The following is a 288,358-nucleotide window of genomic DNA, read 5'->3' on the forward strand; positions in this document are numbered from 1 at the left end:
CTCCAACCTTCCTTTTGATCTAAGAAGACATATGAGAGAGTGGATCAATACAGGTGGCCAAACACATCGGTCAATCAGAACAAATCACTTGTCATTAAAGTTTAACATGGTCTCGAATGAAGTTGGCCATGTTTAAAATTTTGATCCGATAGTCGTTAGTATCGTACCTCCAACGTATATGGTGCAATGATCCTTCTATAAACTAATATCTCTTTAGTGTTACACGATTCCTCCGATGAAAGATCGTACACCCTTAACCTGGAGATATTAAACATGTACGGCCATTTTGAATGGCCGCAATGGCCAATATGGACTAAACTGTGTACGACTACATGGGGACAGCAATCATTCACCAGACTGTTCACCCTACTTCTGTCTGGGAGCAACAGTTTTGGGAAAGTGCATGAAAAAAGTGACTGTTGGGTGTATGATTGTGCACTGGTTTCTCCGCTTGGCTTTCCCAGATATAACCCATTCTGTCGTGTGGAGTTGGCAGGTATAATGCTGCAGTAACCATATAATCACCTGCCATAGCTTGGCTGTTGACTAATAGCTCTGCAAGCAGCCAGCGGTGTTACAAATCCTGATCCAGCGTCTGTTTCTTGTAGGGATAAGTAAACGTGTGATTAATCACTTGATACAGAGCTATGTGATTTCGAGTGACTCTTCATGCAACATTAAGTGATGACACTGCTAATTACCGCTCCACTGTTCAGCTGGATTGTGTTTCCTGTTGGTAGTTGCTTGTTTTCTGAGCTTATTCAGCTTTGTGGAGCCTGGGAATTGCTATAGGTGAATGGATGAATTGTATGTTTAAAGTTCAAGAGTCCAGATTTTATTGCTTTGTTCTGATTTTATTAAATGACTGAAAATATTTCCTGTAACGATTACAAAAGCGCTGCGCCAAAGGCTGAAGAAAAACAGAACCTCTGTGTTTATGGTGGAATAAATCTAATTTAGTAGAACTACAGGCTGTTGCAGTTATAATACAAACACTAATGGTCTCAGCTAGAGACGAGCGAGCACGCTCGTTCAAGGCTGATGCTCGAGAGAGCATAGGTCTTTTCGAGTAACTGCCTACTGTTCTGAGCACCATGCGGGAGGGGGGAGGGGGGTTTCGGGGAGGAGAGAGAGAGATAGGGTACATATTTGCGTGAGATTTGTGCATCTTAAAGCGCACAAATCTTGCGCGATTTTAGCGCCTATGTAAAGCCGGCCTTGGAGAGCTATAGAACTTAAAAAGGAGAAAAAGTGGTACATATTTTTTTTGGCAGGCTTCCTGAGGAGGTGGGTTTCTAGAGCTTCCTTAAAGGCTTTGTCTACACTGCAGATGTCTGAATTTCCTGCAAAACTTGTCAGTCGAGCTGATTGTCAAGTCATGCAATAAATGGGAGATATTTAACCTGACTCTTACAGCAGTGGTGGTGGTGAGAGATGTGACGTCCAGCTTCCAGCCCCGAAAGGGTTGTAGAAGATTGCAGGCACACTTTTTATCCGATCATGATTTTTAAATCACACTAATCAACTGCAAAGTGCAGATAGCAAGAGTTCCTCACTACCTGTCATTACAGACGCTGACCACTAGGGCCCAACTCTTTGCTCTAAACAAGTGGAGCTGGCTCAGTTTTGAAAGATTTTTTTCTCTTTCTGCTCTCACCGCTACTGCTGGCGTACTGAGAAAGATATTGGGCTACATGGGCAGCAGTGCGTGAGAGCAGAAAGAGAACATCAATCTTCCAAAACGGAGCCAGCTCCTGGGGTTGGGCCCTGTATTGACCGGTATTTAAGAGCACTGACTCCCGCTCACACTGCCTGCACTCTGTAGTTACCTTAGCTTTATCCTGTACTACCCGCTGGTGGATAATAACAGAAGAGAGTATTACAGTCTTAGTGCAACTGTTATGCCTCCTTCACACAGACGGTTTTTACCGCGATTAGCGCAGAGCCTTCAGCACTCCAATTGTTTTCAATGGGACTGCCCAGACAGCCGCTCGATCGCAACTCCTTCCAGCTCCATGATTTTTGAGCACTGTCTGTTCTATATTTCCCCTTTTAGCTCACCTCATCAATGATGACGTGCACTAAACTCCGCTGTCGGCCGCAGCTCCCTGCTGGCGAAAGTGAAATCGCGGCGCTTACCGCAACGCTTGTGTGAGGGAGGTCTTAGTAAGAAAGATTAGTTTGGTATTAAAGCTAGAGACATCAGATTTTTTTTCTATTGCAGATCACTTTTAGAGGGGTTGTACAAAGTTTTTTCTTCTAAACATTCAACCTGGTGATCAAGTGACTGCTGGGTGCCACCTGCCATGGCAGAGCTGCAGGGTCTTAGCAGACCCAGATAATCTTTGTTAGCGACTGCCATTACTAGTGGATTTTTTTTCTCCTTTTTTATTTATCTGCTCAGCTCTTCTTCCCCTACACAATCCTGTTTGCAGATTAGACATGTTCAAAATGACGAGTTCCCTTTAAATCAGATTGCTCACTTCATAGGTGGAGAATGAGTCATGAATGTAAGTACAGAGTAAAGGCCATCCTATGCCAGAAACAAAACAAATGACAGAAGAATCATATATGATAATTAAAAAAAGAACCTGTTACTAGGAGACGACCCATTTATGAGGTCACCTTAGAGATGCAGTATTACTTGTTTGTAGTGCCAGCTAATCATATCCAAAAAATGCTGATCACTGGGGCTCTAACACGGTATGCCATAGAGTTAGGAACATATAAGAAAGCTTCTGTCCCCTCCTGCGATTCTCTTGGTGGCTCAGTGGTGCCCATAGAACTCACATGCCATAATTGTATTTCCAGTGACTACTATACAGATACAGTAGTAGTGAGCAGGAACGTGCCCTAGAGAGTCACATGAGGGAAGGGAGCAGCCTTACTGACATACTGGTTTCCAGACCGCATTCTTACTTGAGCCCTCTGGTTGGGTTGTTTGCAATTGTGGATGCAATTGCACATACTAGACCAGAAGTAATAGGGTGCATGTATGTATCATAGTCTAATCTATAGAGACCTACATGTTGACTTATTTTTGGAGGATGTTTGGTGTAATCCTGGAGCACCTGAAAAATGAAAAAAAGGGTCAATGCAAACATAGTGGGTATATTATATATATATATACATATACATACACACACACACACTCGAGTATAAGCCTAGTTTTTCAGCACATTTTTTTGTGCTGAAGAAGCCACCCTCGGCTTATACTCGAGTCAGGGAAGGCTTTAAAAAGAAAAAAAAAACACCTCCATACTGTGTTGCCGGCGGTGGTGCAGCAAGCTGGTTGAATTCCTGCGTTCCCAGCGGCAATGTGGCAAGCTGCTGGAAATCTTCCCGCTGCCCTCCTCCACTGTCTTCTCTGCTTGGCTCTGTCATCCCCCACCGTCAACGCTGTGATTGGATTGAGTGCCAGCCAATCACAGCCAGCGCTTGATCATTCACAGCCAATCGCAAGCTGCTTTAGAATTTTCCCCGCTGTCATATCCCTGCTGGGCTTTCAAATCCCCCACTGTCAGCCCTGTGTAAGTAAGCGCTGTGATTGGATCAAGTGCCGGCTGTGATTGGCTGGCGCTCAATCCAATCACAGTGCTTACTTACACAGCACTGACAGATGACCGAGCTGAGCAGAGAGGACGGCGGGGATGACAGCGGGGAGAATTTATGCAGCTTGCTGCACAAACACAGATGCCGTCTGGGAGGTGAGTATAGAGTTGTTTTTTTTTAACCCAGTATATACTCGAGTATAGCTCGGCTTATACTCGAGTCAATACGTTTTCCCAGTTTTTTGTGGTAAAACTTATTGACTCGGCTAATACTCGAGTATATACGGTGTATGTGTGTGTATATTATATATATATATACACACATCTATATATATATATATCTCTATATATCTCTATCTATATATTTTTTTAATTGTACAAAAAAATAACTCCACGCCCTAATTGGAGCTTCCAGGTCAATGACATCATCTCCATCCTGTATAAACTGCATTCATAGCAAGATTAACGAGTCATTAAGCATGTGCTACAGACAAGTATACAAATCATACACGTGCTGCTTGTGGAGTCGTCATTCCTGTGATTCCTATGCATTAAATGGGTAATTAAGGACAATCTATGAAATGCTTACAGCAAATAACCACCCTTGGACAATGCTATTTTTTCTTTTGGCTCCTAATAGGTTCCACATTTTGTGTTATTGTGTTTTGTGTATTTAAAAAAAAAAAACATTTGTTTTTAATTTATGTTTTGAAAGTTACAATAAAGTTTAACAAACATAAATTTTGTAATTTAGGTGTATAGCAGGGTTACATAGTCTAATACTTGAGACATATTACAAATATGATTGTTCAAATAGTGAAAGCTGCAAATGTAGAACGAATTTCTCAAATGTAGAAGTTATGATAAATCTAGAATATCGCTCTGGCCAGGGCCTATTGTGGATGAGTGGTAAGGGCTGGAAATGGAAGTGCAATAGGGAGGAAGAAGGGTGAGGGGACAGAAAAGTATACAAGGCTATTAGGTGGTATTATGTAAAGGGTGTCATAAAGGAGTTGGGGTGGGTCTATTGTTTTAGGTGGGAAGGGCATATTCTATCCACGGATTCCAGATTCTCAGAAATCTCCCATATTTATCAATGATCGATGTTCATTTTTTTATTATTTAGATACCAAGTCACTCGTTGCTTTTGAAATTTGGGACAAATGTTCGTCAGAAAGTATTGCCCATGTCTTTTTCCCCAACGTGAAATATATGATAGATATGTGCGGCAAGAGTGAACCAATCTGGAATATATTTGAAAGACGAGGCATTTTGCATGTGGGGATTTAGGACAAAACATTTCTTAAGTGGTTAGGGTCAACTGATAGTTTGTGTTCTTGACAAGAGGGGTTGTAAAGTGTTCAAGTTGTAGATATCGAAATCTCTCAGGAGGATGGCAGATCAAAGTTCTTTTGTAGGACAGGAAATGATGTGCTACCTTCTAACGATAACATATAGTATATCTTGGTGAGACCTCTGTCTGTCTGTCTGTCTGTCTGTCCAAACTTTGATTGCGGTCAGTTATTTCCAGGAGGGAATAGAAGATTTTGTAAAAAAGGGTGGTACGGGGAGAAGAGAAGAAATTAGGCTTCCTGAGTAGGTAATAGAGTCACAGATTTGGAGGGAAATGTTTTGTTTTCAAGTTAGTAATGAGGGGGTGGGGTAGGGGTCTATTTATTGCTGGGGTCCATAAGGCTAAGGGGAAGAACAGGGAGAGGAAGAGAGAAAAAAGAAAAAAAAGGAAGGAAGGATAGAGTGAAAGACAGAAATTAATGTTCGTAGAAGTGTTAATACTTCATATTGAAATGACGTATCAGTATATATCATAAAATTAATCAGTACATGCTATCCAATGGTAGTCACTTTAAGGTGCGCTAGACTGAAAACACACATCCAGGTGATGCCCACCCATGGTGACCAATAGCCACTTTACTTCGCTAAGGATTCGCTCAGTCATGTTCTTGTGTTCCTCTTAGAACCCTCAACTTCTGAAAAAATAAGACTTAGGTAAGCCCGATGAAGTTTTTGCAACCATGCTGTCCCTATAACGGCTGTGTATTCCTTGAGTTCAATGTCAGTGTGAGGTCCCAGTGCTACACAGAGAATTTTGGTTGTGTAACTCTCATTGGAGCCAAAGTTGCCATGTAGCCCTAGAATAAGACCACATTCACACATCATCCAGGAATTCCGTCTGACATGCTAAAAACTGCAGTCAAACTGAGCCGTGGACGACTCCATAGGCAGTTATTATTGAACAAGGTTCCCATTTCAGCAGGTTTCTGTACATTTCTGTCATTTTGGCCAGACAGAATAATGTACGCGACGATGCTATGGAGCGGTCCTGGACTTCATCCGATTATAGTTTTCGACATTTCATATGGAACCATGGGGTGGGAAGGCTCAACATGACTGAATAGTATGTAAGTGCAGATTTGCTTGCTGTTGGGGCATCCTGAACGGATCTTAATTATTACCTCTGCTATTTAGTTTCCTGTCACTCGCTTTCGGCATTGGACACAAGGTGGGTTGTCCTTAAAACCATTACTTTAGTGTAGATCATGTTCTATGCATGTGTCCCTCCAACTGATGGCAGATGCAAATACTATTGTGCACTAGAGGCACCAGGGATGTCATAGCAGTACTGAAACTTGGAGCCAAAGTCAATACCATAAAACTGGGGTATTATGGCAAGACTAATAGCATATGGCCATATATTTGGTAGACTTTTCCCCTTATAATATTCATTGTAGCTTAATATCACTATCATATTTGAAAGTGTAGTGAGCTAGGAAAGTTTGAGACAACTACTGCTGGCCAATAACACTTTCTTGCTATGGCTCTATATCCAGCATGAAGCACCTCATACAGGATGTATTGTAGGTATACTAAATAAAAGCTTGCACATCTTGTAACAGCAACATATAAATAACCCAGCTTCCTTTTCAGGAACCAGAGTACACAAGGCAAGGAGTGACAAGACACCATGACCGGATAGTATCTTAGTAGGAGTAGCAAACTATATGCAGGAGAGTTGAGGCATCAGACATTTAGTCTGTATGTCAGCTAGAGTGTCACTGTCTACATACAGTACGTTGTATCATAATCATGTGCTGTTTACATGAAGTCTTAAAGGGGTTGTCCCGCGGCAGCAAGTGGGTCTATACACTTCTGTATGGCCATATTAATGCACTTTGTAATGTACATTGTGCATTAATTATGAGCCATACAGAAGTTATCAAAAGTTATTCACTTACCTGTTCCGTTGCTGGCGTCCTCGTCTCCATGGTTGCCGTCTAATTTTCGCCGTCTAATGGCCAAATTAGACGTGCTTGCGCAGTCCGGGTCTTCTCCTCTTCTCAATTGGGCTCCGTGTAGCTCCGCCCCGTCACGTGCCGATTCCAGCCAATCAGGAGTCTGGAATCGGCAATGGACCGCACAGAAGCCCTGCGGTCCACCGAGGGAGAAGATGCCGGCGGCCATCTTCACCGGGTAAGTAAGAAGTCACCGGAGCGCGGGGAGTCAGGTAAGCGCTGTCCGGTGTTCTTTTTTAACCCCTGCATCGGGGTTGTCTCGCGCCGAACGGGGGGTGGGGAGGGGGTTGAAAAAAAAAAAGCAACCCGTTTCGGCGCGGGACAACCCCTTTAAGGCCCATTTACACTGGATGAATGTCAGGCAAACGATGCCTGACACACAGACTCGCTCCCGTGCCGTTACACAGGAGCGAATATCGCTGTATCGCTCACAGAGCGGCCACCAGGGGGTCAGGCAGCTGGAGGAGATTTCATTGCTCACTGTCCTCGCCTCTCTCCATTCACTTTAGGAGCGTCCATTCAGTACTGAATAGCTGCTGTTTACACTGAGCGGCCATTGCTAAAGTGAATGGAGAGGGGCTGGAGAGAGCCGTCCCGGCCCCCTGCTGGCTGCTCTGTCAGTATAATAAATGGGCCTTTACTAATGAATTGATGTAGAAAACAGAAGTTTATTTTTTTCATACAATAACTTTGCATTTCCTGTATAATGAATTTTGTTGTTTTTTTTTTAACATGAAAATGGTAAGAGGGGCTTTCTGAATGTTCAATTTTTTAAAAATATTTTTAACCCCTTATTTACGTGGCTTATTTGGGTCCTAAGGACATTCAAATTTGGGGGAATTTTCTGCTCTACTTTTGAAAAGTAGAATGCACTATATAAGGGACTAAAAAAAAATAAAAAATAGCGGTAAGAAACTTCAATGAAAGTTTATTTAAAGTCCAAAAGTCATATGTACCTCAAAACAGTACCAATATAAAATACAACTGTTCCCACAAAAAAAAACAACTCACATATCTTGTTTTGCTTTAAAAATGTATTTTTATTGTGCTAAAGTAGTTAAAGAAAAAAACATCTATATAAACGTTGCATCGCAGTAATTGTGCTGATCCAGTTATTTCTGTAGAATGGTAAATGCCGTAAAAACAAAACCCCAAAACAATGGTGGAATTTCTGCACGTTTTCTTGTCTCCCTCCCCCCAACGACTAAATAAAAAAAGTTATATGACACATTATATGTACCCCATAGTGGTGGAATTAAAATATACAACTCGGCCCCCAAAAAACAAGGCTTCATACACCTATGTCAACAAGTTATGGCTCTTGCAATGCGACAATGAAAACCGCTTAGTCCTTAAGGCATGAAATAGGCTCATCGCTAAGGAGTTAAAACTCATCTCTGAAAGATCACCAGCTGTAGGTGAAGACCATATTCATATAGGGCTCATGCACATAGCTGGATTACAGATCCACTAGAGATCACCTATATAATTCTGTGTGTTCTGTAGGAATTTGTTAGAATAAGGGCTCATTCACACGGTCATACTTATGTTCCATATTACCTGCGTAATGCAAACAGAATAAAACCCATTAATTTGCATTTACTGTAATCAGTGTATTATTGCACACGACTTTTGATTACATGAAAACAAAACGAAAAAACAAAAACACATTGTGTCCTATATATTGCATGTAATCATGGACCGCAACTGCCCTTTGAAGTCTATGGGATCCTGTAATAATGCAACAAATACGCAGTTGCATGCATGCTTACAGCATTTTTATGCATGTTGGTAGGAATGGTTGTTTAAAAAAAAAAAAAAAAAAAAGGAAAAAAGAAAAATCAATTTGGCGTTCTTGCAGTTTTTTGTACATTTGAAAAAAATGCTGTGAATACACGCGCAGATACACATGTATACACAGTAAAACACTACGCATTTCACAGACTGAAATCTGCATACGCCTTTGTGAATGAGCCCTAATAGTCACTCAGCATTGCCATGTGCACGAGTTCTAGTTTACAGCTAGTTATCCACATTATGGCCAGTAGATTCCCTTCTTTCAGCGCTGATCTGGCACATATTACATCACATGCTTCTTACTTTTTTGCTACCTAGGTAAAGTTAACCCATGCATTGAAAAGTACGTGTTTCCCTTTGTAAAACAATGGGCACCGATAAGTGTGAACTCCCTGATAACTGAGCTTACCAAGATTTGCTGTTTGTTCTTGGAAAGGATTATAGCCCGAACAACTGTCCTACAGCGCCCCCTAGCCTAACAGCAGGAAACACAGTCTTATAAAGGTAATGATGAACAATCATGTATATTTGGCAGGGAAATATACGGGTGAATACAGCACAATACAACAATGCACTGTATCAGTTGTGTATTGCAAATAATTTCCCCAAATTTCCTAGCTTGGTTCTTAAAAAGGGAAGCAAGAATAAAGATGATGCTTAAAATGTTAGAATCTACTTACCCTATTGATTTTCTGCCTGTTTCTCCACAATGAATCTTCACTAGTGCTTCCAGTTTACAAACTTTGTGCAGCAACATGTTGTGCATTGTGGACTCCGTACAGCGTTGCTGGCTGCCATATAACATCACATCATCCCACACTCTGTACCGAAGGATGACAGGCAGCATAGAAACAATGTAAAATCCGTAAGATTAGTACCGTATATACTCGAGTATAAGCAGAGTTTTTCAGCATTTTTTTTTTGTGCTGAAAAAGCCCCCCTCGGCTAATACTTGAGTGAGGTAAAGAAAAAGAAACCCCGCAATACTCACTTCCCAGCCGGCATCTGTGTCCCCGGCGTGATGGTCTTCCCAGCGATGCAGCAAGTTGATTGAGACTTCTCCCAGCTGTCATCTCCCTGCTCGTCTTTGAATTCCTCTGCCATCAGGGCTGCGTAAGTAAGTGCTGTGATTGGATCGAGCGCCAGGCAATTACAGCCAGTGCTTGATCATTCACAGCCATTGAGTGAATTACATGACTGAATGGCTCTGATTGGTGTACCGAGCACTGGCTGTGATTGGCTGGCGCGCGATCCAATCACAGCGCTTACATACACAGCGCTGACGGTGGAGGAATTCAAAGACGACCCAGGGAGATGACAGCGGAGAGAAGTCTCAAGCAGCTTGTTGCACCGCCAGGGACACAGACGGCGGCTGGGAGGTGGGTATTGAGAGTTATTTTTTTAACCTAGTATATACTCAAGTATAGCTCGGCTTATACTCAAATCAATAAGTTTTACCAGTTTTTAGTGGTAAAACATTGACTCGGCTTATACACGGGTCGGCTAATACTCGAGTATATACAATATATTATAATTTCTGTGTTGACATTTTAACCACTTAATGATTCTTCATCCTCGCCTTTTGAGTGCCACAACTTTTTCAACTCTTCCACAAACACAGCTGAAAGAGCTTGTATTTTGCAGGACAAGTTTTATTTTTTGAATGGTACAATTTCATGTAGCGTGTGATGTACTGAAACACTCAACATTTTAAAGTAGTGTGAAATAGAAAAAAAAATACAATTGCAATATTGTTTTTTGGGTCTTCTTTATAGGACGTGCAGGTTGTGGCAAAAATGCCATATTAATTTTAGCATGAAGTTCAGTATGATTATGGAGAGGATATTTGTTCCTGAAATCTTTTAGTACTTTCAGAAAATACTTTAAAAAAAATAAAAACAACAAAAAACCCCAAACACTTTCTATCACTATATTCGGAAGACCATAATACTTTCATCAATGGGGATGCGTCAGGGCAGGATGTAAATTTTTAATAGTACAAATTGGGGGTAAATACCTTTTTTTCACTCTTTATTCAATTCAGATTTTGGAGGGAGATGAGATGGCCCAAAACCCCACATTTTGGAATTGTGTATTTCTTGAGGCAATTGTGGCATGGGATAAATAACACAATATTTTTATCCCATGCCAGTGATACAAATTAAGTTAGTTACAGTGATACAAATTAAGTATTTTTATTGTTTGGCCTTAAGGGAAAAATTCAAAGTTTTTTTTAACTTAATATTTTTATCTAAAAATTACTACACATATATATTTTTTTAATTGAACTTAGATTTTACATTTTTCTTTCAGTCCCATGAGCATGCAATCACTTGAACAATATACTGCAATACTTCTGATTGCAGTATAGCTCACTTTCCAGCCTATTTAGACAGATTTTAGTAGTTTTCAATACATGGCAGGTCTGGCAGCCTTCATTGGGTCATGGGCTGCGATGACAATCTATAAGCATCCTGCTTACAGCTTAGATGCCATGGTCAGCATTTACTGCAACAAATGGTTAAGCAGCCCTATTGCAACTAGCTGCCATCATAGTCATTGATGCATACAGCTGACACCAGGCGGCTGATTTGAGCTGTTGCCGCCAGGTGTCAGCTGTAAGAAACTGCCAGCGCTCGCAATGTATGGAGAGAGATTACCCTGCAATCTCTCTTCATACATAAAACTGCCAATACAGGCCGTCAAAGGCGTACTAGCAGTCGTTAAGGTACATAAATACATGTAAATGTCCGGTAGGTCTGCATGCTAAATCCAAAATACAATATTAAAGGTCCAGGCCAACTACTCCTGCACAAATGATAGTAGTGGGATGAACCAATTCTCTATGATCTTATTGTATTCATTTACAAAATGGATCAAATGGATTAAAATTGCTGACCCCGATACACCACCACAATCAGGTTTGGGTGGAGTGTTTGTCCGGATTAGGGCGGCCCCGAATTGGAACCAATCCCTTATAACTGGCTGTCTTTCTAGGTTTTCTTAATTGAAACCCTCAGCCACCTCATGGGAACTTCTGTTACTGACCTCCAGGGCGATTTCAATTCTGTCCTGGATTGTTAACGACATCTTCCAGTAACTGAAAAGACATAATTATGTGGTATGGAAACCACTAACAACATAACTATATTAATACCCAGAACATGACATCATCCATAACTCAAAAATGGTTGGCAATATTGAAAAAACCTGTATAACACAAAGTCTATGACAGAGGTAACACCTGCCTAGGAGGTCAAATTGCGAATTCTAATATGTGTATAATTAAACTGGGGCTCTAAAGGACATATATGCACCATTCACAGGCAAGGTGGAAGAGGAACAATAATGATACAAAAACTATAAGACCAGTTAAGGCCCATTTAGACCCAACGATTCTCGCTCAAAATTTGCTCAAAGCTGTCTTTTGAGCGAAAATTGTTGGGTCTAAATGCACACACATGATGCAGTTTTCATACACAATTTGTTCCTTGCTCAATTCTAGTTTTCTAGAATTGAGCGAAAAACTCTCATCAGCGGTGCAGGCTGTTATGACAGTTGGCAGCGCTAAGATTCCTTCAGCTCGTGTCCCGCTGGTAGTTCACAGCGGAACGCGAGCTGTAATCGCAGAGAACAATATGCATGACAGCTGTATTGTTCGGCGACCAATAGCGCCGGTGTCCCGCTCCGCCTGCATAGCTCTTAAGTAGCTACTTCGCTACTTTAGACGATGCAGAGATGATCGCTCAAAACTGTCACTCAAACTGTCGTTTGAGCGATCATCTGTCAGTGTAAATGGGGTCTTACCCATAAGCCATTAAAGCTATTACATATCAAAGACGCAATATCTGTTAGAGACCTTCAACATAATCATAAAATCTTTGCATATATCACCATTCTACCCAAAAAAAGTTTGTATGCCTCCTGCACATGGCAGAATTGGATTCCATGTGTGTTCCCGGACGGCGACCCTGCGTACCTGCGTTTTCTTGTTCTGGACTGTGGATGGTCGCGGCAGGCTGCCTTTGGACATGCGCAGTACAGATTTTTTTCTTCAAATGCTTATTCTTCCCTCGCTGTCGCTAGGTGATGATGCGGAATCCTCACCCCGTTCGCAATGTTAATTGCAGATTGGCTGCGAGTCGGAAGGTTTCCATTGACTTCAATAGAAGCCATCTGCACAAAAATGTAACATGCTACTATTTTTCCCCCGCGAGTGGAAATCACAATTGATTTCCACTTGTGTGCAGGAAAAAGCCATTTCCCACAACATTCTATGAACGGTATTTGCTGAAAATCCGTGCGTGTGCAGGTGGCCTAATTGAAAAATAAGGTCCTACCAGCTATTTCTAGAACCCGATTCCAATTGTAAAGTCCCAACACAATTTCCCGCAAGTGTTCAGGTGAATTTATAGCTGTAATGCACATAGAAAATATATGATACAGATACTTTGCATGCATAGTGGCAGGAATGAGGAATACTTTCCCAATCTCCACTTGTATCCACAGTTTTTCCTTGCTGCCGCACTATGATTTACATTTCCACCATGGCAATAATTTACATTCAGGCTCAACAACTTTTTGAATGTTGTGTGAGTCCCATTATATAGATCTGCTTTACGGTGCAAACCACCGCCCTCCACCTTCATCAGAGGTACTAGGCATAAAATCCCCAAGTACTCTTGTACAACATGCCATCATCAGGAAAACGGCATCTCCATTGGAAAACCACTTCTGCATAACTGTGTGGATCTGATAGGCCAAAATGTCAGTTGAGTCTTTGGTAGTCACTCGACCTTTTAACAAGATAACGGGGCTTATTTACTATTCAAAATACAACAGTTTTTTGGCACAAATTACACCAGAAAACGGCCTACCATGATTGTGCCACGTTTACAATGTGTTCTTAGGCACTTTTGGATAGTTTTTCTGACTTGTCCGAAAAGGGTTGTGGCCTAAATTGCGGCAAATTGACAATTCTTGGTGTAAACTAAGCCAACTAATAGGTGGGCTAAACGTAGACTAGACAATTCTTAAAATGCAACATTTATCATTCCGTGATAAATTCTGCGCATTTTCAGACTGCTTAAGTTTGCACTGTAACTTTTAGACGGTATTCATAAATAAGCCCCAATGAGTCCTGCATAAAACCAATTAGATGATTGCCCAAACCAAGACAGTTCCACTGCCATACTTGACTGTATGAAGCAGACAGGCAGGATGATAGGCTTCCTGTGGTGGGAAGCAAAGTGAAGGAATCGCTGGACCAAACTACATGTTTCCAGTGGTCATCTTGTGGAGTATAAATGGTCAGTGAGAGGCGCCCCCTACTGTGTTCCATCACTCCCCTACAACAGGGAACAGATGAGCTAGCATGACAACCTGTAGTCTACTGAAGAGCCCCCGGTCTGCCATGCATAGATTCCTATCAAGTGTGTTACAGACATTTAGAGAGCAGGGTCTGAAGTTCTTTAAGCCCCAGTGTATAGAGCACAACAGACTCCTCCCACCAGTCCTAAGAAGATGGAGAATCAGATACACACCATGCAAATGGGAATATACAGGATACAAGTCATATAATGACCAGAAATGGTGTTATTCCTCTTGTACACACATAGCAGCCTATTTTGAAAAGGCATCTGGAGTGTTATATGTATGGGCACATAGTCCTAGAACTCTAATTTTTGACTCCTAAAGATTGATGCAGTTAGATTGTGTCCCAAAGGGTTTATCTGGTCCTCGGAAATCTCCAGGTTAAAGTCTGGAATAAATGTTAGGGTGCCACTCAAATACATAGGCAGAATTTCTCCTTTTTTTAGTCCCACCAACTACACTTACCATTGATGACTTCTCCTCAGGACTGTATTAAAGAGAAGCCAGTGGTAGCAAAAGATGGTGCAAGGTAGCAAAGCAACTTTATTCCTCCATGCCAAGAATAAAAAGCTATGTTCCAACCCACAGGGTCTTTGACAAAGAACATCTGGGTCGTAACGTAGGTTTTTTATTCTTGGCATGGTGGAATAAAGTTACTTTGCACCATCTTATGCTGCCACTGGCTTCTCTTTATTATGGATCTGATTTTGGAATACTGGTTCAAGTTCCTTTGGTGGCTGTTGCATGATTCCAGTCCTACCCTGGTTGGTCTTTAACTGTGTGCTGCTAGTAAGCCTCTTTTTAATACTTTATCCTCAGGACCGGTCATCACTAATTGATAGGCAGGCATCCGCCAGTCTTCCATTTGTTGGGCTTGCCGTCGATGTGGACAGTGCTGTCTGTATTGCAGTGGCATGGCAATCAGCTGGACAATGGGTATCTTGAGCAGTGGTTCCCCATCGATCAACTATTGATGACCAATCCTGAGGTGATGACCGGTTCCTTTGAAGGATGGGGAAGTTTAGTTAATTAATACCACAGGGTCTGAGTCCTGGTTGCAATATTGAAGCAGCTAAAAATACTTCTGTATTACTGATCAGTGAGTTTTGGGCACTGCTGCTCAAGAAATATATTGAAGATTAAGTGGGTTCAAAGGCAGGCAGCTAAGCTATAAAATGGAAGCAGAAAGACTACAATACCCAGAAAGATGATCAAAATTAGAGTTATATAGCTTAGAAAAAAAAAAAAGGTGAGGAGCGACCTAATAACTATATATAAATATTTTAGGCGTCAATAGAGACCTCTTTCCCATCAGGACTGTGACTAAAAGGAGGGCATCCTCTAGGTCTACAAGAAAGGTTTCTTCACCAGCACAGAAGGGGGTTCTTTACTGTAAGAGCAGTGAGACTATGGAACTCTCTTCCCCAAATGAGTTTGAACGGGGCCTGGATGCTTTTGAATGTATTTAGAAGGGTTGTTGATCGAGAGATTATTCAGATTGCCAGACCAAGTCGGGAAGTGTTTTTTTCCCCCCTAAAATGAAGAAAATAGGCTTCTATCTCACGGTATTTTTGTCCCTCCTCTGGATCAGCACTGCAGGATAATAAGATGATCCAACCCCAGTTGCAATGTGTGTGGGAAATATGGCTATTTACCATGGATTTTGTCTGCAGTTTCCATTCCAGTTCCACCCCATGTGTCCTTTTTAATTCAACATATACAATGAATCAGAGAATAAAACCGCAACAGGCAACATATTTATTCATAGATATATACATATATAAAAAGTTTTAAAATTTTTCTACAAACAAAAGATTAAAAATGGAAATGTCATTCCTGTATATTCACATAAAAGATTTCATCCATTGCATGCATCTTCAGAGAGAAAGCACACTAATGAAACAGGTACTCATTCAGTATTGGCAGCAAGCAAAACTCCTACACATTTGCTTGTGGTTTCAAGTACCGGGAAAGTCATCATGAACGCGCCCTTGTATATAATAACAGTAAAAAGATGCCTGTTGTGTCTAAACTAGAAATATTGCAATGGGTGTTTGTTGCAAGATTTCTTCTAATATAAGTCTTACACTTGAGAAGGTTTGTAAGAACCTATAACCTGAGAAGCTGTAACTGAATAAAACGTCCTGTTGCCCGTCAACTTGAGCATTCTCAAGGCCGCACAAACTGTAAAATAAAGCTTTTTCTGTGTTTAAAAAAAAAAAAAAAAGTTTTCAATCACTGAAGGAACTAATGGACAAAGCCGGTAATACTTGGGAAGTAAAATTTCAGATAATCATTTGACTCATCAACTATGTACCTGAGCCATACAGTCACATTGAAGACTGCCCTGGAAAAAAATACAAGCACAATACAGAATTTTTTGTTAAGAGCGCTTTAAATTACAACAGAAGACACTCTTGTCATGATTCTCATGAAAAAAGTGATTAAGAGGTAGAGCACGATGAGATTTTAACTGCAGGGCCATATAGCCATAATTGTACCTCTCCTCCGGTAGTACCCTCGCACCACTGTGTTCCCTCCTAAAAAAAGAGAATCCATTCTTTAAATCCAATGAAAAGTTTTTATATTAAAATATTAAGCAAACACAAGTGGAAAATGAGTCTTCGTGTTTTTTTTTGTATGAGCAGCTATGATTGTAATATCCTAAGTAGTATAAAATAACTATCTTTTACATGAAAGGGACGGCTTGTATCCATTGAGTTGGCAGTAACTAGCAGCACATTCATATAGAAGTCTGGGTTGAAAATTCCAAAGTATGAACCTTTAAAAATCTAGGACAAAAAGGCAACAGTTCTTATTAAAAGTAGAAAGATCACAAAGAACAAAGTTTATAGGTCATGTAACATTCATAGATGGAATGCCTATAAATGAATGACATAAAACTCGTACCCTAGTAATACAATAATATAGGGGACTTAATTCTTTACACCAGCTGCTCCATCGCAGAGTCCAGAATGAATAATAATTCAGTTATCGAGACACTACTGAACTAATTGAATTATAAGATGTGCCGCTGTTGCAGCTTGCGGCATAAGCCTCCTGTCCGTGGACATCTAAATTGACTCGAAACACTAAAGAGGATTTCAGCAAAAAATCCGCTGCATCTCGACGACCAAGTTCCCTTAGCTTTGACATTAAAATTGCTAAAGTGCTCTCTGGAGCATTTCCCCATTCCTGAAGAAGAGCACAAACCGGGCTCGGGAGGAAATCTTTTTGAGTGGCACTGCCAGCATTATATTTGGCAACTAATTCCGGAAGGCCCAAGTTCATAGCTAGAAGACACCAGTCTTTGCCCATGGGATCTGGAGCATCCAGAAGCCTGCTGAGCTTTCTCCTTACAAGTATGTTTAGATCTGAGATGTGATGATCCATTCCCAAGCTACCTTGGGAGTAAATTTCCAGACTTCCAAAGCACAATATGCTGCTAAAGCTTTCCTTATACCCGGCCATGGTGTTCGCCAGTGAAGTCTCCTTTTGAGCTTGAGCACGGAAAAAGTCTCTTGGTTGGTAGATCATCACTGGTTCATGATGTTCCCTTAGCTGCTGTGGGCTTAAGTAATGCTTTACAGTTAAAAGTCCGGGCAATGTGGTGGCTAATAAGTTATCAATTATACTGCAGATAGATTCTTGAAGTAAACAACACTTTATCTTCTCCGTTTCCAATCCTCTAACATGCACTTCAATTCCCTGACCATGGTTGACCAGCAACACCAGAACTTCAACACCTCTGTTTGCAAGCTTACACCCATTTACCCACAGACGTATATCGGCATCTCCTTCAGCACTCTGTTGGTGTATCCATCGGCAAAGGTTAACTTGAACTTTATGAAATATTCCACATGGGAAAGGAGTAAGGTGTTCCACAGGAACAATTCTAACACCTCCATAAATTAAAATGTCCTCCTCCTCATCAGTCCACGACCTGTGGAGGCTATCAGTCTTAATAAGAGCAGGGATATCCACCATTGTACCACTGCTTAGATCTCGAGCACATATGTCCATGGCATCTAAAATTTGAACAAGTTCATCCACATCACTGTCTGAGACTAAACGTTGAATATCCTCCATGGTGTACCTCCCTCTATAATGATGAAGAGCTTTTGGGTTCTCAACAGACAGCAGCTTCCCTAGGACATTGGAACATAACCATCTAGGGTCTAAGAGCACCACATCTTGGACGGTCTCACTCTGCATGATGTTGATCTGTAAAAAGCCAATGGAATAACATTAATTCTAACAAATCTATTTCTTTTTGAGCATAAGCAAAAAAACACAAGATAGGTGAGGGAGTTATTCTGGTTTGAGCCTGTCATTGCAGTTTAAGAGCATAGATTTGTTTCCATGGGGTTGTCATTTCTCTAGTCTGGTCCTAAATGAGCACAGAGACCGTAGTTTAACCCCTTAACGCCACAAGTTTACATCCGGGGCGAATAAGACTTGACGCACCAGGATGTAAACTTACTTTCTGTGGATGGCGTGGGCTCAGGAGCAGAGTCCACACCATCCTGCAGCAGGAGCCGGCTGTGGCTGGTAGCCGGCCTCTAGCTGCAACAGCAGGGATCGATGTGAACATGGATTCCCACTATTAACCCCCTACATGCCGCAATCAATGTACATCGGGGCATGTAAGGGGTTCACAGAGGGAGCATGCTCCCTGTGTGACGTTATCGTTATTCTGGGATTTAAATTACAGAGGACCAATGGGTTTACCTGCCTGCCATGGCCTATGATCTCTATTGCAGTTGATAGGACATTGCAGTACAGAAGTACTGCAATGCATTATTATAGCGATCAGAACTTTATGGCTCAAGTCCCAGCTGTGGCAGAGGATCATAAAGCTTTCAAATTGATTTCAATGGGGCCACTGCTGCCGGCGACCCCATTGAAATTAATAGGATGCCGGCACACCGGCAGTAATTTTTGGGAAGGGCTGTAAATATAAGCCCCTCCCTGAGAATTATTTCTATCTGTTGTAAAAAAAAAAACAACTCACCTCTCCGCCGCTCTCAAGGCTCAGGCGTGTCTAGCCACTTGGGTCTTGTCACTGTAATGAAGTTATTTCAGCAGACGGGGAATGAATTCAATGAATGGCCGAGCGCTGCCTGTGATTGGCTGAGCGCTGAGACCAATCGCAGACAGCACTCAGCTGCCATTCAGTGAATGGCTGAGTGCTCAGCCAATCAGATGCAGCTCTTTTAGCAGCTGGGGAATTTAAAAATCCGCCTGCTGAAAGAACTTCATTACAGTGACGGGACCTAAGTGGCTAGACGCGTCTGAGCCCTGGCAGCAGTGGAGAGGAGAGTATTTTTATTTTTTTTTACACCAGATAGGAATGATTTTTCAGGGAAGGGCTTATATTTAAAGCCCTTCCCTGAAAAATCACTGTGGGGGTTGCCAGCAGACCATTTTGTGCGCACCTATGTACGCACATGCTCGTGTGAATGCACCCTAAAAGTGATCAAAAAAGCTGTATGTACCCTAAAAAGGTACCAATAAAAACTTCAGCTCACCATGCAAAAATCAAGAGCTCTGCCCAAAAGGTTTTCTTTTTCTCACTCATTTAAAATAAAATGGCGTGTTCTGAGTCCAGATAATGTACGTTAAAATCAGTCCCATGTAACCCCACATAACACAATGTGACAACCGAGTACAGATTATAGTTATCTCACCCTCCGACCTATGTAACTGCACAGATAACAGTTATTAGTATGAATAGCATTGATATATTGAAAAAAAACAAAAAACCCCCCAAAAAACAGCTAGTCACCCACTACAACAGCAGATCCAATCAATGGTCCCTCCCTCAGCAGTGTATAAGTCATGAATTATAAAGTTCATCGCCCAGGTTTGGGACTATGTGGTTTTTAATAGGTCTTGAAATAAAAGCTGACAACTTTTATTATTAGTGTGCTGGGCGATGGACTTTATACCTCAGCATTGATCGATAGCCTCTGGATCCCATTGCTCGCAACCCAATTCAATCACACATCATGTGATCATTCTCACCTTTCACTTCAACTATCACAGATCCATAACTTTGTGGTGCTGCAATGATGCAAAACCATGTGTGGATTACTTTCCTGTGGGCATTCATGGCTGTGGGTATTTTTTCATGAAACCGTAGCATACATGGTACAAGCGTTGGATGCCTAAGTGCCCGACAACTATTCCGACTTTCACTCAGGAGCGAGAGTCATTCAGTAAATGGAGGCGAAGCATGCCAACGTGTCTTCTGGCTCCCCACTTCCATACACTGCAAACAGTCGCTCAAAGATGAACTTTTTCTGCTTACACTGATCAAGAACTCACTTACTAGTCGCTTTGTTCAAAACTAAGCGACTCCTGAGCCCCGTGCCCCGTCGGTGGCGGCGTACACGGGACAGCCAGCGCAGAAAACCTGTTTCCAGCAATTATTTGGTGGATAACCCCCCCATGTAAAGGTACCCCAAGTGCAGTCTCTAATGAAGGAGATCATTTACTTGCCTCTCCCATGCTGTGAAGTTGCTGTGCCAAGTTCCTGACATCCTCCTCCGTGGCCAAAGGATTGAGTTGTTCCTGCACATCATAGACAAACTGCTGAAAGGAAAGCAACTGGTTGGGGCCATTCTGCTTTCTCCAGGAGGGCAAAATGGAGATCACTTTCTCACATAACGGAGTCATTGTCGAACAATTCTGTAAAAATAAAAACTAAAATTAAACATACATTAACTCTTTTGTGACGCACACTATTTATGTTTTAATTGCACATACCCAGTATTAACCTTTTAAATGTCTTGATCAAGATTTGAATGTCCAGATCGGTTCCATCGCGATAAGATCACGGGGCTGCTGTCTGGGTGTCATGGCAGCCTGGGGACATTTGAAGGCCCCCAGGGCTGCCATGACCATTTGCCATAGTATTATACTGTATAAACGAGCAAATTGTCGCAAGTACAGGTCTCCTTTGGGGACTAATTAAAAAAAAATAAAAGTATAATAAAAAGATAAAAAAGAATGTAATAATAAAAATAAAATATTAAAAAAAGGTCAAAAAACAAACACCTTTTCCCAGTCATTTAAAAAGGAAAAAAAAAAACCACTAAAAATTGGCATCACTACATCCATAAGAAGGTCCTACCAAACGATCACATAGTTACCCTTGCATGATAAACTCTGTCAGAACAAAAATATGCAGTGGCAGGATAGCATTTGTCATTCTTTCTCCAAGAACAAAATTGAACAAAAGGCTATCAAAAGGTCGTATGTTCTCAAAAATGGTACCAAGACAAACTACAGGTCGCCCTGCAAAAACAAGCCCTCACACAACATAGATGGAAAAACAAAAAAAAAGTCATGGGGGGGTCAAAAGGATGGCAAATACATTTTAAAATAAAAAAAGGTAAAAACTTTTAATATCACTATATAGAAAAACTACATAAATTTGGCATTGTACCCACCCACAGATTAAAGACCAGGTGTCATTTCTACTGCACTGTCAATTCCATAAAAGGTAAAGCTAAAACCCCTTAAAATGGTGCAACTGTGGGTTTTCTTTCCACTCTGCCCTACTTATCTATTGACAGACCTTTAACATTTCTTATATAGTACATTAAATGGTGCCATTGAAAAATAGAACTAATCCCCCCCCCCCCCCAAAAAAAAAACCAAAAAAAAAACAAGCTTTTAGGTAGATATGACCCAAAAAATTTGAAAAAAAAAAAATAATGATTTTTTTTTGAAAATGGGAATACCAGAACTGCAGGTGGTCACCTGGATACAGGAGCATCAATGATCCTTGGTCATGAAAGAGTTAAAGTCACACAAACATTATGGTTTAATACTAATTCTAGACAGATGCACGGTTAAAAGTATAAACAGCTTAAACCATCCATTTTTATAGAATTGCTTACTTTATGATGGTCTGCACATGACAGCTGATCTAACAGGTAAAGGTTGGATTGTGTCAAAAGGAGAACAAAAGCTTGTATTTGTGGACATCTTAAAACACAAATGAAAGTCTCTACAGAAAAAACAAGCTTGGTCTTGATAAAAAAATTATTTCACCACTAGGGGGAGCAGATGCTATTCTAAGCAAATACAGTTCTACAAGGACAATGAACAGAAACTATCCAGGCTTAGTGTGCAGAAGTCTAGGGGACATCGTTACAGGCATCTGTAATACTAGCTGAAGCTCGCTACTTACTACCACAAGAGGCAGCAATGGCCAAAAACAGTGGAAGGATTTAAAAAAAAGGTAGAGTCATTTTTTTAGGAGAATGGACTGATAATAAAGGAGATGTAAATATGAAACTACCGTGAGCCAAGAAATGATCCCAGCCCGTGTTTTTCTGTTTGCAAAGCAGAATTGGCCACAAGTGCCCAGAGCTTTTATTTTTCCTCTGGGTTAAAAAGCAAGGCCCGAGTAAGGCTCAAGGCCCGAGTAAGGCTCAAGGCCCGAGTAAGGCTCAAGGCCCGAGTAAGGCTCAAGGCCCGAGTAAGGCTCAAGGCCCGAGTAAGGCTCAAGGCCCGAGTAAGGCTCAAGGCCCGAGTAAGGCTCAAGGCCCGAGTAAGGCTCAAGGCCCGAGTAAGGCTCAAGGCCCGAGTAAGGCTCAAGGCCCGAGTAAGGCTCAAGGCCCGAGTAAGGCTCAAGGCCCGAGTAAGGCTCAAGGCCCGAGTAAGGCTCAAGGCCCGAGTAAGGCTCAAGGCCCGAGTAAGGCTCAAGGCCCGAGTAAGGCTCAAGGCCCGAGTAAGGCTCAAGGCCCGAGTAAGGCTCAAGGCCCGAGTAAGGCTCAAGGCCCGAGTAAGGCTCAAGGCCCGAGTAAGGCTCAAGGCCCGAGTAAGGCTCAAGGCCCGTATAATGTATATTTCTGCTAGAAAATAGTTGCCTTAAAACAAGAACAAAAAGATTAAAATCCCAGTGAAAGGGACTAGACCACCAAAAAAATTATAAAAATTAAAAAACAAATACATATTTCTAATCAGTTTTGATTTTCAGATTGCAGAATTTGAAATTCTGTACTCTCTACTCATGACTATGGGGTGGCCATTTTGATTGAGCTGCATTTAAGGCCCAATGCCCCAGTGCGGATTTTAATCATAAAACCCATGTGCGTCCCCCGCGCGGGAGATCCGCAGCTCCAGAAGCCCATAGGAATGCATTAGCATCCACAGGGCAAATAAATGCATGCGGATGTGATTTTTTTTTTTTACTGGCGTGCGGGTTGCATGTGCGGGAAGAAATCGCAGCATGCTCTATTTTCCTGCAGATCTCCTGCACGGACGGCTCCCGCGGCTTCCATTAAAGTCAACGGAAGCCGTCCGGACCCGCTGCACAGCAGGAGATTAAAAAAAAAAAAAAAAAGAAAAAAGGGTGCACGGCGCACTGTTGGCCGTGCACTTCCGCCGTGCTGAAGAAAGAAGATCAGGCCGCAACAGAAGAGACCCGCAGCATCTGTACAGGTAAGCATGCTGTCATTTTTGGCCTCATAGCTGCGGGCACGAGTGGAAACCGCTGTTGGATTCCACCGTGCGCGCCCGTGGACACAAGGCCTTACACTTGGGAGGATTCAGAAGATCTGGTTTACAGCAGCTTCGTGGGCAATTCACACAATGGACAAGAGGGGACTAAACATGTTCTGCGACCTGTACAGGGGTCATTTTGCAGAGAGGGAGTAGAGAAATCGTTTACCATTTGTTCACTTCTTGTTATCGTTGACTTTCAGTCCGCATAAAATACGTCACTGGATTGTGGGATTCTCGCTCAGCGTAAACTCTCACCGCTCAGCGCTTCACATAGAATGCGAAACGCTAAGCCCATAAACCAGTGTGTTCGCTGTCTAAACACTCTGCACGAGTGCTAACGACCTTAGCGACTCCTTGTCCTGTCTAAATGGGACACTACCTATTATAGAGGTGTTACCATCAGTGTAATCCTGTTAGTGAGATGACTGCTGCAAAGCTTTCTGCCCAGAACAAGTAGTATCAGCCTATTACTAGACCCTGTGGCCAGTGTGAAAAATGCAGGATTTTAAGATTTTTTTTTTGTTTTTAAATGCAGATTTTGAGCAACCTTTTTTTTCTAAAATCAACCAAAATTTTTAAAATAAATATGCTTAAAGAGGTTTTCCACTGAAGTACTATTGATGACCCATCATCAGGATAGCTCATCAATAGTTGATTGGCCAGGGTCCGCCACTCGGAACTCTCTGTATCTGGAGCGGAAGTCTCCGCACCAACCTCCCATGTAGTGGCCGGTGATTGTAACTTCAGGCAAGGCTCCCATTGATTTCAATGAGAGCCGTGCCTGCAGTTACAAGCGCCGGCCACTACACGGAGGTAGGCGCGGAGGCTTCCGCTCCGTCGACGGTTATTGCGGCGCTAACTGCAAGCGCCCAAAGCTGATCGCTCAGGGTCCTGAGCGGCAGACGATCAACTATTGATGACCTATCCTGATGATGGGTCATCAATAGTATTTCAGTGGCAAACCCCTTTAACACTAAAATGTGGTTGATATAATAGGTCATTTTCTGATGACATTCCCTTTAACAAAAACACCCGGTACACAGGTCATTATTTGTACCTGATTGCCCAGTATTCCTGTTTTGTTTTCAATTTTGTACCATTTATAAAACAGTGCATTCATGTAATTCTGTCTAAACCCTTATAACCATAGACCCAACTGTCTGAGATTTTAAGTAAATTTATGCAAAACCCCCTTACCGAGTACAGGTTATATAAAAGCCATTTTTGAATAGAATGCATCAATGTAGGACTCCAAAACCCGTCACACATGAGAAAGTTTAGATGACTTACAGAAATTAACTGGCTTCTCAGTTCCTGCAGATGATTGCGCAGAAGCTTCATATCCTTAGAGCCAGACGCCCCGGCATCCAGCACAAACAGCTTGTCAGAAATCTGGAGGTCATTACCGAACCTGTAGAAGAGAAATCATAGCAATCACCCACAAGAAAAACAAACTAAACTTGTTACACACAAGGGGTCTTGTGAATAAAATCCAACAGGGTGTTCCAAGTGCTTTTTACAGTAATTACCACAAATGATCTGGGGAGCTGTAACTGAACACTACCACATACATTGGCTAGTATCAGACACATGATACCCATGTACTATTTAAAATATGACTGGTGCAAAGTACGCCAGGAAATGGTCTTACATGTTTGCGCCACATTTACTATGAGTTTTAAGACACTTCCGATTTGTCTGAAAAAGGGGCATGGCCTAAATTGCTCAAAATTTTGGCAAAATTTTTTGGCAGAAACCAAGCCAATAAGTGGTCTAAAATTAAACTACGCAGTCTTAAAATTCAAGAGCTCCATCATTCAGCAAAGCTACTTTGAAAAATCTGGCACATTTTTAGTCTAAATTAGCACTATAGACGGCATTAGTAAATAAGTCCCATATTATAATGAAGGTAGATTCACCCATCTTTGCCCGTCAGCTAGTGTCTCTGGTATCCGCTACCTTTGATCTGGAGGTATGTGCTCAAGTGTGTATCCCGCCACAAGCAAAAGCCTCATCAATATTCATTAAAATTCCCGTCACACCTGTACAGGGAGGCCCTTTGATGTCTTCTGCTCCTTTTAGGACAAACCAGTAAGCCCTTTGTTCCAGGGTAACCAAGTTAACAAATCACAGGAGATACCATTATCCTCCTGTTCTCACAAAACACATTTTCCCAGACTGACTGACTGTGACATCCAACTACTGAGAGGAGACCAAGATTACTCATAATCTCAGTTCATTTTTCTAAGAGTTCTAGCCAGACATCACTTATATTTTCAGAACCAGGGCTTTACCGCGGACACAAGGCATTCACTCCCATCGTTGTGTGACCCCCAGAATATGAAGAATTACACAGCTACTTGACTAATAATCCTTTTGTGTTTGATGTCTAACTGTTGGTAAATTCATGCCGTGATATATGGCTGCCATAGTTTTCTTCCTGCAGTGCCTCCTGAGGAAGTATGGCCGAAATATTAACCCTTTCCAATCCACTGTCTGACGGCTTAAGACATTATGATTTAAGGCTGTACAGTTCCGATGTTGGAAGACATTCACCAGGGTTCTCTTACTGTACATTGCCAGCCTCTGTGCTGTCGAAGTCTATCCAACATGTCACCTCATGCAGTACTGGCTTTAGCCAGCAGATAGTGCTGTTGTATAACGGCAGAAAAAGAGTAAGCCCCCTAGGAAAACCAGGATACAAATTGGATTGGAAAGGGTTAAATTGGGTTTCCATCCAGAAGAGGGACGCCTCAAAGAACCTTCAAAATTGAAGGGGGGTCCCCTCAAACCTCAGACTGGTATTTTCTATTTTATTTCTTTGTATTTTAACTTGTGTGTTTTTTGTGTACTCCGTATCTTTTGATCATCATCTTCTCATTTTGTATAATTTTTATGTAAGCACTGCCAACCTTTTTAGAATAAAACTTAGAAAACTTTATTAGTTGTCCTTAGGCTCGAAAAAAGTAATCTATACCCTCGAGGGCGTTTTAATTGTGTTTCAGTCGGTGTAAACCAGCAAGGCTTGTATCCATGCAATGATCAGAATTGAGGTGGCTGACCTATCTGTAAGAAAAAATGGGCAGTAGTGGTAGAGAAGTGTGTTGGAGCATGCTAGACCATGTTGGGTGCGATTTTGGCTTCATCTTGCAGGAGTACAGGATTCGGGGGAGCTGGGATATAGAATATGCTGCTAGTTTTTATTTATCTTGATAAGCATAGGTAAAAATCTGCCATGAAAAATCAGGTTTTGTGTGTCATGATGGCGAGTTTAAATGGGGCCGACTGTCACCAACCTGTGACCAGGTGGACCACAGGGTCAACTCAATCCCAGCTCCTTAAAAAAAAAAAAAAAAAAAAAAAAAAAAAAAAAGGCCAATGGCTTTTACTGCAGTCCATGCTCTAGAAATTAAACCTACACCAGTCATGAGCTGCCATAGATTTCTAATTGCGCCATAATTTTTTCTGGTTTGTCGTATAAAATTATAGAAAATTTTTTGGGCTTACGGTAAGCCAGGCCTCGTCCATTGAACCACTGCAACTTTTTGGGAAAGTGGAGTATGGGGTGTTAAAACCTAGTAAATCAAGATTTTGGGGGGGGGGGGGGGGGGGGGGGGGGGGGTTGGGCAAAAAGAAGCATGTGCCAAAAGTTGTGCCTTTTAAAAACACCAGAAAACTGGTGCAAGTACCTTGACAAATCAGAGCCAAATTCTTTAGAAGCCTTCACATACATATAGATAAATATATAGTCATTTTAGCATAAACTTTGCTTTAATGGCATTGTACCAAGATCTAACGTTATGCTCTATCCAGAGGAAAGGGGATAACTATGATTGGTGGGTGTCCAAATGCTGGGACCCCCACTGATCCCAAGAATGGGGGTCCTAAAAGGTGTTGCACATGCGTGCCACCGCTTCTTAATTACAATGACAGTATTGGAAATTGCCGTGTGCAAAAGCTAGGCAATCTTCAGTGTGGTCATTGAAATGAATGAAACCGCTGTGTGCATGTGTGACCTCTGCTCCATTTATGCAAGCACCGTCAGGACCTCTATCCTCAGGATCAATGGGGGTCCCAGTGATCACCCCCCCATGATCAAAGTTATTCCCTATCCATGGGATAGGGAGCAACTTTAGATTTTGGTACAGCCCCTTTGAAGAGAGATTGATAAAACCCATTTTAAAACAAGTATACGAAAACTGAGGTAACAGGAGGGGCACCGGGTAGAACATTCATTTCTTAGCAAGTACAGATGAGAGTATTCATCGTGTAGGGGCACGGCAGGGAAATAAACTCTTGCTAACAGGTTCCCCCACAGACTACAGTTCCCTTATTACAAGTGATTGCTCAAAATAGAATATAAAACATTAAGGAAAACTGCTAAATGATATAAAATTGTCAAAATAATTACCGGTTTCTAATTTCTTTTAGCAGTGCCATTTCCTTGTCATATCCAAACTCTCCTGCAGGCCGTGGGAGATTCACAATATCTGCGTGAGTTGCAACCAGGACTACTTTAAGAAGATTCTTCAGCTTCCCTCCATAGGCTGTCACATAACAAGAGAAACAGGAGAATAATCAACAGTCCAAGTATTCTATGCAGCTCATATTCACATTGATAGAATGATCACACACACACACACACACACACACACACACACACACACTTTTAATTGTGAAGCGCCAAAGAAAAACGGGCATGGTGTGTAAACCTGCGCTAATAGTGTCTATCAAAACATTGTTTCTGTAAAGAAATGAAAGTTATATCTTAATGATACATCGTTCAGTGATACTACAATAAATTGCTACTGATGTAGCAAATCAGAAATCCCGTGGCTACATATGCCTATCAGCGATGGTGTACTTGCAAGCTGCATGAAAAATGAATCATGTCGGGTTCAAAAGAATCTAGCATAAAAGAGTAAGGCCGGCTGTCCACGGGCGTTGAAGTCCCGCCGCAGAATCTCCGCCAGTCAGCCCTATCTGATACATAGGCTGGCTGCGGAGAATCGGGGCAATTGCCCGCCGCGAGCAGAGAATCGCAATGATTCTCCGCTCGTGGACAGGGGCCGGCACTTCCCGTAGCAATGCTATGGAAAGCGTCGGCCGGCGTAATTAGCTGGCGAATTCACTGCCGTGGACAGGAGGCCTAACTTTGCCGTATTCATCATACAGCACACGTGACATATTGGAGCCAGTGGTGGAGCTTAATGAGGCCATCACAGGTACAATACAATAAAGTAGTGTTGCAGTGTATTGTATGCGTGATCAATCACATGTACAAGTCCACAAGCGAAGCAAAGAAAGAAGGGAAAAAAAGGGAATGTAAATTTAATAGTTCAAAATAATAAAAATGTATATTCAAAACTCAAAAAAGTCATTTTCACAGTCTAAATAGAAAATAAGCATTGTATTGCCAAGCTCGTGAAATTCTGAACCATTAAAAATATGACATTTATCCAGCATGGTGAACGCTTTTTTCCCCCTTTTTTTTTTTAATTTAAAAAAATCCTGAACTGTAGTTTTTTGGTCTACAGACAAGAAAATGGGATAATTAAAATAAATAAAATAAAAACTTAGATATTCCAAAATGGTTCCAGTAAAATGGGAAAAAAATCCTGATGGAAATAAAGTTATACCGTAGTACTTGGAAGATGGAGGTGAAAGAAAGAAAAAAAAAAGAAAAAATTAAAACTGACTTAAGCCGGGCTGACACGGGCGGATTCAAATTGTGAGATCCGCGCCCAAAGTATGGGCATTAAAAAGCATGTAAATTTGCTTTTTTGCTCACACTTGCAGATACTCTGCGGGTGGAGGAAAATCGTTTGCATGCTTCATTTTGCCACGGAGAGCCTCCCATTGATGTCAATGGAGGCCGCCCGACCCGCAGCCCATACACAATGGACATTGCATATGGGCTACGGGTACACGCGTCATCGCTTAGCGATGGCACAGGAAATACAAATATTGAAACCGAAACTGTACTGCGCAGAACCAACAGCGAGCCACCGCAGTCATCCGCAATACAGCAAAATAAGTTACGCAGGGTTGCCGGCCGGACTCATTCTTATGGGGTTAATGCGTTTTATATTTTTGTTTAGTTTTTTTTTAGTGGGAAAAAGTGCAGATTCTGCTCAGTGGGTCACACTAACAACTTTGAACATTCTCTGTACGTCACATATTTGTCGCACTAAAGGGCTCCCTCACCCTGGCAATTGAGATTTTGCCATGAGAAAAATCGTGTCTTTGTTCCCTCGATTTATGAGCGTCAGCAATACGTTTTCCTGATAATCTTGCATTGCATCCAGCTGCAATTGTATTGCGCAAAAGTCAGAGTTTTCAATGTTAAAAATGCATCGCATGAAAAATTGCAAGTTCGTGCGATGCGATAAAAAGGAGGCTCCATAGGGAAACACGGGAGGTAAAACGCAGAGATAGGACATGCTGCGATTTTTTCCCCACTCCCCATCGCATGAGTGAAAACATTGCAAATGGGAAAGAAACCATTGAAAATCATTGGTTTCATAATTCTGCGTCTTCACTCACTCTCGCATCGTTGTGTTTTTTGAATCACTCCCGTTTCCCTATGAAGCCTTTGTTTTTTCGCACTTCAACGCATGTGCTTGCAATTGTTGTGCGATGTGGTGCATTTTTAACATTAGGAAGTCCTATTGTCTTTCTCATGAAAAAAATTGCGGCAAAATTGTAAAAAAAAAAAAAAAAAAAAAAAAAAAAAAAAATCACAAGCGGCAGCGATGTTGTCGCAAGAAAAAGCACTGCTGACACTCAAAAGTCACGTGAGCAAAAACACGATCGCCGTGTGAAACTACCCTTAAGAGCAATTTGGACACCTCATCAAGACCGTGCACAGGTAGGTCACCTACCCTGGAGTGCATTGGCACCACCTGGTAGAGCTTTGTATACTACAACACTATAAACCCAACTATATCCTATGTGCTTTATAGCCTTGGAATTGTTGGATTAAGTTAAATACTTTTGCTGCGCCAAGAGAGAAATACGGCTTCTTGGACAGGGATTTATTGGATATACGCTGCTAAGCAGCTCAGACAAGTTGATTACACTTCTAAAACAGCAGCTGAGAAAGTGATCTTATAGTAGAGAAATCAGGATTAGTGGTGGGAGCAGCCGGCGGCACCAAGTGACTTCATGCGGCAGCTTGCAGCAAACACACTAGACTGCTTAGAACTGGACATCTCGCCAATATTACACAGAATGATCAGGAAACGCTCATGGCACGTGTCATAGGGACCTCATCAAGCACTGTCTGCACGGCAGTCGCTCACAGATACTTGTAATCCTTGGTATTCATTGTATGCAGAATGCTGGTAGTGCGCCGCCACACTAGTTTACTACAAATATAACCTATACAATGTGGTTGCATTAGTCTAACCACCAATTTACAGAAGGATGCCTCAGCACTCAGACCTCTCAAACCTATTCAGCACCAATTACTGGGACTGGATCTTTTGTGACCTCACATTCTAGACAGAAGGCCGGGAAGAGATTCCTTAAAATCTTCTCAGTTTTTTTTTTTAATTAAAATCTCACCTGCACCAAAAAGGCACAAACTAACAGACTATGATAAGATCTGCTAGCAGCTAACATAGTAAAGCCCCATTTACTCTGATAGATGATCACTAGAGATGAGCGAGCGTACTCGGAAAAGCACTACTCGCTCGAGTAATTTGCTTTATCTGAGTATCGCTGTGCTCGGGTCTGAAGATTCGGGTGCCGCTGCGGCTGACAGGTGAGTCGCAGCGGGGAGCAGGGGAGAGCGGGCGGGAGAGAGAGATCTCCCCTCCGTTCCTCCCCGCTCTCCCCTGCAGCTCCCCGCTCCGTGCCGGCACCCGAATCTTCAGGGACGAGCACAGCGATACTCGGATAAAGCAAATTACTCGAGCGAGTAGTGCTTTTCCGAGTACGCTCGCTCATCTCTAATGATCACTCAAACGATAGTTTGATTGACAGTTCTGAGCGATCATCTTTGCATACTTTATAGTAGCTACTATAGAATATGCAGCCGGAGCGGGACACAGCCGTGGCCACTAATAGAGGAATACAGCGATATAGATATAGAAGTCCCCTTTTGATAACTTGTACAATAAACTGCAATACTTCTGTATATTATATTTTTACCAGCATCCTAGCAGGCCCTGCCAGACTGCCATAACAACCCATCGGCATTCAGCAATCGCTTCACTGTTGGGGCCAATGGCTCGCCAACCGAGCACCCCCTCTAGTCATCTACTTAAATGCTGCTGTCAGGATTGACGTTGCATTTAAGCAGTTAAATGGCTACAGATATCCATCATGAGGCGATTAAACCTTTAATAGACTTCAGCCTCTTGACTTGTTCAGAATCCAATGACCGTCAACATTAAATAAATGCTATACGAGTAGATAATATAAATGATCTCTCTATCTACAAGATGATTTTTCTCTTATGCTAGTACACCATTTACTTACCTATCGGTTCTTCAACAGGCGCAAGGGATTTTAGAAAATTGAGCCAGAATATAAGTTGATTTAGTTGAATTTCATACGGTTCTTCGAGGCTAAAGACAACTATGTGCACTGATGTGGGATCATTTGTCGCAAAATAGTCATAGCTGCAGTAATACGTTGGGTTTCCTGAAAACTCCCATACACTGAAATCTCCAACAGCTACAAAAGAAAAAAAAAGTAAGAGGAATATACAAGCTGGGTAAAACCTTCTTACCCATCAAGAATACATGCAATTCACTAAGATATTGTGAGAATCGGAAATTCTGGAACCATAAGGTAATCAGTGTCTGACAATATAGTATAGCCATAAATGTAAAGAATACTCAACGTAACGCCTACCATTCAGATTGGCATTCTGGATGTCAATAGCCTTTGTGGACTGGTCATCAATGGCGCTGTGAGGATGATGGGACGGAGACACAAACACCTCCAGTACTCCTTTGGTGAGACCCGGCTCGAACATCATGCTCCGACTTCTAACGCTGACATTCTCACAGCCCGGGTATAAATCACAGATGCTAACTGAAACTGAACAGCCAAGAAGAGGAAGGTTAGAAATAGTCTAACGCTGTAGATCTGTTCCGAATCAGCTCATTTTTATTAATATGTAATACATGATAATTACAATAATTCCTATTCCTACAAACAGTAAACTCATGAATGGCGCTATTCCCTATAGCAGGAGCCACCAGAAGTTAGCAGATCTCAGATTGGACTTGGGGCCCTTTTAGACGAAGCGATTGATTATTTGAATGAGCGAACGACGTCGTTCGCCCGTTCATTCGCTTTCATGCAGCCTGTTTGGACAAGCAGATACATCGTTGGCTCGTCCAAACAAGAATCGTACAGTCTTTCACATTTACTATATAAGTGAAATCAATGAGAGCCGTGCCTGCAGTTATAAGTGCCAGCCACTACACAGGAGGTCAGCGCAGAGGCTTCCACTCCGATCTCTGTATTTGCAATGAGACTACAAGGGGAAAAAGGGGAACTTTTGAAAGGGATATTTTACATAGCAACATCTACATTTATGAATTGCTTGTTCTTACATACACAAACATTGACATGCCCATTTGTGGGTGAGAAGATTCTTACAAGATTTGCTTTCTTCTTTAAGCTGTGCATGTATGAATGGGAGGGGAGGGGGTGTATTCCCACCTTATAAAAGTAATAGTACATCGCTAGGATATACTGTTGTCTTTATAATCAGGAGGTGCCTGATCTCCAGTATCTTCAATGATACTGAGAATAAAGGGGTAGTGCCTAAAGCCCCATTTACACGCAACGATTATCGCTTAACCAGAGAACTTTTTTGCATATAATTACACATACAGATAATGGCTTGAAATCATCTTTATGTCCCTCATTAGCTAAAGTAAACTTTAGTAGAAGTAGAACTAGTTGTTTGCTCAGCTGGACGTGTGTTTATGCAAGGGATTATCTGGCCAGCAGGATTCCATTGTCTTCATCCAGGCTGAGTTAACAGACAACTATTTTATGCTGGCTAAAAACCAGCGCTAAACGACAAGTGAATGAATAGTGTACAACTGCCCGTGTTCACATGTAACAATTATTGCTCATTTTCGGCCGTTTGACCAACTTTTTTAGCAATAATTGTTGCGTGTAAATAGGCCTTAAGCCACCCGCTGTGGGCCGGAGACGGCAGCTCAGCCCCCTTGATTCTCAGGATTCTAGCGCCATGCCTCATCTCTTCATAAAAAGGTGGGACTATTCCTTTAAGCTTCTGATCTTTTAAGCTGGGTAAGAAGCAAATAAAGATCATTTATCTATGGAAACTAGAAGCTAATGATGCCATAGAAACTTACTGCATCAATTATCTGACACTTTGGAAAATGTTGACGCTCATTATAGTATAAGTCTTGTACAAGTGTTCTACTACAGCGTTTGTGGAGTGGATACAAGAGTTTAAAAAAAAAAAAAAAAAAGAAAATCTCTATATACATAGACTGATTTAATCAGCATTTAATGAGCCTGGCTAACAAAGACCCCCTGTATAAGCCTATTACAATTATGGGAAGAGAGATTATCACACAAATGGATAGGATTCTACAACCTTATTATATGCCTCACAGCATACGAAACAAGTGAATGCCTTGTAAAAAAGTAACAAGGAGTAATTAAAACTAATTCTCTCGTTGCAGTAATTTTGGATTCCATTTCGACAAAAGGGGGTCATCCTCTTGAAACGATCTCCATTCTTTTCACCAATGTCACAGAGTTCAGTGTGATTAATAGATGCTTTTACAGCTGCATTTTCCACAGTGGGAAAAAAAAAACAAAAAAAAACAAAAAACAATCACTGGATTAAAAGCATTTTCATTTGTAACCTGAGCACTTTACTTGAGTGTCAGAGTCATTATATCATGCATTGTTATGATTACACAGCAGCGCAGAGTACAAATGACTCCAGAGAAACTTGTGCCACTTATCCGGGAGTAGAAATTGGACACCCAAGGAATGTGTCAGTACCTCTTGGACGGCTATTCAAAGCAATGCAGCGAGTTGCCCGTTAAGGCAATTACTGGGAAAGAAAAACAAGAGACAGATTTCTAACACCACATCTTGCCTGATGTTTTGGAAGACATTGGAGAAGGGGGGAAGCGAACTGAATTCGTAGATGCCAGCCGGGGTCTGCGTCTCCTGAAGAAGCTGCGAATAAGTCCACATTTCAAGGACTCCACAAGCGTAGTCTTCCCAGATCCAACGTGTCCAAATAATTTCAGCTTTATCCTTGGCTGCGGGGATTGGGATGGTCTTAACTGCTGAATGAATATACTCCGATAGGTGTCCTGGGGATAGCGAAAATAAGGTTTCATTTACAAGGCGGATTATTCTGTCAATTAAAAAGATACAATTTACATTAACCTCTACGAAATAGCGCCCAACAGCTATCCCAGCGATTACCCCTGTGCTTTTACACCGGAGTCCTAGTTCTGTCAATGGAAGTGGAGTGGCCGGAGATCTCTTCTGGCCACTCGCCTCCATAGACTGCAAACAGGCAGTCACTCAGATTGATCGACTCCTGTTTCCACTGGCCGATAGTCGCTTGGTTTTTAGTTCTCCGACAGGCAAGGGATTGGTTGCTCAGTGCCCTGTCGGTGGCTACTTGTACACATAACTATTGCTCGAATTCACTGTTTCCAGCAATTATTCGGGCGATAATCGCCCTGTGTAAAAGGTATCATAAACCCTTTAATGCTAGAAATCTGATTAGTTAAAAAAGGAATTGTCAGACATCTCGACAGGTATGTGTCAGTAACCCATTCCCCATAAAACAATTCTCTCGTATCTTTTGATACATCAATCTTTACATAGCGCCAAGCTATTCTGCAGCACTTTACAAGTGAGGGGGAGCATAGATCAAATCAGACATTACATACAGTATTAGACAAACAATTTAAACAATAGGGGTGAGGGTCTGGCTCGCAAGAACTTAACATCTATGTGGAAATAAGGGTGACACAAGGTACAAGTGCTTGTTCCATATGGTGGTCCGGTCATCCTTTATATAAATAGGATAGTATACATAAACCAAAAACAATCCAGCACCAAGCATGTTGAAGTAGAGAAAGTTTCAATAACGGAATATTAAACAGAACACAGTTCATCCAGCTTGAGTTTCTGCTAAAAAGCCTAACTACATAAAAGGCCCCGTATACAGAGTTTAGTTGGCCAAACTTGCCAACTCTCTTATATGTATGGGGGCGTCTCAGCTACCCTTTGACAGATGAGGTCGGGGAAAGATGGATAGGAAATGCTAAATTTCAACACTGTGCTCTTGTTCCCCTGAGATAAGCCAGCGCCAGAAGGGCTACAGCTTACCTCCCTAAACATATGGATACTCAGCTGAGCTGAACCTTTGTGTGTGTATAGGGGAGTCAGTGGAAATAGTCGATGGTTGAATAATTTTATATCTGACAGTTTTTCAAGGTGTATGGAAGATGGAAACAGCATAATCTGGCCAGCAGCCAGTATCTGTACAAATATGAAGTACATTAAGATGTGTGGAGGGTGGGGGATACCCAGACATGAAGGAATAGGGTTCAGAAGGAGAATGTAGAATAGTACAACAGGATCATGTCAGAGTAGGGCATGTGATCAGTCAGCCTAAAAAATCTCTTGCACGTTCTTTTCTTACAACTTTGTTGTGCCAAACCACTGTTGCTCCTCCTAAAAAATGAAAAAGTGTTAGAGCTTGTGATTTTAGATGGGATATTCTGGAATTATTTCTTTTTTCACGTCAGACTAATATAGGATATGTTTGCTATTTTGTTTCCAATAAAATTGATTGAACCATATCCTGGAGAGTTTGGATACATAATCTACTTTAAAAAAGCCTACAGGCTTTTCTTGCACCACACTTTGACCCCTTTGCGTGACCTTTGGTGGAGGATTTTGGGGTCATTAGATTTGTTACATCCCCACCACCGCCATAAAATCATAAAAAATTTGAGTTTGATACATTGAGTGCCCCGTCAGGTCAGGTCAAAGTTCCTATGTTAAGTCTAGCGGCGCTGTTGTGCTTCAGCCAACAGCGCCACTAGGGAGAGCCAAGCGGCGTTAGCGACGTTCATATCAAGTGCTTACCAGTTTGACTGTTGCCATGTCCACAAAACTTGGAAGACCAAGCCATGGATGGCAAAAAGTTCAAGGGGTAAGCTCAGATAGAAGTTAGTACGCTGAAAATATAGTTTATCCTGAAGTCCTTGCCAATTAAAATAATCAGTTCTTAAAACATTTACATTTTTCCAAACTTTTTAAGCTCGTGTAGCGAACATCGGGTCAATCTAGTTAATTTAACTAGGAAACAACATGTTTGAAGGTTAAAATCTGTACAGAAAATGCTGGCCAGGTAATAAATCCCTTCCCTCTCTCCTGTAGTCTTCACAATGTATTGGAGCTGGCATTTAAATGTTCACATTGACTGAACTTGATGTTATGGCTCACGACACCTGACTGAGCAATAACATCTCAGTGGTTTTTGTCGTGAGGCACCAAGATAAGAAGCTTAGAAATGTAGCTGTAGTTATTTACAGAAAAAGCTATAAGAGAACGATTTCAAATATCTCTATATTGTAGGTCTTAATTATGGCATTACTTAAGTCTATACAGCATGTAAACCCAATACATTCTATATCATCCAGTAGCAGATTTGTTTTGTACTGAATAAGTAGAATAATTGCCTCCTCTCACTGGGAGGATCAAAAGGTTAAATGGTCCCATTCAAAGGACAATATGCCCATTATATAGATCTGATGTCTGTTAAATACTACATCATTACACTGATGGAAAAAGTCATGGGACAGGAACTAATATTGTGTAGGTACCCCCTCTGGCCAGGTGAAGTGTAGCAACTTGACATGGCATTGATTCCACAAGTGGATGGAAGACGGCTGGAGGGATGTTGATAACATTTAGTCGCCCACAGCTCTATGTCATTTGTAAGTGCAGGATCTCGGGTGCGAACTTCTGCACCACATATCCCATAAATGCTTAATTTGGCTCATGTCAGGCGAATATGCAGGCCACCCCATTCTAAGGAACTCTCAAGAGTGCTGCTTTTGCGAATTCTTCACAACTTGTGTCCAATGGCTTGGTGCAATAACCTGCTGGAATATCCCATTATGGTGAGAGGTACATGAAGGGTTGCAAACGATCACCAAGCAGTGAAACGTAGCGGCCACCGGACAATGACGTGTTTAGGTCAACCAGTGGACCCAACCCATGCCATGAAAACACACCCTACACAAGTATGGAACCACCAGTAGCCTACAGTGTCTTGTTGATTATGGAGGTCCATGGCTTCATAAGCATCTGTCCCAAACATGAACCCTACCCATCAGCTGAAAACAATTGGTACCATGACTCATTGGATTACTTCACAGGTTGCCAGTTCTCTATGGTTCAGTTAACAACCTCATGAGCAGAGGTGAGGTGATGTGTCCAGAGTCATGGTGTTGACAAGACACCTAGATAGGTCCTTCTACTTCCATACGCCATGGAAGCTAAAGTATAAAGCTATACTGATATGTAGGATGTGTGTGGGGCCTCCTGCAGTGATTGTGGATGTGATGTCTACCAGAATCGCTTGTCTTTTGGCATAGACCATTCTGGCTAGATGCTGCCGGTGGAGATCGTTAAGCACTTAAGGGAAATCCCTGTGCTGCCCGCTGTGGGTGGTAATCCTTTCCTGGTATGATGGATCGAGGAAAGTTAAATGCTTGTACAACTTTGGAAATGGAATGTCTCACCTGTCTGGCACTCAGTATCATGCCTTGTCCGATCTCCAATAGTTAATGTTGCCCTGTCATAAGCACACTGGCCATTGCCTAAGCTCACTCACAATGTACCTCATAGTACGGGCAAGTTCCTATTACAACTAGATTAGAATTTGCACAGCAACTATAATAAGCTATATTTTTGCTGCAGTATCTGGTTATGGTAGAAAGAGGAGGCATTACTAGAGTCTCACCTTGTATTACATGGTCCTCTGTATAATAGTAAATGCCATTGAAGGAAGTTTGGTTAATATAATAATGCAAGAAAAGGTGGCGATGGTGTTTTTGTGTTTACTTCATGTCAGCTCTGATGTGGAGAGACGCATTAATCACACGAGCGACAGTAATACAGCCTGTTCAATCCTATTAGTGTTATGCCGTAAATATGGGCTGGGAGGATAAATGGGATAAGCATATCTTGACATCGGTTCAGCGGAGCTAGACATTTCCTGCAGGAGAAATCACTGCAGTCTAGTGCTGCACTGACATGTGAGGGATACATCTCTACACAAACCAAATCTGGGCTTCCTTGGGAGTATATCTGCTAGAATCAAATGGAACCATCTATGCATTGGCAGCTATTATTTACACCTATGCTATATATATATAGCGGCGGGATACCAGCTGAGCGCTCCGAGAACACAGCGCTCCAGCTGTGTTCTGTATACAGTGGGAGCCTTCATTTACACACTAATTAGCTACTTAAAGGGGTTGCCTCGCGGCAGCAAGTGGGGGTATACACTTCTGTATGGCCATATTAATGCACTTTGTAATGTACATCGTGCATTAAATATGAGCCATACAGAAGTTATTCACTTACCTGCTCCGTTGCTAGCGTCCTCGTCTCCATGGATCCGTCTAATTCTGATGTCTTCTTGCTTTTTTAGACGCGCTTGCGCTGTGCGGTCTTCTTCCTGGTGAATGGGGCCGCTCGTGCCGGAGAGCTGGTCCTCGTAGCTCCGCCCCGTCACGTGTGCCGATTCCAGCCAATCAGGAGGCTGGAATCGGTAATGGACTGCACAGAGCCCACGGTGCACCATGGGAGAAGACCCGCGGTGCATCGTGGGTGAAGATCCCGGCGGCCATCTTGGTGAAGGAAGAAGAAGGAAGAAGGCAGACGTCGCAGAGCGGGGATTCGGGTAAGTAATAAATTTTTTTTAAAATACATCCTTTGGGGTTGTACTGCGCCAAACGGGGGGCCTATGGAAAAAAAAAAAAAACCCGTTTCGGCGCGAGACAACCCCTTTAAGAGCTTATGCAAAGTGAACACTCAAAACGGTCACTCAAACTTCCATTGGAGCGAATTTTGAGCAATCCTTTTGAACGATAATCGCCGTGTCTAAATGGACCTTAAGAGTGCAGCCTTCCCCCCGCCCCACAACTGGTAACATCCACCTGTCAATTTATTCACACACTTCTAGGAGGAATAACCGGGGAATGGGAATTATTTGTTCAGTGCCATATCTGTAATGGCCTGTCGAATCTCCTGTAACGTTAACAAGGGCATCTAAAAAGGCAATTTGCTCTGTAGAAAAAGTCGGAAACATAAGGTCCCCCTTAATTAAGAGGATATCAGAAACGGATTTATTGCACAATGAGCTGTATAGATTAGCCTAATATTCCCTTAAATGAGCAGTGGTAGTCTGTACTTCAGTGAGTTCTAGACCGCAAGAGTCCTTAATTTTAAGAACTTAGTAGGACTAGTTTTCCTGTCTGATCACTTGGGCTACCATGTGACTGGATTGATAGCCTATTTGGTCGAGTAAACGATTGTTGGGGCCTATTAACGTTAGTCAAAAAGGTGCAGCTTCCAAGTCTGGAGTATTGGCTCTCCTGCGGATTGATTTCAATGACAGCTGAGCCTGCAATGGATAGCAGCCAATATGGAGACAGCACTGAGTTGAGTTTCCAGAGGATACCAATTATCTTGCAGAAATCTTGAGCTCCCGCTGTCTTGAGACTCACCAGTGATATTCCAGAGCAGTCTCAATCCTCACCGGCCCTGCAACAGTGGCTTCCTGCCCATGCTCCCTACTGTGACCTAGCAGACTTCACACCCAGCGACGACCCGCTCAACACTTGTGGGACCGGCGCTCACTGGGCCTGCAGCCCACTGATTACTTCCCGATACTAACTAATTAAAATAAAATAGCAGGATCACTGCATTGAGACCCGAATGTCCTGCTTTAGAGAAAAATAGTTACAAGAGACCTTGAGACTCTCACAAAGTCTGGAATGGGTTTTACTGTGGGCTGCCCTCCCACTGAAGCCTGTGGGACATGCGCAAATAGCCAAGTACACTCGCTTGACTATCACCTAAACTCTGTTGGACTGAAATGGTGGCTTCTCACACAGGTTTTTATGGTAGCTTTTGATGAATGTTTTGAGCCCAAGTTAGAAGTAGATTTAAAAAGGAACAGATCATATAAATGAAGGCCTTCTTCTCTGCATCCTTTCCTGGCTCAAAATATTGCATAAAAGTTGCCACAAAAACCTGTGTGAAACCACCACCACACGCTCTGCCTGCTATCCTACATCCTTTTCTTGGCCGTTACCGGCTACTTTGTATTGCTGAATAGTTATAACCGTACCTGAACAAATCCGACATTTAATGACATATTCTAAAGTATACATCAAAAGTGTCAAGGCTCAGAAAACCACTATTAAAGTTTCCAAAATGAAAACAAACATAAGTGCATACAGAGTTACCAATTTCGATTGCGAATGCAGTGTAATGTAGAAGAGTTGAAATCAATTGTAATCTCCCAACAGGGAGAGGTTTGTTAAGGCTCATTTACATGTAACGATTATTGCTCAAAATTTGTTCACATGACCGAAAATGAGTGATAATTGTTACATATAAAACCGCACTTTTCGCTTGAACGATGATTTTAAAGTGAACTTAAAGTCCATCGTTCAGCTTCTGAGAGAAAGTATCTTTCAATAGACCACAGGTTGTTATCTCCATAGGAGTCGGCAGATAACATTGTAATCTGCCAGCAGCCTTGAGCAGAACAATGCAGTGCAGCTGTGTGCACATGTGATTAATTCCACACTGTGTTCTGCAAACAGCTCCTGGAGGCCCTTTTACATGCAAATGAAGATGAAAAAGTGTTAATGGCCATTGTCACCTTATGTAAATAGATCACAAAAATATTTCATATTATCTTTGCGTGGAAATGGGCCTTTATACTACATCACTGTTCTACAACTGCCTGCACTATCTATGCAGTTGAGTAACTTAAGAGACGTTAAAGGGGTTTTCCAAGCAACACTCACTGTCACAGCTGGGATTCACTGCAGTCGCAGTGGAGGCTGCTGCTCCTACAATTACTGCCACCGCCCACTACACAGGTGTCGGAGCAGTGGCTTCCTCTCTGACCCCCGTGACTCCCGGCTGTGACAGTAGGTGCTGCCTGGAGAACACCTTTAATGTCACACAGAATGATAACCCGCCACAGATGAGCTGTCACACTAGAGTTCAGGTGCTACTATACGTTTAGGTGGTCTTTAATAAAACAAAAGGCATCTCCTGTATATATCTTGTCTATAAGACCAGGAACATAACTGCAGGAAATCTTCATGCTTCTAAGAGTAGGTGGAGGAGTGGTGGTGTCAGGAGGAAGTTGTCCTCCTTGCTAGCAGTTAGGGGTGTATGTGGCGTGGGTGAAGTGCAATAACTCAATTTAATTAGGTGGAAAAATTAGAGCTGATGGCTGAAGCTGCGGTATTGTAATTACCGAGTGTATTCCACCTTCAATGTAGCCTAGCCCTAAAGGAATCCGCTATAAATGTAGAAAAAGCTTATTTACAACACTATTACCTTTCGAAGCCTTGCCAACAAATTGACAACAGGTTCATGCTGCTCAGCCTTGCCAAGATCTTCCGCAGTTTTACCATCCTACCAAAACAAAAGCAGAAATTTAAATAGAAAAGGAGTCTTATAATTGGCACGTCATCATCTTAGAGAAGATGGCTAGTAGTATCTCCATATACAATTCGGGGAGCCATTAAAAAGTTTCCAGAAGTTACATTGAGGTATGTGCTGCATTTCACAAGATGGCATATGTCGGTTGTGGAATAGTCCTTTTCTCTGTGTTGATAGGCTGAGGTATTACTAACAGGGTGGGCCTCATAGTAATAAGCAGCATCCTCTGTGCGCCTGTTCACCCTTAGCAGGAACCCTTCTGCATAAGTCCAGAGACCCTGCTAAGGAACCCCACTGCAGTACATCAGACTGCAGCATCACTTCAAACCACCAGGTTATAAAAGACTGGCATTGCTACTCACTAAAAACAAATACATAAAATATATGATTGAAAGACAGAAGTGAATGTACAGCATGGCGGCTGTCTTTCAGAAGGGGTACCACCCATTATAGTACGCAAGCTCAACCCAGTTCTCAAAAAGGACCATGTCACACGAATGTGTTTGCGCAGTGTTTTCTTCATGCAAAATTTGCAATACAATGAATAGAACCCAATGATTTTTAGGCGTTTGTTCATATAGGAATTTCATTTCTGCAAAAATACATGGCATTCTCTATTTTACTGCGCATGAAAATAGCACATATTAACCCTTTCCAATCCACTGTCTGACGTCTTAAGACATTATGATTTAAGGCTGTACAGCTCCGATGTTGGAAGACATCCGTCAGGGTTCTCTTACTGTATATTGCCAGCCTCTCTGCTGTCAGAGCCTATCCAATGTTGTCACCTCATGCAGTACTGGCTTTAGCCAGCAGATAGCGCCATTGTATAATGACAGAAAAAGAGTAAGCCCCCTAGGAAAACCAGGATACAAATTGGATTGGAAAGGGTTAAACTAGTTATACTAATTGCCCATTTCAATGAATGGGAACATGGTTGTGCAAGCAAAAGTACAGTAAAGCACGGAAATACGCAATAGCCGTTCTAGTCTTATGACTAAAGCGAAGAATAGAGGAGGGAACTAAAAAAAAAAAAAATCTTGTTTAAAATCCATGTTTTTTTTTACATTGACACGACTATAGCTTTTCAAGGTGTTCGTCACCCCGTACCAACAATTGCTAATTTGATTTTAGTAAGATTATTATTAGACCGTCCAATCTCTTAATATTCAAGCTTTATTGCAGTTTAGAAAGCCAACAACCTCCTTACCATAGTCAGCGCCTCCACATTGGCACCAGTGATGCAAAGATAGCGTACAACTTCAAGAATACCATTGTTTGCTGCGAGGTGTAACGGAGTACGACCGTACTGTAAGAAATGAAAGTGATAATATAATGCTCACCGCTATTATACAGCATTATAGATAGCAAATCAACACTGGAAAGACAGCAAATCTTTGTTTCTCTTGCATCATTTCAAGGTTTACTTCACAGCAGCCGGTGGAGGAACGAGTGGGAGAATGAATCAGCAATATTATTACACTTTAGGCATACCTAACTTGTTTGCATACATGAGAAATAACGCTATTTCTGGCCATTATATAACTTGTGTCCTGAATATATCATAAGTTTTCCCCTCTACAGGCTGTACATCTGTAACTTATAGTTCTCTCTGAGCAGGTGGAAGGAGCCTACTTTGAAGTTTTCTTTGTGCAAAGTGTATAGAACACAGACACAGCATAATTTGCTCCCTAAGGTCACATTCACATGTACATGTGGAATATATGGACTATACATGTACCAAAAACATAGAATCTTTAATGGGCCCTGTCTGTAGAACACATATTATTCAAACACTTCTGAGCAGTGTAGATGTGATTACAGTAGCTGTAATAAACTTCCTGTTACCAAGAGTGTCTGCCACTGGCAGGAGACGTAGATAGAGACTCATACAAACTTCCTTCCCCTCATCTCTATACTTTTATGAGCAGCACGAGTAATGGCCTACTTAAACAAGATGATTTTAGTTTAGAATTGTTCAAACTCAGGCACTCCGGTTGACGTCTTTTACCAATCCTAGATTAGCTCTAAAATGATTTGACCGTACTCATGCTATACATCAAAGTCTTACAAAGGAAGCAAATACTGGAAGACTGAGTTTTAATACTTTACATCAGCTAGAACAGCAAAGAACGTTAGTTTAAAACGTCATCATTGCAGCCACATTAAACCATAGCCTAGAGCAGAGGTCCCCAACTCCAGTGCTTAGGGACCACCAACAGATCATGTGTTCAGGATATCCTATGATGAGAACACCTGTGGCAATGTCTGAGGCACCGACAATAATTACATCACCTGTGCAACACTGAGGAGATCCTGAAAACATGACCTGTTGGTGGTCCCTGAGGACTGGAGTTGGGGACCTCTGGCCTAGAGAAGGATATAGCAATGATGGCAGATTCCAAATGCATATGGATACCTTGAGTAGCAATTTTTACAAGATCGCGATGGGGAATTCAACATTCAGCTGCCCTCCCTACCCCTTCATCAGAACGCAGACCCCATAAACAAGGTGAAGTCTGTTAGGGTGGTTTCACATCTGCATTGGAAATTCTGCTTCCGTTCCCTTCGGGTAGCAGGAAAGGGGAACCCCTGTGGTCGAACGTCTCTGTCTCAGGATGGAACTGAACGTTGAAGGGACCCCATTGACTATAATGGGGTCGGTTTGGTTACGGCCCAGCTACCCGGCTTTTGGACAGAAGAAAAAGTGCTGCATGCAGCTTTTTCTTCTGGTATTTCGACCCGGATCTGTGACGGGGGTTCCAACGTAGATGTAAAACCGGCCTTATTCCAATTGCAAATCACCATTTAAAAAAAGTGAAGGGAATTCAAGTTTCGTTTCTATAGACAAACATAGCTCTTTTCAGACCTGAAACATGAAACAGGTTGTCACATTACTGATAAATGTGCAGCTGACCCTTGATACTACAAAGAGATACACACACTAGTTATGCTTCCTACGTAAATGGGTTTAATAGTTAACCAAAAGCCTAGAAACAAATGATACTAAACCAGAAACAATACACGCGTTCACAACTGAAATGCTGAAGGGTGCATTTACACAAGCGGGTTTCATGTGAATGAGATATTTCACTTGCAAATATGTGATTTCTTCTTTTTTTTTCCTTTTTTTTTTTAAGAATGGGAGATAACAATTTTTCTCAACGAGCTGAAAAAAAGTCACATAAATGTCCTCATGAAAAACAATGAGTTATTTTCCCGTACGAGCGTTGTGCTTCTAGCAATGTACAGGAATCGTGCAGGAAAATTGCCTGTCTACATGCTCCCCAATGGTGATCAAATGGACGGGGCCCATTACATTAATTGTGGCTAGTGTTTTTTTCTGCCATAAAGCAGACAGACCAAGTGGAACAGATGAAAAGTGAACATAAATAATGGAATGTATTATTTTATAATGCAACATCTTAAAGTGGTTTTCTGGAATTTTACGTGAAGCCCTGTTGACTGTAGCATCTGACACAGCACCTTCTATATGTCTGTACTATCTGGCACCACAGTTCTGCTTATTCATTTGAAGGAGGACGAGCTGCAGTACCAGTTACAGCCACACAAGCATGGGCGTCGCTGTGTCCGCTGCTACAGTGAAGGGGTTACAGCACTACTTCCCAGTTCTGCTGATCGCAGGACCAGACACAAAGATATCCTACTTATAGGCAATTCTTGAAAAAACACTTGAAGGTTGAACGGATATCATGTGTACAGAAGAAACAGAAGACTCCACGCCTTGTAGACAGTAGAAGTCGATCTTATATTCTGTTTAAGGAACGCATGCTTGATATTACTGTTGCCATAATATAACTAGTGGTAGATCAGCTCACCTTGTTTGTAATATCCAGATTACAGTTAGCTTCACAAAGAGCCATTACAATAGGGATATTGCCATCTTTGCAGGCGACATGTAAGGGTGTGTTACCATGACGATCCTGGAAGTCTACATAGCACCCCCTATTGATCAGGGTCTTAACTACTTCCATCTGACATCTTCTCACTGCAAGGTGCAGGGCTATGTGTCCGTCCTGAAAGAGGGGTACGTGAAAATTGGTCAACTCATGTAAATGTAACTCAGCTATTAGCTAATAATCGAATATACACTTTTACAATTTGCAACAACCAATTTTACCACATTGATGGTCTTACTCCAGTGACCGCTACCGGGAGAAGTTAAGCCAGAAAGGTCATAGAATACATCATGAAACATAAAAAATAAGTGTTATTTAAAAAGTACAAAACTGTATAGCGAATCACTGATCTCGTCTCACTGATCACCAAGAGTAAAATTAATTTTTATGCGCTCATTCAACAATGATAGCTGTACTAGAACCTTTTAGCTTTTGATCAATTTATTGGATAAACCCTTCTGCATCATCAGAAAAAATTTGGGAGTACTACTATTAAGTTTTTTCACTAAAGTCAGTACAGACTACACAAACCAAGGACAGCAATGGAGGAAGTCCATTACTAGAGATGAGCAAGCGTACTCGCTAAGGCAAACTACGCGAGCGAGTAGTGCCTTATGCGAGTACCTGCCCACTCGCCTCAAAAGATTCGGGTGCCGGTGGGGAGTGTCGGGGGAGGGCGGGGGGAAGATCTCTCTCACCCTCTCCCCCCCGCAACTCACCGCTCTCCCCCGCCGGCACCCGAATCTTTTGAGATGAGCGAGCAGGTACTCGAATAAGGCACTACTCGCTCGAGTAGTTTGCCTTAGCGAGTACGCTCGCTCATCTCTATCCATTACCCATTAAAAAAAAGCACAACTTTAAGGGGAATTCCTAACTCCCGACCAATATAGTAATGACATAAAATATGGTTACACTTAGCAGACCAAGACATAACAGCAGAATGTTCTCCTAGCTTTCTTATACTTTACTGGTATCATTACTTGGTTTTATATTGTTCGAACACACATGCACTTGAATCAAACACGTATAAGGAGTCTTAAAAAGGGGAGAGAGCCTATGCTATATATTATGGAAGACCATCCCTAATTACCTATACATAAGACATTTAATGCCAAAAATAAGTGTAAGACGTTGGGCAGTCAATATATACAATACTAAAGAAATTGTATGAAGTTCTAAAAACATGGCCGCTTTCCTCCAGAAGCCCCACTCTTGTCTAAAAGCGGTGTCCGGTGTTGCAATATCAGGCCGTCCATGAACAAGAGTGGTGTGGTTTCTGGAAAAAAAAGCAGCCATGTCTTTTTTTCCCCCCATACAACCTCTAATGTTAGGCCTCCCTCACACAGGTGTTTGCAGAACGGCAGCGTTTTTCAAAGCTGCATGTACTGTGGTTTCAGCAGCGTTGTCATGCATTTTTGGCAACCTTTTGGCTGCGTTTTCAACACAGCTGAAAAGAAAAAAAAAAAATCAATACTTGCCTAGCTGGCGCTGTCCGGGTACTTGCCGCTGTTCTCCGGAGCTCCGGGCACTTGTAATTGTTGACAGAGGGTCTTTTGCTAGTCACGGGGTTTGAAGACACCTTTCTCCAGCAAGAGAGCTCTGGTTGGCTGAGCCCATGAGTGTCAGCAGGCTCAGCCAATCACAGCCAGCGCTGGATGCACCAATCATAGCCATTCATTGAATGGCTGCGATTGGTGCATCAAGCACGGGCTCTGATTGGCTGAGCTGGCGCTTTTGAACCAATCAAGAGCAATCTCTCGCTGGCAGGCGGGGATTTTAAGCCCCGACACAAGCAATAGATGCTTTGTCGGCTTGACAAGTGCCCAGTAGCCTTCCCGGAGCTCCAGAGAACAGCGGCCAGGACCCCGATGGCGCCAGCTAGGTAAAGTTTTTTTTTTTTAGGTAGTGCAGATAGCGCTTGCGTTTAGCGCTGATGAAAACTTTGAAAGCACTGCCCATTCATTTCAATGGCCGACACAGGGCTGAAAACGGCCAAAGATTGACAGCCATGTATGTTCTAAGTGCAGAGTTTTGACGCTTGTGTGAACAGCAGCATTGAAATTAATGGGAGCGTTTCACAGTGCTGAAAAGGCAGCACTAAATGCTGTACAAAGACGTCTGTGTGAGGGAGGCCTAAGCAAGAGCCTACAAAAAGGCAGGTTGTGAGATTCATGAAACGGACATTACATCATGGTGGAAAGGTGTTCCTAAAAGTACCACTCATGACACCAACAACACGACATACAGGAAGGTGGAAGCGACAGCGTTGTTACGGCCAGCGTAATGACCTAATGCCAAGATTTAGTCCTAACCTAGCAGACGTTACTGCCGATAAACTGGTAGAGCAGGAGATGCTTTGCACATGTTTTGCATGTTTGTCCCAGTTCCGATTTGGAATCTATAGCCATAATACATTTCGTCTCTCCAGTCATTACTCTAAGGCAGCTTTCACATGGCTGCGAAAATTGCACGAGATTTGTGCATTGTGAGATGCACAAATCTTCCATGCATATGACCCCCATTCATTTGAATCGGGTCATACCTGAACGATTTTCTCCAGCATTCCCCTCGGTGCGGGAAAAAGAAAAATACAGCGGCTTGTCCTAACTTTGGGTGTTCCCCTAAACCGCATCACCAATTGTTTTCAATGGGACAGGAAAACAAATGCGAGGCAAGGTTTCCCATTAAAAACAATGGGAAACACTTGCCAATCCTCCGAAATGGCTGAAAGCAACGATGTTGGGCCCCATTCACTTCTGTACTGGAAGCTCCATTCAGAGCCTTTGGCGCAAGTCCAGTACAAAAACCTTAGATAGCCCAACAAACAGCCATTTCATTTGGGAAGATTTCTCCCGGAGGTCCGAGGCATCTTATTATAGTCAATGGGGCCCGACACATCCTAGTATTCTAGTTCAGCTCCGAGGACCGCGCCGGACAATGGAAATAAGACCAGATGTTGGGCGCAGATATAAATGGGACCTCAAATTAGTCACCCAACGTGATTTATCAGATGCGTCAGCAAAACATTAACGCCAATGATTACCAAAGCAAATCACACAATTTGTGATACTGGTAAAAGGTCTTCTGTGGTCCGTCTTTCCCTCCTCTCTGAACAGTACTGGATACCTTCTCGACCCCTCTGCCACCGATCATTGACAGTCATCCGCATGGATATTGGCTGCCTTGCCTGACCAGCAGATGGAATAGCTGCCATTTATAAATGGTCAAAAATGACACTTTCCTTATAACATACAGATGTAGCAAATGTTACCTTGAAACGTAATACATTATCTTAACTACAATGTATCAGTGTTGTAAAGCAAAGTCTCACAATCCATGTTATGTTAATGCTACATCTGTATAAAAGGTCCAATTATAGATCCCTATGGTGAAATGTATATAAATAGAACTAGAGAAAAAGAAGAAGTAAATGGAAAATCTGCTGCTCAAGTTAAAAAGTACAATGCGAATATAACGGTTTTGTGTCATCCTCAAGCCTAGGAACATACTGCAAGATGACCAAGCTACATGACATCTAGAGACGTTTGAGTTTGTCATATGACTGCTAGCTAAAACCGCAGCTTCACAGTAACAGTCTGAATGTTCTGAGATCTGTAGTTCAGCCAGAACTACCCTGTTAACCCCTTAACGACACAGCCTATTTTGGGCTTAAGGATGCAATGATTTTTGGCGGATTTTCATCTCCATTTTTCAAAAGGCATAACTTTTTTACTTTTGTGTCGACGCGGCCGTATAAGGGCTTGTTTTTTGCGTGGCGAACTGTAGTTTATAGTGCCATTTTTGGGTACATTGACTATATTGTAAAACTTATTTTTTTATGATAACAGGGAGAGAAAACGCATCAATTCTGCCATAGATTTTTTTTTACAGCGTTAATCATGCAGCATAAATAATACAATACTTTTTTTCTGCGGGTCGGTACGGTTACGATACCAAAATTCTTATTTTTTTTAGGTTTTTCCACTTTTCTGTAATAAAAACCCTTTTTGGAAATCTTTTTTTTTTTTTCTATATTGCTGCATTCAAAGTCCTGTAACTTTTATTTTTCTGCGAGACGAGCTGTAGTTTTTATTGGTGCCATTTTGGGGAATATACGGCCTTTTTGATCACTTTTACTGCATTTTTTGGGAGGCAAAATGCTAAAATTTGTTTTTTGTAGTGATTAACGCTTTTTGCCGTACAAATTAAAAAGCGTGTTCAACTGTTTGTACATGTCGTTACAGACACGTCAATACCAAATATGTGCCATTTTAATTTCTTTTTACCTTTTTTATGCCAATATGAGAAAAAGCACAAAAAAGGGTTTTTTAACATTTTTCATTTTTATTACTTTTTTTTTACCCCATCTATGTCCCTCTGAGGGACTTAAAGCACAGCAGTGATGATCGCTGTGATAAGGCATGGCAGGACTTCTATCCTGCCATGCCTTATCGCTTATACAGCGATCACAGGCTCTGGCAACACAAGACGCCGGTATCTGGCGTCTTGTTGCCATGGTAACAGGCCGAGCTCTCTGCGATTATATCGCGAGAGCCTGGCAAATTCACAGAGGGCGCACGCTCCCTCTGTGAACCCTTCCCATGCCGCGATCTTTATAGATCGCAGCAGGAAAGGGGTTAACAGCGAGGGGGGGGGGGCGCATCTCCGATGCACCCCCGCTGTTGTAGCGGGAGGCCGGCTATCACTGACAGCCGGTTCCCGCTGCGGGATAGCGCGAGATCAGTCATGATGTCTCACTATTTCTATGACGTAAGGCTACGTCATTTTGCGGGAAGTACCCGGCTCTCATAACGTACCCTTACGTCATGGGGAGGGAAGGGGTTAAATACTGCAAAAGAAAAGCCTCATTTGTGACAATGTCGATTTATGAATTGCTAATGTTACAACATAACTCAAAGTCTCTATTTTTGTTTTATATCGAATCAGAGAGATGACAAAAAAAAAGCTATTTTATCTAATTCTTCGTCCGGTCTCATAGGAAACGACTCGTCTGCACAGTTCTGAATGGGTACAAATTGCCAGCGCGGCGCAGCATTTACATCCCGCTGAGTCTTCTCTCACATACATTAATGTTTTACTACCAGGATCTAACAATGAGGAATTGCAGGTTTCTAACAACCGATTAGGTATCTGAGGAGATGTATTTCATGGACGTAAATGGCCCTTGGCGTGCGTCTGTGTAATTTGTGACAATGGGAATCATTCACCTTGTCTGTTGCATCAAGGTCAGCTCCGTGTTCAGTCAAGCATTCCACAATATCATGGTATCCTCTTGCTGAGGCTGTTAGGAGAGGAGTTTCTCCTTCCCGGTTGCGAATGTTAACGTTGCTGCCAGCCTGGCACAGGGCTCTTGCCACCGGATAGTAACCGTGCCAGGCAGCGCAATGTAGAGGCGTCTCTTCTTCCTACCACCATGAAAACAAAGGGGATTGGTTACTGAATGCAGAAGTTGGAGATGACTGGAGTTTGCGTGGTGCCTGTATGATTGTGTAAGTAGAAAGAAGGAGCCGCTGGGTTACCGCCATATACTACACAGCTATACAAATATTCTGCACATTATGTTCATCATATAAAAGCTCTCTATGACACAACTGGATTGTTTAAAGCGCTGCGAGAGAGCGGAGACACATTTGCGTGGAAAACGGTTTGAAAAAAAAAAAATCTCCTGTGCTTCTTTCAAAAGCCACATAAAAGCTTCAAGTTAGATTCATACTGTCTTTGTGTGGAACAATTTGTAATGGAAATGGCCTGCGTCTCCCACTCAAACTGTTCGGAGACCGGTATCCGAGCAGGAACTGACAAATGATCTCTCACACAGTTAGGATCTGAAAAGCGTACATACTCTCTCCAACATCCGAGGGGCAACGTGATGTTGTAGACGAAATTAAACGCGACCGACTCGCTGTAAAAAAGACGGAGGCGTAGGAGGAATACTGCTCATGTACATCACCCAACTCCTTCCGGCAGGATGTATACTAACATGCAATATAACTACTTCATATCGTAGTACCTGGTATATTACTTGCTGATAAAATGCACGTTCTACATCAATCTCTGTGCCAGGATTCCTCAGGACTAGAGATGAGCGAGCGTACTCGGTTCGGGTGTTTTTGCGCTTTTTCCAAGTAACTGACTACTCGGACGAAAAGATTCGGGGGGCGGCATGGTGGGTAGCAGTGGGAAACAGGGGGGGAGCCCTCTCTCTCACTCCCTTCTGCAACTCCCTGCTTACCCCCGGCGCCCCCCTGTCCAAATAGTCAGTTACTCGGAAAAAGTGGTGCTCGAGTGCAAAAACACCCGAACCGAGTACGCTCGCTCATCTCTACTCAGGACCCCCGTACACGGTCAAGATTTGTCTGCCAGACGCAACAAAACTGCTTCCAATGAAAGAGCGGTTCCTGATCTTTAGGCTGCAGTGCATAGGCCCATTGGGAAGTTTCACACAGGCAATAAAATAACGCGATTTTCTCGTGATGCGAGTGAGTGAAAATTGCGGAATTATGAAACCAATGATTTCCTTCACATTTGTAAGGTTTTCACTCCTGTGATCTTGAATGGAAATAAAAAATCACGGCACGCTTTGTCTTTCTACATTTTGCCCATGTTTCCCTATGTAGCTTACTTCATATCGCAACGCACAAACTTGCGATATTCGCGCACTGGGTTTTTTCAACATTTGAAAAAAAAAAAATCCCGGCAAAATCTCAAGCGGCAGCGATGTTTTTATGAGAAAAAGCAGCACTAACACTCGGAAAACGCCATTGCCCGTGTGAAATCAGCCTTTTTGTACTTCTGTTAAAACTCTGATTTTATAGCGAGGCATACAGAGGTCTTTAAGTTGGATCACGTTAAGATCTTGAAAGCAAAATAATGTCATGTTCTATCAGATGGCGTATTTAAAGGGTAATCATTAGAGATGAGCGAGCCTACTCGGCCACGCCCCTTTTCCGCCCGAGCGCCGCGATTTTCGAGTACTTCCGTACTCGGGCGAAAAGATTAGGGGGGCGCCGTGGGTGAGTGGGGGGTTGCAGCGGGGAGTGGGGGGGGGGGGGGGGGGGAGAGAGAGAGGGCTCCCCCGTTCCCCGCTGCTACCCCCCCGCTCCGCCACGCCTCCCCCCACCCCCCGAATCTTTTCACCCGAGTACGGAAGTACTCGAAAATAGCGGTGCTCGATCGAATAATTACTCGAAACGAGTATGTTTGCTCATCTCTAGTAATCATCCCTAGTAGCAGGAATTTAATGTCAGAATATCCTCATACGTAAGGGCTCATGCCCACAAACAAAAATCGTTAGAGCGCTGCAGGTCTCACTAATGGCGTTGTACAGTTGTTTGTAAACAGAAACCACGTATGGCTGTGTGTGCACTGCGAATGCCTGCGTATCACATGATATGTGCAGTTGATATATATTTATATATTTTTTAATTGCACTCCGTTTCATAGCAGGGTTGTATTGCATATGGACAGCGTTTCAAACGCTGCCCAAACCAATGTATGGGGCTCACGCAGCGTGGTACGCATAGAAATAGAGCATGCTGCGATCTATTTCTTCTGTGTATCGATACGCAGTGTCTACATGCCTGTGTACGTGGATCAGTGAAAGTCCATTGACTTTCATTACCTCCATTCACAGAGTATCACGCGGCCGTGATAATACGCAGTGGCACATAATGGAGTTTATAGCAGCAGAGGCTGGGTAGCTCCATACCAAGGAGCCATATAACCTCAGTGTGCTGCTGTACAGGGTCTGAGCACATGGCTCTGTTATATGCAGGAAGCATTCTAGTCTCCAGATTACTAAATTGGGGTCTGGCTATTTCTGAGACTGTAATGGCATTCTAACACCCAGAAAAAGTGTCATCTGCCTAAATAGCAGGCCCCGCTCACATGAGAGCCCGCTGACCAGCCGGTGTAGTCAATGAGCAGGTCCTTGTGTAAAACAGTAAATGGAATCAGCGGAATAAACAGCTGAACCTGAAATGCCTTGCAGACACACTTACCTTATCCTGAATATCTGGATTGGATCCAATGCTGCACAGATACTGTATGACTTCTACGTGCCCATATCGAGCCGCAACATGAAGCGCGGTTTCTCCTGACTTATAAAATTGGTGGGGGAAAAAAAAAAGTCTTAAGTGGAGGCAAAGAGAATGGATGCTGAGACCAACAATTAATGGAATCTACCATAACAGCCACCTTTGAGGCACCTTTTCTATACAACGTAATTATATAAGCAATTTACTACCTAATGTATTCAATCACCTACAAATGTGGGATATTAATCAAGCTAATAGGTAAAAAAAAAATACAAATCTACAAATCATTCTGCACATACAAAAAGCCTATAAATGCATCAAACAATGCTAAGTGAATGCAGACACTGAATAGTTCATTTTCCTTAAAGGGCTTGTCCAGTTACTTGACAACACCCCCCCTTTAGTGCTAAAATAGGCAGAGGAGCAGTGCTTAACCTGTTCTGTGATCCAGCGCTGCAGCCCCGCTGAGGTCCCAGCACTTGTTGTGACAGATGTGGTCATTGGAAGTCAGGTGACTGCAGCAGCCAATCAGAGGCTGCAGCGTTATACGCTCCTGAACTCCCATCAAGATGTGAGCGCTAATGCCAGGAGAACAAGCGGTCACTTGACTTCTGGTGACGACATCTGTCACAACAAATGCTGGGACTTCAGCGGGTCTGCAGTGCTGGATCACAGAACAGGTAAATATGGCTCCTCCTTATTTTAGCACAGGGGGCATGTTGTCTAGTAACCGAACAACCCCTTTAACCCACTTTGAAACTTAGGGAAAGTACAAATACTGCACATGGATTTCACCACTGCAAAGGATGGAATCCACTGTGAAACTGTCCATATTATGATGAAATTGTGAAAAGTGCAGATCTGAAAACCCGTTGTACTAATTTAAAGAGAAACCTCACCTTATCCTTAACATCCAGCGGACATTTGCTCTGGTGGAGGAATTTCAAGGTCTCGACATGACCATGCCTGGAGGCCCAATAAAGTGCATTGGATCCAGCCTGAGTGAAGAAGAAACTATTAATGGCAGCGCTAGCTTTCATAGCGGAGAACCTCCATATAGATTTCAGGCCTGCTAAAAAAAAAAAAGTTAGAATATGTGTAATAAATGAGCAAGTGAAATACACAGACCTTATCCTGCACATCAATATGTGCTCCACGCTTCATTAGCAATTCCAGCATCTGAATGTTCCCACAGCCAGCGGCTATTAATAGTGGAGGGGTGCCATGCTGAAACAGACATGAAGACTGGTTAGAAAGAAGGAGGAAAAGGCTACAAACAGCACAATCGTTCCACACCCCTAAAACTGCCCAGGTATTAAGTAACACACCAGGAGTGAAGTACTTGGCAAAACTTGTAAAAGCTAACTATTCTCATGAAGAAAACCTGTAACAAGGTCTAAAAGGTAAACTGTTTAGCCCTGCTCGGTGCATATACACACCAGGCAGTAAATTTCCTATTGATTGCTTTGCAAATATTTTACATTCCATTCAAATATGAGCATTACAGTTAATTGTAAGTGAGGTGAACCCAGTACCTTGTTTGGTTGGTTTACATCATAGTTTGCCAGAGATCCCAGAAGATGCTGCAAACCCGGAACATTGTCATCATTTATAGCGTGGATAATGGCCTTCATGACAAAGGAGTCCTCTTCATCCTACCATGCCAGTAACAGTGTTGAATTGAATGGTTGCTCATAGTAACATATATAAACCACCTAAGATGACTTTATTCACTTATTAACACATATTGCATCATCCAGGTGATTCCCTGGAAATCCAACACTGTAAGCCCTACGGTTCTCCTAGTCTTTGGCCGCAGTGGTCAGTTGGTAGCCATTCATAAACAATCATAAGCCACATTAGTCACGTGCCGTTCTCCTGGCATTATGGCTACTGAAATCCGAGCTGTGCTGCCAGGTGAATAGTATGTAACTGGTGTGCCTTCCGATTGGCTGCAGCGATAGCCCATTCTTTTTTTTCTACCAGTAGCATTGTGGGATGCTAACAACTTTTTATTCATTTCTTATAAGACCTCATTGGCTGGACACCATCAAGGAAACGGGAATGGACATCAGGCAATTGAACTGGCCTACAGAGTATCCAAAAGTAGGACACGACTGAATGGATAGAATTGGAGTGAGGCCCGACTTGATGATCAAGAGAGCCTCCTCTCTGTTTAAATGCCATGGTCATCATTGACATCTAAGTGGTTAAAGCTATGGGATTAGAGTTGGCTCAATTTCCTACATTTACAGGAGCGTGTCGGCTGTATAACACAGCCAGTACCCAATCTGTATACAGTTGGCTTGCCCTTGAGCCTATTCCAAACTTCCCCTGTGCACTTGTACATCATCTCACCAAGGGGGTTGAAGAAATAAAAAAAAAAAAAAAAAGACAAAATTTGATAATTGTCTTGCGATTCTACATTTCGAATATTCTGCCCAATCGTTACTTAGCTCTTCTAAGCTCATGAATGATAAACCCAAGCAAAGTAATAGAAACCAAAGACCTAGGATTAATACCTGCAAATCGTATCTCATTTCCCTGTGTGCAGGAAAAAAAGGTCAGCAAAACTAGAGGAAAAATCCCTCCAGCTATGACAAGGTTATTGTGGTGACCAGGGGCGTAACTATAGATAATGCAGTTGCACCCGGGCCCAGGAGCCTTAGGGGGCCCATAAGGCCTCTCTTCTCCATATAGGGAGCCCAGTACTATGAGTAAAGCATTATAGTTGGGGGCCCTGTTACAGGTTTTGCATTGGGCCCCGGGAGCTTCAAGTTACGCCTCTGGTGGTGACAACAATCTTCAGAGATCAAACCACTCTTACATGAGCCCATGAATCTTCCATGTGCTCCGATGATGTGGGGTTTTCATAGGGACTCTTTAATTTCTTAATAAGGAAGTGGTAATTGCACGGCATAATAGAGTGTTCCCATCACTGAGTGGCTTCAGTGAATCTGCTTTACATCAACAACAAAGAAATGCAAATAACAGCACATTTAAATAGCCTGTTGATATAAAGAGCTTGTCTGGTTTAGAAATCCATATTCACAGAAGCACCAATCGGCAGAATCTCTTTCGAAATGGGTTGAAACTTTTTTGTCAAAGTCAGTATGCACGTAATGCCTTGGTTAGTTCAGAAAGTCTATAAACTTTAGCAACTGGTCACCTCACTGAAGTCAGGGCCCTTTTACACGGGTCGATAAATTTCGGCATCTACTGGGAACCTGAACGAATATCAATTAGTGTAAATATATGCCCTGACTGAACACAGAACATTTTTTTTTCCTTTCCAGTTCGTTGTTCAGTTTCTACATGCATAGAACAGAATGATGGATCGGCCCATGTACATGGGCAGTCGTTCGTTCAGGGCCTGCATACTGTGAATGGAGGCGGGCTGGGACCAACCCCATCTATTTACTCAACGATTATTGCGGGGGCAACTTGTTGGGCACCTGTGCTTGACAGTCACTCCATGTAAAAGGGGCCTGAATTACACTGCTTAAGTACCAAAACTACTAAAAGGTGCTCAAACAAATCTGTCTACATAACCTTGTCTACGGCCGCACACCCACAATCTAGAGGTCAGCATACTATGCTGGAGATGGCAGACATTTTTATAAGACATGGATAAACTAATTTCTCTCAGACTAATTACTTACCAGAGTGTCATCACTGCGAGCGATACTCATGTTGCTCCTTGACAAGAATGATCTTGACAGTCTTTGGCACAGGGATATCAAGCGGACAGATTGCTTGAAAAGAAAAATTAAAAGGCATGGACTAATTGCATAGGAAACGTTCAGTGCCAAGAATTCAGAGAGATTTTAACATAGGCAGATGCATTCCTACCGTATGTAGAAATTTACATATAGGGATATTAAACTTAGATTAATGGAAAGGGAACATATGATGTTGAACATGTAGTCCTATTTGAGAGCAGCATGTTCTAGAGGAGGGGCAGCCAAGGAGATTGGTCTATAGTCTTATGGGAAAAGATTCAGTATAACTTGTATTTTAGTACATATTCACTCAACACAAGAAAAGGAATCTGCACCGCTGACCCGGATTCTGGACAACGATTTTCCTGGAACACCCAAGACCCATACAGTGGAGTTCTGCATATACGTCAGATTGTCCAGTACCTCTATGAGGAGGTGGCTTGTGGCGCTCACCACTAAAAGGCTCTTGTAAGCTTATTTAAGATCCACATGCTCTGGACTTGATAAATGTGGTTACACAGTGAGCCTAAGACAGTCTCACATCTACATGCTCTTCATCCTGGAAAACGTGTGGGTTAAGCCTTTAAAGTGTGGGCATACTCCCATACGTCCCCCTACCTACACGTTATATAATAAAACCAAATCTAAACAAAAACACACAAATCGCTTTTCCATGCATTGCAAGAATGAACAATAGTGCCGTAAATTAAAGGGCTTACAAGAGAAATTGCAAGAATGGACCGAAATTGTTCCAACCATTCAATCCCAACATAGAGAAGGAAACATTTTTTAATATCCATTCTACTTCTTGTTTCAGGAGGGCATTATATCCTTTACTACCTGAGGGTAGAAAAAAAAAAAATCTACCCTCTCTAATCTGAGAATTTCATTTCAAGACACCCGTATCACCATGATGTACTTTTACATAATAGAGGGGTTTTCCAGGCAGTGCCGGCTGCCACCAGAGTGGGATACACTGGGGTCGGAGAAGAAGCCGCTGCTTTGACCTCTGTGTAGTGGCTGGTGCTCATAATTGCAGACATAGCTCTCACTGAAATTAATGAGAGCTGTGACTGCAATTACAAGCGCCGGCCACTACACTAAGGCCGGCTGCACACGAGCGTGACGGGCTCCGCCGCCGAATATTCCGCGGCGAGGCCCGTCACGGCGCCCCCCAGAGACCCCATACTTACCAGTGGATCTGGCGTTTTCGCTCCCTCATGACGCTTCCCCGCCCACCGCATCACATGACATGCCCACCGCGTCACATGACGCTGCTGGCCGTGTCATGTGGCGCGCCGGCCGCGTCATATGACGCGGCGGCGGTAGGCGGAAAAGCGTTTTCACGCTATCTTTTGCTGTTTTACAGCGGGAGATAGCGTGAACGGATGGCTTCCATTGACTGCAATGGAAGCCGCCAGCGCGTACACCCGCGGCAAATAGAGCATGCCGCGGGTGAGGACGGAAGATTTCACGGTGCGGAATTCCGCACCATGTGCCCTGAGCTATTAGGTTCAATAGAACCTAATAGCTGCGGGCAACGCAGCGGATTTTCGCCGCGAATTACGCGGCGGAAATCCGTTCGTGGGAAGGAGGCCTAAGGTTGAAGCAGCGACTTCTGCAACGACCCTGGTGTATCCCACCAATGATAGCAGGCAGTGCCTAGAAAATGCCTTTAAGTGAGGGCAACTTTTCCCAGTAGAACAATTTCTAACATGTTCCCTAAAGTGAACAAGCATAGGACAGATTGTCTTCCCATCTGCATGGACAAAAAAAAAAAAAGGCATAGACTACATAATTCTATTTACACATGATAAAGTTCTCTCTATTGTAGGTAATAGCCCCTAAATCACATGCCCTTCCAGGAAAGTTATTGAGCCACATTTCTTTTTTTCTACTCCTCACTAGGCTATCCTTAGGATCTTTGCACCTACAAAAAAAAAACAAAAAACAACTTTTCTTCTTTACTGTAACCACATACAAATAAGGAACTCTCAGTTATAGGTCAGTCATTATTAACCACAGCTTCAACCACAGAAGCCAACGCTTAATCAATCATGTAAAAGGTATATCATGGAGGTGATGTACATATCTTGAAATTTGCAGGTTTGGAGAGTATAGATGTTTTACCCTCGGGTGGTGACAGACAATGCCTTTGTGAAAGAGAAGAGAATGGATATTAATGAATAAGGCTTATGTTCCACTGGGATTTAATGGCTGGAACAACCTTAGTCCATTTTTGTCGTTTCTCTATTGAACGCTTATGATGTATGAATGATTCATGACACGAATGTTCATTCTTGCAATGTATGGGGGTATAACACCCCGTTAAAAAGGTGTACACATCATGTTAGAAAGGCCAGGATGAAGTGCATGTAGACATGAAGCAGCCGGTTCTCTTACTCCTCAGGACCCTCGAGTCCAGATCACGTTTATATTAAAGTTTGAATAAAAGAAGCTTTTACTTTGTGGATATAACTTGTATTTTAGTTTTTTTAAATTCCCGATCATTCTTGGTTTAGGATATGGAAAAGGCAGTCCATCACTAAGTAAAGTAGGTCCACTGTTAGGAGTCCAGTGGGCGGTCCTATCAATTAGCCATCTCTGTATGTACAGGATAGGGAGAAGGCAGTCCATCACTAAGTAAAGTAGGACCACTGTTAGGAGTCCAGTGGGCGGTCCTATCAGTCAGCTATCTCTGTATGTACAGGATATGGGGAAGGCAGTCAATCACTTAAGTCAATCAGTAAAGTAGGACTGCCCATTAGACTCCTAAGCTCAGAATGGGCAGGGATTTGAAATTAATACAAGTTATACCGAATTTTAGCCCACAAAAGCTAAACTACTTTAAGCTCTAGAACATGCAGCTTGCGGATTGTGCATCATATTCAACTTGACAGCGTCTCTTTCATGTTTGGCATTTGCATCCTGGGTTTAGAAAGGACGTAGAAATGAGGAGAAAAGAATGAATAAAATTTTTTTTTTTTTTATACTGAAAAATATTAGAAGCTCCTTTTTTTGTCGACTAAGCCAGTATGCAATTTACCAACCTAGCAGTAAACAGTGACATCTATTATCCTACAGGGCCGACTGGTCAGATTCTCATGAATATATTCCATCAACTCCTAAAAAGCCGCCTTCCTTTAGTGTTTGATATGTACAAGAAAAAATAAAAAAGTGCACTTATATTCTCCAAAGGAAAAAAAAATTGCCACCATGGCACCGTGAAGGTATGCAATATAAAAAAGATGAAACACTGATGGTATATTCCCACATAAAGAGAGGGAAGACTTACTTTCCATTTTCTCCGGGCAGCGAACTTCTTGAATTTCTCCATGTTCACAGCGGAGGCCTTTCTGCTTAACGCTTGGAGAGTATCTTTAGGCTGCAACAAGTTCATAAAGAGTGAGAATAGCAGAGACCGGTAAGAATATATACACCCACACAATAGATATAATCACACTGCAGTGTGATCACAAGTAATAAAAGTAGTATACCGTAAAGAGGACCAGAAATGAGATTAATGGTTTTTTATTGTGTCAGCAATGAGACATCAGGGGCAAGAATATAGGCCAGTTATTACCACGGCTGCAAGGTAAGATGAAGTTCAGCCTCTCCCAGGATGGGAGCGAGAAGAGCGCTTCCACTTATTAACTCCATCAATAACGTTGCACCATACAGCACCAGATGGATTAAGCCACTACACGGCTTAACCCCATCTCAGTGTACCCCGTGTACTGAATTAGATTACTACAAGTTTTCAGCTTGCGGCTTACATGTGTCTACAAATTGAATCTAACTCCACTTTAACTATTTTTCTAGCGGGGTTCTAGAAAGTTATTCTGTAAGGATGTCCACATATCACTGTGCATGATACATAAAATTCTCCTCTCACCGTTTATTACATGCACAAAAACTATGCAGGTTTGGATGAATAGTCCAATATGTATTGTGGCCTTAAGCTACTAGGTGAGAGACCATGTAATCATAAAAAGGTATCAGGAGTTTGCACCGATTTGGCACACGCACAAAAACATCCACTGATGCCTAAAAAGTCAGGGGGTAAAGTGGAGGGGGGGGGAAGGACTCTGCCCTGAGCATCCTGCCCCACTGGAGTCTAACTTGAAGATCTCTACATCTCCAAGCCAAAATTACCATTTATTAATCGAAGGGTAGAGGACCACACTCCAAAATAAAATTCCTGCAGTTGCAAAGAGAAAATGAAGTCACCACCAACTTTGTGGACAATGGATCACTCATCTTCAGGATTAATTTTTTTTTCTTTATATCCCAAACACAAAAAAGAAAATAGGAAAAAAGGAAGAAACTTTTCAAGCATCCGCCAACTCCAGCCTTGCCAAGACTTTTGTTTGGAATTTACAAAATGTTAGGCCAACATGCCCAAAACTTCAAATTCATATAGGTTGACCTATGATGAGCCCTTCTTCAGGCTTAGTTGCTGTTTTAAACAGTTTGGTGGTTGCCAGAGAACTCCATAACAAAGCAACCAGGCTAATGTTATAGACGTCAATGTGCAATTGCAAATTATGGCATTACGTGGATGCATGAACTTCATATGCAAACGAACCAGCTCTTTTCACCCAAAAAGTGAGTTTTGGCCAGGCTGACGGAACATCGTTTCCTTTCTCTGCCTGTATCACTTTAGGAAAATCCATCAGGAGTTCTCTGCCCCATGCGGCCTAGACTGATGCCTAAGCTGTTCGCCAGACAATCCTCTGCAGAATGTATCCTAGCTCCCTGACAACTGGTATTGTGCGTGATGCAGAGAGGAATGGCACTAGTAGAGTCAAAAAGGGTAGCAACCAAATGTATACACGTTGTTGACAAAAGCATTGGGACACTCACAGAAGGTGATGAAATTCGATTTTATTCACATTTTTCAATATGGTGTTGAGCTGCCTTTGGCCTTAATGACTGCAGTAACACTCCTGGGCATGTTTTCCATGAAGGTCAGATAGATGTATGCAGAGATTTTCCATGCCTCAAGGAAAGCGTTCGTTAGTGATATGGGGAATGATGGCTGCAGCATTCTAGTACATTCCAAACATGCTTGAGGGTTTCTGTACTAGGATATGCCTGTGCGATACTCTCCTTTATACCTAATGCTCTTACATCCGATATGCATAACCCCCACCGACTAACAGGACAGGATTGGTGGGTGTCCCAATACTTTTGTCAACATAGTGTACCTATTAACAGTTTTCCCATTGTTCGTAGTGCAGAAAGGCCAATTATAATTAATGGAAAAAAAATAAAGCCAAATACTCCATTTCCACAGGATCTTGACAATAACTAACAAGTTCACAAAGTTATCTGGGAACATCCCAATGTACCTAGTAACTGCTCTTACCTTAATCCATGGGTGACTCAAGCTATCTTCAATGGTCATTCTCTTCCTTTTATAAAAGAACATTTTGTTACACAGGTTGATAACAATCATCTTGCTATTAAACAGTAGAATAGATAAGAGTTCTGGATTCATCCTTCTTATATATGAGCCAGAATGCCACATCCATGTATAGTACCAATACTTGTGAGTGGAGTTTTAACAAATCCCATACACTTACAGGAGAGAAAAATCCGCAGCAGAAGATATGCCTGTTGTGGATTCCGTGGTCAAAATCTACATCAAAATCCACATGTGGATTTTGGTGCCAATTCGTGCCACGAAGTGTGATTGTACCCATAGGTTTGGCATTGGTCTTGTCATTTAGGAGTCTAAGGAAAAAAAGAAAGTGACTAAGGCCGAGTGTCCACAGGCGGGATTTTTAGACACGAGCGATTTTACGCTAGTGTACATTGGGCTGCGCTTTCCATAGTTATCCTATGGAAAGCGTGTCATGCGCACTCCGCATGCAATTTATCGCCGAGGATCATGCTATGACAAATCGCCATAAACACTCGGCCTTAGTCAGGGGTGTCAAACTAATTTTTACTTTGGGCCACATCAGTCGTATGGTTGCCTTCAAAAGGGCCAATTTTAATTGTAGGACTATGGTAAGGGCTGGTTCACACTAACCTATTTGCGCAGTATATTACGTACAATACGCAGTGAATAGAACCCAGTGCTGTTCAATGGGTTCATTTAGGAGTATATTTTTTCCCACGATGTGCAACTGCATGTAAAAATACACAGACATTACCCATTTGAGTGCATATGATGCACTACAATAGGCCATTGAAGTAAATGGGCTGGCGCAGTCACTGCACTGCTGCTGACGGACCTGCAGGCTTGGCGAGTGGAATGCTGCATGAGTTTACTGTATGGCCAGCGGGCCACATGATGTGACTCGGCCCACAGGCCTTGTGTTTGACATCTGTGCTCTAAGAGCTGTAATGGCTTTCATTTCCTTTGTACACTTTAAAAACCCATGAGGACAACTCAAGGGCATACATTTATGTTTCTTTTTTCTCTCTATTATTAATTGAAATCACTTTAAGATTGTTTAAGGATAAAATTTATACAATTTATTACTCAGGTTAGCTAAAATGTGATTGTTCCCAGCAAGAGAAACCAAGTAATCTTGTAGATATGATACCTTTTAATGGCTAACAAAAATACATGATGTTAATGCAAGCTTTCAAAACTCTTGGGTTCTTCTTCAGGCTAAAATGAAATTGATCCGAAGAGGCAGGCATATTTATATACACTTATGACACACATACTTATGACAAGGCACAGACATGGATGTGCCTCTTCGGATCCATTTCATTTTAGCCTGAAGAATCCGAGCGGTTCACAAGCTCGCTGTAACATCATATAAATATGATACCTTATAATGCTAACAAAAATACAAGACCACCTGGTTTCTCTTGCTGGGAACAATCACACTGTACTCTACTGGCTAACACCGTACCAAACCTTTGTTTTCAGGTCAGCTAGCAATGCTTTGAGGCAACGCTATTTAAGGTCTACCCATTAGTTATAGTGGAACGGACGCTGCATCTACAGTAAAGGTGTTGCCAGGCAGCTTTGCAGTAGTAGAGCCATGGCCATCACCGTCTTGGGCTGCAATAGTAATCACATTTTTCTAAAAGTTAAGGTAAACTTCTAAGTGGGAAACAAGTGCAGAACTTACTTTGGGTCCTTGACAAGAAGCCGCTGTATAAAATCTTTGGCCAGATCACTTGTGTTGCTGAAAAACTCATCTTCAAATTCGTAACTAACAGCAGATATATTGGCCAAAGTCTCTTGTTTGGTCTCACCAAGAAATGGGGAAGCACCACTCAACCTGGATAAACAGAAGCAAGACTGGTTCATTGCCTTCCCTTCCAAGAAACGTGGTAACTTAGGTATCAGATAAGGAAAGTGTATTGTAGAAAAAAGAATTAGCAAATATACCTCTGAGCTTCGAAAGCTTCAAGGCTACACCATGGGAAGGAATTATAGAATGGTAGCGTTGGAAGGACCTCCAGGGTCATCTGGTCCAACCCCCAGCATGGTTTATAGAACATGCTTTGGATTTTCAAAGTTGCAGCCTGCCCCATGTGTTCTATGTTTCAACACAGTTTTTTGCCACAAATTTCAAACACGGCAATGCAATTGGTGGAATCTGTGGCAGAATTGTTTAACGCATGCGTATTTTACTGCATATTTTAAAGCTATTTCATCTGCATATAAACCTGTATTTATATCTACTAAATAACACAAGAGAAAAAGGAACATGAAAAATACTTACAGGATATACGTTATTACGCCAATACTCCTAAAAAGAGATAAAAATATGCTTAGTAAGGTACTGGAGGTTCATCTGTCACCTCAAACAAACAACAGCACAATAAGTGCACTGTGATACTCTCTCAGACATATCATATTTCTAATATCTATTTTGTGTCTCCTCTCTTTCAGCTTCATCCCATTGCTTCTAGTCTTTCCTTGTGCAGATGAGAATAGGGTTCTGGACTGCGACAGCCCTTTAGATATTTATAGACAGTCATTAAGTCTCCTCTTAACCTTTTTTTGCAAGCTTGAACATTCCCAGATCCTTTAAGAGCTGTCACTTTTATGCAGAACCTGCCCGCATCATGCGAAGTGACAGCTCTCTCCTCTTATGTATAGAGAGAGAGTTGTCAGTCAACCTGCTGCGGGCACGAACAGCTAGGGCGGCCCGCCTCTGACTCGAAGCTCCGTTCTGAGTCAAACTTTAAAGCGTCTTTATTTTGAAATGCCACAGTGTTTTAGATTATGATATAGACAGGAGAAATGGCATACTAGTCCTGGGTTCATACTGCCCACGGCCTGGGCAGCATGAATCTGGTGACTGGTTCACTTTAAAGAGTTAAAATTGTGAATGCAGTTCTGGATTGTGCTATGTCTTGGAATGGGTCAGATGGACCGTTGCATAAAAATAGGGTTGCAAAGAAAAAAAAAATCTCTGCCGTGCACCTCGCCCTTCAGGCCTTGCACTAGACATAACAGTGAATCTGTTTTTCTGTAGTGTTCCTTTAACAAGCTCAGATAACTCCGTTCGGTGGACTTACCACATATCAGACTCCAGACCCAGTGGCTCATAGTTTACAATTTCTGGAGCTGTCAATAGAATAAAAATCACAACTAGTAAAAAAACGAAACTAAAAAAAAAAAGAAACCTTTCAATTTCATTAACAAACAGAAATGCTCCTAATAAGAATACGCACCAACAAATTCAGGCGTGCCAAATATATTTTTAAATTCATTGCTAGTATCGATTTTGTGTGCCAAACCAAAGTCGATTATCTTAATACGAGGCTTGGGCGACGTCCGGTCCAGCAGCATGATGTTTTCCGGCTAAACAGAAAAAAGAACCACATAACAGGAAAGGGTTAACCACTAACAAACCGTTTGTCATGTATTCATCCTGACGCCACGTAGACGTATCAGAGGGATCTTGGAGTTCTCACAATATGTAACATTCACGAGTTCCTACACATGCTTGTAAATACTCTGTACCTTGAGATCAAAGTGAGCAATTTGCAGAGAATGAAGGTAATTGACACCATTCAAGATCTGTTTGAGAAACTCCGTGGCTTCTTCTTCTGTCAAGGACTCTTTCTCGGCAAGAAAGTCGAACAACTCCCCACCCGCAACACTGGTGATAGAGAGAAGACACCGTTTTAGGAGGACGTAGAAGGGACACCAGGCAATGATTAATACATACACCACAATGGTCATTTTATTAGAGACCTCTGTCCTTTCACAATTGGAGCTCTCCAGACTGGAAATTAAGTCTCGTAAACCCGGGAGTGCAGCATGAACTAAAGCGAGCACGTTTTCTCTGGATCTGTTGCAGTGCGAATAAGGATGGAAAAACTGAGTGACGCAGAAGAAGGCATGATCACCAGTGCTACACTAGCCGAGGCTAGGATTTCAAAAACTGCCAACCTAATGGGGTTTTCTTGCACAGAGATGTAGAAGGTATACAGAAAATAGGGTGATTGAGGAAAAACATCTCGTGGATGTAAATAACTTGTCAAAAAAGGGGTCAAAAGGAATATGTCCAGAAACTAACAGGTGATGCACAGCCAAGTAAATTGCAGCCAAAAACAATTGTGCTCCAACATGTCCAAGTGCACAACTCATCATCCCTTAGCATGGATGAGATAACAGCAGATGACTAGTTTGACTACTACTGCTGTCTAACGAGCAGTCAAAACTCCAGTGGGCAAATCCGATACCCAAGCAGTGGGAAAAGTCACCTGGTCCAGATTTTTGTCGCACCATGTTGATGGGAGGGTCAGAATTTGGCACAAGTGGCACAAATCAATGATCCCTTCCTGTCAGCGGTTTATAGTTCAGGCTGGTGGCACAATGGTATGGGGAATGTTTTCTTGGAACTCCCTGGGTGCTCCGATACCTGTGAATGGACGCCATGACAAATTGCTGCAGTTCTGAAGTCCAAAAGAGGCCTATGGTGTTACTAAATGGGAGTCTCCAATAGAGTGCCCATTCAGCATATAATCTCATGCTGTGAATGTTAATACTTATATAGTTTATATATACAGCAGCAGAACAACGTTTACAAAAACCAATGTTATATGGCTTGGTATAAATCCCTAAATTTCTTTATGTACCTTGTACATTAAAAGGTTCATACAGAGTTTTGGCTTTAGGAAGAAATCTCATGGAAATAGTCTTTCATTTCAAGAATGTACTGAGGTTTACAGTTCCTGAGACTGTAGGGGCAGCCGCTGTTTTAGGCGACTTCCTACCGCCAGAACCTTAGGGGTCGTACACCAACACTATTCGTTAACCCTTTGCAATCCAATTTTGGATTCTGGGTTTCCTAGGGGGCTTTCTCTTTCTGTCATTATACAATGGCGCCATCTGCTGGCTAGAGCCAGAACTGCGGTATGTGACATGCTGGAGAGGCTCCCGACAATAGAGCGGGCAGGAATCTACAGTAAAAATACCCTGCTGGACGTCTTACGACGTACGGCCTTCAATCAGAATGTCTTTAGACGTCAGACAGTGGATTGGAAAGGGTTGAACCAATTCTGCTGATTTGGAGAAGCCGACATTCATTTCACTGAAAGTGCCCATAAATATCAAATGCTGCCTGGACCCAGCAATTTTGTTAGGAACGGTTGACAAACTAGTGTGTACCGAGTTACCAGAGTCTCCTTGGTCAGCAAATACTGAGGAAAAGCAGGGTCGGGTATGTGGAATGTCCTTTATGGCAGAGGTCCCCAACTCCAGTCCTCAGGGACCACCAACGGGTCATGTTTTCAGGATATCCTATGGTAAGAACACCTGTGGCAATGTCTGAGGACTGATGATAATTACATCACCTGTGCAACACTGAGGACATCCTGAAAACATGACCTGTTGGCGGTCCCTGAGGACTGGAGTTGGGGAACACTGCTTTATGGTATGCAGACACAGGGCAGATTTGACACATAGGTATTTTCGACTATTCCACTCTTGAGCTGCGCTTTTAGAAATCTGCAGAGGTATTGTTCTATCTTCTCATTTGCATATTTCCCAGAGGAGCATGGATGGTCTTCTAAGTCTCCTTAAGGAAAAAAGATACCCTTCCTGAGCCACTGCTGTAGTAACAACTCCATCACATGTATGGGAGGGATTTTAATTGTAGAACTCTCTGCAATAAATCTGTCATGTATAACGTACACTTACAGCTGAGGCACGCTGCTAAAACCTCAGTGAAATCAATAGCACATATCATGGATTTTGGGTTAGTATAGGACCTAGCGTATGGACTTCCTCCAATATGAGGATCTGGTATGTCTACAGGTGTGTCCATTGGTCACAGTTCCCCTTTACCATATAGTCCTCTGCTGATATCAGGTCTGCTCTGATACAAGCAATTTTGCGCTATGACAAAAAAAAAATTGTCCACATGAGGACGTTTCTTAAAGACAGCAGTGATAATGAACAGCCAGCCATAGAAACAGACTTAAGGTAGAAGAGATGATTATCTGTTCCGGTAGTATTTGTCTGACATCTGTTATCGTGGCTGAGATACACAGTAAGTCCCGGTACAAGCAGGTTATACCTGGAACTGCAGCACCAAGAAAATACTTTCACAATGTATAAAAGAAAATACATGACTGTCTGCAGGCTATGTGCATATATGAGTATTGGGTCATTATAAAGGACACGACTGTGGGAAGATCTAACCTGTTTCCCTGAAAAAAAGGACATACCCTGAAAATAAGACATAGCATGATTTTCCAGAATTTTTGAGGATGCAAAATAAATTTTTTGGCTTTTTGAGGATGCTTGAAATTTAAGCCCTACTCCAAAATTAAGCCCTGCTAACAGTTAATTAAAAAAGTCAATTTAAATAGTGTCCAGGCAGCTATACATGTAAAAAAGTTAAACCTTTTTGAACGAAAATTAATATAAGACACTGTCTTATTTTCGGGGAAACACGGTAGAAGGACTTGTCAGCGAATGGCTGGTGTAACAAGAGTAATTAAAAAAATTTTTCTCTCTTGCTCTCATGAAATGTTTAAAGAGAATAAAAAGAAATCCGCATACACGTCTCCTGCTGCAGCAGCATGAAACACGAACTGGAGAGCTGGGTCTATTAGGTAATAGTCCTAACTCTTCTGACCAATTATTAGGCATTTACTTAAAAACTTTTACATCCAATTAAAATGGGTTGTAGGGAAACAAACAAACAAACAATAAATCGCAGAATGCTCTTTCTATGAGGATGGCTTCCATTGAAGTCAATGGAAGCAGTCCGACCTGCGGCCCTTTCGCAATCATCATTGCAGAATGGATGTAGGATCCCCATCACCACCTAGCGACGGCGTGGAATAATCTGTACTGCGCATGTGTGCTGGCCGACACATCTGCAGTACAGAATAAAGAATCTGGACGGGTACGTGGAGTCACCGGCCGGGCACAGGGTCGGATTCCGCTGCCGGATCCCGCAAGCGGAATCCGACCCGGTCGTGTGAAGGCGGCCTTAGGCCTCATGTCCACTGGGAAAATCAGATTCGCTGCGGATTTGGGCTACGGATGCAGTGTAATTGTCTTTTATTTTTCATGCGGGAGATCAATGTAGCTATGTGCTCTATGAGTTTCCGCACGCGTGATCCGCACTAAAATGGAGCATGTCCATTCTTTTTCATGCTCCAGAAATTTTTTAATTACCATCCGCAGGTATTTATCTACCCGCGGGTGGTCAATGCATTCCATGGGGCGCGGATCCGCGTGCGGGAAAAACGCTCCGGTTTTTATTCTTCTTTTCCCCGTGGACATGAGCCCTTAGGCTTTTTTCTGTGTACTCTGCCCCGAGCCCCTTACTAATGCTGACACTGCTGAATTACATATGCATATAAGCCAACGGTATAATGCTTCTGTCACACCATAAGTATTGGAAATCTGCACAGCACGTCCCGATATACCATCTCATACCCCTGGTACATTTTAGCGGAAATGGCTTGTTATTTATTGATTCTAATGGAACGCAGCAAAGAATTATGAGTTTTGATGTTGTAAGTTTAGTACGTTTAGTGCCCAGTAACAATTATCGGATTTAACCTTCGGTAATAAAATGAGGAGAAAACACTCATTGCGTTAGTTTTCCGGGAAACTGAACCAGAGTCACAGAATGACGAATAACCCATTTTCATGCAGAGATCCAGTCAAAATTCTGAATATTTTGGTGCTCAAATCTTCCAAGTTCTTGCTTGTTCAGTCTCTCTACATAGCTGGCTCTTGTGATTTCCATTGCTATATGCCTACTGTACTAACAGCAGGGAATTGTGTAGCAAAGGCATGGAGCACAGCACTAGGACGACAGCACTAGGACGACAGCACTAGGACGACAGCACTAGGACGACAGCACTAGGACGACAGCACTAGGACGACAGCACTAGGACGACAGCACTAGGACGACAGCACTAGGACGACAGCACTAGGACGACAGCACTAGGACGACAGCACTAGGACGACAGCACTAGGACGACAGCACTAGGACGACAGCACTAGGACGACAGCACTAGGACGACAGCACTAGGACCCCACTGTGAAGAATCTGTATACCCAGGGGGAATGGAGAGAGAAAGTCATACAGAAGGATGGAAATGCTTCAAGTCACCCTCCGGTCCTGGACAAACATGGCTACATAGCTTCTCTGATTACCCGATGTAAACCATACATTAGTATGCATCATTAGATAAGACAATACATGCTGCTTAAACTGCATATGTGAGCAGCACTAACGAATCAGAAGAGCATGTAGACTACGGATGCATACTAATACAGTGTGCATCAGGCATTCAGAAAGAGTTCTGTTATATTTGTTTGTCCAGGACTTAACTATTGATAACCAACCCTCAGGATAGGTCTTCAATAGTTGATTGGCAGAGGTTCTCCTCTAGGAATCCCAGCCAATCAGCTGATCGCTGGGCTTAATGTCAGTATAGACAGCGCTGGAAGCTAGTGCTGTCTGTACTGCAGTGGCCCGGTTTGGTACTGCAGACACATTATTGATGCCATATCCTAAGTAGTCATCAGTAATAAAAGTCCAGCAACAACTTTAAAACACAGGCAAAAAAACTATTAGTGGGTAAACCACATCTAATATTCAGCTACTGCAACAGCTATACTTGGTGACATGAAGGGTGCTTATTTGAAAGCGCTGTAGAATAAGTTGGCGCTATACAGATAACAAGGTATGTACTTTTCGTGTTGTACACACATGATTTTAAGTAATTTTTTTGTTTGATCATCTAAAAACATAAAAAAAGTTTTTGCAGCACTTTGCTATTTCCATCATTTGCAAGAAATAAATTCAACCGTTGCTCCATGACGGGGTTGTGATCCATGGGGGTTCCGGCGCTGTGCGAGAAACCCACAGATCCAATTATCTACCTAGCAGGATTAGGTGTAACCCTTTCACATCAGTCTTTACAGATGTCAAATTTTACGCATGTCAACAAATATATGACCAATGTTTAATCAACTTTGGCCATTTATAAACGGCTTCACGAAGAGCCCCCGGTGTTTTGCCTAGTTGTGCCGGCACTTTCTGTTCCGTATTGGACACTTCAGATAAGACTAAACTTGCTACAAACTGATTTTGCTAAACAAAACCCTCCAGCTGGAATAATGAAGGGCCCTTGAAGTCCCAGGCTTCAGCCGGTGCCGTGTTGTTCTTGCGGTCGCACAGGAAGCACATTACATCATCCTCTGAAACACAAACAAGCATTTGGGGGGTGGCTTTGTGGCACTTACAGCTCCAGAATGAGAATGACATCTGTTTTGTTCTCGAACACCTCATGCAGCGTGATCACATTAGGATGTCGGATTTCCTTCAGTATGCTAACCTCCCTTTCTATATCCTCCCGGGTCACGCCGCGGCGGCTGGATTTGGTTCGCCTCTTCTTGATGAACTTTGCAGCATACTGCACACCGGTGCTTTTTTCCTGACATTTCTTTACCACCGCAAACTGCCCGCTGAAAGAAAGAAAGAAAGAAGACGCAACATTAAGAAAGTGGTTAATAAGATGCTCCAGGCAGCACATACTTATGGTTGCAAGAAAAGTAAGTGAACCCTTTGCAGGAACCTGGATTTCTGGACTAATAAAACATGATCTGACTGTCTATAATTGTGACTGTGTACCCAACACAAGACATGAACAGGACAACTGTGTTTAGTTAGATTTGTTTGCCTGAGTAAAGCTGCATTTACACTGATTTCCTAGTCCATTGACCTTCAGGAATGCTGCCTTCCAATAGGTGGCGCTGCAGAGGTACTTTTTCATCTCCCTTATTTGCATATTACCCAGGGGAGCATGAATGGCCTTATAAGTCTCCTCGCTCACCTTCTTGGTGTCTCCTAAAGGAGAAAAGATAACTGTTTCATGTATCAGGAATGCTATCGTTCAGTTTAAACGTGGGCCAATGACTTGATGAATGAGAATCGCGCTCCTCTTGTTAATCGTTCAGTTTCTGCCGGCATAAAAATCTGCGCCGGCTCGTACGCTGGGATTTGAAATGCTGAAAGATTAGTGAATGAGAACTGCATGATTCTTAACAAGAATCGTACAGTCTAATCGTACGCCAACCAGCTGGTGACATCACTAGCTTGTTCGCTCGGGCAAATGAGAGTACTTTGATTCTCATTCGGTGTAAAAGGGGTTTAAAGGATGAATTCACACCTGTGTTAGGGCTCCGTTTAGGGTTTCTGTCTCTCCACTCCGTTTTTGGAGAGAGAACCTGAAGTAAGGCCGCTTTCACACGACTGAGTCAGAATCCACATGCGGGATCCCAAAGCAGAATCCGACCCTGTGCCTGGCCGGTGACCCCTGCGGATTTCTCCAGATTCTTATATCTGTACTGTGGATGTGCCGGCCAGCTCGCCGGCGCACATGGGCAGTACAGATAATGCTGTGCCATTGCTAGACGATGACATGGATCCTGCCACCTTTCCGCAATGACGACTGCGCAAGAGCTGCGGGTCAGACTGCTTCCACTGACATCAATCTGAAGCCATCCACACGGAATCCGCTTAGAAATAAAGCATGCTGCGGAAAAATGACCATGCAATCGGAAAAACGCAATTGATTTCCACTTGTGGGCAGGAAAAGCCGCTTTTCCATAGCATGCTGTGGCAGGTATTTGGTGCGGAATCCGGAAGTGGACGCCCACTCCAGATTCTGCAGTACAAGTCCGGCCGCGTGCAGGGGGCTTAAAACTGAAATAAACCCATCACTTCTTTTGCTCATTGATTTCAATGGGTTACAAAATGACTCGAAGGCTTTGTTTGCTTGACTTCCCATTTTTTCTTCCACAGGAACAACTAGGCAGTCCGCTGTGTTATTTCATCCAGTAGAAAAACAAACAAAACAGAACTGAAGCAAACGGACACCAATGAATTCACCTTTTCTGCTCCCATAATGAGGCAGGAAAACTGAACACCTGAAACAGGTGTGAACTAGAGATGAGCGAACGTACTCGTTTCGAGTACTTACGCACCCGAGTACCGCCATTTTCGAGTACTTCAGTACTCGGGTGCAAAGATTCGGGGGGCGCCGGGGGGCGGGGAGAGGCGTGGCGGTGCGGGGGGTAGCAGCGGGGAACAGGGGGAAGCCCTCTCTCTCTTCCTCTCCCCCCCACTCCCCACTGCTACCCCCCGTGCCGCCACGGCGCCCCCCGAATCTTTTCACCCGAGTACTGATGTACTCGAAAATGGCGGTACTCGGGTGCGTAAGTACTCGAAACGAGTACGTTCGCTCATCTCTAGTGTGAACATATCCTTAGTAATCAATGCAGAAATCCAGGTATTTTCAAAGGGTTCACTTTTTTTCTCTTGCAACTGCACTCCTGTACATCAGTCACAACTTTACTATGCAGCAGCTTATCCACCAAGATTCATGCAGCCAAATACATCATCTTGCAACTCCCTCAAAATATCAGTAACAATTAAAAAAAAAAAAAATCTATATATTACATGGCTACACCTCTATACATAACATCTATACACTTAACCAGAGGCGTAACTTGAAGCTCCTGGGCCCCAATGCAAAATCTGTAAAAGGGCCCCCAACTATAATACTTTATTCATAGTACTGGGCTTACCATATGGAAAAGATAGGCCTTATGGGCCCCATAAGGATCCTGGGTGAAAGAGCAACCGTACCCCCTACGCAGTAATGAGTTGGCCCACCTTTTTGGATAACATAGCTTTTAGACATTGTGGAACAAATTCCATAGTGTGAACATCCTCCATACTCTACTCAACTTATGCCTGCTACAGAAGCTCCATCAGTTGGTGCACATTTTACCAATAAGTGGGAGCAAATCTCACAAGCATTTTCAGCATATCCCAAACATGTTCAATGGAGTTACAGTCTGGCGAGTTTGGGGGCCACAGCAGTTTGAAGTATTCATTGTCATGTTACTCCAACCACTCCCTAGTGATCTGAGCTCAATGACGGGGAGCGTTGTCCTGTCGAATAATAGCGCTGTGGTCGGAGACGAGTTCCTGAAGATATGGAGGCAGATGGTCAGCTAACAGGTCATTGTAATGTTCACAATTCAAGGATTGTAGTATGATGATCAACGGTCCTAAACCCTGCCAGGAAAAGGTTCCCCTGGACCATGACACCACCAGCATCGGCCTGTTGAATCCCAATGGTGTGTCCATGGGATACGGTTTCATGCCAGCTGTGGACCAGGCAATCCACTGGGTTCAGCAGAAAATTGAACTTATTACTCCAAATGACTTTCTGTCATGTGTCAAAAGGTCCACCGACATCTTTCATGGGCCTACACAAGGTGTTGTTGGCGATGACACGGGGATCGTCATGACTGTCAAAGGTTGCCTTCTGCTGCATGGATCATGACATGGGCCATCATGTGGTGGTACGTTACTGATCACAAGATGTCACATACCAGCTGTTCCTAATGCAGCGATTCGTTCAGTGTATATACTTATATATAGATGTAGGCAAATAATGATCTACCTCTTCTACTTCCCCAGAAAATATGATGCTAAAGTAATCAGGAATATAAATATGTAAATATGTCCCATCTATATAAGAGAACATGCGCCTAAAGCAGATAATAGCAAAGGTCAATCCCGAAGCAATTGTAAAGCATCAGATTGTTAATCAAGCGATACAGGATGAAAATTACTACAAGGTCACCTTGATGAGATCATTTATCCAAGCCTCAGTGCAATGCATTCTAATTTTATAAGTTCCATAGGAGACACCCAATCATTCCCCCAAAACAGTTAAACGGATGTTCTTAGCCAACACACGACCCTTGCAAGCCATTAAAAGAGTATTTCAGGCAAATACTATTGATGAACTGTCCTCAGGATAAGTCATCAATAGTTGATCAGCTGAGGTCCACCAATCAGCTGTTCAGGTGCCTGCTTTCAGTGCCACATCACACAGGGTATAGAGTGAACGCTGTTGCTCCGACCCCTTAGTAGTGGCCAGTGCTGGTAATTGCAGGGTGGGTTCTCATTAAAATCAATGCGAATTGAGCCCGTAATTACAAGCACCGAACATTAGAGGAGTTAGAGCTAACAGCAGGCACCCAAACATCTGATGGCCGGGTTCCAGTGGTAGACCCCAGTTGATCCACTATCGATGACCTATACTATAGGTCATCAATAGTATTTGCCTGGAAAAGGCAGGACTTTTGAACAAATACAATTTGAGATAAACCAGAACTCCATTTTGTTCAACACAAACAATTGCTTGTGCTCTATACAAATGTTATGAAGCTGTGCAAATAGCAACACCCTAAGGGCTCCTTCACACAAACATGTGCTGACAGTGTATTATTCGTGCAGGTTTTGCGTGCGCAATATGCTGTACCAATCTGCCATAGGCTCCCATGTTGCAGCTCATACCTACTGTGCGAAAGATTACAGTATATTCTATCTTGGCATGTGTTATGCACACATACATGCCAAGATCGTGTATGGCGATTGGTGGCATGCAGCAGATTACACTTGTGTGAAGCCAACCTAAGACAAATGTCCAACCCTTCCTACCATGTTATATTGATGAAAAAACAGGGAGGCTGGAGATGTCGAACTAGCAGTTTATTGCAGGGGGAGGTGGAGAGTATAACACAGCATGTTACAGCCATTTAGAAGGAGGGGGGAGAAGTTATTCAGTGCCTGCAATGTAGAAAACATCACACTGTCAGCTGTCTGTGCCTGCAGGGAAGGCTGACAGAGGAGAGGTCAAAAGTAGCAGTTTATTGCAGAGGGAGGAGGGGACAAATCGCATTAAATGATGAATCTTGGTCCTCCAGCTTACAGTATGTAAGCATGGAGGCTGCTGAAATTTTTTTTAATGAAAACCAATAAGAAGTGTTTAATTTCCAAATATACAATGATTTATTAAAAATAAATAAAAATTCTAAAAAAAGGTGGTGTCCATGGCCTTTAATGCACTTTTGGCAAATATTTTCCAAAGCCTTCATATTTCTTTCTGCTCAGAGTAGGTTGCGTATTTCAGACAGTGTAAGAAATGCAATTGTGTACATCAATCAAACCACCCATTCAGATGAGTAATAGTTTCTCCGGCAGGAGAGATGCTTGCGGTATAGCGCAGACAGACAACACTAATGATACAGTACATGTGTAAGCTTCTAGCCTACTTAAGCCAATTTGTTACACAGAGGAGGATCAAGTCACACAATGAATGTAGATGATAGCCTTGTGCTGGAACAAATACTTCAGCAATAACCGTGATTTGCTGGGTGATCATCTAATACCTATTGAATTACTTGTGAATTATTACCCTGAAACAGATCTTTTCCCTGAAGCTGGCGGACTGCCCACTCCCTGCACCTCGCCACAAGCCTGCCGCTAGTAGCAGTCTTGCTTCCTACTAGCCCACAACCGTGACAACAATGTACGCTGTATGGGAGAGAAAGCAGCGTTATTTAATGACAATAGGTTTCATCAAATATTTCCTTGCAGAAATAAAGTCCCTGGGCGTTGTCTTGTGTCAAGTCATTTACAGGGCAGATTCACAGTTGGGGGCTATTAGACGAAGTAAACGGACTTATTAACAGTTCACTGAGATAAAAGCATTGCTGAATGGGACTACATACCTGTATCTAGTCCTGCATTCCGCTGCATACATTGATCTCTTTGTACAGAATTTGTCCTATAAAGAGCAACTCTAAAAAAGGCCCTTTTACACGGAATGAACGATATTTGTTCTATGTGAATGCAGTCAATGATCGAACAAACGATAAATCATAACTTTTCGTTAATTTAACGCAGGCATAAAAATAATCATTGGTTCGTTCGCAAATTATTTGCTTTAAATAGTGTTCGGTCAGTCGTTCTCATTCACTTGTACAGCAAACGACTGAACGATTTCTCGTTTGAAGGAGCAAACGATGTATCTGCCGGTATAAGCAGGCTGTACAGGTGAATGTGCCAACTCTAGACCTAACTGTAATGGCCCCAAAGAACTTACTGTAGCATGTATGGCCGGAGGCCTAGTTTTGTCACGGTGATGCCAACACTCCGACTGGACCCTCGGGCTGGTATGCCGAAGAAATAACAGTGGAGTCCAGCAATAGTTCAGAAATCTGGGAGTGTACAGATTTACTAACGTTGATATTTGAGATACTACTTAAGAGCAATTAGGTGTGCAAATGAAGCCTTCACTGAATGCAGTTAATAGCCTGAGGGCTCTTATCTGCATTCAGCTCCTTTGTTCTCCAGCAGGAAACAATGCTATCAGCACTCCCCGTGGAGAACTGCTGATAAGGCTGAAGGACAATTTTTAGGTTGGACTGAATTTAACAATCAGCTAGTAGTGCACAAATAGAGTGCACGATGGGTGTGCATTTAGACACAATTATCGCTAAAACGATTGCTAAAAAAATCGTTAAAAAGCTATCATCACTCCGTGTAAATGGGCCTTATGAGTATCCTTGTAGTGAAACATTCTGCCGTTTCAGCATCTCACAAACTACAGTGGGAAAAGATGGTCTCTTCCTTTCTGGAGCACGAATGGGGAAGACGACGACCCTCATTTTCTGTATAGCCCTAAAAGGGTAACCAGCAGTTAGACACTTATGGCCAACTTCAATATGCCATAAATGTCTCAGGCCTCATGTCCACGGGCAAAAGAAGAATTAAAATCCGCAGCGGATTTTAACTCTTCTCCCGCGCGCGGATCCGCACCCCATAGGGATGCATTGACCACCCGCGGGTAGATAAATACCCACGGATGGTCAATAAAAGGGATTTTAAAAAAAATGGAGTATGAAAAAATCTGGACCATGCTCCATTTTCGTGCGGGTCTCCCGCGGGGACGGCTCCCGCGGGCTTCTATTGAAGCCTATGGAAGCCGTCCGGATCCGCGGGAGACCTAAAATAGGAATTTAAAAGAATTTACTCATCCGGAGCGGACCGGGAAGGTCTTCTCTTCCTCACGGCCGGATCTTTCTTGCTTCGGCTCGGCGGATGTGCTTGGCGCATGCGCGCGGCACGTCGGCGACGTGCCGCCGGCGTGACGAGTTCATCTGCCAGCCGAAAAAGAAGATCCGGCCGTGAGGAAGAGAAGAGCCTCCCGGCCCGCTCCGGATGAGTAAATTCTTTTAAATTCCTATTTTCAGCGCTCATGTCCGCGGGGCAGGACGGACCCACTGCAGATTCTACATGGAGAATCCGTAGTGGGCCCGATTTTCCCCATGGACATGAGGCCTCAGGTGGCAATACCCCACTTTATTGTAGCCTTTGGGACTGGTTCAACCTGACAATGTGGCCCTCAGATGAGAAGAGATTGTAAATCCTCTCTATAGACTGCTTATTACAAGTGGACGCAATTCTTCTCAACGTGAACTACATTTACTGTATATCCTGGTTCATTGAACTAGTGGCTTGCATTCTCTGTAGTTACCAGAAAACAGGATGTGTACCCAGTGACCTGCAGAGTGTTATAGGACACGCCAACAACCACATATTGGAGAAGTCAGGGAAGCACAGGGTAAATGCTCAGTCACTTCCACGCTACAGAAAAGATTCATCATAATAACCTGATGGGGCTATGAGCTACATCTAATGTCAAGTGACAAATGCAGAAGTAGAATGGCATGACAACTCGCAGTAACTTACACAAATCAAGTATTAGCTATGAAGTGGTTGGCGTTTTCCACAACTTCTATAATACTATCTGATTGGGAAATAACTGCACATAAATGATGTTCCTCTTCCCCATTAGTATGGATACACCAGATTTATTAATTTCATGAACAGCATTTTTTGGGAAGTTAACAAAAGTTTTGAAATACTTGTTGAATGCTGCCCAGATGGCCATAGCTTTCAGAATCTGGGGCTTTCCATGCCAGGTTTCATCCTTTTCTTTAACAGAGCTTGATTATGTATTTGATGCCACTTTACACTTCTTAGAATGAAAGCGTACAAAATTAGTGTTTGTTTTTCTCACCATTTTAAATCGCCATCATAAGTAACTTGATACTGAAACTAAACCCGAGTCCCCAGAAGAATTCCACCTTAAATACAGTATTATGATTGTGCTCCAAATGGCGAATGTGGTTTAGGAGATGAAGGCCAACTAAGAAACTCAAGTGAAAAGACTTTCATGTCATCTATGCCTTCAGTGCTATAGAAACTATCAAAGACGCTCATCATCTTTTTACGAACTGACCCTTTTCATTCAGTTTGGATTTAGATTAGGTTGGTTTCACACAGCGTTCCCCCCCAAAAATACCACATTTTAAGGCACTTTCACACTGGATGGAGATTCCGAACAGGGCACGAACTGGGAATCCCCTGGCCTAATGGGTCTATCTTATGACGGAACCGAACAGCGCCAAACCTACTCCATTGACTATAATGGGATTTGTTTGGTTACTACTTAGCTGCCCAGCATTTTACCGGAAGAAAAAGGTGCTACATGCAGCACTTTTCTTCCAGTATTTTGTGGCAGATCTGTAACGGAACCTCCGGTGATTCCAGAGCGGATGTACAGCCACCCTTAATGAGGTTTTCTGGGTGTTTTTTTGCTGCTGCTGCAAAAAAAAATCCTTACTGGAAGAGATGGAGCACATTTATTGAATGGTCTTCTATTAGGTATTAAACTTTTTCATAAAATTGTAACCTACTTTTGAAATGTGTTCCATTTAGAAGCCAAGATCTCTCCTAAGGTGTAAGGAGGATGAAGAGTCTTTAGAGGCTTCCTGCAACCGTGGAAGCAATAACCATATGCATCAGTAGAATAAGAACTATAGACCACCGAGTAAATGGTTTCTCAGAGTACAGCTCATCTTGTAAGTACTGTATAAATGATACCGCCTCCTTCTATAGTCTTATGTAGCCACTGCCTAATATGGCCCTTTCCTTGGGCGCTTATATTCTTAACTTGTCCTTCAGGATACACAATTGGTTTTTAATGAGCACCCATACACCCCCCACCACTGACTGTAGCGCAAGAGCTATTTACAAGAGGGGATGTGCTGCTGACAAGCAATTTTTATGCGCACAATACAAGTTGTGAAAAATGAAGTATTTTATTATTTGGATTTCAATTGCTGGGCAAAAAAATAAAAAAATAAAATAAAAAAAAATAAATAGGGCAATGATCAGGGGTGAACACTCATACGAACTGAAGCCCTTAAGCCGAATTACAAGAAAGAATTTTTATAAAATAAGCCCTTTTCAGGTGAAAGGTTGATTGCTCTGAAGAAATGACTTTGCACAGTATTTGCACTTTGTTATCTTGAGTATTTTATTGGCGTACTCCTTCACATTCCACACTTATCATACGGGGAGGTGTCATCCCGGCTGTATTCCCTTCACTGGGATATTCAGGAAAGTCCGGCTATCAATCACCAATTTAGCTTGGGGTTCCTTCTCTTTGCTTTTAAATCTACTTTAGAAAATCTATATTTTACAGACTGTAATAAATACTCTATAGACCTAAAACTGTGATAACAGCAGATTACATAGGTCTACAGCATTCTGTAGTTGGGAGGTTATCATAAAGTCTAGTGTGTTCAAGCTTTCATCTATAACATCCATGCTGATCCAGAGAAAGAAAAAAACGACACCATCCATACTGCAAATGGAGAAAACAAGGTTCCAGGTACTGCTTTTTATTATAGTCATTTGTCTGCATATTAGGTTTTAGTAAAAAAAAATAAACAAGTCTTCTATCCCGCTATTACAGACACTGGTTCTTGTGAGAAAATAGTCCATGCATGGGATGATTAGGGAAGTGACCGGAGACTGGAGCACATGGTACGGTACAGACATAACCAGAGAATTCCTGGCCCTAATACTAGCTCTCCTTAAGGACGCTTTCACACAGGTGACAAAATTATACGATTTTCTTGCAATGCAACAGCGCGACAAATCACATGTTTGTGAACCCCATGCTTTCCAATGGGTTCCTTCACATTAGCAATGTTTTGTAGGCTGCTACATTGCGAGAGAAAAAAATTGCCGCATGCTAAATATTGCCGCGATTTGCTGTTTTGTAGCTCAAGTTTCCCTATGAAGCCTTCCTTTGTGTTGCATCCTACGAAGTCACAGTTTTCGTGCACTGCAACTTTTACAGTAGGAAGTCCTACTGTTGGTCCCAACAAAAAAAAAAAAAGCTCTAGCTACATTAAACCAAAAAAAACCCCAATACATTACCTTAACAGGCCGGTCCTGTCCGCTGTACCATACTTCTCCTCCCATTGAATACAATGGCTGTGATTGGCTCATCGAGCGCTATAGCGATTGGTTCTCAAACACCGTGGCTCAGCCAAAGAGACGGCACTTCCTTGAGGCCGGATTTTTGAACTCCTCCCACCCGACAAGGAAGCGCTGGCTGCAGACTACAAGCAAGTGTGGTGGAACTGCTGTGGAGCAGACAGCGCCTGTTCGGTAATGTTTTTTTTAATGCAGCCAAGGCTTATTTTCGGTGTAGGGCTTATATTTCAAGCCCCCCCTTGAATATCCCAGCAAAAGAGCGCCACAAAAATCGTTACATCGCACAGAACACAGCTGTGCTAGCACTGTGATTTTATCGCAGCGATATTGCTGTCACCCGCGTGAAACCTAAATCCTTCCTTAATCTCTCACTGCTAAGCGACTCAATGAACCAAACAACCTACTGACAGCCCTGTCCGAAACACTGTCCCTGAGAACAAGAAGCCACTAGGACCCCAACAATGAAGCACAATAATTAACCAAGGCTAGGCAGATACAAACAAGGGATGAACAAACTAAAACCAGAGGCTAAAAAACTAATGCCCCATTGAGGCAGATTGATCATCGTTCAGAAGATCTCAGTTTAAATGCGAGCAAACGACTGAACGATGAGCGAGAATAGTGAAGGTCTCGCTGGTCATTCACTTTGAGCCAGCATAAAAACCAGCCCCCGCTGGCTCAGGTACTTATTGTGCCCTGTAAACACTGATCTGCAGTGTTTCACATAGAAATGTTAAACACTAAATGATAAATGCCCGAGGACTGCACGATTCTCAACAAGAAAATGAGATTTTCAGCTTGTGTAAAAGGGCTGTAATACTGGATTAGGCAACAATATGAACCTCACCAGGAATAAAGAGAAAAATCTAGACTAGTACAAGTTATTAGAACTTAAAGGGGTTCTGACATCAAAAAAAAAAAATTGTACTCACCTGGCCTGATCGCCAGGCATGTCCCCTCCAGCCGGCATCTTCTTCTGTGCCTTTAAAGCAGAGCAGGAGCGGTCAAAAAGACCGCTTCCTGCTCTGGTCCGTCTGTCAGGCACTTCCGAGGTGAACGGACGGACCGCTCACAGCAAGCACATCACAAGCAGGGCTTGCTGTGGGCGGCCCGTCCATCCTGCTGAACTCCGGAGTGCTGCGCATGCGCAGTGGAGACGCAGCCTGTCCTGACTCCTGTCAGAGGGCACCTCTCCACTGCGCATGCGCGCGATCCCGAAGCGGCGCGGCTCGTGCAGACAGAAGAGGAGGAACAGCGCCTGCCGGGAGATGACCCCCCCGATGTCAACAACAACAGAAGACAAGGTAAGTATTATCTTTTTATGCTTTAGCAGCCATTAAACCATGGGTTCCCTGGGTCCATTAGGCACACCAGGGAACAATGGCTGCTAAAGCATAAAAAAATTATTCATGTCAGAACCCCTTTAAATGCTGGAATTATATGTACATTGTTACTGCTATGACTGCAACCACACTGCAGAAGCCAGGAATACTGAAAGGGAAGCCAATGAACAAAGTTGGTTGAGCAGCGAGGTCAGCTGATCCCCTCCAAACCTATAAGCTATACGCACAAACTAAAGAGAAAAAAAATGAAACACATAAAAGTTGCCAAAATCTAATTAAACTCTGTGAAATTGCAGTTGGCATCCTGGATAGTCCCATATATGTTCTATTGGCAATAAATCTGGTGACCAGGCAGCCATAGATGTTTGACAATGTTGTGGAGGCTCCTGTGACACCATTGTGTGCGCAGCTGAGCATTATCCTGCTGGAAGCCGCCATGAGAGACAACAAATGTGGCTGCAGGATGCAGGCTCCCCTGGTAAATATATGCAAATAAGGAAGATAGAACAATGCTTCTGCAGCGCCACCTATTGGATGACAGCGTTACTGCAAATCAATGCCTTACCCTTTAGAACAATGATTGGGAATTGGCCTCGGACATGGATTTGCAGGAATGCTGCCATCCAATAGGTGGCACTGCAGAGGTATTGTTCCATCTTCCTTATTTGCAATGTGCAATCTTAGCATACTTTGGACAGCACACAGATAGGGTTGTGATGGGAGTTGCACCTCTCAGGCGTAACTCGCACACACAGGAAGTGTGCCAGAAGTCTATGTCAGCGAGAAACTATATGGTTATTAGAAAGCAGACATTCTAGTGTTTAACCCTTTAAAGACTAAAGTTCAGGGAAAGTCAAAAACATTAAAAACTACTATATACACAGTATACACACTATATAGATAGAATTCAAAATAAGTGATCTTTAGAAAGTGTCATTTTCACCGTCTGTTCCAAATACGGAACACTATCGCTAGAAGCAGCAGCTTCCTTATCTTTATGGGTTATTAGGGGTAATGATAGTTGCCTAACTGGTATTTTAACTTGCAGTAGTGAAAAGATCATGTCATCCCGGCGGGCCACTCCTTTCTGTTCAAACATGAAAAACAATATTCTAAGACAAAGCAGCATATGCAGAAAGTGAGGCTGGCGGAGGCCTTTGGAGAACAATGCGGGGAGATTGCTTCAATGTTACCACGAGGTGATAAGCTGGAAGTGATAAATGGCCTTTATTATTATGTGTTCAGATTTGCAGAAAATAGGTTAATTAAGCTCAGGTGGATCCCGTCTAATAGTCTACAAGTCATTATACTGCAGGCATGCAATTAGAAGTGACTAATTGTCAAAGGATACAGTGGATTTAGTGTTTTCATTATCTCTAATAATGAGTTTGATCCATCTTTTATATTGTTATACAGAATGTACTTACTAGATGTATAAGTGCTGTAAAAAACCTGGTGGATATATAAAGATGGTGTATACGCCTGGAGGAAAGCAGTTATCACTCACCGGGTAATGAACGGTTGGTAAGAGGTTCAGTGAACGGCAGGATTTTGGAGTCGATGTGCCCTTGCTGCTTACAGGGCTCTGACCTTCATTGACGCCACTTGAGAAGTAGCAGTGAACCATTGCAGGGAGGTTCCAGCTTTTAATGTGCGGGTAAAATATGTTTGCTTGGCCTATAACCTTTAGTGAGCGAATGCTAACGAGCACTAAGCTGCCATGATTTAAATCATGCTTAGTCGGGTAGTCAGGCTTTTCCCATTTGGCACTGTAGTAAAACGCCAGAAGGAAACTGATGCCAGAGCTGATCCCATTGATTTCTATAGGATCCTTCATGGAATCTGACATCGTTTTAATGCAGATTTCTCCTGGCGGTGGACAGAAAAATGTTGTAAGCAGCAGTTTCCGACCAGCTGTGGACCAAAAAAAAAAAGACAAAAACTGGACCAATGCATAAAGTGCATCAAACGTTGTGTCTAGGTCCGGCATGAAACCAACGGCTGGAAGGTAGGGATATACTTGTATAAGAGTGCAGTCCAAGTCTAGTGATGGCACTATACTACTGGCTTCTTATATGGGGAAAAATTATTTCTATAAAGAGAAAAGGCACAAAGAACCAGATAAAAGTAAAATAAAAGTCAGAATGTTGTTGTTAGAAGTTTACGACCTTTGGTGACCCTAAAGACAAGCTCCCCTTTTCGGTTTTGCACACAGTTGTATGATATCCATACCAGTATCAGCTTTGACAGTATAGGCCATCGTGTTCTTTGGCGGCTGGGTATTTTGCCACTGATCTGTCCAAGGATTATAGATTTTTTTTCTAGTGACACTGCTTGCATTATTTGGCCAAAACCTGTGAGTCTGAGCCCAGTCATCTTGCCCTCCAGTGATACATTGGGTCTTATACGATTCAGGACTTCTGTTACTCTCACCGTCCAGAGCATACGCAGCAGCTTTCGCCAACAACACAGCTCAAACGCTTTTTTTTGCAGTCCGGCTTTCGCATCCATACATGGTTATGGGAAAAACGGTGGTTTGCACTATCCTGCATTTAGTTGCTATACCGATATCCCTATTTTTCCAGATTCTGTCCATGTTTAGTATTGCGTTTCGCCTCAATTCTATCCTACGTTTTATCTCTTGCATAGACTCTCTTGCCTGGTCATTTTTTGAGCCAGGAAAGATGAAGTCTTGCAAGCATTCTATGGCCTGATTATTGATTTTAAAATTGTCAATTTTTTGCTGTTGTCATTTTTTTGGTCTTTTTTAAATTCAGGTAGGAGGCCCATTTTTTTCACTTTCAGTTTTAATCTTACATATTAGCCACTTCAAACCATTTCACAGTAGCCCAGCATAATGATGTAGGCACAGCTCCCACTGTAGTGAATAGAAACTGCAACACCACACCAGGCCACTGTGCAATTTATGGAGCAGCCCGTTTCCTGCTCCGTACACCAAAACAGCAGCCCAGTGAACAGCTGATCAACCAAGGTCCCAGGAAACGGATCCCTGTCGATCACCTATTGATTATCTATCCTGGGGATATGCCATCTCATCAATATGAGAGGTGGAAACCCCTTTAATGAAGGATTCCTTGGCAGATATATGCCATTGTAAACCACTTGGGTGAAATTCACTTCAGTGTGCTGCATCTGTGAATATGATGCATATATGATGAAAATCAGGGCCATTCACAGATGTAAAAAATATCTTAGTAAATTTATTTGTAAGGATGTGCTCCAAGATTTCCCATGCCAGTTACCCAGTTGTCAACCTTGTGACTGCCGATCATGCCGACCCATAACTAATGGTCACTTCCAGTCCTCGGTCACTAAAGTATTCTGTCCTGTTTTTTAGGTGTTAGATGCATCTGAATGGATACTTCATTTACTTCTCGGAAAGAACCTTACATTAAAAAGGTATACAAATTTCCCTCTCAAAATAAAAATAAAAATTCTAGGCTTCTTTGAAATTCAGCAGCAGGGACCCACACAGGGATTTGGTCCATTACACCCGCCAAAAACACAAGCTACTGATAATCCTGTCACTGTTCTAACCCTTCATCGGACAGACAGAAAAAGAAGAATTAAATTGCACAAGATCAAAGTACAAATTCTCAGTTGGCGCTCTTCAAAAGAATGCCAGGCTGCCAGCAGAGTTACATTCTATCAATCTGTAGCGACTATCAAGTTAATCCGGAATCATGAATCAACACAAGATCAACATGTTTCATATTTTGGCCAGTGTCCATACAATTGTTCTTTATTGTACAGTAGGTTTTCATAGACTTACTACTACAGTATTAGCATTATTCCCCAACGTGGGAACTATATATTGTTGTCAGTAGAACATATCTTGTATTTTTCCTTTTTTTTGGTGGTCTAGATGGGGATCCCGCTTCTCATTGTGGAGAGTGCCAAGATGGCATACACCATGCAATGCTACCTGGGAAAAAAAGGTATGCAGATCAGGAAAATGCCTCGATAAGCCAAGCAGAACCCTGCTCTGCACGGATGAGAGGAAAGGACCCTACATGGGTGTCAGACTCTGGTTTGGCTTATACCCTCAGGCTTCCTACACACAAGCAAGCACAATATCAGGCCGTGAGACACTGCCCAATAACTCGCTCCTAAATGTCCGATGTCCCGAACAGAGGTGAGGAGTTTTTGTGTCAAGTCTAGTTGCGATCGTCAAGTGTTTCCTATTGTTTTCAATTGGAAGCCTTACATCACACTCGCGTGAACATTTCCGGACAATGGGTGAAGCGTTATGAGGAACGCGCAAAGATAGAGCAAACCAAAAAAAAAAAAAACACACGCTCACGTATACGACTCCATTCAAAAGCATGGGGTTCATATTCGTGAGTCTCGCAACACACGAATCTCTTGCGATTTTCTCAGTCGTGTGAAAGTAGCCTTAGGAACTCTTGCATCAGTCCCAGCTGCAATGGTGCTCACAATCTTATTGTCCCATGTTATACACACTGGAGCCAATTTCAAAGGAAACAATTGTTTTAAAAAGTGGGAGGAAAACCCTACAAAGACTGCGGAAATAAACTCCATGCAGATATTGATGGAAGTTGGTTAGAATCCCGGACCGTAATGCTGCGAGACCGGAGTGAAACATTGAGTTACCATGATGTCTCAGATAAAAAAACTGGCCTCCTCAACCAACTTCTCAGCGAAAATCTGAACTTCGGCTGTCCCAAAGAACGCTTGCTACATTGTAAGATCGGCACAACAGGAACTTGTTACTCACCCAATATGGTTTTAAATGCCCATTCACCCCATGACTCCAGGCAATACTAGTTCTGCATCCCTATGTAGCAGTAGAGTCCTTTGATGGCTGATGAGCTGCCGTATACAACAGAATTCTAGAAGCGGCCGAGCGTTCTCTAGGGTGCAGCGTTTACTAGGTCTTGAATATTTAATAGCCACATGTGGTAATTAAATGGCCAATAATCAAATAAAACAAAAGCAATTGTGAAATAGGTAAGTAAATACAATAAGTGGCTGAACATCTCAGGAGATAAGAGCGTGTGGTTAAAGCGCCGGCTTTTAAGTGCCAAGTCATTATTGCCAAATGTGTCCAGTGAAAAGCAGTTTCTCTGTTATGAAGACACGGCCTTATCTCAGTCTATTATATTGCGCAGCACACATTGCGTGGACTGAACACCCGAAATGAATTTTTTTGCTCTGTATATTCCGAACCATTACCTTAAGATTATGACCAGCTTTAAAAAACCTTGCTAAAATACCAGTCTTGTAGTGTATTGCACCTTCTGGAAACTATTCATTAAACTGATTTGGTATTAAACAAAAGAAAATGTTTCCATTAGCTGCCTGCAGACGGGCGGGTCGGATCCCGCTGCGAGAATTCTTGCAGCGGGACCAGACCCGAGCCCCTGCAGGAACCAGCATGGCACTCACCTCTCCTGCGGCTCCTGCTCTTTGATGTTCCAGCTGCCGGCCAGCCGGCACATGCGCAGAGCAGAGCCGTCGGCCGTGGAGTGAAATTGAGCATGCCGCAATTTGTTTTCCGCGCGGACAAATCGCGTCCGTCTGCCTAGGATTGCATTTTCTAATGCAATTCTATGGCAGCGGCCACGGGTGGAAATTCTGCAGGAAATCCACAGGTGAACTACAAAAAAGGGGGAAAAAAAGGAAAAACTAACATTATGATATCATTCTCTTCATATACCCAGTTGGTCAAATATTAGAATCCAAAAAGGTATAAAATTAGTTTATTAGTCCCAGAAAGGGGTGGATTAAGTTAATTCTGGGATTTTCATACAAGGAAATTTGGGAAATTATGAGGTTTAAATTTCAATTGAAACTTGTCAAAAATAAAGTCTTGCTTTAAAGCTGGCCTCTTACATAAAAATTTAGTTAATAGTTAAAGGGGTATTCTCATCTCAGGATGAGACCTAAACCTAAGCTGGATCCCACACATCTCTAGTTGTGGCCCCATCAGCCCTGGCCCAGCTGTAGGTGGTTGGGATTATGGAAACAGCAGAGTGGGCTTCACACTGCTGTCCCCGTAACTCCCATAGAAATCAACGTGATTTATGCAGACAGCATAGTCCAACAGGCTACACCCTTTCCAAAGCATCCAAGTTATGGAAACTGTGTACCTCACAGAGCTATGCGGTTTGTATAATTCATATTGACTTGTATGGGAGTTATGAAAACCATGCTTGGCCGTTTTCCCTCCTCTAGGCCACTTCATACAAAGCAGTGTTCCCGTCACAGCCACGGTTGCTTGAAACGGAAACACCCCTTTAAAAAGGAGCCTACAAATGCTCTTGCAGATAAGTAATGGTCCATTTACACGCAAAAACAATCTTACAAACAATTGAAAGATTGACAGTTTAAGCGATCGTTTTGCATAAACCGTTAATGGACACAAATGGCCGTTAACACTTTATCAGTTTCATTTGCTTGTAAAAGGGCCTCTGGGAGCTGTCTTCAGAGCCCAGCATGTGGTCAAACTGATGCTTTTGGTTTCTTCCTCTTTCATGAACAGATTGCAACTGAAGTATGAAAGTCATAACATCTAGAGGGGATCACCGTGAACCACCGTACACAAGGGAGCCGTGCGGACCGCCATGTAAGACACTCACCTACATAAAATACACACTTTTACATTTTCTTCATTTTATGCCAAACATCAAATAATGTTCCCCAAAATAAAGAAGAAATATTTATTTTACTTGGCATTATCTCTCGATAGTCTTTTCAGTAGCTAGAGGAACCAAGACATCTTGTTTCTGTACACCCACAAAAACAGATGGTAACAGAGTTATGTAACTTCTGCCACAGCAGAACAGAGACCTGAACATGAAAAGTTCTTCTCGGCACAGTTAACCACTTCAGCGACAGCCTGATAGTTCTTACATAAAATATACAATATTCACAGGACGTAACATTTACATGCTACATAATACCTATGTATACATATATACACCCAACTATCTACCTACCCATTTATCCTATTATCGTATTGGATCATTGCCTTTTCCTACTTCCTTCCATTTGCCATAGAAAAGAACAAGCATATCTGAGCGGTCGCCATTCTTCTGGCATCTCGGCTCGCAGCATCTCCACAGGGATGGCAGTAGGGCAACCAGTGACTGTTGCAGCCTCTGATTGGTGGTCATCCGGTAGCCCTTCCTACACAAAGACTGGGAGGACCATAACACTGCACCGATGGATCTCCATGGGACAGGAAAAGCTGGTTTTGTTATTTTAACACATTTGTCCATTTTATCAAGACATAGAAGTATTACCCCGTTTCCCTGAAAATAAGAAAGTCTTATATTAATTTTTGCTTCAAAAGAAACTCTAGGGCTTATTTTGACAACGGCAGGACTAACCAATCTGTGTGTTAGACCTTGGCACCACCAACCCTTATGATCGCTCAGACCTTTCTTGGTACCGGCAAACTGAGCAGTAAAAATGGCGGCAATGCCCTCGGCGGCCCACACAGGATCACATCCAGGTTACGGGAGTCATAAACCTACAAAGCGATGGTTGTTATTGGTTCTTTGAGAACAGCACTGATTGGCTGAACCATGGACTGCGGAAACCGCACCGGGGCTCTGGAGCGCAGTGGGAAGGACCTGGAACAAGTCTGCTGGGTGAGTGACTCAGCTGACCTGCATGAAAAGCGCTGTAAAAATGCAGCAATTGCTTTTTGCGGCCCTTACCATGCACCTGAAGCATTCTATTGATTTTTTTTCTATGAACTGTAACTGGGGCTTATTTTCGGGGTAGGGCTTATATTTCAAGCCTCCTCGAGAGGCCTGACAAATTAATGCTAGGGGTTATCGTCGGGGTAGGGAAACAGGGGATGTACCAAAAATCACTTGCTTATTCTCAACTATTTCAGAGAAGATTAGATAAATTATAATTATAATTGTTTGAAAGTACTTTCGATTGAGCGGTCATTTAATACACAGTTTAGGCACCTCATCTAACCTTGGAACACTTCAAGTACAAAACTAGATTAAGGCCCCTTTTTAAATGGAATGACTGTTGGCCGCTATAGCGCCCGACAGTCATCCCAGAGATGACCGTTCCTGTGCTTTTCACACAAGAGGATCATCGTGAATGGAGATGGAATGGCCGGGGATCGTTCAGTAAACCGGCAGTTCATAGATGAACAATTGCCTGTTTAAAGTGAATGATGCAGCGGCAGACCCACAATGGATAATTTTGTGGTCTGCAGGGTACGTATGTGTAATACATGCTAATATACGACATGCAGCAATTTTCTTCGCACAAAACAAAAAAACACCCACAAGTGCGAGTGGCTCAATAGAAATCAATAGGCTATTGGCATTTCTTGATGCCTGCGAGACATGCAATGTCAATACGTCTATATAGGCCGTGCCTTAAGCAACATTTACATGCAAAGATTATCGCTCAAAATTCATTAAAACTATGGCGTATGAGCAATAATCGTCATGTGTAAATGCTACTGTCATGTACTTTTCGTCCGAACAATGATTTTTAGGAGAAACTAAAAACCATAGTTCAGACCGCACGCGGTGTTTCCCACGGGAGCTAGAGATAACACTGTATTTTCTCCACAACCCATGCAAGAAAACAGACTGCAGACTGTGTTCTGCATAGGTGCGGCTGATTATTCATGCCATCAGCCATTGACAGCCCATTTGAGAACAAAGGAGCTGATTGCAGAGCTCAGACTACCTGCTGAGTCTGACACTCTACCACCTGGCTTGGTCAAAAACTGTCAAAATGTAGTGCACAATGGTGCATTTAGGCCACGCCCTTTTCATTAAGCGACATCCTTTTGTTAGGAGAGTCATAAAAAAAAAGCATATGAATAAGTCTAAAAACAGATGAAAAAATGTGGTGCAAACTTTGTAAAAAAGTTTGCTGGGGACTTTGCACCAGAAAACCGGTGCATTTACAATACCAATTCTGCGCCGTGTGGACAGACTGAGCGTACCAGACCCCAATGCAATAGCTTGCTGCAGCAGAAATAGAACTTGGAGGGAAGAGAAGCCATCGGAGTAGATGGTTTAAATACAAGCGGTAGATGTTAAATCTAATAATCCCAGTGCAAGCAGGGCAGATTGATGAGAAAGCCGTGTGACTCCTCCGTATGCCACTCAGCATTTAGGTTAAATTTAGTTGAAAAGCTCTCTGCTAACGGATGTCAGATTGATTATCTTTCTATCTGACATGCACATTATCTTCACAGATTACACACATTTAATGGTGCAAAGAGGAAAAGCCACCGTTTGATGTTCTTTAAAGCATAGAATAAACATAAAATTAGCTGCTTGACGAGCCGGCTGTGTTAAACATGGGCTGAAGCTGGCAGCCAGGAGGCTACAAGACGGGCATGTCACCAGGTGCTTAGAGGGGGCATCAGTGGGTGTAGTCCGAATGGAAGAAAACTTAATCCAGTTTTAAAGAAGTTTTAAATCCAGTTAGGCCTGCCTCACACGGTCATATCTGCATGTACAAAATTTACGCGCAATAAGCAGATAATAAAACTCATTGGTTTCAATGGGATCATTCATATTTCTGTATTCTGCACACGCATTTTTGTCAAGAAAAAAAAGAAAAACACAAAAACACCAAATTAAAAACTCAGCATGCTCTACTTTTTCACGTATTTCCCCATAGAGGTCAATGAGGGTTGTGCAAATACACGCGCAATAATACTCCAATTCTGCTGGAAAGGACTTATCTGGAATGCAGACAAATTAGCCATTTGAAATCGGTGCGCCTTTGTTTGCGGCGTGCAAATGAATATGTCCTGAGGGTCAGAAAAAGTATAGTAAAATACGCTTATGCGACATATAAAGCCTCATTCAGGGCCCAAAAAATTGTGCCGAGGAGCGCACAGATACACGTGTGATGCCGGCTTTAGGCTACTTCTTAATGACAAGCAAGCGCATTCGTCGGAATTTGGCACCAATTAGAGAGAAGCTTGATACTCTACTTACCTACACAACCAAGACTACCAGGAAGTCACCTGTGACAATTACCCACCTAAAGCTGGCCATCTACAAATGATGACTACTAACTGTACAGCTATTTTCATTAGCTGCCATGTCAAGCTGATGTACATATAATGTAGAATTTCTTACATTCTTGTTTTTTGTGTTTTTTTCCCACCCAGGCATAAAAAAATAAAATAAAAAAAAAACAAAAAAAAAACACAAATTCTGCCGCTGTTTTTGGTCTTACAGCAGTCCTCATGCTGTATAAAATTATATAACTTTGTTTTTGCTGGTTGGTACAATTACAATACCAAAATTATATATTTTTGTAGCTTTTTCCCCAAAAAATTTTTAGGGAAAAGTGTTCTGCATTGAAAGACCGATAGATTTTTTTAAATTTTTCCATCAATAGCTTGTGTGTTTTTTTATTTTTTTTTTGCATTACGATCTGCAGTTTTCCATTGGTATCAAAGAGAATAAAAAGATTAGACCTAGTGCCTCTTTTGAGGCAAAAAGTATAAGACAGGGTCTTATTTCCAGGGAAACACAGTAGTACACTGGGAGGAGAATCAGCCTGTGCAAAAGGACCCCTATGACGCTCATAATTATAAGATGACAGTAGGTCAAACGCACTCATTCAAGTGATACTAGCTGTATAAGGGGAATATTGGGAGAAAGAAGAATCAGGTATATTTGATTTCCCCATGATTCATTCTTTGTTTTAGTGGGAGGGAAAGGGCAGCCAAAAGTGTCTAGCAAGAGCTTATTCTGCTTTCCCCGATTTAAAGCACATGCCTGTGTGTGGGGAAGATAGGAGGAAAGGGTTTCAGCCCAAACCGCCAACTTATCCAGAAACATTTGCAACTGTATACTAAGTTTTGTATGATCTATGGATATTGATATTTTAAAGTACTCTCCCCTTCTATAAGGTTGTAAATATATTAAAAATAGGGCCCAATACTGCCCCCTGTGGTACCCCACTAGTATGTACTATCAATAGGTATTAGTGTATCTTGACGCCACCAGGAAGTTAGGGGTTTGATAGGAGGAACGCCCCTGTCAGAGCAGCGTGCCATCTTTTATTATTGATATCAGGGATGGAGGGTTAGGGTGAGGGGTAAGAGTCACAGTTAGGCTTATATTGAAACTGTAAGGCTAACTCTGACTCTTACCCCTCACCCTAACACTCCATCCCAAACAATGAAAAATGACGCCACGCTGCTCTGTCTCCACAGCTGGCCTTAGTGGGCTGCAAGGACCTGCAGCACAGGCCGCTGTGGAGCCAATCAGGTACAGGGGGCGTCACCCCCCTGTCAATCTAGACTCCACCAGGACTTCCTGGTGGCATCAAGATACACTAAAACCCCATCAATAACCACACTCTGCGTGCAAGTAAATAGCTTAGTGTTAGAAAGCATTCTCATTCTATATACACCAACCTTTTATGCGGCAAAGTATCAAAACAATTTGGAAAAATTGAGATCTACAAGATCCCTGATAGATGAATGAAAACAAAAACATCCAACAACAAAGAAGGCCATTTTTACAGAAGTCAATGTTTCACTTTGCCAGTAAAACAAACTACATTCTCATACCAATAAGGTATGTTGGTTTTGTAGATAAATGCAGTATTTGCTTTTGGATCTAATGGACAAACATGACTGTAAGGGATAAATGATCATGTAATGCGGTCATAAGGATATACAAAGCTGGAAGGAGGCTAGTTAAAACATAGCAAAGAAAAAAAAAACATCATGTGCGCAAAGATTTTTTACTTTGTTTTACTACAAAATCTCTCTTTGAAGACCAAGCCCTTTAAATTAAAGTGATTTTCCCACTTTATCCTTTGGTGACAATTAAATTAACGATAAGTGTATGATCGCTGGGGGTCCGATCACTGACCCCCAGGGATCATGAGAAAGGCTATTCTTGAGTAGTCCTAATGAATGGAAAGGTGGTGTGCATGCCTGACCATTGCTCTATTCACCATCTATGGAGACACGCAAGCATTGCAACCAGCTATCTCCGACAATCCCATAGAAGTTAATGAGGGTTGTCCAAGACAATTTTTTATTTTAAAATACATGTTTTCTAGGCCAGAAAATAGTCTTCTACTCACCTCTCCGGGTCCCAGCATGGGTCTACCTTATGACATAAGGTTTACAAGCTGCCATCTGTGATGTCCAGTACATAGGCTTCTAAACATTAGATAAGTTGCCCAATTGTAAAATCTTGGTACTGCTCTTCTACAAGCAGTAACATTAGAAATCAAAATACTAACGACCACCTGTCCTTCCCTCCGTGCGTTACACGGCATCAAAAGTCCTTCACTTTATTAAAAGCCTGCAGAGCCAGACAGCAGCCGTTTGCTTACAGGACCTGTGAGGTCACTGTCATATGATCAGTCACCTGGGCTGTGTCCGTGAGTTACATGCTCTACCCCTGATCACATGATGGTGACGTCATCATAGGTTCTTCATCCCTGTGCAGATTACAAGCAGACTATATTCTCTACAAACCCCCGTAGCCTCAGTTGCTATGGAATACGAATGACCACCTGTCTGTAAGCAAGTGACTGAGTTACATGTGAAGATGCCACTATCCTGGGATCAGTCACCAGGGCTCTGAGTTCCGCCCCTGATCACATGTTGGTGACATCACAGGTCCTTCACTTTATTAAAAACCTGCAGAGCTGGGCAGCAGCCATGTGCTTACAGGGCCGATGATGTCACACTCATGTGATCAGTCACCTGTGTGGGAAGACTCCAGGGTCACATGACCAGGGGGTGATCAGTGTGTGTAGGACTCTGCTGTGCTGGTTGCGATTCCTGTTGTATGGGATGAACAATGTATGTATGTAGCAGAGCTCTGCGTGTGTAATGCGCATGTAGCAGAGTTCTGTTTACTGCTGCAGTCCAACCCAGTTCAAGGGACATCACAGGGGCTTCAGGAAGTAACAGAGCTCGGAGATCAATAGGTCACCAAAATTGCAGATTAGTGTAGATCAAATACTTTGATTCAGAAACGGAACTCTTAAGTCAAACAAGCAAACTTCAAAGCGTTTTTACACTGAAACACCACAGCATTTCAGAACACCACTTATGAGGGGGCACTGTGCAGATCTGTCCCAGGCTCATGCCCCCCGTAGACCAGGCAGCATGAATCCTGTGATGGGTTCCCTTTAAGATGGCCAGTAAGGCCTCATGACCACAGCGGTGGCGGACTCCGCTAGTGGAATATCGCAGCGGAGTCTGCCACGACGCCCCCACCCCCCCACCCCCCCACCCTCACTTGGATCCGCCGCATTATTCCCATTCCTCGAGCCGGCACGCATGCGCAGTACAGCACATGACGCACCTGCAGTGCCGGATGACGCGGCCGGCGGGGACTCGTATTCACACGATACTTCCACTGTGCTACAGTGGAAATCTAGTGAGGCGTCTGGCTTCTACTGACTACAATGGAAGCCGGACGCACGTATTCCCGCGGCAATTAGAGCATGGCGCGTTTTCTTTCACGCTGTAGAATCCCGCAGTGTGAACATTCAGCTACAAGGTTCAACAGAACCCAATAGCTGCAGCATAATGCCGCGGATTTCCACGCGGTAGAAATCCAGCCATGGGCATAAGCCCTATGGAAGATGTAAAGCTGGTCATCAAGAGTATATGGAATAGTTCTCGGCTACAACACGTTTTTCCCCGTTATTATTTTAGTTTCTGTAGGTTATTATATTTTTTGTGTGTACCTTACAAGTTCAAGAAACACAGAATTACACAATCCAAGACAGACTGCGACAACGTGCAGCGGCCGCTCACAACCTTGGCAGCTGGTAGAAGGTTTTGAAACGTTTTAACAAAATGAACAAACCAGAAAACAATACAAAATGTGTTTTCCTATGAACAAAGGCAATCCCACATAGCATTGGCAGAGCACCATGCTTTCTGCTAGGCACACCTCCCGAACGTCTCTGCCAGGAGTAACACCGACATTTACTGCATCAGTAGAGATAAAAGCAAGAAGTAAAATGGTCTAAAGTAATCTTTATATAGTGCCAATATGTTCGGAAGAGCCCTACAGTTCAGAGGGCACATGTATAAGGTAATCAGACATTACAGACTAGCAAACTAATCAACAGGAGTGAGGTCCCTGTTCACAAGAGCTTACACTCTGAGGGGTGGCAAATGTAGCAGTGCTTTTAGAAGAAGCAATTATTGTTCAATCGAGTGAAAGTGAACAATAACCGTTCTGTCTAAACGTGAGCCAGCAGCTGAGCGGTGAACGAGAATTGCTCGCTTTTCGTTCGTCGTTCATTTTATGCAGTCATAAAAATCATTTTTGATGCGTTCGCTTACCATTCATTTTAAACAATCGTTCAGTCCCTCTCATTCGCTTATACAGTGAACATAGAAGACTAAACGATTCCCGTTTAGACTGACAAATGCATAGTTGGCTCGTTCAAACAGGCAGCACGAGAGTGAACAAGTTAGCAGTGACGTCTATTTATTTTTATTCACTCTGCACTGTATATTACACAGACTAAATCCACTTTATGCTTTCACCTACTGGTATGCAATGGCTTTGTTACGTCCACCAGGCACACCAAGGCATCAACACAGACGCATTTGATCCGTCACCCACAGATCTCACACAAATGCGCACACGGAACACTAAGGGACAGTGAACGGCATACTACACTCACGAGCAGGCATAACATATGAACTGACAAATGACCGAAGCAATCCCTTTGCATACCCACACACATAGCCAGATGGAACAGCCATCACATGTACGAGGTATTGGTTCATAAATTGGCCAAGTCACTTAAGCCCGCAAGCCCACTTCAAGGGTTCTCGTTGTTTTACGGGTCCATACTCCGAGACAATCTTTACATGACAGCTGTGTGCAAGCAGAGCGATCGTCTCAATATGGATGGCCCCGGACTAGAACCTAAGGACCAAACTCGCCCAAAGATGGTAAACAATCCACAGCAGGACAGGACACAGTTCACACCAACTCACTAGGGATAGCATGCAACACAGAACAGGAGTGTTCATACCTAATTTCTGGCAACCTGAACAGACACACAGAACATATCACTGTACACACACACACACGATGTCCAACCACCCGCACAGACACTGAACACAACACTGTATATGTATATCTATCTACACACATATATACATATAAACAAAAAACTCAAACCCTAGCGTGAAGGGATACCAGCTGGTATATATATGCAACAGACCAGTGGAGATTGGCTAGCAGAAGACCACCACACCCAGCCAGCTCCATTATTCCACACCTGTGGCAGTGTGCTCCTGGAGATCCATAGAACAACAGGTCCCAGCAGCACAACCTGACAGGCTTTAAGTAGATCACAACATAAATCTCAAAGCTCCAGCAGAGAGCAGCTCCGGTATATTCATGAAAAGACACCTCCACTCAGTGCCTCCGAGTAAGGCGGCTTTTTATGTAGGATATAGGTACTGCAGGGTGACCAATACATATAATGCATCTCCCTGTCATAGTAGACTGCAGACATCTTTAATCTTTGTTCACACTGGTCATTGCAATGGGATTTTCATGCCATCCTTTAGCTCCTGCTGCTTCAGGTCTCCGATTCTGACAGGCCATGTAACCGATTCTACTACGCTACACAGGAAAGAACGAGGAGAAGCATGACTGATGCCGTTAACGTTTATGTGATCGGCTGGACTTCTGTTTTGATCCGCTAATAATGGATCTGTCATGGATACATATAAATAAACTGACACGGCGAGGAGGAGGATGAAGGAATAAAGCCACATCTGGCAGCAGTTTATTTGGCACAAATCTCTACAGCCCAGCAGTAACACCACGGGGAACTCCATGTAGGAGGCTCTTCGCTTGGAAAGTCCCTACATCTAATGTCATGCCTACTGGAACAGCGACGGCTCTTCCTTCCGTGTTCCATAGAACAGGAAGCGCTGGACTGGTGGCTCGGCTACAGATGGGTTACCTTCTTACCATGATTAATTGCGATGTGATGTGATGTGATATCACGGCGTGCCGCGCTATCAGGGTGGTTCATTTACACTTTGAATTGCTTTACAATGGGGTGGTGTTAAGAAGAGCTTTTTAATGGGTTAGGAAATTTCTGCGCTACCCTCAAGATAAAATTTGTCCCATCAGTACTATTTGACTGAGGCCTCATTCACATGGGTATAAATATGCCATGTAACGCGCTGCGAATAAAACCTATTGATTACAATGAGCTCATTAAAATCTGCTAATTTTTCCTGCGATCTTCGTCCGCATGACACAATCCCCCCCCCCCCAAAAAAAACCCCAGCATGTTTTATTTTGAAATAGGCCATAGAAGTGAATGAGCTCGTGCAAATACGCAAGAAATGCGAATACGCATTAAAACAACGCCACTCTTTTGCATGTGCAAATACTCTAAATGCCGGTCAGCTGAGCAGAAACTGAATGGACCCCATTATAGTCGATGGGGTCTGTTTGGCGCTTGTCAGTTCCGTCATAACACTGACCTGTTCAGCCAGGGGGGACTCCTTTCCTGCTCCTCGACCAGTGCAGGAAAACGTAACCCCCCAAGCGCAGATGTGAAAGCAGCCATAGGCCCAATGTCCGCGCGGATATGATTTGCGGAAGACCCATAGGGAGGTGTGTGCGTTCGCAAATTAATAAAAAGCAAGCAGATTTGATTTGCGGACCCTTTGGTCCGTAAAATACATCACAGCATGCTCCATTTCAGTGCGGTTCCCACACGAATGGCTTCCATTAAAGTCAATGGACGCAGTCTGATCCGCGACACACCTGCAGCTGACACTTCGGACGGGCCGCGGATTCCACGGGAAAACAGGAGATTTAAAAATTTAAAATACTGTACTGCGCATGTCCTACGTCAAGCCGAGCGGACCATCCGCAGTACAGAAAACCCGGAAGCACAGAGATCGGGGCCGACGACACCTGCCCACACAGGTATGTGGGGTCCTCGGCCACGGGCAGGGTGGGATTCCACTGCAGGCTCCCAGACGTGGAATCCAAGCCACCGGTGGACATGAGGCCTAATCTTGTGTCACTGCATGGCCAAACCAACTGACAAAATACAGCAGTTTATTGGCTACACTACATGTCCCCTAATTACAGCCTGAGGGAAGCTGATCTGTCAAGTACATTTATTCCCGCACAGCTGTGTCATATAGAACATACGGTAGTCCCTATGAGAAAGCTATAGTCAGGGTGGGCTCACGAGAGCGTATGGTCACAGCGTTATTACGCATTACACTGTAGCAATCTCCCATAGACTGTCATCTCGCCACTCTCAGGAATCGTGTGAAATATGCACCAAAGAAGAGTCGCAGCATGCCCTCTTCTGGTGCTTATAACGCAGCATGTACGCCAAGATAGTGCACGGAAATTGGCAGTACAGTGTGCCTTTTTTTCAATTTCCTGCTCCGTTTCATAGCGGAGTTGCATATGAAAGTGCCACTCACACGCAATGTATTGCATATGGACAGCATTTCATACGCTGCCTAGACCAATGTATAGGGCTCACCCTGCACGGTACACAGAGAAATAGAGCATGCTGCAATCTATTTCTTGTGTGATTGATACGCAGTGTCTACATGGACATGTGCATGGAACATAATATGTAAGGCCGGGAAAAAAAACAAAACACATGTCCATTAAGTTCAGTCTCTTATCTCCCAATGCTGATCCAGAGGGAGGCCAAAAAAAAGGCAAAAAACCCCCTCCTTCCTGACTCCAATCTGGATAAACAACCCTTCAAGTTATTAACCTGATATTGTAGGGGTGTCAAACTCATTTTCACCGAGGGCCACATCAGGCTTATGGTGACCTTCAAAGGGCCGATTGTAAGGCCGCCTGCAGACGGCCGGGTCGGATCCCGCTATGAGAATTCTCGCAGCGGGACCTCACCCGAACCCCTGCAGGAACCAGCGCGGCACTCACCTGCTTCCACGGCTCTGTGATGTGACGGCTGCCCCTCACAGTATTAGAGCATGCCGCGATTTGCTTTCTGTGCGAGATTTCGCATGGAAAAAAAACAAAAAAAATAAATCGCAGCCGTCTGCATAGGATTGCGTTTTCTAACGCAATCCTATGGCAGCTTTCACGGGTGGAAATTCTGCGGGAAATCCCGCCGCGGAATTTCTGCCCGTGTGCAGGGGGCCTAAGACAGAACAGTAAGGGTCTGTTCACACAAGCGTATTTGCGTACATAATATGCAGTGAAAAGAAGCCCGTTGATTTCAGTGAGTTCATTCACATGATGTATATTGTCACACAGCATGACCTATTTTGTTGTGTACTACGCGCCCAGATAGGCCATTGAAGTGAATGGGCCGCGCAAATACGTGGTGAATGCACAGGAAACCTGTGTATTCACTGCATGTTAGCGCACCATTTCAATGGGCCCACCTGCGTTCCTTTTTATATACGCAAATATACAGGCATAAGCGATTTTCGATTGCGCAAATACGCAGTGTATTTGTGCGACCGAAATACGGTTACATCCGTGTGAACGAGCCCTAATAGCGACCTCGATAGTGGCCCCAGTAAAAAAATAACGACTCCCAAAGTGGCCCAATTAGTAATATTAACTTCCATAGCAACGTTATAATTATAAGCCCCCCCCCCCCCCCCGGTAATAAGCAACCCCCTCTCCCCTTGGTAATAAGCAACCCCCCCAGTAATAAGCAGCCCTCTCTCCCCCCAGTAATAAGCAGCACCCCCCCCCCCAACCCATATATTTACCTCTTCCTTCCTGTCAGCGTCGCTCCTTCTCTGCTTGCCCAGATGCACAATAACAGCAGTGTGTGCGCCCGACACGCTTCCTCCCCGAGTCCTCTCCTGTGGAACTGATGAGCAGGGGACTCAGGGGAGGAGGATCCTGGCTGCACATTGAAGTCAGTGTGCGCCTGGATCAGCGGTAACAGCGCTATTACCAGTGGCGAGCTGCGGCACCCCAGCTGGTAATTGCTTTAGTGGTGAGCGGCGTCGGTACGCCGCGGGCCACATAACATGAGGCAGCGGGCCTGATTCGGCCCGTGGGCCTTGTGTTTTGACACATGTGCGATATTGTTTTAATATTGTATTGCTCAAGAAAGTCGTCCAGACCGCTCTTGAACTCACCCCGTCCTCAGGCACACAGAGTTTCATTGTCTCAGTGCTCTTACAGTAAAGAACCCCTTTCCATGTCGGTGTATAAACCTTCTTTCCTCTAGACAGAGGATGCCCCCTTGTTACAGTCACAGTCCTGGGTATAAATAGATGATGGGAGAGATCTCTGTATTGTCCCCTGGTATATTTATACATAGTTATTCGCTCTCCCCTCAGCCATCTTTTTTCTAAACTAATCATAATTTTGATCACCTCTCTGGGTATTGTAGTCCACTATTCCATTTATTACTTTAGTTGCCCATCTTTGAACCTGATCAAGCTCTGATATGTCCTTCTTGAGTACTGGTGCACAAAACAGTCAACAATATTCTGTGTGTGGTCTGACCAGTGACTTGTAAAGAGGATGAGCAATGTTCTCATCATGTGCCCCTAGACCTCTTTTGATGCACGCCATGATCTCATTTGCCTTGGCAGCAGCTGCCTGACACTGGTTGCTCCAGTTAAGCTTACAGTTAACCAAAACCCCCAAGTCCTTTTGCAGGTCAGTGTTACTCAGTGGTTTTGCATTTAATGTGTAATGGTGACATGTATTTCCTCCATTGACTCCATTCACCGCGTATCATGCGGCTGTGCAATGCATGTGTAATACCGTGAAAACACGGTCATGGACATGAGTCCTATGTTTAAAGAATTGCTCAGGGTTTGTAAAACATGGCCGCTTTCTTCCAGAAACCATGCCACAACCTTCCTTGGGTTGAGTTTAGTACTGAAGTGAATATGCCTTCTACCTGGTATGCCTCATTGAGTCAATCGTTATTCGTTAGCGTGAGCTCTATTACATCACGGTCACAGTGAGCGGCGGTCTATCCAACTGTACCGGTAAGGGCTTGGTGACGCGGCCAGCAGTTGTGCGCACGGCTTCTATCATCCTGCTCTGGAGACAGCAAAGGGACACAGCCCTGTGAACGTACACACCTGGTTGGATACACGGCATACCTTGTTGGGTAGAAAACAAAGCTGTATTTATGTTTCTAGGATAGCAAAACATATTACACAAGTGTATCGCACCAGGGTTGTCTACGGAGCATGGCAAACAAAGCTACTCGTAGGATCAGGGCTATTTGTATAGCTGCAATGCATTCTATGTGAACCCATCACTGGATTTACTTACTACCTGCAATCTGTCTTTGAGATGCAAGTCCAGCAGGAAATTCATAGGGCGGCAAAACAAAAACACAAGTAACTCCAACAAGTGATTGATTTTTGTGTGGAGTTGCAGTTTGGCCCCCTGAAGGGAGCTGAGCTGTAATACTAGACACAACCCACAGACAAGGGTGGCGCTGTTTGGAAGTAAGGCAGCGATGCTTTTCTAACCCTGGACAATCCCTTTAATTAGTACAAGAAAAATTATAAGCTATAGATTTCTTTTAAAAGGGTTGTCTCATGGCCGAAACCCTTGTACATATGTGCCCTTTTAGGGCAGGTGGAACTCCTAGTAGGTTTTCCCTGCTCAGGACCCCTTTTAATGGACCATAAAAAAATGTGGGGCTGTCTTCATGATGATTAATTTATTTTTATATTTTTTTTTAAAGTTGGCAGAATAAGACTGGTAATAAAGTCTATCACTTTATCTGTTCCTTTACCAAAATTAGATTAGAACAGACTAGGAAAATGCTTTTACTCATAATGTTCATGACCACTTATAGGCACCCCATGAGCTAGCAACGCTAAGAACATTTATTAACCCTTTCCAATCCACTGTCTGACATCTAAAGACATTCTGATTTAAGGCTGTACAGCTCCCATGTTGGAAGACGTCCGTCTGGGTTCTCTTACTGTATATTGCCAGCCTCTTTGCTGTCAGAGACTATCCAACGTGTCACCTAATGCAGTACTGGCTTTAGCCAGCATACAGCGCCGTTGTATAACGGCAGAAAAAGAGTAATCCCCCTAGGAAAACCAGGATACAATTTGGATTGGAAAGTGTTAAAAGGGGGTTTCCGGCATTTAAAAAAAAAAACAAAAAAAAAAAAAAACACCAAAAAAAAAAAAACACAGGATCTACACAAATTTAAAAAACAAAACAAAAAAAACAAACAAAAAAACCCAATAAAAATAGGATACTCCACTTCGGCTGCACCCCATCCCCGATGCCCACCACACGGAACCCAAAACCCGTTCATTGTGAATGTGATGGTCAGTGACTCGCAGGCTTTAGCTGCCATAGAACAATCACAGCTGAAGCCTGGGAATGGCCGAGCAGTCATGTGCACAATGACCACCCACGGCTTCTTCCAGGTTCTGTGGAGTGGACATTGGGCTGCTGTGCGGATCCTGGGGCAGCCGGAAAAGAGAGTATTGAATTTTTGATTTTAAACCCATTTAACTTTTACGTCCTGGGAAAACCCCTTTAAGATTCCCATTCTGTTCATTGGAGTCAGGCAGAAAACATGGTATTTTTAAGTACACAATACAGTATTTGGTGGTGCACCCTGAAGCACAAGAACCGTTCACTAAATACCTGGAGGACTGCATTAACTATTACAGCTTAGTGCCCAAACTAATTCAGTGGGCAAGTAAATCAGCCCATTATAGCAGTGTTATGCATTTCCATGACAGCCACACACAATGATACACACCATTAAACTGTGATACTCTCTATAAATATTCAGAAGGGTTTGCACATAATCATTTACCAGCCAGCATTTAATCATTCCCTAGGCTACATTACAAATCTACAAACAAGTCTTATGTACCTATGAGGCATTAGAACTTCTATCCACCTGCTTCCATGATGCCATTTTTTGCAGTCTCTTAAAGGGAATAGGGCATCACAAAATAAAAACTCGAACTATGCAGTAGGTCATGTTAAACTTTAGTTTAAATTCTGTTTATTTCTGTTGAATTTCTATGAAGAAGCAAAATTAGAAAGTTCACAATCCTGTAGATCTTTTGGTACAAAATATCAGATTATGTACAAAAGAAGTGTATATAGAGTATACGCTATAAAGTATATTCTGCACTGTATATGAGCAAAGATATATCATCCATCTAAACTCATCTATGAAAAACAGAAAGAAAAAAACACTCCGTGGGGTGCAAATAGGAAAGGGGGAAAAAGTAAATTCATTCAATTGAAGCCATTGTTGGACTCTTCACAGATATTACAACAAGAGATTTATACTCCGAAGACTCTTGGAAACCTCCAATGATGCCATGTCTCTAGATATTTCTCACGGTTATCGTTAACAGAAGGGAGATCCTCCATTATCTCCTGAACCCATTTAAGCCAATGGTGTACTGTAGATGGATTAGTTTGTTTCCAAAGGGCTGGTATACAAGCCCTGGCAGCATTAACTACATGATGAACCACAGAGGTGGAGTAGGAGCAAGGCGGGAGACTTCAATAAGGAAAACTGTGAAGTTAGAAGATATACGCCATAGCTGACCAAAAAGGTTGCCAACACAACAGTCCCAGAATATGTGTAGTAGCATATCCTCCTCTCACCCGCATCTCCAACATAAGGATGGGACAGAGGGAAATAAGGTATGTATTCTGGAAGATACCAATGCGATGAAACCTTAGAACCCTCCTCAATAGAAGATTTAGGAGTCCCTGTATATAACCTAACATTCTGATCTTCAGATAATACCAGTCCTAAATCCATCTCCCATTTAGAAAGAAAAGCTGATCTGCTACATTTGTTGGTGAGACTAGTAATCCATATATTTCAAAGAGAGCATGTTGAATACCCAACATCGAGCACATGCATTCAAGTCTTTGTTTGATGCAAAATTCTCAGCCATAGGGAATAAACATAAAAAAAAAAAAAAAAAGACAAACTTGCATACTTTTCCAAGTTGAGGGCACATCGGTCAGAAATATGAGACAGAACTAACTTAGGTACCCTTCTTCCATCTTGAATAAAATTCAGAGCTATAAACCTATTGTCTCAGATCCAAGAATGGAATGGGCCATACTTTGGGTGAAAAACTTAAGTTACCCAAGACTTGATATAATCATGATGTGTTGAGGAGATAGATATCTGCCCTGCGAAATACTTACTTGAGATGCTACCTTCAATATTGGGCTTATGGTCAGATGTAGTTTTGCCTCTGAGGTTGTGTAGTCCAAAACTACAGTAGTGTTTATAAAGGAATGGAAAGAAAAGATTGCTCAAGCGTTGTCCATTTCTTATTTCCAGCTTGTCTGCACCAATCAACAATCCTTAGAAGATGGGAGACGTGATAATAAGCAGCTATGTCTGGTAAGCCTATTCCTCCCGTTTTTTGGAGTAGTATGTGACGAGAATTACATGTCGATTTCCAGATAGACGTATTCATCAAGGAATGGACAGACGCGAAAAAGGAGTTTGTAATGTTGATTAGTAGTGCTTGAAAAAAAGCTTAAGACGTGGGGAAGTATGTTCATTTTAACTATGGCACTTCTACTGAACCACAAAAAACCCATATACAGAAATTTAGGTCTTTTTTGAGTAGTTGTAATAAAAAGGAAGCAAATTTACTGCCTCATTCATTGGTCAAAAATACTCCAACATATTTTACAGTTTCATTTCGATACTAAAGATGCTGGTAATGTGATATTTACTGCCTCCGATTTTAAAATTGGAAAGAGCAGCACAATGATGTACCTCCGACATAAGGGAGATCCGTAGGGAAGCTGCCACTTCATGCATAACCCCAATCTACTGATATGTCCCCAACATGCAGGTGGGAACAAATTCTGCCAAAGAATGGTTCTAGGCATAAGATAATACAGAGTGATAAAGGACATCCCTTGACGGGTTCCATTGGAAACTGAAATAGCAGAAGAGATACGACCATTTCCTTTAGCTAAAGCCGACGGATATCAATATAGATTAGATATCCAGCTTGGCGCGTTACATTACTTCCAGATCAGATGAGCCACAAGCTTGTCAGTTGTTTTTTTTTACCGACTGTTAAATGTTAATCTTAACTAAATATTTTTACTGAAATTGTATTAAATACATCAAATTATGTAATCTGACATACAACTTAACCCGCCCTGAACCAACCTACCTCCCCCACTTACGAAGAGGAAAGAAAAAGTACGGCACAATATATAAGCCGTCATATTTTACACAGTATGTGGGCAAGTATGTGGATTTTCCATTTAACAATTAAAAAAAAAAAACAAACAACAAAAAAACAAACAAACACATATGGAAATAGGTTTAATTTTATTTTTTTTTTTACTACTTAGGCCTCGTGTCCATGGGGACAGATCCGCAGCGGGTGACCCGCATGAGTGATCCGCGCGCCAAAGGGATGCATTGGACACCCGCAGGTAATTAAATACCTGCGGATGTCCTTTTGCCCTGAGGCGCGGATTGCGTGTGCGGGAAAACACCCGCAGCATTCTCCATTTAAAGTGCGGGTCTCCCGCAGGCTTCTATTGAAACCTATGGAAGCTGTCCGGATCCGCGGTACATCCGCAGCTGAATTCCCGCTCTCCGACGCGGGAGCGCAGGAGTTTAAAAAAAAAGTAGAGTGCACGGTGCATGCGCGCGGCACGCTGCCGGCGTGCCGAGCACATCCGCCGGGCTGAAGAAAGAAGATCCGGCCACGACAGGGCAGATCCGCAGCGTCCGGACAGGTAAGTAATGCTTACTTTTAGGCCACATGTCCGCGAGAAAGGAGGGACCCGCTGCGGGATTCTGCATGAACAATCCGCGGCGGGCCTGATTTTCCCCGTGGACATGAGGCCTTATACCGGAGAAGTGACAATATTGCTTCGAACTAACACAATAGAGGCTAAATGAAAGTTGGCAGTCCATGTGGACCAAAGATCTTCGAACTTCTTTTTAGATGTATGTGCTTTTCCATGGTAAATATTTTGTGAGGATTTTTTTTTGATTTTCAATATATAAAAAAAAAAAAAAAAAAAGGCTAATAGTCTGACATTTCATTTAGAGATCAATAATGAGAGATGAACAATTACTAGGTCACAAGTCCTTGGACGGGTAACCAAAATATATAGTACTTTTGTGCAAAAATATTCTTTAAAAGATCCTAAGGCCTCATGTCCACGGGGAAAATCAGGCCCGCTCCGGATTCTCCATGGAGAATCCGTAGCGGGTCCCTTCTGCCCCATGGACATGAGGCATTAAAATAAGAATAAAATCAGAATAAACTTACCTCCCGCCAGCTCCGGATACTTCCTTCGCTGCGGCGTCATCTTCTCTGCGTCGCGGCCGGATCTTCTTTCTTCGGCCCGGCGGATGCGCAGGATGACGTCGGTGACGTGCCCCGCGCATGCGCCGGCCCGAAGCAAAATGATCCGGCCGCGACAGAGAAGATGGCGCTGCGGCGAAGAGAAGAACCGGAGCGGGTGAGTAAAATCTGATTTTTGTCTCCCGCGGATCTGGACAGCTTCCATAGGCTGCAATAGAAGCCCGCGGGAGCCGTCCCCGCGGGAGACCCGCATGAAAATGGAGCATGGTCCGGATTTTTTCATGCTCCATTTTTTTTTTTAAATCACTTTTATTGACCATCCGCGGGTATTTATCTACCCACGGGTGGTCAGTGCATCCCTATGGGGTGCGGATCCACGGGCAGGAGAAGAGTTAAAATCCGCTGCAGATTTTAATTCTTCTTTTGCCCGTGGACATGAGGCCTAATAAGGAAACGGCGGCTTCATACATCGTTTTTCTGTTGTTTTTTTTATATAAGGAAGGTTGGTAAGAGTTTAAACACCATGCAATAAAATCACTAACTCCGGATTGAAGTATCACTAACTCCGGATTGAAGTGCTCCGGAATAGTATGACCTAAATGATTGTATGCAGCATTATGCACACATAGGTACCGACTTTAACATATCAAACTATCTCCAGGGAGGTCAAGCACTTATGTGTCGTCTAGACTGTAGAGTGAATGGTTCTAGTTACTGTACTGAGCAGGGCAGTGCCATATTTACCTATAGGCGTAGAAGGCCTGGAACCTAGTTTCCTGCCGTGTAATAGATCTTCTATTAATCCCTTCACTACCTTAAATTCAATTACCAAGTACTTGTACTTCAACATTAGAAACTTTGGGCCCAAAACTATTTTGCATCTTCCAAGTAGAAAACATACTTCCAAAAGGGGGCAACTGTCTTGCGTCTATTCTTCTCAATTTCATTCACTTTATAAATTTGTGTAATGATGCCAAATATCCCTTCTCCTAATAGAGAAGACGAGTCCTGCTTTACAGCGTAAATGGTAGACCAATCGAATGACACATGTACTACTGAGGTCTTTGATTGTAGGATGCAGTCAGCTTGTACACGGGTCATTACGGACTGACTGCAGCCAAACAGGGCGCCGGCAGGGGTGGTGCGGGAGCAGCGGGGCTCAGGGACCCGTGAATTGTTGTGTTTATGCATCGCCAGCTTGTTTATAAAACAACCTATCTTGTATCTGTTTCACACTGACAGAAAGGTCTTACGTTATTGGGTCCATTACAGAATGAGAATACATGGAAATTGCTTTCCGTGTGCCAAGAACCAACAGTTTTACTTTAAAATGTGTTTCTGGTTATCTTATAACTCCAAAAGGTTCTTCCCAACGCAGGTGAAGAGTGATAGGCAGTAGTCTATTAAGTGCAATAACAAAGTTACTTTAGGAGTTTCTAGACATAACTGCTTGTATTTCAAGTCAACATACCCATTACTTCTAAATAATGCAAAGTCTGCAACCATTTTTCAACTCCTATTAAGAATTGTAGCAAGGCCAGCAAATCTACTTGTCAGATTGAGGAAAGAGTAGGTATAATAAGAGCACTATGGGGAAATGTGAAATTCCTCCAAGTTGCAGTTTAAATACTAGGCAAACAAAATTTTTTCCTCATCATCGATAACGATAAGCTAATAGCAAAACATAAAGGCTACTTTCACACCTGCGTTGTGGCTCAGTTCAGGGTTCCCATCCCTCTGCTGATTTTAGAAGGGGAGAAACAGAAATAAAACTGGATGCGTTTTTTTCCATTGATTTCCATGGGGTTTAAAAACAAAAACCGGAAAGGCTTCCATTTGGTCAGGTTTCTGTCTTTAATATCAAGATGTTGCAGACTAATTTTTCCATTAAAAAAAGTGAAACCTGATGGAATTGAAGTAAACAAAAGCCTTTCAGTTTACTTTGTGTTTTTTTTTAAGCCCACTGAAATCAATGGGGAAAGATACAGATGAGTTTTTTTATTTATTGAGTTGTATTTCAGTTTCCCTCCTCTAAAAACGGAGCAGACAGATGGAAACCCTGAGCTGAGCAGTCATATTAGCAATCACTACTATTAGGTGTATTGCATTCTTTTTGGTCTTCTAGAATGCTGAACACGCTGGTCTTCATTCTGTGTTCTGCTGCGGTATTTCTAGGCAGGTAAACTCCTTATACCTAAGCAATTACAATGGAAAAAGCAAACACCTGCACTCTTCTGGGATTGATCTTTTATGTGATCTGGATAGAGATACCACCAGGCATGCATCTGCTTCTCCTAAGCCGATCATTCAGTTTTGAGACATAATAAAACTCAGGGACAGGAAACAGGCCTGGGCTTCAAAGCTATAAGTGAGCCTCCCTGGCCAAAACTTACAATGGTTACAAGTGTAAAATCTACTTACAGATCTCAAAGTCTATTAACGCCACCTGCTAGTTTCATCAGATCAGTGAAGAAATGCACACGTTACCCGTTTCTTTCACAATGATTAGTTCTGTTGAAGATCCTCAACTTTTGCACCTCGTTAGCAACATTCAACTTCTACTAAAAGTGACAGTCCACAGCCACATTCAATTCAAAAATGGAGGAAACTAGAGATGAGCGAGCGTACTCGCTAAGGCAAATTACTCAAGCGAGTATTGCCATTTTCAAGTACATGCCCGCTCGTTCCAAAAGATTCGGGGGCCGGCAGGGGAGAGCAGGGAGATCTCTCTGTCCTTCCCTCACCCCTCCCCCCCCGCCGACCCCCGAATCTTTTGGCACGAGCGGGCATGTACTCGAAAATGGCAATCCTCACTCGAGTAATTTGTCCTTAGCGAGTACGCTCGCTCATCTCTAGGGAAAACCCATTTGTACGCTAGGGCTGCCCGGCCAAGCAATACTCTATAGCACTGTTACATTGTATCCTAAAAGTAAAGCTGCGTTGTGACTCACATGTTAGATCTGGTTTCTTGAGATTGTCAAGTAGCACTTGCAGAAACTTGTGACTGTATTCACTTACATCGGGATGCAATATAGCTGGGCCATAGTACAATAGTTGGTCATGCAACATGTGTGGTAGCTAAAGTTGGTCCATAGCCTTATGTAAAGAAACAAGAAGCAATGAAACTGCAGACAATTGCTGATAAATATTGCATTGTGAAGTTTGACATTAGTATTATTGCATCTGAATTGGCACAGTTTAGTGGTTTTGATATGTCCGCAACAATGTCAACTGCCAGTACCTAGGGTCATAACTCAGAACTCCCATTGAGAGCCAACAGCAAGGAGTCATGATTCACATGTGGTTCCCATGCCACGAGTTTGGGACCACTGGCTTATGTGATGTATTAGTGTTTCTTTAATCTCCTCTTATTCCTGGCCACAATAAGTGAAGGGATGTTCCAAGAAACGGGGCCAACCACTGGTTGGATAGTGCCCAAAAAGTACCTTTGATACACTGCAAGAGGCATCACTCGAAGAGTGGCTAAACAATACAGTGATACATTGCCCAAACATCACTGCTAATTTTCAAAATAGTGGCCAGTAGTACCGCTCTTCAGTAGCGACAAGTGATGTGCCCCGTGTCAAAGACCACACTTTCAGGGTCAAATCCTGCTCTACCCCTATACTTATTCAGATTTTTAGGACATTTCTGCATATGACAAACTCCTTATTGCAGCAAGTGGCCAAAAGTAAGGAAAGTAGAGAATCCATTTAAAGGGAGCCAGCCATATTGAGCATATTGTCTGGTCTGCAGGCAGCACGTTAGAGGGAAGGAGGAGCCGAGTCAATTGATATATAGTTTTAAAGGGAAAACATTTGATAGGCCAAATTCATATGGCAATGGCCGCATGTGGTCCATAAAAATTGGATGCAAAAAAAAAATAAAAAACATTGTCCTGCACAAGGATAGTGTCCAATGTGAAAAGAGGTCCCGTGAAAACGGACGTGAAGACAAGCTACGATTTTTTTTTTCTTTGAACAGAATGAGGGTCTATTTGGCCATATGAGTCCATGTGCCGTTTGAGTCTAATCTGTTGTAGACTTGGACCAAAAATACTCCTGTTTGAATAAGTCCTACCTAATATTTCATTCATTTAAACCGCGCTCTTCTCCTGCTCTACAACATGTTACCTGCAGACCAGATACCATACACGTGAGGTTCCCTTCAAGAGCTTGTTTGCCCATTTACCTACAATATCTGAACCATTTGTATTTCATTACAGCTACACAGTACGTAGTTACTCCCAGTAACACATGCAACTTGCCAACTGAAGGAACTTTGTTCCTAGAGGACTGTGCCGTAATGTGGATTACTATAAGGTTCGATCCACACGGGAGACTTTATTGTGCAATTTTGTGGCAATGCGACAGTGCTACAAATGACATGTATGTAGAGCCCATGCTTTCCTATGGGTTCTTCCATACAAGCGATATTTTGTAGCCTGTGACATTGTGAGACTACAAAATGCTCTATGCAGCTGCGATTTCCAATTTTTTGCAGCCCATGTTTCCCTATGGAGCCTCCCTTCCTGTTGCATCGCATGAAAACGCAATCCTATGCAGGCTTCCAGCGGCGGAAATTCCGTGGGAAATCCCGCCGCGGAATTTCCGCTCATGTGCAGGCGGCCTAAGAAGTGCTGTCATCTCCGGTGCGGGTCTCCTCTTAACCTCCAGCACTTGTCTTTAGTCTTCTGCCTGCCCTTCCTTGATTGGAGGATCAAACTCCCCACCTTCAGGAAGGCTGTGATTGGCTCACAAACGCTGTGGCTCAGCCAGAGTCAGTGCTCAATGAACCAGTCACAGCCATTCAATGTATGGCTGTGATTGCTTCCTAAAGTGCCAGCTCCGATTGGTTCACGAGCACCATGGCTCAGCCAATCACAGCCAGCCCATCCTGGAGTGCTGGGGAGAAAACCGCTCCTCTTAGGTGATGTATTTTATTTATTTTTTTACTGCAGCTAGGGCTTATTTCAATTTTTTTGTAACCTATATTTTCCTATGGTGCCTCCTTGCTTATCGCATACCATGAACTTGTGATTTTCGTGGCATGCAATTTTTTTTAAAATTAGAGAGAGTCCTATTTACTTTCTCACTACAATCGCGGGTAGCAGCAACGTGATGCCACATTTTTCCCAAGAAGAAAGCATCCCTGACGCTACAAAATTGCGTGTACATAGTAGCCATATCCCTGTCACCTGTGTGTAAGCGGCCTAATACACATGGATACAAGAAAAGGCTCAACCAACAAGGTAACAACTATAGGCATTGACTCAGGATGTTCCATAAAGTCCTGCAGTTTAGAAGAACATAGCAGCACATTTGTGCATGGGTTTCTTCCACAGTCTTCACCCCCTTCTATACGATTCATGCACACATTAGCCTCCTACGTAATTGGCCCTGTATACAGCGCTTTGAAATATTAACGCTTCATAGGAATTGGACTATAAATATGGAAAAATCACTAGTTGCATCATTACCTCCTCTAAATGGAAGGGGACTGCTTCCTTACAAGATATTATGGGCAATTCTGCACAGTATGAGTGAAGTTGGAAAAAATTTCGCTAGATATTTATAATGGTGTTATTTTAGGCCAAATTCACACCTGCATCCAGAGCCCCGCTTCATTTCCATTGTTTGGCTGTGTAAGCCGAACAATGAAATTATTGACTCTAATGGGGTCTGTCCAGCTTCTGCATGCCGGCTGAAATATTACCAGACGAAATAGTGTATTTCGAGGACAGCACACAGATCTATTACAAGCCTATGGGGCTATACATACAAGCGCTTTTTCACATGGACCAATGGTCCGTGTGCAAAAACTAAACAAAACTTGCTGCAAGTTCTATTTAAGAGGAGTCTAAGATTTTCAGGCATAACTCGCATAGAGCCATCCGAATTTGGCCTCATTGATTGGACCATTTAAACATGCAAAGAATTAAGAACAGTGATCTGCTATGAATACAGCATTCACTGCTCAGCAGACAAGATAATTGATTTCGATGAGACATGTGCTGTTCCCACTGGATTTGTACAGAAGGAGGCTGGAAATTATTTTAACTCTAAAATCCAGAAACATTGTACAGCTTACAGCTAGATACAAAGTGTAAGAAACTTGGTAAGAACTTTGGCTTTATTCATCTTCCACCAGTACTTACATGTTCTCCAATTAGCCAAAAGGCTCACAGTCAGCCTAGTCAGATGATGGTTACAGTTAGATCCCCGACCCGCTCTGCCTCCATTCACAGAGAGATCATTGCTGGGATGGCCTTCGGGAGCCTCAGCAGTTGACAGTTCTGTCTAATAGGAGTTATCTAGGTTTAAGTATGGCTGTTTTTTTTTTTTCCCCAACCAGCGCCACACATGTCCATAGTGTTGTGTGTGGTATTGCAGCTCAGCTTCACTAAAGTGAGTGTGGGAGCTGAGCTGCAATACCCCACTATCCACAGACAAGGGTGGTGCTGTGTTTGGAAGAAAGCAGCCATGTGTTTCTAGCCCTGGACAGCCCTTTAAAAAAAAAAAAAAGGATTGATGGCCAATCCGGCGGAACGGTCATCAATAATAGATTGTCAAGGTTCCGACGCAGGAGCCCGGCTGAGTAGTCGTTTATCATAATGTGCTGCACCCTGGTAACACAGCGCTCTGTACACCGCAGTGCCCGGATGCAGGCCAAGTCCTATTCTAAGGGCACAGGACCGAGATTGGTCTATATGCGATTGTAACGTTGATATAAGGGATTACAATATCAGATCAAAAGAATAAGTTATTGCGAAAAACTGACCTCTTGAAGGAAGGTTCCAGTACCCCATTGGGCCGCCTAGAGATTGCGATTGAAGAACGAACGAAAAAAAAAAAAAAAGCTTAAGCACCTACTGTCTGAAAGGCTTATTCAATCTCAAGGTACGTAGACTGGTAACTTGAATGCAATATTTAGAACCCCGAAATGTCTAGTGCAACATATGGGGCCGTAACTATAGGAGTTGCAGAGGCGGCAGTTGAACCCGGACCCCCACGCACATAGGAAGTCTAAAGTACTACAATCGTCACATGGTAGATGGTCGCCTTTGCCTCTTCTAGGCACTTCTATATTATTTTCATGCGACTTTACTTTTTCTACGCTCTTCCACAAATGAGATTAGGCCTATACGCTCTTGTTCTATTAAATACAGCACGTCTTCCATTTCTCTTTAATTGTAGCTCACTTCGTAACTCCCTTTTCTCCCACAGATTTTATCCCTTTAGCACATGCTAGTTTGGTACAATAGGTCATCTGTTTTCCTTTTTTTTATTGCCAACATACAGCTTGGTTAGATAAAGATATCAGGAAGATGCGGCTGTGAAATATCCTCTACAAACAGAACAATGTGCTGTAATGACTCCCCGGCCAGCAGTGAGAGGAGATACCAGTCACAGACTTCTGTTATTGTACCGCTTATCTAACAGGCGCTTCCAGGCCCCTACGAGGAAACTGCTCATTACCGAAATCTGGCCAAAGACGTCATGGATGTGTCCGGGCAAGATGCTTTGATATTAATTAAAACCGGTATCGCTCACAGAATCGATAAATCATAGCACGGTTCCCAAAGCTACAAGCTTTAGCATCACGTTAGCAACTATTTCCAACAACACAACACCCCCAGGGTGCCGCAGGTAACTCAATGTGAAGTCAAATATAGACTATGCTTCAGAGATCACACTCATTTATAGGCCGTCATGTGGAACTTACAGGATGATTAAAATAAAGGCATAATTAACCAACAAGCTAAATGTGCAGAGGTTAGGAAGAAATCTAGATACATTGCTCATCTATAGCGTTATGGTCTAGTGATCTGAACTTTCTACCAGTGGGAGTCTGGCCATATTCCAGCACTTTTAATGATGGGGCAACCCATTTAATATGGATGTAATAAAGCAAACACATAATATTTACAGAAAAAAAAAGTCCATCCGAAGGTTTGACCAGAGCAAGGGCTGGTTTACACTAATGCTCTGAGCTCCATAACAGAGCAGGAAAAGGGAACCTTTCATACGATGTAAGCGGACAGCGTGAAATAGACCCCATAGTCTGTTGTCTTTTCGATTTATGGCCAACCATTCTGTATTTTAAACGGAAATCAGTCAGGGGCTCCAGAAAGAACCTCCGATAATCATGTCAACTAACCCCACTTTTGTTTTTGTTACACTCCTTGTCAAAAATAAATTAAAAATCCCTCCCCTAGAAGTAGTTTTCATAATGGAATAAAACTTCTGTAAGTGTGATAGGAACATTGATCTAAGTGATTACAATATCAGAGCAAAAGGAGAAAACTAACCCCTTGAAGGGGGGCTTTAGTACCCTGTTGTACCACCTCTAGCTTGGATACAAGATATGATACGTAGGGCATGGAGGCTCTAGTTCAGTCTTGTACCGCCTCTAGCTTGGATACAAGATGTGATACGGGCAGGCATGGAGGCTCCAGTACCCTGTTTGACCACCTGTAGCTTGGATACAAGATGTAATACAGGGGATCTTGGAGGCTCTAGTACCCTGCTGTACTGCCTCTAGCTTGGATACAAGATGTGATACGGGCGGGCATGGAGGCTCTAGTACCCTGTTGTACTGCCTCTAGCTTGGATACATGATGTGATACGGGCAGGCATGGAGGCTGTAGTACCCTGTTTGACCACCTCTAGCTTGGTTACAAGATGTGATACAGATGGGTGTGGAGGCTCTAGTATCCTGTTGTACTGCCACAGCTTGAATACAAGATGTGATACGGGCGGGAATGGAGGCATATAGGTTCCGTATGGTATCCTGCAGTATATCGGTCCACATTTGCTGTAACTGGGCCTCTAGGTCATGCAAACGCGTAGGCTGTCTTAGTTGGTGTCCCAGATGCTTTCATACATGTTCCATTGGTGATAATCTGGCGACCAGGCAACTATGGAAGTGTGACAACATTGTGGAGACATTCTTGCAACATCCTTGTGTGTGCGGCCAAGCATTATTCTGCAAGAAAATGCCTCTTGGAAGCCGCCATAAGAGAAATACATGTGGTTGCAGGATGTCCTGAACATATCACTGAGCTGTCATTATCCCTCATATCACTACTAGGGGGGACAGACTGTCATATGCAATGTCTCTCCAGACCACTACACCAGCAGGGGCAGTGTGCTGCCCCACAGGAAAAGCAGGATTTAGGCACTTAGCCCTAGGTTTTCCAGACATTTTAGTTTGGGCACTGATGGCATTAGATTTATCGTTGGTGTTGATGATCATAAAGAAGTGGTTACTTCTTTTCTCAAAACAGTGCTGTTATGCTGGGTTATGTTTGGTGTTGCACATCAACTCCATTGAAGTGAAGGGAGCTGAGCTGCAATACCAAACACCGCGCCATATCTGTCCAAGTTGTATGGAAGAAAGCAGTCATGACACATATTCCCAAAGCCAACAATATAGATCCTGATTTTAGCCACACATGATGGGAATATTGCAATATAAAGGAAGACTGAATACATTCCTAACATTTTATAGAAGAAATGGAAGCCTATGCAGACCGTAACATACTCAGAATTTCAAAACATTCCTGTAGTTACAGAGACCAAGAAAATACTGAAAGTATTAGAAAAATGTGAAGAGCTCCTCGACATGACTTTGGTCACTTAAAAGCATACCTAACTTTATAGAATACGCTGCTGTGTGAACATGAGGAATTACACTCTGACCATTCTATGACTTATATCCTGCATTACCAGTTTTTCCCCTGCAGGCTTTATTTCTGATTTTTAGTTGTTACTTAGCTGGTGGGAGGAGCCTGCTTTTACATTGTGTACTATATACTGTGCAAATAGAAAACTGCATATTCTACTCCCAAACTGTATGTAACACACACATGAATAGCATCCTCAGAAAGGACACTAGAGAAGGACTGAGCAGTGTAAATGTGATTCTAGTAGTTGTGACACAGTAAGGGCCCTGGTCACACAGTTTGAGTATCAGATCTGACACCTAATCCTAGACTGAGCTTTTGAATTCTGCCACAGATTAAACCCCATTAAAAATGGGCCCCATCCGCATACTGCAGCCATGTCAAGAACTTACAGGTCAATTTTCTTTCCTGCAACAGGGATTTCAAAATCAGCACTGTATGAAATAAGGATACATTGCAAAATAGCAAAAACAGCAGGGATTCCGGTATGGATATCGGCTTGGAATTCATTTGAAAAATATGCAGTGTGAACAGGGCCTAAACAATCACTATTCGATGCAGGCACATCTGTGTCGCTCCCACTCACCTCCCACTCCGCTGACTTCTATGGGTAGCGCGAGTCATCACCCTCTTTCACTTCTGGTTATCCCTCTTGTTGATTGTTACTAGAGAAACTTCTTTTAACAGGCATTTTAAAGGCAAATAGATTTTTCAGCACAAAAACAGCATTTTAGGTCAATAAAGTGATTGGTACTTTTTGCTGATCACCACATAAGTTGTTTGAAGTAAGTGACAAGTTAAAGGGGTTGTCCCGCGCCGAAACGGGTTTTTTTTTTTTTTTTAACCCCCTCCCCCCGTTCGGCGCGAGACAACCCCGATGCAGGGGTTAAAAAAAACAAACCGCTCAGCGCTTACCTGAATCCCGGCGTCTTCATACTTACCTGCTGAAGATGGCCGCCGGGGTCTGCTCCCTCCGTGGACCGCAGCTCTTCTGTGCGGTCCATTGCCGATTCCAGCCTCCTGATTGGCTGGAATCGGCACGTGACGGGGCGGAGCTACACGGAGCCGGCATTCTGCACGAGCGGCTCCATTGAAGAGAGCAGAAGACCCGGACTGCGCAAGCGCGGCTAATTTGGCCATCGGAGGGCGAAAATTAGTCGGCTCCATGGGAACGAGGACGCTAGCAACGGAGCAGGTAAGTAAAAAACTTTTTATAACTTCTGTATGGCTCATAATTAATGCACAATGTACATTACAAAGTGCATTAATATGGCCATACAGAAGTGTATAGACCCACTTGCTGCCGCGGGACAACCCCTTTAAAGAGAGTTTTTCAGGGAAATAGGTCATCAATACTTGATCAACTGGGCTCCACTGCTCGGGACCCTGGCCAATCGCCTGCTGTCAGTATTGTTACACACAGAAATATGGGGCAGAGGCTGCTGCTCTTAACCATGTACTGGTTGCCAACTACTACAATTGGCGGCTGTCACACATTGGTTGAGCGGCAGCTTCTGCTCTATACTTGTGTTTAGCGGCGCTGACAGCACACCCCATTCGATCAATTATTCATAACCTATAAGATAGATCATCAATATTTCACTGGAAACCCCCTTTAAAGGGCTTTCAGAGTTCTACAATTTCTGTAAATACAACCCCATGCAATAAAATAAGCATATATTACAGCTCCTGCTGTGTCCAGCGGTGTTCCTCCAGGTCTCCCCTTCGATGTCAGGTTTACAAGCTTTCCCTGCCTGTTTACGGGATATCACAGGTGCTGCCGCGAATAAGAAAATCAGCACTCGATTGCTGAGCTATGTTATTGGCTACAGCGCCTGTCATGTCCCATCAGGATGGGTGAACACAACTTAAATACATGCTAAAAAGTATGAAAAATGTGTTTATCAAATAAAAAGTGGAGGGGGCATATCTAAAAGAGAATATAATGCAGTCTTCAGAAACTGTAGGGCAAGTGTCAGAAAAGCTAATAATGAATTGAGGCTTCAAGAGGCCAAGAAAAGGCAAAGATGCTATAGGATGAAAATGGTGAATTGGTGAAAAATGTTGAGAAAGACGAACTTTTCAATTCCCTCTTTGTATCAGTTCTCTCAGAAAGTAACTGCTGATCTTCCCTGTGCTATAAGGGAAATAAAAGAATTCAGGCCATCTATAAACAGAGATGAGGGGACACTCAAATCTCCAGGTCCAGATGAATTACATCCTCGGATACTGAAGGGAAAATTGCTAAACTACTCGCCATAATCTTTGACAATTCCTGGAGAACAGGAGAAGTCTTAGAAGATTGGAGAAGGGCAAATGTTGTCCCAATCTTCAAAAAAACAAAAACAAAACAAAACAAAAAAACACGAACAATATCAATCCAGGAAACTACAGGCCTGTGAGCCTTACTTCTATAGCAGTAAAGATATTTTGAACAAATTAAACTGCATGTATGCAGGTACCTGGATGAGAATAGTGTAACTAACCAGAGGCAGCATGGATTTGCAAAGGCCCATTTACACGGAGCGTTGATCGCTCAAATGACAGTTTGAGTGACAGCTTTGAGCGGTCATTTTGCATGAACTATTAAGTAGCTACTCAGCTACTTAGGAGCAATTAAGTGTGCAAATGAAGTCTTAGCTGAAAGCAGTTAATAGCCCGAGGGCTCTCATCTGCTTTCAGATCCTTTGTTCTCCAGCAGGAAACAATGCTATCAGCACTCCCTGTGGAGAACTGCTGATAATGCTGAACAACGATTTTTAGGTTGGACTGAATTTAACAATCAGCTAGCAGTGCACGATGGCTGCGCGTTTAGATGCAACTATCGCTTTTTAGAGATTTTTGAGCGATCATCGCTCCGTGTAAATGGGCCTTAAGAAACAAGTCCTGCCAGACTAATCTAATTTCCTTCTAAGACAGAATTGCCAACTGGGTTGATCAGGGAAATGCAGTAGATATAGTTTATCTTGACTTTAGCAAACCATTTGGCCAAGTATCTCATACCATCCTTATTGAAAAAAAACAAAGAAGAAACATGGGATCAACAAGGCAACTGTTGGGTGAATTAACAACTGGCCGAGTGATCGTACTCACCAAGAGTGGTCATAAATGGCTACATATCCAAGTGGAAGAATGTATCAAGTGAGGTACTACAAGGTTCTGTCCTGGGCCCAGTTTGTTCAGCATTTTTATAAAATGATCTAGATGAGGGAAAACTAATCAAATTTGCCGATGACACAAGTTTGTGGCTGGCTTGGCGGAAGAGAGGGAGAGAGAGAATGAACATGGGGGGGGGGGGGGGGGGGGGGGAGAAACCACACACAGCAACCAGTGGGTTCCATACAAAAAATGCTTGAGTTTCCCATTGAAGTCAATGGGGTTCGTTACTTGAATAGAGCTCTCGAATTTCACAAAAAAACTTGACTCAAATAACGATGACCCGAGCATTTTGGCGCTCGCTAATCTCTAATCATTAGGGCACATTTATTAAAATGGTGTTCCATATGCCAGTTTTAATAAACAGCGTACTGGAGAAAACAAAACGCTTCTTAACAAAATTAGGCTCATCCCTGGCTCCCTGTGCACCTGAACAGAAATCTACATCAGCAATGAGATGGCATAGATTTTCATTACAATTTATGCCAGTTTATGTCATAAATTAAAATGGATGCGACAAGATGCAGGATGCCCTTCCCTCTCCCACCATCTCATGCCAAGAAAAGTAAAAGTGCAAAGAAAAGGCCAAAATCATAAATTTCAGCACAGGAAATGTCGTGGGGAAAAAAAATGTGCAACTGTTACATGCCAATGTCAGATGTAAAAACTGTTGGAGAAGTCTGCCCCACTAATTATAAAAGTCTATAAAACACACCCAGAAGAAATGGCAGATACTGAATCTGCCCCCATGCACTTTGTGATACTGAACCTGCCTCCATTGTACACAACAATCTAGGCACTTTTTAGTCTTCTAATTCTTCACTGGAGACATGCTAAGGAATGGTTGTCAGATTTAACACACAAAAAGACAAAAAACAAAAAAACAGCCCTATAAAAAAAAAAAAAGGAGGGGGGGGGGGGGAGGGGAGAGTTACATACACGGGCAAGTGCCATTCTCCCCTCTTTGTCCAAGATTTGAAAGAACAGGGCGCACTCCTTAGATAACCAGCTTGTGATACAATAAGCGGCTACATGCAATTATTGCGGATAAATAAAGTTTCATCAATTTTTACAAAATATATCTTAAAATTTCAAGTTGTAGGCAGCAATTCCTCTGTTCTATTTAGACAGTTTTCGGGGGAGGGGGGGGGGAAGCGTAAATACAGACTACAAACTGCGATTTCCTAGGATGTAATTAAAGCTGGCGAAATTCAATAGGCATGAATATTTGAAGTTGATTAACATCAATCATACAAAGTGTATTCACAATTTAAAGAGGTGGTCCAGCTGTTAACAATTAATAGTCTATTCTCAGTCATTAATAGTACAGTGGTTAGGATTCATCACCACCTGGGATCCCTGCTGATCAGCTGTTCACCAGGCCAGTGCACTTGTGAATGAAGACTGTTTTCTGCAGGAAGTAGACAGCTCCGTTCCCACTGCAGTGGCCAGGCTTAGGATTGCAGGCCAAGTTCTCATTCATTTCAATGGAAACTTGGTCTGCAATACTAAGCCTGGCCACTGCAGTAAGAACAGGGCAGTCTGCTTCTTGCAGAAATCAGCCCAGTCAGTGCATGAGGGAATTGGACTGCAAACAGCTAATTGGTGGGGTACTTGGAAACGGACCTTTGCCAGTCTACTACTGATGACCTGTCCTGAGGACAGGCTATCAGTAGGTCACAACTGGACAATCACTTTAATGTAGCCAAGCAAACTCCTTTTTTTTGGAGGAATACAAACTGTTGCATGCTCTATCCAATCCTCAGAGAGCTCAAAGGAATTGGTCAAGTGAAAAAAATAAAAAAAAAGGGTCCAAAAGCTTTCCCCTTCCATTGTGAATAGTGGTCAATTTCTTTTCGTGGGACAATCCCCAAACCAACACTCTTCAAGACGTCTACCTACTAACAAACTCTGTTCACACTTGCAGTGGTTTCCATATGTAACAAGGATCCCACTGACACACATTCTGCATACAGCACTATTTCTCATATCAAATGTAACCAAATCTGCGGATATGAATAAAGCCCGAGAAAGCTTTTCTTTACCTACCAACCATGTATGTGCCTTATTGCGTAGCTCTGCTAAATGGACCATTCACACAACTTATCAGACAAGCCTTGCAGGTTGTCAGAGTTCCTTGTCTTCCCCCTCTATAGTTAAAACACGAGGCTTTGGAAACACTAACAATTTAAGCGATAACCAAAAAAAAAAAAAAAAGTTTACACTTTACGGTAGTTAACACGACATTGTAGACTCCCAAAGGCTGCCGACACAGAGGACGAATATATCAAGTATTCCCAATTATCAATGCACACACGGTATTAAGGAAAGCATGTAACAAAAGACTAATATTTATTAACAAGTTTTTATATAAAGTCATGTTTACCCCTCAGGGCTTTGACAATAAAAGACATACAGCGTTGGCTACAGTTGAAAGCCTATACCTAAAATACCGCGACTTGATGGAAAATGAATGTGTTCTTTTAATGCCAGCAGTGCGCACAAGATGGAATGAGATAAATATGACATTTCCGCGAGTTGCATAAGATTTATATACCCATAAATGTCACAATCTTAGCTGAGCACCTGTTGAGGATACAGCCATTTATGGAAATTAAAGGTCATAGCACCGCTGTCTGCTGGTGTGCTGAGGACAGGTTTTCCTGCAGTGCTTAGCTAATGCAAGTCAGAAATGAAACGGCCCAGGTTATTAAAAGTGTTAGAAGGCAACAAGCATAAGGTGGTTGGGTCACGTACAACTATAGTGTAACGGTTGGGAAGGCCAACTAGGTGACGAGAAGGCCATTTGTCCTAAAAACACATTAGAAGAGTCGAGGATACTGCATTTCAGGGAATTACATTACTGGCATACAGAGGCGTAACTTGAAGCTCCCGGGCCCCAATGCAAAACCTGGAATGGGGCCTTCAACTATAATGTTTTATTCATAGTACTGGGCTCCCTATATGGAGAAGAGAGGCCTTATGGGCCCTCTAAGGCTCCTGGGTCCAGGTTCAACCGCATCCCCTATAGTTACGCCCCTGCTGGCATACTCTCATCTACATCGAAGACTCCATTTTGAACCTCCGGCAGAAAACACCGGCTAAAATAGATCAGCATGCTTTGGAATTTTGTCCAGGGAAATGCCAGAGGGCTGTACGAAAGCCGGACAAACACCATTATAGTCCAAGTGGTCCGTCTGGCTCTGTCGTACGAAGGATTCGGCATAGAGTCTTCCTGGTCCTACGACGGAGCAATGGAAATATGTAGAACCCTAGACTTACAATTTGTTATATGACAGTATAGTACAATACAGATGGCCTCAGAGCCTATTGAAAAACACCCGTTTGTGGCGATCGCCATGATACAGGACTCCCTGTGGCAGCCATTCTGTAGTTTCACATTACTTCTGCTAGTGACTTACGGAAGAGGACTGAAGTTCCTGTTATTACAGGAATTAAAAACTTGGCTACCTTCTAATTTAATGGCCCAACAGGTTAATAATGTACGCAATTTTCAAATCTTTGCTACTCAACCAAGCGCTTTGACTCCAATGGGAACTCTGTAGAAAGATTATGCCCAGCCTGGCATAAGCAATTTATAGTGGATGGCATTGGATCACCATTGTATAAAATAGTAAGTTTAAACATAATGGAAGGCATTGAAAGACCTTCAGGAAGTTCCAAGGCCTTTTTTTTGGTTAATCCCAAATAATTGGGTATCCCCATCACAGCAAATTATTCCCCATTGCTGACTGATAGGGGTCTGACAGCTAGGACCCCACCAATCCCGAGATTACAGCCCCAAGTGAATTCCAAAGTGTGGGCAGCGGAGGGCATACATGTATACCTCTGTTCTGTTCACATCAATTGGAGCACATTTTTAATTGGCTTTACACCACTTTCTGGCATACCAGTTTACATAAAAGTGTGCAATCCCCCCCCCCCCCCCCCCAGGCAGGGCCATCCCAGGCAGTCAGATTTATGTACAATTTATGTCAGAATCTGGCGTAAATTATACCAGACATGTACGCTAAATTGGACCTGGCCGACATTTCTGAGAAGCCGTATGCAGATGCCGGGATGTGTTGAATACATTAAGAGGCATTGACTTCATGTATTCAGCGCACCTTGTGCCGGGGAGAAGTCATACTAAGCCCGATGTCACAAGCATTGGGCTGAGTCCATTTCCTCCACAGAGTTGAACTTCTCAGCCATCCTTGGCTGCTCCCATCTACTTGAATGGCGTAGAGAGGTGCATGTACGGCCTCCACTGCCCACACTTTGGGATGCACTGGGGCTGAAATCTTGCAATCAGCAGGGATCCCAGTGGTCAGACACCCATCAATCAGCAAGTTTAGGGGACAACTTGCTATGATTGGAATTAACCCTTTAAGAGAGCTCATAGATGGATGATTGTGGGGAAGCTGAAGACGGAGGATTTTAAAGGTCGAGTCCTAACAATATTCCCATTAGAACAGTTTATCTATATGCCCATGCACGGGAGCTGGTTCTCTAACAGAAAAATGGTGCTCTGACCCCCATGTACACACCTGTGGGTTTTGAAATTAATCAACACAGAACGTAAAAAAATAAAAATAAAATAAAAAAAGTATCCAAAATGGCACAATCTCAACTGTTCCTTCCAAAAACAGATCTCAATACACACAATACAGGATTTCAGCCTTCTCAAACACACAAATATGGGTAATTAAACTTTCTTTCTCACCCAAGGTTTTCTTTTTTGCGCTTTCCTCTATTTGTCACACATTCCCAACCCTTTCTGAAGCTATTCATTATGGGATAAACAAGGCCTCTGCAGCTGCAGTGCAACCCTGCTTCTTCCACCCACCTAATCCAAGCTAAATATAAGCCACATATACATACTGACATCTGGAAACCAGTTTGCATTTGGTTTTAAAGTCACAGTTGAATGTTTAAGACTTCTCCATCTGTGCTGCAGTAGACGGGTCACGATGAGCGGGTAACATTTGCAGGTTATATGACAGATTTGTGCATTTACACAGAAAGGGTTTCCGGCTCCAGTAACTCAAGGTTGAATCAAGCTTGATTTCATTAGATATGCCACACATGTCAAAAACAAGGCGCGCGGCCCGAATCCAGCTGGCCACCTCATTTTATGTGACCCACTAGCTGTGCAAACTAACAGGCATTTATCCAGCCAGCAGCAGCAATGCAGAGTCTGTGACCGCTGACTTCTCCTTTATGCATCTGCCCTGCGTACAGGACGGCACGTGCAGACATCAGGGGGAGAGGTCAACGGTCAAAGACTTCTACATCCGCCAGACCAGACCAGAGCTGCAGGCTGGGTAAGTGGATTGCCTGTAGGAATGCTGCCATTTGGAAAGGGGTGGGGTTGGGAGGGCAGGGAAGAGTTTTCATTACCACCGCGTCCACTATGCAGGGCCATTGCGGCCACTACGGAGGGCCACCACTATTACACAGTCTTACAATTACAATCAGACATTTGAAGGCAACAGTAAAGCTGATGTGGCCCTCGGTGAAAATGAGTGACACCCGAGTTATGCCATTGTCGTAAAGTGAATATGCCCGATCCTTTTGTTTTAACGAGAACTGCAGCCCGAACCGTATGGAAGGGAGAGAGGCGCCTGGCAGTGGCTTACCCCCTTCCCCTAGCATGCATGTGTACATTGGGGCAAGAGATCACGCGGAATAGCAGTTGACCGAATGAGTATTCAACCAACAGCCATGTAAATAAAGCGCGCGACCAGCAGAAGTTGATATTCTAGACAAAGAAAATTGCTGGGCACATCAATATTGCCAGGCTGACTATTCAAGTCTGATAACGTTAAGCTTATTGGGCTCCTTAGCAATAACAGTCGAGCTACCCAAAAGGCAGCATTAGCTATAAATCCCCAGCCATGGCACAAGTCAGCAAATCTGTCTGGGCTTCACAAGAAAATGCACAGGATATTGCTACACAAGTAGCAGCGCCGCGGCTCATCTAATAATTGCACATCAGTATCACACGGGTTCCCTGTATATGTGCCAGCAGCAAGATGTGACAACATAAATACAGAAGGACATTGCCACTTGCTTATTTACTCAGCTATTCCCAGGAAGACCACTCAACGAATGGGAAGGAAAGTTGTGCCGTTATGTGATTGCAATTGAAGGCATCTCCAGCTATAATTAAGCTCTGGAGAGCGAGGGCTGTTATTAGCAGCTCCTGCCTTACAAGATTACAGAGCTGCTCCGTCTTGGAAACGCCAGAAAGGGAGAGAATAAAAAAAATCCGCTTTGTTAAACTCTTCCATATGGAAGACATTAAGTAGGGTCATTTAGTAAAGTCTCCAAGGAGGACAGCATGGCCTCAAGAAGCAGGACCGTCATGAAGGGATTCACTGCTAGTGTCTTATATAGGAGAAGTACCGTAAATGGAATATGATGAAAATAGGCCATTCGTGTCACAATCAATGTTTACATTAGAAAGACTGAGACAAGTAATCGCATCAAGTCCAGACAACGCTGGATGACAACCAACATGGTCACACGATATGACAGACACCGGTGGCACCAGACAGTCCCCAGGGACATACAGGGTATCCCACTCGCTGGAGGCCCAGAAAAAATATATAACTCCAAGAGAAATGAACACATTTAAACCCCTTATGGACTAGGGGAGGTAAATATACGGGTCTTGGTCCTGGGTTTTAATCCTGGGCCAATAGCAGAATTAAAGCTTTAGCTCCGGCAATTAAGCAGGAGCAGGTCGGGTCCTTGGCTGTGAAGGAGCGTCTGGAGGAAAAAGGAGAAGTGTTTTTTTTAACCGCTTCTGCTTTCTCCTTTTCAGGCTTCATAGAGTTCAATGAGTGCTATGTACTAAAGAGTGACAGTGGAAGTGTTACTTCCGCTATTTGACCTGGCAACTAAGTAACCACCGGGTGCCCCCTGCTAAGGCAGAGCTGCAGGGTCCTAGCAGCTCCATTAGTGACGATAAAAAACATAGCTGTCATGGGGGGAAAAAAATGCTGCCAAGATTCATTTTGGTATTGGAAGACGAAAAAGAAAAAAAAAAAAAAAAAAATTATAAAAAAAATAGGGCAGTAAAACCAAAACTTGGGTAAAATCCCTAAAAGGGGCTGTTCCTTCGGGACCAAACATCCTGGCCCTTAAGGGGTTAATGAAATTTAGTCAACAACACACCTTACTCAATGAGTACGTTTTCTTGTGGGACCTCCTATAGGGAAAGTTTACTGGAATAAGCCATTTACTATCCAGGAATTGAAACAGAACATTGTACAAGAAATGGCCGCAAGCGACACCAGACAGGCTTCCCAGAACATTTAACGATACGGAGCATCGGGTTCAAAAACGCTTCACTGAAGATGGGGGACACTTCCATCATGTGTTAGGAGGGGCTCCTAATTCACATTAAGTAAGGGTGCTTGTACACTGAGCCATTTATCGTTTGCAAGAGCCAATGGTGACAAAATGCGCCCCAAAAATGGAACATGCTGCATTCCATCCCAACGCCTCACCCATTGTTTACAAGGAAACGTTGAAGGACATCACATGGCCATTGAGGTCAATGCGAAACACTTGTGATCTTACCATGTGCACACGGAACACAATTTCACGTTTTTTTTAAAATTAAGAACGCTTGGCACCAGGAAGCTGTCCTGCTCGGAGACTTGTGGCCTTCTTTTAGACTAGTTGCAGGGTAATCGGAGGCACAGGGCAATCAGGCATGCACTTTAAAACATGACAAGAACTGCTGACTACCTCCATGCAGATTTATGCAATACTCAGAATTATGCTGTAATTCATATCCAACTCAGCATTCTCTTATTCATCATTATGTAAGTGCGGCAATAAAAGAGGTACAAGAGTACACGCGGGTTCACGTCTTATCCCGATCATTAGAGAGTGTCGGCAGGGCAAGGGTCCGCACCATCCCATCCCTGCCTTGTGTGCTGGAGGTCTCTGATAAGACGACCCTGTTTAACTATGGCTGCTCCGCTCACACTGTGTTTACCCTACTTTTGAGAACTCCTACCACAAGTTGCTTCTTGTTGTAGTAAACTACATAGACGTGGATGGAAGAGGATTGGTGGTCATAAGGACGTGGGGCAGAGAGGACTCTGGGAGGGAGGATACTGGATCACCTGCTACCACACTAAGGAGTATACACCTACCATTTACACCCTCTGCACCGATCACATCAAAAAGTAGAAAATAAAGTCAATCTGAAACTAGTAGAGAGATTTTGAAACATATATAAAAAAAAGCAAGCATCAATTCTCTCTCCTTCTGAATCTTCTCTCCCCTGAGGTGTCTTGCCTGTTCCCTAATCAGGCATTCATGTCTCTCCCCCCCCCCATCCTTCCCACTCCCCCCCCCCCACCTATTGAATCTGTTTTCTTCTACAGGGGGCGAATTAATTCTATTTTCAGTTTTTGCTTTCCCCCTATTACACCTAAGCCCCCTTTCTAATCATCTTATTCTTATACTATGGCATTTTTATATTATATATAACCCCGGTCTCTATACACTATTTGAACCGGACTGAAATATATAGGCTAACCTGGATATAGGGGGGCCCCATACTAGTATTAGATTTTGGACCTCCCTCTAAACTTAGTGCTTTGTACAGCTGTGCAGCACTTTGTACTTCAACCACACCTGGAGCACTGGCAGGTGTTACTGGTCAGTCTCTGCATTGCGGCCACCAGCGATTATGTGCTGTATAGACACCTGACTGCCGCAGACCCCCCGAAAATCCTCACATGTAGCACAAAAAAAAAAAAAATAGTATTGCCGCGAGAAGACGCAATGATATCACACAGACCAGCGATGTGATATTGCTGCGATTTTCTTGCGGCGACGCCATGTCGCCCGTGTGAAGGAGGCGTTACACTTACCTTCCCTGTCGTTCCCCTGCTGTCAGCTCTCAAACCTGCCACTACAATGTATTCCACAGACTACAAGGCACGTGCTATGTTGTCCTTCCATGCTTGGTGCGCAACATTTAGCATTTAGTGGCAGGTTTGACAGCTGACAGCGGGGGGGGGGGGGGGTTGGGAACGGTGGAGAAGGCAAATATAATATTAGGTTTGAGGATGTATAAGCTTAGCTAGATTCCCTTCAACAACGCTTGTGTACTTCCATTTACACATGGCAGATGACTGTCTGTATGGAGATGACCGATCGTTAATATGATTACTATATGGGATGACCAATCACCGGTCAGCTGCCCTTTCCCGGCTTACACAAGGAGGTTTACAGCTGACGAGCCACCATTTGTACGCTCGCTAAAATGTCACAATCAGACGATTAACGAATATTTGCTCCTTTGACAACTGATGGATGGGCCTTCTACACAACCCAGTGATCAGTGAATGAATGTGCATGATAATCAGGCTGTGTTAAACGTCCTTTAGCGTTGGCTTCAGTAAGTGAGTCATAACAGCCCATGATAAAGTGCCCTTAGGGGAGCGATTCCGGTGAGATTACATTACATAACTGCTTTGTATAGTGCATTTTATAGGTCCTTCCATCTGACTTCTCCATACCAGAATATAAGGGAAAACTGCAGTTACCTGGAGGGTCAGAGGACCTCCGAAAAGACAAAAGGAGATGCTGTCAGAGATCCATTCTAATGGTGACCATCCATGACTTTGTGCAGGAAACTCCATCCATACAGTTGCCCATAAGGGTACGTTCACAGTGTGTATTGTGGTGTGGATTCGCACCAGAAGTCGCCCAGTCAATTATGGATTGAATTCTGCTTTGGGTTCGCAGCAAAAACAGCATCAAAACCCCTCCAATGGTGTGAATTTTTAGGCTTTTTTTTTTTCAGAATTGGCAGGGAATTTCCACAGCTGAAAATCTGCACCAATACTGCTACATGTGACTGTAGCCTGTTATGGCAGCAGAAATGCAGGATTAAGCTCTCGCTCATGACCTGAAGGTTCAATCCCCACATGGTTCAGGTAGCCGGCTCAAGGTTGACTCAGCCTTCCGAGGCCGGTAAAATGAGTACCCAGCTGGGTGGGGGGTAAAAAGATGACTGGGGAAGGCAATGACAAACCACCATGTAAAAACAGTCTGCCAAGATGTGACGTCACGCTAGGAGTCAGTGCTTGGGGACTTTACCTTACTGTACTACTATACTATATTGCTCATCTGGGATTTGAGATTGGACAGCAACAATCTTATGATGTTAGGCAGGTCATGAGATTAATGCATTTTTAATAATGGATATATTGACTGCATCCACACGCCACTGCAATGTAGACAGTAACACGAATCAAGGTATTTAGCGGGGGGCTTCAGTAACTGGTGTCCATCTGGGTGGGCCTGGAAATGAAGTAGATTAGGCATTTCGTAAACGAAAAATCACATCCAATATTATGTGACTACTGTAGTGTGAGTGACGGGGCAGGGAAGCCATCAGCCGACAACTATTATACAACATGTGAAACGTGTACATGTGTGCAGAGTGCAACAATCATAATACATACGTCATTGCCACTGCAGTTCTGATCATTGTGTGACACCTGCCATAAGTGAAGCATATATGGTAATGTGAACATCCGATTGACTCCTCAGTGCTCCCTTTGGGGGTATTTTCACTTGCAGAATTTTTGACACATTTTGGCTGCTGTGGTAACTTCCAGCAACAGCTGGATGTGCTGCTGTTCCGAATGGGGCATTTTAAAAAAATCCAGCCACTAGTTTTGGTTAAAAAAACAACAAAAAACAACCTTTTCCTGGTAGGATAGAAATAGAGAGTTCAATCTATTATATATATATATATATATATATTATATATATATTATATATATATTTGTTGTTAAACCTTACATTCCCTATATGTTGCAAAGTTTTTTCCCAGCTAAAAAACTTGTCACAACTGTAGCAAAACCAATGCCAAAAAAGTTTACATTGGTTTTAACATGATTTTGTTTGTGCCACTTTCTCCTGCCCCTTTCCCATGATGCGTGTAGTTACCGTCATAACATGCTGCCAAAGTCGCTACAGTTATTATTCCATATATTAAAAGTAACAAGTCCCCACCCACAAGGGTGAACTGGGTGACCGCTTTGGACGAAATAGGCCGTATGGAAGAGTTGAGAGCAAGGGACGATGAGAAATACTCCGCATATCACGCTACGTGGGAACCCTGGCTAACATTCCGCAATTCCTCAGGGTTTGAACAATGACTGGTGAGTGGAGTCTTACCTAATTTACACCAAGTTTAAGTGAGGAGGCGGACTTGGGACCAAGTCCCCCTCCCCCCCTCTCTCTTCTCCCTTATCTTTTCTTTCCTTAAACCTTGCGATGTTACACAAGTTAAAGTTGCATTCAAGCTTTATATAAAGCAAATATAGACAGCAGTTGATTGAGGTGGGCGGGCAAGTTTCATGGGTAAAACTGGAAAGGCTTTTCATAATGATTGTATTGTGGAAAACCTTAATAAAATACATTTTGCAATAAAAGTAACAGGGTTACCGCTATCCATCTGCTCAGTGTGTCAGGCTACAGAGTTGCTTTTCAATTCCCAATCATTGTTTCAAAGACCTGTATAAAGCATCAGACATTGATCTGCAGTAATGCTGCCTTCCAATAGGTGGCATTGCAAAGGCATTGTTCCATCTTCCTTATTTGCATATTTCCCAGAGGAGCTTAGATGGCCTTATAAGTAACATAGTAACATAGTAACATAGTATGTAAGGCCGAATGAAGACATTGTCCATCTAGTCCAGCCTGTCTATCCTACTGTGTTGATCCAGAGGAAGGCAAAAAACCCCAAGGCCAGAAGTCAATTAGCCCTTTTGGGGAAAAAAATTCCTTCCCGACTCCCTAATGGCAATCAGACTGTTCCCTGGATCAACCCCTAATAGTTCCTACCTGCCTATATACCAGGATTGACACTTAACCTAATATTTATATCCTGTAATATCCTTCTTCTCCAGAAAGACATCAAGTCCCCTTTTAAACTCCTCTATGGATTTTGCCATCACCACTTCCTCCGGTAGAGAGTTCCACAGTCTAACTGCTCTTACAGTAAAGAACCCCTTTCTGTGTTGGTGATGAAACCTACTTTCCTCTAATCGTAGCGGATGTCCTCTTGTTACCGTCGTGGTCCTGGGTGTAAACAGATCGCGGGAGAGATCCATGTGTTGTCCCCTCATGTACTTATACATGGTTATTTGGTCGCCTCTTAACCTTCTTTTTTCTAGAGTAAATAGTCCCAATTTGGACAGCCTCTCTGGGTATTCCAGTCCCGTCATTCCATGTATTAGTTTAGTCGCTCTTCTTTGAACCCCCTCAAGCACTGTGACATCTTTCCTGAGCACCGGTGTCCAGAATTGTACGCAGTATTCCATGTGAGGTCTGACAAGTGCCTTATATAATGGAAGGATAATGTTCTCGTCCTTCGCCCCTATACCTCTTTTGATGCACCCCAAGACTTTATTTGCCTTTGCAGCGGCTGACTGGCATTGGTTACTCCAGTTTAGTCTATTATCCACTAATACCCCCAGATCCTTTTCCATATCACTTTTCCCTAGTGGTACCCCATTAAGTGAATATTTGTGACATCCGTTCCTCTTGCCCATGTGCATAGTCTTACATTTTTCAACATTGAACTTCATTTGCCATTTTCCTGCCCAAGCCCCCAGCTTATCTAGGTCCGTTTGTAGCCGCACATTGTCCTCCGTTGCATTAATTACATTGTATAATTTTGTGTCATCTGCAAATATTGATATTTTGCTGTGCAGCCCCTCTATCAGGTCATTGATAAATATGTTGAACAGAGTGGGGCCCAATACTGAACCCTGTGGCACCCCGCTAGCGACTGTGGTCCAATCAGAGTACGAACCATTTATTACCACCCTCTGCTTTCTATCGTTGAGCCAATTTTTTACCCACTTACACACGTTTTCGCCCAGTCCGAGCTGCCTCATTTTGTATATTAGCCTATTATGTGGCACGGTGTCAAAGGCTTTAGAGAAGTCCAGATATACAAGATCAATAGACTCTCCCTGGTCCAGCTTAGAGCTTACTTCATCGTAGAAACTGATCAGATTTGTCTGACATGAGCGACCCTTCATGAATCCATGCTGGTGAGGAGTTATTCCCTTAATCTCCTTGAGGTACTCATTGATGGCGTCTCTCAGAATCCCCTCGAAAATTTTTCCCGTTACTGAAGTCTCCTCACATATCTTCTAGGTCAGTGTTCCCCAACTCCAGTCCTCAGGGACCGCCAACAGGTCATGTTTTCAGGATCTCCTCAGTATTGCACAGGTGATGTAATTATTGTCAGTGCCTCAGACATTGCCACAGGTGTTCTTACCATAGGATATCCTGAAAACCTGAGCTGTTGGTGGTCCCTGAGGACTGGAGTTGGAGATCCCTGTTCTAGGTGCTTTCCTTAAAGGGGTTCTCCCACTTCTGTTTTCAGACAGCTGCATACGTTGCGCAGTGGTTCGGGTTGGTACTGCAGGTCCCATTGAGTCCCATTCACTTCAATAGGATTCAGCCTGCAGTACCAACTTGTGTCTCTGTGCAATGTACAGAGATGTCTGAAAACAACTAGAAATGAGAGAACCCCTTTAAGGAGAGACGATATCCCTTTCTGATCCATGTCATAGGACTCATTAGCCAAGCCAGAAACCTACTGCACACTGATGAGGGGAAAAAACTCAGAAACAGCTGTCTGTATATGGTTTTCTAACTTTTGGTTTTCAATTCCCAATCATTGTTATAAAGTGTCTACACTGATTTGCAGGAATGCTGCCTTCCAATAGGTGGCACTGCAGAGGTATTGTTCCATCTTTCTTATGGGCTACAGACAAGTCACATGTAAATAAATCATTGTATTGCAATACATTGAAAATATCTTAAAGTGTTTCAGACTTTGAGGCCCGTGCAAAGAGCTTTACAACTTCAAAAGCATTTTAGCAGCTAGTTAGAACTAATGGAGAAATCAGCAAAGCTCTCTTTTCTTTAGAGAAAAGTACGGACACATCCGTGTATTCACTATATACCAAATTACACCTGCAATAAGAGTGTATTCTTCCAATCACTACATAGTCAGCACAGCTATCCACTAAACAATCCATTCTGCACACAGCCAAGTGTTGATATATGTAGCCCACATAGGAATGTAACGGACAGCCTTATCCTCGGTGCCACACTCCCCAATAAGTATAGATTTCCAACTTTACAGACAGCGCAGAACATAATAAAGGTCAGTCACTCTGCATAAGAAACCCTGAGTCACAAGTGGAACAGCTGGAGCACAGTATATAATTTTCACATGAGCCGCCTGAGTATAGTTTAACCAATCTTAATGGTCCTCCTATTACCAGTGAAAGTGTAATTATAATTATACATATTTAGCACAGTGGCTGCAGAAAAAGAGAACTATCAATCACAATAAATCCTTCCTCTCCCGTCCGACTCCCGCACACCGCTCAACAGTCAGACTCACTTACCTTCCAAGTTCTTCTCCCACGTCATAATAATCCTCCAGGTTTTCCTGCCTGAACACTGTCATGGTGGCTCAATGCTCCGTACAAGTCCACTGCTGTAGACACCTGGCAGTCATCACAACTCAGTCACATAGCTGGGGTCAATGGCCATCCGACATCTCCTGGAAGGGAGAAGAAACAGACATCAGTACATTACTGCATACAGCTCTTCTATACATGATAGAGGACTTGCATCATGAATGTGGCAGCATCCGTGCACTTATTCCAATCAATCACATTTGTATATATAGCAAATGAAAATTCCTGTAGCTTCCATGGACAGTCATCTGCAGGCTAGGAACTGTATGTAATTCCCCACTGCGTTTTAGGGTTGGACATTTTGTAGGTCGGTCAATGTGCCTAGTAATAGGCGGCATTGGTGCATCTTGTCTCCACCGGAAGAATGTGAGACATGGCTTGGCCTGGTTCAGTTATAGGGGAGGGACAGGTGATGCCCACAACAGCAGATTGGCTGATACCAGGCCTTCTGGCATGTGTGCCGGTTGGACTGCCATCTCTATTCATCTGCGCTTCTGGCCCCAGCTGCGAGTCTCCACTCCTGACCCTGCTGTCACTTGGCACGCCACTCGGCCATAATCTCCACTAACAGCTCGTGTCACTGTCTCAGCCATACTTCCATCATTTTTCCTCCCACCTGCTGTCACTCACCCCGCCGCTCTACCTTATCCCATTCCAACTCCTGCGCTCTGTGTGTGTGTGTGCTTCACGCTGGGTTTCCCCTCCCGCCTCGTGTCAATCACCCCTCCGTCGCTCTCTCTTGTCCCCTCCTGGCTCCTGCGCTATCAGTCTACTCGCTGTCATCTCATCTATGCTGAAATCTGTGCTCCGGTCCTCCTCCTGCGCTACTCTCCCTTGTCCCCTTCCCGGATCCGGCGCAGTCAGTCTCGTCGCCGCTGTCCCACCTGCGGTGAAGTCTGTGCTCCACTCCTCCTCCTACTGCACTGCTGAAGCTGGCCCCGTGCTGGCTTGAACCCTGCGTCACTGTCAAGTGCAGGTACATAGGCCGCGGATCAACTCTGCTCCGGTCTTCCGCTGTCACTCTTGCCGCCAGCCTACATTCTCCACTGTACTGTGTCCTCGCTTTGTCTCGGCACTGTGTATAGCTGGCGTGAAGGTAACCAATTAGCTGTGGGCATTCCCTATAACTCCACCAGCACATACCCATGTCTCCACCCATAGTTCCGGTGGAGACAAGATGCACCATTACCAAAATAGGCTAGGGTGACTTATACATTTGGCTGTTATCTACTGACACTTATAAGGTTCTTATGCTCAGGATTGCTGAAAATAAAATGTATAGACTCTTGAACTGCAAGGATTGTTCCAATCTGCTGGCATTTTTCTTAACCCCTAAAAAGGACCACGGTGTTTTGGTCGAAAAGGACTAGACACTTTGGGGATTTTATCCATGTGGTGATTTTACAGTCTCATTTTTCTTCCTTCAGCTATCAAAGTTATTTTTGCTGTGTTTTTTTTCCATGACATATAGGGATATTTTTTGGATATCTTTTTTCATTGACTCCCCGCCCCCCATTTTAGTTTTTTCTAGGGAAAAAAACGAAGTTTTTAATATAGCTACTTTTAATGGAGTATATTATGCTAAAATTAAGTACAGAAATAGATTCCTCCCTTTGTTTTGGACATATTGATATATAAATTGGTAATTTCTTGAATTACAGGGAACATATGGAGAGGCTTTTGGTTGGTGTTGACGGCAAGTCTTTTTTTTTTTTTTTAATATATATATATATTTTTATTTGGTCATTTTTTTTTGTTTGTTTAATTTCACATTATTCCACTCTAGCTAGAGGCATCCAAGTTACTCAATTCTTTGACTGCCATTATTAAAGCTCCATTTACACGGGACGAATGTCAGGCAAACGATGCCCGACACTCATCCCCGTGTTTCTTTGCTCCCATGCTCCTGCATAGGAGCTAGCAGAGCTGGCTGGGTCACGGAGCGGCCAGCAGGGGGGCGGGGCAGTGTAGGAGATTTCTCTCCTCTTGCTCCCCGCCCCTTTCCATTGACATAACAGCGGACGTTCACTACTGAACAACCGCTGTTTAAACTGAACGATGAACTCATAGTTTATGCAGCATAGAAGATCAGTGATGAAGCTCATTGCTCAGTATAAACAGCGGCCATTGAGTAGTCAACAGCCACTATGTTAGCTCAATGGAGAGGGGCGGGGGAGCGAGAGGAGATTGATCTCCTGTACTGCCCTGCCCCCCTGCTGGCCACTCAGTGAGCTACACATTTCTGCTAGCTCCGATGCAGGAGCGCGGAGACACAGGGACGAGTGTCGGGCATAGTTTGCCCAACGCTCGTCCCATGTAAATGGAGCTCAGCTGTTCTCCAGTAGATCATCTTGATGTTCTGCAAGAATGGTGGCATCATTAGTGGTTTGCGAATAGGAGGGTGGAACAAACAATTTTCACACCAAGTTCTGACTCAGCCGAGCAGATTTTGCTAAATCTCAGGTAATCAGAATGAGATCACATGACCCACCTGAGGAGTAAGGGGCCAGGAAGTTTCAGATGGAACGAAAACTAACCAAGGTAATACTAACAGACATTCATTATATAACTACTGTGAAACTAGTTACATAATGAATGAAAAAAATATTTCCGCAGTGTGGCTCTAAACTGTATGGATTACCAAAGTCTAGTATGGGCAATATGTCACTGTATGCTTATACAACTACAGCTGGAGCCATCAGATGTACACATCAGGAAGTACCTCCATCTGAGGATGGGAGGATCTAATGTAAAATGAGCAAAGCCGGGACTTCGAAATAGAAGCACAAACGCTTAGTGGCCGATTCTACATCTTTGGTAAATCCTTGAGGTTCTCCATACAATCATCTCCTGAAGGGCCGGTTATGAACAATCTTATCAGTAAAGATGTAAGTGAAGTAGGATCTGTAGCATCCAGTGATTGCTCAGTAATGTCATTTGCTTATTTTTTTTATAGACCAACTGTCCGAAATGGAGATCCCTCCTCCACCAATTTTTAGGGTTTAAGAAGGGTGTTAATACTCGTCTGACAGTGACTTCTGAGCGAGGTGACATCACAGTGAGCAATGTTACCTGTCACTGATTTTCGTGAAAAATACAGAAGTGCATTGTCTGGAGGATCCGGTTGAAAGCGCTGCCAAAAAGCTCATAAAAGCGGGGGATGCGATGAGCACCAGATGGCGATACGCTGGCACTGGTTATCATCTTCAGGAAACCACTTGTTTCCCTGCCAGACGTCTGATGGCATTTCTCAGCTAATACCTATCAACTTTGTCTCATATATTCAAATAAATAAATGAGCATTACTGACCGAAGTTAGAAGAACATGTCTAGAGGCAAACACCGCAAATGGAGAACCTTGACGAAGAAAAAAGTTTCACTTCCTGTAACTTGTTTTCTTGTCAGGTCCCAGACAGATATGTACGGCCCCTCCAAAGCTTCCTCAAAAAGCAAGCTAGAATAACGTCAAGTAACGCTACATAAACTTGACACATTTTACAAAGCTTCTTCCCATTGCACAACAGATCCGATGTCCGGACACATGGGACATTCTAAGTGTCCCCGGTGTTACTCTAATGATACAGTGCATTAACCAAGCTTCCAATGCGTGAGTGACTTGCAAGCTGTGTAGTAATGAACAATAAGACTTCCATGAATGGGACGTGATGGGTAATATCAGGTGGTCATTGGAAAGCACATTGCTCGAAAAATTAAAGTTGTCTACGTTGTCCCAAAGGACACAGTAGAAGCATGGAAAAAGGGAGTATGACAATTTGTTATGTTACTCAACGGGGAAGGGATTGTACTGAGATGGTACAACTCAGAAAACCCCTATAAATCAAACCTCAGATCTCGTTTAACCAAAGATTCAACTTGCATCTCTTTACGGCTATAAGTTGTGTAATTCGTTACAACATATCAACGGTCAGCGAAAGCAAAAATCATCAGCCAACCAAGGGCTGGATTCCAAATCACCAAGAAAATCAATTGGAAACTCATTATATGACTCAGTACTGAGTATGGCACCCATGTATGTATTCTTGACTACGTCCGGGCATGCTCCTGAGGATCTCCTCCCAGACCTGGATGAGGGCACTAGCAAACTTTTGGACGGTTTGCAGCACCAGATACACTGACACAGAAGTTCCCAGACGTACTCTTTTGGATATACGCCTGGGAAAAGTGAGGGCCAGTCAATGCCTTTGTCATCCAGGAACTGCCTACACACTCTGACCACATGTGGTTGGGCATTGTCTAATACCAAGAGGAATCCAGGGCCCGCTACCCCAGCATAAGGTCCGACAATGGCTCTGAGGATTTCATTGTGGTACCTAAAAGCAGTTATGTTACTATGTAGAGGTAACATAGGATAGGAGCTTGGTGTGGTGAAGATTGTTAAGGCAGCAGAAACGCAGTCCTAAACTCTCACTCACAACCTGAAGGTTCAATCCCCGCATGGTTCAGTTAGCCGGCTCAAGGTTGACTCAGCCTTCCAAGGACGGTAAAACGAGTACCCAGAAAAAGATGACTGGGGAAGGAAAACCGCAAACTCACAAAAACAGTTGCCAAGAAAATGTCACGATGTGAAGTCACCCTAGGAGTCAGTCATGACTTGGTGCTTGCACCAGAGGACTTTACCTACCAAGGTTCCTAGCATAAGGTTCACCACTGCGTTTCCAGACCCTTCCAAGTCTCTCACATATGAGCCTATGGATGTGCTTTGCGATTTTTGTGCGATGCATTTTTAACATTAGAAAGTCATATTGACTTTTGCGTTAAAAAATGCAGCGTTCTCGCGATCACAAGTGTGAAGGCCCCCCCAGACTACTTTTGCTATGTAGTAGCATCCTGGACTGGTCAGATTGATAACCCTGATGCTGAAGCCACTTGAAGACAACACTTAATCACCGTATACCTCCATTTTTTGGAGCAGCATATATAACTGTGCTTCAGCACCAAGATCTGCCCTGCTAATGTGCGATCTTATGCGGGATTGAAAATGGTAGAATACGGCTAGCAATTCCATATGAAAATCTGCATTTAGCAGTGCGGAGTTTGGTGCAGAATTCGAAGACCGCATATTCTACATCAACCCCGAGCAATTGTGTCCTGCGAGGAACACCCTAAAAGTTAGGGCTCCTTCACACTGACAATCGCGATTTTGCTGCCAAAAAAAAAAAATCCCAGCAAAGTCTCGTCATCTTCCTCGTGATTTCGCAAATGTGAAGGAAACCATTGGAAATTATTGGTTTCATAATTCTGCGTTTTTACTCACTCCTGCATTGCGAGATTTTCTCACCAGTGTAAAGGCGCCCTTAGATGGACGGGCGGAGAAGATCCCAAAACAATGCATCAAAAGTCCCTATAACAGTCAATGAGGATGTGCAAATATGCCGGGTAACGCACAATATGCAGGAAATTAGTAATTAGCCATTTCAATGGCTGGAAGCATTGGTGCGTATTTTTTGGCGCGCTCGAAAATAGACCAGCAAATTACACACCTATGAACATAAAAAAACACAAGGTTCATTATATAAATAGGTAGCGCTCATGTGCACGCAAATACTCATGGACTCGTGTGAAGCCGGCCTAAACCTAAGAGCATAAGCGTGTAACTCGCAGTTCCAGTAGGTTTCTTGGTTGAGTACTTGGACATCTTGGGAACTGCTGTCACTCATTTTCACGAGTGGAGGTGAGGAAAAAAAAATTGCTGCATGGTCTACTTTTGCGCAGTGTCCGACGGACTGATTCCATTGAAGTCAATGGAAGCCGTCAGACCCACAGTCCATTTGCAATTCACATTGTGGATAGGTCGCGGGTACCCGGGTCATCGCCTTGCGACGGCATGGGAAAAACAAACATCTAAAAAAAAAAATTTGTACTGTGCATGTCCGACGGCAGCCCACCGTGACAATCCACAGTACAGAAAAGACCGGTATGCGCAGACACAAGGTCGGAGTCCGATGTGGGCTCCCGCATGCAAAATCAACAGGACCTTGAGAAGTACTATATGACGACACTTGAAATCCTCATACAACAGGGCGTCGGATATTCCAGCACACTACAGGAAGCCAGGAACCAATGGTGCTCTGGGATTCACCGCGCACCGTTACAAGGAGCTCCTCACCAAACGCCTCCGTGTCCGCTGAGCCCCCCCCCTACACCAGACAGAGGGGGCAACCACAGGGCTACAGACGTACCGGGTGACAATTACATTGGAGGGTATATCCCCCTTACACGCTCAGCGATTGTAAAGTCTCCCACACATGGAGTTTAGGGTCCTTTTTAGACGAGCCGATTCTCGGTCGCTCTCATGCAGCCTGTCTAGACAGGCAAAGGCATCGTTGGCTGCTTCAAACGAGAATCATTCAGTCCCTGTATAAGCGAATGAGAGTGACGGAACAAGCGCCGTTTAAACTGAACGAGCAACAAAAATGGACAGACGAAAAGCGAAAGCTTCTCATTAGTCATTGGCTCGCGTTTAGACCAAACAATTTTTTTTTAATGATAATCATTTAGTCTAAAAGCACTTCTAGTCATCCGGTGACAGCAGGGCCGGACGACTATTGTGTGTGGGGGGCTGCTCAGGTTTTCCCCAACAGATGCCAGGGATAAGAAGGATTGGTGACAATGGATTACAACACCCCATTCAATTGTTCCCCGGGAGATAAGCAGGCATCACAGCTGCAGATTATCTCCATGAACACACAAACATTCGGGGCAACAACTGTCAGGTGAACAATCTCTTCTGTCTATGGGGCCAATGGGGAGTGAATGGCGCAATATTTTTTGTAACATTTTCAGGTATTGGGATGGTGTGAGATCGGGCCGTTTTGTAAACTTCTAGCAACTTTTATTATAACTTTTTGAAGAAAAGCTTCTCCTGACTGTATTAATACCGGGAAAGCAGCAGATCTTCTATATCTGCCAATGGTCTGCAGATAAATATCCTACGTTTACGACCAGCTTTAGGGTACGGGAATGCAAACTGCAGGTTTGCGTTACAGCAGAAAAGCCGAAGTTTTTTCCCCCTCTACATGTGAGCAGGATTGGCTTTAATCCCATTCACTTTAATAGTAAGCGTTTCCGCTGCGTCTTTCCATAGCGTTTCCACCACATGTGAACGGACTCTATACGGGCATGTTCGCGCAGGACGGATTTGCTGTGGAATGCCTGCAGCAGACATACAACTGAAAGTCTGCATCAAACCCAGCCCCATTCCGTGTGGATTTTACTGCGCAATTCACCCCCTTGCACATAAGTGGATCCCGCAGCGCAAACGGCAATAAAATTGACACGCTGCAGAATTACATTCTGCGCAGGTTTTGTACAGATTTTCTCTGCAGCATGGACGAGATTTTGAAATCTCTTCTACTTTGCTACTATTGTAAACCCCATGGAGTGTCCGCACAGAAAATCCGAGGCAAGTCCGCTCCATGTGAACATGGCCTTTAGGGGTTGTGTCAAATTTTAAAGTTATCCCGAATTCACAGGGCAGGGAATAAGTTTCTGATAGTTGGATCTGATCGCTGTGACCGGCAGACTTAAAAACTTTTTTTTAGCAAATGTCACTAAAGTGAATAAAGCCACGGTGCACATCTTCAGTTCCATGCATGCAGCCATCTTCAAGACCCCTGATCTTGAGTGGAAGTCTAAGTGATCAGACCCCATCAATCAAAAGGTTAACCCCTATCCTGTGGATCATTATCATACTAGTTGATACATTAACCCAGCTAGCATCGCCCGCCCCACTTCAAGTGGAAAATCCCATTTAAAAAAGTGGGGACAACATCCTCAAGTACGGCCCTCATTGCTTTATACTGTTATGGGGAGGAAAAGAAAAAAAAAAAAAAACAAACAAACAGGAAATTCCTTTTATCTACCCAAATATCCAACACCCAAGATATCCAATTACTACAAGAGATTTGTACAGTTAAAGGGGTTGTCCGGTTTTCAGTCTATTTTTTAGCTCTGGCTGCAAATGTGTTGAAACAAAAGCAGCGGTCCTCACCCGTCCTCCAACTCCTGACGCACTTGTTTGGGTTTAGGAATGGCTACCACCTGACTGCTGCAGCGGTCCCGTACCATTCTCCTGGCATTACTGCTCAGATGCTGGGAGCCACGATGCCAGGAGAACGGTGCGTGACCGCTGCGGCTTTTGCGAGGTGATATTTGTTCCTAAACAAAGACGCAGAGGACCGCGGAGGCTGCAGTGCTGGATCTCTGCACGCACAGCTTTATCTTCCATCCCAAAGCCGGACAGCTGAGCGGAAACCAAACAGACTATTATATTCAATGGTGTCCTTCAGCGCTGTGCGGTTCCATCCTGAGACGGAGCCGGTTCGCCACGAGGATCCCCCTTTACTGCTCTTTGAACACATCAAAAAAGCAGAACCCCGATCGCAGATGTGAAACAACCCTAAAGCCGCCAGCACATGCTAGAGCTAGATTCCACATACGGTCTCAGACCACGGCCGGTGACCCCACGTACCTGTTTCTTCTGTACTGCGGATGGTCACGGTGAGTCGCCATCAGACAAGCGCAGTAAAGATGTCATTGCTAGGCCATGATGCAGAATCGGCAACCTGACCGCAATGTCAATTGTGGTTGGGCTGCTGGTCAGACGGCTTCCAATTCAATGGAAGGAGTCCATGCGGACAACGGACAATAGAGCATGCGGTGATTCTTCCAGCGCCTACGGAAACAGCAATTGGTTTCCAAGAGTGTACATGAAAAATGGCTTTCCCATAGCATGCGATGGATGGTATTTGCTGCGGATCCGCGGTGCGGACGCCCCCTGTGGATTCCACAATATGCCAGCGGCGTAACCAATAATCATATCCAACATTAACAAGTCATCCCAGGAACTATCTCCCTTTATTGCCTAATTCCGGGCCGCTACATTGTTGTCAAACATGAGCTGATATTATCTTTGGTCTACTCAGCTTCTCACACATCTGTTCTAGCAGTTTGGCCACAATGTTACTTTTCCGTCACAACAGTTACACAAAAAACATGCAGATAGCTGAATCTAGATTGTGAGCCCAGCAGGCAGAGAACCCACTCTGACTGCTGCAGAATATCCAGGCGCGATATAAAACCCATTATTACATAAATGGCATCAAATCCCTAAAAAGAAAAAAAAAAAAACTACAACCGCACCTCCATCTCTACGGACATTCTGCTCCCCCAGCCGGGGCGGTTTCGCTCCCTGTACCCATTTCATACTTCAAGGTTGAGGTCCATTAGCTGGAAGTTGGAATTGTGGCAAAAATTAAGGAAACCTTTGTTATAGTTGCAAGCGATTAGAAAAAAAAAAAAAAGAAGAAGATTCCAGTAAGGTTTGGCGCTCTATTCCACACGCTATAGGGGTGTCCTTATAACAATCCCTGGAACATGTGCGTCCGCTCATTACAATTACCATATGACAATGGTTTCAACTTTCATACCACTATCCACCCCCCACTTGTCCTGGTGGCTCTCCGATGCCCACCTGCCTCCAGAGCCGGCATCACTAGCCGGTAGCCCATCCCTGATGTGTGCTGCTGCCCATACAGATCTGCTGGCTGCAGCACTCCTATATACAGGGCTGTGATCACACCTGCAGCATCACACACATCATTGTGACTGACCCCCCGACGCAGACATCCCCCCCAGGATGTGCTGACCCCCCAGTACCAGGGCGGGGGGCACCCCGGGCTCTACAATAAAGCCTCTCCTATCAGTGCCAGCAGAGCCTGCCCCTTCTTCCCAACCACCGAGGCAGCAACAAGGGGGCAGAGGGCAGGAGCCGAGGCTTACCAGACACCCCGGGGCGCCGCAGACCGAGGACAATGGTCAGGAACAACATGCGTCCAGTGCGGAGGTGCGGCGTCTTCTTCGGCTGTCCACCAGCGGCCAGCAGCACTGACTGCCGGAGGAGGAGGAGGGCTGAGAGGGAGGAGGCGGCTCACACGGAGGGGGGAGGGAGGCAGGTACACGGCTGGCGGAGGGGAGGGGAGGTCCTGGCGTGTTCCCTCGTTATCTCCTCCTGGCCGCAGACGGGGTGACAATGACAACCTGCCGCAGTCACAGGTGGAGGGAGAGACATGAATGTATAGCAAGTCAGCCCTATGGGGGGCGTATTCACATGAAGGGGCAGCATGTCAGCCCCATGGGGGGCGTAGTCACATGAATGTATAGCAGGGACACCTGTCAGCCCAATGGGGGGCGTATTCACGTAAATGTATAGCATGGACACCTGTCAGCCCCATGGGGGGCATATTCACGTGAATGTATAGCAGGGACACCTGTCAGCCCCAAGGGGGCATATTCACATGAATGTATAGCAGGGACACCTGTCAGCCCCAAGGGGGCGTATTCACATGAGTGTATAGCAGGGAAACATGTCAGCCCAATGGGGGGCGTATTCACATGAATGTATAGCAGGGACACCTATCAGCCCCAAGGGGGCGTATTCACATGAATGGATAGCAGGGACACCTGTCAGCCCCATGGGGGGCGTATTCACATGAATGTATAGCAGGGACACCTGTCAGCCCAATGGGGGGCGTATTCACGTAAATGTATAGCAGGGACACCTGTCAGCCCCATGGGGGGCATATTCACGTGAATGTATAGCATGGACACCTGTCAGCCCCATGGGGGACATATTCACGTGAATGTATAGCATGGACACCTGTCAGCCCCATGGGGGGCGTATTCACATGAATGTATAGCATGGACACCTGTCAGCCCCATGGGGGGCGTATTCACATGAATGTATAGCAGGGACACCTGTCAGCCCCAAGGGGGCGTATTCACGTGAATGTATAGCATGGACACCTGTCAGCCCCAAGGGGGCGTATTCACGTGAATGTATAGCAGGGACACATGTCAGCCCCAAGGGGGCGTATTCACGTGAATGTATAGCAGGGACACATGTCAGCCCAATGGGGGGCGTATTCACGTGAATGTATAGCAGGGACACCTGTCAGCCCCAAGGGGGCGTATTCACGTGAATGTATAGCAGGGACACCTGTCAGCCCAATGGGGGGCGTATTCACGTAAATGTATAGCATGGACACCTGTCAGCCCTATGGGGGGCATATTCACGTGAATGTATAGCAGGGACACCTGTCAGCCCCAAGGGGGCGTATTCACGTGAATGTATAGCAGGGACACCTGTCAGCCCAATGGGGGGCATATTCACGTGAATGTATAGCAGGGACACATGTCAGCCCAATGGGGGGCGTATTCACATGAATGTATAGCAGGGACACCTATCAGCCCCAAGGGGGCGTATTCACATGAATGGATAGCAGGGACACCTGTCAGCCCCATGGGGGGCATATTCACATGAATGTATAGGATGGACACCTGTCAGCCCAATGGGGGGGCGTATTCACGTGAATGTATAGCATGGACACCTGTCAGCCCCATGGGGGGCGTATTCACGTGAATGTATAGCATGGACACCTGTCAGCCCCATGGGGGGCATATTCACGTGAATGTATAGCAGGGACACCTGTCAGCCCCAAGGGGGCGTATTCACGTGAATGTATAGCAGGGACACCTGTCAGCCCCAATGGGGGGCATATTCACGTGAATGTATAGCAGGGACACATGTCAGCCCAATGGGGGGCGTATTCACATGAATGTATAGCAGGGACACCTATCAGCCCCAAGGGGGCGTATTCACATGAATGAATAGCAGGGACACCTGTCAGCCCAATGGGGGGGGCGTATTCACGTGAATGTATAGCATGGACACCTGTCAGCCCCATGGGGGCATATTCACGTGAATGTATAGCAGGGACACCTGTCAGCCCAATGGGGGGCGTATTCACATGAATGTATAGCAGGGACACCTGTCAGCCCAAGGTGGGGCGTATTCACGTGAATGTATAGCATGGACACCTGTCAGCCCCATGGGGGGCATATTCACGTGAATGTATAGCAGGGACACCTGTCAGCCCCAAGGGGGCGTATTCACGTGAATGTATAGCAGGGACACCTGTCAGCCCAATGGGGGGCATATTCACGTGAATGTATAGCAGGGACACCTGTCAGCCCAATGGGGGGCGTATTCACGTGAATGTATAGCATGGACACTTGTCAGCCCCATGGGGGGCATTTTCACGTGAATGTATAGCAGGGACACCTGTCAGCCCCAAGGGGGCGTATTCACGTGAATGTATAGCAGGGACACCTGTCAGCCCCATGGGGGGCATATTCACGTGAATGTATAGCAGGGACACCTGTCAGCCCCATGGGGGGCGTATTCACGTGAATGTATAGCATGGACACTTGTCAGCCCAATGGGGGGCTTATTCACATGAATGTATAGCAGGGACACATGTCAGACCCATGGGGGGGAGGGGGGGCATATTCACATGAATGTATAGCACGGGCACCTGTTAGCCCCATGGGGGGGGGGGGGGCATATTCACATGAATGTATAGCACGGGCACCTGTCAGCCCCATTGGGGGCGTATTCACATGACAGCAAAAAAATGGACTGATCCTAATGACGCTGCCACCTGTATTTGGCATTTTTATGACTGCACAGCATCCTTTATTTTCACGTAGACGAAAGACACACGTCCACGTGCAGAAGGCGCTGCACGTCTGATTCTGGTCCTCTTCACACAGTCGTTCAGCGGGAATAACCTAATTGGCTATAACAGGTCTGTATGTTGTCCGTGAAAATACACGGAGGGGAAATACACCCTTATAAATGGGGCTTACTGAAGGTGACCCAAATTGTTTCCTAAAAACGCTTAACATTGATCAGTGAAAAACGGAACAAGCGCGGATAATATCCAAATACGCTCCAAATCTTTTTTTTCCAGTAAAATTCCGGAGAGCTGAGCAGAAAGCGAACGGACGCCATTATAGTCAATGAAGTCTGTTTCATTCGGCGCTGTTCGCTTCCATCATCTGATGGAGCCGCTCGGCCGCAGGGATTTCTCTATCCTGCTCCCCGAATGGTGCAGGGAAAGGGTACTCCCACCCAATGCAGCTTTATCCCTGCGTGTCTCTAGAAATGACAAAAAAGACATGTTACAAGCGTAATGAGATAAAAGTACCATCAAAAGAAAATACTTAGGAAAACCGCTTGGAATCTTTGGCATCTCCTGCTGCTCCTTAGTAAGTTTTGGGCATCTTTGGTTGTCCATGCGCCACAAATTGAAATCTACGCTTGCTAGGAGTAACAATAAATCTACATTGTAATTTACACCAGTTTCTGTACATTTTTTGACTGACGGTAGCCCTGCCCACTCCCACCCAGTCCCGCCTACTCTTGCCGAGCCCCGCCTACTTTTACTGACACTTGTCAACAGAGCTAAGGAAAGTTAAAAGTTGCAAACTTTAGCTCAAAGGTGACATGTGCCAAAATTAGCAACTTGTCAATATCTGAATCAAGATCCATGTCAAAATTTGCACCGTTTAGCGTGCATTTCGATGGGGACTCCCAGCATGCTTCATCCCTTCCTTTCACGGTGTGAAGTCTGCTGCAGAGCTGCCCCAAATCTGCACCATATGGTTTAGATTTTGATGCAGATTTTAGTGTGGAATTTTTCATTGTGGAAAATCAACACCAAATCCGCTACATGTGACCATAGCAGAAATGACAGTTTTAAACCATATCTTGCTGTCTGGCTACTAGAACCACCACTAGGGGGAGCATGGGAGCTAGCTGAATACTGTTATACAGTGCATTGAACTCAATGACAATGCAGCATGCAGTGAGCTCCCTCTAGTGGTGGCTGCAGATCACCACGTTATCACATATGTAATCGCCTCTGTTGTTGCCTATGTGGACTTGGTGGCCACTGGAAGGTGTACATCACCAGGTTACCTTGCTGGGCGATGCGTGTGTGGTCTAATCAACGAATGGTAGGACATGTCTTGCCACATATCGTGCTGCCCGTTTTGGCATAAAAGGCAGGGTGTGACACGCCAGTTGCCATTGAGGTGCCGCAGTGGTGAAATGCATAAGCAAGTGTGTGGTCAGTGCAAAGCTGAGTGCGGCCGAGTCATGAGCCATGAGGGAAGCCGTGGAAGCCTGTTGTGCTAGAGGTTGGCTGCAACTGGTGCAGGGAGCTGCGTATCCCTGCATATTGTCACGTTTTTGCGTGCGCATGAACAGCGTATTTTACGCCTGCTGTCCTGCACTGGCTTCCTGGTTTCTTCTTTTTCTTTTAACTTCTGGTGTTTTCTCGTAACATGCGTAAAAAACGCGGTACATATACGCAATATAATTGCATATACACTGTGTTCCGAACGCCCCCATAGAAAACAATAGGACTGTATGTGCGTAAAATGCTGTAAGATAAAACATGCTGCGTGCCTTTATGCATATGATTTACGCAAAAAATATACGCAAGTGTGAATGGATCAATGAAAATCAATGTACTCTCATTGACTCCATTCATCGCGTATTATGTGCGCATAGTACGCAATTATATTATACTCAGTCTAAAGGTGGCTCCATACGACGGGGTCGGATTTCGTATGCGGGACTGCAGTTTTTAACGCACCCCATCATTGTGAAGGGGGATGAGGTGCGTTAAAAAGTGCGAAAAAGCAGCAAAATAGAGCAGACAGTGCAGGAAAATCGTGGCTTTAGAAAATACTGCGTTCGAGCGCAGGTCTGCGAGGCCACATTGAAATCAATGGGAGTGTTATACCACGATTACCGCAGCATTTAAAACTCCGTGGTAATTGCGGTAAAAAGCGCATGTGTGAGAGTGGCCTTACCGAGTAGTAAAGCCAGCATTGCCAAATTACTTGAAACTGTTACAATGTTCTGAAACTGTGTGTCAAGTTGGGCCGGCTTCACACTGGCGATAGGCTTTCTTGCGATGCGTGAGTAAGTGAGAACGCATGATAATGAAGCCAATGATTTTCAATGGTTTCATTCTCTTTTGTGATGTCTTCACTCAACCCTCGCAGTGCTGAGAAAAATCTGCGCTATCGCCCATTATCTTCAATGGGGACAGCGGCAGCAGCGCCAGCCACATTGAAAATAATAGGGAGAATATTGCGCTCCCCTGACACAGCTGTGACACCTGTGACAGCTATGGCAAGGGTTGCTTCATCCCCACGGGGACCGCGGGGATGAAGGAATCCTCTGTCACAGCTGTGGCAGAGGTCCGTGATGCTATCCCATTGCTTTCAATGGGGCCGGCGCTGCTGCTGCCCCATTGAAAGCAGTGAGTTGCAGGTAAACCCCTCAGAGATGATTTTCAGGGAATAGCTTGAAATATAAGCCCTTCCCTGAAAATCATCCCTAGCTGTAAACAAAAAAAGTTAAATCGCCTCAGAGAGCCGTCCGCCTCTTCTCTCCGTCCCTGGCAGTCGTCTTCTGTCTACTGAAGGCCAGGGATTGAAAAATACCCGCCTCCAGAAAGCGCTGCCTCTGATTGGCTGCCTGTGCTTAGTTTTATTGGGGGTGAAAAGCTAAAGAAAAATTTAGTTTTACATTTATGGTTTGTAGAGGTGCACTACAGAGAATGGCCTGTAGGGGGGCAACAGACAGGCATCTTTGTGCCAGAGAAAAGGGAAAACACCCACAGGTGTGGTCAGGAAGTGTGATATAAGTGTGCATTCCTGCTACAGTCAGGGGAGATGTTGGCTAAGGGAGACAGCTCTGTGGAGCTGGAAGGGCTGTTAGCCCCAGGGTCTAGTGCAGACCAGGAGAGGCGGGAGGTTGACGGGGGTGACCACCTCAACACCCAGGTGGGGTGTGCATATGGACTTTGTGTTCCGCCTGAACAGCCTGAGGAGAGGCATACAGCTGGAGGTGGGAATACCATCTGCGTGGGCCTGAGCCCCCTGCGTGGTGCACCTTGTTGGATTATAAGGACTTTTGCTTTTTATTTGGAGTGTGCCGTGCCAAATAAAGACTGAAGTTGAGTTTACGCCCGTTTAAAGTCCAGTGTGTTGTCGCTGCCCCTCCCCTGGAGGACAAACTATTACAGGTTGTTTATTTCTAAAATGAATACATTTACATTAACATAAAATACAGGAGCGGGTTCGTCATTTTGTGTCGGACACTTTGATATATATACTCTGTGATTGGTTGCTATGGGCAACATAGATTTTCTTTAGTATCCCAATCCATGTTAATGTATATTTCGTTCAAGTTCTAATCCTGGGCAACGCCGGTACCCCTGCTAGCTTAATAATCACAGACGAGCGGAAACTACTTCTGCCCGTTTGGGGAGGCATAGCTTATGATGTGCACTCCCTTACCCTTTGCCTCGCCTGCAGCGGACCGGAGGTGCACCTGTGCATCACCAAATAAATCTGTCTTGTCGCGCTTCCTACAGAACTCTATACATTTTTGGGATAAAATGTAGCCTATGTCCTTCCTCAAGATGCAAGATATCTCGCTACTACGTTTCATCAAAATTGTTTCACTGGTTCAGCTGTGAAAAAGTAACAGACGGCGTTACTTGCGTATTTATAATATTAGTATGAATATAGATGTGTTGGTCCGCAGGAGGTCCCGCCCACTTTTTAAAATCACTTTTGAAAAGTGGTGAATGAAATGGAAACTGCCCAAGAAGCTGCGCAGATGTACCAGTGCCGTAATGGGCAGCCTTCCTATGCAAAAGAAATGGGGTACAGTGTTTAATACATGCCCCTGTGTTTATTGCTTTGTGGTGGTGTAATTACAATATTGCAAAAATGGTAATAAAGGTGGAATTCTGTAATTCTAATTCCAACTGATGATATTGTAATAGTGATAAGTCAGAAATTCTAAGTTGGACAAGCGACACAATGTAGCACCTGCTGATTTTGCTTTAACGGAACAGTTACTCAGTAGTCTCTCATATAGTACTGTGATACTAGTTTTCTGATACTACTGTGTTGGTGCTATGCCAGGACCCAAGGTTTCCTAGCAGAACATTGCCCAGAGCATCACCCTGCCTTCTTCCCATAGTGCTTCCTGGTGCCATCTCTTCCACAGATAAGGGACACACACACCCGTCCATCCCCTTCTGTAAAAGAAAGGGTGATTAATCAGACCAGACCATTCTTCCATTGCTCCAAGGCCCAGTTCTGATGCTTTGTATGCCCATTGTAGCCACTTTCAGCATTGGGTAGGCGTCAGCATGAACGCTCGGACCGGTCTGTACATAGCTAGAGCAATCGGTGAGGCACTATGTGCTTTGATATTATAGGCTTCCTATTATAGCCAGCAGTAACTTTTTTTTTTAGCAATTTGTACTACAGTAGCTCTAATGTGGGAACGAACCAGATGTCATCGCTTCCCATGTACATCAATGAGTCCTGGATGCCATGACACTGTTGCTTGTTCACTGGAGGTCCATCCTTGTTCCAAATCATTGCACACAGGGCAGTCTCGAGGCATTTGGGATAAGAGGGATCAATGGTGTGATGTCAGCAGTGGGGACACACCTGGAGAGCTCACATCTGTTATGCTGGCTTCTAGGCTTGGTTTTCTTTCGTAGATAGTGTTTTTGACTCTGTTGTGCCTTGCTGGTCCCCGGGCTTTTGGTTGTGCTGACCACAGTTCCTGTTGAGGAGCAGAGAAGCGGAGGAACAGTGATAGAGGTTGGTCTGTTTTGAGGCCTGTCTATCACTTAACCGAGTTGTGATGATGAGGAGGAAAGAAGCCAGCGATGCACATGCGCTTTATGATGGTGCTCTGGTGCAGGCTTCTGCGAATGCTACTGCGACTACTTTGCACCGTGAGGCTGCCTGTGCAACATTAGAGGTAATATGGAATATTGAGTCAGGTAATCATGCAGAATGCTTTGAGCATTCTGATTTCTTTGCTGAGAAATGTCACGATGTGGCAAACAGGTTGGCAGAATTTGCTTGCTCAACTTCTCCTGCAACCTTGGTAAGAAATGCTTATGAAACATCTACAGCTGTGTTTGTCTCCTCTAATGAGACTTCAATTTGCGTTATCTCAATCTGCTGAGAAGGGTAAGTATGGCCCTCTTTTATATGCTTCACCTGCTTCAGTGCTATAATGCAGGCCACTTCAGCACGAGTCAGTTGTGTGCATATGCAAAATGCTACACAACATGGATCTACTGCATGTTTTTCTAGGCATGGCTAATAGTAATACCGTTTTGGCTTCCTTCTTTGCTCAGGTTGGTAGCCTAATATAGAAGGGGCAGCGCCTTGATGTCTTCTCTACTCCTTATGTTATTCATAAGGTGGGTAGCCTAAAAGAGGATGTTGGTTTTATAAAACACCATTAGCAGAAAGTTACTGAGATATTGTCTTAAGCAGAGACATGTTTTAATGAAATGGAAGAAAAAAAAAGTTCCTGTGTAGGATACAATTAGTAAATGTGAGCAGTTAATTTGTACTTTGAACTAAAAAGCAGAAGATCTGGAAAATAGAATAAGGAGAAAGAATTTGTTACTGGTGAGAGTTCCAGAAAAGGTGGAAGGATTGGATCAGAGAGATTTTTTGAGAGATGGCTGAAATCAACTATTGGGGAAGATATTTTGTCAGCTTTCTTTACTGTGGAAAGGGCTCATAGAGTTCCTGCTAAACCGCCTCCACCTGGTGCCACCGAAAACGGTTTTAATAAAACTTCTGCAAACTGATATTGATACTGATACAAGAGGGCAGATAAAAACAACCCATCAGTACTAGAGATGAGCGAACGTGTTCTTCCGAGCTTGATATTCGTGCGAATATTAGGGTGTTCGGGATGTTCGTTATTCGTAACGAACACCATGCGGTGTTCTGGTTACTTTCACTTCCTTCCCTGAGACGTTAGCGCGCTTTTCTGGCCAATTGAAAGACAGGGAAGGCATTACAACTTCCCCCTGTGACGTTCAAGCCCTATACCACCCCCCTGCTGTGAGTGGCTGGGAAGATCAGGTGTCACCCGAACATAAAAGTCGTCCCCTCCCGCGGTTCGCCTCAGATGCCGTGTGATTTAGATGAGGGACAGTGCTGTTTGTACCGGAGCTGCTGTAGGGAAAGAATTGGTAGTTAGTGTAGGCTTCAAGACCCCCCCAAAGGTCCTTATTAGGGCCACTGATAGCTGTGTGTTGGCTGCTGTTAGCAGTGGCAATTTTTTTTTTCTCAAAATCGCCTCTGCAGACCGTTGCACCTGGCATTAGGGACAGAAGTGCTGCATAGGCAGGGAGAGTGTTAGGAGTGAGTGTAGCCTTCAAGAACCTCAACGGTCCTTTCTAGGGCCATATTTATCCGTGTGCAGTACTGTCCAGGCTGCTGTTAGCTGTGCTGCATTTTTTTTTGCTTCTCAAAATCGCTTCTGCAGAGCATTGCACCCTCCATTGATACTGCAGGGAAAGAATTGTATAGGCAGGGCCACAACACAGTTATTATTCATTGAATATACGCAGTGCTGCCTTTTGCTTGTAAAACAAGTGAAAATAATTCTATTTGTCCGGCCTCTGTCCGTCCTAAGGGCGGTGGACACGTGTCGGCTGCGTGTGACACCTTTAAAAATCATACGCACCCAGCTACGTTTTACTCCTGGCTTCGCCATTTGCTTTCCTTAATTGGGAAAAAAAATACCTGCTCTGCCACAGTTAATAACTCTGCTACCCTCACGTTCTGTGACACATTAGCAGGGACACAGCACAGTTATTAAACTTCTCATGTTCATAGAATATACGCAGTGCTGCCTTTTGGTGCCAAAAAACGGAAAATAATTCTATTTGTCCGGCCTCTGTCCGTCCTAAGGGCGGTGGACACGTGTCGGCTGCGTGTGACACCTTTAAAAATCATACGCACCCAGCTACGTTTTACTCCTGGCTTCGCCATTTGCTTTCCTTAATTGGGAAAAAAAATACCTGCTCTGCCACAGTTAATAACTCTGCTACCCTCACGTTCTGTGACACATTAGCAGGGACACAGCACAGTTATTAAACTTCTCATGTTCATAGAATATACGCAGTGCTGCCTTTTGGTGCCAAAAAACGGAAAATAATTCTATTTGTCCGGCCTCTGTCCGTCCTAAGGGCGGTGGACACGTGTCGGCTGCGTGTGACACCTTTAAAAATCATACGCACCCAGCTACGTTTTACTCCTGGCTTCGCCATTTGCTTTCCTTAATTGGGAAAAAAAATACCTGCTCTGCCACAGTTAATAACTCTGCTACCCTCACGTTCTGTGACACATTAGCAGGGACACAGCACAGTTATTAAACTTCTCATGTTCATAGAATATACGCAGTGCTGCCTTTTGGTGCCAAAAAACGGAAAATAATTCTATTTGTCCGGCCTCTGTCCGTCCTAAGGGCGGTGGACACGTGTCGGCTGCGTGTGACACCTTTAAAAATCATACGCACCCAGCTACGTTTTACTCCTGGCTTCGCCATTTGCTTTCCTTAATTGGGAAAAAAAATACCTGCTCTGCCACAGTTAATAACTCTGCTACCCTCACGTTCTGTGACACATTAGCAGGGACACAGCACAGTTATTAAACTTCTCATGTTCATAGAATATACGCAGTGCTGCCTTTTGGTGCCAAAAAACGGAAAATAATTCTATTTGTCCGGCCTCTGTCCGTCCTAAGGGCGGTGGACACGTGTCAGCTGCGTGTGACACCTTTAAAAATCATACGCACCCAGCTACGTTTTACTCCTGGCTTCGCCATTTGCTTTCCTTAATTGGGAAAAAAAATACCTGCTCTGCCACAGTTAATAACTCTGCTACCCTCACGTTCTGTGACACATTAGCAGGAAAACAGCACAGTTATTAAACTTAGATTATTCATTCACTAGAGGCAGTGGGGCCTTTCGTTTTCAAAAAAGGGAAAAAATTATATTTGGCCTGCAGTCTTGCGCCAATTTATTTCCTGCCTGTGAAATCAAATCACTGGTAATACAGCATGCTGAGGGGTAGGGGTAGGCCTAGAGGACGTGGACGCGGCCGAGGACGCGGAGGGCCAAGTCAGGGTGTGGGCACAGGCCAAGCTCCTGATCCAGGTGTGTCGCAGCCGACTGCTGCGCGATTAGGAGAGAGGCACGTTTCTGGCGTCCCCACATTCATCGCCCAATTAATGGGTCCACGCGGGAGACGGTTATTAGAAAATGAGCAGTGTGAGCAGGTCCTGTCCTGGATGGCAGAAAGTGCTTCGAGCAACCTATCGTCTACCCGCAGTTCTGCGCCGTCCACTGCTGCCAATCCGAATCCTCTGTCTGCTGCTCCTCCTTCCTCCCAGCCTCCTCACTCCACTACAATAACACCTGCTCAGGAGCGGGAGCACTCCCAGGAACTGTTCTCGGGCCCCTGCTTAGATTGGGCAGCAGTGGTTCCTCTCCCACCAGAGGAGTTTATCGTCACTGATGCCCAACCATTCGAAAGTTCCCGGGGTCCGGGGGAAGAGGCTGGGGACTTCCGCCAACTGTCTCAACAACTTTCTGTGGGTGAGGAGGACGATGACGATCAGACACAGTTGTCTTGCAGTGAGGTAGTAGTAAGGGCAGTAAGTCCGAGGGAGCAGCGCACAGAGGATTCGGAGGAAGAGCAGCAGGACGATGAGGTGACTGACCCCACCTGGTGTGCAACGCTTACTCAGGAGGACAGGTCTTCAGAGGGGGAGTCAAGGGCATCAGCAGGGCAGGTTGCAAGAGGCAGTGCGGTGGCCAGGGGTAGAGGCAGGGCCAGACCGAATAATCCACCAAGTGTTTCCCAAAGCGCCCCCTCGCGCCATGCCACCCTGCAGAGGCCGAGGTGCTCTAAGGTCTGGCAGTTTTTCACAGAGACGCCTGACGACCGACGAACAGTGGTGTGCAACCTTTGTCGCGCAAAGCTCAGCCGGGGAGCCAACACCAACAGCCTCACCACCACCAGCATGCGCAGACATATGATGGCCAAGCACCCCACAAGGTGGGACGAAGGCCGTTCAGCGCCTCCGGTTTGCACCCCTGCCTCTCCCCCTGTGCCCCAACCTGCCACTGAGATGCAACCCCCCTCTCAGGACACAGGCACTACCGTCTCCTGGCCTGCACCCACACCCTCACCTCCGCTGTCCTCGGCCCCATCCAGCAGTGTAGTTCAGCGCACCGTCCAGCCGTCGCTTGCGCAACTGTTGGAGCGCAAGCGCAAGTACGCCGCCACGCACCCGCACGCTCAAACGTTAACCGTCCGCATAGCAAAATTCATCAGCCTTGAGATGCTGCCGTATAGGGTTGTGGAAACGGAGTCCTTCAAAAGTATCATGGAGGCGGCGGCCCCGCGCTACTCAGTTCCCAGTCGCCACTACTTTTCCCGATGTGCCGTCCCAGCCCTGCACGACCACGTCTCCCGCAACATTGTACGCGCCCTCACCAACGCGGTTACTGCCACGGTCCACTTAACTACGGACACGTGGACAAGCACAGGCAGGCAGGGCCACTACATCTCCCTGACGGCACATTGGGTGAATTTAGTGGAGGCTGGGACAGAGTCAGAGCCTGGGACCGCTCACGTCCTACCCACCCCCAGAATTGCGGGCCCCAGCTCGGTGGTGGTATCTGCGGAGGTGTATGCTTCCTCCACTAAAGCACCCTCCTCCTCCTCCTCCTCCTCCTCCTCTGTCTCGCAATCAAGATGTGTTAGCAGCAGCATGTCGCCAGCAGTCGGTGTCGCGCGGTGTGGCAGCACAGCGGTGGGCAAGCGTCAGCAGGCCGTGCTGAAACTACTCAGCTTAGGCGATAAGAGGCACACGGCCCACGAACTGCTGCAGGGTCTGACACAGCAGACCGACCGCTGGCTTGCGCCGCTGAGCCTCCAACCGGGCATGGTCGTGTGTGACAACGGCCGTAACCTGGTGGCGGCTCTGCAGCTCGGCAGCCTCACGCACGTGCCATGCCTGGCCCACGTCTTTAATTTGGTGGTTCAGCGCTTTCTGAAAAGCTACCCACGCTTGTCAGACCTGCTCGTAAAGGCGCGCCGGCTCTGTGCACATTTTCGCAAGTCCCACACGGACGCTGCCACCCTGCGCACCCTGCAACATCGCTTTAATCTGCCAGTGCACCGACTGCTGTGCGACGTGCCCACACGGTGGAACTCTACGCTCCACATGTTGGCCAGGCTCTATGAACAACGTAGAGCTATAGTCGAATACCAACTCCAACATGGGCGGTGCAGTGGGAGTCCGCCTCCTCAATTCCTTTCAGAAGAGTGGGCCTGGTTGGCAGACATCTGCCATGTCCTTGGTAATTTTGAGGAGTCTACCCAGGTGGTGAGCGGCGATGCTACAATCATTAGCGTCACCATTCCTCTGCTATGCATCTTGAGAAATTCCCTGCAAACCATAAAGGCAGCTGCTTTGCGCTCGGAAACGGGGGCGGGGGAAGACAGTATGCCGCTGGATAGTCAGGGCACCCTCCTGTCTATTTCTCAGCGCGTACAGGAGGAGGAGGAGGAGCATGAGGAGGATGAGGAGGAGGGGGAAGAGACAGCTTGGCCCGCTGCTGACGGTACACCGGCTGATTGCCTGTCATCCTTTCAGCGTGTATGGCCTGAGGAGGAGGAGGAGGAGGAGGAGGATCCTGAAAGTGATCTTCCTAGTGAAGACAGCCATGTGTTGCGTACAGGTACCCTGGCACACATGGCTGACTTCATGTTAGGATGCCTTTCTCGTGACCCTCGCGTTGCACGCATTCTGGCCACGACGGATTACTGGGTGTACACACTGCTCGATCCACGGTATAAGGAGAACCTGCCCACTCTGATTCCCGAAGAGGAAAGGGGTTCGAGAGTGTTGCTATACCACAGGACCCTTGCGGACAAGCTGATGGTAAAATTCCCAGCCGACAGCGCTAGTGGCAGAAGGCGCAGTACCGAGGGCAAGGTAGCAGGGGATGTGCGTAGATCGAGCAGCATGTACATCCCAGGCAGTGCAACAGTCTTTAAGGGCCTGGCCAGCTTTATGGCTCCCCACCAAGACTGTGTCACCGCTCTCCAGTCACGGCTGAGTCGGCGGGAGCACTGTAAAAGGATGGTGAGGGAGTACGTAGCGGATCGCACGACCATCCTTGGTGACGCCTCTGCCCCCTACAACTACTGGGTGTCGAAGCTGGACACGTGGCCTGAACTAGCGCTGTATGCCCTGGAGGTGCTTGCTTGTCCTGCGGCTAGCGTCTTGTCGGAGAGGGTGTTTAGTGCGGCTGGGGGAATCATCACAGATAAGCGTAGCCGCTTGTCAACCGACAGTGCCGACAGGCTAACACTCATCAAGATGAACAAAGGCTGGATTTCGCCAGACTTCTGTTCTCCACCAGCGGACAGCAGCGATACGTAAGCAATACGTAGGCTGCACCCGCGGATGGAAGCTACGTTCTCTCTCACCATCCAAAACGGGGACATTTCTGCTTCATCAATCTGTGTCTAATATTCCTCCTCCTCCTCCTGCTCCTCCTCCTGAAACCTCACGTAATCACGCTGAACGGGCAATTTTTCTTAGGGCCACAAGGCTCACTCAAATAATTTTTCTGAACAATTTTTATAAGTTTCAATGCGCTTAAAAGCGTTGGAACTTTAACTTGAACCAATTTTTCGTTACACTGGGCTGCCTCCAGGCCTAGTTACCACTTAAGCCACATTAACCAAAGCGGTTAATGGGTTTCACCTGCCCTCTTGGCTGGCCATGGCCAATTTTTGGGATGTACATTAGTACTGTTGATACAGCAATTTTTGTGGGCCCTCGCCTACAGTGTAATCAAATTAATTTTTAGCCCACCTGCATTACAGCTGACGTTACCTCAGCTGTGTTGGGCAATGCAATGGGATATTTTTATGTACCGCCGGTGGGTTCCAGGGAGCCACCCATGCTGTAGGTGCACACAGAGTTTTTAATACATGTGTCCACTTCTAAAGAACCCCAGTCTGACTGGGGCATGCAGTGTGGGCCGAAGCCCACCTGTATTACGCACGACATTACTACCTCAGCTGTGTTGGGCAATGCAATGGGATATTTCTATGTACCGCCGGTGGCTTCCTGGCACCCACCCAGGCAGTGGGTCCACAGGGAGTTTAACCTACATGTGTCCACTTGTAAAGAACCCCGGTCAGACTGGGGCATGCAGTGTGGGCCGAAGCCCACCTGTATTACGCACGACATTACTACCTCAGCTGTGTTGGGCAATGCAATGGGATATTTCTATGTACCGCCGGTGGCTTCCTGGCACCCACCCATGCTGTGGGTCCACAGGGAATTATAAATGCATCTGTTTCCACTTATAAAGAAACCCAGTCTGACTGGGGCATGCAGTGTGGGCCGAAACCCACCTGCATTAACCCTTTCCAGTCCACTGTGTGACCTGTGAAGACATTAGGGTTTAAGGCTGTACAGCTCCGTTGTTGGTAGACGTCCGTCGGGGTTCTCTTACTGTATATTGCCAGCCTCTCTGCTGTCGGAGCCTATCCTACGTGTCAGCTCATGCAGTACTGGCTTTAGCCAGCATATAGCGCCATTGTATAACGGCAGAAAAAGAGTAAGCCCCCTAGGAAAACCATATACAAATTGGATTGGAAAGGGTTAAGCACAACATTACTACCTCAGCTGTGTTGGGCAATGCAATGGGATATTTCTATGTACCGCCGGTGGCTTCCTGGCACCCACCCATGCTGTAGGTGCACACTGAGTTTTTACTACATCTGTACACTTATAAAGAACCCCAGTCAGACTGGGGCATGCAGTGTGGGCCGAAGCCCACCTGCATTAAGCACGACATTACTACCTCAGCTGTGTTGGGCAATGCAATGGGATATTTCTGTGTACCGCCGGTGGGTTCCAGGGAGCCACCCATGCTGTGGGTCGACAGGGACTTCACAATAGGGAGTTGTACCTGCCTGTGTCTATGAATTAAAAAGCCCGGTCTGACTGGGGCATGCAGACACCTTGACAGAATGAATAGTGTGTGGCACATAGGTTCCCCATTGCTATGCCCACGTGTGCAGCTCCTGATGGCGGTGGCACAGGATTCTATTTCTCATTGCTTCTGTACAGCATTGTGGGCTATCGCTCCGCCACTTTTAAAGAGGGTCGCTGCCTAGCCGTGCCAACCTCTGCAGTGTGTGCCTGCGGTCCCTCGTCATGGCAGACGCAATTCTAAATAGACATGAGCGTGGTGTGGCATGAGGGCAGCTGAAGGCTGCCCAGGGACACATTGGTGTGCGCTGTGGGGGGGAGGGGGTGCGGTTGGGTAGCATGTAACCCAGGAGAAGTGTCAGTGGAGTGTCATGCAGGCAGTGATTGTGCTTTGTTGGAGGTAGTGTGGTGCTTAGCAAAGGTATGCCATGCTAATGAGGGCTTTTCAGAAGTAAAAGTTGTTGGGAGGGGGGGGGCCACTCTTGCCGGTATTGTGGCTTAATAGTGGGACCTGTGAACTTGAGATGCAGCCCAACATGTAGCCCCTCGCCTGCCCTATCCGTTTCTGTGTCATTCCCATCACTTTCTTGAATTGCCCAGATTTTCACACATGAAAACCTTAGCGAGCATCGGCGAAATACAAAAATACTCTGGTCGCCCATTGACTTCAATGGGGTTCGTTGTTCGAAACGAACCCTCGAGCATCGCGGGAAGTTCGTTCCGAATAACGAACACCCGAACATTTTGGTGTTCGCTCATCTCTAATCAGTACCTTCCACCTGTGCAATGCTCCTCCATTTAGCAGTTTGGCTATTTGCATGGTGAGGATGTGCTGTTTATACCTACCCTCTTGTATCAGTATATCAGTAAGTATATGGCTGATTTTTGTGATTATTTTTTATTTTTTTGTCTGTTTGTTTTCATTTTCTGTGTTGGATAGCCCGCTGGATTGATACATGGTGTCATCAATAGGTTGTAAGCCTGCATGGTGTATTACATGTACCATGTGGCCTGACACCCTGTATATGCCTTGTTTTTGTGCAAGATTAGTACTCAGCAGCCAACCCCCCTCGATATAAGCAAGGTGTGTGAGCGGCTGTTTTTCAGTACCTTGCACCTGTGCTATTGCTCCTCCCTTAAGCAGTTTGGCTGTCTGCATGTTGCTTTTACCTGCCCACTTGTACCAGTAAGTATATGGCTGCTTTCTGTGATTTTACTGTGGTAGGGAGATTTTGTTTTACCATTATTAATACACCTAGGGGATTTTTTATTTGTTCCCATTTCTCTCTCTTTCCCCTCCTCTACCATGCAGTGCAGACAGAACCTTAAATTACACATGTAAAGCATAATCAATGCCATTTACCGGGGTTCAAGAGGTTAATATCATTTTGTGGAATGTGCGGAGTATGGTGGATCAAACCACAAGTTTCAATGTTTTTTCATCTTTTCAACAATTTCAACCAACTATTGTTTGTCTATTAGAAACACTCTTAACAGGAGATACTGAACATTTGCTTCACTATTCTGTATGGGCACATTCTTTTCATTCTGTGAACTTGAGTTATTTGCGTGGATTAAATGTACTGATTTATAAATATATCTCCTTTTTAAGTGTGAGTCATCTTTTATAGATTCTACGGGGAGATTAGTTTGTCTTATTGTGCAAAAAAATGTTTTGGTAGCAATATATATTCTACTCCATATTCCAGTGGATGTATTAAGAAGGTGATGGAATTTGTGACTATACCCCTTGCTGTTCCTACATTGATTGTGAGCACTTTTAATAATTGTCTGGATTCCTGTTTGGATCCATTTAATACAGGCCCTATAGTGGTTTCTCTTTCCCCAACTACTTTCACATGCAATTGGGTTTATGTGATCCATGGAGGTAAAGAAATCCAGAATTTCCACAATACTCTTGTTACTCCAGTTCACATAATACACTTTCTAGAATAGAACCCCCGATTGGTTTGGATAGAGTTTGAAGGTTAAATCCCTTTTGGTTGAACCTGCTTGATGGTAATGCTAAAACGGAGGATTATTGGAATTTTTCCAGATTAACATTGACTCTTTCTCAGTGTCTGTAGTGTGGGATGCTATGAAGGCTCTGAGTTGCTTTTGTGTAGTGGACCTCTTTTTCTACTTGTATAGAGCTTGTTGACCACTAGACGCCTCTACGATGCAATTGAAGAGATTGAGTGGAGGCGCATTATTGGAATGCAAGAAGCTGGATGGTCGTATTGATGAATTGCCCGCCACCTGGACTATTAAGATCAGATTGTTAGGAGGTGTTGTGACCTCTGGATACATGAGGGCTCACACACAAGGTGACCGGGTTCAGGATGCCTCAACAAACCACCAGTAGAAAGGATCGTCTAAGAAGCACGAGTAGCTCCAACTGTTTTGTTATCTGCTATGCATAAATTGGTGATGCTATCGTTACAGGTCCCTGTGTCTGTTGGAACCATTTCTATTCACTTGGTTGAAGGACATTTGGTCTCAGGGCACCCATTATGTTACTGCCTTTGACACCAACCATTGCCTCTGTTTGCAGTGGATGATGAACCTGGACTGCTATAGAGTGGAACTGGGTTGTCTTTAGCGATTAATCCAGATTTAGTTTGGCACTGACAACGGCCGTGTTCATGTCTGGAGACTTTGGAGTGATTGTCTCAATCCTGCCTTTGTAATGGTACAAGGGACAATGACAACTCAGGATGTCCTGAACATATGTGTTCCTCCCATGGCGGCTTCCAAGAGGCCTTTTGTAGCAGGATAATGCTCAGATGCACACAGCAAGGGTGTCACAGGAATGCCTTCACGACATTGCCACACTTCCATGGCCTACTCAGTCATCTGATTATCATCAATATAACATGTATGAGACCATCTTGGATGCTAACTTCGACAGCCTACGAGTTTGCACGATCTAGTGGCTCAGTTATAGCAAATGAATGATATGCCGCAGGACACCATACAGAATCTGTATCAGTGGCATAGCTAAAGGCTCATGGGCCCAGTTGCAAAAGTTTATCTTGGGGGCAACTTCTTGGCCCAACTTTCCCTTAACGCAGAGGCGTAACTTGAAGCTTCTGGGCCCCTATGCAAAACTTGTAACAGGGCCCCCAACTATAATGCTTTATTTATAGTACTGGGCTCCCTATATGGAGAAGAGAGGCCTTATGGGCCCACTAAGGCTCCTGGGCCCGGGTGCAACTGCATCCCCTGCATCCTCTATAGTTACACCAGTGACCTTTATGCCTCCATGCCCACCTGTATCACATTTTGTATCCAAGCTAGAGGTAGTACAACAGGGTACTAGAGCCTTCATGCCCACCTATATCCCAACTTGTATCCAAGCTAGAGGCAGTACAACATGGTACTAGAGCCTCCATGCCCCCCGTATCACATCTTGTATCCAAGCTAGAGGTGGTACAACAAAATTTTTACATCCAGCACAGTTCCCCCAGCTCGAGTTTCCGCCTTCTAAACAGAAAACTACATAAAGACAGAAACCCAGATGGAACCAGGACAGAAACAAAGTGCTTAATGTGTAAAATGGATGACTCTTTGGTCTCACTTTCACCAGGTTTTCATACCCGTCCCTGTCACTCATGGGTTTTGCCAATATGGTTTCTGTTGTGTTTTTACTGCAACCAAACTGCCACATGTGAATGATTCCTTACATGTGTGTATATATAACTACATATGAGCAGACATACACACTCCCTGCATACTGATATCAATAGCAAGCTCACTACATATGTGCGCACACATAAATACTGTACAGTACGTACACACATTCACTAACTACATGTGTGCATGCACTCATGACGGGGGTGTAGGCATGGGAGTGCAGAGGCAGTAATCACACCCAGGGCCTGGTGCCTGAGGAGACCCACAGATACCTCCACCGCATAAGAACAAACCAGTATTATAAATAGTACATAGTGTGCTGAGGTGCCAATGGGCTACCATGGCAGCTGGAGGCCTGACAAATGCCTCTGTGTGCCATGTAACTCAGCCTATCAAACCCTGTTACCAGCAGAGTCTAATGAGCTGTTGTCATAGACATATTACACTGCATTACATAAGTAATACAGTGTACTATGCTAACAATCGAACAATTGCATCTTCAAGTTCCCTTGAGGGACTAAAAAGTGGTATTAAGAAAAGTTCAAGAAAGTTTTATTTAAAAATCCATTGTAAAAAAAAAACCATGCAATTTTTTTTCTTCACAAAAGAAGGAAAAATACCAAAAAAAACAGAAATTACACATAATGGGTATCTCCGCGTAATGACCCATACAATCAAAATATTTTGTTATTAATTCTGCACAGTGTACGATGTAAAAATACTTTAAAAAAATGTCTACTACTTTTTTCTTTTGTCTGGCCCTTTATTTAGCCTTTGGCCAGAATAGCAGTCATTCCATTTACCCAAGTAGTGGCCCTAAGCTGCCCTAATTCTCCAAGGAGATATTCAATAAAGGGCTCTGCTGATATCTGCAATGTGTGAACATACAATACAGGAATTATTCACTTGGCTATCTCCATAATTCACATAGACGTTATTAGAAGGTGCCATGTGCATGCAAGACTATCTCTTCTACATGTAGTTACTACAGGGGGGAGATTATATCAGTACACATGTCTACCACTTGTTTGTATAAACGACCTCCAAATGTATTTTGGCATTCGAGTCTACAACTATCTCGGACTACATTATAGCTTGTAGTTATTCATTAAACTCATTGGTCACAGATGCAGCTTAACGAGCATCAGTCACATTTCAGATTTTTTTATGTTACAAGAGTTGTCTGTTTAAGAAAGTTTGAACAAAGTTTGGATATGACTTTGTATTTTCTCATAGAAGACTAGGCGTCTCCGACTCTAACGACCTGGCCAGCAGCCTTTCTGACCTCCCTAAACTTTTCCCACAAAGCTTTAAAACAAGATTATAGCTATCCTGCACTATTTTCCTGTCTGTACTGACTAGAATGCAATGGACAAGTTGAATTGGTCAAGCATTATTTGTGCTACACTTGCCTAGATTTAAGCTGGTCATACACATGTTGGTAAGCAAAACAAGGATCCGGCGATTTGGAGTGTAATATGTCTGCTTCTTTGTTCCTCAGAACATCATTGTTGACAAATATGTCAACAATTGTGGAGCAGCACCACCTTTGATATAATCGGAATGGTGGGTTGCACAAAGCTGTTGGACGAACATTCATTCAGCCAACAGCTATTTCTCCCAGCTCCCCCAAACACATGAATGCTTGGTTAGGCGAGCGCAGTGGCGTAGCAATAGGAATCACAGGAGTTGCAATAGCGACCTGGTCCCTGGGCCATGGAGGACCAAAGACCCTCTCATCACTGTAGCCATGCTGCTGTAATCATCACTGCCATTGGCCAGCACTGCAGCCGGATCAAACTTTATGATCATTGCTGCCGTATACAGCCCAACTCCTTCCCTGTCTCCTTCTCTCAACTGTATGTGCTCTAAGTGCCGGAAAGAAGGAGATAGGGGAGAAGTCAGGCTTTATCTGGCAATACTGATTCATGCTTAAAGGGGTTGTCCCGCGCCGAAACGTTTTTTTTTTTTATTCAATAGGCCCCCCGTTCGGCGCGAGACAAACCCAAGGGATGGGTTAAAAAAAAAAAAGGTTTAGTACTTACCCGAATCCCCACGCTGCGGCGACTTCTTACTTACCTTACCAAGATGGCCGCCGGGATCTTCACCCACGATGCACCGCGGGTCTTCTCTCATGGTGCACAGTGGGCTCTGTGCGGTCCATTGCCGATTCCAGCCTCCTGATTGGCTGGAATCGGCACACGTGACGGGGCGGAGCTACGAGGAGCCCCTCTCTGGCACGAGCGGCCCCATTCAGAAGGGAGAAGACCGGACTGCGCAAGCGCGTCTAATTGGGCGATTAGACGCCGAAATTAGACGGCACCATGGCGACGGGGACGCTAGCAATGGAGCAGGTAAGTGCATAACTTCTGTATGGCTCATATTTAATGCACGATGTATATTACAAAGTGCATTAATATGGCCATACAGAAGTGCTTAACCCCACTTGCTTTCGCGGGACAACCCCTTTAATCATGACGTTTAATCTGACTGAAGGAAAGCTCTATTATTCTGTAAAGGCATAGCAGGGGATTCTATGACTTTGTAGGGTCCCAGAGGAGCCTCTATTACTGTGTTGAAGACATAGACTGGGGACTTTTATTGTGTGGAAGGTATGAAGGAGGCACTATGTTACTGTGTGGAGGGCATGGAGGGAGGCTCTATTACTTTGTGGGGGAATGGGGGGTAGCAGCAGGATGGGGACAGAGTTATATAAGAATAAAATCTTCATGACAGTTTGGGTCCAGACAAGGGAAAGTAGATAAGACTAATCAGAGATGTCGCCTGAGGGCACTGGAGGTAACTGCACTGTAATCACTTTCACTGTGTAGAACTGGTATCTTCCTATTCTTTGGTGACTGCATTATTTAGAGGTGTACTAGAGCTAGAGCTGGGCCGCTGTATATGAGTCTGCCATGTTATAAAAATTGTCTTATAGATATCTTGTCTCCAATAAACATGTAATTCTTTAACTTTTTTTTTTCTTGTAACAGCGCATACCACCCAATGGAAGCCAAAATGATAGTCTTGTGGCCTCCAGTAGGTAAATTAAAGCCTATGAATATGTTTGAGTTATGCACAGGGAGGCTTTCTGATGCATGAGCCCCGCACAGAAATAGAGCATGCTGTGGTTTGTTTGCCGCGCGAGATTTCGTGCTGTCTGCATAGGATTGCATTTCCTGACGCAATCCTATAGCAGCTTCCAAGGGCGGAAATTCCGCAAGAAATACTGCCGCGGATTTTCCACCCGCCCGGCCTTAGAAAGAGAGATACACAAAAAAAACAGCGACACAGACAGGTATGTATGAAAAAAGTTTGTGTGTGTATCATAACCCCTTCCTATCTCCAGTCTGTAGGTGTATACCCTGGGGGTATGTTCACATGCAGCAGATTTGTTGCAGAATTTTTTTAAAATAAAAATATGTATTCTACACATCTGAATGGAGCTTGTATAAATCACATACACGTTGTGGAAACAACCCATTTACTTGTATAAAATTATTTAGTTTTAGGATGTTCAAGAAAAACACTTGCCACTGTTAGCCAATAGGATAAAATCTTATTGTTCTCAGTAAGGGTACCTTTTCACTAAGCAAGTATCCTTTATATCACATGTGAAAGACACATGGCCCGCTGCCCCACATTATGTGGCCCGCGGCGTGCCGACACCGCTCACCACTGTAGCGATTACCAGCTGGGGTGCCGCAGCTCTCCGCTGGTAATCACGCTGTTACAGCTGATCCCGGAGCACACTCTGATGTCAGTGTGCAGCCAGGATACTCCTCCTCTGAGTCCCCTGCTCTTCAGTTCTGCAGGAGAGGACTCAGGGAGGAAGCGTGCCTGGCGCACACACTGACATCAGTGTGAATCCGGGCTCAGCGTGAGCAGAGGGGGAGCAGCGCTGACAGCAAGGAGGAGGTAAGTATATGGGTTGGGGGGGGCTTCTTGTTACTGAGGGGGTTAATATTACTGTGGGGGTCGGTATTACTACTGGGGCCACTGTGGGGGTCGGTATTACTACTGGGGCCACTGTGGGGGGCGGTATTACTACTGGGGCCACTGTGGGGGGCGGTATTACTACTGGGGCCACTGTGGGGGGCGGTATTACTACTGGGGCCACTGTGGGGGGCGGTATTACTACTGGGGCCACTGTGGGGGGCGGTATTACTACTGGGGCCACTGTGGGGGGCGGTATTACTACTGGGGCCACTGTGGGGGCGGTATTACTACTGGGGCCACTGTGGGGGGCGGTATTACTACTGGGGCCACTGTGGGGGGCGGTATTACTACTGGGGCCACTGTGGGGGTCACTTTTAGGGATCGTTTACACGGGCGTAATCATATTTCTGTTGCACAAATACGCTGCATATTTGTGCAATCGAAAATCGCCTATGCCGGCATATTTGGGCACACAAAAAAGAACTCAGATGGGCCCACTGAAATGGTGCACAAAAATGCAGTGAATACATAGGTTTCCTGCGCATTTACCATGTATTTGCGCGGCTCATTCACTTCAATGGCCTATTGCGGTGCGTAGTACACAACAAAATAGGTCATGCTGTGTGAAAATATACATTTATGCGAATGACTCATTGAAATCAATGGCTTCTATTCACTGCATATTATATACACAAAACGCTTGTGTGAACAGGCCCTTACTATACTGTCTTACAATCGGCCCTTTGAAGGTCAACATAAGCCTAATGTGGCCCTCTGTGAAAATGAGTTTGACACCCCTGCTTTATATAGTCGCTCAGTAAAAAGTGTCCAAAAGATAGTCATTCGTCTGCTTTTGCACAGAGCAGTGATTGTTCGTTGTTTTATGAGATATCGTTCATACAGGGGGAATCTTCATGCAAATTCATTAAAATATGAACTACTGTGACTTTACACAGCCCTAAGTTGTTCTTATGACCCTGTCAAAAATACTATCCCTGAGAACAAGAAGCCACTAAGACTCGGACTAGAGGAAAAAGAAGCAAATGCTGGAATGACACAAGGCAGACAGAAAAACAAGAAAAGATTAAACTGCAAGCTAGGAAACGTAGACTGGACTAGAAAACCAAGGAGGCAAACAAAGTGACAGGACAGAGTAGACAAGACTGGAGTAGAATTAGGTTTTTGGAACTAGAACAATGAATACTGGATAGAACAGATGTTGTCACAGCTATAAACTTCACTACACTGCAGAAACCAAAAGTATTTAAAGAGAAGCTAACCAATCAGATGCTCCTCAATGTAATGAGGCTGAGCAGTGAGGTAATTTGATCTCCTCCAACACGAGGGAGCAGATGCATAGCAACTGCGCCAACAACTTGGAAAGCTGGAGATAACGATGCTGCAGCATTTCTCCTGTTAATCATACCATGCCTATCTCCAATTAGCTATGTTAAGGGCGCAGTTAGAGGACTGTGACCTAAAGGTCCTTGGCAGTTAAGTCCATATTGCCTTGTGATATTCTAGTGCAAGCACTAACTTTAAACTGGAGAAGAAAAATTCTTCTAGTTTAATGACAGTTCACATGATGCCCTCTGTTGTATTTCCTCATTAATACCTATGGAAGGCTCTGGCATATTCCATCATAAAGGCATCCAGTGGCATAACTCACCCATTAGACACCCTTGCTAAAAGACGTCTATCATACCGTATACTATTTGTGCAGAATGCTTCTGTATAGGAAAGCATAGTAGACTGTTATTCTATGCAGCCCAACAAAAGTATGCAGATAGTTACCTACTGGTGGATCTCTGAAGAACATTCTATTGGCATCTATCAGAAAAATGGGGTCCTTTATATTTGTTCAACCTATGCAACAGGAGTTTACACATGCCTAACAGAATAAAAGTGCTATGTGAATATAGCCTATATACATCCCTAAAACTGCTTTATAACATGTTTTCGTTATTTTTGTAGTGAAATGACAGGAACATGAATTTTCTTTTTTCTCCCTTTCCAACACAGGCGGCTGTAGAATTTTCCTTTTATTACATTGGTTAAAAAAAAGGAAGGATTTTTTTATCTGCATTGTTGGCTCCGCATCATGCAAAAAGAAGAGGTCACAGCATAGAGAAAAAGACAGTAGCATCGTGAGACCCTCACAGACAGCCCCAAACAATATTGGTTGGCCTAGTAACCGAAGACAATGAAGCCCTGGTGGTCTTCTGTGTCATTTGCAAATGCTTGAAAACAAATTACAGTTTGTAGGCAGAAGCAACAAGGGGGGCAGAAGGGAAAGTTTAAGTCGGCTTCTATATAATAAATCATTTCAGGAATTCCCAGTGCTGTCACTTAATTCAGTAAGGTTTGTTCACCTTCCAAGCAAATGGTACTGAGGCACTGGCAAAAACTGCTGGCGACCCTTTACTTCAGGACTGAATTTGTAGATCTTGATGAACCGCTGCCGGCAGCTACACTTCTGGTATTATGTGATTACAGAAGTAGCATTAGTTTTTCACACTTTTTGTTTCTCTTGGGTTGCAAAGAATTTGGAATCTTACTGGATAAATGGAAGAAAGGTGGAATATTGATTGAAATAATTGTTGCAGCAGACCGAGCATAATGTACCCATCTTACAATCACATTTTGTGCCTGTTGTATCTGAAATCTGATATTTGTTGATGTGATCTGGTTTGATTGCCATTTTGATTCCTTATGCGCTGCATGCCTACAATCAGCTAGATTATATATAATTCAGCTGCTGGAAATCACAATTGGATATTTTATCTACTGCTGCATCCTACTTGGAGCTTCAGAACGCGATAAACTGCATTTCCAAACACAACATAGTAGAGCAGCTCAAACACATTCACAATATGTAATATTGTATACAGGCTTATGAAGTCCATAGATGCAACCTGGACAAACTTGACACCTGCTTACATTACCTGTGTGTTTTATTGTGCAATTCATTAAAAGGACTATGTCACCAAAATGTTTTGTATTATTAACCCCTTAAGGACATGGCCTATTTTGGGCTTAAAGGGGTTGTCTCGCGGCAGCAAGTGGGGTTATACACTTCTGTATGGCCATATTAATGCACTTTGTAATATACATCGTGCATTAAATATGAGCCATACAGAAGTTATTCACTTACCTGCTCCGTTGCTGGCGTCCCCGGCTCCATGGCTCCGTCTAATTTCGCTGGCTTCTTGCTTTTTTAGACGCACTTGCGCTGTGCGGTCTTCTGCCTGGTGAATGGGGCCGCTCGTGCCGGAGAGCTGCTCACCGCGTCGTCATCGTAGCTCCGCCCCGTCACGTGTGCCGATTCCAGCCAATCAGGAGGCTGGAATCGGCAATGGAAAGCAAGGAAGGAGAAGAAAATCCACGGTGCACCATGGGAGAAGACCCGCGGTCCACCGTGGGAGAAGACCAGCGGCACCATCTTTAAAAGAAGAATAGAAGAAGCTGCAGACCGCTGATGCAGGTAAGTGCAATGTACTTTTTAAAAACTAACCTATGCTTTCTTTTTAACAGGGCAGAATGCGGGAGTAAGTGAAAAAATTTTTTTTTCGCTTTCGCCGCGAGACAACCCCTTTAAGGGCTTATTCACACGAGCGTATATCGGCTGGCGGATATACACTACCATGTGATGCGCGGGCTCGGCGCATATGCCATGGGGCAGGAGTAGACAGCTTAGCTCTGCTAAACTGTCTTCCCCTTCTCCTTCCCTTCTCCTTATTGCCTCCCCTCCTCTCTCCTCCCCTCCAGCTGTTTGCAATGGGAGTGGGCGGGACAAGGGTTGAGCTAACCTCCCTACCCCCTCTCCGCCCCTTGACCACAGCCATCAATATATAAGTGTTACCTATCCGTGTAATTCTGTCTGTGATGTTAGATGATCGCTGCAAAGCTTTCTCTGCGGATCAGGAAGTGACAAACTAGTATTGGGCACTGTGGTCAGTGGTAAAAATGCAGGATTTTAGTTTTTTGCGAAAGAATTAAAAATATATATGTTTAACATAAAAATGTAGTTTATATAATAGGTCATTTTCTGATGCTATATGCCCTTTAATTCCTCCCGTAGACAATTCTGTTCTTCTCTATCTGAGGGTAGCATAGAATAGAGCAGCAGATTTTTTAGGGGGGAGGTTGGGGGGGGGGCTTATACTCACCTGGTCCGCGACATCCCAATGCCTCCTGATGGTCTTTGGCGGCGCTGCAGTAAACTGTGTCATCCTTGTCTCACAGCTGAGCTTCTTCCTGGTGACTGGGCTTTGAATACCCCGCCTCCAGCAAAGCGTGAGCTGTGATTGGCTAATTGAGCACCAGCAGCCAATCACAGCCGGTGTTTGATGAGCCAATCACAGACATTCAAGGATGTCATTGACTGGCTGTGATTGGCTCATGGAGCGCTGACTGTGATTGGCTGCTGGTGCTTGATTAAGCAATCACATGCGCTCACTTTGCTGGAGGCGGGGTATTCAAAACCCGGTCACCAGCAGAAGTTGAGATAGCAGACGGGTAGGACTCAGCAGTTTCCTGCAGCGCCGCCAGAGACCATCGGGATGCTGCAGACCAGGTGAGTATTGTTTTTTTTTGGGGGGGAGAGGGCATGTTAGCTAGGTCCTATTTTTTTATTTTTTTGGGAAGCCTTATATTTCAAGTCTCCCCCTAAAACTCGGTAGGTCTTACTATCAGGGTAGGACCGATTTTCGGGGAAACACGGTAGTAGCAGAACTGTAAGTCACCCTTTTTTACAAGACTATTCAAAATGTTTCCCATATCAGATAGGCCATGTTCCTTCTCTATTATACCTGCTTTTTTAAAGGGGTTGTCCCGCGCCGAAACGGTTTTTTTTTTTTCAATAGCCCCCCCGTTCGGCGCGAGACAAACCCGATGCAGGGGTTTAAAAAAACAAAAACGGATAGTACTTACCCGAATCCCCGCGCTCCGGTGACTTCTTACTTACCTTGCGAAGGTGGCCGCCGGGATCTTCACCCTCGGTGGACCGCAGGTCTTCTGTGCGGTCCATTGCCAATTCCAGCCTCCTGATTGGCTGGAATCGGCACACGTGATGGGGCGGAGCTACGAGGAGCAGCTCTCTGGCACGAGCGGCCCCATTCAGAAGGGAGAAGACCGGACTGCGCAAGCGCGTCTAATCGGGCGATTAGACGCTGAAAATTAGACGGCACCATGGAGACGAGGACGCTAGCAACGGAACAGGTAAGTGAATAACTTCTGTATGGCTCATAATTAATGCACGATGTACATTACAAAGTGCATTAATATGGCCATACAGAAGTGTATACCCCCACTTTGTTTTGCGGGACAACCCCTTTAAGGCTTGTATGCTCAGGTGCTTACTAATATATTGATCCCATTCTTTTTTTGACAGGCTGTATGAATCACATCACTGTACCTTTTGTTGTATACTGGTTTACTTGCAGTTTTCACCTCCATTGAAATAATAAAGATTCTGAGTACTAAAATGTACCAAATAGAGAGACGTCAGATATTTGTCTTTTCTGTTGTCATTTTCATTTCCACTGATACTGTACTATAAATTGTAAATCACACTGGAAAACAAAACCTCAATCCACAAACCTTGATATTTGCCCAGTTACTATCAAGTGGTTGAAAGAGTTTCTTCGACTAAACTGTTGATGACCTATTCTCAGGATAAGTCATGAGCAGGGGCGAAGCTAAAGGCTCATGGGCCCTGGTGCAAAAGTTTATCTTGGGGGGGCCCCCCAACTTCTCTTAACCCCTTAACGCAGAGGCGTGACTTGAAACTTCTAGGTCCCAATGCAAAACCTGTAACAGGGCCCCCAACTATGCTTTATTCATAGTACCAGCCTCCTAAGGCTCCTGGGCCCGGGTGCAACTGCATCCCCTATAGTTACGCCAGTGGTCATGAATATCAGATCACTGGGAACTCGCTGCTGAGGATCTCCACCAATCAGATGATTGAAGTTACAGCGGTGCTCGTTTGAGGGCTGCTTCAGTCTATACCAGGCACAGCACTGTATATTGTAAAGCGATTGTGCCTGGTATAGCAGGTCAACTCCATTCACTTGAATGCAAGTGAGCTTTTCTCAGGCCATTCGACTGATAGACGTGATCCCACATGCTTGAGAAGAGGTCGTGGCCCTCAGTCCAGAGCAGTGAACCCCCGCCAATCAACTATTTGAGGATCTATCCTGATGAGGCCATCAGTAGCCCCTTTAATCCTAATTTCAGGATTGTTTTATAGCTACTGCGACGTGTTACATATTAATTATCTGCCAGTGACTTTTCCCTTACCTGCAGATCTGTTTGTCATTTCCAGCTGTCATCTGGATGTACATGTTTGAACAAGGCTCAGTCATGTGGAACGGTGACACAGGTATGACAGATGCTATGCAGATGTTGTTTATTTTTAGATATGCCTATGATCACAAATGGAAATGACCAGAAATAGAATGATTGTGTCTAAATAGAATGGACAGAGAGGTAAGGCTAAAGGGAGTTGGTCGTGTTTCGAACCCCATAGAGCACACAACATGCAGGCTGGTGTAAAAGAGGAACTTTACTCTAAAGACCCTCAGGCCTGGTGGTTACAGATTTGAAGGCACAATTATTGGTGGTTACAGCGCTTACAGTAAAATCCTTGTCAGCTTCACTACTTTAAGGCACAAGCTCTTGGCAGCTGCAGAACAAAAATCAATATGGGACATTATGATGGCTGTTGTCATTAGTCTCTGCTTCGTCCACTCACATTCAGTCAGTCTCTCTGCTGTAACAGTGATACTACACGATCAATACGTTGGAAAAGCTGCCTGCAATATAGTAACAATAGTTTGTTATCGTTACTGAAGTACTTGAAACAGGTATTGCAATGACAAGTGGCTTTAAAGCAATTATAAAATAGTGTTGCCAATCTTATAGTATACTTATAACAGTAGGAAACAATCTTCTTTCACACAATGTACTTTTTAAATTGTCCTTTCCCCTTAAAATATAACAAGGAACTTTTACCCTTAGAGTGATCATACCCAACGGTCCACCCCTGCCAGGGATTCACTCTTAGGCCTTAGTCAGACGGGCGTTTTTTCGCACGATTTGCGCATGCGCATGCATCCGGCGATTTTTTTTTTTTTTTTTTTTTTTTTTTTTTTTTTTTTTTAAACCATTGCTTTGCAATGGTATCGGACACATGAGCGCTTTTTATGCGCTCGTCCGATAAATTATAGAACAGAAATCGCAGATCGCACCTATCTGCGATCTGCGATTCCTGTTCTCTTCTCTATATGCGCTCAATGGGGCCGGCGGCAGCAGCGCCGACCCCATTGAGAACATATAGAAGACAAATCATTCTTCTCTGCCACAGCTGTTACAGCTGTGTCAGAGAAGAACGATGTTTGCCCATTGAATTCAATGGAGCCGGCAATACAGCCAGCTCCATTGAAAGCAATGGGCTGCCGGCGTGCGTGGGATGAATTGTCGGGAAGGGCTTAAATATATAAGCCCTTCCCTGCAATTCATCCAGAAATGTGTTAAAATAAAAAAAATATATATACTCACCTGCTCCCGGCAGCCAGAGTTCTGCGCGGCCGGCCTGCAGTGGGTGTGAAGGGGGTGTGAGTCAGACCTGCCTCTGATTGGCTCAGCGCTGAGCCAATCAGGGGGCAGGTCTGACTCACACCCCCTTCACACCCACTGCAGGCCGGCCGCGGGGACCTCCGGCTGCCGGGAGCAGGTGAGTATGTATATTTTTTTTATTTTAACACTATTCTGGATGAATTGCAGGGAAGGGCTTATATTTTTAAGCCCTTCCCAACAATTCATCCCACACTCGCCCGCAGCGCATTGCTTTCAATGGAGCCGGCTGTATTGCCGGCTCCATTGAATGCAATGCGCTGGACAGCTCCGGCCCGTTTCTAATTAAACGCGGCTAGGAGCAGATTTTCGGGCGATTTTCGGGCACCGGTCACGCGATTTGCGGATGCGCATCCGTCATGCGATCCGCAAATCGCGCGAAAAAACGCCCGTGTGACTAAGGCCTTAGGGTGCATTTCCACGAACGTATATCGGCTCGGTTTTCATGCCGAGCCGATATACGTCGTCCTCATGTGCAGGGGGGGGGGAGGATGGAAGAGCCAGGAGCAGGAACTGAGCTCCCGCCACCTCTCTGCCTCCTCTCCGCCCCTCTGCACTATTTGCAATGGGGAGAGGTGTGATGGGGGTGGGGCTAATTCTCACAACTTAGCCCCGCCCCCATCCCACCTCCTTTCATTGCAAATAGTGCAGAGGGGCGGAGAGGAGGCAGAGAGGGGGCGGGAGCTCAGTTCCTGCTCCTGGCTCTTCCATCCCCCCCCCCCCCCCCGGCACACGAGGACGACGTATATCGGCTCAGCGTGAAAACTGAGCCGATATACATTCGTGGGAATGCAGCCTAAGGGTAAATTTCTTATTGTGCTTGAGTTCCTTTAATCTGCACCTATATTAACTGGCTCCAACTCGGGTTTGAGTAACTTAAGGAGAGTCCCAGAAGTAAGTTCAGATCCCACATCTTATAAGTTTATGCGGCAAGTCTTAAAGGCAGTCTCTACATGTCTCTGGCTTCTCTCCAACTTGGGCACATACCCAGGCATCGACTATATTATCTTATGTAGGCAACCCAGCTGTACTGATGAAGAGGCATAATTATCTCGAAACACGTCTTTCATGCTGGTATTGCTGAAAAACTAGAGAAAACAGGCTAATTATCCTGCATATTTGTGCTTTTTTTAAAAATTATACACCAGGTTGTGCCTTTTTCACAGTTTCTTTCTCAATCTGACAGACATTGTTCCATTCAGGAGGCAGATTTGTCTATGGTGCACAGGGGCCCATCAGTCAGCACTGACATACTGCTCAGTTGTAGGAATTGAATGTAACTTTATATGTGTGATTATAATGTTGGTATAAGTAAGTGACTACAATGTCAAGGAATGAGGATACTTTATTGTGGAAAACTGAACACTTGAAGGGAGGCTCTAATACCCTGTTGGACCGCCCCTAGCTTGGATACAAGATGTGATACGGCCGGGCATGGAGGCTCTGGTACCCTGTTGGACCGCTCCTAGCTTGGATACAAGATGTGATACGGCCGGGCGTGGAGGCTCTAGTACCCTGTTGTACTGCCTCTAGCTTGGATACAAGATGTGATATGGGCGGGCATGGAAGCATACAGGTTCCTTATGGTATCCTGCGGCATATTGGTCCACATTTGCTGTGACTTAGCCTCTAGATCGTGCAAACTTGTAGGCTGTCGAAGTTGGAGACCCATACATGTTCTTTTGGCCATAAAACTGACAACAGAAGTGTGGCAATGTTGTGGAGGCATGCTGTGACACCCTTTCTGTGTGCGGACGCTTTAAAGCTCTGCCACGAGCGGCCATACATATGTCCTGGATGAGCTGTCATTGTCCCTCATGCCACTACTAAGGGAAACTGACTATTGTATGTGATGGCCCCCAAACTATCACACCAGCAATGGGGGCAGTGTGTCACTCCACAGCAAAGATAGGATTGAGGTGTTCACCCATGCTGAACCTGGATTCATCGTAGAAGAAGACTCCGTAGCATCCAGTGTCACCGTTCATGACAACACTGCAAATAGAGGCGATGGTGGGTGTCAAAGACAGTACACTTAATGGGCGCTATGAGATTAAATGTCCTTTTGCCAAGCACCTGTAAATGGTTTCAACAGACATAGGGGCCTGCAACAATGGTGCCACCTGTCTCTCAATGGCGGAGAACGAAACGGTTGGAGCCGCTTGTGCTTGCCTGATGACCTCTCTACTGGTGGTCTGTCGAGGGTGTATGTCATGACCCCAGTCACCTTGCATGTGTGCCCTCACGCATCCACTGGTGCCAACACTCCCTAACAGTCTGCTTAGAACAACCCAGGTTGCGACCATCCAGCTTCTTGCATTCCAATAATGCACCCCCTCTCAAACTCTGTCAATTGGTTGAAATGTGACTGATTATGTCGAAGAGCCATGTCTAGTGGTCATCAATCTCTACGCAAGCGGAAAAAGAGATCCACTACACACAAGCAGCCGTTCAAAGCCTTTTTACAGGCCGAGGGTGGAAGCACTTTTATGGCCTCAGGTGACAAGACTGTTCATCTAATTTACATATCTGCCTGAGATATAACTGCATGCCAAGTTTTACAGAAAAACGACAACTCCTTCTAGGTACTTGCTTTATTTGATAGAATGTATATAGGATAGTGTAAGCACTGTTGTGTTTTACTCATTAGTATGTATATCACATACTATTAGTATCATTAAATACAGTAGTTTCATTATTTAACATGAACGGCAAAGTGCCCAACTGAGGGAGTTTGGATAAGCGAGCTCGCTGGATTTTACAGTTTTGTTACTCATTGCAGTGAAATATTGTTGTATGGTCTACAAGGGACTGACTGGCTCACCAGGAGATATTCCAGTATAAATCACCCATTCGGGGGCGTAACTTGAAGCTCCTGGGCCCCGATGCAAAACTTGTAAGAGTGCCCCCAACTATAATGCTTTATTCATAGTACTGGGTTCCCTATATGGAGAAGAGAGGGCTGATGGGCCCCCTAAGGCTCCTGGGCCCGGGTGCAACTGCATCGCCTGCATCCTCTATAGTTACGCCCCTGACCCTATTATAAAAAGTGCACCCCTCAAAGTTTTCAAAAGGCATTTACAAATTCTGTTTAGGTGTTTTGTAAATGCCTTTTTAAAGTGTTTCACTCAAAAGGCAAAGTGCTTCCAATGAGACACTTAAAATGTTTTTCATTAAAAAACAACTTCATTGCAACTAAAGCACAGTGGAGGATACATTTGAAACTTTATTTTTTTTTGCAGATTTTTAATTTTAATCATTGTTTCTCTAACATAACAGAAAATGAGACAAGCAAAGCTCAATGTTTATTACCCCATATCTACAGTTATTATCCCACATATCCCACATATGGCCCTAGCGTGTAACATGACTCAAACACAGGCCCACCGAAATGAAGGAGCACCTCCTAGATTTTAGGGCTTCCCTTTTATTGGGCCAATTTTTCTTCGCCTTATTAAGAACCGTCACTTTTTTATTTTTTTCCGTGTATGATCCTATGTAAGGGCTTGTTTTTTGCAGGGTAAGCTGAAGTTTTAATTGGTACCATTTTGTGCACACAACGTTTGGATCGGTTTTTATTGCATTTTTAGGAGATGAGCTGTTCAAAGAACCACAATTGTGGCACTGTTTTTTTTTTAATTTTTGTTTCTTTACATCCGTTCACCTTCTGGTATAAGTGATGTTATTCTTAATCTGCAGGTCAGTGCATTTTTTTAAATTTGCATTTTTTTCAACAACAAGTACCATATTATTGGAAAAATGGTGATTTTTGAAGGCCATTATTAGAACCCTTGTTGCCCTGGCAACACATCAGCAACCTGCTCCTGTGTCGTAGGGAATGGGCGAAGGGATGACAATGGGAGCCCCTCACTGCTAATGACTTGGATGGCACAGTCTGTATTTGCAGAATCTAGGGGATTAAACAGCTGAGAATGGAGTTATCTCCAACCCTTGCCATTAATGCAGGGTGTCAGCTGTATAAAACAACTGTGGTTCCTGTGAGCAGCTGTACTATTACAGCACAGTGATAACACTGCAGGGTGGCTCACAAGAACTACACAGTACTATTATGACACAGGGAGGGAGAAGGTTAAAATGGAAATGGGACCCTGCTGCCTCAGAGTCTGCCTTTATATGTCATTAGTCTCATAGCACATTAATAATCATGGTGGCATGTTTTATTACAATGGGAAATAAACTAAGGAACACCCTAGCATGTGGCTCCCTTTAATATATACGGTTGCAAAACTTATTCAACCCTATTGCAAATTTTTGGAAACTTTCAGTTCTATACAAATAAACAACCAAACAATTTAAAGGGAACTTGTCAAAAACTTATAAATAAGTTACAGAAGTTTGGGGATTCTATTCTGTGGAGTAATTAAACAGAACTGAAACTTTTACGGCCCGTGGATCAGCGATAAACCTGGTAAAGGAAGAATATACTGAAAAGAACGCCTTGCCTACCGGTAGGGTGAAGTGTGGTGGCTCACTGATGCTCTAGGGCTGCTTTGCTTTCTCTGGCACTAGAAATATGCAGCCTGTGAAGGGCAAGGTGAATTCAATCAAGTATCAGGAACTCCTAAAAGAAAACCTCATGCCTTCTATGGGGAAGTTGAAGCTAAGGCATTATTGGACCTTCCAACAGGGCAATGTCCCCAAGTATACCTCTAAGTCCACCAAGGATTGTTTTCAGAAGAAGTCCTGGAATACTCTGACATAGCCATCACAGTTGCCTGGCTGGAACCCAATAGAAAATCTTTGGTGGGATTTGTATAAGGCAGTTGCAGCATGCAAATCCGAGAATATTACTGAACTGGGCCCCATTGCCCCTAAGGTATGGGATAAGATTTATCAGTAACACTATCAGAAGCTGGTCTGGCTATGGATTACACTTGTAGCAGGTTATAACAGCAAAAGAGTGCTCTAATAAGTAAAAAAAAGACTTGTCATGAAAGGCTTGGATAATTCTGAGACTGCAGTAGCTATAAAAAGTGGCATTTTGTGGTGAACCCGGAGACACCACTTGTTATGTTAGTTGTGTTGAACTATTTTAAATTGTTCTTGTTTAATTTTTTTTTTTTTAAGTAGCTGAAAGTTTGTAAACTTGGCAAATAAAGCTAATTTGCAATGGAGGTTGAATAATTTTGACTGCATCTGCACAGTTTGTGTATTGTTCCCATCAGTCAGTGCAAATATTTGTGTTGTCAATGACCTTTAGGCTTATATTCCACATAGCATTACTGCCCTGAAAAATGCAGGAGGAGCTACACTGATTACTGACAGCACCTAGATGTCTCACGTAAGTGACTATGAGATGTCCAGCTGATGGCTGTAATCAGTGTAGCTCCTCCTGTGTTTTGCAGGGCAGTAACGCTGCTGTGTGATAGTAGCCTTAGGCTGCCTGTCCACGGGCGTTTTTGCATTGCGTTCCCTCCTGCAATAATCTGGCCGCGGGGAACACAGTGCACGCATTCCATAGCGTTGCTATGGAAAGCGCAACACCCCTGTCCAGAAGCGGAGAATCATAGCGATTCTCCACTCGCGGCCGGCAAATCGCAGCATGCTGCGGAGATCCGTCAGCTGTTTCCTGCTCCCCAGTGGCAGCTCCCGCAGTGGAGATCCGCCGCGGGATATTGCAACGCCCGTGGACAGGCAGCCTTAGTATACTGAATGACTACTAATTCATTCACTTAACAAATAATCAATACCTGCCAAATCTTGTGATTGCTATATTAGCTGAACAACGCCTTGGGTAAGAGTGCTTTTAGATGGGTCAACTGTCAGGCACATAAGCGCCTGACAGTTATACCAACGACTATCGTTCTTATGCTTTCACACAGGAGCAATAGCTGTTCAGTGAATAAATGCGGAGATCTCTTCCGGACGGCCACCTTCCTTCACTATGAGCAGGCAGTTGCTCAAAGTTAAGTGACTGCCTGTTTACACTGAGTAAGAACTAGCTCAACAGTAACTTTGTTTTAGTGAGTCGCAACAAAGTAACTAGTGACTAATTAGTGATTTCTCGCTCAGCACCGCTTTTACATGGGACAACTATCAGTCCAAATCCATAGTTTGAGTGATTTTTTTTTTTTTTCCCACTGTAAAACTACCCTAAATGTAGGTGTCGGGTGGTCCTAAATATTGGTGTAAAATGTGAGTATTGAGGTCAAACCTGTAATATATCCTGCAGCATAACCAGAGTGCAAGGGTTATTATTAGAGATGAGCGAGCATGCTCGCTAAGGCAAACTACTCGAGCGAGTAGTGCCTTATGAGAGTACCTGCCCGCTCTTCTCTAAAGATTCGGGTGCTGGCGGGGGAGAGCGGTGAGTTGCGGGAGTGAGCAGAGGGGAGGAGGGGGGAGACAGTGAGAGAGAGATCTCGCCCCCCCCCCCCGTCAGCACCCGAATCTTTAGAGACAAGCGGGCAGGTACTCGCATAAGGCACTACTCGCTCGAGTAGTTTGCCTTAGCGAGTATGCTCACTCATCTCTAGTTATTATTCAATTTAGGGACTATATCATTTTACTGATTTCTCTTGGTTTTATATTAGTCTTTCCTAATAGAACTATATTTGGATTACAAGATGCTCTTTTAACTTGATGCTGCTCTGATCAATACTTAATTGTTTGTAGAGCACTCTGTAATGATCGTGTCTAGATGCTTTTCTATCTATAGTAGCATTTATATTTTGTGACTTCAGTTTACTGGCACAGTAAGAAAATGAATAATTCATAACTAAAAAACTTCAAATATATAGAGTTCATTGAAAATATTAATATTTGCAATAAGACCTGAAAATGATCTTGGATATAGATGAGAATTGCTCACCAGGGAATGTATTGCTCTATTGAGATCTTCTTAAAAGCAATGTTACATGCTTTTTTTGTTTTGTTTGTTTTCTATGTATTATGATATTGATATTTACCACTTTGTGATATCACCATACCCCCTAGGCAGTGTAGCTGTTGTCTTGGTTTGCTGCTTACTTCAAAAAGAAAATTGATGACATCTGTCAGGAAATAACTTCCCAAACCCAGACTAGCCCTGACCCTAGTCTTGTCAGCACTGCATCTAGCTCCTGCTCACTGTCTATACTCAGACCAGCGACGGAGGAAGAAATCTCAAAATTGCTCTTCTCTGCTCGCCCCACCACCTGCGCTAGCGACCACCTCCCCTCACACCTCCTCCGATCCCTCTCCCCAGTGGTCATCTCCCATCTCACCACTATATTCAACCTCTCTCTGACCTCTGGCATCTTTCCTCATTCTTTCAAACACGCCATCATATCCCCACTGCTAAAGAAGCCGACTTTGGACGCGACTGATGCTGCCAACTACCAACCCATCTCAAACTTCCCCTTCATCTCCAAATTACTAGAACGCCTGGTTTACTCCCGCCTTGTAAGCTATCTATCAGAGCACTCTCTCCTAGACCCCCTACAGTCTGGCTTCCGACCTCAACACTCGACAGAATCTGCTATTACTAGGGTATCCAATAGCATACTGACAGCCAAATCGAGGGGCGATTACTCCCTACTGATCCTCCTCGACCTCTCCGCAGCATTTGACACTGTTGTCCACAAACTCCTCCTCAGTATGCTTCGCTCCATTGGCCTAAAAGGACACTGCTCTCTCCTGGTTCTCCTCCTACCTATCTGACCACTCTTTCAGCGTCTCCTTTGCTGGCTCTACCTCCCCTCCTCCTCCCCTTGCTGTTGGGGTCCCCCAGGGCTCGGTCCTCAGCCCCCTCCTTTTCTCTATCTACACAGCCCCAATTGGACAAACCATTAGGAGATTTGGCCTCCAATACCACCTGTATGCTGACGACACCCAGCTATATACCTCTTCCCGTGACATCTCTGCACCTTTCCTCCAAAACATCACCGACTGTCTGTCCGCTGTCTCTAACACTATGTCCTCTCTCTACCTAAAACTAAACCTCTCTAAAACTGACTTACTGGTATTTCCACCCTCCACTAACCGACCTCATCCTCACATCTCCATCTCAGTGTGTGGCGCCACCATAACTCCTAGACAACATGCCCGCTGCCTTGGGGTCATATTTGACTCTGATCTCTCTTTTACCCCCTACATCCAATCTCTTGCCTGAACATGTCAGCTGCACCTCAAGAACATCGCAAGAATCCGCTCTTTTCTCACTGTGGACACGCTAAAAACGCTTACTGTTGCCCTCATTCACTCTCAGCTCGATTATTGCAACTCGTTGCTGATCGGCCTCCCCTGCACCAGACTCTACCCTCTCCAATCCATCCTGAATGCGGCAGCCAGGCTCATCTTTCTGTCCAGCCGCTACTCGGACGCCTCTGCCCTGTGCCGGTCACTGCACTGGCTGCCTGTTAAATACAGAAGTAAATTAAACTCGCTACCTTCATCCACAAAGCCCCCCACAGCGCAGCGTCCCCCTATATTGCCTCCCTCATCTCAATCCATCAACCAGCCCGGGCTGTCCGCTCTGCTAACGAACCCAGGCTGCACGCCCCTTTAATTCGAACTTCTCATTCCCGCCTCCAAGACTTCTCCAGAGCAGCACCGGTCCTCTGAAATGCACTACCAAAGGCTACCCGAGCAATCCAGGACTCACAAAACTTCAGGCGTGCTCTAAAAACGCACCTCTTCAGGGAGGCATACCGCATTCCCTAAACAAACCCCTTCTGTACGCCGCCTGATAACATGCTCCCTGACCTACTGACTGCAATCCCTGCTAGCCGTCATAAACTGCTCCTGCAGTCACACGGCTTAATGTCTGACCATTGTCTATGTGTATACCATCCCTCACTCTCCACCTCGCCACTCTCCAACCCCTTTACCTTCTGTCTGATCCCATTACTTGTAGATTGTAAGCTCGTTGGAGCAGGACCCTCACCCCTATTGTTTCGATCAACTGATTACTATGTAACCGTGGTTCTGTAATGTTTTTATTTTTGTCTTTCTGTATTCTCCCTGTCTATGTAAGGGCTGCGGAATATGTTGGCGTTATACAAATAAAGTATATTAATATTATTGGGGTCATATTTGTCTTTAATCTTTCCTTAACTCCCTACATTCAATCACTTGTACTCGCATGTCACCTGTACCTCAAAAACATCTCTAGAATCTGTCTTTTTCTTACTTTGAATATATGAAAACTGCTAATTGTTGCCCTGATTCATTTTCAGCTTCATTACTCAACTAGCTACAGTATTAATCAGTCTTCCCCTCACTAAACTCTCCCCACTTCAATCTATCCTGAATGCAGAAGCCAGGCTCATTTAAGGGAAATAAATTCCTTCCTGACTCCAAGTCTGGCAATGGGAATAATCCCTCGATCACCGACCCTTCTGAAATAATTAGTGACTATAACATGTAATATTGTAATACTCAAGAAAGGTGTCCAGGCCCCTCTTGAACTCTTTTTATATTTGCCATCACAGAGTCCTCAGGCAGAGAGTTCCATAATTTTACTGCTCTTACAGTAAAGAACCCACTTCTATGTTGGTGTTCTTCTGTCGCATAGAAAAAAGTTTGAGAAGCCCCAATCCATTGGATTAAACTAATATATAACAGTAAATAAGACTTAAGATGCTTGTTCCTGGGTTCCTAGTTAGTTTGTAGAGTAAACGCAATTTTCAGACAAGCATATTATGTGCCCATAATATGGATGATGGTTTTAGTCCGACTAAAGGTCTACTGCACCCCATAATGCTCTCAGTTTGAGTCAGTAGACTCATGGTTGGGTTGAAACATCCTTCCATTTTACAGGCAATACTCGTAGCCCTAAGCATAACTTTATTTTTAGTGTGCATTGCGCGCTACTATCATTCTACAATCTGAAAGGGGCAATATTGTATATGTACTGGTGGGGTTGTGTGCTAGGGCTGCTTTTTAATCCCTGCTCGGGCCTACTGTTAGAGGCAACCTGTCACTAAGGTCATGCTGCCCGAACCAAAGGAGCTCCGAGTTACAGAGTTGGCCTCTCCCATCCCACTGCATCTAGACTGACAGCTCTCTCCCCTTTTGTGTGTATGGAGGGAGCTGTCAGTTTATATGCAGTAGGCAGGGAAAGGCCTGCGTGGCCCACCTTTTTGACTCAAAGGTCCATTCTGAGTCAAACTTTAAAATGTGTTTATTCTAAAATACTGCAGTATTTCAGAATAACACATACACGGGAGCACTGTGCATACCTATCCTGGGTACCTGATGCCTGTGCTTCGACCAGCATGAACCCATGAGAGGTTCTCTTTAACCCCTTCCCTCCCCATGACGTTAATGCACTTCCCACAAAATAACGTACCTTTATGTCATAGGGATAGCGCAATTGCCTTTAGTGAGTATACTCGCTCATCTCTAGTTCTTATTACAGAAAAGTGGAGAAAACTAAAAAAATGTAAGAACTTTGGTATCGTTTAGAGTTGAGCGAACATACTCTGCCGAGCTTGATGCTCGTTCGAGTATTAGCGTACTCGATGGTGCTCGTTACTCGAACGAGCATCAAGCAGAGTTCGACCCTGCCCCAGTTTTTGGCTCCTCCCCGCTGTGACGTGCCTGTTTTTGCCCCTCCTTGCCGCGACGTAGCGAGAGAGAGAGAGAGAGACACGAACCGACGAACCTAGGGGAAAAAAAGCTCGGCACCTGGCGTCCCACATACAGAAATGCTCGAGTCTCCCATTGTAGTCAATGGGGTTTGTTACTCAAGTAGAGCTCTCGAATTTTATGAAAAACTTGACTCTAATAACGCGGACCTGAGCATTTGGGTGCTCGCTCATCTCTAGTATCGTTATAATCGTACCGAACCTGCAGAAAAAATGTAGTGTATCATTTATGCTGCATAATTAACACTTAAAAAAAAAATCTATGGCAGAATTGATGTTTTCTCTCCCTACGATCATAAAAAATAATAATAAAAGTTTTACAATATAGTTTATGTACCCCAAAATGGTACCAATAAAAACTACAGTTCGCCACACAAAACAAAACACGGCCGTGTCGACGGAAAAGTAAAAAAGTTATGGCTTTTGAAAACTGGAGATGAAAATCTACCGTAAATTGTTTGGTCCTCAATGCCAAAATAGGCCATGTGCTTAAGGGGTAAACGGTGAACTCAGTAAAACAGGATGCTGTATATGTGTCAACTCCCTCTAGTGGTGGATGCAAAAAGCCAGAATGTCTTTTTTTTTTTTTTATTCAATTATCTTAGATTCAATTATTTTTTAAAGAATTGTAGCTCTGCATGAGGAAAACTGAAATCCGGCCACTGTAAAAAGAAATGGAGTAAATCAGAAAAAAATTTAGGACCTAAAAAGGACACGAAGATAACAAGTGGAGATTCATTTTAAAGTTGTTTTCACATTTTTCAGCATTTTTCCCCATGTCTTATTGTTGTAAAATCCAATTCTCACAGGGTGTTTTTAGGTTGCAGATTTGGCACGCTTTTTGCCTGTTTGGTATGTTCTTACGTGTTGGTTTTTTTTAATGCCACATTCTTACCTTTTTCGAAGGTAATAACATAAAAAATGCAAGTAAATACCCCAATGTGTTTTTTTTTTCCATAGGATAAGCTTTAGAAAATTTTCCTAGAACTGTTTGAAAATACATGCATTGTAAAAAAAAAAATCAAGCTCCTAGAAAGAGTTGTTGGAATCAAATAGACTTTCTATGTGTGATTGTAACATTAATATAAGTAAGTGATTAAAATATATGAGAGCAAAAGGAGAAAACTGAGTACTTTGAGGGAGGCTCTAGTACCCTGTTGGACCGCCTCTAGCTTGGATGCAAGATGTGATACAGGTGGGCTTCGAGGCATACAGCTTCCATATGGTATCCTGCAGCATATGGGCCCACATTTGCTGTAACTGAGTCTCTAGATCATGCAACCTTGTAGGCTGTCTAAGTTGGCATCCAAGATGGTCCCATACATGTTCTGTTGGCAATAAAGCTGGCAAGCGAGTAGACTTTGTAAGTGTGGTAATGTTGTGGAGCCATTCATGTGACATTCTTGCTGTGAGTGGCTGAGCATTATACTGCTGGAAAATGCCTCTTGGAAGGCCTGCCATGAGCGGAACACATGTGGCTGCAGGATGTCCTGAACTTATTGCTGAGCTGTGATTTTCCCTTGTACCTCTACACTATAAAGCACTACCCTACCACAGACCAATACACTACACCAGCAGTGAGGGCTGTGTGCCGCGCCACAGCAAAGGCAGGATTGAACTGCTCCCCTCTGGGTATCCAGACACAAACACGGCCATCGTCAGTGCCCAAACTAAACCCGGATTGGTCACTAACGACTACTCGGTTTCACTTTGTAGCAGTCCAGTTTCGTCGGTCACGAGATTATTGCAAACGGAGACAACGGTGAGTGGATGTCAAAGGCAATACATGTAATGGGCACCATGAGACCAAATAAGTGCCTGGAACTGGTTCCAACAGAAACAGGGGCTTGTAATGATGGTACCACCTGTCTCTGGATTGCAGACAACGAAACAGTTGGAGCCACTCATGCTTGTCAAAGTATCAGACAATCCTCTGTATTGGTGGTCTGTCGTGAACCTCCAGAGCCCAGTTGCTTTCTGTGTGTGCCCTTACACATCCACTGGTCTCCAAATCTCCTAACAGTTTGGTCAGAACGGCATTTCAATAATGCGCCCCCTCCCAAACTTTAACTGGGCGAAATCTCTATGATTGCATCATAGACACATGTCTAGTGGTCAACAAGCTCTACACAAGCATTAAAAAAGGTCCACTACACACAAGTAGCCTCTAAGAGCCTTTTATAGGTCAAGGGGGGGAACCACTTTTAGGGTCTGAGGTGGCAAGACTGTTCATCTAATCACAACTCTAATCATTTGTATATCTGCTGAGATGTAACTGCATGCCGAGCTTTGCGGCAAAGCGACAACTCCTTCTAGGTGCTGGATTTTGTTTTTGACAAAGGGTGTAGTTCAGCAGTGTGTAGTAAACAAACATACTCATTTTTGCAGAAGTTGTGGTTCCTTAGTTACAAGTTACGTGTCTAGACAGTTCCTCTTCCTTGTCTCACCAATATGCACTCATCTAGAAAGTGACTTTTGTAAAAACTCTAAACCTCATCATGACCAGAGTTGTTCTAGCCTACACTATGCTGTATATAAGTTACCGCACAGATCCTATAGTACCTGTTCCCTTTAAATAGCTCTTTGATCCAAGGGCTTAGAGATTCTGCATTTTGAATGAACATGAAGGGCGAAGCGTCGTTTAGTGAGTATAAGTGCACAACTCTGGATAAATAGATTCCTAAACAATTCATTTATTATGTATTGGTCCTTCTAAAAGAATTCTAGCAAGGCAAGCCTTTTCATCAAACAGTATAATAGTCTAGACTGCATGCCCTTGTGCACTTTCCAAAAGCCTTGACTGTATAGCTGAAAATGTTCACTTCTCAATGCCGCACTATACTGTTCTACTCTTAGGACTTATCTACATAGGCGATTTAGGAGTTAGGACCTATTAACCCTTTCCCATCCACTGTCTGATGTCTGAAGACATTATGATTTAAAGCTATACCGCTCCGATGTTAGAAGACATCCGTCGGGGTTCTCCTACTGTATATTGCCAGCCTCTCTGCTGTCGGAGCCTATCCAATGTGTCACCTCATGCAGTACTGGCTTTATCCAGCATATAGCGCTGTTGTATAGCGGAAGAAAAAGAGTAAGCCCGCTAGGAAAACCAGGATACAAATTGGATTGGAAAGGGTTAAAGTCTATGTATTCACATTTCCAATATTTTTCACAGACCGATGATGTGTGTAAAAAGCATGCGTGTAAATTGCAGCATGTACTGTTCTGGTGTGATTCTTGGACCATAATCATCCATTCGAGTCAATGGGTGCATAAGAAAAACCTGAATGCACTTGCATGGTATGCGTGTGTGTTACGTTGTTTTTTTCATGCACCCACTGACTTTGATGGGATGTCTAAATTACATCAATAGGGTCACCTTCCAGTTTTTTTGGACACACTTGAAAAAAGATGACCCTGTCTCATGACAGTTGCACATTATAAATCCAAAAACAGTGACGGAGGCATGATGCTTTTTCACAGACCGATGATCTGTGTAAAAGATTACAGCGTGTCCTCTATACTGGTCTGATTCATAGACGAGAATCGGACATGTGATGTCCACTGCCCACGGGTATCGGACAGTACGTGGAGGTGTGTCCATGTGCTATCTTATGCAAGTTGCTTTTGAGAATCTAAGGTACAACTCACACTCGGCCATCTGAATATGGACTTAGTGTATACTCTATAATGTGGTTTGTATTGAAATAGTATACCTAACTTTTCAGATTACTTTTAAGGTGCCATATAACACTATTTTTGGCCATTATATGACTTATAATGTCCTGTATTTTTTATATTTTTCCCATTTTTCCTTCGGCGGAGTGTACATCTGACTGGTGGAAGGAGCCTCCTACTGTTATGCTGTGTTCTATGGACTGTACACAGAGAGCTGCAGATTCTGCTCTGTAAATGTCTGTAACACACACATAAATCATCATGAAGTACAGCATACAGCAAGAATGAGCAGTGGAAATGTGATTTTTATAGCTAAAACAGAATAAATGGTGATTTACTATTAGTTTGCAGGCAGGTCTGTGTGAATCTCTAAGTCCATCTTCCTTATTTGCTTTGCTATCTATGCATTTCAATGAGCAGATGACTCATCCCTTCCTCCAGCCCTGTTCTTTATTGCCCTGTCTCCTATCATTCACTTGACAGCAAGCAGTGGGCAGCAAGTTAGGAGTAAGAGATACTCCTAGTGGCCAGAAGTTTATAGGGACTTTTCAGCAAGAAAATATAATTTTAGGTAAAGTATATTGCATTTTTTGCTAGTTGTCACACTGGGTATCACACAAGCACAAGTTTGAAAAGTTAATTACTTTAACTACTGACTGTGTGCATGAGTAAGTTTTTTGCTTGTCCATTTTCCATTACTGCTATAGACAATGACATAACACGCCAATACAGACATTGTCTTCAGTTTTCAGATATCAATGAGATCTACATAGACCACTTTATTAGAGACCCCTGCCCTTTCACCAGTGGAGCTTTCCTGTATGGAAATTAGACATGTAAGTGCAGCATAAAATCAAGGGAGCAAGTTTTACATGGATCACTTTCACTGTGATTTAAAATCAAAATGGGGAAATCAAGCAATATGAGCAATTTCAAACAAGGCATGGTCATTGGTGCTAGACTAGCTGGGGACAATATTTCAAAAACTACCAATCTTGTGGGGTTTTATTGTGCAACACTGTTGAGTGTATACAGAGAATGATGTGGCTGAGGAAAAAGATGCAGAAAAAGGACATAAACAACTTGTCAATGAAAGGGGTCACAGGAGGATGTCAAGAATTGTTGTGATGAATAGATGCACCGTATAGCAAACTACAGCTATATACAGTACTGTGCAAAATTTTAGGCAGGTGTGAAAACCATGCTGCAAAGTAAGAATGTTTTTCAAAAAGGAACGGCGTATGATTTACGGCAATTTTTTTGCTGCAGCAGGACAACGACCCTAAACAGCCAATGTCACTATGAACTATCTTCAGTTTAGAAAGAAAGAGTCCTGGAAGTGATGATACCGCCACCACAGAGCCCTGAACTCAACATCATTTGGTCTGTCTGGGATTACATGAAAAGACTGAAGGATTGGAGCGAGCCTACATCCAAAGAGGATCTGTGCTAAGTTCTCCAAGATGTTTGGAACAACCTCCCTGCTTAGTTCCAGAATTGATAATGTTTTGAAGACAAAGGGTGGTCACACCAAATATTCATTTGGTTTACTCTTTTATTCATTCACTTTGCATTTTGTTAATTGACAAAAAACTATTAACACTTCTCTTTTTGAGAGATTTCTTACTTTGCAGCATTTTTCCACACCTGCCTAAGGCTTCTGCAGAGCACTGTACATTGCTGCTATTCCACCTAACACGTTTGATTGCACATCTCGTTTATTCCTTGGCATGGATGGGCTATAACAGTAGACATCCATTTTGACAGCCATTGTTGTCTAAGAGAAACAGGAAGGCAAGACTTCAATGGGCAAACCATCCTAAAAAGTAGATCATTGAGTAGTGGAAAAACATCACCTGGTCAGATCAATCCAGATTTCGGGTGCACCATACTGAGGGGAGGGTCATAATTTGGCACAAACGGCATGAATTGATGATCCTTTCCTGTCAGCTGAGCACTCTGAGCGGGGTATGCAGAACACAGGCAAACCTGCAGTGATTTTCAGGGAAGCCGCATCTTCTCTCTGCACTGATCTGTAGTTCTTTCATCAGGCGGGGATTTTAAATCCCCACCTGCTTAAAAGAGCTGTATCTGATTGGCTGAGTGCTTAGCCAATCACAATCTCTCACAAAAGGATAATGGCAGCATCCAGGGCGTAGTATAAAAACAAATACTTTATTCCTCCAAAAACATGCTACGTTTCGACCCTCATGGGGTCTTTATCAAGCATAAGGATATCATTCATTAAACACCACTATATAACAAAACAGTAGTTGTGCCACCACTAGAGATGAGCGAGCACCAAAATGCTCGGGTGCTCGTTACTCGGGACGAAATTATCGTGATGCTCGAGGGTTCGTTTCGAGTAACGAACCCCATTGAAGTCAATGGGCGACCGGAGCATTTTTGTATTTCGCCGATGCTCGCTAAGGTTTTCATGTGTGAAAATCTGGGCAATTCAAGAAAGTGATGGGAACGACACAGAAACGGATAGGGCAGGCGAGGGGCTACATGTTGGGCTGCATCTCAAGTTCACAGGTCCCACTATTAAGCCACAATACCGGCAAGAGTGGGCCCCCCCCCCTCCCAACAACTTTTACTTCTGAAAAGCCCTCATTAGCAATGCACACCTTAGCTAATCACTGCCTGCATGACACTCCGCTGCCACTTCTCCTGGGTTACATGCTGCCCAACCCCCCCCCCCCCCGCACGACCCAGTGTCCACAGCGCACACCAAACTGTCCCTGCCCAGCCTTCAGCTGCCCTCATGCCACACCACCCTCATGTCTATGTATAAGTGCGTCTGCCACAGGAAAAGCAGGCACACACTGCAGAGGGTTGGCATGGCTAGGCAGCGACCCCCCCATAAAAGGGGCGGGCTGATAGTCCACAATGCTGTACAGAAGCAATGAGAAATCCAATCCTGTGCCACCTCCATCTGGAGCTGCACACGTGGGCATAGCAATGGGGAACCTATGTGCCACACACTATTCATTCTGTCAAGGTGTCTGCACGCCCCAGTCAGACTGCGTTTTTTTATAAATAGTCACAGGCAGGTACAACTCCGCAATAGGAATTCCGTGTGCACCCACAGCATGGGTGGCTCCCTGGAACCCACCGGCGGTACATAGAAATATCCCATTGCATTGCCCAACACAGCTGAGGTAGTAATGTCGTGCTTAATGCAGGTGGGCTTCGGCCCACACTGCATGCCCCAGTCAGACTGGGGTTCTTTTCAAGTGTACAGATGTAGTAAAAACTCCGTGTGCACCTACAGCATGGGTGGGTGCCAGGAAGCCACCGGCGGTACATAGAAATATCCCATTGCATTGCCCAACACAGCTGAGGTAGTAATGTCGTGCTTAATGCAGGTGGGCTTCGGCCCACACTGCATGCCCCAGTCTGACTGGGGTTCTTTTCAAGTGTACAGATGTAGTAAAAACTCCGTGTGCACCTACAGCATGGGTGGCTCCCTGGAACCCACCGGCGGTACATAGAAATATCCCATTGCATTGCCCAACACAGCTGAGGTAGTAATGTCGTGCTTAATGCAGGTGGGCTAAAAATTTATTTGATTACACTGTAGGCGAGGGCCCACAAAAATTGCTGTATCAACAGTACTAATGTACCTGAAAAAAATTGGCCATGGCCAACCAAGAGGGCAGGTGAAACCCATTAATCGCTTTGGTTAATGTGGCTTAAGTGGTAACTAGGCCTGGAGGCAGCCCAGTTTAACGAAAAATTAGTTCAAGTTAAAGTTCCAACGCTTTTCAGAGCATTGAAACATCTAAAAATTGTTTAGAAAAATTATGAGTGAGCCTTGTGGCCCTAAGAAAAATTGCCCGTTCAGCGTGATTACGTGAGGTTTCAGGAGGAGGAGCAGGAGGAGGAGGAGGAATATTAGACACAGATTGATGAAGCAGAAATGTCCCCGTTTTGGATGGTGAGAGAGAACGTAGCTTCCATCCGTGGGTGCAGCCTACGTATTGCTTACGTATCGCTGCTGTCCGCTGGTGGAGAAGAGAAGTCTGGGGAAATCCAGGCTTTGTTCATCTTGATGAGTGTTAGCCTCTCGGCACTGTCGGTTGACAGGCGGGTACGCTTATCTGTGATGATTCCCCCAGCCGCACTAAACACCCTCTCCGACAAGACGCTAGCCGCAGGACAAGCAAGCACCTCCAGGGCATACAGCGCTAGTTCAGGCCACGTGTCCAGCTTCGACACCCAGTAGTTGTAGGGGGCAGAGGCGTCACCGAGGATGGTCGTGCGATCGGCTACGTACTCCCTCACCATCCTTTTACAGTGCTCCCGCCGACTCAGCCTTGACTGGGGAGCGGTGACACAGTCTTGCTGGGGAGCCATAAAGCTGTCCAGGCCCTTAAAGACTGTTGCACTGTCTGGGCTGTACATGCTGCTCGATCTACGCACCTCCCCTGCTACATGGCCCTCGGAACTGCGCCTTCTGCCACTAGCGCTGTCGGATGGGAATTTTACCATCAGCTTGTCCGCCAGGGTCCTGTGGTATAGCAACACTCTCGAACCCCTTTCCTCTTCGGGAATGAGACTGGGAAGGTTCTCCTTATAGCGTGGGTCGAGCAGTGTGTACACCCAGTAATCCGTAGTGGCCAGAATGCGTTGAATGCGAGGGTCACGAGAAAGGCATCCTAACATAAAGTCAGCCATGTGTGCCAGGGTACCTGTACGCAACACATGGCTGTCCGCACTAGGATCACTTTCAGGATCCTCCTCCTCCTCCTCCTCCTCCTCAGGCCATACACGCTGAAATGATGACAGGCAAGCAGCATGGGTACCGTCAGCAGTGGGCCAAGCTGTCTCTTCCCCCTCCTCCTCATCCTCCTCCTCCTCCTCCTCCTCCTCCTGAACGCGCTGAGATATAGACAGGAGGGTGCTCTGACTATCCAGCGACATACTGTCTTCCCCCGGCTTTGTTTCCGAGCGCAAAGCGGCTGCCTTTATGGTTTGCAGGGAACTTCTCAAGATGCATAGCAGAGGAATGGTGATGCTAATGATTGCAGCATCGCCGCTCACCACCTGGGTAGACTGATCAAAGTTTCGAAGGACCTGGCAGATGTCTGCCAACCAGGCCCACTCTTCTGAAAAGAATTGAGGAGGCTGACTCCCACTGCGCCGCCCATGTTGGAGTTGGTATTCCACTATAGCTCTACGCTGCTCATAGAGCCTAGCCAACATGTGGAGCGTAGAGTTCCACCGTGTGGGCACGTCGCACAGCAGTCGGTGCACTGGCAGATTAAAGCGATGTTGCAGGGTGCGCAGGGTGGCAGCGTCCGTGTGGGACTTGCGGAAATGTGCGCAGAGCCGGCGCACCTTTACGAGCAGGTCTGACAAGCGTGGGTAGCTTTTCAGAAAGCGCTGAACCACCAAATTAAAGACGTGGGCCAGGCATGGCACGTGCGTGAGGCTGCCGAGCTGCAGAGCCGCCACCAGGTTACAGCCGTTGTCACACACGACCATGCCCGGTTGGAGGCTCAGCGGCGCAAGCCAACGGTCGGTCTGCTCTGTCAGACCCTGCAGCAGTTCGTGGGCCGTGTGCCTCCTATCTCCTAAGCTGAGTAGTTTCAGCACGGCCTGCTGACGCTTGCCCACCGCTGTGCTGCCACGCCGCGCGACACCGACTGCTGGCGACGTCCTGCTGCTGCTGACACATCTAGATTGCGAGACAGAGGTTGCGGAGGAGGAGGAGGGTGCTTTAGTGGAAGAAGCATACACCGCCGCAGATACCACCACCGAGCTGGGGCCCGCAATTCTGGGGGTGGGTAGGACGTGAGCGGTCCCAGGCTCTGACTCTGTCCCAGCCTCCACTAAATTCACCCAATGTGCCGTCAGGGAGATGTAGTGGCCCTGCCCGCCTGTGCTTGTCCACGTGTCCGTAGTTAAGTGGACCTTGCCACTAACCGCATTGGTGAGGGCGCGTACAATGTTGCGGGAGACGTGGTCGTGCAGGGCTGGGACGGCACATCGGGAAAAGTAGTGGCGACTGGGAACTGAGTAGCGCGGGGCCGCCGCCGCCATCATAGCTTTGAAGGACTCCGTTTCCACAACCCTATACGGCAGCATCTCAAGGCTGATAAATTTGGCTATGTGGACGGTTAACGATTGAGCGTGCGGGTGCGTGGTGGCGTGCTTGCGCTCCAACACTTGCGCTAGCGACGGCTGGACTGTGCGGTGCGAGACATTGGTGGATGGGGCCGAGGACAGCGGAGGTGAGGCTGTGGGTGCAGGCCATGAGACGGTTGTGCCTGTGTCCTGAGAGGGAGGTTGGATCTCAGTGGCAGGTTGGGGCACAGGGGGAGAGGCAGCGGTGCAAACCGGAGGCGGTGAACGGTCTTCGTCCCACCTTGTGGGGTGCTTGGCCATCATATGTCTGCGCATGCTGGTGGTGGTGAGGCTGTTGGTGGTGGCTCCCCGGCTGATCTTGGCGCGACAAAGGTTGCACACCACTGTTCGTCGGTCGTCAGGCGTCTCTGTGAAAAACTGCCAGACCTTAGAGCACCTCGGCCTCTGCAGGGTGGCATGGCGCGAGGGTGTGCTTTGGGAAACACTTGGTGGATTATTCGGTCTGGCCCTGCCTCTACCCCTGGCCACCGCACTGCCTCTTGCAACCTGCCCTGCTGATGCCCTTGCCTCCCCCTCTGAAGACCTGTCCTGAGTAGGCGTTGCACACCAGGTGGGGTCAGTCACCTCATCGTCCTGCTGCTCTTCCTCCGAATCCTCTGTGCGCTGCTCCCTTGGACTTACTGCCCTTACTACTACCTCACTGCAAGACAACTGTGTCTCATCGTCATCGTCCTCCTCACCCACAGAAAGTTCTTGAGACAGTTGGCGGAAGTCCCCAGCCTCTTCCCCCGGACCCCGGGAACTTTCGAATGGTTGGGCATCAGTGACGATAAACTCCTCTGGTGGGAGAGGAACCACTGCTGCCCAATCTAAGCAGGGGCCCGAGAACAGTTCCTGGGAGTGTTCCCGCTCCTGAGCAGGTGTCATTGTAGTGGAGTGAGGAGGCTGGGAGGAAGGAGGAGCAGCAGACAGAGGATTCGGATTTGCAGCACTGGACGGCGCAGAACTGTGGGTGGATGATAGCTTGCTCGAAGCACTTTCTGCCATCCAGGACAGGACCTGCTCACACTGCTCATTTTCTAATAAAGGTCTCCCGCGTGGACCCATTAATTGGGCGGTGAATGTGGGGACCCCAGAAACGTGCCTCTCTCCTAATCGCGCAGCAGTCGGCTGCGACACACCTGGATCAGGAGCTCGGCCTGTGCCCACACCCTCACTTGGCCCTCCGCGTCCTCGGCCACGTCCACGTCCTCTAGGCCTACCCCTACCCCTCAGCATGCTGTATTACCAGTGATTTGATTTCCCAGGCAGGAAATAAATTGGCGCAAGCCTGCAGGCCAAATATAATGTTTTTGCTTTTTTGCAAAGGGAAGACCCCACTGCGTATATTCAATGAACAAGAAGTTTAATATCTGTGGTGTGGCCCTCAAAAAGTGTCACACAACTATAGTGTAGCAGAGTTATTAACTCTAGCAGAGCAGGTATTTGCCAGTCAGGAAAGACAATGGTGCAAGCCTGCAGTAAAGCGTAGCTGGTTGCGTCTGATTTTTGTACGTTGTACACGCAGCACACACGTACACGGAGACCTTAGGACTGACACAGGCAGGCCAAATATAATTTCTTTTCCTTTTTAGCAAAGGGAAGACCCCACTGCGTATATTCAATGAACAAGAAGTTTAATATCTGTGGTGTGGCCCTCAAAAAGTGTCACACAACTATAGTGTAGCAGAGTTATTAACTCTAGCAGAGCAGGTATTTGCCAGTCAGGAAAGACAATGGCGCTAGGCTGCAGTAAAGCGTAGCTGGTTGCGTCTGATTTTTGTACGTTGTACACGCAGCACACACGTACACGGAGACCTTAGGACTGACACAGGCTGGCCAAATATAATTTCTTTTCCTTTTTAGCAAAGGGAAGACCCCACTGCGTGTATTCAATGAATAATGTATGTCTTCTGGCCCTGCCTACACAATTCTATCCCTGTAGTATTAATGCCGGGTGCAATGCTCTGCACAGCCGGTTTTGAGAAAAAAAAAAAAATGCAACACTGCTAACAGCAGCCTGGACAGTACTGCACACGGATAGAAGTGGCCCTAGAAAGGACCGTTGGGGTTCTTGAAGCCTACACTAACTCCTAACACTCTCCCTGCCTAACCCCGACTTCTGTCCCTATTGCTGGGCGCAATGCTCTGCAGATCCAATTTTGGACAAAAAAAAAAAAATACTGTGCTAACACAGTACTGCACACTAGTAGATGTGGCCCTGAGAAGGGCCGTTGGGGTTCTTGAAGCCTACACTGACTCCTAACGCTCTCCCTACAGCAGCACCAGCAGCAGCACTTTCCCTCAGCTAAGTCACAAGGCATGTGTGGCGAGCCGCGGGAGTGGCCGATTTTTATACTCGGGTGACATCTGATCGCCCCAGCCACTCACAGCAGGGGGGTGGTATAGGGCTTGAACGTCACAGGGGGAAGTTGTAATGCCTTCCCTGTCTTTCAATTGGCCAGAAAAGCGCGCTAACGTCTCAGAGAGGAAACTGAAAGTAACCGGAACACCGCGTGGTGCTCGTTACGAGTAACGAGCATCCCGAACACCCTAATATTCGCACGAATATCAAGCTCGGACGAGTACGTTCGCTCATCTCTAGCCACCACCAATCACCTTTACAGATTCTCATATGTGTGCAATTATCATTACCTTGCGTTGGATCTTCACATTGGACACAATGTCACCAAGAGGACTTAATTTGGATTATGATTATATGCCACACATCTAATTTCTTTTCCGCCTCGTTTTTAGGAATATGGGATAGTTGACATTACTATTACATCTACCACGTCGCCATTTGATTGTTTTTAATTATTCTTGTTTTATTCGTTACAGATTCCATAGTGCAGAATGCCATGGCTCCCTTCATAGGTCTTGAATATGTTGGATACAGACCGGGGCATTTCCTCGACTCTCTCCATGTGTATCATGATTCAACGAAGGAAACAAATTCTTTGGCCGATGTGGGACTAAGGATACTGCTTCTGGGGATGATGCGAAATATACCCCCTTGCATTTGGAATTGCTTTTGAGTAAATTCGAAGGTCCCCTTTAATTTCCTTTGCCTCCCTCTACTTTGTTTTTTTTGCCCCTCTTACATAGTGTGATATGTTTTTGATTCTAATGTAAATGGGATATGATATATAATACAAGGATTCCCTTGAATAAATTGAATTATGCATTGAAAACATAGTCGATATTCTTTTGCACCTTGTAAAGAGAACAAAAGGGTAAATTTAAACAGTTTTTTACTATGGGGAGAGCAGGGTGTTCCTACACAACTGAATTATGCTTGATTTGTAACCTGCACGATTTGGGAACACACTCCCGGGATTGAGATATGTAGTTCTTACATTTACATTGCTATGGCCCAATGACCTGGAGCAGAGATCCTTAGCTCCGCCCATTTGCACGGGACTGCCCTGTAACCAGAGGTTTGAGAGTGCAGCGCTCCGTGAGCTTTCCCATTAGGGATAAGGAGCCCTCGCGATATTTCTTATTAAAGAATCGCGCAGAAGCACTGAGATCTATGAGTCCCGTTGCTCAGAGGGCATTAGGAATGCTCGCGGGACCGGATATATCCCGAGCATGCGCAATAGGTCAGTGTAAACGCCGGTCACTAGCATAACGGACATCGCACATGGAGACAGCCGTGGGGATTGTGCCCCATGCTATTATTAACGGAAAGTTACTGGACCAGGAGGCTGAGCCATAAGGTAATGATAATTGCACACATATGAGAATCTGTAAAGGTGATTGGTGGTGGCACAACTACTGTTTTGTTATATAGTGGTGTTTAATGAATGATATCCTTATGCTTGATAAAGACCCCATGAGGGTCGAAACGTAGCATGTTTTTGGAGGAATAAAGTATTTGTTTTTATACTATGCTCTGGATGCTGCCATTATCCTTTTGTGAGAGATCGTGATATATTTTGGGGGGCTCTTTGGAGGCTCTGACCCCCTAACTGTTGGCGTGCATCCCTTGGACTTATTAGTCATTCTCCCATTTGGTTTGAAGAATCCTGAGGTGTGCTGTGGGTTAAACCTAAGTGGATTGCTTAGCCAATCACAGGCAGTGCTCAGCCATTCAATGAATGACAGCTGAGCACTGCCTGTGATTGGTCACAGTGCTCAGCCAATCACAGGCAGCGCTCGGCCATTCATTGATGTCAAGGCCAAAGGAAGTCCGAAGCGCTTCTATCGGTGTCTCTAATAAAGTATATGTCCTTGTAATACTTTCACTAGCTTACCAGTAGATTGATAGATTTTTCTCAGTAGGTGTACAGTGATTTATTTTCAGGCAATGTTCCATGGCAAAAAATATGAAAATTAAGAGATTTCCCCAAAATAAAGAATAACTATTTGAAGACAGATTGTTTTGAGGGTTCATTCTTTTCTTCAGTGCAGAGCAGGATACTGGTTGGCTGGATGAGATGTTCTAGGGTCCTCTTACATGGAACAATTTACTCCTGTAGATGAGTGCCAATCAATGACTTGAGTTCATTGACTGGGCCTTCACAAGCTTGATTCAGACTCGGCTAGAAGACAAATGAAGGTTAGCACAATCATTTGCCCCGTAGAACTGTCAGAGGTTGGCTGCACATTTCCCCATTTACATACCAGTGAGTATTTTTATGCTTGCATGAACAAGTTGACCAGCCTACCAGCATTTGCTCTGCATAGGCTGATCTTTTGTACTTAAGCACCTCCCAACAATTTGGCAAAAAATGTTCAGAGGAATGTTTCTACCTACTTATCGGGTTGTGTAAAATGTCCTTCAACATGCCTGCCTAGATTAATCTACCCAACCCGGAAGATTCCCAGTTCGCCTGTAGACATACTAGTATGTAATTGTAGCCCTTTGAGTCCCTGTAGCAGTAGTAGGGCAGGATGTTGTGCCCAGCGTTGAACCGCTGTCTCCTGAACTGAGGTGATAATGTGATGTTATGGGAATGCTTGTCAGTGCCGAATAACATGGAGAAACTTCTACCACTGACTGTGTGGGGGAAGCAGTAGAGGAATGCCTGTGGGCAATGGAGACTTATTGTGCATGCTGGCATGCAAGGAGCGGGAGAGAGATCTGAGGGGTGTGCAAGTAGCGTGAGAGAGCTCTAATGGGGGGTGCAAGGAGTGGGAGGGAGCTCTGAGGGGTGTGCAAAGAGTGGGAGGGATCTCTGAGGGGTATGCAAGGAGTGGGAGGGAGCTCTGAGGAGTGTGCAAGGAGTAGGAGGGAGCTCTGAGGAGTGTGCAAGGAGTGGGAGGGAGCTCTGAGGGGTGTGCAAGGGGTGGGAGGGAGCTCTGAGGGGTGTGCAAGGAGCAGGAGGGAGCTCTGAGAGTTATGCAAGGAGCAGGAGGGAGCTCTGAGGGGTGTGCAAAAAGCAGGAGGGAGCTCTGAGGGGTGTGCAAGGAGCGGGAGTGAGCTCTGAGGAGTGTACAAGGAGTGGGAGGGAGCTCTAAGGGGTGTGCAAGGAGCGGGAGGGAGCTCTGAGGGTTATGCAAGGAGCAGGAGGGAGCTCTGAGGGTTGTGCAAGGAGCGGGAGAGAGTTCTGAGGGGTGTGCAAAGAGCGAGAGAGAGCTCTGAGGGGTGTGCAAGGAGCGGGAGAGAGCTCTGAGGGGTGTGCAAGGAGCGGGAGAGAGCTCTGAGGGGTGTGCAAGGAGCGGGAGAGAGCTCTGAGGGGTGTGCAAGGAGCGGGAGAGAGCTCTGAGGGGTGTGCAAGGAGCGGGGGAGAGCTCTGAGGGGTGTGTAAGGAGCGGGGGAGAGCTCTGAGGGGTGTGCAAAGAGTGGGAGAGAGCTCTGAGGGGTGTGCAAGGAGCAGGAGGGAGCAGTGAGCAGTGTGCATGTCTGCATGGAGCAGGTAAGAGATCCTGCAATACAATAAGATTAAAGCCCTGTTGTATGGGTGGGAATGCGTTAGTGTTCCCTGCAGATCCACTGGCTCCTGGGTCATAGGTTTTCTGAGATAGCAGAGTGGGAAACAGTATTGGTTTGAAAAAAAGTTAGAACTTAGAACACAAGTCCTGCACAAGTCTACAGGTGGATTTAGGAAGGGTTTGTAGTTGGGGAGATAGGACTAATTTGTTTTTATTTTCATGACCAACTTATTTTGCGCCTTAATGGCCAAACAATATTTGTTGGTTTTTTTCATTGTCTTGTTCCAGAAACCATAACATTTTTTTGTTTTTTCATTGACATGGCTAAATAAGCTTGTTTTTGCAAGACAAGTTGTATGTTTTAATTGCATCACTTCAGGGCACATATCATGTATATTTCAAGTTTTATTAATTTTTTTTGAGGGTGGGGGGAATTAGGGGTGGAGAAAAAACTCCAGAAAATTCTCAGCACATACGTGAGATTTGGGGCTCTCAATGGATGATGTCAGCATGACACATCAAAGAGGGTCTGTTTATCAGGCAAACATTCCCCAGCAGACACGATCAGGCCCACCAACCGGACTGGTCTGCTTCATTTGCACGTGCCATGGGAACCTTTTAAAATCTGATTTCTCCCGGTCTGATATCTTCAGCTACCATAGCAAAATATGTTTTTGGAAACAGCGTTACTTCACGACTCCATCGCTGTAGGCGGTTTAATATGCTTGAATCTGCTGACAGGTTGCCTTTTAAAAAATAAAATTATATTTGCACCTCAGCACTCCAAGACCCATAACATATTTTAATTTTTCTGCTAACTGAAACGTCTGCTAACGGAATCATCTTTCCTCTGGTTTTCAGGTGGAGGGGGCTTAGTTATTAGTACTTTTGCCTTGCAATGCTGGAGTTCAAATCTCATCAAGGGAAACATCAACTTTGAGAACTTTGGTTATATTTGAACTTACAACTCCAGAACTGCAAGGCAACAGTGCCAACAACTGAGCCACCACACTTCTTCTTTCATTGCCAGAGAAAGAAAAGAGTAAGAAGAATAAACACAAAGAGAACACGAAAAAAAATACATACATTATCCATGGTTAGATTTGTACCTACAACATCAGTGCTCCAAAGCCACAGTGCTAAGGACTGAGCCACAATGCTTATTCTCCCTTTTTTCTTCTTTGGAGGAGGAGGAGAACATGAAATAAAGAGAACATACAAAGTCCATGCAGGTCAAATGTGAACCTAGGACCCCATTGCGGCAAGGCTGCAGGGGTAATGACTAAGCCTTCATGCTTAGTAATTTTTCTACTTTTTTCCTCTTTCTCCTTCTTCCTCCTCCTCCTCCTCCAGAGGAAAAGGAGAAGAAGGAGATGAAGAAGGAGGTGGTGAGTGGAAGGAGGAGAATAATAAGATCTTATTTCCCTGCGGAGAATGAAGAAGTTGATGGCTCAGTGGCTAGTAGTATTGCCTTGTAACACTGGGGTCCTAGGTTCATGTCTGACGGTGGAATAACATAGGCATGAAAGTTGTATGTTCTCATTGTTTTTATTCTTCTTAAGCATGGTAGCTTAGTTATTAGTATTGCTGCCTTTCAGTGTTAGAATTGTAGGTTCAAATCTGACCAAGGATGATGTATGTATGGGGTTTCTCAAAGTTAATGTTGCCCTTGATGAGATTTGATCCTAGGACCCCAGCATTGCAAGGCAACAGTGCCAAATACCGAGCCACATTCATTGAAGAGCCACCGCCATTATGCAGAAAGCAGACAAAACTGGAAATGAAAAACAGCCCGTCTTCAAGTTCCATCTGCCTCCCATTGAGTACAAGGCAATAAAAAAGGATCCATCTGTATTCTGTTTCAGCAATCTGCGCTTTTAATCCTGTCTAAAAAATGGAATGGAGACGGAAAATATTGAAATTGAAGACCTTCTGTTTCAGTGCATTTCCATGGGCTTGAAAACAGAAAGGAAATGCTTCTAAAACTGATGCAGAAACCGTGTAGACCGATCTGAAGGAAACTTGTGAAAGGATGGGTGATGTATGTAAGAAATGCTGTGTCAGCCAGGTGACATTCTCAACAGCTGACTGAATGAACAACAAGCTTAAAGGGGTGGTCTCGCGAAACAAAGTGGGGTTATACACTTCCGTATGGCCAGATTAATGCACTTTGTAATATACATCGTGCATTAAATATGAGCCATACAGAAGTTATTCACTTACCTGCTCCGTTGCTGGCGTCCCCGTCTCCATGGATCCGTCTAACTCTGATGTCTTCTTGCTTTTTTAGACGCGCCTGCGCTGTGCGGTCTTCTTCCTGGTGAATGGGGCTGCGGGGCGTCCGGTTGCCATGGAGACACAGCTGGCAGCGTCTCGTCGGGAGCGCGCACGTCGGGCTGCAGCGAGCGACGGGGAAAGAGCCGGCGGCCATCTTGGGGAAACTTTTATAAGTTACTGAAACGCTGGAACGGTAAGTACGAACCAGCTAGAAAAGTAATTTACAGGGGTAATTAGTAATGTATGTTTAATTAGGGGGACTGGGCAAAAAAAAAAATCACTGCTTCCTCGAGACATCTCCTTTAAGGCCTCGTCGGATTCTGACTGCGAAATCTCACAGCGGAATCAGACGCGGTGTACCCCAGAGACCCAATACTCACCTGTCTGGATCCGATGCGAGTGTCTCAGCCGGCAAGCAGGCGCGCATGCACAGTGCAGTGCATGACACACTGGCACTGGGCTATGACGCGGATTCCCATGATACTTCCGCAGTGCTCACTGCGGAAGTGCCACAGGACGGACAGCTTCCATTGACTGCAATGGAAGCCGTCTGTGCGATTTTATTTTTTTTGCGCAAAATAGAACATGTTGCGATTCTCCCACACAAGCGGATAATCGCAGTTGATTTCCACTTGTAGACAGGGAAGAATAATTTAACATAGCATGCCTATGGATGGACATTGCTGCGGAATTCTGGCCGCGCATTCAGCAGCAAAAATCCGTCCGTGGACATTGGGCCATATTTAGTGGAAATGGATGAGCAAATTTTACTGGACTTCTGCCTTTCCAAGCACGATGGTCTGAAGGTCAAGCAACATTTCCTTAAGATAGAGAAGAAGCGGAATGACATAGATGCTAGCCAAAAAGTTCTGTCTGTCACGTGATCATGTGGGAAACAGGTTTTGGCATTTTTTTTCCGCTCTTCCCCCTGAATCATTTTGCTATTAAGTTCTGGTTCCTGATTACCTTTTAATAGATCTGGCACTGTTAGGTGAGTAGTTGCTGATGTGGCTAGTGGAAGTTGAGCTACTCCAATGTTTTCTGGAAAGGGTAGAATCCCAGTTTTTTTACCTAGCATGTAACATGCAGGGATTTCTACTGTAAAATATTAAGCACTAACAAAGTATAAGGAAAAAAAATTAAATGATGTAAAAAGCAGATAAAAGTAGCAAAGGTGCAGACAGAAAGACTCATTGCCAAGGAGAAACTAACTAACCCTAAACTGTTCTTCAATTATATAAATGATAAATAGGCTAATGCTAAAAGTGTTGGTTCTTTAATAAATAATGTAACACGATTGTAGAGGGCTATGAGGAGAAAGCAAATATATTAAATAGCTTTTTTTTCCAGTGTATTCACAGAGGAAAATGAAATGTCAGATGAGATGCAAAGTGATTAAGTAAACTCTCCATTGAATGTCACTAGTTTAACCTAGGAAGAAGTGTAGATCCACCTTCAAAAGATTAAAATAGACAAATCACCAGGTCCCATTGGCATACACCCCAGGATTCTAAGGGAATTAAGTAATGTGATAGACAGACTGTTGTTTTTTATATTAAAGGGCTCTTTAGTAACGGATCTGTTCCACTGGACTGACGCATAGCCAATGTGGTGGCAATATTCAAAAAGTGGTTAAAAAGTGAACCTGGAAACTACAGGCCGGTAAGTCTTACTTCTATTGTGGGTCAAATGTTTGAAGGGTTTCTAATAGATGCTATCCTGGAGGACCTCAAGGAAAATAGCTATATAACTCCATATCAGCATGGGTTTATGAGGGGTTGCTCCTGTCAAGCCAATCTGATCAGCTTCTATGAGGAGGTAAGTTCTAGACTGGACTGGGAAGAGTCATTGGATCTTGTGTATCTGGACTACTTCAAAACATTTGATACTGTGCTGCATGAAAGGTTGGTATATAAAATGAGAATGCTTTGTCTGGGCAAGAATGTGTGTGAGTGGGTAAGGAACTAGCTCAGTGATGGAAAGAATACGGTGATTATGAATGGTACATACTCTGATTGGGTCACTGTTAATAGTGGGGTACCACAGGGGGCGATAATGGGCTCTATTCTTTTTAATATATTTAATTATGACCTGGTAGAGGGATTGTACTTTAAAATATCAATATTTGCTGATGATACAAAACTATGTAAAGTAATTAACACAAGAGAGGACAGAATGCAGTTGCCATGACCGTATTGCAAATTTTGTGTTAGTCACAATGTTGTTTGCAACTTTTTCCCCATTGGGAAATACTCACAGTTGACCTCATGTTGCTATGACTGCAAAAGTCAACTATGTAGTGTTACTGTGGCACAGCGCTGGTGTCTTAAGTAATAGTATAAATCTAGTGACCTCTAGTGGTTATACTGCAAACTGTGTCTAACTATTGTATCCCCTGTACCAGAAAAAGAAACAGTCACATGCTATTGCAATAAAAATACTAATCTTTATTAAATCCACAACACTTAAATCAGAAAATTCATAAAAGTATCAGAATAATCAAAAAACATGGCCAAAAAGGATATGCCAAAGATGCCAACTGCATATTAAACTGATCATCAGTATCACATCATAATAATGAAATCATCTATTATCTGTCTGTAAGCGGCTTTATAAACTGCACAAAAGTCGCATTATTGCACATAAAAAATGTAAATTGCAAGTGCCTTACAAAAATCACACGTTTTTTTCACTCTATTGTCAATGGGACTTTCTAATATTAAAAACGCATCGCAAGTTTGTGCTTTGCGTTTTTGTGCGATGCGTTTTTAACATTAGTAACTCCCATTGACAATCGCGTTAAAAAATGCGCAAGAAAAACGCAAGTGTGCAGGAGCCCTAAATGTATATGGCAATAATGTAAAGCATAGCGCTCTCAATAATTTCTTATCTAAAAGGCAAACACGTATCCTAAATGCTCCCTGATATGCATTTTGACTATTCTTCAGGTAGATATATCATGTATTGCAGAGTTTCCCAATAAATAGTCAGCCTCATTAATGCCATTTGATGCTCCGAAAACACATACCCAGCGTCAAAGGTGGAGCATCGGGGATCCAAAAGCAGTAGTCACTCACAGGGTTTCATCCCAGGCAGGCTGTGATGTCATACAGATGGCCCAGGCATGAACACCATTGCATGCTGACTCTGATCTGGAGCATCACACCTTAACCTCACTCCATGCATATGCACAGGTGCAGGCGACCATCTAAATGGGGCACACTGTTCAAAAATACAAGAGAGGCCCACAGTCATTCAAAGTGCCCCATTAATAATGATTAATTATTGATTTATAATCTACCACTACTTTCCTCGTTCTCTCTGTACAGCACTATCTGTGCTGCTATAATGTTGCCCGCCACATTAATACATAGGCCAGTGAAACAGGCGCAGGTAGTCTCCCCCTGCAGCCCTGGAGACCGAGATGATGTCACACACGTGAGAGGGAATAGCCAGCAGCCTGCTCCGTAGTGAACATCGCATGAGGAGGACAGACTGTAGACAGCAAGCTTGTTTGTGTGGAACCCAAGGGCGGCAGCCCGCAGAGGACAGAGAGGAGGAAAAAAATTGTCTGGGTCCCACCAAGAGAGGAGATACCGTATTTCCCCCAAAATAAGACCCTGTCTAATAGTAATGTTTGCCCCAAAAGAGGCACAGGGTCTTATTTTCAACGGGTGTCTTATACTCACCTAGCAGCCGATATCGGGGTCCCTCCCGCTGACCTCCAGGACTCCTGCAGGCTTCCGTGTAGTCCCCAATGCTGACGGAGCATCTCTTCCTGGTAACGGGGCTTGAGCAAGCGATTGCTTTGATTGGTTCATGAGTGCCGCCTCAGCCAATCAAAGTCGGTGCTTGATGAACCAAACACAGCCATTCAATGATGTCATTCACTAAATGGCTGTGATTGGTTCATAGAATCATATAACCAAAAATCTGGGTAGGGCTTATTATCGAGGTAGGTCTTACAGTAATTTGATTATAAGCTTCTTAATCCAATTGCTGATGACTCCGGCCCTTCCCAGCCAGCAGTCCAGAGTCTGGACTATGGAATCTAAATGCATGGGACGATGGTGCCCAACACTCGGCCCTGTGTATACTCTCTCCTGTGCTGTTATGTGATTTTAAAAGCCCTTTTACATGGGACGATTACACTATGTAACACAATTTTTGTAACCGATAACCAGATAGGCGTCTCATAGTAACTTTAGTGCGCTGAATTCAAACATGATATCCGTTTTTTTCTGCCACGTAAGGTTTTCTACTTATGGGGAATAATGTAATCCAATTGGCATTGTATTGTATTTTTTGGAAATCTGCCTATACAATTAATCCAGTCAGCTCGCCATTAACCTTGCTTAATAAAAAAATGAACAAAAGTGATTGCACAACTATTTCACCATCGCTGTTACATACCGCGTGCTGACTGAACACTATAAGGGTAGGTATATGTAACATGTAAGGTATGTTTCCATGTGGCATAAACACTGCAGATCATCCACCAGTAAGTTGTAATTAATGAACTGTGTTTTTACAGGTCATTGGTTAGACTAAATAAAAGAATCAAAATTATAAAACAAAAATACATGTTTGGTATCGCGGCGTCCATAAAAGTCCCATCTATCAAAGTAATGCATTATTTACCCTGCACGGTGAACGTTGTCCAAAAAAAAATTAAGAACGCTTTTTTGGTCATTGTCTCCAAGAAAAAAATGCAATAAAAAGCAATCAAAAAGTCATATGTATCCAAAATGATACTAACGCAAACTGAAGGACGTCTCACAAGAAATGAGCCCTTGCACAACTATATAGATGGAAAAATGAAAAAGGTATTGCGCACAGAAGATGGCAGAAAATAATTAAAAAAAAAATTAGCAGCTGATTCTGGTAGACATAGGTGTTGGAGCGCGATGTTGCAAGTCCATCTGATCAGCGAGCAGGAGAGGTACAAGGAATACCAATTATAGATAGAGACTGATGTCCTCTGATAGGCAATGGGAGATGGGCTCTCACCCAAAACTGCAAGAGGGTTATTAGAAAAGCCCTGCCCAGAAGCAGGGTGATTGTTCTGATAAGAGCGGCCCCGTGGTCTTCACCTGGGACCTGTCTATGCCTGACAGGGCACAGGAAAGGAGAGCTGCAAACTAAACGCACACACAGAGTACAATAAACATAAACAGAAGAGACTGACCACAGAGATAACTACAATACAAGACAGGACGGCACTAGGTGTGGGGCCCAGGCATAGGTCGTACTCCTTGATGTCTAGTGATGTTGAGCGATTAATGAAATATGCAGGTCGGGACTACCTGACCTAATAACATAAAAATTATCATGAATCGGAATGGCCAATCCCGACTCTCATTGAAAATTGGCTTCAACAACACATGTGTGAGTCTCTGTCCGTCCCAGTCCCCTTTTATGTATGTTGCTCAGTTCCTAGTACTCTTGGTTTTCTGTGCTGGGATCCTTGATTCAAATCCCATCAAAGAGAACATCTGCATTAACTTTGAAGAACTCTGAATGTTGCCCTTGATGACTCCTGTCTGTTCTGCTCTGGAGGAGAAAAACACCAAGAATAAGTACAAAGACAACATTAAAACACCCTTCATATGTTGCTCTTGGTCAGACTTCAACTTGTAACTTCAGCACTGCAAAGCTGTTCTAGGAGATGAGAGGAGCAGAAAGAAAAACACAAGAGAACATAAAAACAACCGCCAGATGTTGCTCTTTGTCAGATTTGAGCCTAGAATTCCAGCACTGCACAGCAGCAATGCTAACAACTGAGTCACCACCACACTTCCTTATTCTGCCTTCTCCGGAGGAGGAATAGAATAAGAATAAGAAATACACAGAGAACATACAAACTCCATGCAGATGTTGTCCATAATGAGTCAGGAACCTTAGAACCTTAGCACTACAAGGCTATAGAGCAAGCCACTGAGCCACCAAGCTTCTTCTTTTTGCCTCCTCTTGCTTCTTCTTCTACAGAGGATGAGAAGGAGAAAAAGAAGACGGAGTAATAGAAGATCTTCTTATTCTTTTTCTTCCTTTTCTCCTTTTCCTTCTCATTATTATACTTTTCCCCCTTCTACTCCTTATTCTTATTCCACTCCTTGATCTTATTCTTATTCCACATAAAGGAAGAACAAGCTTAGTGGCTCAGGCATTAGCACTGTTACATTGCTGGAGTTCTAGGTTCAGATCTGACCAAGGGCAACCTCTGAATGTTGGTTTCATGTTGGTTTGCATTTATTCTTGCTCTTTTCGTTCAGAGAATAATGGTCAAGTGTGCCGGCTCAGTTATAAGTGCTGCTGCTTGCAGTGCTGGACTTGTAGGCTCAAATCTGATCAAGGGCAACATCTGGATAGAATTTTACATAGTCCATGTGGGTGTTATTCTTGGTGGGATTTTAATAGAGATGAGTCATACTGGTCCGAGAAGATTCAGTGTGTGTGTGTGTGTGTGTGTGTGTGTGTGGGCGCAGGGTGTAGCGGGGGGGGGGGGGGGGGGGGGGAGTGAGGGAGATCTCTCTCCCCCCCCCCCCCGCTCACACCCGCTGCTCCCCCGAATCTGCTCTGACCAGTATGCAGTTACTTGAGAAGAGCGATGCTCGCTCGAGTAACTGCCTTAACTGAGCGTGCTCGCTCATCTCTAGATTTTAACTTCGGACCCCATCACAAAAACGCAGGAGTGCTAACGACTGAGGCACATCTTTATCAGAGGACTATTTAAGTATTTATTTACTCCTCTACTCATCCTGTTGTAGTATCTTTTTAAGTGCAAATCAATCACATCCATGTCTGTGCCTTGTCATTATGTATGTGTGTATATATGCATGTCTCTTCAGATCTATTTCATAATGCCCGAAGAAGAACCCTGAGGAGGTTGGAAAGCTCGCATTAACATGATGTATTTTTGTTAGCCAATGAAAGGTATCATATTTACAAGATTACTTGGTTTCTCTTGCTGGGAACAATCACATTTAGAAAAAACACACACACAAAATAGGGTCGACTTTTATCGCCAAGCCCATCACCGCAAACAACACTAATGTCCAGTCAGTGAGCAAGTGCTTGAGGTGAAATCAGTATTTTGAGTAATAGTATATTTGTGGAAAGCCAAACACCTGTATATCTATTACAATCTGTTCAATATAGGGTAAAAATTGCAACCACAAAGCGGCTGCCTGTATTTTAGATGCATGACCAGCAGATGGCTCTCTTGTACTGTATAGCTCTGTAGATTCTTATTTGTTTAGCTCTTAACAAACACTCATGTGAACATACCAGTATATATATATACTCTGTATAAATACTACCTGCAGCCACAACTGCTGACTGACAACCCTTCTCATTTTATAAAAACACACACACACACTATATATATATATATATATATATATATATATATATATATATATTTTTTACATGTATTTTTTTAACATTTCCTCTATGATATACGATGGTATACAATCTCTAGGGATCATACGCAATACCATTTTTTCATATTTCACAGTTTTCCATTCCTCTATGGTGATATTAGTCACTGGTACTGCCTTGTTCTTTAAGGCTGCATTCACATATGGGGGGTTTTTTTGCAGTTTTTAATTGCATTTTTTTTTCAACACCTGTATTGTTAAAATCCTCATGTATTTTTTTAAAAAACTGCAAAAGAATCACAATTAAAAGCCACAACAAAAACATTAGTTGGACTTCAGCTAAATCTCCAATTGTAAGTATCCCCAGCCCTCCCCATCTTGCTCCAGCCTTTATTTCCCCCTGGATAATACCCAACTGCATTTTGGTAGTGGATAAATAAAAAACTCCCTAGACTCTACAATGTTAAGTCTGGAGGGAAACTAATTACCACCAGCACCTTTTTCTTTAACTACTCTCCGCCAAGTGGAAAAGCTTTTAAAATTGCGCAGGTGTTTCTTAAACTCTCATAACAGAACCTAAAAAACTTAAAATATGCCCTTTATGAAAGATCAGCTATCTACATACACTCCCTGCAGGATAGGTTTAACCCCTACAGTTCTTATTATACTGTAGAATGGTCAACTCTCCGCAAGCTTACAATAAACTTATGTTTATGTTAAAACGGGAGGAGGATCTGGGCACCCGACTGCCTATTTTGTCATTTTACTCCATGTGTGATGCTCTAAGCAGAGATAGCTGGTGAGTCTCTTTAACCGCTTAAGGACCAGACACTTTTTAGGGATTTTACTGCCCCATTTTTTCCCTTTACCTACCAAAATTATTTTTGTTGCATTCCCCCCCCCCCCCCCCCACAACATATAGGGCTATTTTTTAAATATCTTTTTCACTGACTTTCCCACCCCTTTTTTACATAGTAACATAGTATGTAAGGCTGAATGAAGACAATGTCCATCTAGTCCAGCCTGTCTATCCTCCTGTGTTGATCCAGAGGAAGGCAAAAAACCCCAAGGCCAGAAGCCAATTAGCCCTTTTGGGGAAAAAATTCCTTCCCGACTCCCTAATGGCAATCAGACTGTTCCCTGGATCAACCCCTAATAGTTCCTACCTTCCTATATACCCGGATTGACAATTAACCTAAGATTTATATCCTATAATGTCCTTCCTCTCCAGAAAGACATCAAGTCCCCTTTTAAACTCCTCTATGGATTTTGCCATCACCACTTCCTCCGGCAGAGAGTTCCACAGTCTCACTGCTCTTACAGTAGAGAACCCCTTTCTATGTTGGTGATGAAACCTACTTTCCTCTAATCGTAGCGGATGTCCTCTTGTTACCATCGTGGTCCTGGGTGTAAACAGATCTTGGGAGAGATCCTTGTATTGTCCCCTCATGTACCTATACATGGTTATTTGGTCGCCTTTTAACCTTCTTTTTTCTAGAGTAAATAGTCCCAATTTGGATAGCCTCTCTGGGTATTCCAGTCCCGTCATTCCATGTATTAGTTTAGTTGCCCTTCTTTGAACCCCCTCAAGCACTGTGACATCTTTCCTGAGCACTGGTGACCAGAACTGTATACAGTATTCCATGTGGGGCCTGACAAGTGCCTTATATAATGGAAGGATAATGTTCTCGTCTTTCGCCCCTATACCTCTTTTAATGCACCCCAAGACTTTATTTGCCTTTGCAGCAGCTGACTGGCATTGGTTACTCCAGTTTAGTCTATTATCCACTAATACCCCAGATCCTTTTCCATATCACTTTTCCCTAGTGGTACCCCATTAAGTGAATATTGGTGACATCTGTTTCTCCTGCCCATGTGCATAGTCTTACATTTTTCAACATTGAACTTCATTTGCCATTTTCCTACCCAAGCCCCCAGCTTATCTAGGTCCGTTTGTAGCCGCACATTGTCCTCCGTTGCATTAATTATATTGTAGAATTTTGTGTCATCTGCAAATATTGATATTTTGCTGTGCAGCCCCTCTATCAGGTCATTGATAAATATGTTGAACAGAGTGGGGCCCAATACTGAACCCTGTGGCACCCCACTAGTGACTGTGGTCCAATCAGAGTACGATCCATTTATTACCACCCTCTGCTTTCTATCATTGAGCCAATTTTTTACCCACTTACACACGTTTTCGCCCAGTCCGAGCTGCCTCAGTTTGTATATTAGCCTATTATGTGGCGCGGTGTCAAAGGCTGTAGAGAAGTCCAGATATACGAGATGCTCCCTGGTCCAGCTTAGAGCTTACTTCGTCGTAGAAACTGATCAGATTTGTCTGACATGAGCGACCCTTCATGTATCCATGCTGGTGAGGAGTTATTCCCTTGTTCTCCTTGAGGTACTCATCGATGGCGTCTCTCAGAATCCCCTCGAAAAATTTTCCCGTTACTGAAGTGAGACTTACTGGCCTGTAGTTACCAGGCTCACTTTTGCTCCCTTTTTTGTAAATTGGAACCACGTTGGCAATGCGCCAATCCAATGGTACTACACCGGTCTTGATAGTGTCTAGAAATATTAGGTATAGTGGCCTAGCTATCTCGTCACTTAGTTCCCTTAGTATCCTTGGGTGTAATCCATCTGGGCCTGACGATTTATCAATTTTAGTTTTCTTTAGTCGCTTCCGCACCTCCTCCTGCGTTAGGTATGAGATATTTTGTGAGGGGTTCATTTTATTCCCCTGCATCTCGTGTGGCATTTCCTTTTCGTTTGTGAATACACTTGAGAAGAAAATGTTTAGTAGATTTGCTTCCCTTCGTCATCATCAATGATTTCTCCTGCATTATTTTTTAAAGGGCCAGCGCTCTCCCTGCAAATCCTTTTGCTGTTAATATAGTTGAAAAATAGCTTTGGGTTGTTTTTGCTCTCTTTGGCGATCCGTCTTTCTGCTTCCTCCTTGGCAGTTTTGATCTTATCTTTGCATGTTTTGTTTTTTTCCCTGTATGATTTTAGCGCTTCTTTGCTGCCTTCTTGCTTTAGTAGTTTGAACGCTTTCTTCTTTTCGTTTATTGCCCCTCGTACCGTCTTGTCGAGCCACATTGGTTTCCTTTTAGTTGAGTTTCTTTTATTTTTAAAGGGAATGAACTGCTCATATGAGGTGATTAGGATCCTTTTAAACTTTTCCCATTTGTCCTCTGTACCGTTATTTTTGAGGATGTTGTCCCAATTAATGTTACCGATAGTAGTTCTAAGCTCATCAAATTTTGCTTTACTAAAGTTTAGTTTTTGATTGACAGCTGGAAGTTGATTATATTGTGGTCACTGTTTTTGTAGCTTTATTTGGGGTGAAATGCTTAAAAAAATTATTTTTTAACACTTATAGTTGTTTTAAAAAAAAATAGTATATTTACTAGGGATGAGCGAGCACCCAAATGCTCGAGTCCGCGTTATTCGAGTCGAGCTTTTCGTAAAATTCGAGAGCTCTACTCGAGTAACAAACCCTATTGACTACAATGGGAGACTCAAGCATTTTTGTATGTGAGACGCCGGGTCCCGAGCTTTTTTTTTTTCTCCTAGGTTCTTGTTCTCTCTCTCTCTGGTTTTGGATTACAGGGCGCATGCGGCAATAATTTTAGTTGGCGTCGGCTTTGGGTCATTTTTTTTTTTTTTTATGTATATACTTTTATTTTATTCTACAATTTTTTTTACTTATTCCTGTAACTTTTTTTTACCATCTCTATTCGCAATGACATCATATAAGACCTCTGGGGGACATTCACATGGTCTTTTTTCTTATTACACATTTTCCCACTGTAGCTGGGGCATCCATAGGAGCCCCAGTTATAGGGGAAGACATCCCCTGTAGTGACAATAGTCACTGCCACAGCTGATTAGGGTCTGCTAGGACTCTGCAGCTCTGCTGTGCCAGGGAGCTCCAGGGGGTCATGTGATCGCCAGGTTGCATATTGGAAGAAACCCTTTCACTTTCACTTCTTAGTACATAGCGCTCATCATTGAGTACTGTGTATTAGGCAAAGGAGAAGGCAGAAGCGGTTAAAACATGCTTCTCCCTTCTCCTCCAGGTTCTCAGCTGTGACTAATATCTGAGGGCCCAACCTGCTCCTGCTTGATTGCAGCAGCAATAGCTTTAATCCTGCACCGTATTTCTGCTTTTGGGCGGGATTAAAGCCCAGGGCCAAGTTACAAATTTACAGCGCTTGGTTCTTAACGGGTTAATGGAGATATTTTTGAAAGTCCTTCATAGAACCTATATGGTTCCCAAGATATACACAGAATGTTTCCATATGTCAAAACTTTCATTATGCTTGTTATTCAATAAATACAGGGTTATTACAAATGATTTTCCTGATTTGAAACCCTCATAACTCACGTTTAATAACAGATACATAAATTTGATATCAATGGAAGCAGAAACTCAAAAATATTCATTTAGCGAAATTGTCAAAAAGAAAATCAGTCCTTGTTATCTGCAGCAACCAATCACATTGCAGCTTTCATATCTCAAGCTGTTAAGGTAAAATAAACACTGCACTTTGATTGGTTGCTATGGGCAACAAGGACTGTCTTACTGTTAGACAGTTTTGCTAAATGAGGCCCAAAAAGATATATATTCTGCCATAGTCATCGCTACGGGAATATGAGACAAAATGGCTGCGAACAAAGACAGGAGTGTTTTGTGCCCTTGGTTTTCACGTTTACCAGTCTGCTGTTAGTATACAACAAATAAAGTTTGGTGAAGATCCACCAGCAGGCGCACAATTCATAAGTGATACTCCAATTTTACGGAAAAAGGTTGCATTTGTAAGTGAAAATTACCCGGCCGTCCACCAGTAAGGGTGGAAATAGTGAAGCACGTCCGTACAAGCCTCACACAAAGTCCTCAGAAATCCACTGTCAGAGGAAGCAGAGAATTGGACGTCCTGAAGCCGACTGTGGGGAAGATTCTGCACCAATGTTTGCAATATTATTGGTTAACCCAGCCTCTCAAAATCTGTGTGTGGCCGAGCATTATTCTACTGCCTCTTGGAAGCCGCCATGAGAGACAACACTTGTGGCTGCAGGATGTCCTGAACAGATCCCTGAGCGGTCATTGTCCTTCATACCACTGCTAGGGGTGACCGGCTGTCATAGGCGATGGCCTCCCAAACCATCACACTGGCAGTGGGGGCAGAGTGCCGCTCAACAGCAAAGGCAGGATTGAGGTGCTCACCCCTAGGTCTCCAGACACGAACACGGCCGTCATCAGTGCCCAAACTAAACCTGGATTCATAGCTGAAGACAACTCGGTTCCACTCCATAGCAGTCTAGTTTCTGTGAGGATGGGTAATTCAAGGAGCCTCAGACCCAGTTCTTCCAAAGAGCATATAGGCGTTTATTTAAAGCAGTCCATCTTTACATGGCAAACAGAAAAGTCCATAGACCTGTTCCTCACACAGTCCTGGCTCAACTAACAACAGAACTGCACTGAACTCCACACTAATTGCTCAGGTAAGCCTTTATAGCAGTGAGTCCTCCCACAATCCTCTTCAGGAGTCCTATAAAGTCATTCATTTGCTGCTGGTCTGCTTCTATATCCTCAGAGCAGACACCCGCTGCAGCTTCACCAGTGCAGGTAAGTACAAACAAAACATAATGCATTTTAGGGCTCCTTCCCACGTTGCCCGCAGCTATTAGGTTCTATTGAACCTAATAGCCCAATGCTTACGGTGCGGAATTCCGCACCATAAAATCACCCGTCCTCACCCGCGGCATGCTCTATTTGCCGCGGGTGTACGCGCGGACGGCTTTCATTGCAGTCAATGGAAGCCATCTGTCATGCTATCTTCCGCTGTAGCACAGCGGAAGAAAGTGTGAAGCCGCTTTCCCGCCTACCGTTAGCCGCGTCATGTGACGCAGCCAGCACGTCGTGCGCTCTATTGCGCATGCGCGCCGAAGCGTCATGCGGGACGTAGGACTGTGGATCCGGAGGTAAGTATTGGGGTCTCTGGGGGGCACCGTGACGGGCTCCGCGGCGGAGCCCGCCACGGCCGTATGAAGCCAGCCTTACTCAGAACGTTTCCCTAACTGTAGTAAATGGTTCCCTGGAAAAGAAAGGGATAGATAAAGCAGTAGGTGGCCAGCCTAATGAGAAAAGCAAAGAAGCATTCACACCAATTCACACAAAAGTGTTGTATAAGTAAAGAAACGCATGCATCACAACTAAGGTTATACATGTAATGCTAATGACAAAACCAAAAAAACCTTATACATCTTCATAGTTTTATTGTTCACGACACCACTGCGAACAGAGGCTATGGTGGGTAGGTGTCAAAGCCAGTACACATAATGGGCAACGTGCAACCAAGTGTCCTTCAGCCAAGCACCTGGAAATGGTTCTGACAGACTTAGGGATCTGTAATGATAATACCACCTGTCTGGATGGCGGACAACAAAACAGTTGGAGCTGCTTGTGCTTCTCAAATGATCCTCTCTACTGGTGGTCTGTCTAGGGCGTTCTGAGCCCAGTTGCCTTATGTTTGTACCCTCATGCATCCACTGGTCCAACACCTCCTAATAGTCTGGTTAGAATCGCCCATGTGGCAGCAAATTGTTAATATGACCATCCAGCTTCTCATATTCTAATAATGCGCATCCTCTCAAAGTCTGTTAACTGAGGAAATCTCTTTGATTGCGTCGTAGAGGTGTCTAGTGGTCAACAAGCTCTACACAAGTGGAAGAAGAGGTCACTACACACAAGGAGCCTCTGAGAGCATTTTTATAGGCTAAGTGTGGAACCACTTTTAGGGCCTCAGGCGGCAAGATCCTTCATTTAATCACGCCACAACTCTGATCATTACATATCTGCCTGAGATGTAACTGCATGCTGAGTTTTGTAGTAAAACGCCAACTTCTAAGTGCTTGATTTTTTTTGACAAAGAGTGCACATCACCCTCACCATAAGGTATAGTGGTAACACCACTCATCTGTGGAGATATTTCTGTGTTGTATGCCCTTGGAGATGCATTAATATAGAAATTTAAAATGCATGCTGGAAAATCCTGCTCTTGAGCAGAATTATTCACCAGCAATACAACAATTAATATAAAAATCAAACTGTACGGGACAGCCAAACAGTACAATGCAGAACTAATAAAGGCTTGTTCACACATTGTATGGCAACAAATGCAAGAAGTCTGATTTGTAAAGTGGGTGAGCTTGAGCTTGAAGGTGAGCTTGAAGCGAGATTGACTGATGAAAACTACGATATAGTTGGAATAACGGAAACATGGCTTAATAAGTGCGATTGTGCAGTGAATTTACAAGGTTACAATCTCTTCAGAAGAGACTGTTGAAACCAGAAAGGGGGAGGGGTATGTATGTATGATTAATCCTACTTAATGCTGAGGCTACGGGAGGGTATAGGTGCAGGAGTTGAACTCGTCGAATCTCTGTGGGTAGAAATACAGGGAGAAGAAAATAACAAAATACTGATAGGTCACCAAAAGCAACAGAAGAAACTGAAACCTTACTATTAAGGCAGATAGAAGAGGTGTTAAACCACAATGATAATTAATTATCCAGATATAATATGGGATAATGAGACCTGCAAATCTCACAGGAGTGATAAGTTCTTGAGAACAATTAAAGATAACTACCTTACCCAACATGTGCGGGAGCCAACCAGAGGGAGGGCTACTCTGGACTTGGTATTAACTAACAAACCGGACCGAATAATGGGGGTGCAGGTGGAGGGACACTTGGGGAACAGTGACCACAATATAATTAATTTCCAGCTGTCATTCAATAAGAAACCTTACCAGGGAACAACAAATAAACTAAACGTTAGTAAAGCAAAATTTGATCAGCTCAGAAATATTATCGGTAACATTAATCGGGACAGTATCCTCAAAAATAACAGTACAGACAAAAAATGGGAGAAGTTTAAAAACATCCTAATTATCTCATGTGAGCAGTTCATACACTTTAAAATAAAAGAACTTCAAGTAGAAGGAAACGAATGTGGCTCAACAAGACGGTGAGGGGGGCAATAAAAAAACAAAAAAAGGGTTTAAACTACTAAAATAAAAAGGCAGCAAAGAAGTGCTAAAATTGTACAGGGAAAAAAACAAAATATGCAAAGAAAAGATCAAAATTGCTAAGGAGGAGGCAGAAAGACTAATCGCCAAAGAGAGCACAGTAACCCGAAACTATTCTTCAATTATATTAACAGTAAAAGGATTTGCACTAAGAGCACTGGCCCTTTCACAAATAATGCAGGACAAATCATAGATGACGATGGGGGGAAGGCAAATCTATTAAATAGTTTCTTTTCAAGTGTATTCACGAACGAAAAGGAAATGTCACATGAGATGCAGGGGAATAAAACGAACACCTCACAAAATATTACATACCTAACACAGGAGGAAGTGCGGGACCGGTTAAAGAGGATTAAAATTGATAAATCACCAGGCCCAGATGAAATACACCCAAGAGTTCTAAGGGAACTAAGTGATGTGATAGCTAGGCCGCTATTTCTAATATTTATGGATACTATCAAGACCAGGGTTGTACCATTGGATTGGTGCTTTGCCAACGTGGTTCCAATGTACAAAAAGGGGTCCAAAAGAGAGTCCAGTAACTACAGGACGGTAAGTCTCACTTCAATAGCTTAAAAAATATTTGAGGGGTTTCTGAGAGATGACATCGATGAGTACCTCAAGGAGAACAAGGGAATAACTCCTCACTAGCATGGGGTTCATGAAGGGTCAATCATGTCAGACCAATCTGATCAGCTTCTATGATGAAGTAAGCTCTAGGCTGGTCCTGGGAGAGTCTATTAATCTTGTATATCTGCACTTCTCCAAAGTATTTGACACTGTGCCGCATAATAGGTTGATATATAAAATAAGACAGCTCAGATTGAGTGAAAACGTGTGTATCTGGGTAAAAAACTGACTCAGAGATAGAAAGCAGAGGGTGGTAATAAATAGTTCATACTCTAATTGGGCCACAGTCGCTAGCGGGGTGCCACAGAGTTCAGTATTGGGCCCCATTCTGTTCAATATATTTATTAATGACCTGATAGAGGGACTGCACAGCAAAATATCAATATTTGCAGATGACACAAAATTATACAAGATAATTAATGCAACGGAGGACAATGTATGGCTACTCTCCTCTGGAGAGTTCCCCTGCCAGGAGCGGTTACTGTCAGATAACTGAGACTGTAGGACCAGTGTCTTCCTGTGTTTCCTCCTTGACCACAAATCTGCTGTTTTGCCTGCACAGCCGTCTTTTGCAATTTGTGCCTTGTACCAAGTTTTCTGCAAGTAAAATTTTGCCAGGCCCTGACTGTTCACAGGGACCTGAAGTACTTTAACATTCTCTGCAGCTCTTTTATTTACTGCCGAGGGTCATTCCAGTGGGTAACGGAACAGTGGCGTCACCTGTGACAACCTTATATCCTGTTCTCATGTTTATTGGCCATCCCTCTCCTAGTGCTCGAAAATCCATTAGAGCACGTTTTTGTATACGTTTTGGGGATAACCATCTGCAGAGGGAGATCCAGCCATTTTTTGGTGTGTTCCCCCCTCCTCCCTACTTTTCTTTCATGCCATTTTCAGTTCTTTCGGTCATATTTATGTCATCATTATTGTCTATGACCAGTTCCTGATTTTTAATTAGAATTATTAGAAGTTAGATTTTATCATTATCCTTTCAGTGATCCCCTCCAGGATATGAGGAGGAGAGCTGTCTATTTTTTGGAACTTTGGATTTTGTATTGAACTATGTTATTGGTATGTGCTAATAATAATACTGTAGTATGAGTAAAAAGAAATGCTGTCATAAGTGGACTTTATATGTGAGGAATTACAGACTCAGGAGAGGGTTTTTTTTGTAACGCATACTGTCATGTGAGGCAGATGATATAATCAGGCATTTCTAAACTGGACATCAGGTAGTGCTAGGAGCAGGACCTTCACTAATTCACAATCACTATACAGTATATATGAGCCTTGTGTGGTGCAGAGTGTTAGGGCAGCAGTATGCAGTCCTAAGCTCTCGCTCATGACCTTAAGGTGGTGGGTTCCGTCCCTGCATGGTGCAGGTAGCCGTCTCAAGGTTGACTCAGCCTTCCATCCTTCCAAGGTTGCTAAAATGAGTATTCTGTTTGATGAGGGCTAAAGATGACTGTGGAAGCAATGGCAAACCACCCTGCAAAAACCAAAAAAAACATCAGCCATGACTCGGTGCTTGTACCAGGGGACTTTACCTTTATACAGTATATGTGATTTTTAACTACTGTCAAGTTGATGCCGGCCCTCTGCTATTGTTTCTTGTGGTAATATCAGTATTACAATTTCTTCTGACCTTGAAGGTTATTCCTACTATTAGTCTATCCTGATCATTGTACTGTAATTACAGGCATTTCTCAGCATTATACTCCTGCCCGTATTACTCTGACATATGTGCACAGCATTGAATTACTAGCAATAATATTAAGTGTGCGGAGTTGATTTACAATACTTCACTTCCCTATGGCCAAAGTCAACAATGGGAAGTTAAATTTAACAGAGTGACCTTAGTCAAGCAGCTGAATCTATTTACAGAAATGTTGGTGAAAAGCAGATGTCACGCTTGGGGGTATCACTGCAAGAGTATACAGCAAGTCATGTACAAGCTTTATCTGCAGATACTTTCTTTAACCCCTTAAGGACATGGCCTATTTTGGGCTTAAGGACGCAACGATTTTTGGCGGATTTTCCTCTCCATTTTTCAAAAGCCATAACTTTTTTATTTTTCTGTCGACGCGGCCGTATAAGGGCTTGTTTTTTTGCGTGGTGAACTGTAGTTTTTATCAGTGCCACTTTTGGGTAGATAGAGTATATTGTAAAACTTTTATTAGTTTTTTTTATGATAACAGGGAGAGAAAACGCATCAATTCTCCCTTAGATTTTTGAGTTTTTTTTTTACAGCGTTAATTATGCAGCATAAATGACACAATCCATTTTTTTGCGGGTCGGTACGATTACAACGATACCAAAATTCTTATATTTTTTTTAGGTTTTTCCACTTTTCTGCAATAAAAACCCTTTTTTTGGAAATCTTTTTTTTTTTTCTAATTGGCTCCATTCAAAGTCCTTAACATTTTTATTTTTCCATAACGGAGGTCTGTGAGGGCTTATTTTTTGTGAGACGACTTGTAGTTTTTATTGGTACCATTTTGGGGAACATAGGGCTTTTTTAAACTTTTATTGCGTTTTCAGGGAGGCAAAATGCTAAAAATTTTGGGCAGGTAAATTTTGTGAGCACAAATACGTTCGTCTGAAGGAGCGCCAATTTATTCACATCATCAATAATAGATTCCAAGTTTCGTATTAATGTTTGTTGTATGAGCGGTTAGTATTGATTTGGTGATGTTTTTTGTGTGTTATTGACGCAAGAACAATTTCAGTCAGATATTAAAAAAATTGCACACCTTTTCAGATATTTCAGTCCATGACATGTAATATTATGGTAGCTAGTTCTGGGCAATCTGTGATAGCCATTTTTAGACTGATTGACTAAAAAGTGATAAACCAAGCTTTTGATCCAGAATATACTCTAGTCCTGGTGTCACTGCCTCCTCCATGGTCATTGTAGGGCTTCATACAGTGTATTTCTATGGGAAGAACAAGCGGCGTGTGAAACTATTTGTAAGAAACAATTTCCAAACCGTTAGGCATTAAATATAGTTTACAATTATTTAGAGTAAAAGGATTTCTGAACTGTAATTATATGAGTCATTAATATGAATTATATATATATATATTTAGACTGCTTTGGGTCTGTAAATTAGATGTCATATTTGCTCTCCATTTTTAAGAGAAACGTCTTAATTATTTTGCCCATACGGCAAACATGAAGTTATTTCCTCCGAACATCTCTATTCCTCTTGGCGATAAGCCGCTGGGTACACCGTAGTGCTTTCCATCATTCCTAACATAATCAAGAATATAACCAAGGAAGATTTTCCAAAAATACCAGCTTTGTTGGAAGTGGGAAAAATTAGTCCTTTTAAACATTTGACTGTAGCCTCTCACCCAGCCAACAAGTCCAACTGTATCAGGCTCTGCACTTATAAGGAGCAAGACCCCCGAAACAGCTGCCTAGAGATGTGTGCCTGTTCAGTATGGAGGACATTTTGGTTTGGCTTATATCGTTGATCATGTTGCAAGGCCTGTCAACAAGTCAGACACTGATTTATAGGGGTTGTTGCTCTTCAAAAAGTGACAGTTGAGAGTCAGTTTTCCTTCTTTCTGGAAGAAGAGCTTATTTACACACTTTTCTTTCCAGGAGAACATTTTATGGCATATAAAGATTTCTATGCCAACTTTATTTGGTATTGTCAACCAAATTCGGTTGTTTAATGAAAAATAGTCAAGTCAAACCAAGACTATTTAATAATAAAAATAATAATAATATAACAATCTTTATTTGTATAGCGCCAACTTATTCCGCAGCGCTTTCAGGGATGGGATCAATGCAAAACTATACAACAATTACAATGTGAGGTACATTCAGTTTGAAACAAATGGGGCGGGGAGAAGCGAGGCAATGGGAACACAGGCGATAGGGGATTTTATATGGAAATCTGGGTGGGGCTGTAAGGAGGTGCAGGGGTAAAGGTCATATGCGATAGGCAGGGTGGAAGGTGTGGGGAGCCATAGGGACGGGGCGGGGGAATAGGTCAGGGGATTTGGTAGGCTTCTCTGAAGAGGTGCGTTTTTAAGGAATGTCTGAAATTTCATGCATCGGGAATTGACCGGATGCCTTGGGGTAGAGCGTTCCAGAGGATCGGTGCTGCTCTGGCGAAGTCCTGGAGGCGAGCATGGAGGTTCTTATTAGAGGGGTGTTTAGCCTGAGTGTGTTAGCTGATCGGAGTGAGCGGACTGGGTGGTGTACAGACAGGAGGGAGGCGATGTATAGTGGCACGGCGCAATGCAGGTAGGTGAGGTTGAGAAGTTTAAATTTAGTTCTGCAGTGGATGGGCAGTCAATGCAGCGACTGGCATAGTGGAGAGGCATCTAAGTAACGGCTGGATAAAAAAATGAGCCTAGCTCCGCATTTAGTATGGGTTGGAGTGGAACGAGTCTGGTGTGAGGGAGGCCGAGAGTAGCGAGTTCAAGTAGTCAAGTCGGGAGTGGATGAGGGTTACCACGAATGTCTTTAGCGTGTCTGTGGTGAGGAACAGCCGTATTTTAGCAATATTTCTGAGGTGCATGTGGCAGGTTTGGGCCAGAGATTGGATATGGGGGGTAAATGATATGTCAGAGTCCAGTGTGACCCTAAGGCAGCGGGCATGCCGTCTGGGGGTTATGATTGTGCCAGACACTGGAATGGAGATGTTGAGGGGAGGTCGGTTGGAAGGCGGAAAGAGGAGGAGGTCAGTTTTAGAGAGGTTAAGTTTGAGAAAAAGGGAGGACACAGTGTTAGAGACAGCGGACGGACAGTCAGTGATACTTTGGAGGAATGGTTCAGAGATCTCACGAGAGGAGGTGTATAGTTGGGTGTCGTCAGTGTAGAGATGGTATTGGAGGCCGAATTTGTGGATGGTTTGTCCAATTGGGGCAGTATAGATAGAGAAGAGAAGGGGACCAAGGACCGATCCCTGGGTTACCCCAACAGCGAGAGGAAGTGGAGAGGAGATAGAACCAGCAAAGGAGACACTGAAAGATGGTCAGAGAGGTAGGAGGAGAACCAGGATATGGTATATTGTAACATTGGCACCTATCAGGCGGTGGAATATAGTTGGGAGCAAGAGAGCACTCAGTTCTTGAAATTTGAAGCAGAAATAAATGGGAAATTATATAGATCTGAGTGACTTTGACAAAGCCCAAGTTATGATGACTATTTGACTAGGTCGGAGCATGTTCAAAATGGCAGGTCTGTGGTGTGCTCCCAGCATGCAGTGGTTAGTATGTACCAAAAGTGGTCCAAGAAAGGACAACTGGTGAACCAGAAACAGAGTTATGGACACATGAAGCTCATTGATTGACTTGTGGAGCAAAATCTGGCCCATATATTCCACTCCAACAGAAGAGCTGCTGTAGTGCAAACTGCTGAACACAATAACCCTTTCCAATCCACTGTCTGATGTCTAAAGACATTCTGATTTAAGGCTGCACAGTTTTCAGTGTTGGAAGATGTTCGGCAGGGTATTCTTACTGTATATTACTGGCTGCTCTGTTGTCGGGGGCCTTTTCAGCATGTCCCATACCGCAGTACTGGCTCTAGCTAGTAGATAGCGCCATTGTATAATGGCAGAAAAGGAAAACCCCCTAGGAAACACTGAATCCAAAATTGGATTGCAAAGGGTCAATGTTGACTATGATGGAATGGTGCCAAAAAGTGCCAATTCAGACCGCTGTCCACTACTGAAAATGCCTATAATGTTACCCAGTAAGCTTTAAAATCTGACCAAGGTGCAATGGAAGGAGGTGACTTAAGTTTTATTTGTGCCTGTGTGTCATTTACCTGGGGAACCGATGGCAGCAGAATGCACTAAGAGAAGAATACAAGCCAGTGGAGGCAATGTGATGCTCTGAAACCTTGGGTCCTGACATTTCTGTGGATCTTCTTTTGACAAGTGCCCCCTATCTAAACAGTGTTGCAGATGAAATACACCTCTTTATGGCAATGGTATTCCCTAATGATAGTGGCTTCTTAGAACGACATAACATTACAGGGTGAAGTTCCAGTTCATCACTCAACAAATAATTTCTAACTCCACAAATAGCAGAGGATATTAAAATTTAAGTATTTTTTTTTCTAAAATCCAATAGTAAGTAATAACGAAACAATCATGAACAACCAAAATTTTCGTCACATTTCCATTATTAAATAATATAGAATAACCTTACTAAGGTCTTACTATATCTGTAAACTGTGCTTGGTTGGACCTTCTAGAGAATTTGGTGATCGCAATGAGAAAGGCGCCCTATACTTGAACTTTTATCTATTCGGTTCTGTAAATCCCCAACCTCCCAGGAGATTATATGAGCTCCTATATGCACCAATATACACTTCCCTATGGTGAATTGATTTCAGCAGGATAATGTGCGCCGCCATGCTATAAAAACCATTCAGAAATGGTTTAATGAAGATGTCAAAAAGTTCAAGGTGTTGACTTGGCCTTCAAATTCCCCCGATCTTGTTCCATTCAAGCATAAACAAGTCTGATCCATGGAGGCCCCACTTCAAGACTTACAAGATCTGCTGTTATGTCTTGGTGTCAGATATTGTAGAAGACCTTTAAAGTTCCTTTTGTGCATGCCTTGATGGGTCGGAGCTGTTGTAGTGGGCGAGGAGGACCAACACAATATTAATGTTATGGTTGATCGGTGTATTAGATTTAAGATCAAACTTTCCATATATTTTGCTTGTCTTTCATCTATCAAGATATTTTTAAATACACTGAAGTGTCTTCCGTTAGATTGAACTAAACTGAGACAATGTAAAATTAATCATTCCCCTACTTTTAAAATGCTTCAGACTGGAAAATGTTTTCCGCATTATTGTCTGTGAGTACAAGATGAAATAAATATCAGACAGTCTGTCTATTTCTTGTCCAGTTCTTGAGATTTAATTTCCTCCTGGTGACCTCTTACTGGGCCAGTAATGGAACATAGATTTTCTGTGTACTCAGCATCTTATTTCTCAGTCCTTAAATGCCTCTGTCTGCAAAAGTAATATCCCTCGTCTGTGGTAGCATTTATTATTTTATCCCCACCGGGCTCTGCTTCCTGTTTTTTTGCAAACTGATGAAGTTTTTCTTCTAAAGCCAATTCTTTCTTCTCTGAATATTTTGATAGGTCCAAGATTGCTGCCGTGCGGATTGATCACAGTATTTCTGATCTTATTTCTATCTTATTCTATATACGGGAGGTGGACAAAAATATGGAAACACCATACGTAATACATGCCTTTAAATCGGTCTCTATATGTCTTATTGAAATATGATTTATATTCCCATGTAAAATAAGTGGAGGTAATATGACACAAATGCTGCCGGGCAGAAGTGAACATGTGCTTGAGCCACAAGGTTCCATTGGTCAAGAGTTTGAGCCACTCAGCGGCTGTTACTAGCTGGCTATCAAAACCACCCAGAGCAGGGCAAGAGGTGGAGTAAACACAAATTTGGTGGGAAAGCTCTCAGTTAAGCAGGGATCAAAAGGGCAGATCAGTGCTAATGATTAAAATCCCATGCATTTTGTAAGGTGTTTCCATATTTTTGTCCACCCCCTGTAGGTTTTTCAAGAAAATTTGCAGCTTAAATTTTTGGATGAAGGGCAATGTTTCTATATGTCAAGCAATCAAAAATAATTTGACAGTTATTCCACAGATGACAACACTGCTAACAACTACTTAAAACCTGTAGCCTAAAAATCTATTTTGCGCAATGTGTTCATTACAAAAATCATTTTTTTAAATTGTCTCTCTTATTTGTGGACTGGGGACTTAAAATTTAAGATCTTACTGAGAGAAGCCCACTGTGAATCTCAAGTTCATACAAAGAGGTTGCTGGAAGAAGGGTAATGATCATTGACTAATCACTCCCCACTCCAATTCCTATCTCTATCGGCCTTTTAAGATTTCAGCCATGACCCCCTACATGACAGTCAGATTTTTTTTCCTCATTAAAGGCCCATTTACATTGGACGAGTGTCAGGCAAATGATGCCCGACACTGGTCCCTGTATGCCGGCGCTCCCGCGGAGCTAGCACAGCTGGCTCACACATTGAGCGGCCAGCAGGGGGGCGGGGCAGTGTAGGAGATTTCACTCCTCTCGCTCCCCCGCTCCTCTCCATTCACATAACACAGGCGCGGTTCACTATGGAACGGCGGCTGTTCAAACTGCAATATGAGCGATGATTGTCATCGTTAATCTTTTAGTCAATGGAAGCCGTCCAATCCATGGCCCATCCACAATTGATGTTGCGGACAGGCCACGGATTGCACGGGAAATCAGGAGTTTAAAAAAAACCACAAACTCTAGTGCACATGTGCGGCGGTGCACCGGCCTGCGCTTCTGCACACATCTGCAGTTAAGATCCAGACAGATACGCACGGTCCTCAGCCCCGGGGGGGGGGGGGGGAATTCAGGATTTCGCTGCGGGCCCCCGCACGCGGACTCCGACCCGCCCGTAGACAGGAGGCCTTACAGATGGGGTCTAGTGGCGTCACTCTTGGCATTGATAACATCTACCTGCTTTAAGACTACGGTGCTTACACAGGGACTCCTTTTTATGATTTCCTTTCTTTCTGTTGCGTCATGGACTCTGCTTTAGGCCAGTTTCATAAAAGCGTATTGCAGCATGATTGTAATATGTATCCATAATACAGACGTGTTACCGATAAATTGTGAACCTACATCGTCAGCATTTCATCATTATTTGATCTGTATTTGCTGCCATGGGTTTTATTTTCTATTGGGCAAATAGAGATCCGTAATGGCCAGATAGAAAATAATACATATTAATGCATATATGGAGTCAAAAACAGACGAAAGTAGCGCATGCTATGTTTTTAAAACACAGCCGTGAAAAATGTGATCATATAGACAGGTTGACCAAAAATGGATGATGTGTTCTGATTATTGTGGGGCTCTCGACACACATCGCATACTCCTCTTTCCAAGTCCCTTTACTGCTTATTCAAGAATTATGTTTTAAATTTCAAGTGTAATTATCTGTTTAACATATCCAAGAAGCCAGTATATAGCAGTGGTTTCCAATTTCACTATGAAAAGCTGAGATGGGAATATCCCTTTAAGTAGAGAAGAGAGCGGCTACAAAGAGTGTCTTTCCTTGTGGAGGACTCGGCACATTGATTTCAGTGGACAGTATGCAATGCTCAATTTACAGTGTGGTGGCGCTGCAGGGAATACAATGAATTACTGTGGTATATCTTGTGATTTGCTTATCTTTTGACAACCCTTCTAAGGCCTTATTCACATGACCGTATATACGCAGCTATAAAAATTGCTCAAAAATTGCAACCATTGGAAGCATTGGATTCTAATTAGAGATGAGCGAACGTGTTCGGCTCCGCCCCTTTTCGCCCGAACACCGAACTTTGCGAGCAATTCCGTGCTCGGGCGAAAAAAGTTCGGGGGTCGCCGTGGCAGCGCGGGGGGGTGCGGCGGGGAGTGGGGGGGAGAGGGAGAGAGAGAGGGCTCCCCCCTGTTCCCCGCTGCTGCCGCCCGCGCCGCCGCGCCTCTCCCCGCCCCCCGGCGCCCGCCGAAGCTTTACGCGCGGACACTGAAGTCCTCGGCAAAGCCGGTGTCCGGGTGCGTAAGTGTTCGTTACGAACACGTTCGCTCATCTCTAATTCTAATGTATTCATTCAGATGGATGATTTTTGGGCATGCAAAAAAACTGCGCTTCAAAAGATAGGTCTTACCTTAACTTTTGTGGATATACGCAAAAAGCTCTCATAACTCCTATGGGAGCTGAACAAAAAGGGAGTTGGAGGAAGTTTACTTGCGTAAAGCTGGGAACGAGGACAGTTGGCTCTATTTAAGCATTAGTAGTCATTCAGAGGATTTCTGCAGATTTATTGATTTCCGCGGTGCAGCACTGATTGCCTTAGAGCAGCGCTCGCTGAACCAATCAGAGCCATTGCTTCCTGGAGGCGGGATTTATGAATTCTGTGACCAGAAAGTGATGTTCAGTCGGCAGCCAAGTAGTGCAGGATGCGCGGCGGAGCTATGGAACTTCAGAGACCAGTGGGAGGGACCCGGACTGCGGCTTCTAGGTAAGTAATAAGACATTCCCTGAAAATAAGACCTAGTGCCTCTTTTGGGCAAAAATTATTATAAAACAGGGTGTTATTTTCGTGCCAATTATCTCATATTACATATTAACATGTACACTTATTTATTTATTCTACCCAACAAACAACTTGTTCTTTCATATACGAGCTTCGTCATGAGCTAATTTTTCATGCACATTTCATGCGCATGGAGAAAAGTAGAACCTACTCTATTTTCCTGAATTTTGCACAGTAAAGGCGCCATGAACTTCAATGGGAGGTGCACAAATATGAAAGAAGAAGCATGAAACACTGTGGGAAAAGCAGGGAAAAGAACACATCTTGAGCTCATTAGGTTAATTAGCCTTTTAATCCACGGAAAGTGTGTGTTGTGCATACGTGTGAACTGCCCCTGTGTGTGCAAAAAGTACAGTAATATGCGCAGACACGCACAAATGTTCCTCATTCTTCCTTGTTCATGCGTAAATATATTGTTTCGCAATGAGCATATGCACAAAAACTCATGCCCAAGCACAACGTATTTGCGCATAAACTTGAAAGGATGGGGTACATTTGCGCGTTTGTCTGTGCATATTACTTTACCTTTTGCACATGCAGGGCAGTTCACAGGCATGCATGACACACCCTTTCCATGGATTAAAAGATTAATTAGCCTAACTAGTGTCAGGGTATGCTGCTGGGATCTGTAGTACTAAGGTTCCTAGCAGTACAGCTCCACAGGTTTGGGTTAATTGAGCTGGCTGGGTGTGGTGTTCTCCAGCAGCCAATCCCCTTTAGCCTGCAGCATATATAAACCCAGCTCCTATCAGTAGCTGATGCTGGTCTTTGTACTGTTTGGATGTATCTGGTTTGTGCCCGCTCAGAGCTGTGTTTGCATGCAGGTCTGTTGTGTCTCTCTGCTTCCCAAAGATAGTTTGGACACCTGTAGTCCTTGTCTGGATCATATGCAGATCCCCTCTTCCCTTCCCCTGACAGGTGCGGCCTCCAAATGTCTTATGTCTCGTCTGCATGTCAGTTGGTGGATCCCTGACACAGTTCCCTATGTCAGCTCGGTGGCTGACTGTCTATCCCAACCTGTCTGAGGACACTGTTAGACTTGCTGTGAGTTTCATCTGTGTGCATGTGAGCTCTGGGTGGAGTCCGTGTGGTTTGCATTATATGTTGTAGTCTGCTGTAAGCCACTGCCTGTCAGTCAGTGTTCTGTTGTCTGTGCTGTTGCAGCTTGTGGTGCGAATTATGTCCAGTGCCACTGGACTCTTGGTTAGTGTTGGGACTAGCGGTATAGTCAGGAGCCGTGAAGTGGTCCGCTAGCTTCCACGTTTTGATCAAACTGTCAACTAATACCTGGTATTTATATTCAGCTTTACCATCTGCTATTAGTGTTTGCATTTTAGCTGCTGCATGCTGTGTTTTCTGGCTCTGTGTGTCTTCTTGTTCCGTCCACCAGTCCCTTGTTTGTGTCTGTTCTGGTGGCGTGGTTCCTAGGAGCAGCTAGGGCCCAGATCCAAAGACCGCTGGGCCGCCCTTTATCAGGGCGATATCCCCCCTCAGGTAGAGCCATGTCATCCTCCATGTTGTCTGAAACCCGTATGTATCCGTTCTTTGGGCACGATCGTGTGGGCCCCATGCTTAGTTGCTCACACGATCTTAACAATTAGTTCCAGATGTGTTCTTTTCCCTGCATTTTGTGCAGTGTTTTACACTTTCCATTGCGTATTTGCGCATCTTCCATAGACTTCTATGGGGCACAAAATGCAGGAAGATAGAGCAGGTCCTACCTTTTCTGTGCGTGAAATGCGTGTACAAAACGCGGTCCTGAGGATGAACCCATTGAAATCAACAAGTTCTATTCTTCGTGTTTTGCGCGTTCAGATTTTTTTATGTGCAAACACGTTCGTGTGAAGGAGCCCTAACACACAGAAACCTCGTTGCCGTATCTGCTGCTCACATCTAGTATTTATACTTTGGCTGTTAATAAAGTGCGCAGGATTCCTATTCTTGGGGAGTGATACCTGCTGTTTAAACAATTTATGTATCTGTGTTGAGATTTTGGAGATGATCTTCTGTTGTGAAATGTATCCTGGCAGGCAGCCGAGCGGGTGGTAACGTCTAGGCGGTGGTTGGTAGATTTAATGGGAATACTAAGTAAATAAACCTCAACTTTGTGTACATAGAAGCGAATCAGCCTCCAGCATCTCATGCACTTGTCAAAGTCAACAGTCACATGCTGATAGTCAATATAAAGGCTTGCATATGATCTCGTATATGGAAGTAATGAAAAAGGCACTTTTTTACACAAATATAAATGAATATTATATAATATATGGCTATGGGCGCTCATTTTGGCTAGCATAAGACAGAAATAATACTGTTAGAAACTTACTATAAACTAAATGGATCTGTGCTTGGTGAGTGGGGTATGGTTAATATACAATATATGTTATATATATATCTGTCCATATGAAGTACTTGTACTTGATACAAAATCCTGGACGATACAGTGCAACATGCTGCTCTATTTTCTCTAGGCAAATGACGGTTGGAATGCTGGAAGCCAGACGGACTCCATTATAGATAGTGGGGTCCATTCGGGTCTGGCATTTGTCAGATTAGGTGGTTCAATAACTTTTGGCTCCACGTCATTCCAAGAATGGAGCTGAACTACAAAAATATACCAAAACCACGACACAATTGTGACTATCTTCTTACAAATAAAGGAGATGAAATAGTACCCCCACAGTGCCACTTATTGGAAGGCAGTATTCCTTCAAGCCAAAGTTAGACTCTTTATACAAGCCTTGTAATAATGACTGGGAATTTAAAAGCAAAGCCAGACTCCATGCACAGACAGCTGTTTCATGGTATTCGCCCTTCATTAGTGTTCAGTAGGAGTCTGGCTTTGCTAATGAGATGCCTGAGATGGGGGTCAGAAACACTATCTTTTCTCCTAAAGGAGAGCACTTAGACGGTGAGTGAGGAGACTCAAAAGGTCATTCATGCTCCTCTGGGAAATATGCAAATAAGGGAGAAGGAATAATACCGCCACAACGCCACCTATTGGAAGGCAGCATTCCTTCAAGCCAAAGTTAGACTCTTTATACAAGCCTTGTAACAATGACTGGGAATTTAAAAGCAAAGCCAGACTCCATGCACAGACAGCTGTTTCACGGTATTCGCCCTTCATTAGTGTTCAGTAGGAGTCGGGCTTTGCTATTGAGATGCCTGAGATGGGGGTCAGAAACGCTATCTTTTCTCCTAAAGGAGAGCACTTAGATGGTGAGTGAGGAGACTCAAAAGGTCATTCATGCTCCTCTGGGAAATATGCAAATAAGGGAGAAGGAATAATACCGCCACAGCGCCACCTATGGGAAGGCAGCATTCCTTCAAGCCAAAGTTAAACTCTTTATACAAGCCTTGTAACAATGGCTGGGAATTAAAAGCTCCTAATTACAGTAGGAGTCTGGCTTTGCTAGTGAGCGGCCTGGAATGGAGGTCAGAAACGCTATCTTTTTTTCTTAGGGAGAGCACCTAGACAGTGAGTGAGGAGATGTCTAGGTGCTCTCACTAAGGAGCAAAGTTAGCAGTATCTCCTTACAGTGACACAATTATTGATATCCCTCAGCACTCATCCACACAACTGTATTACACCCCCGTGAAAGTTTCAAGTTGTATAGAGCTGTAATGTGGAGTCCAACAAAAAATACTGCCATGCTCCATCAGATGCCATATTAGGGCAGTTTCAAAGGAACATGCTTTTCTCCCCTTATGTGGCCATGATAATCGCAGCCGCATAACGGGACAGAATGGAACCACTGATTTCAATGGATTTCAATGGATTTTCAATAGCTCTTTTCTAACCCACTTATTGTACGGCTGAGAAAAGATGGGACTTGCCTTATCTTTCCTGCAAGTAGTATTAGCTATGGGCAGGAAAGATCAGGGAGGATCTACCTTCCCCAGGTTTCTTTTTAAACTTTTGCGATACATAAAATGAGACAGCTCAGACTGAGGGATAACGTGTGTATCTGGGTAAAGAACTGGCTCAGAGATAGAAAGCAGAGGGTGGTAATAAATGGTTCATACTCTGATTGGGCCACCATTGCTAGTGGGGTGCCACAGGGTTCAGTACTGGGCCCCATTCTATTTAATATATTTATCAACGACCTGATAGAGGGACTGCACAGTAAAATATCAATATTTTCAGATGACACAAAATTATACAAGATAATTAATACAACGGAGGACAATGTACGGCTACAAATGGACCTAGATAAGCTGGGGGCTTGGGTAGAAAAATGGCAAATGAAGTTCAGTATTGATAAATATAAGGTTATGCACATGGGCAGAAGAAACGGATGTCACCAATAAACACTAAATCGGTTACTGCTAGGGAAAAGGGATATGGAGAAAGACCTGGGGGTACTAGTGGACTGTAGACTTAACTGGTGCAACCAATGCCAGTCAGCTGCTGCAAAGGCAAATAAAGTCTTGCAGTGCATTAAAAGAGGTATAGGGGCGAAAGACGAGAACATTAGTCTTCTGATATATAAGGCACTGGTCAGGCCCCACATGGAATACTGCGTACAGTTCTGGACACCGGTGTTCAGGAAAGATGCTACAGTACTGGAGGGGGTTCAAAGAAGGGCAACTAAATTAATAAATGGAGTGGGAGGACTGGGATTATTCACCCTGGAAGAAAGACGGCTAAGGGGCGATCAAACAACTATGTATAAATACATTTGGGACAATACAAGGATCTCTCCCATGATCTGTTTATACCCAGGACTGAAACAGTAACAAGAGGGCATCCGCTATGTCTAGAAGAAAGCAGGTTTCATCGCCAATACAGAAGCGGGTTCTTTACTGTAAGAGCAGTGAGACTGTGGAACTCTCTGCCTGAGGACGTGGTGATGGCAAAATCCATAGAGGAGTTTAAGAGGGGACTAGATGCCTTTCTAGAGCACTATGATATTACAGGATATAGATATTAAATAACCAGCTGGGTTATTCTGGGTCTTACATTCAGGTAGGAACTTTCAAACGTTGATCCAGGCATTATTGTAATTGCCATTATGGAGTAAGTAAGGAATGTTTCCCCCCCAAATGGTCTAAATTTGCTTCTGCCTCATTGGGGGTATTTTGCCTTCCTCTGGATCAACAAGGGGTAGCTGGTTGGAAACAGGCTGAACTAGATGGACATTGTCTTCTTTCAGCCTAACAAACTATGTTACTATGGTGTGGAGTTTGAATGGCCGGTGAAGGGGAAGATATTTCCCCCGTTCAGGCGCAACTATGCTCCGTACCAGCAAGCGGGATTGTGCCTACGGATGTCTCAAATCGCCCTTTGCCTGAATTTACATGGTATGGATTTGCAGATAGCCGTACAACACATGTGGATGTGATTTTGGAAACCCTATTGAAATGTAGTGAAAAAATCTGTGTGGAAAGTTTAGCATGCTGCACTTTTTTAAATATGTTGTTGCTGTGGCCTTAGGCTTGTTAGACCTTTTAATGTTGGTCTGGTTGTTTAAAATAAATCCCTGTTACTCCAAATAAAGGAATTATGTTCTTATCTATGCATTTATTTATGATATATGTACAGTACTGTGCAAAAGTTTTAGTTAGTTCAAAAAATGCTGCAAAGTTAGAATGCTTACAAAAATAGAAGTTAACAAAATACAAAGTGAACGAACAAAAGAGAAATTGAAATAAAATCAATATTTGGTGACACCAATTTTTGCCTTTGAAACATAAATTCTTCTACAATTTAGTAGGATTATAGTCAAGTATATGATTAACCAAACATAACTATCTTCGTTTTCATATATAGGTGGAAATACATCCATTAACTGAAACAAAAACATCTCTGAAGAAAGCTTAAAACTGGGTGAGAAACAGCCAAACTCTGCCACAAGGGTGAAGTTGTGGAAGACAGTTTCATATCGTAGGTCATGTACAGTATAGGATATTCAATTATTTGGCAAGGATTGTTTAAAAGGGCATATTTAAATGTTGATGGGCCACGATGCAAAAGTTCAGCTCGGGCCCACCCCACCTCACACAATTTCCTTTCACTGACATGATGTGTCAGTAACCTTCAGCCACATATCTGGGTCTTTTAAGTGATCCATTGATGCAGCACTAGCAGCCAGGAACATTGCTTGAGCCTACAGAGATCAGTGGTACAAGCCTCAAGACATACTGTATGTTTTTCCTCTTCCTCTATAAAAAAATATATTCTTCGGAAACAGTATATCTATGAGACAACTTTTATAACTCAGTGGGTTCAGATACGGCAGGCTTCGATACAGTAGCTCCAGTTCTAGTATACCTCTAAATAATGCAGTCACCATATAACACTCAGATTATTGGTTACAGTCAGTTACTTCCAGTGAAGTCTCCTCTGACTGGATTTATCTGCTCTCGATGTTCTTCGTCATGTAGAATCATTGCACACAAACTCCCTGTCCTGCTCCCTCAATGTCTCTTTCATTGCCTCCTACCCCATACTGATTGTCCCCCTTTGTGCCTGCACACAGTAATAATACAATCTCTGTACCCCACAAAGTCATAGCTGACTTTGTACTCCCACAAACTAATAGTTCCCCACACTCAGTGCTCCCTTCTGTGCTCTCACACTCAGTAAGTACTCCTACACATATTAAGTGGCACCTCTCTGCCCCCACACTAAGTTTATGGGCTCATAATACAGGTGCCACAGTACGAGGATGTACTTTTTATACTTATAGGCTTCCCCCCTTTTTCACTATCTGCCCTTGAAGACGCTGCTCGGTGTATTGAGCAGATTCATCTCTGCTTTCAGTGCACACGTTTGCACACACGCACGCACACACACACAGAACAGTGTGTCTGTGAGTGCACTGTAAGCAGAAATGAGTTTGCTCAATGCACCAAGTGATGGCTTCCCAGGAAGACAGCAAAGGAATAGGGAGGTGAGTAAGTACAAAAAGCACACCCCTGGACTCAGCGGCCCCACTACTATAAACCCACAAACCTAGTTTATGGTATTCATAGGACATAACAGTTACCATTTAAGTGGCCCCTCTGCGCCCCCAGACCTAATAAGTGGCCCCTCTGTGCCTCCAGACTTAATAAGTGGCCCTTCTGTGCCCCCAGACTTAATAAGTGGCCCTTCTGTGCCTCCAGACTTAATACGTGGCCCTTCTGTGCCTCCAGACTTAATACGTGGCCCCTCTGTGCCTCCAGACTTAATACGTGGCCCCTCTGTGCCCCCAGTCCTAATAATTGGCCCCTCTGTGCCTCCAGACTTAATACGTGTACTCCACAATCTCTATCTTGACTGTCACATAATGCCTTACTTTCCTTTTGTCCACATCACACAACAAGCAACAGGGTGTGCATCTTGGATTGTCCTCTTTTGTATGTGTCATTTTCTCCTCCAGAGCTCAGTGCTCTCTGAGTGCAAGAGAGAGGAGGATGACTCAATTAAGATACATGTGCTGTAAGCAATGTAGAGGGCAGTAAGGCACTGAAATCTGCTCACCAATCTAACGTGTATAGGGGTTTCCCTACTGACCCTCGGGAACAGATGTTGGGGAAAATGACAATCAGGCATGCTGAATTTCAATATGCCCAATCTTTCTGCTCTGCTGGGAAATTAGGAGCTAAGTGGATTGTCTTCCATTCCTATTAAAATAAGTAAATGCTTATGGGGAGGTGGGGGTTAAGCTGTTTACCAACTATCTTATGTGTATGAGCAGTTTTATATATCGGTACTAAAAAAACGATTTGTTTCTTGAAGTTGCATGAAAGGTAAAAAGGATATTGTTCACTTAGATCAAATGGGGTAAAAGAACTCATCCTTATAGATCCACTAAATGATCTAGTTAATTTCACCAATGCTAATACTTAAGAGAATTCAGTCTTCATCATCATCATGGCTATGTACAATCTCTGTTTTACAATCTGAGGGCTTGACCTGTAATTGTAAGAGACACAGATTGTCTGGTTGCACTCTGCTTAAGTTTGTATACAGTTCTTCACTTTCAACCTTTATTAATTCTAAATAAAAAGTTTCCTGGTAATTCTTAATAGGCTCGATGTTCCTGCTGTTCGCAACCAATACTGGAAGGATCTTAGCTGCATACTGTTTTATTACACTGATGTGCCAAAAGTCATGGGATATCAGTTTGTAAATTGATTATGAATTGGCGTTTCCTCAGTTGACGGAACAGCCACAACAGTATAAATTGTGAGGTGTTATCTTGCGAGTGAGGTTGAAAACTTGGGCCCACCCCACCGGCCAATGATGCATGATAGAGGGTGCCAGACAGATGAAACACTACATTTCAGACATTGAGTGGACATATAACATTCCCCAATCCAGTGTGTCAGGAGGGGTGTTGTGTCTCCTTAAGAAGAGCACCGAAAAAGTGTGTGAATACACCCGGGGATGGAGGGGGGGTGTGTGTGACTAGGTTGGGAGATGATATATGGGTTGTGGGGGACACCTAAAAGGTGAGTAAGGAGACCTATAAGGCCATACTACCTCCTCTGGGTAATTTATGCAAATTATGAAGATGCACCAATACCTCTGCAGCGCCACCCATTGGATGGCAGCATTCCTTCAAATCAAAGTGACTTTATAACAATGATTGGGAACAGGAAACCAAGCCAGAAAACCATGCACATACAGCTGTTTCAGGGTGATTTTCCCTCATCAGTGTGCAACAGGCTTCTGGCTTAGTCTGTGAGGGGCCCATGACGTGGGTAAGAAGCAGTGTTGTGTGTCCTTAAGGAAAGCACCGAAAAAGTATGTGGAGACACCTAGGGCGGGAGTGGGTCGGGGGATGGTATAGTCTCTCCCCAAGGAGAGCACCCAGAAGGTGAGTAAGTGTCCAGTGTCACATGTGTACTAGGAAAAAGTCATAGAAGGCATTACCTCCCACAGTGGACTTCACAGTGGCCGTCCATTTGTGCTTAATGATAGCAGCCGGTGGCGACCGCCCACTGGACTGTTCAGCTCAGAATAAGCAGAGATATAAATGAATAAAGCACAACTTATACTGCATCTTTACCCATAAAACTGTCAGTCTGCTCAGCTCATCCAGCTCTATAACATCATGCCCGCATTCTGGACGGCGAGTTCGAGCCGACAGACTGCCTATAAATATTTCTATATGAAGAATTTGGGGCTTTGTGATAGAAAAATTGAACTGCTACAGAACTCCTATGAAGTTATATTAAGCATCCATTCAGCACTATTTAGGTAGGATGGTATTCAAGGCTGGACAACAACTATAAACACCGCTACTGTATTTCTTTAAAAAGAAAACAAACATGCAAGCAAAAAGGCTCGCTTTGTCAAAAAACACCATCGAAACAACTACTAGCAGCTTTTGTTTAGAGAAAGTCAGACTTGGAAAAGAGAAAGAATATTAAGCTTGCCTAAAATAATAAGAAAACACGTTGTTTATAATGAATGCACATAACTTGTGATAGTAACCCAACGCAGATCATCTTGTTTCATTTAGGTAAGCATTGAAGATAAAATAAAGTACAACACAAGCTGCAAAAAACATTTCCATTTCTTTGAAGCTTTGCATGGTATAATGCTTCTCAAGGCTCTGTTTGTTATCGGCCAGTAGAAACATCCCTCCATTACCATAACACCGTATTCCATTATTGAAACAGTCAGCACAATGATAAAAAGAGATCCAGTATATGAAAGTATGTATATGGCTGTATTACTGCGTTACTACGGTAGGTGGAAAAATGTCTTCATATTGCTGAATACAAATGAATAATGCCAATGTGCCTTAGGTTCGCGGCTCAGCCAATCAGAGCAATCTCTTGCTGGAGGCGGAGTCTTCAAACCCTGTCACTAGCAAAAGATGCTCTATCCGCGCTGACAAGTGGCCGGCAGCCTGAACAGAGCTCTGGAGAATAGCAGCAGGGACCTGGGCGAGAGCTTAGCACACTAGTTTCTGCCCCGACCTGCCTCCTCCCCTTGCTGAGAGCCGGCGAGGCGAAGGGAAGAGGGAGACAATTTAGCAACTACCTCCAGCCCTGCCCTGCCCCCTTCCATTGCAAACAGCCAACAAGGGGCAGAGAGGAGGAGAGAAGGGGGAGGGAGTGTAGCAGTCACGCTGCTAAACTCCCTCCCACCTCTCTTCTCCAGCAGCTGTCATAGGCTCCCATAAGAGTCTATGCAGCCGCACCATATTTAAGGCAGGAAGATCGTTCCAGGACTATCTTTCCTGGCCGGCATAAAAGCGCCTGGCGCTATATTGGCCAGCTGGACGCTTTTACGCTGTGGAAATACACCCATCTAATCTGATGCATTGGAATACATTTCATCAGATGGTAGTGTATGTCGGCCAGCCATGAAAACAGCAGCTGATATATGCTTGTGTGAATAAAGCCTAAGAGCCAAAAATGCGCAATGCCAGAATTGCAGTTTTTGGAGCAACATGCCATTTTCATGTGCCTGAGACACGTGCATGAAATTTGCATGTTGCAGTTATATGATGTGATGCATGTTTCTTGCAAAATGCAATGCACTCACAGCAGAAATAGCAAGATTACAAGTTTAATATCAGAGTTTCTCAGACTTATTATCGCACTCGCCCGTGTGAATGCATCCTAATAAATTTCAGTACATTACATAAAATTTTGTCATTGAAAAAATACGTGTCCGATAAAAAAAACAAGCCCTCATACAGCCAATGGAAAACTAGAGAAAATCTTACATCTGAACCTTCAATCACGCCATGTAGTCTTTGCCTTTGTCTTCGGGACCAGATTTCCATAAAGTGGCGATGTGAACTTTCCCCGTCTGTAGATTTGCATTGATCTCAGGGAATGACATCACCAAGAATCAGGCCCTAAATAGAAGAATATACATTATAACGGTTCACTCTATGTTGTACTAGTACTTACTGCTCTAACAATGTGTGTTAGGGATAAACTATGCAAAGAGTGAAATGTTACCACGTGGCTGTGTTATACACAGAGTACCTAGGGGAATGTATCTTCCAGAGTTCATACTATTGTAAACTACAGCTGTATTTAAATAGAGGCTCCTCAAATGTAAAAAAATCAAATAAACAACAATTAAAGCTCTCAACACTGAGATTCCCGTTTCACCAGCTGACTGACTTATAAAAGAAACATGCGATCTTTCCCCGCATGTTATTCTTAGCTAATTCATTACATCTTGTACCATTGGGTATTCATACATAATGTTTGGAAAGAGGATGTGTGCTAAAAAGTTAACCCCTATTAGCATAGTTCAAGATGATAGGATTATAGTACAAAGTTACCTTATACTTTACCCAAAAAAACTAAGAAATTAAGTGGAGAAGTTTGCAAATGTAGTTAGAGGTGCGCACCAGCCATGCATTCCAGTCTAGTAGATCAAACCCAATCTGGCCAAAAGTGTAGCTGAACTGGTAAACAACCAGCCAGATTTGGTAGGGACTTAAGATGCGTTTAAATATAACGATTAACAACATTCAAAAAATCGTTAAAACAAGCGAAAGTGCACGATAATCGTTGAGTCTAAACAGTCTCTGCAGGACTACAAAAATCATTGTTGGCTTGTTCACCTGTCACCCTTTTCACGCCCGGCCAATATACACTGTCCCTTTCTGCAGGGGGAAGAGGCAGGCCAGGCCGGGAGCAATGCACTGAGCTCCAGCCCCTCTCCGCCCCTTGCAACTGTTTGCAATGCAAGGGCCAGAACGGGGGTGGAGCTAAGTTCTGCCCCGCCCCCTTCCATTGCAAATAGTGGCGAGGGGCGGAGAGAGGGCAGGAGCTCAGTGCACTGCTCCCGGCCCAGCCCGCCTCATCCCTCTGCAGAGAGAGACAGCGTATATTGGCCGGGCGTGAAAACCTGGCCGATTTACGCACGTCAGAATAAGCCCTAAGGACGTGGCCTATTTTATGGCTCAAAGGACAATGATTTTTGGCGGATTTTCATCTCTGCTTTTCAAAAGCCAGAACTTTTTTTATTTATCAGACGGCATGGCCGTGTGAGTGCTTGTTTTGTTGGCTGGTGAACTGTAGTTTTTATTGGTACTATTTTTGTGTACATATAATGCATTGTAAAACTTTTATTAATCTTTTTTTAAGGGCAGGGAAAAAAACATTAATTCAGCCATTGTTTTTTTTTTCAGCATAAATGTCATGACACATTTTTCTGTGGCTCAGTACGATTACAGTGATATTTAAATTATTATAATTTTTTTAGTTTTTTCCACTTTAGCAGAATAAAACCGCCTCTTTTTTAAATAAATAATTCTGCATGGTTAAATTCAAATTCCCATAGCTTTTTTCTTTTTCCATGGACGGCTTGTTTTTTGTGTGACGAGCTCTAGTTTTTATTGTTACCATTTTGGGGTACATAGGACTTTTTCGAACACTTTTATTGTGTTTTTTGTGAGGCAAAATAAACAACATAAGCATTTTGCCTCTATTTTTTTAGGTTTTTTTTTTACAGTTTTTGCCATGCAGAATAAATAGTGTGTTCAATTTATTGCACAGGTAGTTATGAATATGATACATTTTTTATTCCCTGTCCATTTTGGACCGACTGGGGCAATTACTGTAAGGATTGAGTTGCTACTAGAGATGAGCGAACGTACTCGGATAGGCACTACTCGTCCGAGTAATGTGCCTTATCCGAGTACCGCTGTACTCGTGCAGAAAGATTCGGGGCGCTCCGCTGCTGACAGGTGAGTCGCAGCGGGGAGCGGGGCAGAGCGGCCGGGAGAGAAGGAGAGAAAGATCTCCCCTCCGTTCCTCCCCGCTCTCCCCTGCAGCTCCCCGCTCCGCAGCGCGTCCCGAATCTTTCTGCACGAGTACAGCGGTACTCGGATAAGGCACATTACTCGGACGAGTAGTGCCTATCCGAGTATGTTCGCTCATCTCTAGTTGCTACCTCTCATGGAGGATGCTCCAGCATGCTGCCGCCTACTAGACAGACATATCCCTTATCTAAGATCTATGTGAACGGTGGAAAAGGAAATGTAAATCAATTTGGAGAAGTAAAGTAAGTATGCTGCCGGTATTTTATCTGTAAATTCTTATGCACTCAATTCCATCATCGAAAAAAAGACATGATATGAAAAGCATTAATCTCCTGAACCAAGACTTCTGCCGTCCCTGATCTGCCATCATCATGCAATGTGTATTAGTAACATGAACCCTATTCGAAGGATCTAAGTTTTAATAACAGACTTTGGATTTTCTTTGAGTTTCTCTGTCTGCAGTTACCTTTACCTCTTTAATGTTAGCTGGGCACGTGAAGCGGTCTTGTTCGTGGCACTGGCGTTAGTCTGGTACTTCATTTTGGAATTTAGCATCTACCTAAACGGGTAATTTTCTTCTCTTGTAATACTACCCCTTCGCTCTGAAGTCATAATGCATTTTGAACTGGAAAGGAATTGTTTTTGAGATGAAGAAGCCAGAAAAGTGACAGCAGCAGATGGATAATACTTTGCTAATGGGATTATTCATCTTTAATAAAAGCAAACAGATGTCATTAGAGGTATTTTCTAATATTTTATAGGTAGAGTTATTAGCACGGCGGTGGTCTGTACAACATAAGTCTGAGTGATGGGGTTTGTGTTTTAAAATAGCAAAGCAAAGTACTCATATCTACAACGATTCCAGTAAGACATGGAGGTGCATTGGATCTGCTAGGGTCTACAAAGACTCAACTCTGGACTTTTCTTCTCAACTCTGGACTTTCCTTCTCAACTCTAGCCTTTCCTTCTCAACTCTAGCCTTTCCTTCTCAACTCTGGACTTTCCTTCTCAACTCTGGACTTTCCTTCTCAACTCTGGACTTTTCTTCTCAACTCTGGACTTTTCTTCTCAACTCTGGACTTTCCTTCTCAACTCTGGACTTTCCTTCTCAACTCTGGACTTTCCTTCTCAACTCTGGACTTTCCTTCTCAACTCTGGACTTTCCTTCTCAACTCTGGACTTTCCTTCTCAACTCTGGACTTTCCTTCTCAACTCTGGACTTTCCTTCTCAACTCTGGACTTTATTTCTCAACTCTGGACTTTCCTTCTCAACTCTGGACTTTCCTTCTCAACTCTGGACTTTCCTTCTCAACTCTGGACTTTCCTTCTCAACTCTGGACTTTATTTCTCAACTCTGGACTTTAGTTCTCAACTCTGGACTTTATTTCTCAACTCTAGCCTTTCCTTCTCAACTCTGGACTTTCCTTCTCAACTCTGGACTTTCCTTCTCAACTCTGGACTTTTCTTCTCAACTCTGGACTTTCCTTCTCAACTCTGGACTTTCCTTCTCAACTCTGGACTTTCCTTCTCAACTCTGGACTTTATTTCTCAACTCTGGACTTTATTTCTCAACTCTGGACTTTATTTCTCAACTCTGGACTTTATTTCTCAACTCTGGACTTTATTTCTCAACTCTGGACTTTATTTCTCAACTCTGGACTTTCCTTCTCAACTCTGGACTTTCCTTCTCATAGCTCTGTGCCGTGATCTTTCTTAGAGACAACAAATGTTTAAAGCAACCGTCTAATTTCGGGACAATATTCTGTCCTGGCGGGGGTATATTACCTACAGTCATTCGTCCCTCCAAGCCACCAGTTCTGGATCTTGTTTTCAGCCCTCTAAGATAGCTGACACACACTAGCTAATCTGCACAGTGCATTGATACTAATGCTACTAATGCACTATACCTGCTCTCATTGTCCAGAGCTGCTCACATGATCAGTACTGGTCAATAAGAGAGCAGTGTACAGTGTGAATTGTGTAGGTACAAAAAGGATGGATGAAACAAGCCCAGAGTCGGTGAATCATAGGGATAGTGTAGAAGAACAACTGCAGATAATATGCCCTCCTCCTGTCCCAGGACGGAGCTTTGTCCCAAAATTGGAGAGTTGCCTTAAGATATGAGTGCATGATCTCATGATAGGTCATTGACTGTGTTGAAAATGGAATGCAGTGACAATTTTTTTCTTTATTGATGGGGTGTTTTTAATGGTTGATTTTTAGGTAGACATTAATTGGCTGAAATGTTTAAAGATTTGCAGCTGAAAGGATAAAGAGGTTGTCCAGTTGTAAATTATTGATGGTCTATCCTTAGCACAGGCCACCAATAGTAAATTGGTGGGGGCCTGCCATACAGGATCCCCTCTGGTGATCTGTTCACTGAGCTGGTGTGCTTGAGCACTGAGTTGATGTCTGCAGGATGCAGGATGCTCTCTTTCCAGTGCAGTGGCCAGGCTTGGTATTACATGTACAGCTCACATTAACCTCAATAGAAACATAGCCTGTAATACCAAGTCTGGTCACTGCAGTAGGAAAGGAGCAGTCTGCTTCCCGAAGAAATCGGCGCAGTGTATGAGTGTGCTAGTCTGGCAAATAGCACCTTCCAAGAGGCATTTTACAGCAGGATAATGCTCAGCTGCACACACAATGGTGTCACAGGAATACCTCCACAACATTGCCACAGTTCTGTGCCCTAACCGGTTAGCAGATTTATTGCCAGTAGAACATTTATAGGACCATCTGGGACATCAACTTCAACAGCCTATGAGTCTGCACAATCTACAGGTTCAGTTGCAGCAAATGTTGACCGATATGCTGCAGGATACCATAAAGGACCTGTATGCCTCCATGCCCACCCGTATTATATCTTATATCCAAGCTAAAGGCACTACAACAGGGTACTAGACCCTCCATGCCCACCTGTATAACATCTTGTATTCAAACTAGAGGCGGTACAACAGGGCACTAGAGCCTCCATGCCTGCCATATCACATCTTGTATCCAAGCTAGAGGTGGTACAACAGGGGACTTGAACTGCCATGCCTGCCTGTAACACATCTTGTTTCAAAGCTAGAGGTGGTACAACAGGGTAATAGAGACTCCATGCCCACCAGAATCACATCTTGTATAAAAGCTAGAGGTGGAACAATAGGGTACTAGAGCCTCCATGCCCCTCATCACATCTTGTATCCAAGCTAGAGGTAGTACAACAGGGTACTAGAGCCTCCATGCCCCCCCATCACATCTTGTATCCAAGCTAGTGGTAGTACAACAGGGTACTAGAGCCTCCATGCCCCCCCCCTCCTATCACATCTTGTATCCAAGCTAGAGCTAGTACAACAGGGTACTAGAGTCTCCATGCCCACCAGAATCACATCTTGTATCCAAGCTAGAGATGGTACAACAGGGTACTAGAGCCTCCATGCCTGCCTGTATTACATCTTGTATTCAAGCTAGAGGTGGTACAACAAGGTACTAGAGCCTCCATGTCCACCCGTATCACATCTTGTATCCAAACTAGAGGCGGTACAACAGGGTAGTAGAGCCTCCATGTCCACCCGTATCACATCTTATATCCAAACTAGAGGCGGTACAACAGGGTAGTAGAGCCTCCATGTCCACCCGTATCACATCTTGTATCCAAGCTAGAGGTAGTACAACAGGGTACCAGAGTCTCCATGCCCACCAGAATCACATCTTGTATCCAAGCTAGAGATGGTACAACAGGGTACTAGAGCCTCCATGCCTGCCTGTATTACATCTTGTATTCAAGCTAGAGGTGGTACAACAAGGTACTAGAGCCTCCATGTCCACCCGTATCACATCTTGTATCCAAACTAGAGGCGGTACAACAGGGTAGTAGAGCCTCCATGTCCACCCGTATCACATCTTATATCCAAACTAGAGGCGGTACAACAGGGTAGTAGAGCCTCCATGTCCACCCGTATCACATCTTGTATCCAAGCTAGAGGTAGTACAACAGGGTACTAGAGTCTCCATGCCCACCAGAATCACTTCTTGTATCCAAGCTAGAGGTAGTACAACAGAGTACTAGAGCCTCCATGCCTGCCTGTATGACATCTTGTATTCAAGCTAGAGGTGGTACAACAAGGTACTAGAGCCTCCATGTCCACCCGTATCACATCTTGTATCCAAGCTAGAGGCAGTACCACAGGGTAGTAGAGCCTCCATGTCCACCCGTATCACATCTTTATCCAAACTAGAGGCGGTACAGCAGGGTACTAGAGCCTCCATGCCCCCCCCCCTCCTATCACATCTTGTATCCAAGCTAGAGGTAGTACAACAGGGTACTAGAGTCTCCATGCCCACCAGAATCACTTCTTGTATCCAAGCTAGAGATAGTACAACAGGGTACTAGAGCCTCCATGCATGCCTGTATTACATCTTGTATTCAAACTAGAGGTGGTACAACAAGGTACTAGAGCCTCCATGTCCACCCGTATCACATCTTGTATCCAAGCTAGAGGCGGTACAACAGGGTAGTAGAGCCTCCATGTCCACCCGTATCACATCTTGTATCCAAACTAGAGGCGGTATAACAGGGTAGTGGAGCTTCCATGTCCACCCGTATCACATCTTGTATCCAAACTAGAGGTGGTACAACAGGGTACTAGAGCCTCCATGTCCACCCTGTATCACATCTTGTATCCAAGCTAGAGGTGGTACAACAGGGTACTAGAGCCTGCCTTTTGTTGTTTAGTTTTCGCAATAATTTATCCTTTTGGTCTGATATTGTACTTACTTATATCAATGTTTCTATCACACAAAGAAAGTTTCATTTGATTCCGACAACTTCTTCTAGGGCAGGGATTTTTTTGGCGATGAGTGTATATTGAAAAGTATTCAGCCCAGTCTTTTTTCTTTTGACTTTATTCTGGAATTCTTGGCTTGCGGTATAAGAAATAGTGTTCTATGTCCGGGAAATAGAGAGCCATACTTGTGTTTATTGATGAAAGCAATATCCTTTGTTTTTGCCTTGAGCGCATGTTTAGCCCATATAAATAAAACTCTTGGCCGGCTTCTTGCACAAAACACACGGAAATATTTCTGTAAATGAAAATATTGAGATTTTCAGAATGCAGGTGAATAGCCCAAACAATAGATTTTTGAATTAGATATGGATAAGTTGACAGATGCCTTGAGATACATATGTTGTCATATGGAGCTGTGTGAAATTCTTTGTGTATTGTAAATGGAGAGGTAAGTATGCTTCAACAGCCAGAAACACAGCACTGCAAATATAGTAGTTTATATAATTACATTTACTTTTATACATACACAAAATATATAGCACCTTTAGCAATAATAATTTTATTTAATTTCTAATTCATAACAACAGAGATAAAATATGTGACAAAATCAGAAGTCTAGCTAGAGGTTCATAGGTTCCGCTGCTTTCCGCCGGAGGAGAAGAGAAGTCTTCGGAAATCCAGCCTTTGTTTATCTTTATGAGTGTAAGCATGTCGGCACTGGCAGTTGACAGGCGGGTACGCTTATGTGTGATGATCCCCCCAGCTGCACTAAACACCCTCTCTGACAAGACACTAGCGGCAGGGCAGGCCAGCACCTCCAGGGTGTACAGCGCAAGTTCGTGCCACCTGTCCAGATTTGACACCCAATACTTGTATGGAGCAGAGGCATCATGGAGGATGGTGGTATGATTGGCTACGTACTCCCTAACTTTTTTTTTACAGTGCTCCCTCCGACTCAGCCTTGACTGGGGAGTGGTGACACAGTCTTGCTGGGGAGCCATAAAGCTGGCAAAGGCCTTGGAGAGTGTTCCCCTGCCTGCGCTGGACATGCTGCCTGATCCTCGCTTCTTCCCTGCTACTTGGCCCTCTGAACTGCATCTTTTGCCACTAGCGCTGTCAGATGGGAACTTTAGCATCACTTTTTCCACCAGGGCCCTGTGGTAAGTATGCTTCAACAGCCAGAAACACAGTACTGCAAATATAGCAGTTTATATAATTACATTTACCTATATACATACACAAAATATATAGCACCTTTATCAATTATAATTTTATTTAATTTCTAATTCATAACAACAGAGATAAAATATGTGACTAAATCAGAAGTCTAGCTAGAGGTTCATAGGCCCCTATGCAAAATTATCTATCTATCTATCTATCTATCTATCTATCTATCTATCTATCTATCTATCTATCTATCTATCTATCTATCTATCTATCTATCTATCTATCTATCTATCTATCTATCTATCTATCTATCCAATCCATGCTCCCTCTTGTCCATACTACAAGGTAAAAGACTTCAAGAGTGAATGGATCCTATCCTCAACCAAGTGTAAGGCCTCAAGCACACGGGTGGATCTGACTTGTGTAACCCGCACGAGTGCCCCCGCATGGGAGGTCCGCAAGCCAAGCCGCCTATAGGGAGACATGGGTGACTGCAGAGCAGCTAAATGCATGCGGATGTAATTTTTTTCCCCAGCGTGCAGATTACACGCGCGGGAAGAAATCGCATCATGCTCTATTTTCCTGCTGATCCTGAAGTCAATGGAAGCCGTCTGAGCTGCGGCACACCCTCACCTGTCACTGTGGATGCGCCACGGATCTGCGTGAAAGCAGGAGATTAAAAAAACAATAAGCACTGCGCATGTGCCGAGCCATTGACCAGTCTGCCTGGACACATCTGCCGTGCTGAAGAAAGAGGATCCGGCCGTGACGGAGGAGATACGCATGGCAGCCGAAGAGGGAAGAACCTGTCTTTTAATGCCCATGTCTGCAGGCATGGATGGATCCCGCTGCGGGATTCAGCAGGGTAATCCGTACGTATCCGCGTGCATGAGACCTAATAGAGATTTTAAGTCAGATTATGTTTGAAATTTACATTAGTAGAGCCGTTCTGCAATTCTCACAATTATTGATAACTGTCCCCAATCACTGTAGAAGGTTTCTGTGTTTTTATCCTGATTAGTAATTAATCTCTTATTTGTTTATGTTCTTCAGAAACATTCCAACAAGCGGTTTGGCAAAAATCGTGATATGTCAGATAAGCACCATTACATCTAAGAAACTCCAGATACAACTACAATATACAAAATGCAATATTTTAGATGGAAAAATGCCCTAAAATGTCCCGTATGTCTTGTTTTAGTTAGGATAACCTTTATTGGTTTTTTTTTTTTTTTACAAAAATAGTTAAAAATTATGTTAATTATATCTTGTTCACAAATTAGCACGCATCAGCGCATCATTTTACCTCATTTCACTCAACATTTTCCCCCTAGGGATGAGCAAAACTTTAAAGAGACTCTGTTAATTTATTGCAGCTGGGGTGCGGAGTCTGGGGATGAGGCATAATGATGTGTCAATGTACGCTAAATTGTGAATGAGATGCAATTGACTCTCCAATGTGAATCATTCGGATTTGCTGCAAATCCAAAACCTGGTGAAAACATTACATAGTCCCGCTATACGGTCGTGATAATCATGGCTGCAAAGCGGGATGAAACAAAACTATTGATTTCAATGGTTTCATTTTCACTAGCGGTATTCCCCCCGTTAATAGTACGGGTGAGAAAAGATGGGATTTGCCCTATCTTTCTTGCACGTAGTTAAGGGCTTATTTACACAAGCGTATATCGACCGGCGTTTTCACGTAGCCAGCAATGGGAGTGGGCGGGACAGAGCGAAGCTTAGCTCCACCCCCTCCCATTGCAAACACCGGACTGGAGGAGAGAGGCAGAGAGTCGGTGAGGGGGAGGGAAGGGGGAACTGCCCCGCTGACTAACATAGTAACTTAGTATGTAAGGCCAAAAAAAGACATATGTCCATCCAATTCAGCCTATTATGTCCGTCCATAGCATGCAATGTAAATTGATTGTTCCACGCATACGAGTGGAAATCACTTGTGGAGGAAGAATCGCAACATGCTCTATTTTTGTGTGGGACTCGCACGGACGGCTTCCAATGCAGTCAATGGAATCCGTCTGCAGCGTGACATTCTCTGCGCTGCACATATGCGCCTACCGACACATCCGCAGCACACAGAAGACCAAACCCAGACAGGTACATGGAGGGTCAACGGCCGGCATAGAGTCTGATTTCGGCATGCGGAATCCGACCCGGCCATGTACCTTCGGCCTTAATTGGAGGAGTGCATGACTATGAATGAAACATAATGTCTTCTTTCAAGCAAAGAGTGATGGGTGATGTAGGAGACCAGCAGTGATGGATTGGTGCTGTGAGTGAACGAAAATGCTCTTGTGTACAGGCTGCAAACCCTAAATATATAGTATCTAGCCCTATTCTCAGCTGAGAAGTGAATACAATTGCATCCAGACTAGGCAATGCTCTGTGAGCGGGACTGCAGACGGATATGTTATAGCAAGCTACTGATTTATCTATGCTACAAAGCAGACCGGGTGCAGTTGTACCTATTTCTGAGTTGGGAGCAGGACTAGGTAGAAACCAGTTTGCCGCCCCTCATACAAAGAAGAGTATTGCCATCCAGCAAACTGCTATCTTGAAAATGGTTAGGAATTGAAACATAAAGCACAATGGAAAGTTGTAGAACTGTTCATTACGCAGTGATAAATTTTATTCATATCATACTGGAAATCGTCTTTAAAAAGATTGTTTCATTATAGCTATTTTTGCTGTAGGGGCCAAATTAATTCCTGTTAATATAATACATAAACAGCCAAAGTCTGCCAGATTCAGAGCCGCAGCTTGTCAGGAGCTCTTTTCTCTGGCTCATAGAGAAGATCCTGCACAGAGACCCCCTCTATGACATCCATATGCCCTAACAGAGCATATGGACTGGGGCTGCCCTGATAGCAAAACTTCTTTAGGAACAAAAAACTGCTAATAATCAGACAAAATAGGCTCAAATGGTATACTAAAACGTAACCTTTATTAACATGTAGCTAAAAAAGTAAGAGCTGGTAACTGTACTAGCACAAATAGAAAAATATGTTAAAAATCCTCACAAATGCAAAGTTATCCCAGCCATGTATTCACCACATGGAAGTACTATGAAATAGAGGAATATATGGGTGGCAGAGCATAACCCCCAGGAATACTAGTAACAAAAACCTAGTTTCCTCTTTACTGATACCAAGAAGTCCTCATCTTCATGTACACTGGGCAGATACAGACCCTAAAGGCCCATAGCATGTGCAAAAAAATTCTCTACTCCAGCCATTGCATTGAAAGCTATTGAGCTGACCTCGCTGGAAAAATCCTACATGTTTCACTAGTCCTGTCCCTAGCTACCTCCTCAGGGGCATCTATACCCTATCATAAGAAGATACCATACCAAGAAGAATAACCACACTGTTACTATTTGACATCCAGTCTACCATCAAAGCTGGGTGTGTTTATTATTGTATCTATTCTCTTTTTATGATAGATTACTGACGCCCCTGAGAAGGTAGCTAGGCACAGGGCTATTGAAATGCGTAGGAGAGACTTAAAAGGCTTCCTATAGGTGGTGCTGCAGAGGTTTTGTTTTATCTTTCGATTTGCATATTTCCCAGAGGAGCAAGGATGGCCTAATAAGTCTACTCCCACACCTTCTCGGTGCTCTCCTTAAGAAGAAATGATACCGTTCCAGACCCACATCTATAGGCCTCTCACTGGCCAAGACAGAAACCTGCTGCACACTGATGAGGAGCAAAAAAAACAAAACAGCTGTCTGTGTATAGATTCTGGCTTGCCTTACAACTCCCAGTCATTGTCATAAGGCTTGTCTAAAAAGTCTGATATTGACTTCCAGAAATGCTGCCGTCCAATAGGTGGCGCTGCAGAGGTTTTATTCTATCTTCTTATTTGTATATTTCCCAGAGAAGCATGGATGGCCTTATAATAATAATAATCTTTATGTGTATAGCGGCAAACATATTCCGCAGCGCTTACAAAAACAGGTGGATACAGAAAGACAAAAGTACAAAAATACAAAAACCATGGTTACATGTAGTAATCAGTTGATGGAAACAGTAGGGTTGAGGGTCCTGCTCCAACGAGCTTACACTCTACAAATAATGGGGGATACAGAAGATAAAGGGGCTGGAGATGTGCATGGTATGGCGAGGTGGAGAGTGAGGGATGCTATACACATAGGCAGTGGTCAGACATTAAGCCGTGTGATGGCTGAATCGGTATGACTGCGGGGGCAGTTGATGGTGGCTAGCAGGGGTTGCAGTCACTAGGACAGGGAGCAATGTTATCAGGCGGAGTACAGAGGGGTTTGGTTTAGGGAATGCGGTATGCCTCCCTGAAGAGGTGCGTTTTTAGAGCACGCCTGAAGTTTTGTGATTCAGGGATTGCGCATATAGTTATGGGTAGCGCATTCCAGAGGACTGGTGCTGCTCTGGAGAAGTCTTGGAGGTGGGAAAAAGAGGTTTGAATTAAAGGGGCACTTAATCTGATTCCGTTAGCAGAGTGTAGGGCCCGGGCTGGGTGATGGATTGAGATGGAGGCAATGTAGGGCGGCGCAGTGCTATGGAGAGCTTTATGGATGAAGGTAGTGAGTTTAATTTGAATTCTGTATTTAATGGGCAGCCAGTACAGTGACTGGCACAGGGCAGGGGTGTCCGAGTACCGGCTGGACAGGAAGATGAGCCTGGCTGCCGCATTCAGGATGGATTGGAGGGGGAAGAGCTTGGAGCAAGGGAGGCCGATCAGCAGAGAGTTGCAATAATCAAGGCGAGAGTGGATGAGGGCAACAATGAGCGTTTTTAGCGAGTCCATGGTGATAAGTGTCTTCACACACCTTCTAGGTGTCTCCTTAGGGACAAATGAAACCCTTCCAGACAACAAAGAATCATGCATATCCAGTCCATATGCTAATACTATTAAAATGGAAAGGGATGTTAACAGAAACGCTTGAGGTATATAAAAGTTCATGACTATTTGCTGCAGATAATCTGGTCAAATGTGAAGAGGATTGTATCTCTGCAGCTGCCATTCTATGAGAGAAGGAGCTTTTGTCTTCTAAAAAAACCTTTTAATGCCTTTAGTGGTTCCCGAGCTTCAGCAGTCCTGCTTTTTCCTTATTTCTGTGATGGATAGAACGGCTGAAATCTATCTCATGTGCTGAAACAGGATATCTCTGCACACTTCCTTCCCCGAGGAGCCATGTTTCTGCAGTATTTCGAAATATCAAATATTACAGTCATTAGCTGTTTTCCCACCGCCAACACTGTCCGCTGTGATTGATAAAGAATCAGGAAACAGGAAGCACATATAAATGCATTTCATTTAAATCCTGTAAGTCCCCAAAAGCTCCATCTGGAAGCCATTCTTTGTGTAGGCACGCAGGGAGTGTAGCAGTGCAGACTAGATCCAATAACGTCTGTTGTCTTAGATGGCCTAATAGGATAAGCACCCATGAAAGTGAAAGTTTTTATGGGATTTCTACACTTTATAGTCAAAAGGCATGCATACTAGAAAAACAATGTTAGTTCCACTGCATTTTCCAAGGCTTGGCTGATAAAGCCCCGAGACATATGGTTGATATGTAAGAAGTCCCAAGCTGCTTTTGCTATAGTGTCTCCTATGTGAATCTGGAGGAAATCACTGATTCTTATGATGCTTACATATGCAGTGCTTATCTCATGCATTTATTTTCCTTCACTTACAATTAGCCTAGGCCGGTCTTCTTTCCCTGTCACAGATACCCTGCTTTTGGGGGTAGACTTAGGTTGCCTGCACATGGCAGAGCCAGATTCTGCATGCAAGAGCCCGCACAGCAATCCGGCCCTGACTGCGGCAGGCGACCCTGCATACCTGCTTTCTTCATTTTCATTTGTACTGCGGATGGTTCGGATGGCTCGCCGTCAGACATGCACATTACAGATTTTTAAAAAATGTTTATTTTTCCCACGCCGTCACTACGCGATGATGCGGGTAACTGTGACTTTTCCATAATGTCATTGTGGAAGAGCTGCGGGTCAGATGGTTTCCATTGACTTCAATAGAAGCCATCCACACGGAACCCGCGCAAAAATGGAGCATGCTGCGATTTTTCCTCTGCAAGCGGAAAACGCTATCGGTTTCAGCTCATATGCAGAAAGAATCAATTTCGCATGGCATGCTATGGACGGTATTTGCTGCGGATCCACTGTGCAGATGCCTGCCGCTGGTTCTGCAGCAAAAATCTGCCCCTGTGCAGGCGGCCTAAAGCAGCTCATGCAGCTAATTCATGAAGATCTTGAAGAAAGGGCCCATCTCTATTGAATGAAAATACCCCAGTAGGGTACCTGAAAATGTTTTTTCTAAACCTCACATCCCCTTTAATGTGACTGCCCACCTTTGAACCCCAATTGGAGGTTGGAGCTCTGTTCTCTGACATTGAGCTCAAAATGCTTGTATAAACATAAGTTTAAAAAATCTGTCCGCCTAAAGCCACCAACAAGGGATTTTCAGAGCTTGACAAATTCTGTCTTGCTATTGAGTCGAAAGTATAAACTGTATGCAGTAAGCTCCAAAGCTCCCTCTAGTGGTGCTTCCAGGTAGCTAGAATTTTATAATTTATTCAAGTGTCTATAGAAGGAATTTAGAGCTCTGAATAAGATAAATATAGCCGTGATTATTTTCATGAGGAACTAATAAATGACTGAAAACCGATAAAGGGGTGCATCTACTAAGACCAATATTTCACAAGCCCATCTTAGTGCAATGGCTGCTGCAGTGACTTGTGGAAATTTTATCAAAAGGAGCATGTCTTTTACGAAAATTTGGCATATATCAGGTTGTTCTCTTCAGAAAGTCAAATCTGCTTGTGCAATGAGCTGACATAGATTTGCACTATAAGTTCTTGTGCAAGTGATAGTACATTTTTCAGGCCCGCAGGGGCTCCATCACCTTCCGCTAAGCCATACCCCAACAATTTGGGATATATATATTTTTTTAATTCTGCAGCACAGCCCTACTGTATAACATTGGGCATTCACTTTTATCTTTATTTCCGTAACATTTTACAACTCCAAGACCTTCTGGATTTAATATGACTTCTAATATGTCATATTCTGTCCTTGGGATAGCTCTGCTCCTTGGTTCCTCTAATGGAATGGAAGCAGGTGTTAAATTGTAATAATGATACCACATATCCAAATGTGGGTGTATAAATTAACATTTGATTCCGTTGTGACTTGCTTTGTTCTATTTATTAATAGCTGAAAAATGTTTAATATGTTTTTCCTTAAGCAGAGGAACTAATTTACTGTGGAGGATTAATGACTAGCTTGCTTAAGAATGACATATTTGTATGGTGATAATCTCTTCTATCAAGTTATAACAGAAACCTCTGAAGCTTATTATGGTATTAACATTTGGATGTATAAATGTAGTATCTAGCCATCTTTATTCAAAAAGCACTCTGCTCATAAATACTCCATTCTACATCTTAACAGCAGCGGTAGTAAAGATGACTTTGTATAGAAAAAATGTTGCATTTTCTTAAGGAAGCATCAAAAATTTTTGAAAACAAAAAAAATAGTTTTGGAAAAAACAATCAAATGCACTCTTGTCTGCCCGTATATTAAGTTCTTTTCAGTGTTCTCTTATGATAGATATGTGTTTATCCTAATAGCCTTTTTACATGAGTTGATTTTCGTTTGGACAAGCGTACAAGCGAGTGACGTCACCACTAATTCGTTCGCAGTTGTTCGCTCTCATTTGTTTAGACAGGAAGATCATCGATGAGAATTGTTCACTTCCCGTTCAGTGCTTCACGTTCCTATGTGAAACACTGAGGGAGGAGTGTTTAGACGCAACGTGAAGTGAACGAACAAGCGATGACTTTTATGCAGGCTAAAACTGAGCGGCAAACGAATCGTGAACGGAAAGCGCGTAATCGTTTCTCATTTAGGTGTAATGATTATCGCACATTTTAGTTTTTACCGACAATCATTACGTGTAAATGGGCCTTAAGTATGCTTGAATGCTACACCCTCTGCAGTGAAGAGGAGATTGAATGGCATGGCGGTTATGCATGTGCAGCACCGCTCCATTTATTTTTATTGGGACTGCCGTAGATAGCTAAAGGTTTGTACTTGGCTATGTCCATCAGCCCCATTGAAATGAATGGAGCAGCGGTGTATGTGCTTGACCTCCGCTCTGTCCAATCTGACATGGCTGTGGGTGGGTGCGGCGAGCCTGCCGTAACAAAAGAGGAGATCATGGGATCCCAATTCTCGTGGGGGTCCAAGTTTTTTACATCTTTCCTGATAAGTTTTGTCGTTGAGATCTTCCACCAATTTTGTAGCCCTTCCTTTCTATTATTATATTTATCTTTCTATAGGCCAGATACTGAATCTCCAGAACTGAACACAGCACCCCAGATGTCGTCTCACCAGTGCTCTATACAGCAGGATCAAAATCTCCCTCTTTCTACTGGTTTTCTCCCTCTTTCTACCTCTCATAATGCAGCCAAGTATTATACTGCTTCCCTTACTCTCTGACCACACTGTGGACTCATTTTGAACTTGCCTGAAATCAAAACCCCTAAATCCTTCTCCTCTGAGGTCCTGGATAACACAGAACAGCTGATACATTTCCGGAAGCGCATTATTTTACATTTAGAACAATACCTCCACAGTATTACTTATTGTGATTTCTGCTGGGTAATAAGAGTCTAACATTGACTTGAAGGAATGCTACCTTTTTAATAGGTGGCACTGTGGAGGTATTGTTCCATCTCCCTTATTTGCATATTACCCTGAGGATCATGCATGGCCTTATAAGTCTCCTCACTCACTCACCATCTAGGTGCTCTCCCTAAGGAGAAAAGATAGTGTTTCTGACCCATTTTACATTTAGAAACATGGAACTGCAGTTTCTCTTGTTTCAACCATTGAAAACTGTGAAGGCCTGTCTGCATCTATAGAGATTAATGGATGACAACTGATTTTGATGAGGGCCATGATTTATTTCTCGTTATTTATATAGCTACAACATACCCTGCAGAGATTTACCATCACTAATATCAGTCCTTTCCCCCAGTGGGGCTCACTATTAAATCCTCTATCTCCCATACATAGTAATGCCAATTTCACAGAACTTTCATACTTAGGGGATGTTTGGGAAGTATCAGAGGAAACTAGAGAAACCCGTGCAAACTTGGGGAGAACATAGAAACTCCATGCAGATGTCCTCAATTGGATTCAAAGTTCTTGTATTGATACATTTAAATGGGTCAGCAGCAAAGGGGGCCCCTTATCACAACTTACTTTTTTGGCAAGCTTATCCGATATTTACTTAACATCAACTACAAAATTAGAAACCCTTCTTTGCGACCACTGTAGCCTTGTCTCTGTGATATCCTTTTTGCATCTTAAATCTACACTATAAGGCAGTGTGCAAGCCTCCCTAATCTCCAGCAATCAATGGGTTATTTTTGGCCGCATTTCTGGAACTCATAATCGCCAAATAAACGGCATTGTCCTGGAGCCTCAAGGATTACTTAATAACAAAAATGACAAATCCATTTACTTCCATCTCCTGTAAAACACAACAGTCTTTCTTAAATGATGCTCTGATTGCTTGGATTTCCTGAGCATGTAATTTCCTAAGAATGACTGCAATTTTGGAAGGATTTCTAAAGATACCAACAATTATGTCTCCTCCAGAATATACAGTACTGTCAAGCATTCTGACTGCACTGCTTTATAGCTTAAATAGATTTCTATGCACAGATATTAGTTTTCATCCCACTTTTCGTTCTTAAGAATAACAAATTAACTAATATAAAAATGTTATATTGAAAGCTCGCCATTAATAAGATATCACATTCAGCATCTTTCAATTTACTTACAGAGAATATTGTTTCTTTCAGCTAATTTTAATTAAAGCCTTACTGGTTCTATGTTTCTAAGTCTTGGCAAAAAAAGGGACGAACTGCCAAACCCCGGCCCATCCCAGTCCCTGATGTTAGGAGTTTTAGTACTACAGTTCTGCCCTAATGTTTTACAACATTACACAAAAGACCTTCCATGATAATTACATACAATAGACTTTACACATAGCCACAATGTCCTTTAGAAACATCAGTTGTTCTGCTTTTAATTATAGCAGTATGAATGTGATGTGGATGCATATGCCCCATATCCCAACTCTTTCCCCCATTTACTCACAGTTAAAAGAGTTATCTCACAAAGACAACCCTTGTCCCTATGCTTTATCAGACAAGGTACCTCCCCTCAGTAACCCCCCTTCTTTAATCCAGGATCGGCAGTAGCTCCTGCTCTAATGGACGTCCAGGTATTATATGTAATGTTACACTTTCTCAGCACTTATGAGGACAACCCTTATAGCATTTTATTTACACTTTTTGTTAGTGCAGAACTTTTTTTTAATAAGGATGATGTGTGTTTGACAAGTTAAAGGAGTTTTCCAGATTTAAAAACAATTGATGGCCTATCCTCAGGGTAGATTATCAGTATCTGATCAGGACCCCTCAGTCAGCTCATTGGTGAGGGTCCCGGGTGGAGGACCTGCACTGAGGATATAGTCCTCCAATTATTAAAACCTTCATAACTTCTTAAAAAGTTATGTAATATGTTGAACCATGTTCCCTTTAGTCCAAAATAAAAAAGTTCACTGTGGCAAGTGTGGAATGACAAGAGATATAACTATGAAGGAGGAAAATCCTTTTTTTTACAGCAGAATACTGCAACTTTCAAAAAAGTTATCAAAAGAGTAGTCTGTAGTAGAAATGACCTCTGTGTGTTAGTGGAACCTGTAAAGGAATAATAAAAGGTAGCAACGGCCTGTCCAAACTGCAGGTATCATGTTATAAAGCCAGAGGAGCTGAGCAGATTTATATATAGTTTATGGGGAAAGATTCAGTATAACTTGTATTTTATTCATTTATATCTCTGCTCCTTCTGAGCTTAGAGGTCCAGTGGGTGGAGCTATCAGTGATTCACAGCTGTCTGTGTATGACTGCATACAGAACTAGCTGTCAATCACTGATAGCTCCGCCCACTGGACTGTTCAGCTCAGAATGAGCAGAGATATAAATGAATAAAATACAAGTTCTACTGAATCTTTCCCCATAAAACTATATATTAATGAGCTCTATAACATGATTCCTGCAGTTTGGACAGCATGTTTGAGCTGCCGGACTCCCTTTAATAGGACATGGAGATATATGACTGTCAGGACATTCAAAAATAATGGGAAACATTAACCTGTTGTTGAATATGTATTGCTGTTGTGACAATACTTTATAGTCTGGTGTGTTTTAACATAAATAAAAAAAACAGAGTGCCACTTCACAAAGTGCAATAAAAGTGTTACGCAGCACACTCACAGTAGTGCGTGATTTATGCCGGCCATGGAGAAAGAGAACACAGAGGCCTTACCACACACAGCAGATCATCTGCTTTATGTCAGAAGAATCAAATATTTACTTTGCGTCCCATCATAGAGAGTGATCAGCCCTCTCTCTATATTTATAGCAGTGATCACAATGTTAATCCTCAGGGAATGTTGTGAAATGCCTGTAGAAGAGGTTTTCTTCCTGTAGAACATTTATCTAATGAACCTTGTTTATCCAGTTTAACATCTCACATTCTTGTACAGTACATTTTATGAACTGATTGGCATCCTGCTGGCTCTCGACAATGAAGGAAAAATTGTCAAAGCACAAGTAGATAAAGAATCTTTGTTATTCCATTTCACATGTACTACAGAACGGCTCCGAAAGCAGAAGGATGACTCTTGGATGGACATACAGGTGCATGCATAGTATACCGGTAGTAACAGTATAGATATCTGAGCTGTGTCTTGTAATGTGACAAGCACCTATGTGGTCATCATATGGCCAGAACACATTGCTATCCCCTGGAAATAAAAGATGAAAATCCCTATTGAATAACTACGAGCAGAGATCTTGAGAACCATTGATCCAAAAATATTTTGGAGAATTTCATGACTTTGTATTACACAATAAGTAATCCATTATACGCTAAAACCAGGCTACCCCTTTATTTATTTTTGTTATAATCCATGTCTCTTAACTTTGCCTACCCCATTATCCATTCTGATGACAGCCCATTGTTGACTATGGCAGTATTCAGATGTCACTATTAATACAACTAATTGCCAATCTGATGATCACAACATTGAGGACCACATCTTTCTGACACTATAACCCCTCTCACTAACCCTCTTATCTTGCAGTCTATATACTTCCTCCTGATTTAGATATGATTCATCACATGTAATGCGAATCCTTTCTATAGCGTTCAAGGGCATCAGGAAAGTTTTGAGACAGGACAACAGCCTATACTGAGGTGTAAGTTGAAGCTTCTAGGCCCTAATGCAAACACTGTAACAGGGCCCCCAACTATAATGCTTTATTCATAGTACTGGGCTCCCTATATAGAAAAGAGAGGCCTTATGCCCCTAAGGCTTCTGGGCCCGGGTGCAACCGCATCCTCTAGATCCCCTATAGTTACACCCCTGAGCCTAGATATTTTTTCTTGCTATTATTTTTAGCTATTGCCAAAGCTCCTGACCCACAGCTATTCATCAAATATGTCCTAGAAGAAGAGGCAAAATGAAATTAGGCTATAGAGGCATTGAAGCAGCACTGGGCATTGCCAATAAAGGTGGCACCCCAAGTCCTCTTTCACATAGGCATTATTTTGATGCGATGTAGGCACGTCAAAAAAATCAAACCCATTAGAACCAATGGTTTCATATGGATGCCTTCAGATGAATTATTTTTTGACATGCCTAAAAAAATCACACCGCAAAAGATAGAACATAAGCGCATTATTTCAATGCTGAAATTCCTTGGTGCACTAAAAGATAGGTCTTGTCCTATCTTTTGATGGACCAATGCAAGAGGCTCTATTGACGTCTATGGGAGCCATCGGAAAAAGGAAGGGGGAGGGAGTTTAGCAGTGCCTAGCATTGCTAAACACTGACAGGTACCTCTAGTTGAGGCATATGAAAGTACTTTTGCCAACCAAAGAATTTCGGGGCTACGGCGTTATTTCACTGCAGTCAGCTGTATGAATGTACGATAAAATCGCGAAGAATAGCCACGACTTGGTCACGGCTATTCTTCGTTCATGCGATTTTTGGCAGTGTTATCCATAATTTTTTAGCATTGCTCATTTTGCGTTAAAATAACGCCCATGTGAAAGAGGCATTACGAAGCACATGACTAGGGTATGCCTGCTATTGAAACCCTTTAATAGACTTAGCAAACTGGAATAAAAACATGGTGCATCACAAGAATGCATGGTCAAAATGTCTTAGGCTGTGGGCAGTCCAACATGGAGGGAGGGAGAATTTAGAGTCACTGAGGGTCGTAAACGACTAAATGGCCAACAACAACCGAAGTCCAAAGATAATTTGTATTCTTTAAGCTGTGTTTAGACTAAACTATTATCTTTCAGAAAATTGGTCAAATGAGATAAACCGAATGATCATTGAACAACCAACAACTGAACCATGAATGAGAATCGTGAGGTTTTTACTCGTCAATCGGTTCCAGCCTGCATTAAAATCAACGCTTCCTCGTTCGCTAGTCGGGCAGTTTAAACACTGATCGTTCTGTGTTAGATATAGGAATCTGAAACACTGAACAACCAGTGAACAAGAACAGGCAGCACGAGCGCGGACGAGCAGGTGATGACATCACCAACTCGCTCACTAGTATTGAGAGTCCGTGTAAAAGGGCCATTAGATATTGAATCGTAGACTTTGTAGCTTTCTGCTTAGTAAATATAATGACATTTGTGTAGACAAAAGAGCATAAAATGTAGCACCATACAATACCAATAAAAACCATCACAGAGAGATATAAAGTAGGCAGCCTAAAGATGACTATGTGGAAGGGAACTGCTAGTAACTTGGTTTATTTTCACTGTGTCAGAAACGGAAATGTTTGTTTGTGAATGTCTTGAAAATTGTCTATGTTTCCTCTAAAAACTTGAAAGGGTTAGTAGCCAAAATAAATGATTATATAACAACAGCCGTACTTCCTGCAGTTAAGACCTGCTGTTTATCCTAGGGCTACTCGCTACCACTGCTTGCCCCTGACATTTGGTTAACCTTGTCTGGAGAAGAACATGCCAGAATTTTCCTACAATCATTCATTTTTATTTGTTTGCCAGTAATAATTTTTTACTGATTTTAGATATGACATCAGGAATTAATTAGACTTCATAAGTAATTGGTCATTGTTGTATCTATTGACAATAACATTCATTACGAACTGCTAATGTGTATATTAGTGCAGCATGTAGTTTATATCCAAAGCAAAAGATCAGAGACACAAGTTGCAGTAATGATCACCAATAAAGTGCTTGTTCACACAAAATGGGTTATAACTAGAGATAAGCGAGCATACTCGCTAAGGCTAACTACTCGAGCGAGTAGTGCCTTAGCCGAGTATCCTCCGGCTCATCTGTAAAGATTCGACTGCCGGTGCGGGTGACAGGTGAGTTGCAGCGGTGAGCAGGGGAGAGCGGGGTGGAGAGAGGTAGAGAGATCTCCCCTCCGTTCTTCCCTGCTCTCCCCCGCCGTGCCCCCGCCCCCCGCCGGCCCCCGAATCTTTAGAGACGAGCGGGAGGATACTCGGCTAAGGCACTACTCGCTCGAGTAGTTTGCCTTAGTGAGTATACTCGCTCATCTCTAGTTATAACGGGTTTGGGCTAGTGGTTGTGAGATGCCTAGGTTTCAGCTTATCTTACTAGGGATGGTTAAAATCAATAGGATCGCTTGTGAACATCAACCTCTAACAGTATCTGACAGCCAAGGATGAACATTAGTTTGTCAACAAATTTGTTTATAGGAATCTGGTAGATTGTTTCACAGCTCGCAGTCAAATTGAATGATAGCATGTCCCCATCATTAGTAATTAGAGCAGTGGTCCCCAACCAGTGGCTCACAACCCCCTGCTGCGTGGATCGCCATAGGACTTCTGAGTTATAATTACACTGTTGAAAAAGTTGAAAAATGATACAGGTCCATCGAGTCTAATCTATAATTCTACCGTGTTGATCCTTGAGAAAGACAAAACCCCTGTGAGGTGAATGTCAATTGCTCCGTTTTGGGGAAAAATTTCTTCCTGACTCCAAAATGCAATCAGAATAAATCCCTGGATCAACGTCCCATCTCCATAAATCTAGTTCCCATAACTTGTAATATTATACTGTATCTTTCAAGAAAGGCATCCAGACCCTCCTTGAACTTATGCAGTGAGTTAATAGTCTCACAGCTCTTACAGTAAAGAATCCCTGTCTGGTGATGAAACCTTCTTTTATCTAGATGCAGATAATTATTTGACTGTCCATTCACATATTTGTGCATTGTAATTGTGGCTCCTAAGTTGTATTTTTTTCCAAAACTGAATAACCGTAAGTTTGATAACTGGTCCTGATAGTAAAATACACCCTTCTCCTTATTTACCCTGTTCGCCTCCCCTGCACTTGCTCTAGTCCAGCTATGTCCTTCTTATATACAGATGTCCACATGACCACATGAACTGGTAATTGACATTACTGGTTTTGTGGTTATCTTAGTCATGAAGAAATGCCAGTTTTAATAAAATAATACTAGTGTCGAATTTCGATTAGCAAAAGGTTCTACAAATTCATGATTTCTTGCTACTCCACATTTTTTATGCCCCTCCTCCATTTCTCCATTTTTTTGCTTCTCAATAACCACAAAAAGTTGACTGTGGCTTTCAAAGTATAAAAGGTTGGGGACCTCTGAAGTAGAGAGTAAGGGCTTCTACCCACTAGCGTTTTTTTTAACGCTGCGATATTGCAGCTTTTTTTTTTAATGCAAATGTCAATAGGATTTTCTAATGTTAAAATTGCATCGCACAAAAATTGCAAGTTTGCATCCTCTCACCTATCCTGTTTAACCTGTAGGCGAAAGTGATCATGTGGAAAATGGACCTAGATGAAGTGGAATCCAGGGGGAGAATGGGTGGCAGAAACATCAACAATCTCCCTTACACAGATGACACAACTCAGGTTGCAGAAACAAAAGCCGGTCTGAAGACGCTGATATGGAAGATTAAAACTGAAAGTTAAAAAATGGGCCTCTGCCTGGATTTAGAGAATACATAAATTATGACAACTGAAAAAAATGGTCAAACTCAAATCAAAATCGACAACAAGGCTGTAGAATGTGTGCGAGACTCCATCTTCCTTGGTTCGAAAATTGACCAGGCTGGAGAGTCTATGCCAGAAATAAAACTTAGAATAGCATTGGGGCGAACTGTGATGCTAAACCTGGCCAAAATTTGGAAAAGCAGGGATATCGGTGTAGCAACTAAACGCAGGATAGTGCAAACCACCGTTTTTCCCAGAGCCATATATGGATGTAAAAGCTGGACTGTGAAAAAAGCTGATAGAAGGAGGATTGATGCGTTTGAGCTGCGGTGCTGGTGAAAGTTGCTGCGTATACCCTGGACAACAAAAGTAACAAACACAGAAGTCCTGACTCGTAGAAGACCCGATATATCACGGGAGACCAAGATGACCGGGCTCAGACTCAAGTATTTTGGCCAAATAATGTGAGCAGATCGCTAGACAAAATAATGCTTGGACAGATCAGTGGCAAAAAAAGACCCGGACGCCAAAGGACACAATGGCTGATACTGTCAGAGCTGATACTGGCATGGATATACACAACTGAAAGAAGCCGTGCAAAACCGAAAAACATGGAGGGCGCTCGCTTTTAGTGTTGCTGAGGGTCGTGAACGACTAAAAGGCTAACAACAACAATGCCCTATTAGGGAATGTAAGGACATAGAGCAGGGCCCCCCACTCAGGATTCCCCCTTATGGTCAGAATTGAAAACTGCTCTATAAGAGCGGCACCCATTCTGGCAAACCTTTTGCTGTCCTTGTATTACAGGACAGCAGATAGATGTCCTGTAATACAAGGACAGCAAAAGGTCCGCCAGAACGGGGGCTGCTCTTATAGAGCAGTTCTCACACTCCTAATAGGGCATATAAACAGGGATTGTAATGTTGGCACAACCCCTTTATAGAGAGAATAACAGGTCTGTTGTACTGCCTGACCAAGTTAATCAGCTTTTCCACTAACAATAGCAGAGGGAAGAATGGCAGCAGAATAGGCAGCAATGCTGTGAAAAAGTTCCGTAGTGTAAATCTGTCATCACTTAATAAAAAGCATCTATAAAATGTTTATGCTATTGTTATTCAGCGGGTGTTATTGTGATTTTGGGCATCATGTGTTTACTATGACGCATCCCTGCCTGATTGGCTGAGGGGTTTTAAAGCTCACAGCCATTGCAGCTGTGTGCTGGAAAGAGTTGCAGATGGGATCAGGTGGTGCCAATTAGCCAATCAGACCAGGAAACTACATAATCAGCATAAAGTAAGCATTTTTGAATGTACCTTTTGAATCACATGACCATCTTATTGCTGTATCTTACTTATTGCTCCTTACAAGAGGGGTCTAGTTCTAGTTATAATGTGTAATATGCAAAATTGTACAAAGACAATGGTTATTTCTGTATAATTTTACATCTATTCGTATTCTTCCTAAAACTCTCTCTCTTCATTGCCCCTGGCTTGCTCATTATGGGTAACACCCATGGAAAGCAGACAGTTGTATACCGAGACATTGCAAAGTATGCAAAGATTGCATGTATCATTTCCAAATAGACGTCAGTCTTTTCACCCGACTCCTTTCTTCTTGCACAAATATATTAACTCTTTCCACTAATCCCAATCCGTAAGATTCACAGTATAGAAAGGGCCAACACTCCATATAGTTAGCAAAATGTAGTGGACAGCAGGGAATTTGGGGGATTCCTTTTAGTAACTCATGATTATTGACACATTTCCAATAAGCTGAAAACTGAAGAAAAAATTACCATAGGACAACACAGTCCGAGCCTTTCTACAGCTATGATATCAAATCAAAAAAGGTTAGTAGGTCTGCACACAAATATATTTGGAATCCATTATTGTACACATCTGCAAAAAGCTGCCCACAACACTCTATGGGCCCTGCTGAACTGCCATTTCTTACTATTCTTCCATCTCCTGTTCTTTATCAAATCACTATTAACATTGCCACTTTTACTTATGGCTACTATCGTTTCCTCTTATTTCTCCTTACCAGTCACTTCCCAGTGGTTTTGTCTGTACAACTTCCCCAGCTGTTGACTTAGGGTCTCCTGGCCTATCAACATTGTGGCTTGAGCATTGATCCTCCACTGCCGACACAAAAGCCCTTCCTCCTATTCATGTTTTAAGGGCTCAGTCACATGGGCGCCGATCTGCCCATGTTTCTGGACGATAAGACGGCTGCACCGCGTGCGGACCAATCTCAGCATGACCTGCTTCATTGCTGGCCATATGTTCTTTTTTCCGTCCGGTGCAGAGAGTTGTCCACACCTGCAGTGTGGCCGTCTTATCGTCCAGAAACATGGGCGGATCGGCGCCTGAGTGACTGAGCCCTTAATTGGAAAACAGCACTCTGCCCATACTCAGATGGACAAAATCAGGAATGCTACATTTACAAAATAGTGGAATGATACAAATATTTTGACACCCTGCACTGTGCCTATGTGACAGATGAATCGACCTGGAATGCTGCAGCAATACTACTAGAATGTATAGAGTAAAAAAAAATTGCACCCACACCCAATGTTAAAAAAGGAAGATACTGGGAATCTTATAATGCTTAGGAATCTGGATTGTCAATACTTCTCATGCTGCCTACGTTTCTTGTACGCTACTACCGTGTTGCCCCGAAAATAAAACAGTGTCTTAAATTAATTTTTGTTCAAAAAGGTTTAACTTTTTACATGTATAGCTGCCTGGACACTATTTAAATTGACTTTTTAAATTAACTGTTAGCAGGGCTTAATTTTGGAGTAGGGCTTATATTTCAAGCATCCTCAAAAAGCCTGAAAAATCATTTTGCATCCTCAAAAATTCTGGAAAATCATGCTATGTCTTATTTTCAGGGTATGTCTTATTTTCAGGGAAACAGGGTAGGATGAAAATTTAAATTCCATACCAAAAATCTAGTTTAAATTGAAAAATTTAGCTAACAAAGTACAGGTAAGTAGTATGTAGTGCACAGCGCCGAGTCAGCTGCTGAGGCCTTTACAGGTCCCTCCTCGTGTTGAAAATGGCCAGAATAGTGTTCCACTCACTGGCTGTTCAGCTTCGTCATTTGCTGAAAATGTGATAAACTTTTTGAATAAACCGGAATTGTTTGCTCATTATTCTTACAATTATTTGCACTAGTATTATAGTGATTGACTAAATGTTTAATGAAGGCTGTGTACCAGTTTTGCAACTCATTACTGTGTCCGCTGCGTGAGCCACCCACAGTTTTGTATTTCCCATGTTTTGGAAAAGAAAGAAAAAAGATCTAAGTTCCATTCTTAACTAGAGATGAGTGAACGTGTTCGTCCGAGCTTGATATTCGTGCAAATATTAGGGTGTTCGGGATGTTCGTTATTCGTAACGAACACCATGCGGTGTTCGGGTTACTTTCACTTCCTTCCCTGAGACGTTAGCGCGCTTTTCTGGCCAATTGAAAGACAGGGAAGGCATTACAACTTCCCCCTGTGTTGTTCCAGCCCTATACCACCCCCCTGCTGTGAGTGGCTGGGGTGATCAGGTGTCCGCCGAATATAAAAGTCGGCCCCTCCCGCGGCTCGCCTCAGATGCCGTGTGAGTTAGATGAGGGACAGTGCTGTTTGTACCGGAGCTGCTGTAGGGAAAGAATTGGTAGTTAGTGTAGGCTCCAAGACCCCCAAAGGTCCTTATTAGGGCCACTGATAGCTGTGTGTTGGCTGCTGTTAGCAGTGGCAATTATTTTTTTTCTCAAAATCGCCTCTGCAGAGCGTTGCACCCGGCATTAGGGACAGAAGTGCTGCATAGGCAGGGAGAGTGTTAGGAGTGAGTGTAGCCTTCAAGAACCTCAACGGTCCTTTCTAGGGCCATATTTAACCGTGTGCAGTACTGTGCTGGCTGCTGTTAGCTGTGCTGCATTTTTTTTTTCTTCTCAAAATCGCCTCTGCAGAGCATTGCACCCTCCATTGATACTGCAGGTAAAGAATTGTGTAGGCAGGGCCACAACACAGTTATTATTCATTGAATATACGCAGTGCTGCCTTTTGGTGGAAAAAAACGGAAAATAATTGTATTTGTCCTGCCTCTGTCCGTCCTAAGGGCGGTGGACACGTGTCGGCTGCGTGTGCAACCTTTAAAAATCAGACGCACCCAGCTACGTTTTACTCCTGGCTTCGCCCTTTGCTTTCCTTAATTGGGAAAAAAAATACCTGCTCTGCCAGAGTTAATAACTCTGCTACCCTCACGTTCTGTGCCACATTAGCAGGGCCACAGCACAGTTATTAAACTTCTCATGTTCATTGAATATACGCAGTGCTGCCTTTTGGTGGAAAAAAACTGAAAATAATTGTATTTGTCCTGCCTCTGTCCGTCCTAAGGGCGGTGGACACGTGTCGGCTGCGTGTGCAACGTTTAAAAATCAGACGCACCCAGCTACGTTTTACTCCTGGCTTCGCCATTTGCTTTCCTTAATTGGGAAAAAAATACCTGCTCTGCCAGAGTTAATAACTCTGCTACCCTCACGTTCTGTGCCACATTAGCAGGGCCACAGCACAGTTATTAAACTTCTCATGTTCATTGAATATACGCAGTGCTGCCTTTTGGTGGAAAAAAACTGAAAATAATTGTATTTGTCCTGCCTCTGTCCGTCCTAAGGGCGGTGGACACGTGTCGGCTGCGTGTGCAACGTTTAAAAATCAGACGCACCCAGCTACGCTTTACTGCTGGCTTCGCCATTTGCTTTCCTTAATTGGGAAAAAAAATACCTGCTCTGCCAGAGTTAATAACTCTGCTACCCTCACGTTCTGTGCCACATTAGCAGGGACACAGCACAGTTATTAAACTTCTCATGTTCATTGAATATACGCAGTGCTGCCTTTTAGTGGAAAAAAACTGAAAATAATTGTATTTGTCCTGCCTCTGTCCGTCCTAAGGGCGGTGGACACGTGTCGGCTGCGTGTGCAACGTTTAAAAATCAGACGCACCCAGCTACGTTTTACTCCTGGCTTCGCCATTTGCTTTCCTTAATTGGGAAAAAAAATACCTGCTCTGCCAGAGTTAATAACTCTGCTACCCTCACGTTCTGTGCCACATTAGCAGGGCCACAGCACAGTTATTAAACTTCTCATGTTCATTGAATATACGCAGTGCTGCCTTTTGGTGGAAAAAAACTGAAAATAATTGTATTTGTCCTGCCTCTGTCCGTCCTAAGGGCGGTGGACACGTGTCGGCTGCGTGTGCAACGTTTAAAAATCAGACGCACCCAGCTACGTTTTACTCCTGGCTTCGCCATTTGCTTTCCTTAATTGGGAAAAAAAATACCTGCTCTGCCAGAGTTAATAACTCTGCTACCCTCACGTTCTGTGACACATTAGCAGGGACACAGCACAGTTATTAAACTTAGATTATTCATTCACTAGAGGCAGTGGGGCCTTTCGTTTTCAAAAAAGGGAAAAAATTATATTTGGCTGCAGTCTTGCGCCAATTTATTTCCTGCCTGTGAAATCAAATCACTGGTAATACAGCATGCTGAGGGGTAGGGGTAGGCCTAGAGGACGTGGACGCGGCCGAGGACGCGGAGGGCCAAGTCAGGGTGTGGGCACAGGCCGAGCTCCTGATCCAGGTGTGTCGCAGCCGACTGCTGCGCGATTAGGAGAGAGGCACGTTTCTGGCGTCCCCACATTCATCGCCCAATTAATGGGTCCACGCGGGAGACGGTTATTAGAAAATGAGCAGTGTGAGCAGGTCCTGTCCTGGATGGCAGAAAGTGCTTCGAGCAACCTATCGTCAACACGCAGTTCTGCGCCGTCCACTGCTGCAAATCCGAATCCTCTGTCTGCTGCTCCTCCTTCCTCCCAGCCTCCTCACTCCACTACAATGACACCTGCTCAGGAGCGGGAACACTCCCAGGAACTGTTCTCGGGCCCCTGCTTAGACTGGGCAGCAGCGGTTCCTCTCCCACCAGAGGAGTTTATCGTCACTGATGCCCAACCATTCGAAAGTTCCCGGGGTCCGGGGGAAGAGGCTGGGGACTTCCGCCAACTGTCTCAACAACTTTCTGTGGGTGAGGAGGACGATGACGATCAGACACAGTTGTCTTGCAGTGAGGTAGTAGTAAGGGCAGTAAGTCCGAGGGAGCAGCGCACAGAGGATTCGGAGGAAGAGCAGCAGGATGATGAGGTGACTGACCCCACCTGGTGTGCAACGCTTACTCAGGAGGACAGGTCTTCAGAGGGGGAGTCAAGGGCATCAGCAGGGCAGGTTGCAAGAGGCAGTGCGGTGGCCAGGGGTAGAGGCAGGGCCAGACCGAATAATCCACCAACTGTTTCCCAAAGCGCCCCCTCGCGCCATGCCACCCTGCAGAGGCCGAGGTGCTCTAAGGTCTGGCAGTTTTTCACAGAGACGCCTGACGACCGACGAACAGTGGTGTGCAACCTTTGTCGCGCAAAGCTCAGCCGGGGAGCCAACACCAACAGCCTCACCACCACCACCATGCGCAGACATATGATGGCCAAGCACCCCACAAGGTGGGACGAAGGCCGTTCAGCGCCTCCGGTTTGCACCCCTGCCTCTCCCCCTGTGCCCCAACCTGCCACTGAGATGCAACCCCCCTCTCAGGACACAGGCACTACCGCCTCATGGCCTGCACCCACACCCTCATCTCCGCTGTCCTCGGCCCCATCCAGCAGTGTAGTTCAGCGCACCGTCCAGCCGTCGCTTGCGCAACTGTTGGAGCGCAAGCGCAAGTACGCCGCCACGCACCCGCACGCTCAAACGTTAACCGTCCGCATAGCAAAATTCATCAGCCTTGAGATGCTGCCGTACAGGGTTGTGGAAACTGAGTCCTTCAAAAGTATCATGGAGGCGGCGGCCCCGCGCTACTCAGTTCCCAGTCGCCACTACTTTTCCCGATGTGCCGTCCCAGCCCTGCACGACCACGTATCCCGCAACATTGTACGCGCCCTCACCAACGCGGTTACTGCCACGGTCCACTTAACAACGGACACGTGGACAAGCACAGGCGGGCAGGGCCACTACATCTCCCTGACGGCACATTGGGTGAATTTAGTGGAGGCTGGGACAGAGTCAGAGCCTGGGACCGCTCACGTCCTACCAACCCCCAGAATTGCGGGCCCCAGCTCGGTGGTGGTATCTGCGGAGGTGTATGCTTCCTCCACTAAAGCACCCTCCTCCTCCTCCTCCTCCTCTGTCTCGCAATCAAGATGTGTTAGCAGCAGCATGTCGCCAGCAGTCGGTGTCGCGCGGTGTGGCAGCACAGCGGTGGGCAAGCGTCAGCAGGCCGTGCTGAAACTACTCAGCTTAGGCGATAAGAGGCACACGGCCCACGAACTGCTGCAGGGTCTGACACAGCAGACCGACCGCTGGCTTGCGCCGCTGAGCCTCCAACCGGGCATGGTCGTGTGTGACAACGGCCGTAACCTGGTGGCGGCTCTGCAGCTCGGCAGCCTCACGCACGTGCCATGCCTGGCCCACGTCTTTAATTTGGTGGTTCAGCGCTTTCTGAAAAGCTACCCACGCTTGTCAGACCTGCTCGTAAAGGCGCGCCGGCCCTGCGCACATTTCCGCAAGTCCCACACGGACGCTGCCACCCTGCGCACCCTGCAACATCACTTTAAGCTGCCAGTGCACCGACTGCTGTGCGACGTGCCCACACGGTGGAACTCTACGCTCCACATGTTGGCCAGGCTCAATGAACAGCGTAGAGCTATAGTCGAATACCAACTCCAACATGGGCGGCGCAGTGGGAGTCAGCCTCCTCAATTCCTTTCAGAAGAGTGGGCCTGGTTGGCAGACATCTGCCATGTCCTTGGTAATTTTGAGGAGTCTACCCAGGTGGTGAGCGGCGATGCTACAATCATTAGCGTCACCATTCCTCTGCTATGCATCTTGAGAAATTCCCTGCAAACCATAAAGGCAGCTGCTTTGCGCTCGGAAACGGGGGCGGGGGAAGACAGTATGCCGCTGGATAGTCAGGGCACCCTCCTGTCTATTTCTCAGCGCGTACAGGAGGAGGAGGAGGAGCATGAGGAGGATGAGGAGGAGGGGGAAGAGACAGCTTGGCCCGCTGCTGACGGTACACCGGCTGATTGCCTGTCATCCTTTCAGCGTGTATGGCCTGAGGAGGAGGAGGAGGAGGAGGAGGATCCTGGCAGTGATCTTCGTAGTGAAGACAGCCATGTGTTGCGTACAGGTACCCTGGCACACATGGCTGACTTCATGTTAGGATGCCTTTCTCGTGACCCTCGCGTTGCACGCATTCTGGCCACGACGGATTACTGGGTGTACACACTGCTCGACCCACGCTATAAGGAGAACCTGCCCACTCTCATTCCCGAAGAGGAAAGGGGTTCGAGAGTGTTGCTATACCACAGGACCCTTGCGGACAAGCTGATGGTAAAATTCCCAGCCGACAGCGCTAGTGGCAGAAGGCGCAGTACCGAGGGCAAGGTAGCAGGGGAGGTGCGGAGATCGAGCAGCATGTACACCCCAGGCAGTGCAACAGTCTTTAAGGGCCTGGCCAGCTTTATGGCTCCCCACCAAGACTGTGTCACCGCTCCCCAGTCAAGGCTGAGTCGGCGGGAGCACTGTAAAAGGATGGTGAGGGAGTACGTAGCCGATCGCACGACCATCCTCGGTGACGCCTCTGCTCCCTACAACTACTGGGTGTCGAAGCTGGAGACGTGGCCTGAACTAGCGCTGTATGCCCTGGAGGTGCTTGCTTGTCCTGCGGCTAGCGTCTTGTCGGAGAGGGTGTTTAGTGCGGCTGGGGGAATCATCACAGATAAGCGTAGCCGCTTGTCAACCGACAGTGCCGACAGGCTAACACTCATCAAGATGAACAAAGGCTGGATTTCCCCAGACTTTTGTTCTCCACCAGCGGACAGCAGCGATACGTAAGCAATACGTAGGCTGCACCCGCGGATGGAAGCTACGTTCTCTCTCACCATCCAAAACGGGGACATTTCTGCTTCATCAATCTGTGTCTAATATTCCTCCTCCTCCTCCTGAAACCTCACGTAATCACGCTGAACGGGCAATTTTTCTTAGGGCCACAAGGCTCACTCAAATAATTTTTCTGAACAATTTTTATAAGTTTCAATGCGCTTAAAAGCGTTGGAACTTTAACTTGAACCAATTTTTCGTTACACTGGGCTGCCTCCAGGCCTAGTTACCACTTAAGCCACATTAACCAAAGCGATTCACCTGCCATCTTGGTTGGGCATGGCCAATTTTTACTGAGGTACATTAGTACTGTTGGTACACCAATTTTTTGGGGCCCTCACCTACAGTGTAATCATAGCAATTTGTATGTTCTTTGCCTGCACTCATGGTACAGAAAGGTGTGTGGGGTTGGCCTACACTTTAGCTACATAAATGTAACTTGGGCCTTGGCTATACTAAGGCTACTGAAATGGAACTAAGACTGCGCTCCCGCTATACTGCTGCTTCGGAATTGTTACTGGGGCCTGTCTTGAGTGCTACTATTGCTGACATGGAACGAAGACTGCGCTCCCGCTATACTGCTGCTTCGGAATTGTTACTGGGGCCTGTCTTGAGTGCTACTATTGCTGACATGGAACGAAGACTGCGCTCCCGCTATACTGCTGCTTCGGAATTGTTACTGGGGCCTGTCTTGAGTGCTACTATTGCTGACATGGAACAAAGACTGCGCTCCTCCTATAATGCTGCTACTGATATGTTAGTGGGGCCTGTCCTAATGCTACGGCTGAAATGTTACGAATTCTGGGCTCTGCCTATACCGCTGCTAATGGTATGTCTCTGGGGTGTGGAAACAGAGGCTTCCCAAAGACATGATGGCGGCGAGGCCATTTCCCACCAACGCGGATACTGTTAAGGTGCATATAACCACGGACACGTGGAGAGGACACGTAGTGCCTCAAAAACATCCCCCTCCTCCTCCAACAGGGAAAACATTCTTGGCAAATGCCTTTGCATTGGTTCGTCTGGTGGCAGTCCAAGAATTTCACCTTTACCGACACAACAAGAGAGCCCCCACACCATCCCCCCGCCACGACCCACTTAATCCTGGCCGCATTCCGAAAACCAACAAAATACAACCGTGCTACTAGGTCCGCAGTCACCACCACATTACCACCAACGCGGTTACTGTTAAGGTGCATATAACCACGGACACGTGGAGAGGACACGTAGTGCCTCAAAAACATCCCCCTCCTCCTCCAACAGGGAAAACATTCTTGGCAAATGCCTTTGCATTGGTTCGTCTGGTGGCAGTCCAAGAATTTCACCTTTACCGACACAACAAGAGAGCCCCCCCACCATCCCCCCGCCACGGCCCACTTAATCCTGGCCGCATTCCGAAAACCAACAAAATACAACCGTGCTACTAGGTCCGCAGTCACCACCACATTACCACCAACGCGGTTACTGTTAAGGTGCATATAACCACGGACACGTGGAGAGGACACGTAGTGCCTCAAAAACATCCCCCTCCTCCTCCAACAGGGAAAACATTCTTGGCAAATGCCTTTGCATTGGTTCGTCTGGTGGCAGTCCAAGAATTTCACCTTTACCGACACAACAAGAGAGCCCCCACACCATCCCCCCGCCACGGCCCACTTAATCCTGGCCGCATTCCGAAAACCAACAAAATACAACCGTGCTACTAGGTCCGCAGTCACCACCACATTACCACCAACGCGGTTACTGTTAAGGTACATATTACCAGTCTGACTGGGGCATGCAGAGACACCTTGACAGAATAGTGTGTGACACATAGGTTCCCCATTGCTATGCCCACGTGTGCAGCTCCTGATGGCGGTGGCACAGGATTATATTTCTCATTGCTTCTGTACAGCATTGTGGGCTATCGCCCCGCCCCTTTTAAAGAGGGTCGCTGCCTAGCCGTGCCAACCCTCTGCAGTGTGTGCCTGCGGTTCCTCCTCATGGCAGACGCACTTCTAAATAGACATGAGGGTGGTGTGGCATGAGGGCAGCTGAAGGCTGCGCAGGGACACTTTGGTGTGCGCTGTGGGGGGGAGGGGGGGCGGTTGGTCAGCATGTAACCCAGGAGAAGTGGCAGCGGAGTGTCATCCAGGCAGTGATTGTGCTTTGTTGTAGCTAGTGTGGTGCTTAGCAAAGGTATGCCATGCTAATGAGGGCTTTTCAGAAGTAAAAGTTGTTGGGAGGGGGGGGCCCACTCTTGCCGCTATTGTGGCTTAATAGTGGGACCTGTGAACTTGAGATGCAGCCCAACACGTAGCCCCTCGCCTGCCCTATCCGTTGCTGTGTCGTTCCCATCACTTTCTTGAATTGCCCAGATTTTCACACATGAAAACCTTAGCGAGCATCGGCGAAATACAAAAATGCTCTGGTCGCCCATTGACTTCAATGGGGTTCGTTATTCGAAACGAACCCTCGAACATCGCGGGAAGTTCGTTTCGAATAACGAACACCCGAACATTTTGGTGTTCGCTCATCTCTATTCTTAACCTATAAATTGCTTTTTATATAAGTGCCACAGATAAAATAGTAGATGAGTAAAACTAAAAAGACTGGTGACGATGGCGCAACACTCTTAGCTACCCCAAAATACAGACAAACAGGATTCCTTTTAACCCTTTTGAGCCCTCTGATTGGCTGTATACCTTCACCAGCTGAACTGCCGGAAGGGTTTTGTTCTCGAAATGCATTTTTTATGTTGGCCACATACTTTCTTTAATAAAGGGGAAGTTGTTTGTACCACACTATCACTAATCATACTTTCTAGCTAAGAGTGTTGTGCAATCATCACCAGTCTTTTTAGTTTTACTCATCTGCTCACTCACGCCCACCCAGGTGGTGTGTTATCTGGTTGGCGGCACCTCCTCCACTTGTAGCATCATTGTTTTCAAACCTATATATATATCTTATAAATAAAACGCAAAATCTGTTTGTTTGTTTCGTGTACAAATCCACAATTCTGGTCCAATTTGAGTGAAGTTCAGCATGAGTGTTCTTCAGCACCCGGCGACCAATACTGGTGGAATGAAAAATCGAAAACTCACTGGCTTCTCCTGTAATTTGTGTTGCCTACAGCAACCAATCACAGCACATCTTTCATTTCTTATACAGCTGAGGTAAAATGAAAGATGCGCTGTGATTGGTTGCTAGAACTCCGCTTTCATTTCTTATACAGCTGAGGTAAAATGAAAGCTGCGCTGTGATTGGTTGCTATTTCTTATACTGCTGAGGTAAAATAAAAGCTGTGCTGTGATTGGTTGCTATTTCTTATACTACTGAGGTAAAATAAAAGCTCCGCTGTGATTGGTTGCTATTTCTTATACTGCTGAGGTAAGATGAAAACTGTGCTGTGATTGGTTGCTATGGGCAACACAAATTTTCTTTTCAATAGCTTTCTTAAGAGTATGGTGCTGGGCTTATTTTTGTGACCCACTTTGTATATTCCATAGGGCCTCGTTTGTCGCAGAGTATTAAGGCAGCAGAAATGCAGCCCTAAGCTCTGACTCACAACCTGAAGGTTGTGGGTTTAATCTTCGCTTGGTTCAGGTAGCTGGCTCAAGGTTGACTTCTGAGGTCAGTAAAATGATGGGGGGTAAAAGATGACTGGGGAAAGCAATGGCAACCTCCTCCCCTCGGCAAAAACGGTCTGCTGAGAAAACCTCACGTTGTGATGTCACCCGAGGAGTCAGTCATGACTCGGTACTTGCACCAGGGGACTTTACCTTGTATATTCCAGGATTGCTATTCATAAAATCGCCATGCAACGCACGGGTATATTTCCTAGTATATATATTTTTTCTTCACCCACACAACCCTAGGGGTTTTGCTCCACCCTTCTTTTTTCTGTTCTGTACCTACAGTTAATATAATGGGTCTCTTTATATGTAACTGCTTTTCACAATTTTTTTAACCTTTTGTTCCAGTATTTTTGGCCTGGGGAACCCTCCCAAACAGCAGAGTTTATTTACATCATTTAATGCATTTAAGGATCTTTCACATGAATTATTCAGCCAGGGTGCACCGCAAGATGCAGCGCTACGGACTTCCACACCAAAATCCGCTGATCTAACAGCAGATTATGTTGCGGAATTGCAATAGACTTAAGCCATTTGCATTAAAATCCACAGCTAGCCTGTGGATTTTCAGAAATGCTTGAAGTGTAAAAAGTACATCCAAAATAGAGTATGTAAATGTTCTAAACATGTTTATATCCATTAAACCTAGGTCTTTTTCTCTGTCTTGCCAGAGTTTGTCAGTAGATAGCAGACCTGAAGAAGACGACCTTTTACGTACTTCTAAGTGTTTTGGTAACCCTTGTTACCTGGCTCCCCAGGCTTTGTGCGTCTCAGAACAAGAGGCTGGAGTGGATTTGCTTCTGTAAGACTCTTTTTATTGGAAAAATATGTTGAGTAAAGTGAACGGATATAGAAAAAAACCTTTCACATAATTTTTCTTTTTTTTTTCTTGACAAGTCCCCAGTCTTGAAAATAAATTTGGTGTAAAAGTAATTGTGTGCTTACCTAACCTTTCTTTTATGGGTCACCCTATAAGATTTATTTAAGGTCTCTTAGAAAAGTAATTGTTGATCATAAAGACTGACCCTTGACATTGACTCCATTTCATGGAAATTGTCTTCACTCAGTTTTAATGGAATATGTAGTAAGAAACTCTAGGAAGGAGTTTTCTCACCCTAATGAATTATGACATGTAAACAGGACATGCCATAAAACTAGTAAGGATCATCTATCCTTGAATGGTGTTCAAAGGTGGACTTTCACTTTAAAGTAGCTAAAGGAACAGTCCAGGAGAAACTGATACACTGTCTAATGTCTACTGCAGGGTGAGGTTATTACGTCCATGTAGGACTTATGCTACACTGCCTAAACGGATGTGAAAATAATGTTCTAAGGACATGTATATAGACTAATACAAACACAATAGACAAAACGTATATATATTTCTTAATTTTTTTTTTCATCAGGTCATTTTTATGTAAATTATATTTTTGAATACAATTACCGCTTAATTTCAAAACATTTATACATGCATAACCATAATATACATAGAAAATACATTACGCCACCCAAACAATACGATTAATCATAACTATATTTAAACAAATTATAATCACCGCCATCCCCCCAAAAAAGACATTTGAGGCACATACAAAAAAAAACAAACAACTAAGGCCGCCTGCAGACGGGCCGAAATTCCTCGGCGGGATTTCCCGCAGAATTTACGCCCATACACGCCTGCATAGGATTGCATTACAACGCGCAATCCGATGCAGATGGCCATGGTTTGTCTGCGCGAAATCCCGCGCAGCAAACAAACCACCGCATGCTCTAATTCTGTGCGGGGCTCGCAGATTCATTCAAAAACTGTGGGTTCAAAATATGCAGTACACCCCTAGAGGAATTCATTAAGGGATCTAGTTTTCAAAATGGGATAATTTGTGGGGGTTCTTTATCATTTTGGCTGCTCAAGAGCTCTTCAAGTGTTCAATGGGGCCTGAAGCACCTTCAAGCAAAGTCTCTATTCTTTTGTTTTGGGCCCCGTAGTGCATACATAAGATTAGGGCCACAATGGGTATGTGTCTGAACACAGGAAAAATAGGTGTATCCATTTTGGGGTGCAAATCCTCAGTTTCATGTGCATTATAGAAAAAAAATCTGTCTTTAAAATGACATATTTGCACATATATGAAATTTTATTTTTTCTCCTCTAAATTGCATTAACTCCTGAAAAAAACCCGTGGGGTCAAAATACTCTGGACAACCCTCAGTGAATACAGTAAGGGGTGTGTTTAAAATTGGGTTATTTGTGGGGTTATCTATCATTCTCTTTAACAATTAATGTTAAAGCTTTTCAAATATGTTTCCAGAATAAAGTAAACAGTTGGAAATATATATCTCAGCAAAAATGTGTACAGTATGTTTGCACATATTTGACATATTGCAGTAGAAAATGTGAAAAAATTATAATTTTTTTCAAAATGTCCTTAATTTTGGTGCTTTTAGTAAATATACACAAATTCTATCTGTCTATTTTATCACCTAAATGAAGTACAATATGTGGTGAAAAAAACTGTCATAATCACTTGGATATGCAAAACATTTACAGCGTTTGTATACGGTTTTTATGCAAATAAGAAATATGGGTTCTCTCCTGAAGGCGACACGACACCGCTTCTGACCCACATCATAGGCCCCTCACAGGCTGAAGCCAGAAGCGTGCTGAACACTGATGAGGGGCAATCACCACGAAACAGTCTGTCTGTGCATGGCTTTCTTTCATATTCCCCATTATCTTTCAGACTTTTTAAAAATGACTTTGATTTGAAGGAATGCTTCCATCTATTAAATGGCACTGTAGAGGCCTTTTTCCATCTTTCTTATTTGCATAGATTTCCCAGAGGAACTAGCGTCACCTTCTAAGTCTCCTTACTCATTTTTTAAGTGTCCCCACAACTCTCCTGGGTATTCTCCTTGGGGAGAGACGATACCATCCCCTGACCAACTCACCTCCAAGGTGTCTCCACACACTTTTTGGGTGCTCTCCTTAAAGAGACACGACACCGCTTCTATATGGTTTTTCACATTCAATTTCTATTAATTCTAAATAAGAAGTCTCCTTCTGAAAACTTTTAGTAGCTATGATGTTCTGGATGTCCACAGCCAATACTGGAAGGATCTTAACTGCATACTGTTTTATTACACTGACGTGCCAAAAGAAATGGGATAGTAATTTCTAAATTGATTATGAAGTGGTTTCACCTCAGTTGATGGCTCAGGAACTGCCACAGCTGTATAAGTTGTGAGTTGTTATCTTGTGAGTCCAAAAGGAATCAGGCAGGCGTCAGACAGGAGTCTGACTGGGTTCAGATAGGAATCAGACACGGATCAGACAGGCGTCTGACTGGGTTCAGAAAAAATCAGACAGGCGTCTGACTGGGTTCAGAAAAAATCAGACAGGAGTCGGACTGGGTTAAAAAAAATCAGACAGGAGTCTGACTGGGTTCAGATAAGAATCAAGCAGAAGTGAGACAAGAATCGGACTGGGTTCAGGCAGGAATCAGACAGGCGTGAGACAAGAATCGGACTGGGTTCAGGCAGGAATCAGACAGGAATGAGACAAGAATCGGACTGCTTTCAGGCAGGAATCAGACAGGAGTGAGACAAGAATTGGACTTGGTTCAGGCAGGAATCAGGAGGCTGACTGAGCTCCGGCAGAAGTCAGACCAGGCCAAAGATATGACCAGCATGCATTACCAAACTGAAATAATAACAGATGCCTTCTGAGAGGAGGAGTTGGAATAAATGGGAACAGACAAAGTGATTGGCTGGCTGGACTGTTCTACCCCTCAGCCAACCAATTAAACAAAACACCAGTAGAGAAATGCTTCTGTCAGTGCTCTGCACTAGAAAGACAGAGAACACCCTCCGACAAGCAGATCACATGGGTCAGGGCTAACTCTGTGATGTCACCCCGGGTCTTGTTCCAGTGTTTACGGCCAGCATGCCATTGTCGATGTTCTTTGAATACCCATGTCATGCATTGCCCCCTCAGGCACAGCAGTTGGCATAACATAATTTGTATCAATTTTTAAGTATTTGTTTAAGTTTTTGCAGTCTAAGGTAAGATCAACAGGGAAGAATCTAAAGTGGATAAGGTTTGATTCAATGGATGAAAACAAATGTGTAGAAAATTGTCCAGATAAGTTGGCTTAGGCCTCTCTCACACAGGCACTTTTTACCACAATTACCATTCATTTTGAACGCCGCGATAATCACGGTATAACGCTCCCATTGAAATTAATGGGGCCTCGCCATAATTTCCAAGCGCTGTCTGCTCTATCTTTCACTGTTTAGCGCACCTCATCACCCATCACAATGCTGCGGCCAAAAACTACAGTAAAGTCGCGGCACTTTACCGCGTCCATGTATCAGAGGACCCTTAGGCCTTAGTCAGACGGGCGTTTTTAGCCGCGATTTGCGCATGCGCATGCGTCCGGCGATTTTATAAAACCGGACACATGAGCGTTTTTTATGCGCTCGTCCGATAAATTATAGAACAGAAATCGCAGATCGCACCTATCTGCGATCTGCGATTCCTGTTCTCTTCTCTATATGCGCTCAATCGAGGTGGCGGCAGCAGCGCCGACCCCATTGAGAACATATAGAAGACAAATCATTCTTCTCTGCCACAGCTGTAACAGCTGTGACAGAGAAGAACGATGTTTGCCCATTGAATTCAATGGAGCCGGCAATACAGCCGCTCCATTGAAAGCAATGGGCTGCCGGCGTGCGCGGGGTGAATTGTCGGGAAGGGCTTAAATATATAAGCCCTTCCCTGCAATTCATCCTAAAATGTGTTAAAATAAAAAAAAATTGTATACTCACCTTTCCGCTGCAGCCGGAGTCCAGCCGCGGCCGCTGTCAGTTCTCCTGAACTGCTTCTCGGCACTATTCAGCCGGCGGGGCTTTAAAATCCGTGCCTGCTGAATGATCTGCCTCTGATTGGTCACAGCCCTGCCCAATCAGAGGCAGGTTTCACTCACACACCCATTCATGAATTCATGAATGGGTGAGTGACTGCTGCCTCTCAGCGCTGAGCCAATCAGGGGCAGGTCTGACTCACATCCATTCATGAATTCATGAATGGGTGTGAGTGAGACATGCCTCTGATTGGCTCAGCGCTGAGCCAATCAGGGGGCAGGTCTGACTCACACCCCCTTCACACCCACTGCAGGACGGCCGCGCGGAGCTCTGGCTGCCGGGAGAAGGTGAGTATATATATATTTTTTATTTTTACACATTTTAGGATGAATTGCAGGGAAGGGCTTATATATTTAAGCCCTTCCCGACAATTCATCCCGGGCTCGCCCGCAGCGCATTGCTTTAAATGGAGCCGGCTCTTTTGCTGGCTCCATTGAATGCAATGCGCTGGACAGCTCCGGCCTGTTTTTAATGAAACGCGGCTAGGAGCAGATTTTCGGGCGATTTGCGGGCGACTTGCGCGCACCGGTCACGCGATTTGCGGATGCGCATCCGTCATGCGATCCGCAAATCGCGTGAAAAAACGCCCGTGTGACTAAGGCCTTAATCACACAAGCAAATTTCCTGATCTCACATTTTAGCCGAATTGAGCAATTTTCCTCATCTGTATAATTTGTTTTATTGACTATGAGCGAGGCTGTTAATTTTCTACAGATTATCTTATTTTGCATAATTCATCAAAAAAGCAGTTTGCCATGTCAAGCGGAATCATAGGACAAAAACTATATATGGCATTGGTGGTTTCACTCACTTTGTTTAGATTTATGGAACATTTTAAAACAATTTGAGTTAGTCCATTAATTATTCTTGACTTGTTCAGTGACAGATGGGATTTGTGACTGCTTTGGACATTGAATCGTTTTAAACACTGGTTCCAAGCCAACACTGTGCAGTATAACTTGTGCGCTTCGGCTGAACTGTGAAAAATGAAAGATTGTTTCTTGACTAATTGTACTTACAGTCAGGAGCCAAGACTTTGCCCTCATTTACTAGGGTACACGAGGACAAGGGTTGTAACTCAGTATAGTGATAAAAGCAGATAAAAATAATAATACAGCTTTCTAATTGAGAATGATTACATGTTACTTACACATTTACTTAATGTAAAATTTCATTTATTTAACAAATGTCCCTGTGTGTTAGGTGATCTCAGACACAAGTTATTTAAGTTGGCAGGTTATAGCATACAGGCTTAGCAACGGAATAAAAAATATTGCAATATCCTTTTTCTCTCGTGTCACACTGAAATAAATCAGGCGTGGTTCTGGGTGTATGCTAGAGGAGATACATCAGGGGAGAAGGAGGTCATCCGAACTGGGATCAAGGAGAACTGGTAAACTCTCCACTCACTGTATATGTAATACTTCAGACCATTCTGCTGCAATGGAGTTTGTGTTCCCTTTTACCAGTGAATTACATAGACAAGTATTATTTTTGGAAAAAGCCTGTTCAACTTTATTGCTTTAGACAGATTTTTCCACCAAACTGGAAAAAAAATGAATTGTGAAAAATTATTAATTTTGATATTTTTCTCACAGTATGATATGTGAATTAAAAATGATTTAACTATTATATAGCATATAGCATTTGGTATTTGAAAGTGCTTAAGGGTTTGCCTATTTCTTTTTGTGACCTTGTAGCATATATAACAATATTATGTCTTGTTAACCCTTTCCAATCCACTGTCTGACCTCTGAAGACATGATTTAAGGATGTACAGCTCTGATGTTTGAAGATGTCCGTCGGGGTTTTCTTACTGTATATTGCCCGCCTCTCTGCTGTTGGAGCCTATCCAATGTTTCACCTCATTCAGTACTGGCTTTAGCCAGCATATAGTGCTGTTGTATAACAGCAGGAAAAGAGTAAGCCCCCTAGGAAAACCAGGATACAAATTGGATTGGAAAGGGTTAAAATTTGATCGGGACCTTCATGTCAAATAGAACAGAAAACCTTTTCTTGTTTTTTACCTTACTATATTGACAGTGTTAGAGGGTTGTGTACTAGGCAAATGCCCAGGGTTCCTGTTCCCTAGTGGACCCCTAATGATAGGTACAAGAGGAGGTATTTAAAAAATCACTAAGTATTATTTAATGATGTTTGGGGGTATTATTTAGGAATTACATTTTTGTAAACCATTACATGGGAGCTATGTAGCAATATTATGTGTTTTTTCATGGAGTGTTGCCCATAATAACTGGCCATTGTGAAGTGACATTATATGGTAACATTTTCTTGGTACCATATGGCATTATTGTAATGGGTTAAATATCCCTGCATATATATTTATGTATATTATTGCTGTACTTTACATATGTTCCTGCTAGAGTCTTCATAGAGGTCATATAGCTGTGTTTTTTTTCACTAACTTTGCTGTTGCGGATTAACAGAAGCAGAGCTGCCCATTGATTGGCTGATGGACTTAGTATAAAAGACAAGGCCTGTTCCCTGGCTTTGGTGTGACTTAGTTATTTTTGCAAAAAGGAGAGTTTTGTGAAGCGTGGTCTGCCCCAGTGCTACTGGAGAGCTGGGGTTACCTCTATCAGAGAGAAAGAGCACAACTCCGATTTCTGGAGTAACATTTTCCAACTGTTGCAACGCAAGTGCAAGAGGGAGGAAGCATTTTTTTTCCACAAACAGAGCTGTGTAAGGTCTTGATTTTGGCGGAACAAGTTGTAGTTTCTATTGGTATCCTTTTGGATACATGTAACTTTTAGATTGCTTTTCGTTGTGTTTTTTTGGATGGTAGATTGTTTTTTTTAACATTCCTTTATGCATATACTCTGAAGGATAAAGGACATAGATCATGTGATTATGAACCCAGCAATACTCGTTATGTGCTTCTTTCAATAATAATGGGGATTTGTGGGGAAAAAAAGTTTTTTTCTTATGTTTTGTTATTTTCTTACTCTGGATTTAAAAAAATTAAACTATATATCTGACTGCAGCATGTAAGGAGTTAAACAGCTGAAATTGGAGATTTCTCCACTCTCAACTGATAGAGTAGGAACTCAGTTGTCAGTAGACAGTCGAGCCTTTGCTCTTCCAAAACAAGACTCTTTTGCACTAGACTAGAACACTATGGTGTTTTTACCTTGGCCTAGCCTAAAGTCCCTTCGTAAATGTTGTAAAAACACATATTGGTGGTAACTAATGGGTTAAATGTAGTACAAACTTTGGGGCTTATTTACTGTTCGAAATATGACAGTTTTCTGGCATAAACTACACCGGAAAACTGTCTTATATGCTTATGCCACATTTATCATGTGATTTTAGATACTTTCAGACAGTTTTTCTAACTTGTCCAAAAAAGGGCATAGCTTAAATTACACCAAATT

At 43.9% G+C, this 288,358-nt stretch overlaps 1 protein-coding gene and 1 long non-coding RNA gene across 2 annotated transcripts; one reads left to right on the forward strand and one right to left on the reverse strand.

The window, feature by feature from the left end:
* Nucleotides 1–15,767: 15,767 nt before the first annotated feature.
* On the reverse strand, nucleotides 15,768–146,711 carry DAPK1 (death associated protein kinase 1). The gene is made up of 26 exons (XM_066604093.1): nucleotides 146,593–146,711; nucleotides 136,717–136,874; nucleotides 72,720–72,941; nucleotides 66,957–67,095; nucleotides 66,665–66,794; nucleotides 66,509–66,557; nucleotides 65,707–65,733; nucleotides 65,107–65,259; nucleotides 63,378–63,423; nucleotides 61,302–61,391; nucleotides 57,947–58,039; nucleotides 55,820–55,939; nucleotides 55,413–55,511; nucleotides 55,184–55,282; nucleotides 54,249–54,347; nucleotides 51,456–51,653; nucleotides 46,147–46,344; nucleotides 43,518–43,616; nucleotides 42,203–42,280; nucleotides 34,668–34,890; nucleotides 32,420–32,608; nucleotides 32,042–32,239; nucleotides 27,966–28,101; nucleotides 24,845–24,965; nucleotides 20,537–20,725; nucleotides 15,768–18,256 (listed from the first exon to the last, which is right to left on the reverse strand). Exons 2-26 carry the CDS (start codon nucleotides 136,776–136,778, stop codon nucleotides 17,024–17,026), a joined length of 4,290 nt encoding a protein of 1,429 aa, XP_066460190.1. The 5' UTR covers nucleotides 136,779–136,874; nucleotides 146,593–146,711; the 3' UTR covers nucleotides 15,768–17,023.
* On the forward strand, nucleotides 85,174–91,325 carry LOC136627049 (uncharacterized). Its single transcript, XR_010792740.1, has 3 exons — nucleotides 85,174–85,240; nucleotides 90,568–90,651; nucleotides 91,086–91,325. It is a non-coding gene; the product is annotated as an uncharacterized lncRNA (long non-coding RNA).
* Nucleotides 146,712–288,358: the final 141,647 nt, after the last annotated feature.

The sequence above is a fragment of the Eleutherodactylus coqui genome, chromosome 5 (genome assembly GCF_035609145.1).
Source record: "Eleutherodactylus coqui strain aEleCoq1 chromosome 5, aEleCoq1.hap1, whole genome shotgun sequence".
Classification (NCBI taxonomy): domain Eukaryota; kingdom Metazoa; phylum Chordata; class Amphibia; order Anura; family Eleutherodactylidae; genus Eleutherodactylus; species Eleutherodactylus coqui.

Coding starts and splice junctions, on each gene's coding strand:
- DAPK1 (XM_066604093.1), bottom strand. CDS start 136,778: ATGACAGTGTTCAGGCAGGAAAACCTGGAGGATTATTATGACGTGGGA. Junction 32,609..34,667: donor AATGTCTTCCAAAACATCAG/GCAAGATGTGGT, acceptor TTGGCTGTTCAG/TTTCAGTTAGCATCTGTGAT. Junction 20,726..24,844: donor TGAGAAGCCAGTTAATTTCT/GTAAGTCATCTA, acceptor TTATTTTTACAG/AATTGTTCGACAATGACTCC.